This window comes from Astatotilapia calliptera, chromosome 23 (assembly GCF_964374335.1).
Source record: "Astatotilapia calliptera chromosome 23, fAstCal68.1, whole genome shotgun sequence".
NCBI lineage: Eukaryota > Metazoa > Chordata > Actinopteri > Cichliformes > Cichlidae > Astatotilapia > Astatotilapia calliptera.
The window spans coordinates 292855-495061 of NC_137443.1; the positions used below are offsets into that span (position 1 = coordinate 292855).

General features: G+C 42.7%; 6 protein-coding genes across 13 annotated transcripts; 3 read left to right on the forward strand and 3 right to left on the reverse strand.

Moving 5' to 3' along the window:
• Positions 1-6833: 6833 nt before the first annotated feature.
• On the reverse strand, positions 6834-10509 carry aldh7a1 (aldehyde dehydrogenase 7 family, member A1). Its single transcript, XM_026159995.2, has 2 exons — positions 10370-10509; positions 6834-8939 (listed from the first exon to the last, which is right to left on the reverse strand). The coding sequence occupies exon 2, from the start codon at positions 8932-8934 to the stop codon at positions 7306-7308; it is 1629 nt and encodes a 542-aa protein (XP_026015780.1). The 5' UTR covers positions 8935-8939; positions 10370-10509; the 3' UTR covers positions 6834-7305.
• Positions 10454-19834, forward strand: actl6a (actin-like 6A). Of its 2 annotated transcripts, XM_026159998.2 has the most exons (14): positions 10454-10652; positions 13492-13568; positions 14229-14403; positions 16299-16399; positions 16620-16717; positions 16857-16951; positions 17671-17777; positions 17939-18028; positions 18102-18163; positions 18316-18430; positions 18551-18631; positions 18760-18855; positions 19015-19101; positions 19195-19834. In XM_026159998.2, the coding sequence occupies exons 1-14, from the start codon at positions 10628-10630 to the stop codon at positions 19273-19275; spliced, it is 1290 nt and encodes a 429-aa protein (XP_026015783.1). In that variant the 5' UTR covers positions 10454-10627; the 3' UTR covers positions 19276-19834. The 2 variants fall into 2 exon arrangements, with proteins under 2 accessions (XP_026015783.1, XP_026015784.1); XM_026159999.2 differs by lacking the exons at positions 10454-10652; positions 13492-13568; positions 14229-14403 and adding an exon at positions 14878-15042.
• A 117-nt stretch (positions 19835-19951) lies between these two features.
• On the reverse strand, positions 19952-23192 carry mrpl47 (mitochondrial ribosomal protein L47). The gene is made up of 7 exons (XM_026160002.2): positions 22850-23192; positions 22093-22241; positions 21769-21829; positions 21592-21688; positions 21387-21517; positions 20259-20354; positions 19952-20173 (listed from the first exon to the last, which is right to left on the reverse strand). The coding sequence occupies exons 1-7, from the start codon at positions 23002-23004 to the stop codon at positions 20062-20064; spliced, it is 801 nt and encodes a 266-aa protein (XP_026015787.1). The 5' UTR covers positions 23005-23192; the 3' UTR covers positions 19952-20061.
• ndufb5 (NADH:ubiquinone oxidoreductase subunit B5) lies at positions 23188-29093 on the forward strand. The gene is made up of 6 exons (XM_026160003.2): positions 23188-23366; positions 24904-24986; positions 25532-25598; positions 25717-25778; positions 28022-28128; positions 28885-29093. Exons 1-6 carry the CDS (start codon positions 23249-23251, stop codon positions 29003-29005), a joined length of 558 nt encoding a protein of 185 aa, XP_026015788.2. The 5' UTR covers positions 23188-23248; the 3' UTR covers positions 29006-29093.
• An 844-nt stretch (positions 29094-29937) lies between these two features.
• usp13 (ubiquitin specific peptidase 13) lies at positions 29938-60727 on the forward strand. 5 transcript variants are annotated; one of them, XM_026159985.2, is made up of 22 exons: positions 29938-30073; positions 30214-30447; positions 32208-32333; positions 34551-34614; positions 35753-35874; positions 36486-36628; positions 37556-37740; positions 38148-38245; positions 39081-39271; positions 39620-39691; positions 41142-41247; positions 42741-42866; positions 47657-47810; positions 48179-48353; positions 48475-48563; positions 49003-49125; positions 51717-51740; positions 52154-52297; positions 58116-58285; positions 59407-59599; positions 59944-60028; positions 60316-60727. In XM_026159985.2, the coding sequence occupies exons 2-22, from the start codon at positions 30337-30339 to the stop codon at positions 60410-60412; spliced, it is 2598 nt and encodes an 865-aa protein (XP_026015770.2). In that variant the 5' UTR covers positions 29938-30073; positions 30214-30336; the 3' UTR covers positions 60413-60727. The 5 variants fall into 5 exon arrangements, with proteins under 5 accessions (XP_026015770.2, XP_026015769.2, XP_026015772.2 ...); XM_080297268.1 differs by lacking the exon at positions 29938-30073 and adding an exon at positions 30084-30188 and having other exon boundaries at positions 30284-30447; XM_026159984.2 differs by having other exon boundaries at positions 29993-30447.
• A 7038-nt stretch (positions 60728-67765) lies between these two features.
• pex5la (peroxisomal biogenesis factor 5-like a) lies at positions 67766-182189 on the reverse strand. 3 transcript variants are annotated; one of them, XM_026159991.2, is made up of 15 exons: positions 181728-182189; positions 122970-123074; positions 105827-105938; positions 101790-101999; positions 100934-101054; positions 98961-99054; positions 97841-97870; positions 94350-94445; positions 82284-82400; positions 80355-80498; positions 78546-78616; positions 75797-76015; positions 73722-73887; positions 70344-70501; positions 67766-68237 (listed from the first exon to the last, which is right to left on the reverse strand). In XM_026159991.2, the coding sequence occupies exons 1-15, from the start codon at positions 181746-181748 to the stop codon at positions 68036-68038; spliced, it is 1866 nt and encodes a 621-aa protein (XP_026015776.1). In that variant the 5' UTR covers positions 181749-182189; the 3' UTR covers positions 67766-68035. The 3 variants fall into 3 exon arrangements, with proteins under 3 accessions (XP_026015776.1, XP_080153395.1, XP_026015779.1); XM_080297269.1 differs by lacking the exon at positions 97841-97870; XM_026159994.2 differs by lacking the exon at positions 122970-123074 and having other exon boundaries at positions 181728-181887.
• Positions 182190-202207: the final 20018 nt, after the last annotated feature.

The window sequence follows — 202207 nt, forward strand, 5'->3', positions numbered from 1 at the left end:
CAAGAAATGAACCGATTAATCAAAATCAAAAATGAGTGGTAAGTGCAGCTCTAAAATGTGTATGACAAACATAGCTCGCTCTTCATCATCAAAGTAGCAGAAATATTTGTCTACTTTCTCTAGTCATCCTTTGGTTTCTTGACAGTTTAATGGATTTCGTTGCTTTACTATTCAGACAAATCTAATGAGTGAGTTAGAATTATAAATCTGTCTAAAACAAACTGAAATCCCTCAGGAGACAGCTGTGCCAAGTCTCACCCTGGCACACAGCAGTTGGCCTGCAGTGGGTTCATTGAAAACGATCTCTCTCCATTAGGACAGGATGAATATTTAATGGGGCCAATGAAAGGGAGCAGTGGGATAGGCTTTTCCATATCTCTGCACGAGCCATAATCAATGGAAAGGAGATGAAAGTTTTCCAGCGCCTGGTTTCCTTTCGGAGTTGCATGGGGGCAGATTAAGTCTAATTTAATTCATACACACAGCAGTAGTATGAGGATTAGGATTACCATGATAGCAGAGACATATGCCTTGGATGGTTTGCCATTAGTGCCAATGGGATTACATTTTCTTTATTTTACAGTGTTAATTTGCACAGCCTCGGAACAGGATATTATTCACAGTATGTTTTATTCATTAGCCTGTATTCATACATTAAAACCACACATTCTACAGCATTTAGCAAAATAGAAATTCGATCCGTAGGATGACACCTGCCAAAACCACAATCAATAATTTGCCCATGTGTTATAGAAAATACATCTTATCAGTCATAATAAAGATAATCAGAACATTTAAGTGGATTTAGTATTACTGTTTCATTTATAGCGTGCTTGTAAAGTTGTACTAACAAGTTTAAGCCAGCCGGTTTCACAGATGACATAATACTGGGTCACCCTTTAGCGTTTTGTCAGATCATGTCTGAAGTTATGCAAAAATAGACTCCTAATTGCACAAGGTAGAGCTAAATCATGCAGCCTGAACACCGCTACAGCTCAGCTCTAGTCATGTGCTACATTAGTCAACACTGAGTGCTGTCGTTTTTTTTGTTTTGTGTTTTTGTAGTGTTTTGGATCAGAGATTGGTTTTAAATGGAAGATAACTGCCTAAGAAGAAGTCAGCTTGTGTTCTCTCTGTATAGTGAGCAAAAAAGACTGAATTCATTAACCAGCTGAGAATCGCAGTCAGTGTGTCCAAAAGCACATCCTAGGCCAATCAGGTCCCTTGGTCCATTGCTTAGCAACCAGGAAGGAAGAAGCAGGGTTGGGTTGGGGGGAGCAAATTGACACTGTAAAAATAGAACATCAATAGCCTGGTGTGTGAAAAAAAGAAAGACACACATGTTGCCGAGGCTATAAATAGTTTCCTGGAGCCTGGAACAGGTATTGTGTACAGTAGCTTTGTCGTGTTGTTGTACATTTTTGCATTTATTCGAATTTAGCAACACAGCTCAAAGCATAGCAGTCATGCAAGTGAATAACATCATTTGAATTTTACGATGATTTTATGGCATAGGAGAAACAGCAAGAACTGACGTACCTGTATACTGCTGACTACAAGTCATCCCAAAACCATCAACAGGTCGGCACAATTTAGATTTTTCTGTTTGTCAGCGTGGATACAAAATTCTCAGCATGCTGTAATAATACATTTCAGCGTATTATCACTGACGTTTTTGGAAATCCATAAGGGGAGGGGGTTAGGGTTTGTTTTTCATTTTAGTTAATAAATAATAAATAATAATAATATAAAATCACCAGGATAATATCTGATCTTTCTGCCTCATATCATAAATCTGTGTGCATATTGTTCAGGGGAATTCCAGTGATCTTTTCTCATATTACACCACCTTTATATATGACATTTTTAAACTGGGTAATGCATGTGTCTTGTGTAGAACAGTGTGCTCAAAAATAGATCTATCATATCCAATTCAGTTTCACAGGACTGCTCAATAATGACCCCAAAACGTGGGGGATCCGATCGAGTGGAGATAACGGGACGTCAATCCCCCACCTCCTAAATGTTGGGGTTTTTTTAATCCCGATGTTTCGATTTTAGGCCACATGCCATCACACCCCCATGTAATACTTTCACAGTATCAGAGGCAATTAAAATGTGTAGCAACAGTAAAAGGCTTTATCGGGGCCGTCTTATCCACCAGACATCTCCCGGGGAGGCAGGCCGTTGTCAGGGTAACCCTCACAAATGGCAACTGACGTCAAAAAGGTAGGAGAAATACCAGGGAGAGCCAGAGCTGCTATGCATAATGGATTATTGAAAAAAAGGCCCTCTTGAAGAGTGCAAAGTGACTTAAAATATGCGTGCCTTGCTGAGCTCACCAGTCCTGTCTCACTCTGTGTGATGAGGGAAATAGATGTTGGCAAATTCTGGGTTTACTTGCAGACTGCCACAGCTTAGCCTTCATTGGTTCTTGTTAAATTATGTATTTTGAGTAAAAGCTTGATGGAGAACAATCTCTGCATTTGGACACATAATGGTCTATATCCTGTCCTGTGACCTCTGTGTCATTTGTCAAAGTGCTGTGCCACTCCTCATTCCGTTATGTTTTGCTTCCAAAGAGCCAGGCTGCTTTCTGGAGCAGTGGGTCCAGGCTTCCCGAAGGTCTTTCAAACTTTTTCTTTGGACATTGTCTGCTTTGGGTGCAATACGTGGTGCAAAAACATGGCATATCTCAGCATAGTGTGCAGTGCGTTATTAAAAAAAATGTAGGAGACTGGCCTACAAAAACTATCTACAGCAGAGGATCAGTATGCGAATCAAATCTAGGAAAGACCTGACACATGATGCATTTGAGAGATGCATCTTATGTTCAAGTCTCACAAATGGTCTCAGAGGAAAGGTGTCTGTCAAGAGCCATTCTTAAGGAAGGGAAACAGAGAGAGGTGAAGGCTGAGGTTTGCCAAATTACACAAGAACTGGACAGAAAATCAGTAACAACAGGCTTCTGGAGTGAATCCTAATTCGAAAGTTTATGTTCAAATTGTTGTCAATATTTACAGAAGAGGTGAGGAGACACTGTGTCTTCAGCTCTGCCATGGTTTTGACGCTTCGGGGGTCTTGGCAATTGATGTCATTATGAACTCATAAAAATAACATGAAGGGTTTAGGTTCTTGTCTAATCTCAGTGCTATTCCTGGGCCATGAGAGTGTCACACAGCAGCAGCTTGGCGAAGAACCCTTCTGTGATCATGCCTCGCGTGTTGTGCTGGGAATCACACTCTCCTCGATCAACGACTGTGAAGTCATGTACTGCTGCTGTCCACATTGGTAGAGCAAAACAGAAGTATGGACATGTAATACAGAAGTGACACTGTGTCCATTTTGGAGAAGATAATACATCTATATGCATAGATCTGTGCGATGCCATTATTATGACATCATTGACTTTCTCACATAGAATAAAATCAGGTTTAATTTTTTTTTTTTGCCCACGAAGCTTTATGTCTCCAGCACACAACATTAAATTACAAGAAGAAAAATTTAGAGCAAAAGTGTTTTTCTATAATGTGAATATCCATGTTAAAATCAAATAAATGTACTAGTGTCCAAAAATTTATCTATTTGTTGAAAAGCCGCATATTTTTTGATGCTATATTTTCACTGTGGGTTTCAAAAGTACACAATTTCCACATTTATTAATCAAACGACACCCTCAATTACATTAAGGAAGAGCAACCCTTAATCTTTTGATTTAGGGAGAAGCTGCGGAGGAAATGTGCAAACAGAAGAAGTGAGAGTGTTTCGGTCCAGGGGAATCCCAGACACTTCTGTAAACCAGGGGTGCAACAAGCAGCACAAAGCATGAACCAACATGCTATGAGTTTCCAAAGAAGTCGATCACACATCAGTATTGGGGGAGTGAGGAATAACCTTGGTGTGCTAATACCACCCTTTGCAGAGGCCGCCAAACAGCTTCAACCCTCCAACGCCACATGATCATTAATTTATTACCACGAGCACACTATTTCTTTCCCTTTTTTTTTGACTTGACATTTTGGTGCACCACAGATTTTTAACATGAGATAAGATCTACAGTTCACCTCTGCACTGCCTCAAAACCAACTTTATACCAGGTACAAAGTCTGAGTTCACAACCTCACTAAACACCACAGTCACCAGCGTTTCCTCTATTACACTGCAAACACCAAAAGGTGAGTTAAGTGCCAGAAAAATATCTGAGTTTTAGTAAGGTTTATACTGCAGACTTTAGCCTTGGAAACATGATTTTTCTATGTAAAAAAATATTTAAATATTATATTAAAACAGTAGGAATATTCTCATTTGTACTTAAATGTATACAGTATTCCTGAGTAAGTACATTTTCCCTGGTAAATATAGAGGTTACTGCGCCAATACATCATTGCTGTGAATCAAAAAGCTTGACATTAAAAAAAAAAAAAGAATGAAAGCTTTTCTACCTTTTCCAGTGCAGATGAGGAGGGGAAGTGGCTGTTTCTGCATATGTCCTAAATGGCATGGATTATGAGTCGCACAGAGCGCCGTGGTTTCAGTTCTTCCTTTCAGCCGTGAGTGTAGATGCTGCCAGGAGGAGCAGCAAATGGAGAGCTAGAGGATGGAGAGCTACTGAGTGGGAGGGTGATGATATATGGGGGGGAGACAAAGGATAGCTGATGGAGTAATTTTTCTATTAAAGGGACAGAGTTGATTTCTTCAGTACTAGCTGAAGAAGGTAAATAAATAGAAATGAAAGAATAATCCCAGTTTTTTTTACTTTCCCACCAAAAAACTTGTTGCAGGTCCCTTGGCAGGTGGCCACACGTGTTTTCATACAGGGCTTCCTAGAAGAACAGCATAAACAAAATTGGCTCCAAAATACTCATCAACCTTTGACATGATTCTGACGCGCATCTTCAAACATGAGCATTTATAGTTTGAGACATCTGTGTGACTTCTTATTTTACCATTCCTGTATATGAAAACTTGTTTCTGTCACTGAAAAAAAACCTTTTTTTTTCCATTTGTGAGTCAAAATTTTGAGTTAATTTCTTAGAATTTCAATTTAAAAATATCCAACACAATAACTCAAAACTGAGAAAATTACTGCTTAATTGCTTTACCTGGTAAATTTTTTAAGATTTATTTTTAATGGCAGAAACGCACTTCTATTCATACACAGCCTGTATATACTTGCTTATACACTGCCTCATGTCTACACCATTTTTGTAAATGATCCATTCCCACAGTAACACTTTTGTCCAGTATGTGCTTCCTTTCTGTAACGGTTTAGAATATTCTAAGACAAAAATGAAATGGGTCGATTCAACAGCATCCTTCTGAGATTGTGGTCCATTTTTACATAATAGCAGCAAATGCGTGACGTCTGTTCCACTAAATCTCACAGGTGCTCTAATGGATTGAGATCTGGTGACTTGAGGTCATTTGAGTACAGTGAACTCATTGTCATGTTCAAAAACCCAGTTTGAGATTACCCGAGCTTTGTGCCACAGCTCACTCTCCTGCTGGAAGCAGAAGACGGCTACACTGTGCTAATACAGGCGAGCTATTTCCTTTAGCAACCGCTGAGTGTTGTTGCTGATGGACACGGTCAGCAACAGCACTCAGGTAGGGTGTGGTTAAATGATCAGTTGGTACTGAGGGGTCCAAAGTGTGCCATAAAAACATCCCTCACACTATTAGAGTACCAGCAGACTGAAGCATTAATAGAAAGCACAGTGGATCCATGCTTTCATGTCATTCACCCCAACATCTGACCCCACCATCTGGATGTCACACAGAAGACTCATCGGACCAGCTAGCATCTTTCCAATATTCCGTTGCCAGTTATGGTGAGGCTGAGTTGTTACCTGTTCTTGCCGAGAGTAGCATCAGGTGTAGCATCAGGTGTAGCATCAGGTGTAGCATCAGGGGTGCTGGTTGTTCAGAGATGCTCTTCTGCCTACCTTAGTGATATTTGAGTTGCTTCTTATTAGATTAAAACAGTCTGGCTCAGTCGCTCAAAATTACCTTTCTTCCCCATTCTGATGCTTGGATGTGTCTACATGCCTAAATAGAGCTGCTGCCTTGTGACTGTCTGATATTTGCATTAACGAGCAGTTCAACAGATGTCCCTTTGTTGTACCCAACAACGTGACAGTATTTAAACAGTGCTCAGAGCATATCATACCATGTCGACTGAATCATCGCAGTAATCAGCAGCTGCAAAGTTCCATAAAATTAAACCATGTCAAATATAATAAATATGTACGCTGCTTGTTTATATATGATTTTTATCTTCTCGTCCCTCTGTGTACATCTTAACTAAAATCCAGGATTGTAATTCTAAAAAAAATAAGATGGAGCAGAGCTCAACTAAAAACTTTCATTTTCAAAGTCAGTCACATTAAAATGCAACAGGCTAATAACTTTGATCATCTCTTTCCAACTTTTTCACAAAACCTGGCCTTTATTGGACATTACACTGATGTGTACCTGCAGAGAGATTTTCCCAGTCACCTTTTCGCCCAGCGTGGGAAAAATGCACCGACAATGCTTTTTCCACTGAAGAACAATTTCATGGTTGTTTATTATAAACCAAAGAGCCAAAAAGGCACTGACCTGGCCTCTAACCCCCCATCCAAATCTAACTGAGCGTCTGTGTTCCAGGACAGGCCCAAGTCACGGGAGTAACTTCCTTGTCAGTGCATGTCGAACATGGAAATTATTACAGCACACATTATTTGTTTAAAGAAGAAGATATATGTTCATGATCCAAATTTTACTGGGATTTGACTATTGCACTTGGGTTCTCTCAGTGAAAGCATTAAAATACGAAATATCCACAGACAGTACACATGTCAACCCATTGCCTTTTATTGTTGTTTGGTTGCCTGGAAAATACTGTGTATTATAGAAATTACAGTATATTCATGTGTTAACTGGGTGCAAAACAGCCAGTGTTGACTACGCAACATTTCTGTTAATGGTGAACTGCAACGATCGACACATTTACAACTTTGTCTAGTTTTTCTTCCAAAATGTAACGATTGTAATTGATCGATTAGCCAAACTTCATTAAGTGCTTGTAGAAAGGTGCACACATTTGGGGGAAAATTTAACCTTGAACAAAAACTCCTGAAACTGTTTTAAATCCAGAATATTTTTAAACTACATTCATACAGATACACTTATCCTATGTGACTGAGACAGATCTAAACACAAGCTGACCTTTCTGAATGCAAATGCATTACCATGCATTTCACTTGGCCATTCAAACTATTTAGTGTTGTCCTCGGGGCTCATCGACGCTTAAAGCCGGCTGGCTCACTCAAACTTGATTCCCTGGGCCAGAGGAAGATCCTTGCTGTAATTGATTGTGCATGTCGAGCGCCTCATGTACTGCTTCCATGAATCACTGCCTGACTCTCTTCCACCGCCTGTATGTTTCTCCCCACCAAAAGCTCCTCCGATCTCTGCTCCGCTCGTGGGAATGTTGACATTTACGATGCCACAATCTGACCCTCTGGGGCCAAGCCAACGGAAAACCCGGCCTAGATCTTTGGTAAAGATGCTGCTGGACAGACCCTGCTTCACCTCATTGTTCCAGGCAAATGCCTCCTCCTCTGTCTTGAACTTCAGGACATACAGGATGGGGACAAAGGTTTCGGTGTGGACAATAGAGGCATCATGAGCCAGTCCTGTAATGATGGTGGGCTCCACATAATTTCCAGGACGGTCCATCACCTTTCCTCCACACACCACAGTGCCGCCCTGCTGCTTTGCCTGCTCGATGGCAGCCAGGTACTGCTCGACAGCTTGCTTGGTGTGCAGAGGACCATAGAGGGTGCTGGGGTCCCAGGGGTCTCCGATGCGGACTTGTTTATAGGCCTTGGCGAGGCTTTCAACCACTGTGTCATGAACGCTCTCGTGCAGCATCAACCTCCTGGTTGTGGTGCAGCGCTGGCCAGCGGTTCCGACGGAAGCGAAGACGGCAGAGGGCACCACGAGATTCAGGTCAGCATCTTCAAACACGATAATGGCGTTGTTGCCACCGAGCTCCAGCAGCTTGCGCCCAAACCTTTCTTGCACCATCATGGCCACCATCTTGCCAACATAAGTGCTGCCAGTAAAGGACAACAGATCCACACGCTCATCCTTTGCCATGGCCGTGCCGATATCTGCTCCGCCACAGGTCATGGAGCAGATTGAGCCAGGGAGATTGTTCTGCTCCAGCACCTCAGCCACGATCTTGGTAACTGCAACACTTGTGAGAGGAGTGGTCGGAGCTCCTTTCCAGAGGCAGACGTTGCCGCAGGTCAGAGCGATGGCGTTGTTCCAGCCGTAGACAGCTACGGGGAAGTTGAAGGCGGTGATAATGCCGACCAGGCCGACTGGGTTCCACTGTTCAATGAGGGCGTGACCCGGTCTCTCTGAAGGCAGGATGGGCCCGCCGATCATTCTAGACAGACCAACTGCATAATCACAGACGTCAACGTACTCCTGAACTTCACCAACTCCCTCAACATAGATTTTGCCCATTTCCAGTGACACCAGACTTCCAAGTACTTTAATCTTTTTTCTCAATGCATCCCCAATCTGTCTCACAATCTCCGCTCTTTTAGGAGCGGGAATGTCTGCCCACAACTTCCAAGCCTCCTTCGTCTTCTGAACAGTCTCTTCATACTCCGCCAAAGTAGCCTGGGTAACTCTGGCAATCGGCTCATTGTTGGCAGGGCAGTATGACGTGATAACCTCCCCACTACCTCCCCAGCTACCGTTGTAAACACCTGGGTTGTCCTCAGACAAACCCAGCTCTTTGAGCCACGCGTATTTGGGCTGGTTGATCAGGAGACTTGACATAGCTGCTGACTGCTGGCACTGGGCAAGTGCAAATTTACTTCTTAAGAGGAGCCTGCTGTGCCGAGCAAGGGTCAGTGTGGTGCAGCGCTGCATGAATGCTGGAAGGAAGCAAAGTTAAAAATTTATTTTGCACTAAAGAGAATTCAGAAATAATTATTGACATTTCAGCTTTAAAGTGAAAAAAGGAATGAAAACTACATTCTAGACCTAAAAGAGATGTCTTAAATCCTCCATACAACAATGGAGCTTAAAGTTATATAAAGGCAGCAAAAAACCTAAACTACATTTGAAAGGCTGAAAAGACCCAAAAAGGTTTGATATTTTTCCCCTACAGGGTGATGAGCCGCCAGCTTCACTGCAACATTTAACATTTGGCTTTAAATATTTAGATCTAATAAAATGAGCTATTTTTCATAACTTTCCACAAAAATAAAAATGTGAACATAATGTAGGTCTTGTAATGCAAGACGTTATTATTAACGAAGCGACCTTCAGCTGCTCCCTGTATTCACAAAGGGTCACCACAGCAGGCAGTGCTGGCTGTCGGATTTTTGTAAAGAGTGGCCTTTCTGACGAAGTCTCAGAGAGACTCTGTTAGGTGAATGTGTAACCCACCGGACTGTGTTGACTTTGTTACTACAACTAATTCAACTCATTAATTAATCTATAAATCAACCAATGAACCTATAGCTAACATTAAGGCAAAAAAAATTAACAAGTGCTAAGTTTCATACTCTTTAAAAAGTAAACATACTCTTATTGATGTGTCATTATTAGCCAAAGGAACATTTTGATGATACCACCTTGAAACAACAGAGCTATCTCCAATTTTCTGATGTTTTATGGATGGAAAAAAAAAAAGCAAATTGATTTAAATTAATCAATAACAAAAATACATGCTTTTTATCGCACAACCAGTGTTACTGTCTTGGTCTAATATTGCAGGTTGTTAACAAACAAGAGCCAACTGGGCCTCATAAGTAATCCATAAAATAAAGATATATTCATATTAACTTTGAATTAATAACATGGTAAACATCACTATTGCGACATGTATGAACCTACATATTACATAAAAAGTGTATTTTAGTAATTAGAAATCGAGAAGAGGCACAGTTATATAAACACCTTTCCTGAGGCTACTCTGCTACTGTCCAGCAAGTTCCTTAACCATTTCCACCGTGCGCTTGCGCAATTAACCCAACACCGGACAAACACGAGGCTGGAAAACTTGGATTGAGCTGCAAAAGCTGGACAATGATGACGCATAACGTGTAATCTAAGGATTGCATTTCCGATTTTCTAATATAAGCGTGTCCGTACAACAGCGCTGCTGCTTTTTCAGCGTGGACATGCTCGCTTAGAACAGTCAATGTTTTGAGTCTGACCGTGACCGTGACTCAAGGTCCTCCACTTTTCATTCACCAACACCAGCGTGTACTCATCAAGTCTGCACGTGCACGATCCGTGCATCGATTTTTAATCTTTAAAGTTACATTTGAGACACTTATGACGAGTTTTAACTCACGTCGATATGAAATCCTCAGGGCCACGTCCACTCCAAAGCATGGAAGTACTCGCAGTCACTTCCGACTATCACCGTGGAAACGGAAGTACTGAGAATTGCTGCTCTCTGATTGGACAGCTGTCTCGAAGCACTGTGGAGCCCGCTTTGTTGGACTGATGCATGCTAGCAGATTTCCTTTGTTGTGATTAATCGCTTTGTGGTTGTGTTTCTCCTGTAATAACATATATTGTTAAAGTTACTGTCGTTATAACTTAGAGGATGAGTGGTGGAGTGTACGGTGGTGGTGAGTATGATAATATGCTGATTTTATACACAACTGTCGTCCACGTTGTCCCTGGTTGGAGTTAGCCAGCTTTGTAGCTAGTTAGCTCGTTATGCTAGCTATGCTAAAGTTCTGCTTCGTAGTTGGTCAGCGATATAGTCTTGTGTCCATTTTAATTCTCATGTGTTTAGGGCTGTTCAAATATATAGATATCACAGGTGCTTAGTCGTGCAGACGTGAAGTGTTATACAAGTCACTCAGCCGGTGTCGTCTAGCTAGCAAGGAAATGAATGAAAATGGGCTTGCCGAGCTCACGAACAAATACCGTTTATGTTATGTAACGGTAAAAATAACGGTAGTTATGACGATACCGAGGCTCTCATCGCGATAAACCCAATACAAAGACCCTGCAAAGACATACTGATGACCCATCCTGTCGTTCCTGTGTTTTACAGAGAATAACTTCATAGTTCCTCCGGGTAGCCGGTGTCAGTTGTTATAAACGTGTAGGTACCGAATAGACCTCTTCATTAGTGACGCATGCGGCTTATAGTAAGATGCTTAGAAAGGATTCAAGGAGCTAATAAGACAATACAATAAATAATATTATAAGTAGAGTGCAACAAGCTGAGTACCAGTATAGAGTGTGGGTATAAATATAGGTGTAAATAAATACTTTAGCAGCAAAGGGCATGATGACCAGCATTGATAAAGTGACAGTGTCAGTAGTGGTTAAGGTGCTACAATAACAGTTCTTGTCCATTATGCATGGAGAAGTTTCCCAGCTTCTGGAATGAAGCTGTTTCTCAGTCTGCTGGTTTTGTATTTAATGCTCCTCAGCCTCCTGCCTGAGGGGACAAAGAATGTATGTGCTGGGTGAGTGGGGTCCTTCATTCATCTGGAGGTGTATATGTCTGTGACGGTTGGGAGGCTGCCTCCGACAACTCTCTGTGCAGCCTTCACCACCCTCTGTAGAGCTTTCCTCTCTGCCACAGTGCAGTTTCTGTGCCACACGTTGATGCCAGAGCACAGAACATTTTCCACCGCACATCTGTAGAAGGAGATGAGGACTGAGCTCTCCATTCCCGCACGCTTCAACCTCCTCAGGAAGTAGAGGCTCTGGTGAGCCTTCCTGATCAGGCTGGAAGTGTTTTTTTTCAAGGTGAGGTTGCTATCCAGGTACGTACCCAGGTACTTGTAGCTGGGTACTACTTCGACTGCAGATCCTCCAACGTGCAGGGGTGTGTGTCTTCCCCTCCTGAAATCCACAACCATCTCCTTCGTCTTCTTCTCATTTAAGCAGAGATTGTTTTTCCTGCAAAAGTCCTCCAAGTGTTCCACCTCCTTCCTGTAACTGGTCTCATCATTGTTTGTGATGCAACCAGCCACAGCTGTGTCGTCCTCAAACTTTATAATAACACAGCTTGGATGGATGGGTGAGCAGTCATATGTAAGCAGCGTGAACAGGAGGGGACTTAGCACACAGCCCTGAGGGGAGCCAGTGCTGAGGACTCTGGAAGATGAGGAGACGTTGTGGATCCTCACAGACTGCGGTCTGTTGGTCAGGAAGTCCAGGACCCAGTTACAAAGAGAGGAGCTCAGTCCCAGGGTCAGTAATTTGTCAACAAGTGTCTGCGGGATAATTGTATTGCAAGCGGAGAAGAAGTCCATGAAGAGCAAACAGACGTAGGAATTCTTCTGCTCCAGGTGGGTGAGGGTGGTGTGAACCACAGAAGAGATGGCATCTTCTGTGGATCGATTCTTCCGGTAGGCGTACTGGTGTGGGTCTGAAGTGACTCTGATGGTGGCTTTGATGTGGGCCATAATCAGCCTCTCAAAGCATTTCGTGACCATCGGCATGATGGCTACTGGCTGTCACAGCAGAGCTCTTGGGGACTGGGATGATGGTGGCAGTCTTCATACAGGTGGGGACAGCTGCCTGGGTGAGGGAGGAGAAAAGAACAGAAACAACAACAAACAACGCACATGCACGCATATACACATATAAGTAATATAATTTGTATTTGATACCTCACTTTATAGATAGCTTCAATGTATTTAACCTCTTAGGACCTGGCGTCCACATATGAAGACATCACATTTTGGGTTATTTAGACCAAAATACTCAATTTTGCTCTACAAGGGCCTGAAATCCACTCATGAGGACATTATACTGCTACTGTTCTATCGAAATTTTAAACAAATATCCTCATATATGGTTCTCATTTTTCTTAGAAACAAAAAATCAGGTAAAACAAAATTCTAGTAATTTATATATATATTTTACATTCATTGGATCCCAATCAGCCCAAATATCAAAGAGAAATCAAAAATGCATGCCGTGGAAGAGTTCGGGTCTTAGGAGGTTAATGATTATTTAAGATTGATACAGCATAGTATTGCGATGTTTTGCGTGGGGATATTGTATCGATCCAGTGACACTAAATATAAATCTTTTATTAAATAAATTAAAATATTCTGGGAATACTATCAATAAGGAGGCACATCTCACCTTGTTGGTGGCAACCTTTCTGCAAACAGTTGCAGTCTGATGTGCATTGACTGCAATCACTCTGGGAGAGATTGTTGAACGTCTCAAATAATTTGCTGTCTAATTTATCAATAAGTTCTTTACAAAGACCCATGTTTTTTTTTACAGATTTTATGAAGGCTGCATGGCTGGGAGCTTGATGTTATAAACCTGTGGCAGTGAAAATGCATGAACTCAAAGATTAAGATGTGTAGCCCAATACTTTTGCCCGCATTGTGTACAAATTACAGGAATAAAATGTTCCCCCATATTTTGTGCATAACTTCATTCGAAAAATGTTCAATCGCAGCCCTTCCCTTATTTCTGCAGATGAGGTGGGAGCATTGGTGTTTGACATTGGCTCTTATTCTGTAAGAGCTGGCTACGCAGGAGAAGACTGTCCCAAGGTAAGTGGCTCACTCGAATGACCTTATTAACAACGTGTCTTTTCTTCCTCTGTGCATCTTCAACATCCCTCTGGGGGAACGGCAATGATGAGAAATCAGGGTTGGAGTCACCTTGGAGGCAGGAGGCATAAATTGAGTTCAGATTATTCCAGAATACTTCCTTTTTCTGTTTCCTCTGGTTTACGTGCAAGTCCTGAGGGATAAAATGAATCTTGTGTGAATAAATGTAAGACATTACAGATGGACACTAATCGCCTATCAGCAGATTATATGGAAGCACAAATTCTACCATTTAAAAGATGTTTTTTCTTTCTGCTTTTGACATAACCCTCTTCTTCTGAAAATCCTCTCAGCATTTAGCTAGACACTGTAAATACAGTTTTTGCATAATAAACTGGTCAAAAACGGCCAGATTCAAATCAGGTACTTTTGAAAATTTCCCAACTGTTTGTCTTCATAATTCAGGAGGGATTGCATCACATTATGGCACCTCAGTGTTCCACAAAAATGTCAATTCATTCACTCACTGCAAAGGAGGATGACTAACTTTGTGAAAGGAGTTTTTGTGAATTTCTGTTGTTATGCTGGTCCGAAATCAGGCTCTTGCAAACAGCCTTAACCTGTAATTTGGTGTGTTTTGTTTCTTTTGTCCCATCTCAGGCGGACTTTCCCACAGTAATAGGTGTGACTCTTGACCGAGAGGATGGCAGCACACCCATGGAGACTGATGGTGACAAGGGCAAGCAGAGCGGCACCACCTACTATATTGATACCAATCAGCTGAGGGTACCCAGAGAGAACATGGAGGTCATGTCTCCGCTCAAGAATGGCATGAGTAAGCGTTTAGTCCAAGTGATTGGAGAATAGGACTTTTTTCACCTGTACATAAAAGACTGGCCTTGATCTTTTCATATGTATATTGTAAAAAAGGATTTAAATAAATGGGAAGAAGAGCTGTTGGAAAACACGGAACAGGTTTTGATCTCTGATGCAAATGTGAATGTGTATAATCTGGCCTGCTTGATCCAAATCCATAATTAGTCTGTTTTGGTCTGACAACGACTTCATTGGCGAGCTCGTTAAACCCTGGCTGACGTGTATATATATATATGACTGGAGCGCATCATGAATATTAATGAGATTATTTGAAGCTCAAGGCAGCTCATCAGCATCAGCTGTGGTGTGCAGTGTTCTCCTGATGGAAGCCAAGCCCTCTGCAATCTGTGGTTTACTGCAGTGTCTGTGTCATAACGGGGCATGTGCGGAATAACCCAAACTGTGTTTGGGCTTATTTTGAAAAACTTTGGATTTCAGTTTAACGGTCACCAACCAGGGCTGTTGCTGCTGCTGTTGGTCTGGTTCCCCAGTGAGCAGCAGGGCTGTAAATGAACTAAACTGGTTTAAAAAAGACTAAATTGGTGATTTGGCTCTTCTGCGATGGTGTTTGTATGCTGGAGCGGACTAAGCTTTAGAGGTTCGTTTTTATGTTCTGGTCAGCTGAACAGTTTTCTTTCCTTATTAGAAATTTCAGATATTTGCAGTTTATGGTTGTTCACGTCATCGACTGATCTTTTGATTGTTCTTTGGGTGAAACAATTATTCATTTGCCCTAAATGCCCTTTACTTAGTTTTCAGATTTACTTACTTGAACATTTATTAGTATCAGAAGTGACATAAAGTTACTGTTAGTTTTTTTTCATATAATTCATTTAACTAAGCCATTTCAGGCTCTAACATCGCAGCAGTTTGCTTCTATATTTGGGTTTTGGACTGTTGGACAACTAAAAATTGTAATGGCCATGTTTGTTTGTAGTGGCTTTATTCACAGATAATAAATGGCTTTTGCCAGTTAAAGTATTAAGTGATTGCAGTCCACTGATGGTGTTGACACTTTTTAAAGCATTTACCCAAAGTATTAGTGATGGCAAGTGCCCCAGTGCACTGACCTAGCTGCTGATGCTCATCAGAATCTGGTCCACTGGAGTTTCTCAGGCTATTTAGAGATGAGTGTGACACAAATCTTAATTGCAGCAGAAGAGCACAGTGGGACCAGAGTCTCCCTTAGAGGGCTAACCTGGAAAAATGGTGCCTGGTGCTCAAATTATTATCTAAAAAAAATTATAATTGCTCCAATTTCTCCACCATCTGACCCAACACACATGATAGTGTTGATGAAGGGGCTTTTTGAGGTCTGTATCCACAGAGACTGCAAAGCCTTAGCATGACAACGTTGCTGTTATTTGCTTATGGTAAATGGTCTGTATTTGTATAGTGCTTTACTTAGTCCCTATGGACCCCAAAGCGCTTCACACTACACCCAGTCATCCACCCATTCACACACACATTCACACACTGGTGATGGCACAGGCACCCTGGGGTGCACTGACAGAGGCGAGGCTGCCGGACACTGGCGCCACCAGCCCCTCTGACCAGGCAACGGGTGAAGTGTCTTGCCCAAGGACACAACGACCGAGACTGCCCGATTACAAGACGAACTGCCAACTCTTGAGCCACGATTGATATTCACGTCTTTTAATTTAAACTAGTAAATGTTAACAAAAAGCTGCAGCTCTTCATATGAAATGTAAATGGTTTTGGCTACCTTATTCTATGCACAAGTGATTGCTTTGTCATATGTTTTAATGTAGGTACGGTGACATAAAAAAAGATTTCAGAGGTGTTTGGCAGTTACCAGGCCCTTCATTTGTTTTCTCTTAACTCTGCCTCTAGTTGAGGACTGGGACAGTTTCCAGGCTATTCTGGATCACACGTACAAGATGCACTTCAAGTCTGAACCCAGCCTGCACCCCGTGCTCATGTCAGAGGCGTCGGTGAGTTAACTTTTGAGTCTCAAAAAATTAATCGGTTTGATTTGCTACTCTGTTTAAAAATAAATATGTGACACATTGATGTTAACATCTGAGCTATTTGAGCTCAGCGCCATGTGAAGAGTGTGTTTCCTGTCCTTGCCCTCATCACCATCTGCAGGTATCTGTGTGTATCTGGCAGTGATTTGTTGTAAGTGGGCTAACTTCTGTTCTGTGTTTGCAGTGGAACACACGAGCAAAGAGAGAGAAACTAACAGAGCTGATGTTTGAGCATTACAACATTCCTGCCTTCTTCCTTTGCAAGTCAGCCGTGCTCTCTGCGTATCCTTTACTGTTTCACGTCATCCAGGACGGACACTAAAGCAGTGCGTTCAGTTAATCATCACAGACAGCTCTGATGAAATTTCATGCCATCTGCTGGACTTTAAACCACATATTTCTTTAACTTTAAACATACAAGCTTTGCCAATGGGCGGTCTACAGGCCTGGTTCTAGACAGTGGTGCAACACACACTACTGCAATTCCAGTGCACGACGGCTATGTTCTGCAGCAAGGTGAGAAGCTATTGTAACATACACATCATAAAATCATAAAGGGACTGCAGTTTGACCAGAAGAGCTCAGCTTGCTGTGATGAGCCAATCCCAGCTGCCGTAACGCAGGAGGCGGGTACACCTTGGACAAGTTACCAGCCTGTCGCAGGGCTGATGGATGGACCGTTAACATAACATGCATGTTTTTGAACTGTGGGAGATTATTTTGCAAAGGTATCGTGAGACTGGGAGCAGGATTTACTGTGAACGTTTCTGATTGGTCAAGTACTTGCCCTCCTCCTTTGGGCTCCTTCCTTCAGGGATTGCTGCAGCGGATCGTGTGTCCATCTAACGTTTTCCTAAGCAGCATTGTTTTCTGTCACAGCAGCACTCTGCGTGTCCTCTTTCACTACATCCACAAAAATTTTCTGTGGCCTTTTTTGTTTACTGTCTTTCTAAAGATAAATGAAGAACAGGATATCTGACAAATAGAAAAGCAAAGTCAGGTTTTATTCATTAGTTAATAAGACCAGATTTATTAATTATGCTGAGGACAAAATCCAGCAGGAATGGGAGTGATCCATTCAGGGTCACTGTTACTGTGCAGTCTTTGTAGAAAATGATAAATGGGGTGTTACTGAAGTCACATTACGGTCTTTGAGTGCTTTTAAATGATATGTGTTACGGTGCCTACAAAGTTACCGTGTCATTGAAGTTGCGTTACTCTTTCACTCTCAACAGGCATCGTCAAGTCGCCCCTGGCTGGAGACTTCATGAGCATGCAGTGCAGGGAGCTGTTTCAGGAGCTAAATGTGGAGATAATCCCTCCCTACATGATTGCATCGAAGGTACGATCTGTGGGAGTGATTGTTTCATTTGATGAATGTTAAATGATTAACTTTGCTCAACATTTACCACGCCTGGCTTTTCTACACATCATTGCCACATTACTGGGTTCAAGCCCTTATTGCCATGTGTCTAACCACAGTGGGGGGGTTTGTCCATACAGGATCCAGTGCGGGAGGGAGCCCAAGCCAGTTGGAAGAAAAAGGAGAAACTACCTCAAGTCACCCGCTCTTGGCACAACTACATGTGTAATGTAAGCAGCAAACTCGGCAGCACAGTAATAATAATTACATGTTTGGTAATGAAAGTGTGTCTTTTTCTTCCAGTGTGTAATCCAGGACTTCCAGGCATCAGTGCTGCAGGTGTCAGACTCTCCATATGATGAACAGTGAGAGTGGTTTGATCCTGTACTTCAGTTTAACAGATTCACTCTAACGCTGTACTAGAAAAAGAGTCACATTAGAACCAGAGATGTTTACTCACACATAGATCGATATGATACATTTCAGTACTTTCCCCCCCTTTTCTTTTGTTCATCAGGGTTGCTGCCCAGATGCCCACAGTGCACTATGAGCTGCCCAATGGCTACAACTGTGACTTTGGAGCAGAGAGGCTGAAGATCCCAGAGGGGCTGTTTGACCCCTCCAATGCTAAGGTGAGTTTTACTCAGCAGGTCCCGGATGAATGAACGGCGCTGGTGATTAAATGTATATTGCTCTGAGGTGGTCAAATGTTTTTATTTATGAATGTAACATTTGTGTTTGATCGCTTTTAGGGACTGTCTGGGAACACCATGCTAGGAGTTGGCCACGTCGTGACAACAAGTGTGGGAATGTGCGACATCGACATCCGGCCTGTAAGCACCTCGTTCAACTGGATTTTCTTTTCAGAAACACCGTTTTATGTAATCTGAGTAGTTTTTGTGCTTCGTATCTGTGCCTAAACCCTACAACCCCACTTACTGACCTGTGACTGTTATCCAAGGGTCTGTATGGCAGTGTGGTGGTGACTGGTGGAAACACGCTCATTCAGGGCTTCACTGACCGACTGAACAGAGAACTCTCCCAGAAAACCCCTCCGGTGAGTATCAGCCAGTGCCAGCATGTCACTAAATATGTTTTTATCAGTACCATCTTTAGCTTTAGTCAGTGATGTACTGCAATGTTTGTCTTTCCATTTTAAATTTGCTACATTTTGTTCATCATTTTTTGAGAGATCTTTAATCGCGTGCTTTTGCAGAGTATGAGGTTGAAGCTGATAGCAAACAGCACTACAGTGGAGCGCCGGTTCAGCGCCTGGATAGGAGGCTCCATCCTGGCATCTCTGGTAAGGACACACAAAATGACTTCATGTCTGTACCACATTAAAGGCACTAAAGTGTTTTCAGAGTCTTTTAAACATTTTTCTTGCATCCTCCAGGGAACCTTCCAGCAGATGTGGATCTCCAAACAGGAGTATGAGGAGGGAGGAAAGCAGTGCGTGGACAGGAAGTGCCCTTGATTTGACCCCCGATCCTCATCGTCTTTTTCACTGCAAGCTCAACGTCGTGAATGGTTCCCCCCTCTGACCCAGACTCAGGAACACCTCGCTGTTTTATTTTTGTACGACTTGTTTTTAAAACAGAGTTTGTCCATACACCTGTCTGGGATTTGCTGTAGAAAACAAACATCTGCAATTTCAGCTCCTCTGAGAGCTCCCTGAAAGTCGGCCGGTTGCCTTATCTGTAAGTTGTTGGTGGGAACCTCGAATCAAAAAGTCAAGTTTCTGATCAAAACGACAGAGTACAGAAGCCAAAATGATTTGTGCAGAATGCTGATATGGTAAACTTGGGATGATTAGGATGTATTTGGAAAAACAACCTGTTAGTTTGACGTGAATATCGTCTCGTTCATGAACCTTTTTTTTCTTCCTATGTAGCAGGTCAAGTCGTCACAGGTAAAGGCCAGTCCGTTCCTACCTGTGCTTACTGGTATTAACTCAAATCTGTATTTAATTTTCAGTCTTGCTTGTCATTGGCTTCATGTGGTCTTTTACAAATAAAGTTGTTTTTTTTTAATGATTAACTGAGTGCTGTAGTCTCAATAGCCCACTGGTTACTTAAGTTCTGAGGGTTTTCATACAGGAGCGTAAAGAACACCGGAGTCGGGGTCAAATAGAGAGAGCGGCACACTTTAGAGCCATCTTACATAATTTATCTTTGAGATCACATGAAAGGTGGTCATACAACAGTTTCAGTCCATCCATGGCTATTTGATGAGCTGATTCACACTAGTCAGATCCACATTTTCAGGATGCAGGAGCTTTAATCTGGGGGAACCTCTCCTGTAACTTGGTGAGACGTCTCTTCTTTAAGTTTTCATTCCTTGCCCTTTCCCGAAGGTAATTCTCAATACGCAGCCTGAAGGAGAAAGGAAGTAAAATCCTTTGTAAGAAAAGTATCACGTACTTAAAAATGTACATGATATTGCATACACTGGTCTTACCTTATATGTGGTTCAACAAACTTGGGTGTGTAGAACCTCTTGCGCTTGTATCGTCTGTTCATGTACCAGGGAATAGCATACTCTTTGAATCGATACCTGTGGAGGAAATAAATCAATGAGATTACAGGGCGTCCAATAAAAGTCTCAAATTAGCTTTGCCAAGGATGAATCGGTTCAGCTGCTCATTACCACAACTATGGACGGGTGCTTACGTGGTGCTTTTCTACTCTGAGCACTCGAAGCGCTTTAAGCCAATCGCATTGCGGCAAGGTTAAGATGAACGTGACGTGGTTGTTAGTGCCAGATTGGCTGCTCCAAGTAGTTCAAAACTGCTGAAAATTTGTCCAATGAGTGGCAGTTCTCTGTCCAAACAATAGCCTGGTGGTTTCAGGGGAGAACTGATAGGCTGTTTCAAGCCAATAGGAAGGAAACAGTAACTCAAATCACCACATGTTAGAACCAAGGCATACAGAAGAGCATATCTGAACACGCAATATGTCGAACCTAGGATCAGGTGGGCCACAGCAGCAGCAGACCGCATGGATTGCCGCTCCTGTCAGACAGGAAACTGAGGCTACAATTCACAAGGGCTCACCAGCACCGGGCAACAGAAGATTGGAAAAAGATTGTTTGGTCTGATGAGATTTCATTTCTGCTGCAACATTCAGACAATAGTCCAAATTTGGTATAAACAACATGAAATCCTGGATCCATCCTGCCTCGGATCAACAGTTCAGGCTGATGGTGGTGGTGGTATGATGTGTGGGGGCTATTTAAATGCCACAGCCTAGCTGAGTATAGTTGTTGATCATTTCATCCCTTTATAACAACAATATGCTGATCTTCTGATGACTGCTTCCAGCAGGATCAAGCAGCATATCGCAGAGCTGAAAGCAGCTTAAACTGGTTTCTTGGTAAATACTCTTTATTTTATTTTTCAATCCAAGAAAACACTGATAATATTTTTCAGGCTCAATCTGAGAATGAAATATGTGTAACAAAGCTTGGACCACATGTGTTTATATGGACCTACTATGTCCTGCAAACAGGCCGTTTCCCCATCACCATATGATAAAGGTATGACATATCTTTTTCCCATGTAGGTCTGATATGCAAGACTGCCCTCACCAGTACACATATCCAAATATGTTCCTCCTCCAGGCTCCTGGTCGGCCTTTCTCTTGTCCTGTTTGCAGCAGACGCAGTGCACTCTCTCTCTCCTTCGCCACCGTCTCTAGCCTGATCATGGACCGCTCAACCTGGGAGGGGAGAAAGCTTCATATAATCATTGGCACCTACATCGTGTCAGCTATCAGCTCAGCATGAGACGAACCTTTCTTAGTCTTTCTGGACTTGGCATCTGGACCCTCTGCCTTTTTGCTTCCTGTTCAAGTGTGAGCAGCATGTTCTTTTCTTTCAGCAGGACATACCTGAGACACAATCAGAGGGTTACACGCCGCTAAATGTTTTAAATGTTTCCACTGAGACGCTTCATTTCCACACAGCTCACCAGAGTTTGTGCAAGTCCTCGTTGCTCTTTGTTCTCAGTTGTTTGGCAGTCCACGGTGCGCCTAATAGTGCAAGAAGTTATAACAACCTCGTTAGTGCAATAGTAAAATGATCATGTCACTCTAAACTCACACATCTGACCACAAACAATTTGTTAAACAGTATTTACTATACTTTTTAACAAATTGTGCTGATAAATAGTGTTTAGCAGATTGTGTTTACACTGATCGACATTCAGGTGCAAATAAAATGAACATATTCAGGTTGATTCAAACTACAATCAAACCTGCAGACAATGTTCTCTTTGCGTGCTGTAATATTTTACCTGACTTCACATTGGCCTCTCCCCAGTTCTCAGGTGAATCAAAGAACTCCTCTAGTCCTCTCCTGCTGATGGTTGTGTGCAGAGCTCGATACTGACCTGGAGAGCTGATGGGATTGCTCCAGGATGGGGTGACAATGGGAGACTTCTCCCTGTTGAACATGAAGAAAGTGCACACAGTAAGCCTGATAACAAATGCCGAAGCAGGTAAATTATTTTTCCGCAATTAAAAAAACCCCCAAACAACAAAAACTGAATTCAGGGAATTCCATCTTGAAATTTAAGTGTTACATTTCAGCACTTTCTGGTTTAATCCCAGGCAGATATTTTTGGTGTTAAGCTCTTTAACGTCAAATAAGACTTTGGATCATTTGAAGTTCTTTGGAGCCTCTTCTGTCCTAAAACATCACTGACCTGTCAGTTGGTCTTTAGGCTGTGACTTACTTTTCACACGTATAGTTAACAGCTGTGTATTGATGGGACATAATGGAGACCCCACGATCACAGCAGTCAAAATCTCACTTCAGTCTTAAATACAGCCATAAAACCATAAATGTCCACTGAGTACATCAACATGGGAACTCGGGGTTTCTACCTCACCGTAATAAAGAAAACCTGTCTCTTTGACTTTGCTGTAAACAATCACTGGCATCTTTGCGCAAACAGGGACTGCTGAGCTGTTGACCGACAGCTTTGAATGTGTCGTTGTTAACCCACATTATTGTTCCGTTTTGGGGAATGCATTAAACTGATCTCTTACCTGAGAAGAGAAGTCTGGCATTTGGCCGAACTAACAGCGCCCTGTCGCGCGTTTGTCGCTGAGGATATCCTAAAGACATTTTGAAACTGCTTGCAAAGAGTCAAAACGCGTCCTGCGGATGAGGACGCCGCCATTTTTGATGTAGCGCTTCCCATATTACCCAGAATGCATTTTGTCTCTTTTTCTTAAAAAGAAAAAGAAAGAAAAAAGAAGAAAGATATATTTTTAAATAATTTTATGGTGCTAAATACATTATTATAATATTAATTTAATAATAAAACCCCGTATAACATTTCAGTTGAAAATAAATTACACCTGTGCTCTTATCAAATATGATTCGCTTATTCGCTTAACGGCCAATCACAGTTCGTGTTGCTGGGCCGTCCTCCCAAAGTAACGATGGTGGGCACGAGCGTTCTCAGGTCTGTTGCTGCTTTTGCAGCCAGACTGAGTCCTCTGAAATCTGGAAATACTGCGGCTAATTTACTCACTCGAGCAATCCCCCGCACAGATAAAGGTAAGACACAACCCAGTCGTTTAAAAAATGAGACGACTGACCGGAAGGCTGCTTGTCTTTTCTCATGACCTTGTTAGCTTGCTAACATGAGCTAGCTGTTAACGTGTGTCCTGGTGTCAATAAAGGAAGACAGTGACTTTATTATAGCTCCGTATACATATGTACTGTTTATATACGCCACTGTTTATCCTCCAGTTTCAACCTCTGCCTTTTCATTGCAGTAAGCGGTGCGTATTTAGTAAACATTAGTTGGGTTACAGGGTTTGAATGATAGTTTGTCATCTCTGTGTCAACGCTTAACATAAATCTGCTTGTTGCATGCAGTGCTATGGTCTGCAGTTTTATCTAAAGGCGTTTCACCATGTTTTTAATAGCGACATGTTCTTTAATATCCTTAAATTATAAGGTTTCAGTAAAGCCACCTGACTCAGTGGGACACCCTTTAAACCAGGGGTAGGGACCGTCAGTCCTCGAGAGCTGGTGTCCTGCAGGTTTTAGATCTCACCCTGGGTCACCACACTTGAATCAAATGATTAGTTCATTACCAGGCCTCTGCAGAACTTCAAGACATGTTGAGGAGCTAATTTAGCCCTTTAAATCAGCTTTGTTGGCTCAAGGACACATCTAAAACCTGCCGGACATCGGTTCTCGAGGCCTGGAGTTCCCTACCCCTGTTTTAAACAGTTCATGCAATACTTTGCAAGAGCGAAAATAAATGTTTACAAGGCTGTAGTGAGGTCTGCTATTATGTATGGACAAAAAGACAGAAGGCAGATTTGCAGGTGGCACAGTTAAAGATGCTCAGACTTTCATTGGGAGTGACCATGATGGACAAGGTTAGAAATGAGCACATGAGCTCAGGCTGAGCGCTTTGGAGACAAAGTTAGAGAAGCAAGGCTGAGATGGTTTGGACAATTACAGAGGAGAGGTAGTGGATTTGTTTTGCAAAGGCAGATAAAAGGGAAGGCCGCTGAGAAGATTTGTGGATGTAGTGAAGGAGGGAGACGATCTGCTGTGGCAACCTCTAAAGGGAACAGCCACACGAATACACATTTGAAGAGCTGCAGTGATGGTCATTCTTGATTTTTGCCCATATGGTCAAACCAAAGATTATTACTAAGAAGATGTCCGCAGTAATGGATGACTGCCATTATTGCAAAAATAATCTGGGATTATTTATTGTTGCAGTGAAACGTAATCATAATCTGAGTTTTTGTAGTCCAATTATATGAATATGTAATTATAGCACTAAACTCAATCGGGCAGCCACCATTAGAAACAACGTCTCTTCAACAAGGGAGATGGGGCAAACGTGTCAACCATGTAAAACATCTAAGCCTGCTAGAAAAACAACACAAAATACAAGCTCCACCCACCTAATCATGATGTAGTGGTAGGTCATAGACTTTGCATTTGTAATACATTATAGAGATACTTGGTACACTGGACAGAGCCTCCATGCAACTGAAGAGGCAGCGTGCGTGCTCACTATAACCAATCACAGGCATCATGATAGTAACTGTGCCCTGTTTTGCAGTTGTGGTCCGTTGGGGTCACGGAAAGAGACTGTTTGTCATCAAACCCTCTGACTACTATGACAGGAGATTTCTGCGCCTATTGGTAAGTGCAGAGCACCATCACATCCACCAAGCTCACGTACATACACTGCAGAAGTGCTCTCTGTTAACTTTGCTGTATCATTATAATATAATGTTTGTGTTCACCCTTTGAAAGAACAAAACAAAATCTTGTTATTGAAATGTAACAAAGGAAGTTTTCCCTCAACATATTTTCCTTGACTGCTCAGACGTACTGTTGGAAGTTTATTATTCACCCACAGTGCAGGTTTCTAAATAGTAACCATGTTTTCTCTCTTATTTTAAAGAATGTTTGTGTTCATGTTCTTACACTCAGCCAAAAAACAAGCTTCCACATTTGTGTTACTCACCTTGCTCAAAGGCACCAGCAGCAGAGAGCAGTGCATACATCAAAACTAAAATGGCCAACATGATACTGTTTAAGCTGGTTTAAAAAAATAAAAAAGTCAGTTCGCTGAGTTAAAAAGTAAGAGATATTTCTTACTTGGTTAATTTTGGATGGTGACTTGCACGCATCAACAACTGAATTTGCCATATATTTGTTTTTCTTCTCATTTTTTCCCTCAGCAATTTTACATCTTGCTGACTGGTGTTCCAGTGGCTATCGTCGTCACGGGGGTGAATATCTTCATCGGTGAGTAAGCATAAGTGTTTTATTGTGTATTCTAGTCGGCTTCTAATATTTTCCAGGACTTACTCAAATACGTATGGAATGAATATCTCTGTTGCTCGATTAAATGTCTGTCGTGTAGGTGAGGCAGAGCTGGCTGAAATTCCTGAAGGCTACGAGCCCGAGCACTGGGAGTACTACAAGGTGCGTCCCTTTGTCTCTTTGGTTGTTTGTGGTGCTTCTTTCTGTCATTGCTTCAAACTCGTATTAAGGGAAGGATATGCTCACGGATTTTATTTTGAAGTGTAATCATAATATGTGCATATTCATTGTTAACCCCCCCCAACATCATGTTTTCCTCCAGTGAGTGTTTTATGGGACTGTTGTGTTACATTTTCAAACCCAGGTGCTACGACGGGTCCCTCAGGTAAAAGTCTCTCCGAGGGCCCCGTTCAGTGTAGAGTTAAAAGAAGCCTCGACTGAAACAGCGTGCTTTGCACGTCATTATGTTGCTCGATTAAATGTCTGTTATGTCGGTGAGGCAGAGCTGGCTCATCATTATGTGCAATGCAGCATCTTTATTTTTTGACAGGTATCCTATAACAGGCCAAAATTATTTGAAAACATTATTTGAAAACATTTGATCGTTTTGAATTTGATTAGAGCTACGTGGTTTAACAAAAAACTGATGGGATGGAGGCCAAAAAAAAAAAGCTTGAAAAGTAAGCAGTACTAAAAAGAAATAACTGGGGGGAAATTCACATCTAATGAAGTTAACTGATAATAGGTCAGTAACATGATTGTGTGTAAAAAGATGATGTTAGAGAGGCAGCGTTTCAGACGTGTCGATGAGCAGAGGCTCACTAAACTGCACAAAACTGAATGTTTCTCACCACAAAGAAGACTGAATATCTCATCATTCACAGTAAATAATATCAGCACAGCTGGAGATTCTGGAGAAACCTCCTTTTGGGGCAAAGGGACAAGGAGAAAATCAATATTGGCTGCCCTTCAGTTCCAGGCCCTCAGGCTGCTCTGCATTCAAACCAGACATGGAGCCCTGGCATAGCTGACCTGGTTGTGCAAACGACCTGTATGCCAAAGGGCTGCAGTAGCCTGGGTGTGCGTCTGCCCTGGGCTGCTTCCTTACTTTGTGTCCCTCCTGTTTGCTCCTGTCAGAGATAAACCGTCATAATTCTGTCACCGTGTCATCAACAAATGCATGTCAAAGCATCATAATGTAAAGACAAGGCGTATGTGAACATGATCCAGGACAAAGCTCGTTTAAAATGGACTGGAGCCAAGTGGGGAAACAGTCCTGTGGTCAGACAAATCAAAGTTTTTTGGAAAACATGAACACAGCATCCTTCAGACTAAAGAGGAGAGGGACCGTCCGGCTTGTTATCAGTGCTCAGTTCAAAATCCTGCATCTCTGAGGGTGTGGGGGTGCGGTAGTGCAGCCTGCACAGTTCCATAGACACATAGGTGCACACAGTGGCAACATGGCCCAGTGTCCCATCACTGGGACTCAAGCAGGCCATAGCGGACTTGTAGATGGTGAGAGTATAATCTCTGGACTTGGAGCAAGCAGTCTGTACGTAGCACGTACCAGTCTGTGTCCACACACTGACGACTGCCTTGCACTTTCTAGATTCTGGCTCTTTGTCCTTTTCCCAAAAATGAAGTTAGAGTTGAAGTATTATTGCAGTGACACACTGGAGGAGATCCATCATGTGCTGCAGATGCACAAGTGCAATGGAACAGACCGGGACTTCCAGGAAAGGAGTTAAAAATAGCAGCCATGCTAGTCTCCTGTCTAAGGAGGCTTCTGATAAGGAGAAAGCAACTAATTTTAAACTGGGTATAATTTTTAAGCAAAGTCTTCAAAGGACTCAGTGGCACTCTATTTCTTAAAAATGCTTTTATTCCTATAAAAAAAAACCCTCCAGTGTGTTTTGGCGCACAAGCTTTGATCAAGCAGTGAATCAAAGTTCATTAAAGCACTCAATCTTCCCTAGCCACAAGTGGCACGCTTCCACCTTGGGTGAGAGTGGAATATTCCACAAGCGAGGCTGGACAGATGTCAACACCAAACCCAAAACATTCACCAAAGCCGATCCAGACGACACGAACGCACAGCAGCACCAGCCACAGTCAACATGAAAGCATCTCCAAAGGAAAATAATCTTTGTAAAAAAAGTGTATGGTTTCTGAGTTTTCATGGGCAGAGCCTGGTAAATGCTCCTTATGACCTTAAGCTGTTGGTGAGGCGGATCTTGAGCTTAAGAATTAAAACAGGATAAAAAAATGTCCCCTCAAGAAAGTTTACTTGACCAAAGCTCCTCTGTAACCACAATAACACTGAACTGCAACAAATGTATGTCACATGCCTGCACTAAAGGGACAGTCCTATGTTTGCACAAAATCCTTGTGCGCTGTTGTTTCAGCACCCCATCACCAGGTGGATCACACGGAACATCTATGATTCCCCAGTGAAGGACTACGAAAAGATGATGGCTGCGATCCAGATTGAAAAGGAAAAAGCAGACATGAGGTGGGTGTTACTGCCAGTGTGCTTCGTGCGCTTCACCATCAACACAAACACATGAATTTAAATGCTTTTAGAAGACGTGTCTGCTTGGCTCATATACACCACACGATACACTGATGTGCTACAGCTGGTGTTTAGCTGTTTATGTAGTGTAACCAACAGTGTCTTGATATTGAGTTTTACAGAGGGAAGCATCCAAGAGAGAGTTTTTAACTGTCACAGAGGTTTACAAATGTGCTTTACAGCACAAATGGGAAACAGCAGTTTGCTACCACCGTCATGGAAAACTCACTACAAACGCTAAAGCGGCAGCCGTTCTTAAGTGTGTCCAGTCATGGAAAGCACCAGAACATGATGCAGTTCTGGTGCAGGGAGGGATCCTGAAAGGGCGTGCAGAGCAGCTGCATTCCTTGATAATAGCATTCTTCCACTGATGTGGAAAACCTCAGTTTTTTGTTTTTCTTCTCTCTCCAAAAGAAAACAGGTGCAGGCGAGCCTATGAGGGAACCATCTTTGGCTTTTTCAGAACACGCTCTCTGAAAAATATGCAGATTGGTTATTGAAATTGGTAAATTTAATAAGATTGGTAAATCTTGAGGAATCAATTTAAGTGTGTGTGCTGCAGCTGTGACAAATGTAGTTCTTTGTTATTTTACGAGCATCGTACATTATTAGTCTTCCATACTTAACCGGTTGCTCATTTCTAAAGCATGGTGTTACATTCTCCGCCTCTTTTTATTCATGATTTTGTTGTCACAGACTGACGCAGCTGGAGGTGCGTCGCCATATGAGGCAGCAAGGAGACGGCCCCTGGTTTCAAGTGCCGACCCTTAACAAGGAGCTAATTGACAACAGCCCCAAGTCATCGCCTGACCATTAATCCAGATGTTTCTGTCATCTGTACATCAATCTCACTGTTTGTACATTTTTTCCCTTATTGCGTGAATAAAGTATCTATCGAACTCTGATATTCATGTTTTAGCGTCTTAATTCAGTTCATGCAGCAAACACCTTTACCGTGATGATATTCCAGAGTTACAGATGATCGGGGACTGGCAGCTTGTGTCAGAGCAGGAAACCCACTGAGACCCCCTGTCTTCAGTTTGTGTGAATACTTCTGAGCTGAAATCATCCAATAAAGTTCAAGTTGAAGAGTAAATCAAATGTGCATAATATCTATAATTACATTTTTTTTTTCCATGAAGGAGTTTGAATTTTCTCCGTCGCGTGCAGTTAGTGGGGTTAATTAGTGACTCTAAAAGTCTCCTATGGTTGTCCGTCTCTGTATCAGCCCGGCATCGAGCTGACAACCTGTCCAGGATATACTTGGCCTGTTGACAAAGATCAAGATATATCCAAATGCTTAGCCAGGGCTGAGAAAGCTTCAGCCAAGTGCAATTAAAAACAAATTGCACCTTACATTTATTTGTACTGTAAATTCTTCCAGATCTCTGAGGAAGGTTGGTCTCCTGTTGGTTTATAGTTTATTTTCTTGCGATGAACACGAGCGTCCACCGGGTGGCAGAGCTCTGCAGACAAGACTAGCCTGGTCATGCGGACAAAGGGCTTCTTTAGACACACGCAGCACAAGTGGACTTAAAATCACATATTAAAAATAAAAATCTGCCATCTGCAGTATATTTTTTGTTTATTTACTTATTATATTCGCAAAATCCTGCAGAGCAATGACATTTCCTGCTCTCTCTCTTTTTTAAACAAACCGACTGCAGATTGATAAAAGATCAGCAGCAGCTACTAAAAATCAAAGTGTCCTCCATAATCACGCACTTCCTGAATCCTGGAAGCTGGAAACATGCTGTAGTAAATGTGGGCGGCTTTATGAATCATCCTCAGAGGCGGGAGGGGCCTTCTCGTAAAACATCCCCGTGAGCAGGAGCAGCACAGCGGCGTCACCACAGCCAACAGCAGCAATGTAATTTCTGCGCAGGTCCGAGATTTTTCTTTTTTTGTGTGATGGGAGACAGGAAAAAGAATAGAAACACAAAAGAACAACATTAGCTTTGCGCCGCACCGTGCAGCAGCCTGCCTGCCTCCACCCCTCGGTCATTTTATTTTTATGTTTTTCAGCGTCACATCCCCCTGGTCGGAGGAATGTAGAGACGGAGTGCTTTAAAAATAGCATCCTCTCCTGTGACAGGCGCTGCCCCGGAGGCTCCGCAGCACTGTGGTGCGAGAAGCAGGAATGCGAAGATGGCTGCAGACCTCGGAGAGCTGCTGGTCCCATACATGCCCACCATCAGGGTCCCCAGAACAGGAGACCGGGTGTTCAAGAGCGAGTGCGCCTTTTCTTTCGACTCTCCCGTAAGTGTGCCTGTCGCCCCCTTCCACACACACACACACACACACACACACACACACACACACACACACACACACACACACACACACACACACACACACACACACACACACACGGTGCGACACGAGCGGCTTGTTTGGGGAGAGAAAGTGCGTCGCAGGCGAGCTGACAGCTTGTTTTGCACGAGCTCAGCGGCGCACGTGAATCTGCTGTAAATGAGCGTGTTTCCATGGTCACCGTCCCCGCGAGCTTGAGAGGGGAAAAGACAATTAAAGGGTGTTTACGTCTCAGGCGAAAGAGATGAAAGGGGTTTCCTTTGTGTCCACTTCACACCACCCCACTACTACTGGAGGTCCACACGCAGGCCAGTTAGACCAATAAACGGAGCCACACACCTACACCTGCCTGAAGCTGGGCTCCCCCTCCAGCAGCAGCACACTGAGTTCACTGCTCCACTCTTGGCCTTTTATAGTCTGTAATTTGTCTGAAAATGGCCTAAAGTGCGTCAGTGGTGCTTGGCTGGAACTGTGTCCACGGTGATGTTTCTGTTCTCAAACAGGATTTGTACACGTTTAAAGACCCTAATGGTGTTGTTTTGGTTTTTAGTAGCTTTTATGGGGTCACATGGTGTCTCTGCAACACTGTGACTATAATGAGTCAAAAAGTGAAAGATTTAATGCTTCTGCTATATGAAAATGCTTATTCTGCTTTATTTTTGTCATTTTACTTTTCTTCTGTGAATAGGACAGCAGGGACATCATGAACACAGCTGCTGCTTTACTTTATTTGAACCTTTAAGGGGTTTCATGCGCTGATGATTCAGTTCTTCCTGTACGTGAACTGAACCCTGCATTTTTGTATCTGCCACAGGTACCCCTCCTACCTGTGACAGATATAAATAACATTTCTTTGCCCCAATGAAATCTCGCTTTCTCGACTGAACCCGTTTTTAAAGGTGACTCAGCTGTCTGGAGTTTGTCATGTTGGCCTGAGGACTGGGTTATTTTTACCCTTGCACTGTTGAGGCTCATATGTCACTCTGGGCCACTTAAAGGTTTATCACGGGGGGTTTATAAGGCCTGGCCTGGTCGCAGATTTAGGTTAACTTTGAAGGTGTATTTTCCAAGTGTGTTGTTTTCCCATGTGAAGTGAACTGTCAAGGAAAGGAAAAGGTTGATTATTGTAGATTTGAAAGCATGTTTAGGTGTCTGTCACTGTTCACGTGGACATTTTTTGATAATAACAAGATGACCAAAGAATTGTGTTCTTCTCTCAAAGACATGACACAAGTCAGTCTCAGCTTATGGGCTGTTACTAAAGGTAAAAATCATTCTCCCAAGAGCTCAGACATGTTGTTAATGAAATAGTCTGCCTGTAATGGGATGCTTTTCAGTTTCAGAAACAACAGCATAAAATTGTTGTATCATGTTGCTCGTATGAAGCCTAATATGAGACAATAATCAATTACTTTCCTTGGCTTAAATGACCTGTCAGAGGAGGCATTTGCATTAAAACTAATGCTTGTCAGCAGCACAAATGCTGAAAGGTGGAAAGTTTTTGGTGCAAATAATAATTCTTTGAGCGAGAAAGAGTTTGGAAAGTGTCAGAATCACATCTCTGTGTTTGATGTTACCGTGATGAGTTTGGCAAACTGGGCAAAATAGAAGATCCTGAAATTGTTCCCACGGTAAGAAATATTTCAAATGTGCTCATAGTGTGCCAGTTGTGCTTTCTCATTGTTATTGTTTGTTTTGCTCCGCAGGAGTCTGAGGGAGGCCTGTATGTGTGTATGAACACATTCCTGGGCTTCGGTCGAGAACATGTGGAGCGACATTATCGCAAAACAGGACAGAGCGTTTACATGCACCTCAAACGGCACGTCAAAGAGGTGCGTCTTCCACCTGCTCCATGTGCTTTGTCGGGCGTTGATTGTAAATACAGACTAAAGTAGAATTCAGAGCACAGAAATCATCTTTGTTTCTAAAGTGCTTTTCAAATCCTGTTTATAGAGCACGTTTGAATCCGTAGCACATAAAGGTAATTCATTTAATAGAATTTAACAGAGTCGAACAGAAAAGCTAAAAAAACAACTCCTGAGTAAAACCAGTGATGTGTGGAATATTGATTCATATATTTAAATGATGATTGTTAACACATAAGACCAAATTAAATCCAGATTTCTTACGCACAAAAATAATCACAACGTGTCAAGTTGTAAAAGCGTTTTATCGCAGATGTAAACTGAGAGAAATGTTTATGAAAAAAGTGTCTGGAGAGCGAGTAGGCCAGGTGCTTGAGTTCTGGGAGAGGAACGTCATCCCGGCCCTGTCTGATGCAGCATCCCAGTTGCTCCACGGTCCTACATCTGCTCGGTCATATTGTTCATTTCAATAAGTGTTTCCAGTTGGTGAAGCTGGACTGCAGGCAGGTAGGCCAGTTCAGGACACAGACTCTCCTCCCACAGAGGCTGATGCAGCATAATAGATGCAAGTTAGCATCGTCTTGGTAAATGTATTTGTATAGCGCTTTTCTAGTCCCTAAGGATCCCAAAGCACCTTACACTACATCCAGTCATCCACCCATTCACACACACATTCACACACTGGTGATGGCAGCTACATTGTAGCCACAGCCACCCTGGGGCGCACTGACAGAGGCGAGGCTGCCGGACACTGGCGCCACCAGTAGGCAACGGGTGAAGTGTCTCGCCCAAGGACACAACGACCGAGACTGTCCAAGCCGGGGCTCGAACCGGCAACTGTCCGATTACAAGGCGAACTCCCAACTCTTGAGCCACGATCGCCCGCTGGGCCCCTATGGGTTCATTTGCAAATCATTACACCCCCCCCTGTTTGTGTGTAACACTTGATGTTTTCAGGCCTGTTTCTCACCTCTAACTTTCCTCACTGAACGTTTTTCTAGTTTTTGTGTTTGGAAAATTCCAAGAGTTAACTTGGTAATTTGCTACTAATTATGTGGAAAGTTGAGGATTTCTTTAACTTGTAATAAAGAGATTAAAATCTATTTTTCTTAGTTTGCTGAACACGCCGTTAAAACCCACAATTCATCAAGCTGTGATGTTTTTAAGATTGGACCAGTGAGGTGTGCTTCAGTAAAACATGAGTAAAAACAATTTTCCAATTGGAAAGCAACAATAAGACGAGCATTACAAAAGTGAAACGACTGAACCCATTTATATCACAACAGAATTTATTACTGTAGAGTTTTATTACAATTAATGATGTTTTGTCCAAAGACTGTAACGTTACGCTTTTGTTGAGACTGAGCCACAGAGCTGCTGAGTCATTTAAGGGAACAGTCTTTGCAAAAGTATCACATCTGAACCAAAACATGCTTCACTTTTGTCTTTCTATGAAAACTGGATGGTGACCGACAAAGATCAGAGCTGCTGCCTCTAATTGGCTTCTGCTCTGCTTTGTAGAGAACTGCTATTTCAATGCCTGGATCTGTCCACAAACAGCTGCTCACATTCTGCAGGCTCCTGTGTCTGCTGGGTTTTTTCCCATGGGTCCACTCGGTCTCAAGCGTGTCAGCATTCTCCGTCTTTCTGCCCTGTTTACCCACCGAGAGAGGCTCATTCAGGCCAACCTGATCAAACTGAAAGGAAACCAGTTGGTGGCGCTGTGGAGTTGTGCTGCCAACTGATGATTCTGCAGATTCACGGTCCTAAGCCATTCAATAACTGTGTCAAAGCTAAAATATGTTAATGTTACTATTCTTTGTTTTTGTGTTCATGCTGCCTTTTTGATCGCACTTGACGACATTCAATGAAGAGACAATTGCAGCAGAGGCAGAAAAAGACCATGACACACACTACAGGCAAAGACAGGCCCACACATGATGTAAACAGTATCTGTCGTACTGAAGCACTTTATTAATCATCCTGTATGTTGACCCTGCCATGGTCGGGGTTTTCCGCTTGCCTTGTAAACTGACCCGGCACCTGGAACGTCCAGCATCTATTCCTAATAAAATGACAACTATCTGGATTGGCTTTAGCACGGCATAAAAATGTGTTTTTTCAAGTAATTCTGGATGTCTGTGCAGGGTGCTGAAAGGTGTTTAAATGTGATGTTTCCTACAGAAAGCCACCGGAGCTGCTGGAGGCGGCGCCATCCCCAGAAGAAGAAATGGAAAAGTGTTTCTAGGTAAGACCGAGGCAGTGGTGCAAGTAGAGTTTACAGCCTTATGAATATAAGTAAAAGCATTCAGGGTTTTACTTCACTGGTACAAGAAACTCACTAAATGCTCCTTTCCTCACCACGAGACCTATCGTCAGAACTTAAATGTACCAGAGTAACGACGATCATGTTTACGGATTTTGTAGCATGAGAACAGGAAAATGAGTAATCAACTGTTTATACTCCAGCAGAGGCAGGATTAAAGCACTAAATCATACCTGAACAGTAAATCTCGTTGATTGGTGTTTGCAAAAGTGCAGCTCCAGAAGTAATTCACTGTTTTGGTGGTTTAATGTTAATGTGGTCAGAAACGCATCTCCTGCTCTGTCGTGACCCTCCAGCCGCCCCCTCTTGCCAGCCTTTACCCAAAGCGTCAGATATTCCTCATGATGTGTCCCCTCCTCTTCTTCCTCCGCTTCATCTTGTTCTCTAAATATAGCTCATTTATTTGTAAATGTGGTTGGTAACTGTTCTAAATCAAATCCTGGCCCGCTCCCCTTCATCTCCGCCTCTTTGGGGGTGCGGAGAGGGAGAGTCGCCGGCCTCTCAGCTGCCACCGCCTGTCAACCTCCCGTCCAGGCTGCTGACACACTTCTGCTGCAGCTATGACGCTGCGCCCAGAGGACCAGGTGACTCTGCCTCCTTCCTGACGGAGGAATTCCTTCCACTCCATGAAGGGTAGATTAGATCAGCCCTCCAGCCATTACCTGCCTCTTCCTGAGGACTCCTTCTTTGGAGCAGTTCTTCCTGTTATCCTTTTAAGATCTTGAAGTGACAGCGGTTATGTACGTATCCGCCATAATCCCCACGTTGGTCCAGTGATCTAATTAAGGCGCTAGCTGCTGACGTCGCATGCAATCAGTAGGCATAACAGCATTGTCAGGGTTAACCTATGATCCTGTTTCCCACTGAGTCATTATGCACGTTTAGGCTGCAGTGGAAAACAAATGCTCTGTATGGAGGGTGATCAAAGCCCGCTCCTTAGAAATCCGCTACTGACTAAAGGAACAAATCATCATCTCAAATTCAAGCAGAAAAGAACATCAAGTAAAGATATTTCAGAACAAACTCAGTGGCAGCTGACTGTTTGCTTCCTCCCTGAAAGATTTAGAGCTGAACCGTGATTTTAACGGGGAGGACTATGAATACGAGGATGAGGCCAAGCTCGTCATTTTTCCAGACCACTTCGAGATCCCCTTACCAAATATTGAGGAGTTGCCCGCTCTGGTCAGTGAGTCGGTGTTACCGTTACAGTGCACGCTGATGGTTCCCTGAGTGGCCACCCCGTCTGTCTTGTAGAGCCACCATTTGGTCTCAATCCATATGTTTTACATTCAAGGTTCAAAAACATCTGTGAAAATTCAAAAACGAACTTCATTATAGAGGATTGGTGGGTGACCTGTGAGATGTACACCTTTGCAAACATTTCGGGGAACCATGTGGTGCACCTGTATGTGCCTTGTTTTCTGTGTTTACTGCTTGCATGGAGCACAGAAGAGACTTTTCACACATTTATTCGTTAGTTTGGCTTTTAGAGCTTGGCTTTGGCACGACCTCGACGTCTGTTTTATTATTTAATGCATGTGCGATTTCATGTTGCCGCGTGGAAAATATTTAATTGTACAGTGTAATAAAAGAGCAGGTGTGTTTTGCTGCTGGATTTTTCTTAACTCTTTCGGTGTTGAATCAGTCATGTGACGTGGCACACACTTTCTTTTTTAAGCACAAATCTTGCATGACCTCTTTGGCTCTTTTCTGTGGTTCTGAGCTTTTATGTTCAGTTGTAAGAAAATAATTGCTGAAATAAAATACTGACCGCTGACTCTGCTGACGTCCAGGTGACCATCGCCTGTGATGCAGTACTCAATGCACCATCAGCTTACAAGAAACAGGAGCCTGAGTCCTGGGAGGAGGAGATCCAGGTGTCTCGGCATGCCAGAAGCCTCAGACAGCTGGATAACGGGGTCAGGATCCCACCCAGGTCGGAGTGAAGTCTGTGTTATTCCCTGTATGCTGTCAATACAAATAACGGCAGTAAGAAACAACAGCTCTATATAGCACCATGATCACTTTGACCTTCAGATCAATGTACTGACTTTGAAGAGGTCAGAGGTCAAATCTGACACGTACTTTGTGTATGTCAACAATAATCACGACACCACAGAATTCTGGTTTCAAAGTTACGGTTTTTGTCCGTTTTTGACCACGAAGCCATTAAGTTGACTTTGAAGGCATCTCTGGATAGAAGTCCAGTTTATTCAGGTTATTGTGTTTGCAAACAGAATGATGGCACGCACACACTACAAAAACCTCGTTAGTGAAGCCAAAACGAAATGTGAACCATATTTCACATTTGACACTTCATTGATCAAAGTAATCTTTGGTTTCCACCTATTAAAGGCTTTGCTGCGTACTTTATTATACGTGTCTGAATAGGCATGGATGTAAACGTCTATGTTTTTAATGATTCTATATAAGGAAAGTCTTGTATTTGTAGTCTTTGTTTCTGTTGCTTTGATAACTAAAGAACAGGAGAGAACCTGTAAATCCGACGACTTTCACCCCTGTTGTTGAGGAAAATGCAATGTTGCAGTAAAAGTCTAAGTGGCTCGGATGGAAAAGCTGCTTGAAGATGTTTCACCTCTCATCCGAGAAGCTTCTTCATTCTAGGGTCAAATGGTGGAGAGTCCCAGATTGACTGTTTTGACCTTAGAACTCAGATGAGAGGTGAAACGTCTTGAAGCAGCTTAAAGGAGTCCAGACGCTTCTCCATCCGAGCTCCTTAGACTGCTGTGACCTGGATGACTGAGAAGCTTCACAGACATTTTGCAGTCAAAAGTGAGGCTTGGCACGACTGAGTGATTAAAAATGGCACATCAACAACACGAGTCTGTTTTGTTGTCTGCAGTGGCTGGAAGTGTCAGAAGTGTGAGATGAGAGAGAACCTGTGGCTGAACCTGACAGACGCAGCGGTGCTCTGTGGGAAGTGGTTCTTTGATGGGAGCGGTGGTAACGGCCATGCACTGGAGCACTACAGAGAGACCAACTACCCTCTGGCTGTCAAACTGGACACCATCACCCCCGATGGAGCAGGTCTGGGACTCTTGATATCATCACGAGAGCCGTTCCACGAATCCAGAATTTCATTTATTTCACGTTGTCAGTGATCCTTCCTTTACATTTGTTTTGATCTTTAATGCAAAGAAAACTACAGAAAACTTGTAGTTTAGATCAAATTTATGGTAGTGTTTAAAACACAATAATATGTAGTTAAACTCGCTTCGTTTTTAAAAATTTGACATAATGTGTAGCATCGTGTAGCTATAATAATAATTTCACCTACCGACTGTCCGATCAAAGTTTTGTTCCTGAAGCTCACACAGTGACTCTTGGAAATACAAAGCAAGATCTCATCCATCTGTAGTTCATTTCTAAAGCGAGTAAGTTACCATCCCAACAATGAATCTTGTTGTAGTGATTAACTGCTCTTTAAATTTCAGACATCTATTCGTTTGAGGAAGAAGAAGCTGTGTTGGACCCGCACGTATCAGAGCACCTGTCACATTTTGGAATAGACATGCTACAGATGCAGAAAGGAGTAAGTTAGCTGCTTTGAGCCTAAAACATCTAAAACACATCAAAGAAATCAGTAATAATCAGTCAATTATCAAATCAATAACAAACGCACACCACGCTTCACTGCTGCAGCTACACACTGAACATTTTCATTGGAGTTTTACAAACATTTGTTACATTTCTTTACGTGAAATAAAGAAAACTTTGAAGAGATGTAGCGCTGTTAAATTCACTGAGAGGTTTATGACACAGCTGCCCTAAATCACTGCTATTTAAATGTAGTAATTGGTGTTTCTGTAATGGTTAATGCTATGGAAGAGGACTCCAGTGGCCCTAATCCTCTCCCATATTAATCTGTATGAGTGAAGCACACTATTATTTTTGATTAAAATGCCAAATTACACAAATTGACTTGCATTCCTACAGTGGTTGAATATTATGCTTGATTGATTAGAAGTTTTTGAAAAAGCTGTAAATATTTATGTTTTCTTGTTTGTATGTCAGATGCTCCAATAAATTTGATGAACACTGTATTTAAATCGTGCCAATAGGTGTCAGTCCCAAAAACATCAGTCTGGGGTTTTTGGGGATATTTCAATCAAAACAATCCACATTTAAAAGAACTTCATCTCAGAGTTTAGTTTAGTACATGAATAAAAAGTGTAGGACTGATTGGGATTGACCTGCCTGGATTCTCCAACACTGTTTTTGGTCTAACCAGGCGTTTTTCATGTGGGGTGGAGTTTAAAAACCATAATAGACTTTCCAGTCAAATTCTCTCCAGCTTTGAGAACCAGATGAAGACTCTGTTTCTCCCAAAAGGTGTTTCTAATATAGCTTCCCTTTTCCCCCTTCAGACAGAAAACGGGCACCACACAGACAATAAACCCCGGCCGTGGGTCAGCGAGTGGGAGGTGATCCAAGAGTCGGGCATGAAGCTGAAGGAGGTGTATGGCTCTGGTTATACAGGCATCAAAAATCTGGGAAGCAGCTGCTACCTTAGTACGGTCATGCAGGTCCTCTTCAGCATCCCAGACTTCCAAAGGATGTGAGTAATATCTCGTATGTCAGATGTTATTGATTCTGTACTGGTTTCACAGAAAGACTGCTTTTCTTTAGAGCCAGTTTAAAAATGAGGTCTTGTTACCACAGAAGAATCTGAAATACTTTTTCAGTTTTTATTAACAATCAAAGCTGTTTTTTATCAAGTGTTTAAAGTGTAAATTTGTTGTTCAAAATAATTTACAAATATTTATTCATGTCAGTCGACAGAGGACATAAAAAAAATCTTTTGAGCAATATTTAAAGCTGTTACTTTACAGTTAATGTTCCTGAGGGTCCATCATCCCGTATGCTCCTCTGTAGGTCAGAGTGTGACTCATGCTTTGCTCTCCAGGTATGTGGGTAATCTTCAGAGGATATTTGACTACTCACCGCTCGACCCCACCCAGGACTTTGCAACTCAAATGTAAGTGACTGCAGTGTCACGTTATGCAGTGTGGAACTGCACAAACAGGAGAGGGTGTTTTTCTAGCTGCTCAGGACTGGAATATTTTGTTAATTATAACATAATTAACACGATGTGTCGTTTTCTAATAGAACCAAATCTTGCCAATGAATTTTGATGCTAGTTGTAAAATCTGTTTGACTTTGTCACATAAGCCAGTATGTTGCAAGAGGCCAGTCAGATGCTGTGGGTGTGATGAATGGGAAGCAGATTCTTAGCCAGGAAGGCGATAGATATCAGCTGTGTATTTCATGCTGTGAGGCACGCAGCCAGATAAAAACACGTTTATATCTGTCACTGTTAGAGCTTGTCAGCGAGAAATGGGTCATAGGAAAGTAAACCGTTTATTTGTATAATGGCGCTCTCTTAAAGTTGGATTATTCTGAAGACAATTATGTTGTAAACAGGTACTTAATAGAAACGCTACGTGTGAATAAAGGTCAAGGTGCTGAAGGACAAACAGGAAAGTCTTTCATGATACACATGACGCATTCGGGGGGCGGGGATTGGAGCTGAGGTTCTGCCACCAAATATTTAAGTTCATTAAATTAGCATGTTGCTAAAGGTCGTGTAATCATTTGAAGAGGCTCTCCTCCAGATCTTTGCAGTAGTTGCGGTGCTGCGTGCCTCACTAAGTTAAGCAGGTGACCTGTAAGCTGTAAGGCTAACACAGGGCCGGGTTTACGCCACTTATCACACATTTATGGACTCATGCACCGTCTGGCACAAACTGTTTTAGCTCCTCTTGAAGCAAACGTCCGTCTGATTGGCTGCTCTGCATAAACACAAGGTTTGAACAGCAGGTGGGTGGAGCTACTGTCCTCGCAGCTATAGCTGTGTGCCTGTTATTACTGAATATCGGACGTCTGCTTTTGATCCAAGAGTGGAAAAACGCCCATGAAAACACGCCTGGATCGGGATAACTGTTACATGACCTCACTGTTTAATAAGAACATCAGTGTAATAGTGTATATATGACAGGGAAACAAATGAAGCAGACTAGGTCCCCTTGCTTGCTCCTTTTCACTTTTAATAAATATGAAGTAGTATACAGTCGATGAAAACTGTCATCAGCCTTGAATGAATCTAAATGACTGTATTTCTCCTAATTGTCTCTCTGGAGTACCACTGCACAGACGTATTTATAAGACAAGAAACAACCACAAAGAGCTGCAAAGAGGCGCCACAGCCAGTCCAATAACAAAACAGGCACTTAGGACTACAGCCTGCTTTAGTTTAAACTCAGGATTATCACGAGCTGGCCTCCAAGTGCCCTGTCTGAAGGTTTTGTAGTGTCTTTTTCCTTGACATCTGTGCACACTTCCTTCAGGGTGTGCCATCTAAAAAATAACCCCAGCAAGACTAAAATAAGACTCTACTTTATGCTTATGTGTGTGTTTTTGTGTGGCAGGGCTAAACTGGGACATGGACTGCTTTCAGGCCAGTACTCCAAACCGCCCATGAAATCTGAGCTCATTGAACAGGTGATGAAAGAAGAATACAAGGTGTTAAACTGGGTATGTCCAGCTTCCAAACTGGGTCCATAAGCAACAGAAGCATGCGAATAATCCTAACATTCAGATTTAGCCGCTCAGTTTGATTTAACGTTTGGTTTTTCATAGTAACGTAACAGAGTTGTTTTTTAAGGAGTGTAGTTGAGTTTATATATGTTTAAAGTCGCTTCTCTCCTCCTCCTGCTGTTTTCATTTGGTCTACAAACTGTTGACAGCAGTTTGAGCTGCTCGACTTCAACAGCTCCGTTAATATTTTGTGTTCTGCCTTTTAGTTCCTCACATCACAGCTTTATGCTGCTACATGGGTAAAATGTGCTACTGTTTAATTTATATGAATATTTACGTGTTTGTTTGTCATTTGAAACTGTTGCCTTTTCGGAGTCGTAGTACACATCTGCCACAAAATTACAGGACAGCCATAAAGGGTTATTTCTGTAAGCCCTGGGCTTCTTCCATAAGCTTCACCAGCCACCAGGCCGAGCTGTGAGCTTCCTGCATGTGTGATGGGGAATCGTGGTTGGACATATATTGACAGCTGGGGAGATGTGGGGGGAGAGCTTGTATTATGTCAGTGTGACCCAGCACAATCACAGAGTCTCATCAAATTGTTTCCTTAATGCTGGTACACGTTCTCGTGATGGAGGTTGGTGGTTTTACGTGTTAAAGACTATTACTTTTGTTTGATTGCAGAGAAAAAATATAGATTGGATGGCAGCAACATATTTAAACGTCTGCTTATTTTATAGTAACTGCTGGTTTATGCTTTTTCACACTTTAACTTCTGTTTAACCAAAGTAAATGTAGATATGTGTGAAGGAGCCAGGTTAAATGTTTTTGCTGCATCTTTGTGAAAGCACATTTTTATATGTATGGCAGCAACAAAGTTTTAGTCACAAGCTGCAAGTATCAACAGTGATGGCGAGCATTGGAAAAGATGCTTTTTACCTGAGCATTGTGATGCAGACGTCTGTATTTCTTGTTGTGACAGCTAGCTTAAAGTTTGAGTTTTTTAACAAAGAAGGTGGCGATGCCAGTGCAAAGAACCCACCGCAGACCCGATGGTGTTGTCGTTAACATGCTTTTCAGCATACTTGGTTGCTGTTCACACACTCAGTCAGCTGCAGCTCATAGCCCAACTCGCATTGACATCAACAACCCAGGACCCAGTCAGATTTTTAAGCCGGCAAGACGTGATTGCAGATGGCGTGCAGGTGTGTCCATCACCCCTGCAGCAGCACCGCAGACCGTGCCCCCACAGCAGCGAGTTTTTGAAGTATCTGTGTTACTTTGTAGCATCATATTTTAGCACATATATTATTGTCACGTTAGACAAACATGTTGATTAGCCTGACATCACACATTCCTTCCAACATCTATAATTCCCACTCTCGGTCAGCTGTCTCTTGTGTTATATGGTCCTCTGAAAAGGCCGAGTATTTACGCGTAGTCAGATTATGTGAGACATCTTTTTATATGTATATATATTTTAATTGCAGCACCAGCAGAAGGGCATCTCTGCTCGAATGTTGAAGGCTCTGGTCAGCAGGGGACACCCAGAGTTTTCCTCCAACAGACAACAAGATGCTCATGAATTCCTCCTGCACATGATCAACCTGGTGGAGGTGAGTGAAGCCGGGTGGAAAAATGTCTTCACATATCCACATGTACACTAATTACACACTTTATTAGACATCCCTTGTTGTGGCCATTTTTGTTGAATGTTTATAAAATGCAATCTGTATTCATTTTTGTTTTTTCTTTAAAGGTGTAAGAATATACTGACCTGGTTTTGTTATGTAAATTTGTAATTAATTTTATTGGAGAAGCTTTTGCAAAGTGATTGGTTTATTAGCTTATGGACCCTCTCATTAATCAAGAGATTAAGAGCACCCTGGATGGGTGTGGTAAAGAGGTTTTTTGTTTGCCAAATGTCAGATGGGAAGACGGGAGGGTTAGGAAATGATTTTTTGACCACTTTTGAAGTTGTTAAAGCAAATTAAGTTAACTTTCGTTTAATTTTAAGTTTTAAGAAGTTATTTGGCTGATTTTTGTTTATAATTTTCCACGAAATAAACGGCATATAATTTTTAAACAATGGAGTCAGAAGTGCGTTCTAAAACAAACCTCCCGTTGCCACCCACGGCCTTTTCTTGGACTTTTTTGGTGTTTGGAACGTAAAAGGCCGCGACATCCCTGTTCAACTGTCTTATAATGCAAATACTGTGTTCAAGTTCAAACTGGGCACCAGAATGGGAAAGAGGTGATTCCAGTGACTGTGAAAGTGACAGGCTGTGACTGCAGAGTTTGCTGAACTGCTGGGATTTCCCAACACGACCTTCTCTATGTTTGAAAAAGAGAAAATATCCAGTGAGTGCGAGTACGAGACGTCAGAGTCAGACTGAGGCTGGCAGCAATAACTCAAATAAACACTTGTTGGAATCTATGTATGCAAATGAGCACAAAGTTGATCTTAAACTGCTTTCAGTGACAACGCACTGCAGTTTGAAAGGCCTCCACAGTCACCAAATTTCAAACTACTAGAGCAAGTTTGGGTTGTGGTGGAAACGGGAGATTCGCATCATGGACGTGGAGTTGAATAAATCTGCAGCAACGTCGAACCAAAATCTCTGATCTTTGTTTCCAGCACCCTGTTGGCACAAAGAATTAGAGAAGTTAAGAAAACAAAGGGGGTCCAAATGGTATTAGCAAGGTGTATCTAATAAAGTGGCTGATGAATGTATAAATCTGGCAAACGACTTTTAGAAATGTGAATGTAAATACATCTGTGAATTCTATATTTGATGTAAGTGTTACAATGTTGCTCTGTAAAATTAAAAAACCCTGACGTCTGTCAGCGTGCCTCGCTGCGTCACAGAAAATCTTTAAAATGACGTAAAACATCCCACGTGACCGATGTGCTGTAAACTGCAGTTTTCTGTGACATTGTCACAGAGTGGGAGCTGTTGTGGGATATGGTGAGTGTGACACACGGGGACAGACAGTTTATTGGAGGAGGGGCCGTTTGTTTTCGACTAAACACAGCACGCCGTCTCCCTGGTTGGTACATAAACATGGGGTGTGCTGAAATGTCTGTCTCAAGCAGGATATCTATAGACCTCTGCTATCGCTTACACTGTGTGGCCAGATAATGCCTCCGATTCTGCCTCACCCAGGACGCATGCCCTGAGATAGTCTGCACATAAACAAAACATAACAACCAATCTCTCCTAACCTCTGTGGCTGTTGTTAAAAAAAATCATCTGTAGATATATTTCACACTAAATGTGATTAACATTTTTGTTTTTGTTTCCACACCTCCTTTCACCTACTAGTCAGTGTTTACATGCCAGTTTAGTTACCCATACATGGATAACCTGAATAACATCACCACCATCAGCAGCACGCCCAGCCTGTGCCATCCTACAAATATGGCTGAAGTGACATTATAACTCGTGTATTGCTGTAGCATCTTAGAATAGAAGGGCTGGGGTGCAGAGAGGCCTTGGCCTTGGCAAACGAGTGCTTTAATCACAGTGCCATCCTTCACCACAGTCTTCAAATAAACACTGCTTCAATCAGCCCTGCTGAGGATATGGAGCCTGTCAGTGATAATGATTCTTCCTAGTTTTCTAAAAAAGATGCAGCTCTCTCCATTGAGGCATTTGGTAAATTAAAGAGTCACATCAGTGTTTTGAATGGCTGTATTAAGAAATGTGGGTCAAACTGCAGTCACGCTTAAGTCTTGCCAGGAGAGTCTAGAGAGACCACGGCAAAGACAGTCGTTTCTGTGATTTATATATCCAGTCTCTATCCACCTCTTCCCCAGTTTATGTCATTGTCAAATAGAGCTGTTACATTTAACTGTATTTATAATTTGCTTAATATGCCAGCGCTCCCACCTCCGGCAGAGCTCAACAGCAATCTGAGGGAGACTCGGGACATTGAGTCTGACCATGTTCAGCACCTCCGTTGCACTGAGCTGCGGCTGCAAGGTGGTTGGTACCCGTCGTGGTGGTGTCCCCCGAACCAGACGTGAAGGGAACCATCAGACTGACGAAGGAGTCCTGTCAGGTTTGGTTAGCCTAGGACTTCGATGGCAGCTGATAGGTACCGATTGGCCAAGCGGAACATGGTTTGGGAGTGGCTGAAGCAAAAACTCGAGTGTGGGAGGAGTTCAGGGAGGAAAAAGACTTTCGGACTGCCTTGAAGAAACATGGAAAACCGTCAGGCGACTCGGAGGGTAAAGCAGTGCTCTACCTGCACTGTGTGTAGTGGAGCGCTGCTGGCTTCGACCGAGGACATTGTTGCACAGTGGATGGAACTCAGAGGACTTCCTTAGTCTTCCGCAGAGAAAGCAGAGTCTGGAGACGAGGGGGACAACTCGTCTTTTCCGGGGGGAGGTCACTGAAGTAGCTCCTTGGTGCCAGAGCCCCTGGTGTGGACGAGGTTCGCCCTGAGTTCCTGAAGGCTCTGGATGTTGTAGGGCGGGCTTGGTTGAAACGCCTCTGCAGTGCTGCGTGGAGATCAGGTGTGGTACCTCTGGATTGATAGACCGGAGTCGTGGTTCCCATCTTCAAGAAAGGGTGTGCTCCAACTGTAGGGGATCACAGTCCTCAGCCTCCCTGGGAAAGTCTATGCCAGGGTGCTGGAAAGGAAAATGTATCCGTTAGTCGAACCTCGGATATAGGAGGAACAATGCGGTTTTTGTCCTGGTCGTGGAACCAGGACCATGGACTTGGAGAAGACATTCGACTTTGTCCCTTGGTGTATCCAGTGGGAGGTGCTCAGGGAGTATGGGGTGTTTGGTTAATTGCAGAGCTTGGTCTGCATAGTCTCCAAATCTGAGGCCATGGTCCTCAGCTCGAAAAGGGTGAAGTGCCTACTCTAGGACAAGTTCCCAAGTGGAGGAGTATCTTGGGGTCTTGTTCATGAGTGAAAGGAGAAAGGGACAGGAGATTGACAGACGGATTGATGCTGTGGCTGCAGTGATGCAGACGCTGTACCAGTCCATCATGGCGAAGAGAGAGCTGAGTGTGAAAGCAATGCTCTCAATGTACTTGTTGTTCTACATCCCTACCCTTGTGGTCATGAGCTTTGGGTAGTGACCGAAATACAAGCAGCGGAAATGAGCTTTCTCTGAAGAGTGGCTGTCAATGGAAAATTGTATTTAGTAGTCAGTATAATCTTTTAGTGATATAAGTTTGCATATGGTAGAATACTGCATGTAGTTATTTGTATTAGGAAATATTTAACCATGTATGCTTAGAGGCATATAATTAATTGTGTAGTGACAGGATGTGTGATCTCTAACAGGCTGCAGGCTTGGTGTGCACTCCAGGAATGCACCCCCACGTCCTGGGAGCATGAGAGGTTGCACCTTGTTTTATTGTTTTATTGTTTTAACATAGCTATGTCTGTTTTAGTCTAAGTGCCTTTTTGCCTAGATGAACCGCTGGACTTCTTCACTGTGTTATCTAGGGTGAACCATCTAGGGTGAGGGGGAGATTACCCTCTTCTTAACCAAGGATGTACCTTTTGTGCTTTCATGTTATATGACCCTTTGATCAGCAGCACACACACACACACACACACACACACACACACACACACACACACACACACACACACACACAAATGCTCACTGAAGTATAAATAAAGACCGGGGCAGTTTCTTAGTGCGAGTCTCAGTTTGGAGGCTGCCCTTGCTAGCAAGAAGTTCTGTGTGTTTCTCTTCTCTGAGTCTTTACTGAAGAAGTGTTTTAGAATATTTTCCCTAACAGTGGCTTAGAGATGGGGTGAGGAGTTTGGCCATCTTGGAGGAGCTCAGAGTAGAGCCGCTGCTCCTCCACATTGAAAGGAGCCGGTTGAGGTGTGCCGGGCCAAGAGGCAGGACACGCTGGAGAGATTATGTCTCTCGGCTGGCCTGGGAACGCCTTGGTGTTTCCCCGGAAAGGCTGGAGGTGGCCGGAGAGAGGCAGGTCGGGGCTTCTCTGCTTAGGCTGCTGCCCCTGCGACCCGGCCCCAGATAACCGAAACAAAATTAATGATGGATGGATGGGACTAATACTTTATGACAGTGGTGTCCAACTCCAGGCCTCGAGGGCCGGTGTCCTGCAGGTTTTAGATGTGTCCTTGATCCAACACAGCTGATTTAAATGGTTAATGACCTCCTCAACATGTCTTGATGTTCTCCAGATGCCTGGTAATGAACTAATCATTTGATTTAGGTGTGTTGACCCAGGGTGAGATCTAAAACCTGCAGGACACCGGCCCTCGAGGCCTGGACTCGGCCAAGCCTGCTTTAGGGATAATAAACTAAAGTCAGCCTGACACATAATCCAAATGTGGTCCGATTCTGTTATCGATGCTCATATTCAGCGTCTCTGAATCGTAAATCTTGGTGTTTCTGCAGAGGAACAGCGCAGGCTCAGAGAATCCAAGTGATGTGTTTCGCTTCCTGGTGGAGGAGCGAGTTCAGTGCTGCCAGACTCGTCGTGTCCGTTACACTCAGCGGGTTGACTACTGCATCCAGCTGCCCGCTCCATTTGAGGCCGCCAGCAATCGAGGTAACGGAGCCCCCACACGCTTACAATGCGAATGGAGGCCACGATTGCCTCTGGTCACTGCAGCAAGTGGGAGAATGAACTGGACCTGCTCTGAGAAGGGAATAATGTTCCCGGCTAAGAGCTGTTTTGTATGTAAGGTATAATTACACCTTCACAGCTTGATATAAAGTATTACGTGACAAATTGTATGTACTATTTAAATGTTGCCAAGATGAGAGTATTTGACTGAAACAGTGGAGTTTTAGTTAAAGCTCTGCAATGCTACACTTACAACAAATACATTGGCTTTTGCAGCTTTTGCAGCACCTTCAGTTCTGAGAATGCTGCAAATGAAAGTGACACATTTTTGTTGTTTTTTTCATTACCAGAGGAGCTACTTGCATATGAGGTCAAGCGTAAGGAAGCAGAAGAGAACATGCGTCCCCCTCCTGAACCAGTGAGAGCGCGGATCCCTTTCACTGCTTGTCTGCAGGCCTTCACAGAGCCGGAAAATGTTCCTGATTTCTGGAGCTCGGCACTGCAGGCCAAGTCAGCTGGAGTCAAGTAAGCAACGTCCACTTGTTCTCGGGCCAGAAATGACCAACGTACACCCCTTTTTAACCAGTATATTTAAACGAAAACCAGCTGGATTCATAAACTGAATTTTCAACACATTCTTTTACAGAACTTCCCGATTTGCCTCGTTCCCAGAGTATCTGGTGGTGCAGATTAAGAAATTCACATTTGGAGTTGATTGGGTGCCGAAAAAACTAGGTAACTAGTATCTCACACTTTAGTGACTGATCAGATTTATTGACCTTATATTTCCCTCCACCAGCATGTCTCAGTAAGTGCAATGCTATAAACCCCCAGCAGAGGGCACCATTAAACTGCAGTTCACAAGGCACAGCAGTGAATCTGTTGCCGGGTGGAGAAAACGTTTCACCTGCACTTTGAACACATGGTTATAAACGTTTATCTGTCATCCTGTCGGTGTCCGTAAAACGCTTTTGCTGTTTAGCTGGTAGTTGAAAATCAATCGGTGTGTTTAGCACCTTAAAATGTTCATAAAGTGTTCAGTTCAGTTCATAAATGGGGAAAAAGGTCAGTTCACGCCTCACATATAGATCGTAATATTTAAAAGTTGATCTGAGAGCTCACTGTTCTTACTGCTGGATTCTTCAGTTTGATACTTTTATATCTCGCTCTGCAGATGTGGTCATTGACGTTCCCGACTTCCTGGATCTGAACCGGCTCCGAGCCACGGGGCTGCAGGCAGGTGAAGAAGAGCTGCCGGACCTCATGCCTCCCATTGTTTTACCCGAAGACACCAGAGGTATGAAATAAAATGGAGGAGGGAGTTTTTAAGCCTATTTGAGTTTAACAATTTGCTCTTTTCTGTATTATTTTCTGTTTGATGTTGACAAATAAACATCCATATATTATAATATATGGCATCTATTAGATGCTGCTCCATTTTTCTCACCCAGAATTCAATGAGAAGGTTACAGGCTCTCATAAATTGCCTGCATTGGCCTACAGGGGTGTTAGCAGTCATGCATGAATTCTAGAAAAACAGTGTACCAGCACCCTTAATTACTCCGGGCGTTTTTGGCCCTTCATCTTTGATTTCACAGTCCCTTATTAATTTTAAAGGGCACTGTTTTCCCAGAGCGCGAAGCCTTTTGTTGTACTGTTTAGCCAAAAAAGCCAAGAATATTTCTTCACTCCATTTATGTGCTAGAAACACCTCAGTATATGAAACTTTGTGTTTACCCTATAACATAACACGTTGCTGCTTAAACCAGCTGCAGTGCCCCAGATCCTTTTTGGCAGGTCTCGGGTATTTTTGTGAATTAAATGGTCTGTGAAATTGTCTCTAATATAATATTCTGCTGAAAGCCACCCATATTCCCTCCTAAGGACACATTAAATGGAATCCCACAGGAAAGGCATGCTCAATCAATTACTGAAGAGTGTTTGTGTTCACAGTGTGGCTAAGCCTAATAGGTTCTAATGATTTCACCAGATCTCCTTGTAACGCACTTCCCTCAGCTCTGGGATTAAAGTACTGGAAGCTAGCGAGTTATAGCACTCAATAAAATATTGTCACTTTTTAAGAAACTTTTTTGCAGGCTTGGTAATATTTCAGCCGTTAAATCCATGCCACTTTAGCCCTTATTAAAAATAAAAAATCAACCCCACAAAGGCAGTGCCCTCCTTTTTGTTTGCCTTTCGTCTCTCTCTGCTCTGTGATTGCAGTTTCCTCCTCCTGTTGTAAAGTTCAGCTACATCGCTGTCTCTGTTAATATTTCAGCAGATGTGAAGTACAGAGAGTCCTATAATGTTTCAGGCTGTGAGCACATTTGGGGGTGGGCTCGAGCAGAGACGGTAACATCTGAGAGCAGCCTTTGCTGTGCTTCACACATCCATAAACTTGGATCTTTCTTTGGTTTCGTCTGCTGCATCTTAGCACATGAATACACAATAGAAAAACTTTGCACTCGCTTGTCTTAGTGTGCCTAAATATTTTAGGACTGAACATGGTGTGCTGTACTGTCGGTGTCAAACAATCTGAGTGGAGTATCTGCACATTAGAGCATCATTGTTTTGGTTTGCTTAGACCCTGTTACGGCTTGGCGTCCTGTACAGATATCTTTGAGGGCCACAGACACACACATGCTTTTATTTGCAGCAAATCTGCACGTCGCTCTGAGCTTCTATTTCAGGAGGTTAACAACAGCGTTGCCTCTGTAAATCGTGCAGCTAAAGCTGTGAAATGAAAACAGGTCAGAGGAGACAACACGCTGCATTCAATGGCCTTTCAGATTTATTTATTTCACATTCATATGATGAGTTTTGCTGGTTGTAAATGAACCGCTGGCCCGTTCCTCCCCTGCTGGAATTCGCAGTGATTCATCGTTGGTCGCACTTCTATCTCCAAAAGGCTTCAGTGATTCTTATTGATTTCATAGCAGCACACAAATGTGTTTTCCTGTACGCTGCTTGAAGCACATTATTTCTCATTGGTCTGTTTCTATTCACTCAATTATTCCAGGCCATTCAGAAAATGGAAAGTGAATTGTTTTCTTTTGCTTCCACTTTTCTTTTGGTTAAAAAATACAAAATTAACAATCACAAACTGCACACGATGTATTGAAACTGGTTCAGCTTTGTTCCTTCCCTGTTTTGGTTACTCACATTATCCATTTAAACCTATTAAAGCAAACCTGCGATTTAAAAGAAACCATGGAAGATGGCTACTCCAGCTGCATTCACTGGGTCAGTATTTCCTTTCAGTTAATATAGCAAACTGGATAAAACCCAGCAGCCGTCCGAGGGGCTGTAACTGAGGCCATGAGGGGAAAACAAAGGAAAATGAACAAAAGCCTGTGCCGCTCTCAGGCCGTGTTTCTGCATTATTTTTTTTCTTCGTTCACCCGATGTTTTCATATCTGTGTAAAATAAAATGTGTTTGTAGGACACTGACAACATTTCACGGTCCAAAATAACACAGTTGGGCAGTGTTTCTGTGACTCATGAGGGGTGTGGGAGGGGACATTTGCTTCTCCCCTTGATGTTCTGCAGCTAAATGATCCTTTTATGAGAAAGGTAAAAAGAAAATTTAAAAGACAGAAATACCAACTGTGCCCAGGACCCGCCACGGGTACTCGAAAACATCTGGATTCCCTGTGTTACAATGGATTTGTTTGATGAACTGTACCTTTGTTTGTGAATATTAATAACGTGCCGGCAGCTCAGATTTTCCAGGATATTGTCTTGGCCGATTATAGATGCTATCTGTACAAATGTCTGCAAATCTTTTATTATTCTCAAAGAGTGAAATGATTCCAAAACAGAATCAACAGTAAATACAGAGCCAGCGATGGTGATGCTTGACTGTGCCGTGTCCTCCTCCTCTTTCAGATAACTCCATGAGCTCCTTGGACTGTAAGTATTTAATTTCTCTGCACAGCTGTGTGCCAAACTGAATAAACATGCAACATTTCTATAAGTTATAACCATAGAAAATGTATTTCGAGCTCGAAGCAGTGGTGATGAATGCTAGCGAGCTAAACCTCTGACCTACCTGAGCAGGTGCTGCAGCTGCTCTCGACTTTGTGACAAACTTGGCTTTGCTGTGCAGCTCTGCTTGCTTTAGCCAGACTCATTTCTCTCCTTGATAAATCATCCCTCAACAAAGATGCCTCTGCAGGCCCGACGCTCCTCTGCTCTCTTTGTTTAATGAGTCCCACAGAGGGAGTCGCCACAAATCTGTTTGGCTGTTTAGACTCAAGCCACTGCTACTGTTGAATCAGCAACTGCATGTTTTAGTTATTGATGCTGATTTGTTGTGTCCCCAGCTCCAGAAATAGACGAGGCTGCAGTAATGCAGCTGGCGGAGATGGGCTTTCCGCTGGAGGCCTGCAGGAAGGCGGTGTACTACACGGGGAACATGGGCCCTGAGATGGCCTTCAACTGGATCATAGCCCATATGGAAGAGCCAGGTGAGCCAGCATCACGGCACAATGCACCGAGGATGGAGGATGATGTCGTGGTGGAGTGTGAAATTAAACATGTCACATGACCTCTACAGTCAGAAGTTCTGTACAAACATTTTTCTCAGTTCAGGGCTATAAACATGTTAGTGCTGGTATCAAATTACATGTTGGGACTTATTTGCTTTTTTTCACACATAAAATACTAAATAAAAACAATACAAATGCATTTTTTCCACGATGTACACTTTATATCACCAGAAGCACGCACCCACCCAAATCATTCAGTTCAGGTGTTTCAGTCACTTCTGTGGCTGCAGGTGTGTAAAGTCAGCTGCTGCAGACTGCTTCTACAAACAACTGTGCCACGAACAGGTCGCTTGCAGGAGCTCGGTGAATTTCAGCGCGGCGCTGTGATAGGACACCACCTGTGCAGTCCACTCGTTAAATTTCCTTCTTACTAAATATTCCACAGTCAACTGTTAGTGGCGTTATAACAAAGTGGTTGCAGTTGGGAACAACAGCAACTGAAGTGGAAAGAGAACTCCTCTGTGCCGAGTGTAAAGTTTGGTGGAGGAGGAAATTCTTAATGCTTCGACATGCCAAGATGTTTTGGACAACTTCATGCTCCTGAATTTGTGGGAACAGTTTGGGAACGGCCTCTTCCTGTTCCAACATGACTGCACACCAGTGCACAAAGAAAGGTCCATAAAGACGAGGATGAACACATGTTAGGTTGAAGAACACGACTGGCCTGCACAGAGTCCTGGCTTCAACCTGACAGAACAGCTCTGGGATAAATTAAAGCAGCGACTGTGAGCCGGGCCTTCTCGTTATAGTGTGTCAAAGTGCAACTAGTGTTTTAAACCTGCAAACATTCACAGCGAGGCTTCAAGACAGCATGGTGGTGATACGAAATGAGTGTGGGGAGAGTGCTGAGGATTCAAGGAGTAACTGTAATCCAGACAAAGGTAGAAATACTAGAGACAAGTAATAGAAGAGCTGCAGTGAAAACAGACAAAGTTTAGATGTTGGTCAGATTACATAAGATGTCTGTGTTGCATGTTTTTATCCACATATCAGCCAAAGGCATTTCCCCCACTGTGGTGCTGACAGAATGCATTACACAGACAGGTACGTTTATTTGTTGGGGACCTTTTTAAACACAGAGGTAATTGAAAGTGAGAGACGCATCACATCTCATGTTCTTCCATTGCATGCACTGTGTTCTTTTGTGTGCTGCAGGTGCTTATCTGTGCTCACCTGCGTGCACGATCGTCTCCAGAAACTTTGTCTGGACTGACTTTGTGTCTTTGTGCTGAGATGTTCCCCTGAGGTGCAGACTCACGTTTTTATTTCCCTGGTTGGCTGTAAAGGGCCTCTCCAGAGGAGTTTTTAAATGGGCTTGATGGATCTACAAAACGGGCTGCATTCAGGCTCAGTGACATCAGCTAAAGGGTCCGATCCTGCACGGAGGTTCTTTCAGCTTATTTTGGTTTGACAACTAAACCGCTGTTCACCTAATCACTTTAGACGCCGCAGTGAATATAAACAGCACGAGGGCTTTAAAGACAATGTGACACGGCCGTAGTTTAAGACTTCACATGCAAACATCTGCTCTTCTGTTCGGCAGCCTGACAGAGCGGCGTCTTTCTGTGGTATAAACACATCTGTATAGGAGGCGAGCAGAAGGACGCAAAACAAGGAGAACGAGACAGAGATGATAGGGGGAGATAAGTGGTGCGCAATTTAATTTATGGCAAGCAGAGTAATGAAGGCTGTGTTTATGGCCAACAGTAAGTCGTTCTATTGGGAGTGTCCTTGTTCCTCAGCGGTCATTGTGCACCTTCAGCAAATTCAACTAAAAGTAAGAGAAGTGTGTTGTACTTAAAAATGAGTATTTCCATTCCATGCTCAGTTTCACTGTTCAGCATATGTAAAACGTTCACCAGATATAAAAGTAATATTCCTTTGATTTCTCTTTTAAAAAATCTGATTGGCATATAGTTCATTTTAATGCGTTTAAAATAGCTACAAGTTGAAATGGTGGTTAGCGCTTTACTGTATCACAGACAGAAGCTCAAATATTCGGGTAAGCGTTTGATGACGGTGCAGGGAGGAATAAAACTCCCTTTTAGCAGAGAAACCTCTGGCAGGGCCAGGCTCAGGGAGAGGCAACCATCTGCTGCATTCAGCTGAGGCACCGAGGGTAAAAAGGGAAATGATGAGCATGGAGAGACAACAGACGACAAACAATAATAGTATGACAGTAAACACTGGGCTGGCTGGTGGAGCCAGTAAAAGCAGATGGTAAACAAGCAGCTCTGAAGCCAGAGATACCTGCAGGAAGGGACGGCGAGGACAGCGAGGGACAAACGCTAACTAAGACAAAGAGTTAATGATATGCAACAGTGGCATATAAGCTTGTGGAGGCTGAAATAGAGTAGATGGGAGGTTTTCAGGGACAGACCCAGACAGCATAAATAAGATTCAGGCTTAAAGAGTTTCTAATCCTCATCTTAAAGGCAGAGAGGGGAGTCTGTTTCCCACATCCAAACTGGGAGCTGACTGGGAACAGGCCAGAAATCTCTGCATAACATTCAATTCAATTCAATTTTATTTATACAGCGCCAGATCACAACAACAGTCGCCTCAAGGTGCTTTATATTGTACAGTAGATCGTATAATAATGGATTCAGAGAAAACCCAACAATCACATGACCCCCTATGAACAAGCATTTTTGGCGACAGTGGGAAGGAAAAACTCCCTTTTAACAGGAAGAAACCTCCAGCAGAACCAGGCTCAGGGAGGGGCGGGGCCATCTGCTGTGATTGGTTGGGGTGAGAGAAGGAAGACAGGATAAAGACATGCTGTGGAAGAGAGACAGAGATTAATAGCAGATATGATTCAATGCATCATGGGAATCCCCGGCAGCCTACGTCTATTGCAGCATAACTAAGGGAGGATTCAGGGTCACCTGGTCCAGCCCTAACTATATGCTTTAGCAAAAAGGAAAGTTTGAAGCCTAATCTTGAAAGTAGAGATAGTGTCTGTCTCCTGAATCCAAACTGGAAGCTGGTTCCACAGAAGAGGGGCCTGAAAACTGAAGGCTCTGCCTCCCATTCTACTTTTAAATACTCTAGGAACAACAAGTAGGCCTGCAGAGCGAGAGCGAAGTGCTCTAATAGGGTGATATGGTACTACAAGGTCATTAAGATAAGATGGGGCCTGATTGTTTAAGACCTTGTATGTGAGGAGCAGGACTTTGAATTCTGGATTTAACAGGAAGCCAAAACAGGAGAAACCTGCTCTCTCTTTCTAGTCCCTGTCAGGACTCTTGCTGCAGCATTTTGGATTAGCTGAAGGCTTTTCAGGGAGTTTTTAGGACTTCCTGATAATAATGAATTACAGTCGTCCAGCCTGGAAGTAATAAATGCATGAACTAGTTTTTCAGCGTCACTCTGAGACAGGATGTTTCTAACTTTAGAGATGTTGCACAAATGGAAGAAAGCAGTCTTACATATTTGTTTAATATGTGTGTTGAAGGACATGTCCTGGTCAAAAATGACTCCAAGGTTCCTCACAGCGTTACTGGAGGCCAAGGTAATGCCATCCAGAGTAAGAATCTGGTTACATACCATATTTCTAGGCTTTTCAGGGCCGAGTACAATAACCTCAGTTTGATCTGAATTAAGAAGCAGAAAGTTAGCGGCCATCCAGGTCTTTGTGTCTTTAAGACATTCCTGCAGTTTAACTCATTGGTGTGTGTTATCTGGCTTCATGGACAGATAGAGCTGGGTGTCATCTGCATAGCAGTGTAAATGTATGCTATGTCTTCTAATGATGCTGCCTAAGGGAAGCATGTATAATGTAAACAGAATTGGTCCTAGCACTGAACCCTGTGGAACTCCATAATTAACCTCAGTGTGTGAAGAGGACTCTCCATTTACATGCACAAACTGGAGTCTATGAGATAGATATGATACAAACCACTGCAGCACAGTACCTGTAATACCTGCAGTATTCTACCTTTGATTCCTTTACAAAACAACAAGCATATTTGCACTAAGGGAGGGAAGTGCCAATAGCAAACATAAGACCTTTTCAGATATGATTGAGCTTTTTTCTGTTTAAAAAATATTCAGTTCTGCATTTTACAAAGAGAAGCTGGTACTGGAGAAATATGATCAGCCTAGTTCCTGCTAGTACTCGTGCTGGAGCATTTTTTTTCACATTTACATCCTGATAATAAGGACAGAAATCTAGTTCAGAATACACTAAATGAACAGAAATACTGGACAAGCCACATGTTACACTCACAGGAGCTTTGAAGCTCGCAGTTACTGCGTCAGCAAAGCATTGGTGGCAATTTCCCATCAGGGACAATAAAGTTACCATTGACCATTTTGCACTCTGCACTCAGTGACTCTGTAACTTTACATGGTCACCCACTTCCTGGCTGAGTGGTTCTTCAATGCTTCCACTTTGCAGTAATACCACTTACAAGGTTATCGTGGATTATCTAGTAGGTGACTTGTCGAGTCGTTGGCGTTCTGTTACAGCATCACGCTCAAATTCAGTGAGATCTTCTCTTTAGAACAGTCCATTCTTTCACAAAGGTTCGCATGGCCAGGTGCTTGAGTTCATACACCTGTGGAACTGAAAACACTAGATTCAAAGATTACAAGGTGTGGCCTAATATTTCTGGGAGCCTGCCTTGGAAATACACCAGCCTGATTGGATGAGCAAAAGTACAGATGGTTGGCTTGATGGATGACCAATAACTTTTGTCTCTATCGTGCAGATAGATAGATAGATAGATAGATAAGTGCCTCATTTTCTCAGTACTTCAGCTAAAGGAAAGTAGTGATAGAGACCTGATTTACATGCAAGTCAAAGAAGACCTCTCTTTCAGGAAATGGCCTGATATTTCTAGCAATGGTATTGGAGGTTAAGTATATGCTGTCCAGATAGTGCATAGATGGTGTTTCTGAGGCTTTTTGTGCCAACTAGTTTAGTTTAGTCTGAATTGAGAAAGAGGAACATTACAGGTCTACAGTCAGAGGTATGAATTTACCTTATTTGAAACCCGAGACAAAGAAAAGTGAAGTGTGTCAGTGAGGTGAGCGGCCACGCTCTGCCAGAACAGCTCAAGTGACTCTAAAAGTCTCTGAAAGGGAGTCGCACACTTTCTTTCCCCTCATGTTGTTTGATGGTGGTGTGCACTGCAGTCTGGTTTCAGATCTCCCATTGGTCTTCACTTTAGTTTAGATTTGGTGAAACTGAAGGTTGTAGCATATGATTCACATCATTTTCATACTCACTGAATTACATGGAGACTCGTCACGAAGGGTGTTGTGTTTGGACCATCCCTGCCAGCCCCACAGAGCTGGAGTCCCTCAGCGTAGGGTCCAGGTGTTTCCTGGTGTTCGTTGCCAGCCTGTACATCTGTTTGGAGAGGCGTAAGCACCTCAACAGATCAACACTCGTGGTGTGCAGACCCCCCCAAGCAAACCTGACTGTGACAAACAATCCACAGGGTGCATTTGTGTGTGTCGTTTCCACTACAGAGCATCGGGATGCCTCCCACACGCCCTCCTAACGTGACCGTTTGCTGTTTCTGTGTTTGAAATATTCTTAGTGCCAGTTAGTCACACACCAGTCGGACGTCTGTGATCAGCTTTAATCGCTTTACAGTTTGAATTAGCGTTGTCTCTAGAAAATGCGACCTTTGACCTCCAAAGCAGAAACGCACAGTAATTAGGTTAAACATAAATGGGAATGTGCTGCATCATTATTTTTTCCTTTGTCTCTTTTTCCTCGCAGACTTTGCAGAGCCGCTCACTCTGCCCTCCATGATTGATCCCGGCCCCTCCGCCGGTGACAGCCCCACGGGCGCCGCCCTGCTGGGCAACTCGCCCCCCGAGGAGAGCATTGCCATCCTTACCTCAATGGGCTTTCCCCGCACTCACAGCATCCACGCGCTGAAAGCCACGGTCAGTCTTCTGCCCACTATGTCCACTGGAGTCTTTCTAGCCACTAGCACAAAAAATGTTTAAAATACATCAGATAATTATTTTGGTAATTATCCAGGATGTCTTACAAATACCATTTTGTGTGACTGAAAAGGTCTTCTGCTGCAGTTCGTGAGAGCAGGGATTTGTTTTAAACACGAGGGGCACCCGGCGGCCTGTGTGGACAGCGATGGTCAGCCTGTCTGAGCCGATAAGGTGGTGCCTGTATCTCAGCCTGTTTAACATGCAATACTTTACATATTTATATAGAAATAAATCAGAGCCGAGGACGGAAATCCGGACGACAAAGAACCACCCACGCGCTTCGCTGTCTCTGATGGGTTCGGGACAAAAACACAGCTCTGACCTCCAGGCACCATAAATGTTGTTAGTTTGAAACGCAAGAGGAAAGAAACTCTGACAATTAGTCATTCATTGAGTCATTAAAACGGGTAACAATCAGGAAAATACGGCCTGTAAACCTCGAAGAAACACTGAGCAAATGGAACAATGTGTCAGGAGGTGAAGTTGGTGTAAGGCGGCGTGGTGATTTTAAACAGAGGGCAAAGTGCAGATGTGATTGGTCGTACATGTCAGAGGGATTAGAAATGTCTGCATTTAGCTGTAATCCCAGCAGCCTGTCAGGTTTAGGAACAGCTCACGGCTCACTGACACTTTAACTCGCTGTATCATCACATAAGATTCACTTTGAATGCATTCATAGTGTTGATTTATTTTTTCAATGAGTCAAGCGTGATACAGTTGCAGTAAATCTATCAGTGTTGTTTTGAAATGGCCTCTGATTCTCATCTTTCAAAGTGCGCCCTCAGCAAAAATAGCCCAGCAGACTGTTAGTCAGACGCACAAATAGACACACCAGGCTTCTCATCATCAGTGAGCCCAACTCGCTGCCTGCCTCCGTTTTGTTGAAGTGGAAAAAAGCTCTTTGTATAAGAACCGGTCCATTACCTGGTGAGCATGTTCACATCTGCATGAGAAGAAGAGATTCCCTATGGTTCTTAGCATTCCTGGGATATTACGGCCTTTTTAGTTCTGAATGTCAGCGAGCTGACCGTGTTTGCGCCGCTTTTGGCATTTTACAGAACAATAATCTTGAACGAGCTCTCGACTGGATCTTCACCCACCCGGAGGAGGAGGAGGAGAGTGATGCCCTTTCAGACATGGCTGACACAGAGCCCAATGACAACGCCTTCTCCAACGCCAACTCGCACAGCGACTCCACGCTGTCCCCAGACGGAGACGCGTCGGGCCCCAGAGTCAAAGACGGACCGGGACGTGAGTGACTCTGCACGACCGCCGCTCCGACAGAAACATACTGCTTCTCTGCCCTTGAATTTAATCTCGACATTGTGAGCGTCCACGGGCCATTTTAGCCCCAGTCAGGTCTGATTATGACGCGTGCTGTACCCACGTGCTGCTGGGCACTGGATTTCAAGGTGTAGCAGCATCAAAAAACAATTTAAATTCCTTCATTTTATCCCCACGTGCTAAATACATCACCTGTTTTTAAGTTAAAACTGAAAATGAGCACTTTATTAGATAATTATCACTTTAATTGTTTTTCTGTAAATATGCGTTAGTTTGTCACTCACTGACTTTGTTCTTCTTCTTTTTCTAAGGATATGAGCTCTTCGCCTTCATCAGTCACATGGGAGCGTCCACGATGTCTGGACATTATGTTTGTCACATCAAAAAGGAGGGACGGTGAGCGGCACGCAGTGTTTCATGTTACAGAGCTGACGACCTGTCACAGAAACATCTCTGATGTCTCATCTCGTTGCATTAACTGTGTACAGATTTATTATTGTTTTTAGTTCTACGATAGTTCACCAGTCTGGCTGCGTGCTGCTGGATCATAACTGAGCCTGTTTCCTCTTTACACTGAGTAGAAAAAGAATAATGAACCCATTAAATCTTTTCATTCAAATTTGAGAAAAATGACACTTTAAAAGCATTTGTGTGAATTTAATGTGCACTTCTCCCGCCTGCAGGTGGGTGATCTACAACGACCACAAAGTGTGTTTGTCAGAAAGACCTCCAAAGGACTTGGGCTACGTCTACTTTTACCATCGACTGTCGAGCAGTTAGACCGCTGCTCGCTGCGCCGTGTCCTTTAAATAACCACAGACCCAGAAGACTGGCAGACAACTGTGACGTCTCAGTGGGAACGATGGGATAACCTCTCCGACCAGCTGCTTGCCTTATTGTGATGTCATTCTGGAGCAACCAGGAACTCTGGTCAGAAGGGAAAGCGATGTGCTTTTTGTGTATTAGTGTTATGCTTTAAATATCAGTGTTTGTGTTCAAAGAAAGAACATGTCTTTACAGTGTTGGTACAGAGGGATCTGTGCAATTTCTACGATTGTGCTCTTTACACGAAACAACGCCACATATCAACTCTCAGTCTTTCTCCTCTTCTCTGCCTTCAGTCACTGTGCCGTTTTTTCTTTTTTCCCAAAGTGGTGCATTTTATAAATGTGTACTTAAGTGCAGTGCTTCACTGCCAGCCCTGCTCTGAAACTGCAACAACAAACAAGAAGCTCCTGTGCTGCAGGGGGCTTTGCATTGAATGTTTTGAGAAACTGGAAAGAGAAGAGGAGCGCGATGCTCCTTCCACAGTGCAATCCCAAGTGCTTCATGTAAAACATTACAAATATGAAGCGGAGCAAAATTCACTAAGAATGAAAAGGTTTTGGTTTTCCACACATGGAAGTCACCACGTGAGTTTCAGAGTGATAAATGGGCATTAACTCGATTCGTCCCGGTTATGCTCGAGGCCGACGTGTACGTTTGTCACATTTAATGAAAAACCTTCAACGCCCTGATGCGCCGGCTGTCAGGATGTTAGTGTCATTTCTGTCCCTGTTGCACTTTTTTGACTTTTTCCTGTACCTGCACTGTACTTGCCAGTCACAAACTACCAGGACTCATGTCTGAAGTGCGGCACTGCCAAGGAGATTATATTCATTTGATTCGATCTAATTAAGGCCAGCCTGGCTGTCCAGTCGTCCCTGTTCAGGGAGGTTGCATAGTAACGTAGGTGAACCTTTTGTGTACATAATTTTTGCTCAAAGTGCAAAATATCTGCAAACTCGACATAACTGTTACTGGGCTGCACCTGGCTCCCGCTGGTTCTTTTATCACTCTGACAGATTCGGACTGTAGCCCAGAAGCTAAAACGATTGTTTCAGGCCATGTAAGTTTGAATGTTTTTGTCTAGAGCAATATGCACTAATAACCAAATCTGCTGTTGAACAGCTGTACGAGAACAGCTGTACAGTGACCGTACCTCCTCTGAATGTATACACTCGTGGTGCTCGCTGCAAACAAAACACTCAGACATGACTGTGATGCTACAGCGGGCCACTCTTTAGGGCCTGGAGCTGGTTTGGCCTCCAGCTCTCTGCTTTATCTGCTCAGTAATATTCATAATGTGCAGGATGGATTAAACACTGTGCTCTTGACTGTCAGTATCTCCATACTTGGCTTCATATCTTTATTTTTATTCACGTTTTATTCATCTCGGAGAGCGCGGTCTGCTTCCGGTAGCATATTTGAAGGTGGAGTTCTGCTCAAATTAATCGTAATTTATCAAACGTTGAATTACAGTTAATTATTTTAGGCTCTCGTACTCAAAGGGAAGACGTGCTGTTGACAAAGAGAGTAGAAAAGAAAAGCAGAACAGCACCACGATGGTTTCTACGGGCGTTTTTCATTGACACAGACAAAAAACACTAATGTAATTTATATAACAAATCCATATGACTCCCCTTTAACAACACTGTGCCTCGATTTCCCTGAGCAAATCTTAGCCTCTTACCAGAGAAACTGTTTGTCTATGCATTGGGGAATACTAAACATCTCTATGCAAGTCTTGTGTTTGTGCCTCTCGTCGTCGCTGAGTGAGTGACAAGCTTTTGCCTAATGATGGGTAGCTGTCTCTGCTCCTCTCGTGGTCCCGGCTCGTTGCCGTCTTTCTGTCCTCGTCTTTCAGCTTTCTCTCCAGCTCCGTCGCTTCCATTCTTCTCTACCTTGTTTAAAACGTAATGGTTCATTTTGTCATATAAAAAAGGTTTTTTCCACTGTCAGCATGTTAACTAGAGATGGACATTTAGTCGTCTGGGTTGTACCGTTGTACTCTTGTGAGCTTCATTCTCTTTTTCTCTCCATTTAACTAAATGTCAAAAAGCTTCTTGACCTGTTTCTAATCTTTCTGCCTTTTTTGTCAGTTCTGTAGTTTTCATTTCAGAGCTCTCCTTGAACTGATTATTTTAAGCTGACTTTTGTAATGTATCCAAATATGGCTTAGGTGTATGTGAACAGAGTCATGGCAGTCCAGTGTACCAGTGGCACTGTTTACTTACGATGTTTGGATCATTTAATAAACGACATGTTTGTTGAGACCTGGCTTCATCGTGTCGGGCAGGAGTCGGCACAATAAAGACACGGGAGTGTCGAATATATAACAACACTTTATTTTAAAAGATTACTTTCATGTTGTACGTTCCAAAGGTGCTAATGCTGACCTCGTGATTATACAGGGAGAGTAATATGCATTATAGTAGGTGTTTCAATAAACGAGTGGCTGTATACAAATTACATTATTTCTAATTTCATCCCTCAAAATATATTATTCATATACGTGTGACGCAAATAAATGATAACAAGGTGCACGTTCTGAACCGGAGCAGTGGAGGAAGTACATATGCAACAGCAACCTCAATGAGCCCAACCAGTGAAGCCATCACGAATGCTTTATGGATTTTCTGTACCCTAAGCACCAATTCCCACATTTTAAAAGCACAAATCTTTTAGAGATAATAAAAGTGGACCAAGCCAAATAAAAAGTGTCTTATTGATACACAAAAACAAAGTTATTCCAGTGAAATGAAGAATAATGCCCCTCCTTTGGAGTCTTTTTATTCTGTTTTGACCTTTTTTTTTTTTCAGTATCATTGTTTCATTAGAACGAAGAATTATTTGTGTGTCTGGGTATTTATTCGTTTTTTCAGTTAATAGAAACATGCCGGAGCCAAAGATGTGATTGCCTCATTAGGATCGTTAACTGGACAGTTCATTAGGTACACCTTGCTAGTACCCCTGCACACATTTTTAATAAATTCAATATGTAATTAAATCTTATTTTATCCAAGAAGCTGAATGGAAACATTTATCAGCGTGGTCATTATCAGGTAGGCTGCTGTGTTTAAATGATGCTCATTTTCATACCAAGGGGACCAAAATGACCCACTGACACAGGCAGCCATGTTTTCATGCTTATGCCAAATTCTGACCGAGCCATCCGAATGTCAGGAGAAGCCAAGGAGCATCAGACCAGACGTGTTTCGAATCTTCAGTTTTGATGGTCCGTTTCCTGTTCTTAGCTGACAGCAGTGGTTACATGTTCACAGATGCTCTTCTACATCTGCTGCTCCTGGTTTCAGACTACTCTGTGTAAACTATAGAGATCCAGAAGTCAACAGTCTCTGAAGTAGTCACGCTAGTCCTTCTGGTACCAACAACCACATTCAGAATCACATCTGCACTGTGTGACTGCCACACGATCTGCATCTATGCAGCTGAACAGGTGTACCTAACACAGCAGTCAGTGAGCGATTGTATTTGGTCTGTTTTCACTCCATAAAACTGCGTAACTCTCACCTTTGAACACTTTAGGTCTCCACAATAGAAGACACGGTGAGCAAGTCTGTGTAAAAGCTGTGAATTTGAACTGTTGTATGACTGTCCACTTTTACTCTCCCTCTTTCTTAAGTGTAAACAGAACTAATGAAGTGATTCTTGCAAACATTAAAACCTTATAAAAACAGCTGTTAAAGGGTCACAGCAGGTTGTGAAAGTCTACATAAAAGCTTTTCAGCACTAAAGAGTTGTGCAATAACAGCTAGACAGCTTTATAGGTTGGGGTCATTGCAGTGGTTACAAACATGTTTGTAATTTGTAGAAGTAATAAATATAACATTTGTGCATAACTATGATTATCCAGTTCATTAGCCAGTATTCAAGCTGAAGTGTGTTTGCAGTGTGCTGTGCCTTAGACTCGTTATTTTGAGCCTCTCACACTTCCATGCAAGAAAAAGCATCTTGTGTAGAATACATACTGTTTATATACATCATGTTTTGTCAAAGTTTGCGAACTTAAAAGTGCATTATAGCGATATTGCAAGGAAACCTCATGATATATTTACTTTTCTTGGGGTCGGAAGAGAAAGCACTTCCATGTATGTCATGCATACGAATGAAAACGTCATTAAAAAAGTAGAAATGTAAAGGATCTAACATGCAAACAGCCTCAGTTTGTTGCACAGGTGCATGCGTTAGGCTAGGTCAGTTCACCTGAGAAGGTACAGTAGTAGGTTCAGCAAAATAAAGAAAACTGCATCCTATCTCAATGCACTATGGAATGATGTGGACGGCAGAAGAAGGTTGTGGCCCAGCAATGTAAGATTTCTTTAAAAAACATGAACCTGTGGTAACCTGTAACGAAATGGAAAAGAGCGAGGGCCTGCGACCTCATAAGACAACTAGAGTTGATTTTGTAAAACACCTGTGAGCACCTGGGAGGACAGGCATGCCAGGTAAAAATGTGGAACAGCTCCTGGCCTGCAGAACCTCTCGCTGATAGGGACCTCCTACAGGGTTGAGTTAACGCTTTAGCAAAGAAAACTGGAGGGGGATCGTCGTGCACTGGACTACCACGCTAGCTGCTCTGTGAGCCTAAAAGTGGAGCTTTGAGCGAAATGCAGCACTCACTCTGACAATGCTAACATACTGATAATATCTCCTGTGTTCAATAAGGAGAGATCAAGAACTGAACATGATTTGTTGAGACAAAGAAATGAATGTATTTGGCGATCAGACGCTGGTGACCCATCTTACCTGTCCCAGCAGGAATAGGATTTAGGACAGGACCCCCTGGAGTCTAGACGCTGGTGGTGGTGAACATGAAAATAGAGATGGGGACGAGGTGGGTTGTGCAAATGACAGTCTGAAAGGGAGAGCAATGAAGAGCACAGATTTAAACCAGAGTGGAAGCTAATTGGCTCAAAGAAGGCAGGCAAGAAGGTGATTGAACGAGAGTATTATGACTGGGTGTGAAAGTGTGGCAATGATCTAAAGAACAGAACAGCGGCTGAACAAGAAAGCAGGCAGGTGAGGGATTGCAGAGCTTCCATATCGAATTTAACCACAAGCTTTATTATATTAAAACGCTGACAGCCAAATGGCTCTAAAGGTAGCTCGATGCAGGTTCATGGCGCCGTCGCAAACTTTGCAGTTATTTGGGCTAAACCCATTCTGCCGGCCGAGTGACACTTTTGTTTTTGGGAGACGTGCTGGAAGCAAATTTCACGCCACCCCTTTCAGTCTGGGCCAAACTGGCAGACAGACCCTCGCTGGCATGTATGGAGCTACAAGCATGCTTAAATTTGACTTCCACAGTAATTTAATGCTAATCAAACAGAAATCAAACATGAACTCCTGGATGTAAACCTGATTTGTTCCAGCGAAGGATACCTTTTATCATCGTCCAGTCTCCCACCGTGAAAACATTTGTGCATGCACCCCTGCTTTGGCCTCGTTGCCAAAGTCGCTGTTAGCTCCCCTCTGAGGCCGACTGTTAGAGGCATGCACATATGTGCTGTGTATCTCTGACTTCTCGTCTAGTGTTTGATCTATTTATCCTGGTTGTGTGATAAATAGAGTCTGTGCCAATATTTTTTTAAGTATCTGGCAAGTAGAGCAGCTGATCTTTTTTCATCAGTGGCGGTGAATTTGATGGATGCAACTAAGGTCAAAGACGCCATGTCCGTGCAACCTGGTTCTAAAAGCAGAAGGCTGCACTCTTTGTGTCGATCAGTCTTTCTTTTAGTCAGAGCTTCTGACCACTTTCTCCCTGGGAGAACACTTGTTTTCATTCTGGCAACTTCCTGATGAAACACTTCTTCTTGTACAGACCGTGACACCCCGGCTGTACAGTTTGGAAGATGAATGGCTCTCACACTGGTCTCTGGTTCTGCCTGATAGTCTTCTTTCCAAACACCGAAATGACGCTTCCTTTCAGTCTGCCGAGGCAGACGGGGACCCGCAACAATTCAGAATGGCAACATAAAACATGACCTTTTGCATAGGAGCTACAATAAAAACCCTCAGACCGTGGACACGCCTGATAAACACCCGAATGTGCTGAGCTATGCAGTACAGAAGATTATCTATCATTTACTCTGTTGCACAGCAAGGTACAGGGTATTCACTTCAGAGAGTGACTTTCAAACTAGCAGCAGTGATGCAAGTGAAGCTGTCAGCTAAAAAGTATGTCTAAGGAAAAGCTTTCGTCCTGCAGCAGGAGAGTCACTGTATTTACACAATCATGTTTTCTGCAGATGCATAACCATCTCGAGTTTGAACATCAACCTGATGTGATTTGAAGTGTGTGGTGAAACGAACAGCGTTCATCATACATGTGCAGCATTCTGCCCAAGCTTACGTAAATATTCAAATCATGCATTATGACTATTAAATGCATGAGCCTTGCTGTCTTTGGAGGAGCAGCAAAGACACCAGTGACGGCGTCAGCAGATACTGACAACAGAAAACAAACTGAGTCAGGTCAGCAAAAATAAAAAAGGACTGAATAATGTGTACAGTAGTCATTAGTAACTCTGAAGCCATCCCAGAACTAGCAGAAGAAGATAAAAAGAGATATTTTTAGACTTGTTAAGAATAACGTTTTCATATGCTAAAGTTTGAAAAGACTAATGAAGGTTTTATAGATTGCTGTTGCCCAGCTTTTCTGTGTTTCTGCAGTCAGCTTAAAGGGAACAAAGAGGAGCTAGGAGCCAAAAGAAAGGAGAGAAAAACCGAGCGAAACAAAAATTAGTGGCTCAGAAAGCTTTCAAGTTCAAAAGACAGCAGTTATTTAAGAAAATGAAACTAGTCTGAAAATGGCTTAGTGTGGGTTTTTTCTGTTTTCATAAAAATAGTATAAATAAATATTGTTGGTCGCATGCTTTTGAGTAAGGCTTGCACATTCCACTCGGACTGAGGAAGTTATATCTGTTTATCTGATGTGCAAAGGGAAAACCTCTAAAAGTATGTTAATTTGAAACAAGAATCTAGTTATGAAAATGCTTATTCATGCAGTATCATTATTTTCCCATTGAAAGGATGAAAATAAGCTAGGAACAGAGCTTGGAGTTCCAGGTTATACGCTGCAGTCTTTGTCATTTGCTCACTAAATCCATCCTTCAGGAGTCAAATGTTTTTTCCTCTCTTTTCTTTGAAAACGGCCTGTGAGGTCTGCTCTATCAGGCTCGTACAACCGTCCGTCTCTGCCGGCTCTGTTCCGCTGGATGAGTCAGTTTTTAATTGATGTGTCCTCTAAGGCATTGCTCGTACAATCTTTGCCCGTCCTTGTGCTCTTCAGGGAAATCACAAATTACAGTGCAAATCCAACACAGAGCAGTCCCTTCAAACCCTTGGAAGAACCTGTCCCCAGAACTGCTCCGAGGTACTTGGGTGAAAAATATAATAGCTTTGACGACTGTAGTTAATTTGGACGTGCATAAAAATACACTGTTGTCTCTGACGTCCATCAGTCCATTCTGACTGTGCACTTTGGACTTTTGGCTGTTGGGTAGAAATCAGATAGTAAGTGAAGAGGGGGCAGATGTTAGCATTACTGCCTCCTGGTCGTCAAATGTCTAAGTTGAAGGCCCGCATGAGATGATCCAAGTCGCCGATATTTGCAGCCTGGAAGAGTTCAGGCTGGTCCATCATGGATAAAGCTATCCTCAAAGCCGCCCAGATGTTTCCAGACATCACCTGGTGGGACTGCTGGCGACTCCGGCTTTTCCTCTGAAGGCTTAAGGCAGTCAGGAAGTTGCTGGCCGCCTCTCTGGGGAAGAAGGAATAAAAGCAAGTCATTGCATCACAAAATTCCATCAGCTGGTCTCCTCAGTTCTGAGACACGTACAGACTGTTGTTAAAAGAAGAGGCGATACTACACAGTGGTAAAGATGACCCTGAGAAATGTTGCTGCCATCAAACAGGAAGAAACCTTGGACAAATCCAGGCTCAGGGAGAGGCCCGCCCAGTCGGTTGGGGTGAGGGGAGGAAGACGAGACCAACTTATTTTGCACAACAAGAATATAAACAAAAAGGCCAAAACATAACAAACCTTACTGCACTTGATCACTCTGCGAGACGTCTCAAGCAGATGTCTCACCTGCCAAACTAACAGGACCTGTGTGGTTGCATTAAGGCAACTGTGCAGACATTTAAAGCTACCTCAACGTCAAGGCATTTCTTGCGTTTTAGTGGTAAGGTTTAGAAAACTTACTCATTTGAACTAGAGTAAATTTACATGAAGTCCTGTTGTTTCTATGACTATTTCTATGCTTTTATTTTGTTAGTGTCTATGCTATTTATTTACTTCGGCCACTGACAGCTGTCTAGTGTTGGTCAAGTTACTTGAAAAAAGTAATCAGTAACTAATTACTGATTACTTCCCCCAAAAGTAATCACATTACTTTACTGATTACTTATTTTCAAAAGTAACTAATTACTCAGTTACTTAGTTACGTTTTAAAAACACGATTTACAACCTGAAGAGGTGATAAAGTGATAGATCTCTCAGCCCAATTCTACTTTTTCTGCATAATCCATCATACAAAATGTAATCAAATGGAAAAGTCTCTTTTTAAAACTTGTTTTATTAGTTTTAATCTTTTAACTTTATGCATGAAGCAAAAATTTAATTATATGCAACATTCTCTGACTGGAAGAAATGAGTTTAACATTTAAACCTATTTTCTGCACATTCCACACAAAATAAAGTATTTTTTGTGTTTACACTCAGTCTTTCAAAGTAAAACACAGCAGAACATAAATAAAGTCAAAGACTCAGCGGTCCTGTTGCTCTATTTTCACCTGTAAAGCAGGAGTGGGGCAGGCGGAGGGTTACCCTGGTGCAGGTGTGCCGCGGTCAGTGGAAGAATCCGCGAGTTTCTGTGAGTTTCCCATTACGTCGTAGCTACTCGGTGCTTGTTGGAAGTTTAGGGGTTTTTTCGCTGTAAAAAGAAGTTTTCTTCCCACGCACAGCGGACACTAATGTTTTTGTCACTCTTTATGGAATCAAACTCAAAGTAAGGTCAGTACTTCCAGGCTTTAAACGCTGCACGCTCATACTCTCTCTGCACTCGATATATGATCCACTGTTGATCTGCACACAGCTGTTGTCACCAACGTCGCACTCGCTTACGTCACTGTCATGAGACATTCTCGCAAAAAAATCAGGGTTTCAGTAACGCAGTAACGCAGCGTTTCATACGGGAAAGTAACTGTAATCTAATTACCGTTTTTGCAATAGTAATAGTAATAGTAATTTGCAATAGTAATCCCTTACTTACTCATCATGTAACGCGTTACTGCCCATCTCTGAGTGTAACTGGCTGAGTTTGGATATGTCTTGATGTCTGCTCATGTCAGATTTCTGGTTGTGTGCTGCTGCTTGTATTTCTACGCTGATAGTAGCTTCAATCTGAATATTTTCTGTTTGTGGATAAGCATTTGCCTTTTGGGTGTTGTCTGGCAGGTACATATTAAAACTCATATGAATGCATATGATTGGTATCATGAGCAGAATTGATATGTGCAGACAGTATTCCACTCACCACACGAGATAAATGATTCATAAGAAGAGATCTTGTGCACCAAGTCACACATTTTGCAATTTAGATTCGAGCTGCAATAATAAATCTATCAACAGGAAATTAATCAGCCACATTTTGATTTTTGAGCCAATATCGTCTGCAGCCTTCTCAGTGTGAAGATGTCATGCTTTTATTTGGCATTTATGAAAACTCACATATTAACTCTGTGCATTGTCTTACTTCAACTGCTGCCCTTTCTGACCTACACTTTGGCTGTTATGCTTATTAATTCTACTCCACTGCATTACGCAAAAAGAATAGAAATGCTATCCCACTCACAGATCACTCACCTGTGTGCCCCCAGGTTAATACAGCTGATGCCCAGGTTGTAGCGGGACCGGATAAACCCCGGCTGCAGCTCCAGGGCTCTTGTGTAAGCCTCCACCGCCTCCTCGCTTCGATCTCCATTCGCCAGCGTGGCCCCGAGGCGGTTCCACAACAAGTAGTCCTGCACAAGAGTGCGAGTCATCGGTTGATTGAGGAATAGGAAATGTCAGGTAGTGAAGGTTTGGTACAGCTCAGTGTGGTGTCAGATGCTGCCAGCCTAAATAACCAACATACTCAAGACTTGCATTCAGTCATTTAGTGCAATTTAAAACTCATCAGCGACATCGCTTCAATTATTATTTAATTATTCAAGGCTTAAACGCTGTCCACCTTTGAAGGACCTAAAAATCAGCTTGCAGTGTCTTTAATACAATAGATGGACTAATTAGGACTTGGATAATCTGGGCTGCTGCGCATCACATGGCCTTCCATCTGCAGTGACAGCGTGACAAAGCAGTCTTTCTTTAGAGACCTAAATAACAAGGGGCTGTTTTGGAGCATTGTAACATCTCCCCTGGTTAAAAGTAACTCAAGAAGGGTAATTTAAGGATAGCTGAGTTATATCACAAAGGATGTCCTTGCTGTTGTTTCCCACCTGCAGGTAGACAGGCACATACAGAGGTCATGGTCTGTTACAGGGATCCTTCATCTCTGGCTAAGCCCAGCACTGGGGTATAATTATCTCCCTTTGTGTTCAGAGCTATTTTTCCAGCAGGGGACCTGATATTACCAAGTCAAATGCGGGAGGCTGGATTTAACAGTGAGTAATATTCATGCCGGCCTGGGACAGTGCTGGGAGGATGGAGCTCATTTGCATACAGAGAAATGGTAGAAAAGTTCTTGGTTGTATTTGCGTGCGTGTCCATTTTATCTGTCGCATGCCTGTGTGTTCTAGTGGAGTGAATATGCATGCATCTGAGATTATTTTTAGCTCTCTGCGTAATTATGTGTGTTTTTGTGTATGTGTGTGCGGATTGCGTCTTGCTCAACCGTTGTGCTGGATCACAAGCGAGAGCATATGTGTGCCAGTCAGGAGTTCACCAGGCCAGATTTGGCAGCGCGACAGTTCGCATATTGCTGTGACAGTTTGCTGTGCCTCACTGCATCTGTTTGCACAAGCTCTCCCTTGATATCGTGGCTCATCCTCGCTATGCTTTGGGGCTTCGTGTCTGCTGCGTGTGTTTGGAAGTCTGGCTCTTACAGTATGTACAGTATTAGAAAGCACAGCACACGCTCACAGGAAACATTCCTGAAGGGTTCACATCAGCACGATAATAACACACACACACAACCAACACACACAGCTGCTGCAGATTTATCTGCGTTCCACCACATCCCAGAGATGCTCTGCTGGACTGGGATCTGGTGACTGTGGTGGCCGTACAGAGACTTCAGTGTCATGTTCAAGAAACCAGTTTGATCTGATCCATGGGACGTAGTGTGCTATTCTGCTGTCAGCAGAGGGATGGACACGTTCAGCAACAATACTCAGGTCGGCTGTGGTGTTTAAATACTGACCGGTCGGTACTAAGAGGCCCAAAGTGCGCTAGATCAGCGGTCCCCAACCCCCGGGCCACGGACCGCTCGTTTGATACCGGGCTGCGAGGCTTGAGGTTTCAGTTTTCAGTTCCCTGGGTCTTTCCCGTGTTGAAGTTGTGCGTCTTATTTTGAAAGAAACGTTTACGCGTTACCATAGTAACAGAGAGGGGGATGTTACTCTCGCTGTTGTTCAGGGGGACGCTGCTAATAAAGTTACACAATTACACAGTGAATTCGCTTTTATAATAATAATAATAATAATAATAATGGATACTTTATTGATCCCCATGGGGAAATTACTTGTTTTTTCTCTGCATTTGACCCATTCACTCTGTGAAGCAGTGGGCAGCCCACTAAGCAGGCGCCCGGGGAGCAGTGTGTAGGGACGGTACCTTGCTCAGGGGTACCTCAGGGTAGCCGTTAAGTGGATTCGAACCGCCGACCTTCCGATCATGGGGCGACCACTTTACCTACTGAGCTATTATATTATATTATATATATTATTATTATATTTACAAAGCGTCACAGTTTTTGTCTCGGTTGTATCATTTTATTTTGTTGTATTTATCCGCCACACCTTAAAGGCCGGCCCGTGAAAATATGGTCCGACATTAAACTGGTCCGTGGCGCACAAAAGGGGCCGCTTCTCCAGATACTCTACCCAGCACCACTCTAACACCAACAGCCTGAACTATTGATGCGAAGCCGGATGAAGCGATTGTTGCTGCAGAATATGAGCCTCATTGAATCAAGCAACATTTTTCCAGTCTTGTATTATCCATGTAAACTGTAGCCTCAGTTTCCTGTTTTAAGCAGGCGGGGCAGACAGTGTGGTCTTCTGCTGCTGCACTGTGCACTCAGAGATGCTCTTTTTATACACTGCCTGTAATAACTGGTTATTTTTTTGGCATTTGCCTTTATTTGATTACAATAATGGAACTAGACAGGAAAGCAGAGAAAGACAGGGAAGACATGCATGAAAGGGCCATACGATCGCCTGCTCACCCACTGTGGTAACTGGTGCCATATTTGAGTTACTGTTGGCTTCCTATCAGCTGGAAGCTATTTTTGACTGACCGCTGACACCAAGGAAGGATTTTCACCAAGTTTCTCTTTTTTTGAATCATTCTTTCTAAACCTGAGAGATGATGATTGTGTGTGAAAGCAGATCAGCAGTTTCTGAAACACTAAGACCACTAAGTCTAAAGTCTAAGTCTAAATTACATACCTTATCAATAAAGTAAAACGTAAGCCAAAAAGAAAGAGCAGCTCACTAGCTGCAAACACAACAAGCACTCAGCTCACAAGCTGTAACCACACTACTGGCACTCTGGCCCAGAGCTCACCTTTCCCTGGGCTTAAATCTCCTTGATTACTGACGCGAGTCAGCTGTGTAAAAGGGAAAGGTGGCACCTCAGGCAGAAGAGGTGGTGGGACACGCCCACACAGGCATCTTCAGGAGGAGGCCCTGCTAGGGCCGTAACACCACGACAACAGAAAACCCACTGTTGTGCTGTAACATGGATGTAATATGTGAGCAACCGATCCACTGTTGTATGAAAGCCGTTGACATTGGTGCATTAATGCAGTGCCAGCTGTTCATGTGTTATGAGCCGTGTTTGGATTATCACTTATTTCCCTTCTCTCTTTTAAAAACTATACTTGATAAGTAGAGCCTAACTAACAAAGCTGCTAAGTTGTTGACTGGTATATGGTAAAGTGTCAGCCTAAAGTCATCTTTTTGGAGAACCATGCATATTAAACCGTGCCCCTGTGTGTAGTGCGTAGGGCTGTGTGTGTACCTCGGGCCGCACTGACAAAGCCGTGTTGAAGGCCTCCACGGCTTTGTTAAACTCTCCGCTGAGGTTGTAAAGCACCCCGAGGCCCGTCTGCAAATCTGGGTCGATGCTGTCAGAGTTCTGCTGAACTGCCTCCAGGTAGAGCTCCTTGACCTCTGGTAGCAGGGAGCTGTGGACACACACACACACACACACACACACAAAATTGAGATAAGGATTAGTGTGACTTAAGGCTGCTGAGTAAGCACGCATAAGACTGCAGGGCCATGATGTGCACTGGACTTTTATTCACAGCGTAACATGATGAGAGGCAGCCGGGGGAATGATGGGGGCGGTACAGAGAGGAAAACTGGAAACCAGGCCGGTCGTATGGAAAGAATGAATTTCTGTTTGTAAACAGTTTGTAAACATGTTCACTGATGTTTGTAAACATGAGTGAAGCTGTGGTCTAATATTTAGCAGTGCATGTATCTGAAAACTGTGACGCGAGCCTTAGCAGAGCGATAAAAGGAAGGGATAGAAAATGAGGGATGAGGTGAGCAGCAAAAATTTAAAGGGATGTTATTCCGTGGACTAGAGGGGAGACCGCAGTAATTGGGCTGTAACTGTGTCTCTTCACACTGACTAGACGATTAATGATTTGATAAAGCGCTACTTTACCTCGGGAGTGGAATTAGGTCTTTCAGATCAGATATACCAAACAACCTCAATTATACGACTTAAAATATTGCAGACAGCACGCACTTAACAAAGTAATTTAACAAGGTCCACACATGTACTGTAACCCTCCGTCTACCATCTCACCAGTATTACTGCCACTACCAGTGTCACCAGTACTACATTTCACAAGTACATATACGAGAGTATTAACAAATCCTGGAATCGTAATTTTACCAGTTTTAACAACAGAAGTCAAATCCAATAAAACACATCTGAAACTTTCTGTTTCTGTCTATCCGAAGCCGCCAGGCTGCAACTCCAACTGTCCAGGAGCTCAGCGATAGTCTGGTCCAGATCTGGGAGGAGCTCCTCCAGGACGCCATCAGTTACCTCATCAGGAGCACGCCCCTTTGTTGTCAGCTACTCTTGGGGCCCACTCTGAGCACCATCTCAGCATCCTTTCATTACCCAGTCCATGTCAGTATAGATATCTAGCATGATTGTTTGTTTCCTATTGACAGTTTCAGTGTCTTCCTTTTATTTTTTTGGCTGTGCATATATTTTATATTAGAGACACGAACAATCCCAATAATAAAGATAAGCCAGCCAAATGAATGAAGCCGTCTGCTATAATGTTGCAACGGAGTGTAAGCACACGTCAAACTGCCCGTCTGCCACAGCATCGTCAGCTGTGGCAACAATTGCTATTAGGAAAGAAGGAACCAGGAATCTGTGGAAGAAGGATTTTGTCATTCATATTTGCTAGAATTAAAAATATTCCCAGCACGTGATATTTATTGTTGAATTAAAAAAACACACAAATTCAGTATGTTATAATGTTATAAATAGAAGGAAAAACTGATGTGTGGCTAATGTTAACTGCTAGTACCAACACCCTCCTTTCCTTGCAGGTTAACGTCCACATGCCTGTCCTGAAGGTATGTGTTGTGGTTAGCATTGCAGGTGTGAATGCTTGTCTGTCTCTCTCCGTTAGCCCTTTAAACACACACCAACCTGTCCGGGTTGTAGCTTATAATAGTTGAGATAACCCTTCTCCTTGTGACTCTGAATTAGAGAGGTGGAAGAAAACAGACAGAAAGCAAAATAATAGCCAATTATTGTTAAATAATCAGTGTATTAGTGTACAAAACAAACACCCAGGACCAGATTTTAAAGTGAAATGTCTTAAACTTGGTTTAGTAATTGTTAACAGCTACAAGTTTAAGAAACCTGCACAGCTACATGTTGCTTTCCACTTCATCAACAACACCTTTGACTTGCTGCAGCCTCTGATATGTGTACAAAGCCAACATACGAGACATCCGTCCATCTTTAATAAAGTGGCAAACAAGAGACTGCAGGTTTTCTTATGCTGTAGTGATCCTTTTAATTAGGTCTAAAGAGTTTAAATACTCTACCTTTCATGTCTGCCCAGGTTGGGAGCATGAGACATCCTGCGCTGGGAGTTTGGAGATCCCGTTAGATGAGTCTTGCCTTTGACAAGATGCTTGTACTTGGGATTGTGTCTCAGCCAGCGGAGGAGGGCCTCACAGGCATCATGGCGCATACCAGTGTTGGTCAGGCTCACTGCCAGAGCCAAGAGGGCTATAAGGTTGTTTGGGTGGAGCTCCAAACACCTGGATGGAGACACGATTCGTTCACGGGAGAAGAGAAATCAAGTAAGGTGTTCACTTCAAAGAGAAATCTAGATTTGACAAGCATTAATTGGGACAGGCCAAAGCAGAGGAACATCAGGCCAAGGCTAATGATTTCTGGGCCAGAGCGAACGAGCAACACTTCTCCTGCTCCGTCTCTGCTGCAGAGAGTCGTGTTTGCATGCTACCCACAGCTGATGATTTGAATTAGCTTTGCACTTAGGCAAAACGGCATGGGTGGTTGTTCCAGAGACGGAAAGTATGTTTGTAGTAATTGCTGAAGTTATATCACCGGTTATATCACGTGGACGCTTGCCACTGTGCTGGCACTTCATAATTGAAAAGGGAAGAAGAACAGAACAGTGTTGGATGAACGACTTGGATTAGTTGAAAGACTAAAGGGGAGGCCAAAACGAGATTTAGCTTTCAACAAGATAATTTTTTAGCCAGATTTGCTACAGTTGATGTGCCAGCTTCCTTAAAACCATCCTAATCTCGCACAAACCAAATTATTTCAGTCCCACTGCAAATGACGTAAACCCTGGTTCAGGACACTGACGTTCACTGCATATAAAGTTAGGCCCATAAATACTCACACAGTGTTGCATTGTTTGCCTCCGTACATAGTGGATTTTAATCGAACAATTAAGGTGTGATCAAAGTGCAGACTTGACTTCAAGGCGTTTAACAAAAATACGAAACTGTTTAGGAATTATAGACATCTTTATACTTAGTCCCCCATTTTTATAGGCTTAAAAATAATTAGACCGTCAGACACAATTTGCAGATTTTGACGGCCTGTACCTCGACAACTGTTCATGGACATCACCAAATGCTGTGTTTCCGCCCTTGAGATGATCTGCCAGGCCTTCAGCCTCCTACTGTTGTTACTTTTTGGGATCTCTCTGTATCCAGCTTTCTCTTCAGTAACTAAAGAGCACGATCTGTTGGTTGAAAGCCGGTGACTGAGTCGGCCATGTTTGCCTTGCTATGTGCAGTATGCTTCTTATTATTGGTGTGCACTGTGAAATCCTTTCTGATCAGTTTAGCACCATTTAGCAGAGGGTATAGCCTTGTACACTTCACAGTGCATCCTGTTACCTCTATCAGCAGTCACACCATCAATAAACAGTTGTGACCCACACATGCCCGTGCCATAGCACAGCCTCCACTGTGTTTGACGGACGATGTGGTTTGCTTCATTTCTCTGGTTTGGCGTGCTTTTCTCTTTGCATCATTTGCATCAACAATTCTGCTCTACTTTGTGCTCTTCCAGGCCCTCTGTGATTTTCTTAGAGTAAGGCATGAACTGGCCTTTCTATGTTTATTTTGTTTTCCAGCCTAATGATGAACTTTACATATAACGTCTCATCTTTTTGGCAGTTTCCAGCAAACAGCTACTAAACAGAAGGTAAACAATTGGAATCAGATCTTTCATCTGCTTAATTTGTCATCGAATAACAAGGGAACGGGTCTCACCTCGTCAAAAACCCACCTTTCAGTCACCTGTCTGAAAATGGACTTTGCATAAAAAAACAGTTAATGTGATACGGTTTTCGAGTCATAGCTTAAAGTCTGCCCTTCGATCACATCTTAATTGCTTTATTTCAAATAGCAGTACTGTAGGTGTAGCCTTTGTATCAAAGAAGACATTTTCTGAATTAAAGCATAAACATGGCAAAACAAAGTTAAGCATATGACATTATTCAACAAACAGATAAAAAAGAGAATACAGCAGTGTTGTGAATCTGAAACGATGCCACTGTAACCACAAGCTAAAAACATTTAATCTCACTTCATACAAAAAGAGCCTTCGCAGATGGAGCCATTACATAACACAGACATTCAAACCACAGAAGGAGCGTGTAGGACTCTGCTGGACCGCAGGAATCTCAGGCCAACTAAGATATTCTGCATGACAGCGGACACCGTTTGTAATCCACGTCTAACAGCGATCACATTTTCCTAGTCTTGTTTCTTTCTTCTGAAAAATGGACCATATCTGAAGGAAGAACACTTTCTGCTGAATCTCTTGTGTTTTCTGTTGTCAGCACTCACATTCCCAGAAAGGTGTCATTTCCGGCTTCACCAGTTTGAATGAAAGTGGGCCACCTCCCATTGAGGCTTCTGCTCATAAACGTGCTCTGTGCTATCACCATCCATGTGGGGTGTCTCTGTTTTAAGAATAAAACTCCCAGAGCCTGCTCTTCCCATCTCCATCTAAGGATAACTGAACAAAACTGTGATGGTGTTCTTCTTATAATACTGTTTTAACATCGGCATATAGTTATGACTTGGTTTTGTTCTCGCTGAACCTACTGCTGTTAAACAGTTCAGTGAAACCTCGCAGGCAAATTTCACGTGCTGGGCTTCATCTTTTCACATGATATTTCCACAGTGTCCCACTTGTGCAAACATATGGTGTTCCCAAGCAGCAACAGCTGACTGACTCCAATGTCTGCGAGCGTTTTTTGATTTTAAATGGGAACTGAATGCAGTTGTTTGTCATTACCTCTGGAGGGAGACAATCGCTGCCTGCTCGTTCTCATTTTCAGCCTGGGTGGTCCCCAGGACTTGCCAGGCCTGCATCAAAACAATACAAACAGGTAAAGAACAAAGAGTAAAAAACACACGGTGGAAACAGTGTACAGCCTATGCTGCCACGGCTGTTGTCTGGCTACTGTGAGTTAAGACATCCATAGCTCCAGCTAATTTTAAGGAAGTACAACTGGGGTATATGCAGTGATGATTAAGACTGACAGTGTTTTATTTGGACTATTGTCCTCAGGCACCATCAGATATTATGTAGTAAAACTGAAAAAGAGCATAATTTAATAATAAATATAGTTTCTTTTGTGTGTAACCACGATGGGACCTATCCAGGTATGCATTTACTGCATTGTTTGGCATCGTGTTTGGCATCGCTGTCATGCTGAAACATGAAGCCCCTGCCAATCAGATGCTTTATAGATGATATACAGTGGATCAAAATGTGAAGGTAACTGCATCCACGATTGTGCCTCCACCGTGTTTAAAAGTTGGCTGTAGACACTCAGGGCTGCTCCTCCATACATACTGTCAACACTTTGAACCAAATATTTCAAATTTGGATTCATCTCTCCAGAAGTCCTCTTGCCCCTCATTTTCTGCCCATTTCCTGTGTAACTTGGCACACCCCAATCTCCCCCATTCTCTCGAGGCTGTGCTGGTAGACACAGATAACCTCCTTGCAATGGTACGTACTGATGAGCCTTCCTGGAGGAGTTACTACCAACCTCTGTAGGGTCCAGGTATTACCTCATGCTACCAGTAGTAACACTGACCCTAGCCAAATGCAAAACTAGTGAAAACAAGAAGGAAAAAAAGCATTCCTGTTTTGGGGGTTGTCTCATCGTTGCCCAAAGCAGCTGATTATCATCCCCTTCTGCTGCTCAGCTGAGCAGATCATTATCCCACAGCTTTAAATGACTTGCTGTCCTCTTTAATTGGAATATGTTTATGTGTTAGAGGGACGACACTGACTTGAATTAGGGCCTTCATCAACACAAGAGGCCAGACAATGATATAACGAACCTGAAATCCAATCCAGATTATGAGATTAGTCCCACTGTATGATGTGTGCGTAAGGGCACATTTAATAACCTGTTCTAATCTCTCTACATGCTTTTTTTGTTCAGCTCTTTGAAACCAGGCGCCAAATGATTTCTGAATGATTCAGAGGTCTTCGCAGTCGGCCAATAAGCCGCTACGTGCCCTACAAGGAAATTTGGAATCGTATTAGTTCCATATACCGTGGGATAATCCTCTCCTCGGAATAACTGGCACATTTCTGTATATTCCAGGGGATTCCGAAGTACTTTGAATGAAGGCTTTGCTCTTTCAGCTCGCAAAGAGGTCACTCCATTGAAATGGGAGGAATACAAAAAGGAGAATGAGCTATTGTTCATCTCACTGGGCAAATGGAAATTCTCATCAAGTGCAAGTTGAGTATTTTTTTGCTACAGTAAACAACTATTTTTAAAAGGGAAAAAATCCCCTGACCTCTACAGGCAATCAGCATTGAGCCTGTGGGTGCTGCCTACCAAATCAGCTGGTCAGTGAGGCATTCTTCCTCTGTAGCAGGGGAGGATTTAGCCATAGCTTTGCAATGAAAGCCTCAGTGATCCAGTCCAGTTAGCCGGCGTAAGGCTGCAGTTTTATCGGCCATTTGTACTCTAAAAGTGTACAAATGTCTGTAAATATGAATAGCTCTGCTACTGACTTGACTGGGTAAACAGTGTGTGTTGACAGCTCTGTGCATGTGTAAATTAGCAGAATTCACCTCTGAATCGTGAGGGTCCTGTAGGACAGCTGCTTCAAGCAAAAGCACAGCGTTTGGCAAGTCTCCCTCTCGGGATTTCTTCAGTCCCTCTTCGAATGCATTAGGCAAGTCCTTATAAGGATTATCTGTGTGGAAGTAGTAACCCTATCAGCAAGAAGAAAAGATAAAAACAAGCACAGTGGCAACGTCAGTTTCACTCTTCTATTATTCCATTGCAAACCAAGTGTCCTGTGCAGTTGTATATTTAAGCAAAACTGCAGGAGCAGGAATTGATCTTTTCTCCTTCACATCAAACCTGGACTGAGCTCCCCAGGGTTTGTCTGCTCTCTTTAAATGTTAAACTTTGCATTTTCAAACTGTGATTACCCTGGTGTGTTGCGTGCTTTTGAGCACGATGACTTTGAAACAGATTTTTCCTTAAGAACGAGCGCTACGCTGGGATCAATACAGAAAGCCCACAAGTCTGATCTCACATGATTTCCTGGCATAAGAAGGTCAGCTGGTGGGTGATGCTCAGACATGTGCTCATGTCCTCTGAAACTCGGGAAAACGTCATTGTGATGCGGTAAACATGCAGGTCAGTGTGCAGGCGTTGTTACATTGCATCACAACACATTAACAAGTAGTGTTGATCAGTCTGGCGTGAACCAGAAAGATAAATACAACTAAATTATTACTTTTTTTTTTGTATGTTTCTTCTTCAGAATGGCATATTTTTAGACTCTTAGACTTTAATTATCTGTGCTGCTTTCAATAAAATAAGCAGCTTTAGCTTTACTCGCTGTTTCACTCTTGGGTTTTCATATTGTCACTCTTCTCATACACAATAGGGAATCGGTCAAACAGACCTAGAGACCACCTCATCCCTTTGTGGCACAGCATTCACCCGGCAGCTGACTCTAGGTGAAAAAAAATCCATATTCCCCAACAACCTGGCTAATGGGTGTTGGCTATGTTGCTGGAAACTTCTATTTAAATTCTTTGGTCACTAGCAGGTTGCCACGGTCGCCTGGAGCTTACATGGAAGAAGCCACTTGTCTGCATAGACTCCCTAATTGGCCTCCTAGCTAGTGAAACTTGAAAGTTTGACAGGTTACACGTCACAGGTTCACAATCACTTAGCCAGTAGTTAGCCAGTGCTTGCAGACAATTAGGTATCTTCCACACAAACTGGAGGTGACCACTGTTATCAGCTAATGCTAAGCGACAGTATAGTAACTGGTAGTGATGGCATCACTGGCTGGTCTTTAAGAATCAGTTTCACAGCGACGGCAAGCGACCTCCAGTAACTACTGGCAACCACTAGAGGAATACTCATCTTTGCATGGATACCAGTGCTTACCAGGTATGTGTGACTGAGACCAAAGGCTTCACATTCAACACGGAGTCGTTTAACACTAGTTTACATGTCATTCCTCATTTTTAAAACCCATTCACATATATAAAAGTTCTGGATCCACAAAGCTCGGTGCATTACAGTAACCTTAAAGTCTCTGATAGTTGACCGTTAACCTCAGGGTGACAAGCCTCCATTAATCACGCCTGTTCCTAAAATCCCTCCGTTGCTCACTCATTCATCACTTTGAGACTTCAAGGCCACTTACTAATCATAAATCTTCCCTCATGCGCATTGTGAGAATATTAGCACAGGTTCATTTTATGGCTGCATAAATTCTGACAGTCACACATGGATAAATACAGAATTGGACACTAAATCAACGTGGAAGACAATAAATAGCTCAGATATTTTAAATGTTGATCTACAAAGGCTGATAAAACTATATTTGGTTTCAGGTTTTTATAGATGTCAGATGTAAACATACTGCACACTTTCACTCTAGGCGCACACGCAGTTCTGCATATTCCTGCATCACTGTCATCAGGACGAATCTGCGTGCGCGCTGAGAGTAACATTTTAATGATAGTGACCTTCTCGTACGGAGACACAGTGGAGGGAATCTGTGCCTGCTCGTTTTCCGTCAGCCAGTTTCGCCGAGCCAGCTCTTCCCACTCTGCCTGCATCTTATCCCAGAACTCGGTATCTGACTGCACACATCAGAGAGAGAGAGAGAGGACACAGTTCAAGAAAACAGGAAGGAAGGAGTGGAAGGTGACAGGGGGGGAAATGAGTGAATAGTTAGCTCTTGCAATTTGCAATCACCCTACTGTTGGAAATGTCACGTCTGCCTATTTCCGTGCTGTAATGTACAGACCTCACACTCCTGATGACTCATCACATCTGCATGTCAAGGCAGAGTTTAGAGGAAAAATGCTTTATGCTGGAAATGCAGCTGCAGGAAATGGATGAAGACCCGACCAGAATGAAACACGCGGCTGGCACCTTCTTTCAACAGAATCGGTTAATTCTTCAAAACAGCAGCTAAACCTGAAGTACTGTTTCTGCCGTTCAATAATTTGCATATTTTAAGCTTGGTCTGTTCTTTCTAAGACGATCAGAAACACACAAAATGTTCACCTTTCCTTGACAGAGTTGGACTTAAGGAACTCTATCAGGATGATATTTGCACCCTTCAATCAGCAGACCGAAGGCTATCAGTGTAATGTGGGAGTTTGCTTCCTGGAGCATTTTCTAACATTTCTTCTGACAGGAAATCAAAGCCTGTACTGGGAACCTTTTAAATACATGTTTGTTTGCCATCAATTAGTTTAATCAACCAGAGTTTGTGTTGTTTTGCAATAACCCTTGAATACGACAGCTTACTGTAATGTAATTAACGGCAAGACTACTAATGATAAGGAAACTGTTGAATTGTGTTTATTTATTATGGTAGCAGACCTATAAACACTTCAAAGAGGCTTTAAGAAAACCGATTGTAACACGTGTCACCTGGCAGTTTGTTGCTCTCTGCCAGGTGATTGGCTGAAGAGCTATGAAAAGGTAGTGGGTGTGTGGGGTGAGGTCAGCACTCTTCTGTGGAAAAAACAGAAGAGTGATTAATTCACTCGGGTGCGAGTGGGCATACTGTCGGTAAGAGACTTTTGCCATTTTGTTTGGATAATTTGTTATTGTAGGTGCCCGTTTTTAATGCGTGTCGCTGGACTTTTGTAGTGTGACCACGAGTTTTAATAGAAGAATTGATCAAGCCCTCGATCGACTGCGCGCAGGGAGACGGATCAATATTGTAGGTATATTGAGTGTGTGTTTTAGCTTTGACTTTGAATGGTTTCACAAAATTGATATTTTATTGGGTAATATTTTATTCCATAATGTTGTTTGTGTTGTTCAGCTGTGCTGTCTCTGCTGTCCTTTTTTGTTCGTTCTTTTGATTGATTTGGAATTTTGTTTTGGTTAGTTCGTCCAGCCGTGAAGGCGGGTATTGATTGTGAGTGAGTTGTGTAAGGGCGGACTAACCTCCTTCTTTGTTTTTTGTTTATTTGATTGTGCCACTTCCCTTTATATTCCAGATTACAGGTCATGCATAGCGCTGCTTCCCAGCTGTACTGAGACCCGAATTGTTTGCAGTGCGTGTCACAGGTAAATTGACTGCAGTGTCGCTAAACGGGGTGTAACAGTTTGCAGTGTTGTGTTATTTCTCACACCATTTGTGTGGTAAGTCTCATGTGCAGCTGGGATATCAGCAGGATGTTGTAAGTCCTGTCTGGAAATAACTGGGAATTTGGGAATGTAAGTTTTGGATGCACAGTTGTGTGGTGTGCAGCCATACGGCTTGCAAGTTCCTGTCCTATTTATGTACACAGTAAACATGATGGGGCAGTTTTTGGTGTGCGGTCCCATTTCTCTTCACGTACATGCCTGTCGCTACAGATTTACTTAATGACATGACTGCCTTTCATGCAAAACGCGAATACTCTGCATGGCCACTTTTTTCTTTCCAGCTGGTTTATTTCATGATTTGTGACCGCCTTCCTGTCAGAAGCAGAGCAAAGAACAGGAAGCCAAACAGAGCAGAGCAGCTTCCTCTGACTTATTCAGTCCTTTATAGTCATCATGACAACATGACAGCGTCGCACACAGTACATGCGTGTGTGAGACACTGTAGAAGCAAGCAGGGTCAGAGAGACCTGCTATAAGGACACATGTGTTTGTGTCAAAGGTCTCAGATCTCCACATGAAATGATCCTTTTGACTGACATCAAGGCCACGGTGCGGCCCCTCGTGGTGAAAGATGGCAGGTAATTGCAGACTGCTGACTTGCACACAAATTGCATCGAGGGGAGCCTTCGCTGTCGGCTCCATCAGGAAGCATGGCATCAGAGAGTCGGTGTTTGAAGCAGAAATTTGGAGGTCGAGTAGCTGTTTACATTTAGAAACATGTGAGTTTGTGTCATAGCCCTGTGTCGCTGCACCACATTATTTTGTTTAGCATTTTTGTTTTTGCTGGTGTGTGTGGTGCAACAGAAGAGTATCATCTGGGCTGAAACCACCAAATCCCTACAACACCAAGTACCTTTTTTCTCTGGTCCCTCTTAAATACTGCAGTACACCCTCTATTAACCCTCTCAGGCTCAAATTAAACTTTTTGTTGCTAATGCACAACCAAGTCCTGCAGTGGTACTTCTGAGTACAGCAAACTCATAAAATATGTATGTGGGGTAATCAGGTTGTTAGTTTTTAACTGTTGCAAATCGGCGACGCCCGCCTCGAGAGGGTTAAACAGCTGAGCTAATAAATCTCTCTGTGTTAGGATGCCTGTGTTTTCTTCCGTCCTGGTCGTGTTTATTTTGGATTCTCAGTTTTGGTACTTTTTGAGTTTAGCATTAAAGCTGTTTTGAAGTACGCTCTTGCCTCTGAGCGTCTGCACTTTGGGTCCTCCTTACCACCACTCCTGCCTGCACACAGCCCTGACTTGACAGTCTGGGCCCAAATCTGAACTCCACATGTAAATAATAAGGTGTTTCTCATCTCTCCTTCACACATTGTACTCTAAGTTTAAGCAAGCATTTATGCAATAAATCGAACTGATATACAAAGTGTGACCAGCGTGATCCAGTGTGAGAACTGCAAGTATCATAGCAGGAAGTCCTTAAAATGTCTTGCTGAAAGTAACCAGCACACGTTAGTCTTGCATTCACATCGGCTGAGTCTGACTGGCTTAATGATTGGCTGTTATTACAGGCTTGTATTATTCATCTTGGTGTCAGGATGTTTCCTGTGTTACAGAACATAACGGAGAAAAGATGCCCAGCAGCTCGCTTGTTTACACCACTATCAGTGCTATCTGCAGTTACAAAGTGTGTAAAAATACACTGCTGAAGGTTAACAATGACTCCGACCCTCTTCCTTAATACTAATAATAAAATGCTAAAATACAGTTTTTACCCCTAAAATCAGTATAAGATTAAGAAACTACCATTTACTTAAAATAAATTAAAAATCCACAATATTGCGCTCATATGATCCATACTTCCAGTTGTTAGTCCCGAATCCTGATTCCCTGCACAGCATCATTTCCTCCTGGCTTCCGACAGTGTTCATCTTCATGTTCTTATAATAGATTTTTATGGCAGGCTGCAGTCATTGTGGTAATTTAAATACTACGGCTTTAATGTTTTTTCATTATTTTTATCGCAGGGCCTGCATTGGCCCTGTTACCTACCCATCATCTCAATGTTTCCAAGTCGTAGACGGTAAACTGCTTGCGGTACCGCTCAGTAAATTGCTCGGAGAATTAAAATCGAGTAAATACACATGCATGTTGTGAAATGACAAGAAATTCATATTTCTTCATAATGCTGTGACGGATGTTTTCAACGCTGGCATTGGCAGTTTAATTATGAGGAACAAGGCAAAGACACAGCAAGGTAATTATATCCTGCGTACGACTGGAGTGAGGCCACGGCTGCGACTCTAATTTCAGCAGCTCTGATGAAGTGTTACGTGAAAGAGACAGAGAGCTTCCCACAACCAAACATGTCGCCGCTGCTTGTAAATGAGGTGGGGTTTCATTAGTTACTTCATGAATACATTATTAACAACAGCAATAATCATAGCAGCCTCTACAGAGCTTGCACATCGCTGTTTGTGTCGCCTACTTTTGGAAAAACTATACTTATGTTTTGCCTTTAGAGTCCAATTAATGCGTGCTACTCAAACGGGCTGAGGTGATGAATGCAGTGAAAATAAATGGACGCGGCTGAGAAGGTAATTTGTAATGAAAATTCTCGATAAGTCAGCTAAAAAACGAAAGGTGCAATATATTTATCTTAGGCCTGATAGGAAAAACAGAGCCATAATTATTTATAATAAATGATTATGAAATGCCCTTTTGCATAGAGCATTATCGTTACTGTAAACACAGGTGGACTTATAGACTTAATATAAAGGTAGAGATGCACACTCACGGGAGTTGTGTGTGTAAACCAGCATAGTTAGCATTCAAACAGCAACATGAAACTTTGTCTTATGGATGAGTTCAGATCTCGCTCATGTCTGCATTTATACAAACGACTTTATCACCAGGTGCAGAGGGAATGGAGACCCACAGGCTTTAAAGCTTTTGGCAACCATCAGACCAACCTTCATCACACTAAAGTGAATATTTCCTGCTTTTCGCTAACTGAAAAAATGCTAATAATCCATAAATGAATGTTATTTTGTTTTGTTCCTTGTGATGTTGAAATTTGCGATGATAACTGGCCTAACAGGATGTCAGTTTGAACTGTTACCTTGAAACACAGTCTTTGGAAGAAAACAAGTACTTGAACAGGGTTACTTATCCACTTTGCCCAGGCGGCCTGCATCACAAAAAGTCTCATTATTTACCAGTGACACAGCAGCAGACTCCAGAAAAAAGGACTCTTCTCATCTCCGGAGCAGGACTGGCCTGGCCTTTTAATGTTAATGAGCCACCCACTTCTGTGCTGCGTAGGCCAAGTCCTTGGTCAGCGAGACAAAAATAGGAAGCTAGAGTCCCGATAATGTCACTCAGAGACGAGTAAAATGCACTGCTGTGGACAAAGTGCTACCAGTGCATTTTGGCAGACCTTCTGCATGGATGTCTTTGATAACAGCACATAGATCTACTTCAGTGAGGGCTTTTTCATGTAAAGGTTTGTGGCTGATTGCAAACAAACTGAAATGAAAGATCCTTACTCTAGGTTGAGCCGGAGTAGCAACAAAGTTTGCTTCTTTTATTATAGTAGTGAAGATGTGACCTTCAGGACCTACTTCCTTATTGTATTCTTCCTCACTGTAGTAGACACTGCAGTATATTATTTGATAGCTGCTGACGAAATACGCAGCTGCAATGTTTTATGGTAGTTTTATTTTAATAGTGACAGAGAGAATAACAATCTAAAATGTAGAAAAAATGCATTAGATAAAAGTTATAAATGGATTTGAATGTCACTGAGTGAAATAAGCACTTGATCCCATTGAATCCAGCTGGAATTCTGGCTGCCAGTGATACCAGGCCTGTGAGCCCATGTTTCATGCAGATTACAGGTAATCAACTTGATCTGAAGTCATTATGCATGTACAGCACACAAGGCTGGAGTGGGCTACAAGACCATCGGGAGACGTAACTGTTGGTGGGATCATCTAGAAATGGAAGCAATAAAAAAACAGTCGCCTTCGTTCTGGAGCTCCACACAAGGATGATGATGAGGAAGGTGGAGGATCAGCCCAAAACTACACAAGTTTGAAGATAACTGGGACCACAGCCACCACTTGGTAACACATTATTGTCACGGTTCTGGGTCTTTTGTTTTCAGTGTTTTGAGTTTTCTCATGGTTTTTGTCATTTTGTATGATGTTAGTCTACTTTGTTATTCTACGGTTGACTCTGTAGTGCCTCGGTTGCTTATTCTGTTTAGCTTTTGGTTATTGTGTCCTTGCCAACTGTGTTTATTTAATTGTGTGAGTTCTTGTTTCTCTCATTGTGTTTCGCTTCATTATGTTCATGTTTCCCCAGCCCATCACATCTGCACCGTCGCTCCCTCGTGTTCCCTCGCTCCCTCTGTGCTCGCCATCAAGAGCTCGCCCCCTTGATCGGGGATCAAATACATATTTCATTAAAGTACATAGAAAGTTTAATTAACAGCCAAATGAAGCTTTTTGTGGGATCAAAGTAGATAAAGGGACAGCATCTTACATACTGCACTATAGCTTATAGTTTATTTAATGGATTTTCTTTATTTTTCACTTATGTTTCCATGTTAGGCTACAAATACTTTTTTCTGCTTTCAATTTTAAAAAATAGCTGTTGAGAGCATGTCTAATGTGGCGATATAGCCCTGAATGTGTACAAATACTGGCCTACATATAGGAAGCCTACAAATAAACAGGGCCATGCTAATGTTTTTTACACATGACAAGTCTGCATGTAAACACAGAACCTGGGCTCCTGAAAACCTTCACACTGGAAGGAACTTTCACCAGCTCATTTTTCAGTGACCCAAAGTGTTGTTTCAAAGCACAAAGGCTCACTTTTTGCACTCCACATTTTGAAAGTTTCCATTCATGCTGCATTCACCACTCATCAAATATATAAATATCATTTTTCTTCAATGCAGGTACATTTATACTTTTTAGGAGATGCTTTGTGCGTCTTCATTCTCACGCTGAAAATTTTACAGCTCCAACATTTGCAATTTTGTGGACTGCTGGAGGGCACAGAGATGGAGATTGTTGAGAGTAGTGGAGGCATTACTCATTTACTTTCCCCATCCTAATTTTCCCCAGGAGGACTGTGGATTAAAACTGCTGACCTTTTGATCGCAGGGCTGCATCTCTAACTTGTCGGCAACTACATTGCCGCAACAAAGGCAACTTAAACCAAGACTGCCTCAGACTAATATTCTGTCAGATAAAATTGAAGCCGCTGCGTTTTAATCAAACGGGAGGGTGCGCAGTCACCTTCGTCTCATTTTTATCACCACTGTGGGACCTTTTCCTATGCCCCTCAGCCAAAACGCTGTTTCCCAAAGTCACAATTTAGCCTGCAGCAATTTCAGGGCTTCTCTGTTTAATGAAAGCATTACATTGTCATCAGCTCAAAGTAATTTACGGCGTCCTCGTGTGACATGCACTGTGCATACTTTAAATATATCTCCCCTGTATAGTTAGTAGTCTTGAACCGCTGCCACTTTATCCTCCCTTTTCCACAGATTTTATGTGCAAAGGCACTAAAGGCATAAGCTTACAGGTTCCCATAAGTGCCAGCTTCGTAAAATGAATCTTATTTAGACGGCTAATTCCACGAATCCTCCCCGGGTCCTAATTTTCTTACATTTGGCTGCTTCGTCTAATTGAATGAATTGGAAGAAAGACGCTGTGCTGATTTAATGTTCTCTCTGTGCTGTCTCTACCGCCGTGTCTTTGTAAGTATGAAAGAGCATGCATATGCACAGCTGCTTAAATTGAAATTATGCGATTAAGGTCTTTGGCATTGGCAAGCGAAGCCAAAATGGCTGACGGCTCGCATCAAATGAAGGCCAGCACTCAGGCTTCTCGATCAAGGCTGTGAGATACTGTTACGAATCGATACGCCGTTCTCAGAAGGAGAATCTCTAAATCTCATCATTTATCTGCCACCGGACGACCAGAACCTGTACAGGTGTTTGGGTGGATGCAGCTTTTCGCTAATATGAAATGTTACGTCATCGTCAAATTTGGGATGGGATCCCCCGAACGGGCGGCTCTACTCCCTTACTGCTGCTGCTCCTCTCACTTCTGTTATTTATTGATCATTGCACGTAGCTCGGTGTGCAGCAGTCTATTGTAACCTTCAGCAGTGCAGGGCTTACTCCCATTTTCAGACGTCTGCTGAGCGGTAAAATGACTTTATTACAGAAACACAACCTTCGTGGTTATGTCTGTTATCCTATGTCCAGTTTAGAAAGTCAGTGTTTTTGGTTTATTTGTACCTAGTGACTATGCTGTAACGTTTAAAAAATAAACCTGTTTGAAAAGTGAAAGAACAAACATTTACAGGGAAATCTTTGTTGTTGTTCGTGTAATCGTTGGGTCAAATAGTAACTTGGTGGGCAAAGAATTTGAAAAGTGACAACAGTACTTTAGGAACAAAACAGAAGCGAGTAAGCAGTGTTTCATGTTTCACGGTGACCCCGACAGGACAAGAAAATTAGTCTCTTCTTAGCTGATTTGAAAAATACAACCTCAGAACTGGAAGTATACGGCTGTGCTTTACACGCTGCTTCTTTCACTTTTGTTAAATAAATAACGACATAGTTTAATGTGTCGTGTTTTATTTAAAAAATGCATAAATTCTTTTTTCACTCGACTGTGCGCTCTCCAATAATGTCTCTAATTACTGTAACTTATCCTGTGACATCAGGCAAAATGTCCGGTTTGTTTACCGTCCGTTTGCAAGCTCGCTCAGAGTCGTGAATATTTTTCTCGGTCAGCCCACTCATGAACTCTCCTCTGTGGATTTTACACACACTGTTGTGTCAGTTGGCACCACAGGCCGATTACGTTGTAGGAAGCACAATAGTGATCATTTCACAAAGAGATTAAAAAAGAGCTGAAGAAATCAAATGGAAATCAGCTCCATGGGGCTTCAGGTAGAAATTCACATTGCACGAGCCATCATGAGTGAACATCTTACTATTCATCACTGATTGAAGAAAATAAGAACAACCCCAGGTTTCTCTTCAGCTCTGCAGCCAGGCTGACAAACAGTCAGAGCTCTGTTGAGCCAACCATCCCTTTAACGTTAACTAGTAATGACTTCATGAACTTCTTCACAAATAACATTTTTATCATTAGAGAAAAAATTACCAATAATCATCCCACAGATGTAATATTATCTACAGCTACTCTTAGTACCATTGATGTTAAGTTAGACTCTTTTTCTCCAATTGATCTTTCTGAGTTAACTTCAATAATTACTTCCTCCAAACCATCAACGTGTCTTTTAGACCCCATTCCTACAAAACTGCTCAAAGAAGTCCTGCCATTAATTAATGCTTCGATCTTAAATATGATCAACCTATCTCTAATAATCGGCTATGTACCACAGGCCTTCAAGCTGGCTGTAGTTAAACCTTTACTCAAAAAGCATCTCTAGACCCAGCAGTCTTAGCTAATTATAGGCCAATCTCCAACCTTCCTTTATATCAAACATCCTTGAAAGAGTAGTTGTCAAACAGCTAACAGATCATCTGCAGAGGTTTATTTGAAGAGTTTCAGTCAGGTTTCAGAGCTCATCACAGCACAGAAACAGCTTTAGTGAAGGTTACAAATGATCTTCTTATGGCCTCTGACAGTGGACTCATCTCTGTGCTTGTCCTGCTAGACCTCAGTGCAGCGTTCGATACTGTTGACCATAATATCCTATTAGAGCGATTAGAACATGCTGTAGGTATTACAAGTACTGCACTGCAGTGGTTTGTATCATATCTATCTAATAGACTCCAGTTTGTGCATGTAAATGGAGAGTCCTCTTCACACACTGAGGTTAATTATGGAGTTCCACAGGGTTCAGTGCTAGGACCAATTCTGTTTACATTATACATGCTTCCCTTAGGCAGCATCATTAGAAGACATAGCATACATTTTCACTGCTATGCAGATGACACCCAGCTCTATCTGTCCATGAAGCCAGATAACACACACCAATGAGTTAAACTGCAGGAATGTCTTAAAGACATAAAGACCTGGATGGCCGCTAACTTTCTGCTTCTTAATTCAGATCAAACTGAGGTTATTGTACTCGGCCCTGAAAAGCTTAGAAATATGGTATGTAACCAGATTCTTACTCTGGATGGCATTACCTTGGCCTCCAGTAACACTGTGAGGAACCTTGGAGTCATTTTTGACCAGGACATGTCCTTCAACGCACATATTAAACAAATATGTAAGACTGCTTTCTTCCATTTGTGCAACATCTCTAAAGTTAGAAATATCCTGTCTCAGAGTGACGCTGAAAAACTAGTTCATGCATTTATTACTTCCAGGCTGGACGACTGTAATTCATTATTATCAGGAAGTCCTAAAAACTCCCTGAAAAGCCTTCAGCTAATCCAAAATGCTGCAGCAAGAGTCCTGACAGGGACTAGAAAGAGAGAGCATATTTCTCCTGTTTTGGCTTCCTGTTAAATCCAGAATTCAAAATCCTGCTCCTCACATACAAGGTCTTAAACAATCAGGCCCCATCTTATCTTAATGACCTTGTAGTACCATATCACCCTATTAGAGCACTTCGCTCTCGCTCTGCAGGCCTACTTGTTGTTCCTAGAGTATTTAAAAGTAGAATGGGAGGCAGAGCCTTCAGTTTTCAGGCCCCTCTTCTGTGGAACCAGCTTCCAGTTTGGATTCAGGAGACAGACTGTCACGATCCTGGGTCTTATGACCCAGCGTTTTGAGTTTTAGTTCATTTTGATGTTTATAGTGTATGTTTAAGCTCATTAAATTTTCTATGTTCATTTATTTATTATATTCCCCTTGTGTTTTCAACCCTTGTGTTAAGTCTCCCTTATCCTTTATGTGTTTCATGTCTGTTTCTTATGTTGTCAAGTTCATGTAGTCATGTCAGTGTTTCATTGTTTCCTATTTTATTTTGAAAGAGGTCCTGTGCTTCTGTGTTCTGTTTTGATCTTTCCCTGTGGGCGTTGTTATGTTCATGTTGTGTCTACTTTGCCTTTCTGTCCCATGTTTCAGGTCCCTATGTTCTGTCTCAGTTGCTGTTAAGTTTTCATGTTTTGAGTTCAGTCCGTGTGTTTCCTGTTTTACTTTCACAGTCTGTCCTATGTTAATGTTTCTAGTTTTGCTTCCCTTGTCTGTCCTGCGTTATTACTCCCAGCTGTGCTCTCCTCCTGTGGCTCATTCCCCCTCGTTATCGCTCTGTGTATTTAAGCCCCGTGTTTCTCTTTGTCAGCGTTGCGTCCTCCCTCATAGCTGTGTGATTTTCCCTGTGGTGCCTTGTGCTTCAGTTTCCCAGTTTAGCTTTGTATTGTTTGTATTGTCCCCCTACACCAGCAATAAAGCTGTGTTTTTTGAGTTTACCTTTGTCTCTACAAGTTTGCGTTTGGGTCCTTCCTTTGCCTGCACACAGCCGTACTGTGGCACAGACACTATCTCTACTTTCAAGATTAGGCTTCAAACTTTCCTTTTTGCTAAAGCATATAGTTAGGGCTGGACCAGGTGACCCTGAATCCTCCCTTAGTTATGCTGCAATAGACGTAGGCTGCCGGGGATTCCCATGATGCATTGAATCATATCTGTTATTAACCTCTGTCTCTCTTCCACAGCATGTCTTTATCCTGTCTTCCTTCTCTCACCCCAACCAATCACAGCAGATGGCCCCGCCCCTCCCTGAGCCTGGTTCTGCTGGAGGTTTCTTCCTGTTCAAAGGGAGTTTTTCCTTCCCACTGTCGCCAAAGTGCTTGCTCATAGGGGGTCATATGATAGTTGGGCTTTCTCTGAATCCATTATTGTACGATCTACTGTACAATATAAAGCGCCCTTATTTGATTTGGCACTGTATAAATAAAATTGAATTGAACTGAATTGAATACATGGGCAATGATGGTTGAAATGTGATATTGAAGACAGTTCTCATGGCTTAATGCCCACAGAACCTTTATTGCAATTCTTTAAACTCAAAAGATTTTCCCTTAAAAAAGCAGGAGGAGTATTATCATGTCGATAACAGAGAAAATTACTTTTACCCAGCTGATCAGGGGTCGTGCTAAACTACAGAAGAACAGTGTTTAAGTTCCTTGGGATTCACTGTTTAATAAGTACGATTTTTCACAGCTTGTTTTTTTCTTTGCATTTCTTAGTGAATTACAAAGATAAGCTCAAGCTGGAATAAGGAATGTTGTTTCGATGAGTAGGGCTGGATTCCAGTAAGCTGTCCGTCTCTCTAACTCGTGCCCGTTCCTGAAACTCGCACAGAAAAAGAGGGTGTTTGCCAGGAAGGGTGCATGCACGAAACAGTTTAGCTGATGGAAACTGAACATCCAACCTTCCTGTTAAGTCTTAGTAGAAGTCAGCGGCGGATGAGCCTCTTTGCTGACAGATGTACTAAAGAGAACTCTGCTTACCTCAACAGCAGCCTTGGCCCGCTCAAACTCCTCCTCCAGGGACTGATGTCTGGACAGCAGCGCGCTCCCCCACCGCTGCTCCTTCGTTAAGCGAGCCTGTCATACACACATGCATGCACACATTTCATAGTAATATAAACATTTATGCGCAAACAGGCTCCGTTACCTTCACTCACTTGCACATGACAAACCATCACGTTCGCACACACGCTTCAAACATAGAACATCGCATTACACACACGCGCAGATAGGAGGACAGGCGGGCAGGGAGAGTGTGCAGGGTCAGCCGTCTCTGCTTTCTCAGGGATGAGTAAATATCCCTGCCTCAACAAAGCCTCTGACATGCTTAGGAAGGCCAGCCGAATCACTACTGTCAGCACCCACCCGCCCAGCCCTCGCCTCGCAGACCTGCTCCTCATCTGAACCACATCCTACTTATCCAGCCTCTCACAATTTCACCCTCCGGCCTGGCTCACTCCTGTGTGCATGCAATGTAAAACCAGAATATGCTGATAGATTCCCACTTACACACTTGGATAATGAAGCTTTGCTGTACTGAGAAAATGGAAACCAACCAATTACACGCAAGTAGTTTTGCATTATCAGAGTGTGGTATAGTTTACACAACTTCATATGCATTCATTTTGAGAAGTAAATGATTCTGAGATACTCGTATACAATGCATTAGGCTTACTAGACATAGCAATAGCTGTATGTATCGCAGGGCTAGGAAATCTATTAGAGACTGCTCCCTGTGCTTGCAGTCCCGCCAGCTATTATCTGTAACATTTCCCATCTGGAAAGATATAATGCAAAATTCATCTTAATGTCACCCAGAATGGGTGCAAGAAAGTGCTTCATGAAGAGCAAAATGCATGCAGTGCCAAAAAGAAAAAGTTGCCACAAATGCAGGATTCTGTATTTGGATTGCTTAAGGAAAAATCCACCCGAAAGTGCTCTGTCACAGTTTCCTGTCTTCAGCTTAAATCAGAAATGTGGCGAGATTTACTATTCTGCTGTGAGATCTCCAGTCCAGCTGTAGTTTCATACCAGACAACATTTTAACAACTTTTATTCCAAATCCTTGGTGGTTGTTTTTTGGGCTTCTTTCCACACTTTTCACTTTTAGTTCATAACAAGATGGAATTTAGATTACATGGTTACAATTCACACAGTGCAACCTGATGATGTGATTGGGCGTTGCCTTGGCCATCAGTTAATCGTGTATACACCACCTGACTGGTAGTGTATACACTATTAACTTCTCATTCAATGGTTTTTCTTTATTTTCATGTTTACATTGTAGATTCTCACTGAAGGCATCAAAACTAGGAATGAACACAGACGAATTATGTAGAAGACAAAAGTGTGAAATAACTCAAAACATGTTAGATTCTAGCCAGCCTTTGCTTTGATTACTGCTTTGCACACTCTTGGCGTTCTCTCCATGAGCTTCATGAGGTCATCTCCTGAAATAGTTTTCCAACAGTGTTGAAGGCGTTTCCAAAGATGCTGAGCACTTGATTGTCCTTTTGCCTTCACTCTGCGCTCCATCTCATCCCAAACCATCTCCATTGGGTTTAGGTCAGGTGACTGGAGGCCAGGCCTCCATCACTCTCCTTCTTGGTCAAACAGCCTTCACACAGCCTGGAGGTGAGTGTGGAGTGATTGTGCTGTTGGAAAATAAATGATGGGATGGTGTGTGGCTGCAGGATGCTGTGGTAGCCATGCTGGTTCAGTGTGCCTTCAGTTTTGAATAAAACCCCAACAAACCCTAACCCACTGTCAACAAAGCAAAGGATGGCTGCTTTCTAAAATATACGACATGTTTAGAGTTATTTGTCATTTTTGTCTTTGCTGGGTAATTCCATATATGTTGCTTCATAGATTTTAAGTCTTCAGTTTGTATCTACACTGTAGAAAGTAGTAAAAATAAAGAAAAACCATGAAATGAGAAGGTGTGTCCAAACTTATAGGAACCCTGTGTGAAAACCTGATAACTAAGAACAGCAATCAAGCCTCTGCAATAACTGGCGATGAGTCTCTCACATCGCTGTTGAGGAATGTTTCTTCTTTTGCAGAATTGTTTTTAATGAGACTTTTCTCAGTCATGCACACAGAGGTTGTCGATTGGTGACATAGTCATAGCTAAAAAAACAAATACGTATTCAGGTTTAAAATAATGAGCCCTGAATTTCAAGCAGTGTCTTATTTCCTGTTGGTATTTATTGTTTTGCTTTTTTCCAGCTGTTGTTTGTCTGTGTTTTCTTTTTCTTGCTGCCCAGAGGAAACCCCAAGAATCTGCATTTAAAATGCAAAATGTTTCTGTAAAAGCAGTGGAAGTAAGTAAGCACCAGACTGCTCTGCAGAGCTATTGAGCTCGTGATGATAAAGAAAAATGTAAGATGGGATTGCCAGGACAGGCACTGAGGTGGAGGCCATTTGTTTTCTGTCTGTTTTTATCAAGATTATGCAAAAACCACAAAAGCTAATTTCATGAAGGCTAGCACAGAGGCTGAGCGTGTGCCAAGCAAGAGTCCTTTAAATGTTGAAATCTTTCTTTCAGACATTGGTCTTGGCAGAGGATGTGCCCTCCAGTTGCCCTTCTTATATTTCTAAGACATGATGTTTTTACTAAAGGCTTGATAGGATGAGGACTTACTGGCAAATTACAGTTGGATGAGCTCTTTAAAAGCAGGGACTGAGGAAACAATAAAACCTTGAAGCGTGAAGCTGGAGCTCACAGTGAGCATGCACTGTAACTGCATCATAAAAAGATTTCTTTTCATGTTTATAAACATATAAAATGACGATTCTTTCTCCTCCTTGATGTTTAACTCCACAAAATAACGAGGGTGGATTTTTCCTTTGAAGGTTGAGTTATACACTTGTGTTAGTTCGTGTATGTAAATCTCATGCAGGACCCGCCTCATCTTTGCATGCATTTTTTTTCTGTGTGCGTGTTGTACCTGCTGTGTGGGAAGCTAAAACCACTCTTTACAGTATCTCTGTCAGCGAGCTACAATGTAACTCCTGAGCAAAACAAATTTGGTGTGTTTGTTTGCCAATAGCTCCCCGGCCCCCGTCTCGGACAGCTATCTTTAATCCCAAATCTATTATTTATCAGTGTGCTGAAAAGGTGATATAGGCTTAGCTAGCTCGGTGAGCTCAACACTAATGGGTTTGGAGTAAGGCTGCTGAATAATTCATAGGCTATTAATCTAATAATGGCGTCTGAAAACAAGACCCCTATGCAGACCTACACAGAGACACCAACTAAGGCAGAAAGCGCTTGACATTTGGACCTAGTAGCACCACAAAGGAATCCATCCCAAGCCAACTTTGATCTTTATCTTACTTTTTGCTCTCAGTACAGTCACCTTGTTTTTGGTCTTTAGAGCCAGATATTCTGAGAAGGTGTGATGCTGTTTCACTGGTACAAATGTATAAGTCTTTCAGTGTTATATGAAAGGATGCATAGGGAGGCTTACATGTCTTCCACTAATATACTGCCTGTTGAGCTGAAATGGAAGAATTGTAGGTGTTAGGACAAAATGATGGGTAAACAACACACAGTAGGGTGTCTTATTAGATACAAACTTTCATTGTAACACAACATAAACATGCAGTTGGTAAATAAAGCTTAAGTCATCAGTTCTTCAAACGTATATAACAGTGCAACAATCAGAACAATACAGTAAAAAAGTTTGTAAACCCTTTGGAATGACCAGGATTTCTGCACTGATTACTCCTAACATCTGGACTAATCTTTATCAGAGTCACAAAAACAGACATTTTTGAAGATGATTAGTGCTTTTTTAAAATAATCCCTGCAGAACTCCCTCTTTTGGGAACATTTCCTCAGTTTCCTCCAGCTCCCTGTGCGTATGTGGCTCATCTCTGGGTACTCTGACTTCCACCCTGTTAGTTTTATTGGAGATTTTAAATTGACTGTAGGTGCAATATGGAGCATGAAATGGTAACTGATAACCTGTCCTGGATGTTTCCAGGGTGTTCCCTGCCTGGCGTCTGCTCCATGGGTCTCAAAATTTGATAAACAGTGGTTTAGAAAATGGAGTGATGTTGAAAAAGTCTCTTCTATGGCATTTTACAGCTTCATGCTTCTTAATAATCTTTCCTATAGAGTCCCATTTGTCCCATCATGAAATCTTTACGTGAATGTCAAGAAGCATTTTGACGGCCTTTATTTACAGCGGCGTGCTCTTCTTCTGATTCCAGCTTCTGAAACTGAAGCTCTGATGTCAGTTTTTGGAAACATCAGGATCTCAGACATTCACAAAGCCTACACAAAGTAAGAATGTGTGACATTAATGTGGTCACTTGTACTTGTTTATAAGTGTGATTTAGACAAAGACTCAGGACACGACAGGCAATCAATGCTGGGAGGTTCCACAGCCTTTTCCTGCAGTTGTATGTTCATGTAGTTTGATTTTCTCAAGGAGGGTGGTGGTGCTGGGGGGGGGGGGGTTCTGGAAAGGGAAACGCTAATGTCGGAGATGTGGAAAGCTTTCTCAGTTAAAAAAGACTTCGAGTGCGCACACAGTGCATTAATGAGGATTCCTGCCTTCCACTCACACTCCGAGCACTTACTTGTGACGCCAGTGCAGACTCTGGTTCCAGTTTGGTGTTTGCTTCCAGGGTATTCTTATTTGACGAGTCTATCTGTGGTTTACAATCTATGGACCTAAAGAAAAAAGAGAGAGGACTGGGATGAGCCAGCATGTTAAACATGTTGGCAGTAGAGCTTTAAAGATGAATAATTAGAAAATGGCAGTAAAAAAATGTAATTTTATTACATGTTTGCATAAAACATCACCATGGTAAATATTTACCTTTGAACTCTGCCAATAGCAGATAAAACACTATATAATCAACAGGTGGACAAACATTCGGTCTCCCCTGTTTCACCGTCTACTAAAGTAATGTTTCCTCAGTTACCTAAAATGTTCAGCAGGACTGTTTGTCTAACAAGAAGCAAGCAAAGGAAGTCGTGGGCCTAAAAACCCTGAACATAAAGACACTAAGGCTACGTTCACTCTGCAGGTCTTGATGCTCAATTCTGAATTTTTGATCAAATCCGATTTTTTTTTGTCTGCTTGTTCACACTACAAATACAATGTGACAGCAAACGGTCTCCAGTGTGAACGCTCAACGCGTCCGCATGCGCAAAAGAAGACGTCACACACAACCCAGACCAAGCAGTAGTGTTTGACTGATGGCCTTAATATAAAGACTTCGGACTTTACGTTTCCCAATTTTGCTCTAAGTTATAATTATAAGTGTAAAGTTATTTACATATGGCCTAATAATTATCCTTATTACAGTTTATCCGTATGACTGTTTTAGAGAGGAGCAGTACAAATAAAATGTTCACGTTTCTCCAACATCGTCTTCCCAACAAACAGGAAGTGTTCACAACGTCTTCCTGGGCGCTGATAGTTGGCGTCTGTCTTGTGTCAGTGACGTAAAAGACGGATTTAATGCGACATGACCATCAAACAGCAGTCGCTTTCTAAAACATCGGATATGTATCGGATTCAGTACCACATACGAAAGTGACCCAGATCGGATTTGAAAATATCGGATTTGATGAGATGAGATAGCCTTTATTTGTCAGTTGCAGGTCTTTTGCCCACAACCGAGATGACAGACCTTGCCGACCGTACATACAATACACAAACATCACATTGGGGAGACAGGTCAGGCCAGGTAGCAGGAAAAAAACATGGAAATGTGTAACACAGAAGGATAATACAGGAATGCACAGATATCAACACACCATAGCACAATAAACACCGACAGCAACATGGGAAAGTGTTCCAGTGTGTACATCTGATCTGGGACCGCTGCAATCTTTGACTGCGCCTCCAGCTGACCCGGTGTCCACAACAGATGGGAGGTAAGCGTTGGAGGTGGCGTTGGATCCGGGGTAGGGAGGGTGATGCGTCGGTGAGTGCTTATCAGTGTATATGTATGTGTGTGTGTGTGTCCAGAGTTCAGCTGAGACTGTCCTTCGCCCTGCTAGGCTAAGTAAACAGTCTTCCAGCCAACCCAGGTGGCCTTGCATGGAATGGGAAGAACAGACTCAACACAGTCGTTATCAGGGTGTTGTTGTTCGGCTCCAGCCTTGAGCCCACAGCTGGCGCCGAAGGGATAGCTGCAATATGATGGTGATTTTTCTTTTGCAAACAACTCATGAGAATTTCAAAGCTGTTCTTTAACACTCCGACACTGGTCTCTCAATGTGCCGTTCACACTGTCACACCATGATCGGATATGAGTCGCAGGGTCAGGATTTGATGTGCTTTCGCCTGCAGTGTGAACGTAGCCTAAGACGGTTCTTAGAGGTGGGATAAAAACAAGTCTGAAGGACATTTTTCCTACAAAGTGACACAAATTTTAATGCACAAAAAGCTGCGTAAGCTCTGAGACTTTGGCTACTGATTATTAGACATCTGACAGGGAATTCAGATTTCCAGTGTAAATAATAATGATGCTGGACAGATATGAAAAAGATGATATGATTATTATCCAGTCAGAGTAATATAGAGGTAAGGACCTACCACAGAAACTCATTAGATGAATTTTTAGAAGAACGTCGTCTCTCCAGCTTCCATTTTCTGTTGCCATTTCTTTCAGGGTTGGGATTCAATTCTTCCCATTTATCCAGTGAGCCAATTGTAACTGGTGACAGTAATAACATAACAAAAAACCAAAGTGAAACATGGAAAAACAAAGAAATGTCATTTCAAATTTGCCCGTGAAACATACACAGATGTTCCACTTTCTGTTAATTTGGGGAAACGCTAATGTGTTCAGACAAAAAGCTAAATTAATCAGGTTTGGTGTGCAATTAAATGGTGACACTAATTTTCAAAGATAAGTTATTTTTTCCAGCTTTGAAACACAAACCTTTTAACACGTCTTTCTGAGAGTACAAATAATTAGCTAAAAAACAAAACAAATCTAAACAAATTTAAAAAACGAGAAGACGATCAGCTGTCCACAAATCTATCAGGACACAAAGTTCTGCTTTAAATGACATCACAGTTATAACCAGTCTCCCTCCCATGAGTTATTCACCACAGTTACAGACTTTAACCTTTTCAAACACAAAAGGAACTGGCTGTTTCTTTTCTTTTATCCCTTTCATTACATTAAATCGACTCAGTGCTTCTGTGGCCACTCTTGTGCACGTGTGAGGTCACTTCCACACAAGATGATGGGAGTTGTAGTTGTTCAAGTTATAAGGTGTGTCAGAGGGCTCGAGTGGAGGCTGATGAAGGATTGACCACGTTTGCACATTAGTGTTGGCAGCGTGGAGTGGATTCAGTTTTATTGGAGCAGGTCATCCCTGATACTAAGTGTGATTTAGTGTTACTGACAGAAAATCACCCAAACTTTGGAGCGTCTCTCTACCTGAGTCCAGTGATGCCCTCTCTGGGGTTCGCATGCTTGGTGCCGTATGTTCAACTTCCACCTGGATCAGCTCTGTCTCATCTGTCTTTTTCCTGTGTGAGGTGTTCTTCTGGCTGTCTCCCTGGGATAACAGGGCACTCTTTCTGTCCCTGCTGTTCCTCCTCTCTCCAGGTTCGCTGAGATCTAGCAGGTCCAGAGTTGAAGAGAGAACTGTGAGGAGATGGCACATGGTTAGCTTCTCATCTGTCATCTGAAGGATCATTGATAGCCATGGAAACTGCATTCATTAAACGTGTTCTAATTTGATCAAATCTGTTGGAGTGTTGGATTGCACTTAAATTTTCATAGAGTACTTTCCCCCCTCACTCTGGTCTTTTTTAAAAATTAGTAATCTGTGAGTTGACCATCTCCTTATCTCAAATGTAATTTGCGACTTTATTGGCGTCTTTACTTTAAGAGGCCTTCGAGGTTGCATCAAACTTGTAAAACTTTGTAATGAGACTGAATAGCAGGCTTCACTTTTTGTGCACCACGGGCTTTGATTTTGATCGGCACGGTTTCTGACGTGGCATGTAGACCTGTCAGCGGTACTTAAGCTGGAGTATTCCCCCTTAGGTGGGCATCTAAAAATTTGCTGCTGCTCTTTTCAGCCAATCTAAATATACTGCAAATGACTGCACGGTCTGCTAAGGATGAGACGGGCTCTGGAGGCAGTTTGGTCAGTGCAGTAACTCAAGCACGAGTCATGTTAGGTGGCTCAACAAACAAGAAAACATTACTGTGAAAATGCTCAGGTACAAGGAGAGGACTAAAAATGAAAAAGATCTTCAGAGGTTGAAGAACTCCTGCTCAGGGCTATTTAAAAAATTCTAAGAGAGTCTGGCTCCTTGGAAGCAAAAATATTAAGAAATGAGTGGGGACTAAAAACCTTTGCATCGTATCTATCGTGGCATTTTGTCCTTTTGCAGTAGACTCGCTTCCTTTATTTCCCATCAGTAGTTTAGTGAGAAACACTGCAAACCAAATACATGACATGTTTTTGTGAGGTTAGATTAAAAATTCATGACTTGCTAAAACCCACGCTAAAACGTTTTCATACACTGGATATTTGAGGAACCCACAAACTTTTCTTGCTCGCCTCCGAGGAGCCGACGACGTCTTTTGAGCCATACGAGCTTAAAAGTGCAGGTACGTGACTGCATAACCGGCATGCTGCTGCTTCTTGTCAAGCAACTGAGAGTATTTGTTGACTGAAATCTCTACATAATTAGAGAGTGTGCTCGTTTTCCCAGCCTTGTGCTCTTTAGATGACAAATACAATTAGAAATCAAGGGAGACACACTCGTGTGGATGCTTGCCTGAAGAGTTTCCAGCATCAAAAGAATCACGAACGCTTTATGAAGAGACAGTGATGTAAAAATTGTTTTGCCACCCAGAGTCTCCTTGAAATGATGATGCTAGGAAGAAATACAGCGCACAGTAATTCAATTCAATTCAATTCAATTTTATTTATATAGCGCCAAATCACAACATAAGTCGCCTCAAGGCGCTTCATAGATACAGAGAAAAACCCAACAATCACATGACCCCCTATGAGCAGCACTTTGGCAACAGTGGGAAGGAAAAACTCCCTTTTAACAGGAAGAAACCTCCTCAGTAAGCATTTAGAAGTAGTTACTGTGTAGCGGCCAGTGGGTTTGTAGTAAACAAGTATGACCACTGAGACATCGAGAGTCCTGATCTCTTCAGTTTGACACCAGTGAGCCAAAACATAATGACAAATTACAGCTGATTATCTTGTACCAGTGGTCTCCATCGGGCCACGTCAGAGCTCTGGGTGTGTGAAACAATTTGGACAAAGACCAAACTGTTCAGCGGTGACTCGCTGCTGCAGTGGAGAGAGAACATATTATTGGCCACAAAGTTAGAGGGATGTGTAACCCTCCATGTTAAGAAATATACTCTAAAACACTTCTCCAGGATGTGGGGGTGGACGCTAAAACACCTTAAAGTGTTACAGGCCCCCTAGGATGAAACATTTCACTATGTCACCAACTATATACTTCTAAACACAAATGATTACATGCAGTATTCTACCATATGCAAACTTATATCACTGAAAGATTATACTGACTAATAAGTACAATTTCCATTGACCCTCCATCATCACAAAACGAAAGGCCTGACACAACTACAAAAACTAAAATCAAGCCAGTAGACAAAATGACACTCTGTTGTTTTGTGACTGATGAAGGAAGCTACTCCCCACACTCACATTCAAGTGTGCAACGATCCAAGAATGGACCAAGTGTGCACACATCAGTGTTTAATTTGTTTAATGTTTAATTTACTAGTAACAATCGAAATGTCATCTTTGGCAATCACTTTTCAAACTTCAATTCCCAAGAATATCATGTATTGACACAATCCTACCACATCACCTTGTGATTTAAGGACAGGAAGTAGCTCCGACGGGAGTGCAGGTGAAAGAAAGGTAGAGGCTGGTGGTCCCAAACTCAGGATTTTCAGCCAGAATTAGTTTGTTTTAATTTACATTTTGATTCGTTTATATTTAGCAGTTTTATAAAGAACACATTGTTAATGACACATCCTTCAAGCCTTCCTTTGACTATTTAAACTAGCAAGTAAACATCAAAGTGATGACAAAAGGAAAAAATGAGAGCAGAAGAGTGTTGGTGAAGCGACTTTCTGTGAATGCGTTAATGTCAGAGCTGCATTGGTCCGGATGGAGACCCCCAAACCTCTGCGCTGTTTTCTTTTAAATCACAAATTTAAATAGATGTATAATTGACTCGGTTCTAAACCCCAGATACCTGTGACATCAATTCATAATTAACTGTGGAGGTTTTTAAGACTCAGAAGAGCAAAAAAACCTGCTGCTGTCGACCTGAACAGCAGATGGAAGTGAAACAGAGAAAGCATCATCACGGAGGACTCATGTGGATTAGCATACTTGAGCTCGTAATTATCTTTGCTTGTTCGATTTTGTTAAGTGTCGTGTGGTTCCGGAAACTTCCATCCAGCATGAAAACAAGTTCACAAACAATCAAACCTAAAATTTGCTTCACCTGCATCATTTTATGTAGCTGCAAACTGCAGCAGCAGGAGACTGTACCCAGTGAAATTTGCCTAAACACAGAGTTTTATTCTTATTTTTGACTTCTTATTTCCAAATCACAATGAGAAATAAATCCCTCAGTTCTGCAGTTTATGTTCCTAAACATAATGATTTTTCCATTAGGGAGAGACAGAGTTGCTCACAGCATTTTTCTCAGCTGACGAGAGATGACATGTGTCAGCTGTCTGATCTGCAAACGATGCCATGCGGAAATCAAGATGGTGTTCAGCTTCTGTTAATGTCAGATGGTTGAGTTTCTCAACAGTGAGTCTGATCCAGATTATTTTAGCACAAACAATCGTTTAAAGCACTAATTATAATACATTTGTATTATAATTCTTTAAATATAGTCAGTTTTAATGTTTGAAGTAGAAAATAAATCAGTCCACTATAATGTGTGAGAATCACAGGAAACATTATTGTATGAGGTGAATAAAACTGATTACTGGGGTGTTTAGTAGGGATAGTGTTAAAACTGCAAATAGAGCTGAAAAGGAAATGTTAGAATGAACCTTTGTTAGATGCTAAAACCTTTTTTTTAATATATATATACAGTACATCCTTCAACAGCTAATGTTTGTGCAAGCACTGGGCATCACTGAGTGCAACCTGTGGACAGTGAAGAATCAAAATATCATATAATATATGAAGGTCTATTGATCTGACTTGAGGCACAGGTAAATTATATAAAAGAAAGAAACTCGTCTCCAGGATTTTGGCCGTGTTGGATAAAAAGAGGAAGTGACATCCATTTGTTCTAGTCCCAACATGGCTCAGAAAGGTTTTCCTGGCTATTAAATATGAGTAGATTTAAATATAATGCTTGTACAAATGAAAGAAAAATACTTGATGTAAGCACATTATCATCAGCTTAAATGCGGAAATAAAAGTGCTGTACCGGCTGTGTTGGAAGTAACTGGGCGGGAAACCCCATCGCACTTGGTCTCGCAGAGGAAATCGTCGATAGAAGGGCTTAGAAGCGGGCGGCTCTCTTGTTGCTCGCTCACCAGCTGCAGGGACAAACACATGAGACAGTTCAGGCTCTCTTCGCATGTCTCTCATGCTAAACTCCCTTCAAATCCTCTGTGAAAGCCCCCCAAAGCCTTATTATTATGAGGGGAAATTCAGGCCACTGGTTCACATGACAGCAGAGCTATACTGTCAAATCCCTATGAGTGTGTAAACTTCTACAACTCTGTCCTTTGGGGGGCGACATGCTCGTGGTGCACATTATTTAACGACAGCATGTGATGGCACATACTGAACCTGCGGCCTCTCGGCTAAGCCCACTGTGACTTCTCTCTGCAAACTGATGTGTGCGCGTGGCATATGGTTGAACACAGCTGGTATTTCATGATTGTTATCACACAATCACATCTCTATGGCACCAACAAACCCTCAGGTTACTACAGAAAGAAGAGCAGGTTATTGGAGTGTGTGTCATGCACTGAGATCCAGACGAGCTGGACTCGGAGCTGCTTGGTGTCCAGAACAATAATTACATAACCATTCCTGCTTATCTCACCTTCCAAACCATGAAATGCTAATCACTTTGCCTTTGATGCACCAATTTGTAGGGTTGCCAGAGCAGCTGCTGAATAGGTCACATCCAGTTCATTATTGGTACTACGAATCCTCACAACACTTCAGGTGCAGCTGGTCTCAATTTGCCAGCCATTTCTTCATCATTTGGAGAGGAAAGCAGCCGCCACCGGTGATGTCATTGTGTAGCGTGTCCATAATGCTGGCAGCGAGGAAATGTGACATTTCCTGTTGTTGCTCTGCAGGCCATGGCCACAAGCAGAATTTTAATGAAGGTCCTGTTAGTTAGCAAGCATGAAGTGCGCTGAGCACAATCTGCCATATGCTCGATGAAGTGTTGGATGGGCTTTTGATAGCGTTATATTACTTTACAATTATGCTGACTTCCTGAATAAATCTGGAGTGCATGCTGGGCCCTGCTCGACCTCTGTTGGAGAAATTATGAAAAACAAATATCTGACCGCGGGCTCAGAGACATGAATATTGGGCTAAATGGTCATTGTAACATGGCCGTGTGACAGGTAATCATCAATGCGCGTATTAGAAAGATCTGTGTAAATGTGTGTCGACAGGAAAGAGCAGCTTTCAGTAGTCAGCAAGATGAGAAAAGTCCAGTGGACGTAAAAGCCATTTGTCGCTTTGATTGGGGAGTCATTCACCTTCTTTAGGATCTGCTCTGCCAAGCTAAATGTCAAAACGTGGGAAAAAATATTTCAGGTAACAAAGATAAAAATGAAACCACTGAAAAATATTCAAACTGCAATTTTGTGAACTTGGAAAACCAACTGAAATAAAATTTGAAGATATATACAGGAAATATTCTTAGTTTCAGTGTTTGTTTCCTGATCAGACTTTGGTGTGTACAAGACTGTGAGTCACGTGCTTTTCCTGAACGCTGTTCTCACATATGTCCTCTGTGCAATAATAATTAATGGGGACTAGAAATAGCACTGAAACTAATAGAAACTAAAGTAAAACTAAACATTTTTAAAGACGAATAAACAAACGCACTCTGGAAACAAACTGAAACTAAACTGAATTAAAAGCCAAAAGTGAAAATTAAATTAAAACGAGGCTCCATAAATGTTAAAGAGGTAAGTATTTCTCAGTTGCATTGAATAGAGAATAAATTGTAGAAACCTAAACAGGAGAAAGTAGAAGAGAAATAACAATGTTAACATAAACCACTGACACACTCCGGGGCCTGATCAGCCCTGGCAGGGCCTCCTTGGAGATAATGGCCAAAACACCTGATGAATCCAAGGTCCACTGCTGACGATGTGTCCCAAATTTTAATATGATAATTTAGATCAGATCTCTAACCCCTAAACCTAACCAAGGAAACATGGCAGATTAGCCTGGGTAAAAGACCGAAAGTTGAGGCACACAACGATATGTGCCGCTGGTAAAGTTTCTGGGCTACTTTTCCTCATAACAGCCATCCCTGAAAGATTTTCTCTATTTAAAGCAATGCATTACCAGGGACTGTAACATCTAGTCCTTTTACTGAGTGAATGAAAATAAAAACCAATTAGAAAACTGGAAAAACTGGGCAACATATTATATGTTGTGCCTCTGTTACATTATACTGACATTATATGAATTCTTCTTTGTGTTTTTTTCTTACTCTTATTTATCAGTGGTGATCAGCAAGGGGAGAAGTGACAGCTTTGGTTGTATCCTTGCTCTGCAGCAGAGATGCTTTAAAGAGGACATGAATAATACCCAGAGACGGGCCGTTGGTTTGTGGAGTGAGAGATTGTGCTGAGCAGCAGGAACAGTGACCCAGCACAGATAATTAGGCTGTGTTTGTGCTGCTCTGCTGTCTGAGTAGAGATTTTGTCCATGGGAAGTCTCACAATGCCGAGTAGCCTTATTTCACCTTTTGCTGCCAGCCAGTGTGTTATTGTCCAATTTGGTCTGAAGCAACCAATCTTAAAATGAAATGCATGAGGGTGGACTTGTTTTTAAAGGTCATATTAAGTGATTTACAGACTGTGCTTGCTCTGCAAAGGTGCAGTTGAGTGTGAGCGGAGGCTAAGCCACTGCTGAATCAGTTACAGCTGTTAGCGGTGTGAAAGGAGTGCATGCTTTATATGAACTAACCCGGATAACCGCTCAGCTGCTGGCCTTTAATGCAGGAAGTGACTCATCTTAAGTGACTTTTTGTTGCTTTTAATTAAATCACTTGTTCTCGATCAACTACATATCACCTGAGTTAAAAAGAAAAAACCCCATAGGTGTCAATGTTTCTGTGAGAGGAAAAATTCTTCCATTGCTCTTCTATTTTTCTGTTTCCTGTTTATGTTTTTGCATTCTCACTATAGAGAGTGACATATATACAGTATGTGTAACAACAATAGGCAATGCAGGCAAGGCTAAAAATATAAGAAAATACTGTAAAACATTATACAAAAGCCCATTTATAGAGGTAGGTTTTTTTTTCAATAGCACCTGATTGTGTTGAGCCTAATGGTCAAAGAAAAATTGCCCAACAGTTTTGGGCTAAAACAGTGAAAGCACAGTGTCCCTTTGTTTTAAAGACTGGACTGTGGAACCTTTAATCGATTGTCTGCTGTGAAGAGTCTGAGGGTGATATTCTGAGATCTAAAGTGGAGCCATAGCGTGGAGTGATTTAATCTTAAACTGCAGTCTGGAGTCATTTTGTATGAAGCAAAAATGGATTAGACTTGGACATGTGGCTAAAACTGAGTCTGTGATTGAAAATAATGTCAAGTTTTTAGCAGATTGCTTTTACTCAGTTATTACTTGTCCAACAAAGGGGACTAACATTATTAGAAATATGATCAGGACCAATAATGAGGACTTAAGTTTTTATCAGAGTTCAGCAGTAAGAATTAAAGGTACACAGTTCGTAAGAGAGACACTCGTGTATAATGGATTACATGGCTGAATAGATGCAGATATAAAGGAAACAAAACAGGTCCAAGGACTGAGCCCTGTGGGATCCCACGTGTTAAGATGTACTCTGTTTGATAAACTGCATAAGAGCCACTCGAGTGCCTTTCCATCTACACCATCTCACATTAGCAGCGATTAGCTTGTCACACATCACGTTGAAACTGATGGCTCTAACATGGCCCCAGTTGCCTAGGCGATGCTTATTTACTACCAGTCAGTCAAAGGTAATCTTCACTCTCATTGGTAGTCACTTCGGTTGCTTCCTTGAGGATTGAGATGAGTTTATTTCCTGCCCATTTCAGTGGATATGTCGTTTGTACTTGCTTGCCCAGTAAGGTCTCCAGTGTGTAGCCAGCTTCACTCTATTGAAGCGAATGGTTGGCAAAAGCAAAGCTACAGTCAGGTCCAGTAAAATAACAAGAGCAAAAGTTAAAGTGCTGTTCATAAGCCTAACTGCAATAAAACAGCTCCTGTACTGATTCTTTCCCCTAAAGTCAGACTGAAATGGATCAAATCAGTTGTTGTGTTATGTATAGTTTTTTTTTTTAACATAATGAGCTTTCCAACATATTTTGACAGGTTTCACCATCATGTCTCCTCATATTCATCTGAACCTTTTTGTATGTAAAGTATTTTAGCAACTTTAATTACAGTTACACAAGTAACTGGTGTTGCAGACCGTTATTTTGTGAAAACATTACTTAATTAAAGGTTTATTCAGATTAACAGTGAACTGACTGTGAGCAGTTCAGGTAATTGACTATTTGATAGTTAATGTACTAATTTCCTGGTACATTAATATGTTCTGTTTCCTTTATAGATTTCTGTATTGACAGCTTTGATGTTTAAATGAAGCATTAATCAGCTCTGTTATATTGCCTGTGGTACAGTAACGTATGCATGAGTGCATGCAGTCAAATGCATTCTCTAGCGTGTTGCACGTAAGAATAAAACAGAAGATTTCCTTCTGTCTGGTGTCTTCAGGATTGAAGTCTTATTTCTGATTTTAATGTACTTAACACATCATGCTTCGAGCTAACCGAGTCGTTAAATACCAGTTGAGCTGTATAGATATTGTATAGTGTTCTCTTTACACCTTAACAGGCATTCATAAGTGCACATGCTCACAGCGACTGAGCATTTGGATTGCAGCTGTGTTTTCATGCAGTGGACGATAACCATGATAAGAAGCATTTCCCATTCAAAGCATCTAATAAATCATTTGTGAGTTTGGCCTGTTTTCTTTTTAGATGCGTTTTTATAACCCTTTTTTCTACGTCACAAGACTTTGGATTTTTCCACTCTGTTTATTTATTTATTTATTTTTGGATTGATTGATTGACTGAAGGTCAGTTCTGTCAAATGAGCAGCATGTGGCTCATTTAGAAAACATCATTTAGAGTCCTCCAGTAATGCTCTGATTTAATTGAATAGTGTTGAGATTTAAAGTTTTGACAGACATGATTGGGATCCATGCTGAGCCATGTTCTGCTGACAGCTGACATTAGCATATCCCCAGAAAATGTGACATTTGAAACAATATGGTGACAAACTTCACACAAAACTACATCTTTGGTACAGTAGGCCTTTTCTTTAAATCAAGGATGCAAATTTCAGTTTTAAGTCAAGGTGATAAATCTTTGTGATTATGCACTGATAGCACTTAGCCTTTTTAGTGACATGTTTTTTTAATAGATGTCACCCAGTAGTTTGTGGATGTTGTTTTCAGGCTTCAGTTCTGGCATTATGGTTGTTGCCAGAATAAGATCAGAGGCTGGAGTGCTAAGCTAACAGTTAGCTACATTAGCATGCTTGATGAACAAGTTGCAAACATCGGCTGTATGGGACACAGCAACAAATAGCTGCTAATTAGTGTTAAATGCATGCAAATATACAACATCATCAGAACTGGAGGATAGACTGACATTATAATTAACCAGACAGAAAAATGTGTTATCTAATAGATATAAGCTGGCACCCACAGACTATAGATGGCTGTAGCTTCTGGCCCTGAAAAATGAAGCCAAAGCCAAAATGCCTCCACCCTACATTTTTTAAACTCCCCTGATGGGAATAAGTTCTTAAGTTGGACACAAGCCTGCAGTGTTTATGATCTCAGTAAAGGCTTTCCTAACGAGTTAATGGTTTTAATCACTTCTTTCAAGTTTTATTTTATAGAAACTTACTGCTCATTTTGTAAATTATGGTTGCCTTTAATGTAAAATGGACAATAAAGGAGGTTTAGCTTTAGTGCAGGGCTACTCTTTGAATTATAGATCTCTACTGTATAAGCATCCAGGTATCAAGGTTTATTAATAAGGGAAAAAAAAGGATTATGGCCGAAATATTTAAAGTTTAAAGTTGTTTGGTTGACAATGGCTATGTTAAAATATGTTAATCTTTCATATAAAGATTATATCAACACCCCCTGTCACTTAGAACGGTCACACTCGTAAAATATATATAATTTTAAGGAAAAGAGACCAAAAATGTTCTGCAAAAGGGTGTAAATATGTTTAATTCTGCTGAAAAGTTGGGGATGTCATCATGGGACTCTATTGGCATCGACTTGCTTTGAAACCAGCTTCAAGTGCCATTTGATTTGTTGCATTTGTTTTTGCTATTTCTGCACTGGCTTCATTTTAAGGCTCAACTCCATTTTTCAACAGTTTCCAAGTGTGGCACATTCACTAAAGACACCATCTGGTGTTACTATGACCATGATGGTGTTACGGCTGTGGCCATAAGAACACTGTGTGGGCTGTTTGTTCTGTGTCTCTTTACTGTGCTTAAGACTCTCTACAGGTACCTCCCCTAATGAAGAGTAGTGAGCTGATTGGACCATGGAACAGGTGACCACATTCAAAAAGCCGCTCTGACAGCTCCAGAGAGAGAGAGAGAGTGTGGAACGAGCGAGTAGCCTGACAGCCGTCGCAGTCCTGACCCTGGTTTTCCCAGCCTGCGTTTATCTTGTGTATTTGTGGGAGTGTGAATTGTAAGCTTAGGCACTCGTGGGCTGAAGCGGAAGGGGTGAGCTGCCTTTTCTTTTGGAATCGTTTTCTCCTGTTTTCTTGGTCAGGGAGCGAGGGATAGCTCTGTCATTTGTTTGTTCTTTTTTCTTTCTTAGGGTTTAGTTAGTCTTTTCTGGTGGGACTTAGTTGGTTTTGTTTATTATTTTGGCCTGGGCTCACCCCGGAGCTATGCTTCTTGTCCTTAAATAAAATCACTTTTTTTACTTACAACTGGTTTGGATGTTTGGCTTGGGAACCAGGGCGGGGATTTGGTCTCTCTCTCCTCCAACCTTATGTGCGTCCCTACCCGCCTAGACTAGGGGCGTAACATAAATGGGGGCTCGTCCCTTTTCGTTCGTGTGATTACAACGTCGTGCGCGAGTTTTGCGGCTCTGGAGTGCGCGGATGCGGTTGGGTGTCTGCGGTGTTGTGTTTTCCTTTTTCGCTTTGCTCGTGATGTCGTTTGACATGGATGATTTTGCGCAACGTCCCTCCATTGAAAGGTTGGAGCGGTGCACAAAAGCAGATTTGTTGGTAGTGGCTAACTTATTCAGGGTGGATGTTCCGTTGGAAGCTAAGAAGGCGGAAATTAAACACTGTTTGGTGGAGAGACTGGTGGACAGGGGAGTGTTTGGGGGGCAGAAAACCTCGCCGAGTGGGTCTGGGAGTTTGGAGACGGCAGTGGGGGCGGAAGCTGCTGGGGCCGTCCCGAAGCCTTCCAAGGGGCGGATGCCGTCGGGGGCGGAAGCTCCTGTCGCCATTCAGTCTCCTGTATTTGACCCGGCTGGCCAGGTTGGGGCGGGTTTGGTGACGGAGGATCTCAGGCTTGCCCTTCGCTTGAAGGAGGTGGAGTTGGCGGCTAAGGCTAAGGAAGTCGAGCTCATGCATCTCCGCATTCGAGCTATGGAGCTTGATCGTTCTCGAGCGAGTGACGCTGCTCCCGTTCCTGTAAGTACACTCCCCGACACTCCCACCATAGACCAGTTTAACGCTAGCAAACAGGTTGTTTTGGTACCTCCTTTTAGGGAAGGAGAGGTTGACTCATATTTCACTGCTTTTGAGCGCATCGCAACCACTTTAAAATGGCCAAAGGACGTCTGGAGTCTGTGGCTGCAATGCAAATTAATGGGAAGAGCGCAGGAGGTCTGTGCGAGTCTTTCTATTGCGGACAGCTTGGATTATGAGGTTGTCAAATCCACTATTTTGCGGGCTTATGAACTTGTCCCAGAGGCGTATCGACAGAAGTTTCGTGCCTGTCGCAAGTTTGATAGTCGAACGTTTGTGGAATTTGCACGTGAGAAAACTGTCTTATTTGACAAGTGGGTGGCTGCCAGTCACGCGGAGGACTTTACTCAGCTAAAGGAGTTGATCCTGCTGGAAGAGTTCAAGACATGTCTCCCTGAAAACATTGTCGTGTATCTTAATGAGCAGAAGGTGGGGTTACTGTCTAAAGCCGCGGTCCTTGCCGACGAGTTTGTGTTAACTCATCGTGCTGCACTTTCGACAGAGCGCCGTGAGTACACTTCCTCACCTCGTCCTGTCAGAAGTTATAGGGTTTCCCCTAAGCGCCAGACACGTTCTGCTGCTATTCCTATGTCAGATCGCAAATGTTTTTATTGTCATGAAATCGGGCACCTCGTTGCTGCTTGCCCATCACTACAGCGCAGGGAGCAGGCCAACACTGTGAGGAAGCCGAAAAGTGTGGGTTTCGTTCGTTCTATGTCAGCTTCCACTTCACCTAGCAATGGAGTGGGAAGTGAAGGCTTTGATGAGAGCTACCGCCCTTTTGTGTCGGAGGGGTTTGTTTCGTTGAATGAAAAAGAGGAGGATCGGGTGCCGATCATGATTCTGCGTGACACTGGGGCCGCGCAGACTCTTATTTTGAAGGGTATTCTACCTTTTTCTGATGACTCTTTTTGTGGTTCGGATGCTCTTGTCTGGGGTGTAAAAATGGATGTACTACGTGTGCCATTGCACAATGTGTTTCTTCAATCGCCGCTCGTTTCGGGTTCGGTACCGGTTGGCGTGCGCGACCAGTTGCCAGTGCCCGGAGTTGCGATGATTCTGGGGAATGATTTGGCTAACGGAAAAGTGTTTTCTACCCCGAGAGTGGTTGAGATACCGGTGCCTGATATTTCATTACCTAACCCTGTCGCTGAGGAGCATTCCTCCTCTGTTTTTCCTGCTTGCGCGGTAACTCGTGCGCATAGGCGCAAGTACGGTGACGTGGATTTATCTGACTCTTTTCTCTGTGCTGGTGGTGGTCCGGAGTCTGAATCTGAAACCCGTGTTCCACTGACGGGCGACTCTGAGGCGATGCTGCCTATTAGCCCATCAGTGACACCTCAACTGTCTTTGGAAATCAACAAAAAGGAGTTGGTTTCGGCACAGCAGAGTGACCCAACTCTTGTGAGTTGTTTTTCCGCGGCCAACTCTAGCGACCAGTACCCTCGTGTTTATAGTGTCGAGGATGACGTGTTGATGCGTACTTGGTATCCGCCTACAGCTGGTGATTTGGGTTGGAATATGTTTAAACAGGTTCTGGTGCCTCAACAGTACCGACCCAAAGTTCTTGGTCTTGCCCATGACAGTTTTTCTGGACATTTAGGTATTAGGAAAACCTATCACCGTATTCTGCGTCATTTCTTTTGGCCAGGATTGAAGAATGACGTCGCTCAGTATTGTCGTTCTTGTCACACCTGTCAGATTAGTGGTAAGCCTAACCAAGTCATTCCACCCGCTCCATTACACCCTATTCCAGCTTTAGGGGAACCTTTTGAACACATCCTCATCGACTGCGTTGGTCCGCTCCCTAAAACAAAATCGGGTCACCAGTACCTCTTGACTCTGATGTGTGTTGCTACCCGTTTTCCCGAGGCAATTCCGTTGCGCACCCTTAAGGTTAAACCAGTTGTTAAGGCATTGGTGAACTTTTTCTCTATCTTTGGTTTACCAAAAGCTGTTCAAACTGACCAAGGCTCTAATTTCATGTCTAGGATTTTTGCTCAGGTTTTGCAGTCACTTGGCATTAAACATCGGAAATCTAGTGCCTATCATCCGGAGTCGCAAGGTGCGCTCGAGCGGTTTCATCAGACATTGAAATCGATGATGCGGAAATTTTGCCTTGAGTCTCAAAAGGAGTGGGATGAGGGGTTGCCGCTGCTTCTTTTAGCAGTGAGAGAAAGTGTGCAGGAGTCGTTAGGATTTAGCCCTGCTGAGCTGGTGTTCGGTCACACAGTGCGTGGCCCCTTGCGATTGCTTAAGGAGAACTTCCTGTCCGACACTGTTGCCCCTAAGGAAAATGTGTTAGACTATGTGAGCTCTTTCAGAGAGCGTTTGCATAAAGCGTGCGCAATTGCACGGGATGCTCTCAGTGCAACACAAGGTAGGATGAAGAGGAAGTTTGATGTGAAGGCTGTGCAGCGAAAATTTGAGGTTGGTGATAAAGTTTTAACACTTTTACCGGTCCCTGGATCTTCCCTCCAGGCCAAGTTCAGTGGTCCGTATACAGTGCAGGCGAAATTGAGTGACACAGATTATGTCATCGACACCCCAGAGCGGAGGAAAAAGTGCCGTGTGTGTCATATTAATATGATGAAGCCCTACTTTGCTGGTGGTGTGTCAACAGTTGCGACTGTGGGGGTGCCGGTTTCCGAAACTCGGTATGACCCAGTAGGTGACGATTTGGTTTTCGGTTGTGCTGTGGGCTGCGCACGACTTAGGAATTCTGAAATCCTACGTGATTTAAGGTCACATTTAACTGGGGTAGACGATGATGTCCGAAATGACGTGTGTCGGTTGATTGAAAATCATCCTAATCTTTTCTCGGACACTCCATCCTGTACCACCGTGTTGGAGCATGATATCGATGTGGGGGACCATCCTCCAATCAAACAGCATGCCTACCGGGTGAATCCCACTAAGCGTGCTCTTTTCCAGACAGAAGTCTCTTATCTGTTGGAGAATTGTCTTGCTGTCCCTAGCTCTAGTGCGTGGAGTTCCCCATGTCTCCTAGTGCCTAAAGCGGATAAGACCCCACGGTTTTGTACAGATTTTCGGAAGGTGAACAGTGTGACCAAGCCTGACTCCTATCCTCTGCCCAGAATGGAGGATTGTGTTGATAGGGTCGGTTCTGCGACCTTCGTTACCAAGCTGGACTTGTTAAAGGGCTATTGGCAAGTTCCCCTAACATCACGTGCGGCTGAAATCTCTGCTTTTGTTACTCCTGACCATTTTCTCCAGTACACTGTCATGCCTTTCGGGTTGCGCAACGCTCCCGCCACATTTCAACGGCTCATGAATATCGTGCTGGGCGGCGTCTGCAAGTGTGAAGTGTATTTGGATGACATTGTCGTCTATTCAGACACCTGGTCAGAGCATATGGAGACACTCACTGATGTGTTCCATCGCTTGGAAAGGGCATCCCTCACCCTCAACCTCGCCAAGTGTGATTTTGGTAAAGCCATGGTAACGTACTTAGGAAAGCAGGTGGGTCAGGGGCAAGTGCGCCCTATCTCGGCCAAAATCCAGGCCATACTGGATTTTCCTGCCCCTCAGACTAGGCGTGAGCTTCGCCGTTTCCTCGGCATGGTGGGCTACTACCGGAGTTTCTGTCAAAACTTCGCGGACGTGGTCGCACCTCTCACTAGCCTCACTAGTGTGTTGAGACCTTTTGTGTGGACCTCTGCGTGTCAGAGTGCGTTCCGGGCTGTTAAGACTCTCCTGTGCAGTGCGCCAGTGCTGGCCGCCCCTGATTTTGCACGCCCTTTTAAGTTGGAAGTGGACGCCAGTGCAAACGGGGCAGGTGCCGTATTGCTGCAGGAAGACCATCATGGTGTGGATCACCCAATCGGCTATTTCTCAAAGAAATTCAATGTCCATCAGCGAGGGTACAGCACGATTGAGAAAGAGGCCCTCTCTCTGCTGTTTGCATTGCAGCATTTCGAGGTGTATGTCGGTGGCAGTCCCTCGCCTGTGATTGTTTATACCGACCACAATCCCTTGGTATTCCTAATGCGGATGCGGAACTCGAACCAAAGGCTGATGAGGTGGTCCCTCCTGGTGCAGGACTTCAATTTGGAAATCCGTCATAAAAAGGGCACAGAGAATGTGTTAGCGGATGCCCTATCCCGTGTTTTCCCTTAAACATGACTGTCCAAAACATCTACAAAGGAGATGTCTTTGATTTTGGGAAGGGGGGTGTTACGGCTGTGGCCATAAGAACACTGTGTGGGCTGTTTGTTCTGTGTCTCTTTACTGTGCTTAAGACTCTCTACAGGTACCTCCCCTAATGAAGAGTAGTGAGCTGATTGGACCATGGAACAGGTGACCACATTCAAAAAGCCGCTCTGACAGCTCCAGAGAGAGAGAGAGAGTGTGGAACGAGCGAGTAGCCTGACAGCCGTCGCAGTCCTGACCCTGGTTTTCCCAGCCTGCGTTTATCTTGTGTATTTGTGGGAGTGTGAATTGTAAGCTTAGGCACTCGTGGGCTGAAGCGGAAGGGGTGAGCTGCCTTTTCTTTTGGAATCGTTTTCTCCTGTTTTCTTGGTCAGGGAGCGAGGGATAGCTCTGTCATTTGTTTGTTCTTTTTTCTTTCTTAGGGTTTAGTTAGTCTTTTCTGGTGGGACTTAGTTGGTTTTGTTTATTATTTTGGCCTGGGCTCACCCCGGAGCTATGCTTCTTGTCCTTAAATAAAATCACTTTTTTTACTTACAACTGGTTTGGATGTTTGGCTTGGGAACCAGGGCGGGGATTTGGTCTCTCTCTCCTCCAACCTTATGTGCGTCCCTACCCGCCTAGACTAGGGGCGTAACAGATGGACGTATCATTTGGTGAGTTGGGAGAGCTGCAGATGAGAGATTTTAGCACAGGTTGGTGTTATGGACAGGGTGACAACCCTACTGGATTTTAAAATCCTCCAGAGTGATACATGAGGCCTGAGGTTGTAAAGCTTGGCGTTGTAACTGACTACATTTGGGATGTTTTCAAGGTTAAATGTTAAACACTAGTCTCGCCTTAAGGGGGAACACATGGTAGCGTGGTAACACTAAACTAGAACGGTCATAAAGGAAACTATAACCCATTAGCATTCAGCACAAAAGCACTGCTGTGCCTAAGTGCATCATTAAAGATGTTAGTGTGAGTGTGGAGTCTGACAGACTGAAAGCTTGATTTGACTGTGAACGGTCGCTTTTGAGCCTATAAGTTGAGGCACGCCTGTGAAGAGGAGGTTGTTTCTGTATGACTGCTGGCAGCCTTCTGATGGCGAACTCTGTACGATCTACGCCCAACCCTAAACGATCACTGTAAGCTGATGTAGTTCTTCAAAGCACTTTGTGTAATTGCCACAGGAGTCTGTTCTAAATCATGGCTTTGAAATGATGAGACCTCTTCACTTTCCTCCTCCAATCAACCAGAAAATGGGGACAGAAAATCTACCATGTTTATCTGGGATGATGTGTGAGGCACAGAGCAGGTAGCATGCAAACACTAATTACAGGTTCACTTCTAAGGCAGGAGAGGAGCTTTGTGAGCTGTTTGCCCATTGCTATGAGGTGGTTACTGTTTTCCCTCGCTGCCTTTCTTTTTAACTCTCTCCTATGCAAAGCACTTTGGCATTTTGTTTACAAGTGCTTTAAGCAGTAATCTAGAATATTATGTGATAGAAAACTTCAACTAATTGTGCCACTTGGGCTTGACTCTCAGATGTTGCTGTCAGGGGAATTGTGTACCAGAGTCTTGAAGGAGGGGAGGCTGAGGTGAGGGTAGGAGGAGGTGCAGAGGATGGAAAACACTACATAAAGGCAAAGAGAACTAATGTCAGCTGTTAGCTAAAAGCTGGCGGCTATGCGATGGATGGTTGGCTAGAAAAATGATAACAGTCAAGGTTGTATGCTTTATAGAGTTCACGTGGTTGTGAGCTGTGGTCAGGGATTATATAACTATGCAGCAAGTCTTTTTTAAAATGCAAAATTGATTCTTACAAATCATTAGAAAGCTTCTCCGTGATGCATCAGGTTGTTTACTCGTTACTTTTGTTTCCAAGCAGTTTCTTGTGGGTGGTGATGATCTATTCATCCCAAAGGCTTGTTGGGGTTTTATGAGTCATCGTGATGGCTTTATATGATTTGACTTTAGGCAGCAGAGTCAAAAGTGAAATATTAAAAAAAAAGAATAATTTCTTCCCTTATATATTTGAGTGAAGAATAAAGCTGCCATTATTTCATACTAAAAGCTTGCTACCAGACTGCCTTTGGACAAAAATCATCAATTCAACAGCCCATCGCTCTGTACTTTTCTTGTGATTTGTCCAAGACTGGTTTTATTAATGCTGAAGATCGGTCCTAACAGCTGGCTCTATAATGTGTCTTGTTATAATGACTGGAACTGGATCAGTGGTTAGCACGGCTTCCTCACAGCAACAGGATCCTGGATATTTTTTATTTCTCTGGTTACTCCGTTTTGTCCTGGCATTGAGAGTCATGGTGGGTTAGCTCCGAAACCAAGGTTAACCCTGCCTATTTTGGCCAAGGACACTAATTCAATTTGAATTTTGCTTGTAAATAAAGGTTTGAAATATTCTATCCAGTACAACATTTTGCCTGACTGATTTGTTTTTAGGAGACAGTGTGAAAAAAGTACAACGTAATATTAAAAAAGGAATGTATCCATTTTTTAGGATACTTAAAAAGGTACTTTTTGCACATTGAATCTTACCTTTTTTACTAAAAGTCAATAAAAAATGAACAAAATAACAAAAATAAAACAAAAACTGATAATTAACAGCAGATCTGTTGCACATACAGTAGCACACAGTTCTGAAGATCATCACTGTAGTTTAGTTTTATATGGATGAAGAAATGAGGATATCAGAGCTGTGAATTAAATTAGAGGAAGAGGTGAATGTGACGTCTTGTTTCATGCGGATTCTTTTTCATGTATCATCATAAAGAGTCTGGCTGGTTGAAGCCTGTGTGTGTGTGGCCCATTCAGACATCATGCATCATCTTGGGCTTTCCAAACAAACCTGACCTGACTTGACGTGCGGCTAAAGGGACCACCGGCTGTGGCTTAGCCTCCATCACTTGCTAAGTGACATCAGGCAGGGACACTTCTCAAACTGCTGCCTCAGCCACTGGAGAGCACTTCAATCATGAGTTGAGTCCAGCCGAGTGGAAACAACATCCAGCATTCGCTTCGACGCTGTCATTTAAGATTATTTTACTGGTGATTTTGATTTTGACTAACTGACAATCCAGATATTAAAAAATAAAAATCTGCAGAAAAATTGACTTTTTCATATACACCCTTTAATCATTTTAGCACATAAAATGTTTAAACAACAGTGTGCAAACACTGGGGGGGGGGGGGGGGTTTGGTGAAGGGTGTGCAAAAAGCAAGCAAGTGGTTGTTACTGTTACATGTCTGTGGTACTCAAATATGATTTAACTGTTATAATTTGACATATTTTTCTACCTTTTTAAAAAGAGAGGATACAGGAAACTCACTTTCTATACATTATGCAGTGCATGCATGTGTGACCTGCTTAGTATGTATGATGGGCCTCTAAGTTTGTGTCTTTAATTAGTTGTTGTGGCTTTGATCATTTTAATAATTATGTGAAGACAATAGTGAGAAGAGCCTTCATTGGCTTCCAGTGCGTTTTAGAATTAAATTCAAAATGTTACTTTTGACTTGGCCAGACACCGGACTATTTGTCTGACCTATTGCAGCTTTATACGCCCTAGAGCCCTTCGATCAAGCAAACATCTGCTCCTTACATAAGCCTAGGATGGTTCATAGAGGAGATCGGGCATTTGCGGTTGTGGCACTGAAAATGTGGAATGATCTACCTCTCCACATTAGAAAGGCCCCAACTGTTACTCTTTTTAAATCGCATCTGAAAACATATTTTTTTACTCTGGCTTTCGAAACTGTAGGAGAGTTACCAATTCTTTTATCCTAATTTTCTTTTAATTTTCTTACCTGTCGTTGTCGTCAATGTCATTACTTTGTACAGCACTTTGGTCAGCTCCCTATTGTTATTAAACGTGCTTTATAAATAAATAAATGAAATGAGAGGTTTTATATTGTTTTGTTATTGTTTGTTATTTTTGATTCATTTTGAAAGTTGAAGCCTGTGGCCTCATGGAAACATGCTGTCATCATTGCACTGTGAGAAGTAAACCCAAAATGGTAATGACATTTGTGTTCATGTTCTTTTCACTCAATGCTGGGCCTGAAGACAAGATTATTGACATTTGAAGGCTGTAAAATGTAAACCCCCCCAGTCTGAATGTTTTTAGACCATGAATGGTCATCATCAGCTGTTATCAGCCTCGTGCATGTTGCCAGTCGGCGGCCTCCTCCACCTACCAGCACACTCAATAGGCCGTTATCACCTCATTCGCCGGTGGTCGATCAGACTCGCTGAGCATAACTGATGGAGCGTTGCCTGTTTGAAGCAGCAATAAAACTCAATGTAAAGTAGCAGGAGAAATATGAGCTGCTAACATCCAAACTGAGAATAAGTTATTGATCTATTATTTCCATTAATTTGATTTCAGCCTCACTGCAGCATCTTAAATGAGCAGAAATGTCAGATACAGGAAACGTGTGCTAACAATCACTGATTCCTTCCTGACCCTTTACACTTTGGTTTAAGATAAATCTTTAAATCGTACTCTGTTGGTGTCGACTCAGCAAACAATTTGGGGCTATAATTACATCCCCCCCACACTTAAGTGGGAAAATTATATCTGTTGTATGAGAGCTTATCAAACCAGACACTGCATTAGAAAATAAAACAGGAGTAAAGCATGCTACAGCTTATCAAAACATAGACACACACGCAGCAGCAGCACCCACAGAAGCAATCAAGCACAGGGCAACAAAACTCATACTGGCACTTGGTGCATAGACTCCAGCTTTACCACTTAAAAAGCAACAGAGAAGTGAAAAGCTCAGCAATGGCTGCAGTAATTTGCTGCAGTCTTTGGTTCAAAGAACACCACCAACAGCTCAATGCCATGCTGTGTGACATAGCATTTTTTTGGAAATGCATTCACACACTGTTTGTGCTGAGGATTAGCTGCTTATGAGGTGTAAAAAGTTCACGAGGAAGTTTGACTGACCCGATTATGAATGGGACACGAAATTTGTGGTTAATCCCCATACAGTGTTAAATATAGAAGTGGAGGAGCACTATGAGTGTTGCAGAGGCTAATTGGAAAAGATAAAGAGTCGCATGAATAATTGCAGTGAATTTGAGGTTACTTGTGTAGATGGTAACATCATTAGGCTCTGTTTGTACAAACGTAGTGATGCATTAGGTGGGTTTTATACCCCATAGAGCAGCTGGAAATGAAATAATTTTCGCTTCTTTGTTAGATACAACAGTCATAAGGCTCAAGTTAGGAGTTAGTAGACAGGAGAGGTCAGTTATAGGACACTCAAAGCTTTGCTCGTGTTTCAGTGTGACCAACACAGGAGGACTTTCTGCTTTAATCCAGGGGGTGGGTTTGGGATTGGGGGTGGGTGGGGTGTTTCTGAAATGCATCTGCCCACCTTTGTAGTCACTGTGAGGAGGGGCTTCCCTTCTGATGACGCCTTACTTGGTATCTCCTTCAGGACCATGGCAACAGTCTTATCTGCAGCCCTAGAGTCTTTCCCCTACAACAGTGAGATCAACAACGACTTGTGTCAGGACAGTTGGACAACTCAGTGCGACCCCATCCAGGGCATCTTACAGAGCATACTTTACCTTATGATGATGGACAAATACTACAGGCTGTCTGATAATCAACACATCAACTAAAGACATTTCCACAAGACCATGGCAATGAAACGAAGGTCACTGCACGATGTAGAGGGTTGACTGTGGACAGAGATGAGTATGGTTGTCCACAGCAGCACTTCTGCACACTGTGATGATTATAAAGAGCTCATTATACAGAGTGTAAGGCTTTGACTCCACTATGGGTACAACTGCAAGTGCTAATATAAAAAGTTTGGTCTAAAAAATTAAACTGTGTGATGCAATGATTTGTTTCTACACTATTTTCAATATTTCCTCTTCTCCTGCATATATTTAACTTGTTAAGGTGAAAACTACGAAAACTGAAGCCAGCGTGTTAAAATCTGGATACCCACGATAGTAAAATTATTATATAGTAAAAAAGACCAATTGAAAGGATGAAAAAAAGGAAAACAATCATCAATCAACAATCAAGGAAATCATCATTCATCATTTGGATGAGCACGGGGTGGCTGTAGCTCAGGAAGGTTGGTGGTTCAGTCCCTGGCTCCTACTAGTCTGCGTGCCAAATATCCTCGGACATTAACACCAAGTTGCTCTCTGATGCATCCATCGGTGTGTGAATGGTAATTAGAAAGCACTTGTTTGTGTGAATGTTGTACAGAGCGCTTTGGGAGAGCAGAAAAGCGCTATACAAGAATCAGTCCATTTACCACTAACTAGAGTTGGGTGTCCCGAGACCACTTTTACGTGGTCTTGGTCTTGTCTTGGTCTCGCTGTCTCGGTCTTGCTTTCTTAGATCGACATAGTTCTCGGGAGATTTGGAGTCAACCGCCGGCAGAGCTGGGGGGGGGGCTTACTGAGCTTAAGCATCAGAAGCATTGGGTCTTTTGGAGTGTAATTTGTTTCATCCTTAGATGTCTGACTGACAACTGTTGAGTGAATCAACAAACGGCAAAATGAAAAGCCGAACAACAACAATGCTGTTTCTTTAGAGAGTCTCAGCTTACATGTGTGTTTATTTCATATTTTCAGTTGTTTCCCTCCACGGCTAAATAAATCAGTAATGTACTGATGAACACAACAATGGACATGAGGAGCTTCTTTCAAAGAAAAAACTGGTAGATGTTATTTTATATATTATGCTTTGTATGTTGTTCAGTATATTTCTATGCAAAACAAGAGGAATTTCAATACACAGCAGTATATTCACAGTTTAAACCAGATAGTTACACTTTATGGAGAAAACATAAAAACATTATTTTACTGTTAAACATCAATTTACAGTAAACTTGTTTTGTTTTGGATAAATAAATATTGAAATATCTTTTGAATTAGTTAAATGTCAGAATAAAGAGAGAGAGAGCTTCTATTTTTATCACTTTCATCAAATGTAGGAGTACATATACTCTAAGTTTATTGTTAATTAATAAGAAACTCCAGACGATTCTATTCTGAGCTGAAGAAGCTTCTGATTGGTTCGTAGAGTCCATGTGAGTAAACTGGTGGCACAGCTGTGGATGCATATAAGGCAAAACACAGAGCCTGTTTCTGTGACATGGGAACATCAAGAGATGTCAACAAAACACCAGGAGAAGAAAATTTGTAAATATCTGGTTTCCACTGTATATTTGATGATGTTGGTGTTTGGTTTGATTGTCAGCACAGAGAGAGAGAGAGAGAGAGAGAGAGAGAGGAACAGAGAGAGAGAGGAACAGAGAGAGAGAGAGAGAGAGGAGCAGAGAGAGAGAGAGAGGAACAGAGAGAGAGAGAGGAACAGAGAGAGAGAGAGAGAGAGAGAGAGAGGAACAGAGAGAGAGAAAGGAACAGAGAGAGAGAGAGGAACAGAGAGAGACAAAGGAACAGAGAGAGAGAGAGAGAGAGAGGAACAGAGAGAGAGAGAGGAACAGAGAGAGAGAGAGAGAGAGAGAGAGAGGAACAGAGAGAGAGAGAGAGAGAGAGAGGAACAGAGAGAGAGAGAGAGAGAGGAACAGAGAGAGAGAGAGAGAGAGAGAGAGAGAGAGGAACAGAGAGAGAGAGAGGAACAGAGAGAGAGAAAGGAACAGAGAGAGAGAGAGAGAGGAACAGAGAGAGAGAGAGACAAAGGAACAGAGAGAGAGAGAGAGAGGAACAGAGAGAGAGAAAGGAACAGAGAGAGAGAGAGAGAGAGAGGAACAGAGAGAGAGAGAGAGAGAGAGAGAGAGACAAAGGAACAGAGAGAGAGAGAGAGAGGAACAGAGAGAGAGAAAGGAACAGAGAGAGAGAGAGAGAGAGAGGAACAGAGAGAGAGAGAGAGAGAGGAACAGAGAGAGACAAAGGAACAGAGAGAGAGAGAGAGAGAGAGGAACAGAGAGAGAGAGAGGAACAGAGAGAGACAAAGGAACAGAGAGAGAGAGAGAGAGAAAGGAACAGAGAGAGAGGAACACAGAGAGAGAGAGGAACAGAGAGAGAGGAACAGAGAGAGAGAGAGGAACAGAGAGAGAGGAACACAGAGAGAGAGAGGAACAGAGAGAGAGGAACACAGAGAGAGAGAGGAACAGAGAGAGAGGAACAGAGAGAGAGAGAGGAACAGAGAGAGAGGAACACAGAGAGAGAGAGGAACAGAGAGAGAGGAACACAGAGAGAGAGAGGAACAGAGAGAGAGAGAGGAACAGAGAGAGAGAGAGAGGAACAGAGAGAGAGAGAGAGAGGAACAGAGAGAGAGAGAGGAACAGAGAGAGAGAGAGGAACAGAGAGAGAGAGAGAGAGAGAGGAACAGAGAGAGAGAGAGGAACAGAGAGAGACAAAGGAACAGAGAGAGAGAGAGAGAGAAAGGAACAGAGAGAGAGGAACACAGAGAGAGAGAGGAACAGAGAGAGAGAGAGGAACAGAGAGAGAGGAACAGAGAGAGAGAGAGGAACAGAGAGAGAGGAACACAGAGAGAGAGAGGAACAGAGAGAGAGGAACACAGAGAGAGAGAGGAACAGAGAGAGAGAGAGGAACAGAGAGAGAGGAACAGAGAGAGAGAGAGAGAGAGGAACAGAGAGAGAGAGAGGAACAGAGAGAGAGAGAGGAACAGAGAGAGAGGAACACAGAGAGAGAGAGGAACAGAGAGAGAGAGAGGAACAGAGAGAGAGGAACAGAGAGAGAGAGAGAGAGAGGAACAGAGAGAGAGAGAGAGAGAGAGAGGAACAGAGAGAGAGAGGAACAGAGAGAGACAAAGGAACAGAGAGAGAGAGAGAGAGAGAGAGAGAGAGAGAGAGAGAGAACAGAGAGAGAGAGGAACAGAGAGAGAGAGAGGAACAGAGAGAGAGAGAGAGAGAGGAACAGAGAGAGAGAGAGAGAGAGAGAGGAACAGAGAGAGAGAGAGAGAGAGAGGAACAGAGAGAGAGAGAGAGAGAGAGAGAGAGAGAGGAACAGAGAGAGAGAGAGGAACAGAGAGAGAGAAAGGAACAGAGAGAGAGAGAGAGAGGAACAGAGAGAGAGAGAGACAAAGGAACAGAGAGAGAGAAAGGAACAGAGAGAGAGAGAGAGAGAGAGGAACAGAGAGAGAGAGAGAGAGAGGAACAGAGAGAGACAAAGGAACAGAGAGAGAGAGAGGAACAGAGAGAGAGAGAGAGAGAGAGAGAGGAGCAGAATGAGAGAGGGAGGGAACAAGAGCAGGTGAGACACACCTGTTAGTCACATGGTTGTTTGCCAAAACTCATCAGAACATGTATCCAGTGCCTAGTGTAACTTTTTAGATTCCGTTTGTTATTTTTCAAATTCTATATTTATTAAGTTTTGCAGCTTGTTTGCACAACAAGGATAAATAATTATATAAACGTTTCTGAATCTAAATAGTGGACTTTGGTAGAATTAAAAATAAGTGTAGTGCAGGTCTATGATGATTTTAGTGCTACTATCATCTAGTGCTGATTCTGGTTCTGTTTTGGTTAAATCCTCAGTAGTCCTGATTTTGAACTGTTGTATCCTGTTTTAATTCCGGATCAGTTCTGGGTCTGGTTGAATTGGGGTTTAGTCCCTGTGTCTTGATGCAGCCCCGACTTTGTTCTGCCTCGCTGCTTAATTAAAAAACTAGTTTAAGGTGTCCTGCAGATGTGATATATTGAAATGTGCAATTCACTTGTATTTTTATTTTTATTCCTATTTATTCTATTTATCCCCTTCGTATATTTTATTTATATTGTCTCTGTATTTATATATATGTGTGTGTGTATAACTCTGTAACTTCTGTCGGTGCTGTGCTTTTTTGGAAATCGAATTTCCCAGAGGAACCCACCCGAGGGATTAATAAAGTTCTATCTTATCTTATCTTATCTTATCTTATATATATTTTTCCTATATGAGTGATTCTTTTTTGAACAAAACTCAAAACACAGCGTCCATATTGTGGCCAATCACATGCGAGGATATGGGATAATATCATTATGTGAGAGACACGACAGTCAAGTGGAGCTTGCGCCTGTCCTCTCAGTAAGTGAGTGAGACAGTAGACAGTGATGAGGAGGGCTGTGTGAGTGCATCGCAAAAACACATAAAATGCTTACACCCATAAACGAAGCAGCTTCTGGCTGCAGTTTAAAGACTTTTTTGTCTCAGTCTTGGTCTTGGTCTTGTCTTGGTCTTGATACCCTCTGGTCTTGGTGTTATTATAAATAACCGATGATGACAAAACTAAATAACATAATCAAAAGGTCCACAGTTTGATTGCTGATAAGTTAATATGCCTGTGGAGTATTACTTCTCAGCTTCCTACAGAGTTTATTTTAATGCTTCACGTAGCTGTAGCGGTCAAAGTGTGCACTTGTATCCAGGATCTTTAGCTACACTCAAAGTTACCCTCCGAGCTTAAACTGTCCTAATACCACCTACAACCTCTCGCAGGAACACAACTGTTCGAAGCTCGTCCGATAATTGCTAAGGCTATATTACATAACAGTAAAAACAGATTATATAAGAGGTCAAATTGATTTTCCCAGCCTACTGTCGTCCTCTGCACCTTGACTCTATGGCAGCAGCTGTCCTGCAGAAACCAACAGCGACTCGCCCTCATGTCATGTTTTGCCCACTGCCAGAAGACAGATAGTACTGTATGCTATTAATCCCTTTAAGACACACAGATGTCACTGAATCACCACTTCACAGGAGACTACACATTTCATCTCAGGAAATGGCTTTTCTTCCTGCAATTAAATCTGCTGACCAGCAAACGTTCATCACGTTTGAGTTTCTGCATTTTGTCAGGCTGCCTGTTCAGACAGAGGAGAGCACACTAGAAGCCTTTTAGCTAGATCTTATTAGGGCTTTTTCACAATTCCACTTTCCAGTAAAATGAATTAGGCTTTTCTCCCGCTAATTTCCTCAACTGATCATGTTGCAAAATGCATGCGCCTGAGGGAGACGTTCCTTGAAAGCCTAATGCTCTTAATAGAGTCCCAAAAGCCACCTGCTCCCTCTCTCCAGACTTTCTCACTATAACATGTCTTGATAAGACGTTGCCAGCATTTACATGGCCAGAGACGAATCATAAAGGCTTCGATGAAGCCTAAAAAATGTGTTGTTAGTTGTTTAGACCGAATGGCAGGAGATGCAGTTTTGAAATAGCTGAATCTTCTCTCTGTGCAGTGTTTACGTGAGCCAGCAGTAGACGGTCCACCAGGTTTGTGTTCACTTTGTACTGGCTTGCAGACCTTCTGTGCTGTTCAATTTAATTTCTCAACAAGGTGTCAGATTTTCTGTTTTTCTGAATTATTACATGTACGTTACTGTTTTTAGTAATCCATGACTTCAGACAGGGTTCTGATCGCTCCCAAATTAGGAAGCAGTTTCTTCAGCCAATGGCAAAACAAGGCGTCTGTCATAGAAGTTTATTATAGATGACTTGGTTCCCACGGAGCCCTAATCTCAGTGTCATGGAGTCAGTGTGGGATTATATCAGGAGACACCGAGACTGTCTTTAAATATGAAGAATTAAAAATATTTAAACATATCTGAGCTTAATCAGATGTTTATTAAACAACAATATTTCATATGGGGCTATTAAGGATTTATCTTTCGGTCTAAGACTTTGAAATTTCAGTAAATGGCACAACTATTACATGCTTTAATCAGCCCTCTGAAGTGATCACTGCTGTTCAAACCTGTCTCTAACTCCAAGCAATTAGAATATGTCGTTTTTAATTAACTCCGCCATGGCCGGTTCCAAGCCCGGATGAGAAAGGAGGAGAGTTGGGCGTCGGGCTAGCAACCCGTACCTGTAAAAAACCCTACCGCTACAGAAATGACAAACGAAAGCAGAAGTTTTGGACAATGTGGCTGGAATTCTACTTCAAACAGGATGAGGGTGCTGGAAGAAACCAAAAATGGCATCCAGCGCCCGATGGAAGCATTATTCTCTGCCAAAACCATCACAAGAATTGGGACATGGAACGTTCGCACGTTATATCAGAGCGGACGGCTGGCTCAACTTTTGAAGGAGTTTGAGGATTATCAGCTAGACATCCTTGGAATCAGTGAAATGAGGTGGATAGAGAGTGGCCGAATTATCAGCGATGGCAAGACGATCTTGTACTTGTGTCATGAAGATCGACATTAACATGGAGTGGGGTTCGTATTGAGCAAAGAAGCCGTGAGCGCACTCGTTGTTTGGAAACCTGTTAACGACAGCATCATCACAGCTCGTTTTGGATTTGGACACACCAAGAAGACCATTGTGCAAGTCTATGCACCAACGGACAATACGGAAGACGCTTTCAAGGACAATTTCTATGATCAGCTGCAAGACATCTTTAATGACATCCCGAATTACGACCTTAAGATCCTCATCGGAGACTTTAATGCCCAGCTGGGCGGCGACCGATTGGGATTGAAGACAGTGGTTGGATCGCATGCATCTTCAACGCATCTCAGCGATAACGGCGAACGATTAGTATCCTTCTGCGAGCACAATGGGCTGTGCGTTGGAAATACATACTTCCAGCACCGAGAGATCCACAAGAAGACATGGCGGTCACCGGATGGGCGTACATTCAATGAAATTGATTTTATCTGCATCAGCCAAAAATGGAGGTCGGCTTTGCAAGACATAAGGGCATGTCAAAAAGCAGATGTTGGATCTGACCACCACCTAGTCAGAGCGGAAGTCAAATTCAAACTTCGGAAACAAAGACAGCCCGCACCAAATGCACTGTTCGCAATCGAGAAGCTCAAGGACCCGACCGTTGTCAATGGCTTCACTTTAGAGCTGCAAAATCATTTCACCCTCCTTGGAGAAATGGAAGACGTCGAAGACCTCTGGACTGGCCTCAGGGACGCCACTGTGGAGTCCGCCCAAAACACCATCAGAAGACGCAGAGGAAAGAGAAGCAAACAGTGAATCCAAGGAAGAACATGGGAACTGATCGATGAGAGAAAAATTGCGAAGCTCAAAAGAGAGCAGGCCAAAACCGAACAAGCCAGAGAGGAAGGAACCCGATGCTACGCAGAATTAGATCAGCTAGTGAAGAAAAGCTGTCGGAAAGACAAGAAAGAATGGCTAGAATGAAAAGGTGCCGAAACTCAGGAAGCAGCGGATCGGAATGATTCCAAGACCCTATACCGCATCGTAAACAAGCTTACTGGATCGAGGACCAATGCAAATGTCACAGTCGAGGACAAAAATGGGAAGCTCTCGATCGCCCAAGAAGAGCAAAACAAACGATGGGCCGAACACTTCCAAGAGACCCTTAACCAGCCAGAGTCCACCAAGACATACAATTTCAAGGCGGAGGATTCCCAAGATGAACTTGGGGTCAATACTGGCAGAATCACCATCGAGGAAGTGAAGATCGCAATCACGAGCCTTAAGAACAACATAGTGGCTGGCCTAGGCGAAATACCAGCAGAGCTCCTGAAACACGGCGGCCAAGCCATGGTGGAAGAACTGACGACCCTGTTCAACAAGTGCTGGCAAAGTGGCAGTGTCGGAGGACTGGCGGAAGGGCGCCATAGTCAAGCTACCAAAGAAGGGCCACACCTCCGAGTGCACCAACTGGAGAGGCATCACCCTCCTCTCTGTGCCTGGCAAGGCATTCTGTACCGTCCTCCTTCGACGACTGAGGAGTGCCCTCAACCAACGTCTACTAGAAGAGCAAGCTGGGTTCCGGATAGGCCGATCATGCACAGAACAGATTTTCATCTTAAGAAACATCATCGAACAGTGCGTCAAGTACCGACAACAACTCGCCATCAATTTCGTCAACTTCAAGTAGGCCTTCGATAGCATCCACCACGATTCTCTTTGGCAGATGCGGCACTTGTATGGTGTCCCTACCATCTTCATCAACATCTTCAAGGACCTGTACTTGCGATCATGCTGTTGCGTTAAGACCGGAAATGGCCACACCGACTTCGTCGAAATCACCACCGGCATCAGGCAGGGCTGCATCCTGTCACCTCTACTTTTTCTCGTTGCCCTCGACTACGTCATGCGGCAAGCCGGATGTCAAATGCCGCATTGGAAAGGCAGCTGCGGTATTTCGGAGGATGAACAAGATCTGGTCCTCCCCGACCATCTCCCTCAAGATCAAAAACCGCTTGCTTAATTTAATCGTGATCCCAGCCGCCATTTATGCCAGCGAGACTTGGAAGGTGTCGGCCTGCATCAACACCAAACTCGACGTCTTTCAGCAGCGATGTCTTCGCCGGATTCTGAGGATCCTCTACACCGACCACATCACCAACAAGGAGATCCTGCGAAGGAGTGGCACAGTCAAACTTCACAACATCGTTGCACGCAAAAGGTTCCAACTGGCCGGCCATATCCTCCACATGGATGACGCACAGATTCCAAAAACAGTGATGCGCTTGCAACCCCTGGGCGTTAAAAGACCATGAGGACGTCCCCGCAACACCTGGTGAAGGTCATTCCATCAAGACCTAAAGACATTGAATATAACGTTGGATGAAGCTGAAGCCCGGGCACAAGATCGAGCCTGGTGGCGTTCGTTTGCCGCCCAATATGCCACATAAAGCATGGGAGGATCTAAGTCTAAGTAAGTACGTTTTTAATTGTTCATCTAAGTCGTGGCAATAAATGAAAAAAAAAAAACAACTAACTGAAACACACAAAAACATTATTTACAAAAAAGGCAGTTTGTTTCTCCTTCTAAGGTTACATTTCAGAGGTTAGAACTATATCATTTATAACATTTTTGAACATCTGTAACATTCTTACTGACAGGAGTCCGTTGAGTTTGTACTGATACAGTGGGGGAAATAATTATTTCATTAGTTTGCTCATGTAGTAGTGCAAAAACATTACATAAAAGTTATACTTAAATAGATTTTGGTTGATATTTTTCACTACCACAACAATTACAGACTGTTCAATTCTTGGAAGTAAGCAAAATTACAAATTTAGCCGAGGAATAAATAATAATTACCCCCAGTCAAAGGAGCTTGGAAAGAAAAGCGTCTGGACTTCTTTAAGTTGCTTGAAGACGTTTCACCTCTCATCCGAGAAGCTTCTTCAGTTCTAAGGTCAAATGGTGGAGAGTCCCAGATATAAACCTAGTGGGAGTTTCCCCCCACAGAGGGACAAAAGGACCCCTGATGATCCTCTAATCGCCTGAGCCAAGGTGTGAAACTGGGTGTGGGTCCCAATCAGCCAGAGTTTCGGGTGTGTTCATTGTGAAACCTGGCCCCACCTTATCATGTGAATTCCTGAGGTCAGATGGCCCAGGATGTGAGTGGGCGTTAAGGCGTCTGGGAAGGGATCTCAAAACTGGATTATAGATGGCAGAGAGATGGTGTCGTAAACCCCCGCCTCTGTTCAAAGATGGTCGCTCACAGTGGACATAGATGGCTTCTTTCACTCCTCTTTCGAACCATCTGTCCTCTCCTCATCTGTCCTCCAGGTTTCACAATGAACACACCCGAAACTCTGGCTGATTGTGACCCACGCCCAGTTTCACACCTTGGCTCAGGCGATTAGAGGATCATCAGGGGGTCCTTTTGTCCCTCTGTGGGGGGAAACTCCCACTAGGTTTATATCTGGGACTCTCCACCATTTGACCTTAGAACTGAAGAAGCTTCTCGGATGAGAGGTGAAACGTCTTCAAGCAACTTAAAGAAGTCCAGACGCTTTTCTTTCCAAGCTCCTTTGACTACGATGACCTGGATGACTGAGAACCTTCACAGACAATAATTACCCCCACTTTATAGATACAGACAGTTTATGGCCACAATTGTATTTAAGTTGCTTTTTAAATACAAATCATCTCCCACGATCAGGAAAGAGAGAATATAAAAATAACAGTGTGTGATATACTCATATTGGACTTATTGGCTGTTTAGCTGTCTCCATCTACACTCAGATGTAACAATCTGCTAACAATGGCAGGTTTTATTTATTGAGATTTTGCAGTTCAGTGGAAATTATGTTTTTATTTTTGTTTGCCAGCTTTTTATGGCTGGATTATCTGTATTTGAAATGTTCCTGCTGGTATTAATGCCACATGCTGAGTTTAACATTTAAAAACTTTTGTTGAAAATGTGCTTTAACTACTGACAACGTTCTCTGTGGGCAGTTTGAGACTAAATCTTGTGAAACATGATATCCCCCCTAAGCAGTTTAAAATTACACAAGCCTGTGAGCATTAATTATTCCTTATGTAAGTCACTATCTCCTCATTTAAAACCAGATTACACTGTAGTGCGCTGCCAGGTGATGCATCTCATACAACAAAGATAAAGTGGCCTGCAGTAATGAGCAATATTATATTTTGAGTGAGACAATAGTTACTTTTATGTCTTACTTGGCATTCAGTGGACACATTTTACATTACTTTTACACAAAGAAATTCATTTGTTTCACAAAAACTGTTTTAGGAATTAAAGTTTATCACATTAGATTTTTTTCCTTTTTTCAATGTTGTGTATGTTTTACACTGTGAGCTCACAGGAGATGATTAAATGACACCATTATATCTCTGGTAGCTCACTGGGACCAGTTTGACTATATGTGAACACTGTGAGTTTTGTAAAACTTTATATCTGACCATGTATTTTAAAATTTACCACAAGCTTTTATGTTCATTACATAAAAAAATATAGAATTTCAAGTTGCAGTTTCCTCTGCGTCTTCCAATGTTATTGATCAGAAGACACAGAGGAAAGAGAAACGAACAGTGGATCCAAGGAAGAACATGGGAACTGATCGATGAGAGAAAAATTGCGAAGCTCAAAAGAGAGCAGGCCAAAACCGAACAAGCCAGAGAGGAAGGAACCCGATGCTACGCAGAATTAGATCGGCTAGTGAAGAAAAGCTGTCAGAAAGACAAGAAAGAATGGCTAGAATGAAAAGGTGCCGAAACTCAGGAAGCAGCGGATCGGAATGATTCCAAGACCCTATACCGCATCGTAAACAAGCTTACTTGTGATCGTGGCTCAAGAGTTGGGAGTTCGCCTTGTAATCGGAAGGTTGCCGGTTCGAGCCCCGGCTCGGACAGTCTCGGTCGTTGTGTCCTTGGGCAAAACACTTCACCCGTTGCCTACTGGTGGTGGTCAGAGGGCCCGGTGGCGCCAGTGTCCGGCAGCCTCGCCTCTGTCAGTGCGCCCCAGGGTGGCTGTGGCTACAATGTAGCTTGCCATCACCAGTGTGTGAATGTGTGTGTGAATGGGTGGATGACTGGATATGTAAAGCACTTTGGGGTCCTTAGGGACTAGTAAAGCGCTATATAAATACAGGCCATTTACCATTTACTGGATCGAGGACCAATGCAAACGTCACAGTCGAGGAAAAAAATGGGAAGCTCTCGATCGCCCAAGAAGAGCAAAACAAACAATGGGCCGAACACTTCCGAGAGACCCTTAACCAGCCAGTCCACCAAGACGTACAATTTCAAGGTGAAGGATTCCCAAGATGAACTTGGGGTCAATACTTGTATGTTCATTGCATAAAAAAATATAGAATTTCAAGTTGCAGTATTCTTATTGATAAATCCTGTATATTGAGGGTCCTGCAGTATCTTAGCTGTTCCTAGTACTGTGCTCTTCTGGACAAAGATCTCCGATGTTGTTCCTGGGATCTGCTGGAGCCACTCACCTAGCTTGGGAGTCGCTGCACCTAGTGGTCCGATTACCACTGGAACCACTGTTATCTTCACCCTCCACATCTTCTCCAGCTCTTCTCTGAGCCCTTGGTACTTCTCCAGCTTCTCGTGTTCCTTTTTCCTTTTCTACCCGTTAAATGCTGACTGTTAACTGCGACCTATTGCATTAACTTTTTACTATTCCTTCATTCTTGGTGTTCTCTATCATGCGGCACTGGGTCTGCTATAATCTATGTGCTGCAGTCCATTTTATTAGTGGCTTTCTACTGTGAACATTGTCTGCTGTTCTTATTATATTTGATATTAATGCTCTTAACTGTATTATTTTATTGTTTTTCTGTAAAGCACTTTGGTATGCCTAGGCTTTTAATGTGCTCTATAAATAAAGGTTGTTGTTGTTGTTGTCCTGATGTTGCTGTCATTTGGCATCACTACATCTATCACTGTTTCTCAGTTAGCGTGGATGTTGGGTGTCAAAGATCCCATAGGTCCCTCATCCCACTCATGTAACCTCTTCTGCTTGGGTTAATATAGTAGCATTCCAACAGTGACCTATTTTTCCTCTCTTGCCCAACGATGCCCTTCTCTCTGTTGGAGTAGCCCACTTCTCATCAGGGTGCCCTGGTTCCTCATCATCTGACGCAGACCTTTTTAATCCGGGCAAGTCCGAGCGAGTATGGCTTCATATAAATAAAACACCCAGCGCGCCCCTGCGGGCGGTTTATCCTTTAAGCTCGGGTCCTCTACCAGAGGCCTGGGAGCTTGAGGGTCCTGCGCAGTATCTTAGCTGTTCCCAGGACTGCGCTTTTCTGGACAGAGATCTCCGATGTTATTCCCGGGATCTGCTGGAGCCACTCGCCTAGCTTGGGAGTCACCGCACCTAGTGGTCCGATTACCACGGGGACCACCGTCACCTTCACCCTCCACATCCTCTCGAGCTCTTCTCTGAGCCCTTGGTATTTCTCCAGCTTCTCGTGTTCCTTCTTCCTGATATTGCTGTCATTCGGAACCGCTACATCGATCACTACGGCCGTCTTCTTCTGTTTGTCTACCACCACTATGTCCGGTTGGTTAGCCACCACCATTTTGTCCGTCTGTATCTGGAAGCCCCACAGGATCTTAGCTCGGTCATTCTCCACCACCCTTGGGGGCATCTCCCATTTTGATCTCGGGACTTCCAGGTTATAGACCCCAGCCTCTATGGATCTTGTACTCAGAGCTTGTTCTTGTGCTGCCATGATTAGTGCCTCTGTGCTGTCTTTCAGTCCAGCTTTGTCCAGCCACTGGTAGGATTTCTGGATATCAGCCACCTCCTCTATCTGCCGGTGGTACATACCATGCAGGGGCCTGTCCTTCCACGATGGTTCCTCGTCTCCCTCCTCTTTCTTGGGTTTCTGCTGCCTGAGGTATTCACTGAGCACTAGGTCAGTTGGGGCCATCTTCCCAATGTATTCTTGGATGTTCGTTGTCTCATCCTGGACTGTGGTGCTGACACTCACCAGTCCCCGGCCCCCTTCCTTCCGCTTAGCGTACAGCCTCAGGGTGCTGGACTTGGGGTGAAACCCTCCATGCATGGTAAGGAGCTTTCTTGTCTTAATGTCAGTGGCTTCTTTCTCCTCCTTTGGCCAGCCTATTACCCCAGCAGGGTACCTGATCACGGGCAGGGCGTACGTGTTGATGGCCCGGATCTTGTTCTTACCATTCAGCTGACTCCTCAGGACTTGCCTGACCCTCTGCAGGTACTTGGTGGTTGCAGCTTTTCTAGCGGCCTCTTCGTGGTTCCCATTTGCCTGCGGGATCCCCAAGTACTTGTAACTGTCCTCTATGTCTGCAATGTTGCCTTCTGGTAGTTCAATCCCCTCAGTTCTGACTACCTTCCCTCTCTTTGTTACCATCCGACTACACTTCTCCAGTCCGAACAACATTCCAATGTCATTGCTGTATAGCCTGGTAGTGTGGATCAGTGAATCGATGTCTCGTTCACTCTTGGCATACAGCTTGATGTCATCCATGTACAGGAGGTGGCTGACAACTGCTCCGTTCCGTAGTCGGTATCCGTATCCAGTCTTGTTAATGATCTCACTGAGGGGGTTCAGGCCTATGCAGAACAGCAGTGGGGACAGAGCATCTCCTTGGTAGATCCCGCACTTGATGGTGACTTGTGCTATGGGCTTGGAGTTGGCCTCTAGTGTTGTACGCCACATCCCCATTGAGTTCCTGATGAAGGCTCTCAGGGTCCTGTTGATCTTATATAGTTCTAGGCATTCCAGTATCTAGCTGTGGGGCATTGAGTCATAGGCCTTCTTGTAATCAATCCAGGCAGTGCACAGGTTTGTCAGTCTGGTCTTGCAGTCTCGGCTGACTGTTCTGTCTACCAGTAGCTGGTGTTTTGCGCCTCTGGTATTCTTGCCAATTCCTTTCTGTGTCTCGCTCATGTATTGACCCATGTGCCTGTTCATCTTAGCCGCTATGATGCCTGACAGGAGCTTCCATGTAGTACTGAGGCAGGTTATTGGTCGGTAGTTGGAGGGGACTGGTCCCTTCTTGGGGTCCTTGGGGATCAGGACCATCCGGCCTTCAGTTAGCCATTCCGGGTGTCTCTCGTTAACTAGCAGCTGGTTCATTTGTGCTGCCAGACGCTCGTGGAGTGCAGTCAGCTTCTTCAGCCAGTAGGCGTGAACCATGTCGGGCCCTGGTGCTGTCCAACTCTTCATACTGGAGACCCTTTCTTGGATATCTGCCACTGTCATGGTTACTGGACCCTGTTCAGGGAGGTTGCTATGGTCTGCCCTCAGATCCTCTAGCCACTGAGCATTGCCGTTATGGGTTGCGTCCTTCTCCCATATGCTCTTCCAGTATTGCTCCGTCTCCAGCCTTGGTGGTGCTGTTCTCTTATTGTTCCCTTGCCACTGAGAGTACACCTTTGCTGGTTCTGTGGAGAACAGCTGGTTTATTCTCCTGCCTTCTATCTCTCTGGTGTACCTCCTCAAGCGGCTGGCCAAGGCTGTGAGTCTTTGCTTGGCAGTTTCCAAGGCCTCAGGTATGGACAGTTTGCTGTATTTCTTATGCACCTTCTTTGCCGCACCTTTCTGCAACTCCGTTAGTTGGCTAACCTCCCTCCGTGCTACTTTGATCTTAGCCTCTAGCCTCCTTCTCCATGCAGGGTACTGCCCCTTGTGGCTATTCAACTTGTAGCCAAGCATCTCACTGATCACTGCTGCCGTATTGTAGATCAGCTTGTTAGTGTCGGTAATCGTGGTTGTAGGTATTGTCCGTAGTGCTGCATTAACATCATCTAACAGACCTACTGAAGGTACTTCACGTAATCTTGGTAACCGGCTACGGGGGATCCAGGTTTCAAGCTTGGCCATGATCCTATTTTTCAGGTATATATATAAATATAAATATCTCCCTCACCAAAATACATGACTACACAATTTGTGTATTTATTTTAGAAGTGACTTTTTTTTATATTTGCATAAACTCACCCTGGGTCAACACACCTGATTCAAATTATTAGTTCATTCCCAGGCCTCTGGAGAATTTCAAGACATGTTGAGGAGGTCATTTAAATCAGCTGTGTTGAGTCAGGGACACATTTAAAACCTGCAGGACACCGGCCCTCGAGGCCTGGAGTTGGACACCTCTGGTCTATGGGGATTAAAATTTTTTTTTAAACAGCATTAACGACCCTTCATTACTTCAATTTCCTTCTGTTTAGCGTTGGCTTAATTTGTCAGGTTGCTGCTTGGTATAAGGGCTGTATTGGTGTGGTGGTTTCAGTGTTTTTTTTTTGAGGAAATTTGTTTTGAATTCCTATTTTAAAATAACTATTTATTAAGGAAATACTAGAGAAAATCTATAAGGTTAAATGGCGACAGCAGCATATAAGAGCAGAGAAACATTTTTAGATAAAAAGTGCAAATAGTCACTTTTATCAACCATTGGTTGATGAAAGTTTCACTGAGATATCACAGATATATTCAGATATGGTGATAAATAAGGACATAACATCAATTCTTTACTTTATGGTCAGAAACGTGGACACAGCTTGTGTGCCATGTTAGCCACATGGTACAGTATGAAGTAGTTTCTGATGCATGTCTTTGCGCTGCTGGCTCACCTCTAGCGTCTCACCTCTTTCATGTTTTCCTCTTAGCTTCAGAGAGAAGCCGCAAACAATAGCTGGGTCCCTCTGTGGAAATGGAAAATTGATCACAGTCAGGGATGAGCTTATCCTCTGTGGGTTTGAGTGGAAAATGTTTGCTGCACTACTGAGTGCAGTGAGCTGATATATGGTGGCAAATAATAATAATAAGCGGTCCACTGGAGCATTGTGACTGACTCAAACAGAAGATGTAAATAAATAAGGCAGACTCTCCACATACAAATCTGTTCCTTCACAAACGCTAAAGTTCAGATTTCAGAGCAGAGCTGCACTCAGACCTCTGCTGCTGAGAAGAAGCGGTGCTTTGTCCCTGACACAGAGAACAGACAAGCATCTCTGCTGAATACGTTTGGACATGTGGTGGAATGGGCTAGCATTAACATTCATACATCCTAAATCTATCACATGAAGACATACAGTATGAAAAGTCTCAGGCCCTTCTGTATCTTTTATATTTGGTTTGGAAAATAAACAGAAATAGTTACGAGAATTTATTGAAAGGTGAAAGCATGTCCAGTCTACGTTCATTATTCCATCAGTTAACAATAATAACACCACTGACTGAAAAGCCCAAACTGTGACAGAGTGTGACGTATCATGTTTAAGTCTCTTTGGTAGTCTTAAGTGTGTCCAACTCCTCAAAAGCTGCTGTCCTACAGCGTTTAGCTGCATCCCTACTCCAACACAGTTGAATGAGATGGTTGGATTACCTCGTCAGCATGCCATCAAGCTTGGCAAAGGCCTGGTAACAAGCCATTCATTAGAGTCAGGTGTGTCGGAACAAGAGTGCATCTAAAAGCTGCAGCTCTCAGGGAAAAGCAACCTCTCTGTCTGACTCTCACTCGAGGACTGGAGTTGGACACCCCTGTCTAGTGCCTTGGTTATTCCTGTTTAGATTTTGATTATTTCGTATTTTCCCCTTTGTGTCTTTGCCCTTGGTCGATTTTGTATCTTCAGGTTTACTTAAGTTTTCCTATTGTCCAGCAGTAAAGCTGCTTTTTGACTTTAAGTTTCACCTCCGCGTACGAGCCTGCATTGGGTCCTTTCCTGCCTGCCTGCACGCAGACCGTGACACAGAGTTTCGACCATGTTGTACAGATGGCTGTACAAACTCATGATTAAGTCTGTCTTGGCCTCCTCTGTACCGTAGAACGTTTTGGTATTTTTCATAGATATGTGAAAAACCTCCAGAAAGCCCAGAGTACTGCTGAAGACCAGTTTGTTCCACAGTACTGTACATGTAAAATAATATTAGTCGTTACCTTTGAAAATACATTTTTCTCTTTGATGGAAAGGGAGAATGATGAGGTTCAGACAGAAATGCACCCCCTCCTTAAGATATTGATGTCAATAACTGACTTCCAGTAGTACTGTGAATAAGGCTTACACCTATAAATGTTACCATCACTTTTACTGCTGATATTTAAGCGTGACATTTCGTGCCATGTTTACTGGCCTTCATACTTGTTATGGGGATAGTTTCTTATAATGAATGGGGAACTTTGGCAGCAAACATGCCACGGAAAGCTGCAACCTGATGTGCTTGAAAAATAATTTAGGTAATTTATTGTGCTTACAGCAGCTCATCCATCACTGTCACAAACTATTGGCTCGCACGGTCCAGCGCGAGTCTTTGCAGCAGCAGCACATTAAGACGAAGCATTCCTTTGTTGGCGGCTAATACAAATCATGTTCAAAATTACTTCCTGCAGCTGAAGGAAATTTATGTTCCAGTACAAAAAACTGCACTCTACACTAAGGCTTGTCTGCTGAGAATATTTAGTACCCACTCGTGTTCCCTAGTAGTTTATAAAGACTTGAGAAATGTGACATTAAGTCAGTGTCGGGGTAGTAAGAGCTCTAGACATGTCTAACTCTCAAAGCCTAAAACTAATTTAAAGGACACTGTTTAGTTTGTAAAGCAATGTTCTTTTGTGCTTGTGGGAAATTATCTTATTCAAATGCAATTATTCAAATGTGCACATGATTATAATCCTGAAACACAGCGTGGTGGATTCATTTCTCATGTCTAATCAGGTTTTTGATTCCTTGGTTACCTCATTTCCTCCATAACAACGCTGCAGTTCGAGCCACTGAAGTAATTAGATGGCTGCGGAAAAGTTGTTTTTTAATTGTTTTGTGTTGTAATGTTATCTAATGTACCATACTGTAGCATAGTGTCACAGTTCTATAATAACAAAGAAGTGGTTCTTATTCTGACAACTATAATTTAAAACATTTCAACACCTGGTAAAACTAAGCATTGTGTGTGAGTGATTCTTTTAAAGAGGCATATTTAATTTCCTCTACATGTTAGACATGAAAATGTGCAGCGCAGTCCTTTGTGTGTGGTTAATGTGCAGCCGGTAAACTGATTTGGGGGCTTTGACACATTTTCCTGATACATTTGAAAATGACAGGACAAAAATTAAAATGTAATAAATGTTTAACTGCATGTGTCTTCCTGTCTTTATGCTGAGCTATGCTATAACTGGCTCCTCTTCACCTGTACCAATCTTCATCCCTTCCTCAAAGTCAGATTACACCAATTCATAGATTCATTCATTAAAATAACAATAAAAGTAAATTCAGTCTGGTATCTTGTGAAGTAAATCAACTTATCCTGTTCAACCACACATGGCTTGGTTGGTGATCTAACTAATGCCTTGCCTGGTGATTTCACAGAAAGGTCTGTGTGGATTTAAGCTCTGGTGACGCTTTAAGTGTCTCAGTCAACAAAAGAAGTTTCAGCGATTCACTGAAAACATTTATGCGGCTGCATTCCCGCACCAGCAGCATTTACTACTGTCAGGTTTGTGCTGCAAATCAGACCCAAGAAAAACTGTTTGACTTTGCTTTAGTGTCACACACAAAGGACAGCCTGTCTTGTAAGGTCAAAACACGAGAGACAGTCTTAAGAAAGTGTAAGAAAGTGTTAAAGACTGGAACACAAAAGCTGCCAGTGTTAGGGCTTTTTTTACTGTTACATGTAGACGCATCCGCAAATCGCTACCTTATCGTGGTGGAGGGGTTTGTGTGTCCCAGGGATCCCAGGGGCAATGTTGTCCAGGGGCTTCTAGCCCCTGGTAGGGTCTCCCATGGCAAATTGGTCCTGGGTGAGGGACCAGACAAAGAGCGATTCAGAAGACCCCTATGAGAAGACCATCGAGGAACAGTTCACCCTGCCTGGGATAGGATTAGCCGGCCCCGCCCTGGAGCCAAGGGAGGTGGCTGGGCCTTAGTCCAAGGGTCCCGGTAGGGCACGGCCCGAAAAAGGGATATGGGCCCATCTTCCTGCAGACCCACCACCCGCAGGAGGCACCGTAGGGTTCGGGTGCTTTGAGAGTTGAGCGATGCACAGGAGCAGAGGCCCTGGCGGACCGACCCCCGGCTACCAAGACATGTAGATGGTTAAAAGAATGACCCTAAAGTCTGTGGACACGATCTATTATATTCATATACATTACTAGTACAAACATCTACAGACATAAAGGATTCCAAGCTTGTTTACCATGTCTAAGGAGGAATGATGCAAGGAAGTATAAAAAAGATCCTGTTTTTACAAACAATCTGATGTGGATAAGATAAAAAAGCAGGGTCCCACTGAAAGAAAAATGTCTTCATAGTGCTATTAGAGACCAAATCCTCAGAGGCTCAATTTACCAGAGCTCAAACATGAAACCCAAATTCAAAAAACAAGCTGCTGTGGAGTGATGCTAACATATTATTTATGACAAGCCATGTCTCCCAACTAATGGTGGATCCAATGATGTTTACTGTGCTGCAGATGTAGTCCTCAATTTAACAGCAAAGAATTAATTAACTGCTGTTTCATTAACACTCTCCATAATAAGGTTAGATTTATGTACAGGAAAATCATCATTCCACAGTTTCCCTGTAAACCTAATTTCAGTGCAGCAGAACTGGATCTATTTCATTATGGGGAGGATGTGCCATGGCAGAGCTTTCACAAAAATGAAGTGACACTCTGGGAAAGGCAGAGGACGGTAATGCCTTATAATGGGGATAGATGGTGAAAAGCTGTCCCTGAGGGTTTACAGACGGCTGCTCCCTAGGACAACTGAGAAAACATGGCTTAAATGAAATGAGAGCAAAGGCAGCATGCTACTGAGTGTGCACCAGACTACTATGGCCCAATCACCCATGAATCCATCTCTTCAGCTCACACCGGTAACAATCAAATGCAGTCAGTGACAGGATGCACAGTACATCTGATCAGGGTTCTCAGGACTTCACTTTTGTCATCTTACAGCCTTATTCAACCAAAATGTTGCTTGAGATTTTCACAAATTTATGAAAAATAAAAAAACCTAAATACAGCACGCATAAATGCTCACAGTCTTTCTACGCAATTACAAACTCAAGCCTTTTGAGTATGACGCGACAAGCTTGACACGCCTATTTTTGGGCAGTTTCTCCCATTTTTCTCTGCAGAGCCTCTCAAGCTCCATCAAGTTGGATGTGCACAGTCATTTTCTGATCTCTCCAGAAATATTCACTTGGGCTCAGGTCTGGGCTCTGGCTGCGCCACTCAGAGACATTCACAGAGTGGTACCAAAGCCATCAAGATTATCAGCAAGGATGTCTCTGTGCATCATTGTATACATCTTTCCCTCGACCCTGACTGTCGACCATAATATCCTATTAGAGCGATTAGAACATGCTGTAGGTATTACAGGTACTGTGCTGCAGTGGTTTGTATCATATCTATCTAATAGACTCCAGTTTGTGCATGTAAATGGAGAGTCCTCTTCACACACTGAGGTTAATTATGGAGTTCCACAGGGTTCAGTGCTAGGACCAATTCTGTTTACATTATACATGCTTCCCTTAGGCAGCATCATTAGAAGACATAGCATACATTTACACTGCTATGCAGATGACACCCAGCTCTATCTGTCCATGAAGCCAGATAACACACACCAATGAGTTAAACTGCAGGAATGTCTTAAAGACATAAAGACCTGGATGGCCGCTAACTTTCTGCTTCTTCATTCAGATCAAACTGAGGTTATTGTACTCGGCCCTGAAAAGCCTAGAAATATGGTATCTAAGCAGATTCTTACTCTGGATGGCATTACCTTGGCCTCCAGTAACTCTGTGAGGAACCTTGGAGTCATTTTTGACCAGGACATGTCCTTCAACGCACATATTAAACAAATATGTAAGACTGCTTTCTTCCATTTGTGCAACATTTTATATTTTTTATTTTTTATTCCTATTTATTCTATTTATCCCCTTTGTATATTTTATTTATATTTGTTTCTGTATTTATATATATGTGTGTGTGTGTGTGTGTGTGTGTGTGTGTGTGTGTGTGTATATATATATATATAACAATTCTGTAACTGTAACTTCGGTCGTTGCTGTGCTTTTTTTGGAAATCGAATTTCCCAGAGGAACCCACCCGAGGGATTAATAAAGTTCTATCTTATCTTATCTTATCTTATCTTAACATCTCTAAAGTTAGAAATATCCTGTCTCAGAGTGACGCTGAAAAACTAGTTCATGCATTTATTACTTCCAGGCTGGACGACTGTAATTCATTACATGTAATTCATTACATGTAATTCATTACATGTAATTCATATTATTACTAGATATATTATATATTATTATTTTTTTTGCACTAACTTGTCTTGTAGCACCTTGGTTCCTGGAGGAACGTTGTTTCGCCTCACTGTGTATTTTTAAACTGTATATGGTTGAAGTGACAATAAAGTTGAACTTGAACTTGAACTTGAACTTATTATCAGGAAGTCCAAAAAACTCCCTGAAAAGCCTTCAGCTGATCCAAAATGCTGCAGCAAGAGTCCTGACAGGGACTAGAAAGAGAGAGCAGATTTCTCCTGTATTGGCTTCCTGTTAAATCCAGAATTCAAAATCCTGCTCCTCACATACAAGGTCTTAAATAATCAGGCCCCATCTTATCTTAATGACCTTGTAGTACCATATCACCCTATTAGAGCACTTCGCTCTCGCTCTGCAGGCCTACTTGTTGTTCCTAGAGTATTTAAAAGTAGAATGGGAGGCAGAGCCTTCAGTTTTCAGGCCCCTCTTCTGTGGAACCAGCTTCCAGTTTGGATTCAGGAGACAGACACTATCTCTACTTTCAAGATTAGGCTTCAAACTTTCCTTTTTGCTAAAGCATATAGTTAGGGCTGGACCAGGTGACCCTGAATCCTCCCTTAGTTATGCTGCAATAGACGTAGGCTATGGCGTATGGCATTTTGTCATTTCGAGTTGATTGGAGACCAAAACAGCCAGATTTTTTTGCATCCAAGTCTGTGATTGGCTGGTTTTGTGGCACAAATATAACGGTGTACGGAAAGAGTTGAGCGCTCACAGGCAGAAATGTTGAGAGCCCAAATACAAAAACTGAGCGAGAGGGGCTGCTATTGTGTGTGTGTGCGTGTGTGTGTGTGCGTGTGTGTGTGTGTGTGCGTGTGTGTGTGTGTGTGCGTGTGTGCGTGTGTGTGTGTGTGTGTGTGTGCGTGTGTGCGTGTGTGTGTGTGGATAATAGCAAAGACGGAAATACATTTTTTGCACGCAGCAATAAATTTTGTTCACTTAAATTCAGCTTTTCTTCGCTCAAAATAAACTTCTCCTCAAAATTCAACACTTGCACCTGCAAACTCTTTTTACGTGCGCTCAGAATAGTGGCACAAAAATAACGCCATACCATTCAGTTAAAGAGTTGGTTTCATTAGACCAGAGACCAGAGGACTATCACGTCCGTTTTGCTGAGGACCATATAGGCCTGAGTGATGGAGTGCTTCAGAAATGCTTGTCCTTCTGCAGGCACGTGCAGAGGGGGGGGGGGGGGGGGGGGGGGGCTAGAGGGGCTTGAGCACCCGCCCCTTTCCTGATAAGTGCCCAAAGTGCCCTTTTGTTGAGGCAACTTTTAAAATTTTTTTAATGTGTGTGTGCGGAGTCCTGTCTGTGCCCCTCAACAATAAAATTTAACTATTAATCACAGTTTTGCTAAATTAAAGGATCTGGCTTGCATCAGTCACATGATCACATTTAACCAATGATCTGCCCTTGACGGCAGAACGCGCTGGTTACGAGCCGGGAACGAGCTCACAAAGAGCACGCGCATTTGTTGCGGTCCGGAGCTGCAGGAGAAACACAAGTTGACGCGACAAAACCAGTAAGTAGGTGTACAGCGTAAACTGTAGTGTGTAGCACACAGGAGTATTAGCTTATTACGTACACGTTGGTAAGCTGTCTTGTTGCAACTGATGAACTGAAACAAATGAGCGTGCTGTGTGTGCAACAGCGCGACAAACATTACTTGTCCTTGTATTAACTGCACAAGTAGTGCTGGTCACAGCTGCTGGCTACCTGTGTAAGGCTGTCATGGGTCTGTAGCTCTGTCACCGTTTTAGGGAACATATTTAGTTTTAAAGTATTTAGAACATATTTAGTTTTAAAGTAAGTTACCGGGCTTTTCCTGCCTTTCTGGGGGGATTATATTTCACTAAAAAATGATCTAATATGCATGTCCACATAATAATGCATTATTATAATTATAATATATTAAAAAACACGCTGTCTTTTAAAGAACATACATTAAGAAGCAGATTATATTAGATTTATATTTTAAATAAGACAAAATTTGGATTTTACAGCAGTAAAAATAAGATTTGCCCTGCACAGAGTGGATAGTGAAACAAATGGAATCATCATAAATACATTATTTCATATTTATTACTTCCCCCTCCTCTTTGCTTTATTATTGTAGCTCTAGTAATAAATAATAATGTAAGGATTCTGGATCAGCACCGTGATGCCCATAGTATATACAGTATTCTGAAGAAGGTCTAAAATGTCACTGTGTGTGCATGTGTGTTTTTTATTTAGATGGATTTTTAAAAAAAACTATTACTGATGATATAACATTGTGCAGACATGGCTGGTAAGGACATGAGGAGGAAACAGTAGGAGCTGTGTGAGGCTACTAAAGGCAGTGCTATAACATTTTTCTGTCATCATTTTATTATAGATTAAGTGCAAGAGTTGTTAGGTGTGGATAATTAGATTATAGTTTATTGCAATAGCAAGTTGTGCCTTGTTCTCAGATAGACAGCAAGTGGAGAGTGATGTATGAAATGATGGGATGGAAGGAAGAAGAGAAGCAAAGAGTGATTCACAGGCAGAGCCTAAATTATTTCTCACAGTTTTTGTTGCCTTATGGTTCCAAGCGCTGTCACCAATCTTTGCATCTTGTTATTATCTCATGACACTTGTTTAATCAGCTACCATCTCTCCTGTGGACTTTTTAATGTCTACAGTCTCAGATCAACACAGCCCTGCCCTCCAGCACTATCAGCAGCAGGAGCAGCAGCAACCCCTCAACAGCAACATTGTACCCATCAGGTAAAACATAGGCTACGTTTGCTTTACTTGTTGCCCATATTAGATTCTTGATGAATGTTTGTTGTTGTTATCCAGCCTGGTTCAATGTGCCCCTTTTTAACTTTGAGCACCCGCCCCTTTAAACGTCTCTGCACGGCCCTGTCCTTCTGGAAGGTTCTCCCCTCTCCACAGAGCAACACCGGAGCTCTGTCAGAGTAACTGTCTGATTCTTGCTCACCTCCCTTACTAAGACCTTTCTTCCCCGATCACCCAGATTGGCCAGCTCCAGGTCTTGGTGATTCCAAACTTTCTTTTATGGATGATGGAGGCCACTGGGATCACGGATACCTTCAATTGCACAGAAATCTTTCTATATCCCTCCTTAGATCTGTGTTTCAGACAAGGGAGTGCCTTTCCAAATTATGCCCAGCCAACTGGACTTACCACGGGTGGACTCGGGTTGTAGAAACATCTGACAGGTGTGGGGGTGGAGAAAGGATGCACCTGAGCTCAATTTTGAGTGTCATGAAAAGGCTGTAGATACTTATGTAATTTTATCTTTCAGTTTTTTATTTTTAATAATTTTTTTGTCACTGCAGGAGGATTACTTCACAAAACCCCCAGAGTCAAGATCTGAAAGGATGTTATTAAAGAGAGAGTTAGAAAAAAATGTAAAACAGCCAGCTGGCACACCACAATATGATACTAATACAATTACAACTACTGTTTCTCTTTTGTGCATTATTTTTCAGTTTTTATTTTTCTAATAAGATAAGATAAGATAAGATAACCTTTATTAGTCCCACACGTGGGAAATTTGTTTTGTCACAGCAGGAAGTGGACAGTGCAAAAGTTATGAGGCAAAAATTAGAATACAATAAGAATAAATACAGTACACAGCTGTACAGAATAGAATAAAATAAAATAAATATACAATAAGATAAAAATAGAATACAAATACAAATACTATATACAACTGAGTAAAAATACAACGATGACAGAAAGGATTATTGCACTTAGTATTATATATATATATCTTTATATATATATATATATCTTAGTAATATATCTTTAATGAACTTTTTCTCGCTGTTGTCTGTGAATTTACCCAGTGTGGGATTAATAAAGCTTCCAAATGTGCATTAGAAAAGTGTGTGGCTCTGACGCTCACAATGAAATGTGAACATGAAACACAGGCCGGGGCTCATAAAAGATTCACATGGGATCACAGAGCATGTAAAAAGCATGTCAGTTCAAGTTAGACTGTACAAGGGGGGAGATCGACATCCTACACCTGACCGATGAGTATGTAGGCAGACTGGACACTGCATCCACTCGTCTGTAAGTACTTGTAAACTGGTGAGAGAAACAGCTGAGAAAGTGTCAGCCTCACTGTGAAAGGTGGCTGGATGGTATTCATTAGTGACAGCTCTGGGCCCATCCCAGATGGAGTATTCACACGTGTTTGTTGGCAGATGAACATTTCATTAACTGGAATTCGATTTGGCAAAGAAAAATAAGGATTTTGTTGGTTGTCAGTGTGCTTGGTTGAGCACTCGGAGCGCTGGATAAAGCGTTGCTGTTTGTCATTATAAATGCATACATTAACATTTTTATACTGCATAACTCAGGCTACTGATGCTAAAGAACTGTGTGTGTGTGTGTGTGTGTGTGTGTGTGTGTGTGTGTGTGTGTGTGTGTGTGTGTGTGTGTGTGTGTGTGGAGGTAAGGAAACTGAAAGAGATACTAGGATTTAAATCGAACTGTCAATAAATGTATGTTTTGTTCCTTGTGATGTCTCTTTCAAAAACAACAGTAACTACTTTCATATGTATTTGGCTTTAATAAGAATTACATTTGTGAAATGAGGCACTTGGTTGATTGTTGGCTCATGATGTGTTTATCTTTGTTTTTGTACACTCTCGAGTAGTGACTCCACTCTCAGAAACCAAAATAATGGGCTTTGCTTTGACTTCCACTCTCTTAGGCAGAAGACTGATTTGCTTTTCTCCCCTGATTCTTTAAACGAGTCATCGTGTCAAAAAGGTGAGATGGAACGACAACGCATCAACGTCCGTCTGAGCTTTTATGTCAGCACTATTTGATATAGCTGTACTGATATATATATATATAGTCACCTATTACTCATTGAAGCTACAGGAGATGTCAAACTGTGAAATTTGCAGTCAGATTAAGAAAAGAATAACTTTACTGTGCTCTCACAGTCGTTACGTTCTGAATTTCATAACCTTCACTTGCTGCTTCCACGGGTGATTTTGAATAAAGTATGGGCTCATTTTGGTTGACGAGTTCATTAATTTAGTTGTGAAAGAATGGCAGCTTGTGAGCTGAGTTGTAATGTTCAGCACATAATGAGAAGATCTTTTGTTCAAACCGATGCCAGATAAAGCGTCTGTAAAGCTTCCTGGATGACATGATTAAAACATTTGTACAACATGAAAACTGTTAATCTTTGTACCTCACAAAAAACAAAAGAGCTCATTTATCTTCTGATTCTCACTCAGAGTTTATATTCTGTCATAAGCAAAGCTGTGGCAAAGGTTAAGGACAGTTTTGTGACCTTAAGGAAAGCTTTACATTTAATGTTGCACTATCCACCTTTCATAACACTTTGTAGGCAGACACAACAGTGGAGCTGTGCAGGTATGTCTCCTGTTAGCTGCACCGTGTTGCTGATGAGAGTCACACAACAAAGAGTTTTTTCCCCACATAAAAGTAATGTAGACTTAATCAGGGTATATACGTATTTGTTGTTACCAGTTAAAGTTAAACGATACCAGTGACGTTCCACCAGGGAAAGCAAAGCAGGCACTGCTTGCCCAGAAAAATCTAAAATAGACATAAATTACAGTCTTATTCACAAACTTAAAGCATTTCAAACAGTGTTCAGTCTCATAAGCTTCCATCATCCTGTGGATATAGATATGTATTATGTGGAATAGGTTAGACTGTGCTTGTCTTCCATTCCACTGGAATCTGTAGCACAGGTCTGTTTCATGAGTGTGTCTGTGTGCCCCTTTAACATAGCCTGAGCTTGCCAAGTTGAGAGCCAGCAGCTTCTTCTGGCTGTTTGTGCCAGGCTGTTGTAGGTAAAGCCCCGTGTCTCTGACAGGAAACACAGGGGAGACTACCATGCTAGACAAGGCGCTGCTGGCTCTGGCTTCACTGCTCTGAGATCAGATATTATCTGTGCATTTGTGGAAAGAAAATTACATTAGCAAGCATTCTGAGATTTATTGTCTTAACATGTCGCTTTGCTCTTACTAACCTTGACCATCAATGTAAGCAGAGAAGTCACTGATAGGGAAGGCCAAAAGTCACATATAATGTCGACATAAATAGACTTCATCTCGTTAACTGCTTCACTGGGTATACTGGACCAAGACCATTTCATAGTAGGCCCCTACATTTCTGAGAGTCACAGTCAGCACCTCGAAGACATGAGCTGACACTGCTTCTGTGCTAAGCTGTGTTTCATGACTTTATCCCTTTATTGTTCCCTGCAGTAAACTTATACCTCTCTGACATGGTGTAAAAAAGTGCCATCAACAATGAAAAGGAGGCTGATGTCATTGCTGCATGTTGGATACCTGCAGTCTAGTTTGTCAGTAGGATTTCAATGAAGGAGAGCCAAACTCCAGCAGACTACAAAAGTACTAAATGCAAAATGTAGAATGTATTAAAAACTGAGGAGTAATTTCGTAAAAGTTAAATGATTTTAAATAAAGACTGTGAGTATAATAAACCTCGCTTCTTACCACTGCACACTGTAGACAAAACACGGTGAAGTGAGATTATAAAACTAAACTAAACAGGATTTCAAGCAGTGAGAAACAACTGAGTTCACCTTACACGATTAAAAAGTTGTTCATGTGACAACTGAGGATTACGTGAGGAAAGAAGACTTGGCTGTCTAAGCAGTAGAAAGAAAATTAAATACATCTATGAAATTCCAACGAGTTATTGAATATAATACATTTGCAGTACTGAAGATAAAAAAAATAATTTCCCCTGGAAAACATAGCCATGGGAGCAAAGTGTTCAGTTTCTTTGCCTGCAGTGACAGCCTTCTGTTGGCTGCATAGACTTATACAGTGTTATTAGACTGACTTTATTGTTCAGTCCCCAGAAAAGCCCAAGCGACCTGGCAGCAAGGCTCATAAAAGTAAGTCAAGCAATGTCTTTATTTGAGCTGTAAAACAAATAATGGTGAGTCAGTTCGCTCCACAGTAGCTGCAGACTAACACTCAGTAATACCATCTGTGAGTTCCTGAAAGAAGCGGTGAACCTGTGAAATACCAGCAATTCCTCATGTGAATTTGCTTCTCAATGCACTGTGTCGACAAAGAGTAATGACATGCCGTGGTGGCTTGTTTTATTTTAAACAACAAACCCACTCACAGAGCAGGTGTAGTTGGTTTTTATAAAGAGTTTTAATGTGTGGTGAAAAGCAATGGTTTACAGTAGTGTTTATGGTATTTTCATTATTGTTCAGAGGACACTGACTGTCCAAAAATGAAAGTAAATTCAGGTTGACATAAAATATCCTCCCACTTTCTGTAACATCGTTCTTTACTGATTTCAAATACCTGATTTCTGTCATGAATCAGAAATCTGCAGAAAACTCTTTGATTTGATGTTGAAGGCCTGATAGACACCAGTGAGAACAATACACTAATCCAGACGTTAAACCCCTCCCACGACGGCGTAATCAAATGGACAGCCCCAGTCTCTCTAATTTACCATGTTCAATACAGCATAAGTGCTTACTCCACCTGTACCTTCAGCCAAACTCTTCCCTCCCTCATCAGTGCTCAGTATGCACAGTTTCACCAACAGCAGCAGAGCCACCAGCTGGAGGATAAAATAAAAAGCTGACATTACTGTCATGAAAGAGGGCGCCGCCATCTCCATTCCTGACATGTTTCGGCACATCTGTTGCTATGATTAATACGAGTGAAAATAGCAAGGGCAGAGCAGAGCAACACTGAAAGACTACTAAAAAAATCATTTTTTTATTCTTTATTTAACAGTGATTTGTAATTCCTCCTCTTCCATCTCATATCTCCACATATCCTGGCAGAACCAAATGCTCTAGACTCAGTGACCAATATGCTCTTTCCTCATTACCTGCTCCGTTAAGAAAAACTGTAGTGAAAGAGGACATTGAGCCTCTCTTGCCAAGCCAGCCCAAGTCATTACTTACACTATAGCTGTGCTGCTACTTGCAGCTTGGCCTGCAGCTGGTAACAATGAGGGATGATGGTAAAAGAGGAGGATCCCCTTTGTGCATTGAGCAAGAGGATACAGTAACCTGATTACTAGCGGCTAGCTGGAAAATAGCATTACATTCTCGCTGCAGACACATCTCAGTTCGAGCTGCTGACTGTCCTAGATCAGGGCAGCTGCACAGCGTTTTTTCCCTGTAAATGAGTTTGTCATTGTGCTTTTTAAAGTAGCTGTCATATGTGTGGCTTCTACGCACTCATCTACATCTGAGCAATTGCAAAATATGGCTTCTGCTTTCATTACTATTCTACTCCACCAAGATGTGTTTGATTTAATTATCCATTTAGAATAGGGGATGCTGGTCCGGGTGCCTTTCAATTATATGACAAAGATGTTGTTGAGTACAGTATTCCCTTGGAGGTTATTGCTAAGATGCAGACTGTAGGAAGAAAATGGATCATATTGTGTAACTTCAAAGCTGAGAGCTAATCACAGGCCGACCTTTTAATATTTGACTTAAACCAGAAAATTGCCTTTAATCACTTGGATACCTGCAATTAAATTCAGGCCCACACATTTGTCTGTTCTGTCTCAAGTATCAGTGGGACTGAAATAGACCTGGAGCTATTTAAGGAGAGAGAGAGGGGGATAGGAATAAAAGACACTGACATACGGCAAAAACTAAATCAGGAGTATAAAGCAACCATAGTGTCTCTGAGCACTTTGAGCTAAATACTTAAGTCAGCATGAGAATAATGAGTTGCAAAGCTAACATGCTGATGCAATGCAGGCAGAATGTTTGCAAACATCAGCATTTAGGTTGCAAGCTAGCTGGATTCCAGATTTGTTTTTGCTGTTTAATAATGTTTAGTATACTGTAGGCTACAGGCGTAGCTTGTGGCCTACAGGCTACAACACACGGAGATGTTGAAATGCATCGAGGGTAAACCTGCGATGGCATTTGCCACATTTATCTTCTATGAAGTCTTTACACAGATACAGGATATTTATTGATGCTTTAGCTGCATTTGGGTATAAGTGCATATCGGGCACTTACACCCAAAGCGGAATGCGGCTCGGGCAGTGGCTGAAGCAAAAACTCGGGTGTGGGAGGAGTTCGGAGAGGCCATGGAAAAAGACTTTCGGACTGCCTCGATGAGATTCTGGCAAACCGTCAGGCGTCTCAGGAGGGGAAAGCGGTGCTCTACCTGCACTGTGTATAGTGCTGGCGGAGCGCTGCTGACTTCGACTGAGAAAATTGTCAGGCGATGGAAGGAATACTTCGAGGACCTCCCTAATCCCACTGACACGTCTTCCGAGGAGGAAGCAGAGTCTGGGAATGAGGGGAATGACCCGCCAATTTCCAGGGGCGAGGTCACTGAGGCAGTTAAACAACTCCTTGGTGGCAGAGCCCCTGGTGTTGATGAGGTCCGCCCCGAGTTCCTGAAGGCTCTGGACGTTGTAGGGCTGTCCTGGTTGACACGCCTCTACAATGTTGCGTGGAGATCAGGGGCAGTACCCCTGGACTGGCAGACCGGGGTGGTGGTCCCCATCTTTAAGAAGGGGGACCGGAGGGTGTGTTCCAACTACAGGGGGATCACACTCCTCAGCCTCCCTGGGAAAGTCTATGCCAGGGTGCTGGAAAGGAGAGTTTGTCCGCTAGTCGAACCTCAGATACAGGAGGAAAAATGCGGTTTTCGTCCTGGTCGCGGAACACTGGACCAGCTCTTTATCCTCTCGAGGATACTTGAGGGTGCATGGGAGTTTGCCCAACCAGTCTACATGTGTTTTGTGGACTTGGAGAAGGCATTCGACCGTGTCCCTCGGGGTGTCCTGTGGGAGGTGTTGCAGGAATATGGGGTGTCTGGCCCATTGCTACGGGCCATTCGATCCCTATACAACCGTTGCAAGAGCTTGGTTCGCATTGCCGGCAACAAGTCGGACTCTTTCCCGGTAGGTGATAGGCTCCGCCAGGGCTGCCCGTTGTCACTGATTCTGTTCATAGTTTTTATGGACAGGATTTGTAGGCGCAGCCAAGTGGCGGAGGGCTTTCGCTTTGGTGGCCTCAGAATCTCATCTCTGCTTTTCGCGGATGATGTGGTTCTGTTGGCTTCATCGGGTGAGGGCCTCCAGCTCGCACTGGAGCGGTTCGCAGCCGCGTGTGAAGCAGCGGGAATGAGGATCAGCACCTCCAAATCTGAGGCCATGGTTCTCAGCCGGAAAAGGGTGGAGTGCCCACTCCGGGTCGGGGATGAGTTCCTGCCACAAGTGGAGGAGTTCAAGTATCTCGGGGTCTTGTTCGCGAGTGATGGGAGAAGGGAGCCGGAGATCGACAGACGGATTGGTGCTGCGGCTGCAGTGATGCGGATGTTGCACACTCCGTCGTGGTGAAGAGGGAGCTGAGTGTAAAATTTACCCGTCAATCTACGTCCCTACCCTCACCTATGGCCACGAGCTGTGGGTAGTGACCGAAAGAACGAGATCGCGGATACAAGCGGCAGAAATGAGCTTCCTCCGAAGGGTGGCTGGCCTCTCCCTTAGAGATAGGGTGAGAAGTTCGGCCATCCGGGAGGGGCTCAGAGTAGAGCCGCTGCTGCTCCACATCGAAAGGAGCCAGTTGAGGCGGTTCGGGCATCTGACAAGGATGCCTCCTGGGCACCTCCTGGGTGAGGTGTTCCAGGCATGTCCCACCGGGAGGAGGCCCCGGGGCAGACCCAGGACACGCTGGAGAGATTATATCTATTGGCTGGCCTGGGAACGCCTTGGTGTTCCCCCAGATAAACTGGAGAGAGGGAGGTCTGGGCTTCTCTGCTTAGGCTGCTGCCCCCTTGACCCGGCCTGGGATAAAGCGGAAGTAGATGGATGGATAGATGCATGGATGCATATCGGGCATTGCTGTGGCGTTGGGATGATTTTAAATAACCATAACTGAAAACCGTGGACTTCCTGGTTGCATTAGAGGCAACCCTGTAGCCTTCATTCTTTCATTTCACAAGCAAAGCTGTGTTGGTCATCCAAAAACATCTTACTAACGGCCTCCCTGCCTGAAAATGTTCATATTGTTGGTTTGATGTTATGCTGCGCTACACTTTTAACAGCAACATCAATTAAAACAAAAACATCCTTAAGTCATTTTCAGACCACAAGCAACTGCATGACATCCTTGTTGACTTCAGTGCTCCCGTGGTGATACCTTTGTGCACACACACACACACACACACACACACACGCACGCACGCACGCACGCACGCACGCGCGCGCGCACACACACACACACACACAGGCGCACACACACACACACACACACATGCACGCACGCACACAGTAATCAGGTTGCCCAGACACAGGCCCATGGGGCCCTTGTCACCTTGAGTGACTTTGGCCAATTAAAGCCTTTGAAAATAGCAGCTGCAGGAACAGAGAATTGTTGAGAGGAGGATGAGGAGGAGGGGAGCAGATCCTTATGTGCAACCATTAGCACCACAACAGCCTCCTACCTGTTTTTATCCCTAGACTCCTTTCTTATTTATTCATTGGTCAAAATCCCGCTGACGTCTTTTTCTGTCTCCTGATAGCTTGTTTGATACTGTATGGCTTACTTAAACGGCAAGCAGAGTAGTAAGCAAGAGGCCCGTATATATTTGCTAACATATGGTAGGACTGGATCCAGATGATAGTTAGGGGAAAATGGCTTAGTTGACAGATGTAAGCTGCAAATCAGGTTTACGGTGTTGTGCATTTACTGGCAGTTGTAGGTCAAGCATAGACCTCCTGAAATGATGTTATACTTGCCCGCCCTCACCCTGATTACTGTGGTGTCACGCTGCCTCTCCTGAGGCCCTGACACCCAGCCCTACCTCCCTGCTGTCAGCCCACGATATCCTCGTTCACAAGTTCCTTACTGAACTGAAGTCCTGCTGTGCAAATGAGATTGGCTTATTGTTCGAGGACGCTCACCCCTGCTGCGAGAGGAAACGAATGCTCGTTCGATGGAGGTATTTACATATTATAATGAGGTTAGAATAAAATATGTACAATATGTATATACTAACAAATAAAAAAACAAATAAAAACAATACACATAAATCTTCAAATTAGGCAAAAAAAATTCCACCTACACAAAAAAAGCATTTGGTTTACAAGTAATTCTAATCTAAACTGAACTGACAGGCATTTTGTCTAAAGGACACGATCTGGACCGGCGCCTATTTGGGCTGATACTGTTATCAGGATAAAGTGAGCCAGGAAGCTTTTTGGGCTTCTGGTGTTCAGACAGACTCGGACAGAGATAAAGAAAACATTTTTAAAAGCTATTTGAGACACAGAACTACACCTCAGACTGCCAGCATCCTCTTCTCAATCAGTTCTAACTCTCTCTGTTTCATTTTATAACTTTGCTTTCGAGCTGCTCTCAAAAACTTGTTTTTTTGGTTGTGTTGTTGCTTTTTTAAAAAAAAATTAAGATAAAACAATAAAATGAGCTTTGTAGGCTAGCATTGTGCGTATGTTGAACAGTTACCATATTGCAGTGTTGCTATATGCTAACATTAGATTACCTCTGTGAATCTGAAGAGCTGAACTATGATCAGAGGGTTTTGGTTTGTTATTATCCCATTATAATGTTAGTGGGAGTCATCTCTACTTGTTTCTCATGAGTTAATTTTGCTGTATCACTTGTCATGATCGTCCACACCTTTTTTCAATAGGTTCACCTGTGTCTCATCCCCCCATTTGTCATCTCACATTCTTTACAGTGACCTACTGTCACTACCTGATTCAAAGTGTGAACCCACTGCTACAAGGTGCAGCACCATTATAATGCAATAATAATGACACAGCAAAAATCAAATACCTAAATTAACCTAGTGTTCCCCATTTCTTGCATATTTAGCAAAATATTGGAAGGAGTGGTTATTGAAGTAGTTTCCTTTTTAGATACTACACCCTCATCCAGTGGTGGTCCTAGCCTGTTTGGCGCCTTGGGGCGAACACTCCCTCTGCCCCCCCCCTCCCCAACACACACACACACACACACACACACACACACACACACACACACACACACACACACACACACACACACACACACACAAAACATATTAAGGGTTGTACATTAACATAAAACTGTTGTCGAAACACAATCCAAAAGATTCAGTAAGCTACATCAGTGTCTACTGTTTACTATATAGCCAAGTGACTAACAAACGTAAACAGACGTTTTCACTATCCCTACTAATTGATGTTATCTTGTTGTTTTGGTCAGTGCTATCCTCTATGGGGCAACAGGTTCAATTCAATTTATATAGCGCCAAATCACAACAACAGTCGCCTCAAGGCGCTTTATAGTGTACAGTAGATTGTACAATAATACATACAGAGAAAAAACCCAACAATCATATGACCCCCTATGAGCAAGCACTTTGGCGACAGTGGGAAGGAAAAACTCCCTCTTAACAGGAAGAAACCTCTGGCAGAACCAGGCTCAGGGAGGGGCGGGGCTATCTGCTGTGATTGGTTGGGGTGAGAGAAGGAAGGTTGAGGGTCACAGATGCCAACAGACTAAATTTACTGATCCACAAGGCCACTAATGTTGTGGGGATGGAGCTGGACTCCGTTAGGGTGGTGTCTGAGAGGCAGATGTTGTCCAAGATAAAGACAATGTTGGATAATACCTCCCACCCACTCCATGACATGACATGCTGGCTCGTCACAGAAGCACGTTCAGTGAGAGACTGAGATTACCCACAATGCACCACTGACCGACACAGGAAATTATTCCTGCCTGTGGCTCCCTGTACAACTCCTCCATCTAACACACTGCAAACACTGCAATAGTTACACCCTTTTTACACACGCTCTTTTCTACTCTGAAATATTCTCGGCAGTTTTCTTGATATTTATTTATAATCCCCTCTGTTAATCCTTGACATTTATAATTGAGTGATCTCTATATATTAGTGCTATTTCTTAAATGTGTAAAATCTGCAACATAGTATTGTTTGGAGTTTAGTCTGTTACTGTTACTATTTTTACCATTTCTTCTTGGACCAACTGTAACCCGAGGATCACCACAGCATAACCTAACAGACCTACACCTTAGTTCACAGATTGGCTTTTTCTGGGTTTATTTCTGGGATTTCGCACAACCCAGGATTCAAATCATGAATACATAATGGGCTTGGATTTACAACATTATGATTGAAATGTGCTCTATTCGGAAGCAGCCGGCCCCGCCCCTTTCGACGGGTTGTGTGTGAGACTTCAAATCATCAAACTGTAAATTATAAATTTTAAATTGTTATTGAGCCCTTTACCCCTGATCTTAAAGTGTGTATTTATTTTCTTACTCTTCTTATATATATTACTGGACTGTATGTAGCGGAGATCACAATAAAGTTTACTTTGATTTCAGCAGCGAGCAGGCGCACCGAGGGCTCTCGCGCTCACTTTTTGCATACAGAATTTTGAAAAAACATCGGTGCAAATTATAAGTCTGTATCATAATGTCTGGTGTTTTCGTGTTTGTTGGTTTGTTTTTATTTTGTTTTATTTTGCGAGTTGGTTATTGGATGCCGCTCCAGCCAGCCAGAGAATCCCCCCCGCCCCGCCCTCTCCTCCCTGTGCCGCAAGCAGCAGGCGCACCTTGCAAACGGAGGGCGCCCTTACTCCCAGCAAATGGGCGATAGAAAACCGATCGGTGCCTATGCCATCCCCAATATACGCTGGCATGACGTCAGGGCACTGATGCCTGTGATGCCGCCCCCCCACCACGATGCCTCCCTGGGCAACCGCCCATGTTGCCCGTATCAAAAACCGCTACTGCCCTCATCTGAGGTTTTTAGCTCTGATGTGTCTCTGATTGCCGTGCACGCAACTGAACATAAATGCATGCATTATTGCTGATATCATGTAAAAATGTGTTCTGGTATTAGTGCGAACAAAATGATTATTTACTTCCATATAGCACTCCTAACAATCCCATATGTAATAACCATCTGCTTTGTCCCATCTATGTTTAAAGAACTATCCAAAAGAAGTCCATACATTTCATTTAACTGCAGATTGCTGATTTCTTCCTCTGATGCTTCCATCTTTGCTTTACATCTGTTTAAAAAAAATGTTGATTATATTATTCCACAACTAAAAAGATATTTATGATAAGATGTAAGATATTTGTTGCCCCTGCATCTTTGCAATATTGCCAAGCAAAACATTGTGATACTGCACTTTATTGATTTTATTTTCCTGTCCTGTGTACCCTTTGTTAAAACATCTGTGTATGTGCTACTTTGTAATATTTGCTCTTCCCATCATGCTTTCTCTGGTTTTCTCTCTGTATTTTTGTATTCTTGTTATCTTTTGGACTTATTTTCAGTGTTTTAATTGGCTTTTTTGGTTTCTCTGCCCTGGCTATAAATAGTTTTATGAAATCTGAAAAGTAAAATATTTTCCTAGCACAGCTCAGGAGAGGAATCGTCAAGGCTTCATATATCACCCTCAGACTGCTGGGACAGGCTGCAGCCCCCACTCCCGTGGTCCTCAGTTGGATAAGTGGTTAAGAAAATGGATGGAAGTGAAGGGCCTAAAACGCTGTGCAAACATAATGTAAAGGCATATCCAGGTGGACCATTAAGCAGTCATCATGCACTTAGCAAATCATTGTAGTTACTGATGCTTTAAAAACATTTACTGGACGAGTTCAGTAGATCCAGTTGGCGTGAGCCACCGAGTGAAGCGGGTGACCTCACGTGCTCTTTAAAGTGGAAAGTTTGTGGACATACTTACAGGATTTAGAATTGGGAGCACTTGTAGGTACATGAATGAAAAAGTAGTACAATGAATGAACATATAGACTTCCTCACAGTGACAGAAGATCATACAAAGTCATTTCATTTTACGAAAGGGTGCACTCAGCTGTCTAATGGCCCTATTGTGATCATCTCATTGTAATAGTACAAATCTGTCAAAACAAAGTAGGCCCCATGGAGAGGAGCACACCTTAAGCTGCCAGCTGTTATAGATGGCTCTCTATTGTGACAATGTTTCACAATGGGCAACAATTGCTTCTCTTTCAACATGTCTGTGTGGCTGTCTGAGTGCGTGTATATGTGCGGGTTTGGGGAGGTGTGCAAGTCAGTGTTGGTACACCTGACCCTGTGTGATAAAGAGGCACCGTGACAAAGACAGAAAGAGAGAGACATGCCCACAGGCAGCTCATTACACGTCTACCACAATGATAAGAGATCTGTCAAATGATGAATGCCCTCTCACACTACCATTGATCTCGGTGAATGCAGGAAACCATCTAAAAACTGCATGACATCACTGGCTAACCCAAAGAGCAATACATGGCCACAAATCTCTGTGACTTCTTATGAGCTCAGTATCCCATTGCATCCATCCATCCATACAACCATCCATCCATTTATCCATCCATACAACCATCCATCCATCCATTTATCCATCCATACAACCATCCATCCATCCATACAACCATCCATTTATCCATCCATACATACAACCATCCATCCATCTATTTATCCATCCATACAACCATCCATCCATCCATTTATCCATCCATACAACCATCCATCCATACATACAACCATCCATCCATCTATTTATCCATCCATACAACCATCCATCCATCCATTTATCCATCCATCCATCCATATAACCATCCATCCATTTATCCATCCATACAACCATCCATTTATCCATCCATACAACCATCCATACATCCATCCATCCATCCATCCATCCATCCATCCATCCATCCATACAACCATCCATCCATCCATCCATCCATCCATCCATCCATCCATCCATCCATCCATCCATCCATCCATTCATCCATCCATTTATCCACCCATCCATCCATCCATTTATCCATCCATCCATCCATCCATCCATCCATCCATCCATCCATCCATCCATCCATCTTCTTCAGCTTATCTGGGACCGGGTCGCAGGGGCAGCAGCCTAAGCAGAGAATCCCAGACCTCCCTCTCCCCACCCACCTCTTCCAGCTTTTCCGGGAGAACACCAAGGCGTTCCCAGGCCAGCCGAGAGATATAATCTCTCCCGAATCTCCTGGGACATCTCACCCAGGAGGCATCCTTGTCAGATGCCCGAACCACCTCAACTGGCTCCTTTGGAAGCCAGTTGAGGAGGAGCAGCGCCTCTACTCTGAGCTCCTCCCAGATGGCTGAACTTGTCACCCTGTCTCTAAGGGAGAGGCCAGCCCTTCTTCGGAGGAAGCTCATTTCCGCCGCTTGTATCCACAATCTCGATCTTTCAGTCATTTCCCACAGCTCGTGTCCATAGGTGAGGGTAGGGACGTAGATCGAGCAGTAAATTGAGAGCTTCGGTTTTACGCTCAGCTCTCTATACACCACAATGGAGCAGTGCAGCATCCGCATCACTGCAGCCGCAGCACCAATCCATCTGTCGACCTCTGACTCATTTCTCCTGTCAAAAGTGTGTATCCCACTTTTAAGATAATTTTTTTAGTGCTGTTAACTTAAAATAAGCACTGATCCCTTTTGAATTTCGTGACCCTGATCAAGAGTTTATTTCGCTTGATGCCATTTATTACAAGTATATGAGATGTCAAAAAGCTGGGCTTTTCTCAGAGCGATGTCCTGATATGACTCTCAGAAATAATCAAAAATCACAAAAGCAGATTTAATGGCGAAAACTGCTGTTCATGTGAAGTAGCTATTTTGAATGGAGGGGACTCCTCCAACTTTAGAGCACACTTTTCCATTGACTGTGACGTGGCTCGCCTTGTTGTGTCTCCTCATTTATTGATGGTGCTGAAAGCACATTTAGACACAGTTTTTTTTTCTCTGATCCCTCGATACCTTTCTTTTTTACGCTTTCACCTTTTAAACGAAAGCAGCAGGCGGTCACATCAGCAACCCGTATAACTCCAGTTTCATTCATCATCAAACAATGGATCAGTGTAAAGCAGCCTGTTGGCATCACATGTAATTAGTCTAATCTATTATAATCTCACCCACTGGCAAACTCGCATGCAGTCCCAGATGCCCTTCCATGCAGATTATTATGGGACATATTTGTAAAGAGCTCTTGGTAAAAAACATCAAACACTGGGCTGCTTCGTAGGAAGCATTAGCATCAGTTGTTATTTCAAATTCCTTCTCAGAGCAGGAGCAGTGGAGGTTATGGAAGAAAAGGTTTCCTACTATTAACTGTAATTATCAGGTGCTGGTGTGAGTGGGATTAGAGTCAGAAACATGCTTTGTGCGTGAAAACAGATATCCACTAAAGACGCAGCACAATCATTCCTCTGCACAGCATCTACAACTTAAGAGTAGAAGCTGGCTTTGAGCCCGAACATCGATTGGGCGAATCTCAGATTTCACAATAGCTTCTGCGTGTGGCCACTTCAGCCTCCTATTTTTAAAACAGATGACCAAAGCAGCGCTTTCTTTCTTTTTTTTCTGCCTGATATTTTGACACTTGTGATAAGCACCGAACACAAACATGATATCACCAAGCAATCACTGTTAAAGAGCTGCTTTCATCACTATTGTGATGGACTCGATGCTTCTGTTGCAGCTCGTTTCTTTCATGTAAATGTCACATTTCTGGTGCAAATCACCACCCTGAGGATTTCATCATAACAGGGGCATTTCTTAACTGGTCATCTGGTGGTGTGTGTGTGTGTGTGTGTGTGTGTGTGTGTGTGTGTGTGTGGGGGGGGGGGGTGCTCTTCACAAGATTAGATGTGGGCAGCGGTGCTGATTACACAAGGGGCTGTGAGGCACTTGTAATCACGTCATACAGCTTAGCTTTTTGTTTTTTTAAACCCTCTGCCAGCCTGGAAAGTTTCCATCTCTCCCTGTCCGGCTGCCCTTTGAAAAGTTTGCATGGAAAATGAACGCAGAAAGGAACACACTAAAATAATGAACGTGCTGTGAGGAAGCAACTCTCAGCTCGGAGAGTTCGAATGTATGATGTTTCTGCTGCTGCTGTTATGGCCATGAAAGTGCCAACAGTGGAGTGAAACTACCACACATTATCTCGCTCTTCAGAGCCTGGAAGATTCCTCTGTAGTGCACAGCAGACATTTTTGTACTTATATATAAAAGTATTGTAACAGTACTGACAGAGCTGAAACTTTCATATTTTACTATGGACGTCTTTTGGAAAGTGGAAAATTGGCTTGTTAATTAGAATTGACACAGTGTACAGTCACTCTTCACTGAACAGAAGATTTTGTTATTGGATGGTTTGATAGCATTTAGAGAAATGACACATTAACATTGGGGAAATATATTCGTGCAGTGGGGGTTCAAATCCACAGGCTGGGTCCTTCTGCGTGGAGGTTATTTCTCACCTTACCTGTGCGGTTTCTCCTTCCAACTTCCTCCCACAGACGTCCAAAGAGGTATGGGATTGTGGGTGTGAATATGAGCGTGCATGGCTGCTTGTCTCTTTGCATTAGGCCTGTGATAGAGTGACCAGCTGTCCAGGGTGTACCTCCACCCCATGACACCCCATGGGATACGCTACACACCTTCAACTGCACAAGTGCTTAAGGAACTGGATGGATGGACACATTTGATACAGTGATTTGCATCTTTACTGCTTGATCTAATCATTTACAGTCTAATTTCTCAGGGATGTTTTTATCCTTTGTGGTGACCTTCTCATCTTCTGCTCCTTGTTATCCACCTCTTCTTGTCTGTTTTGGATCATCTGTCAGTCTTTTTTTATTTATTTCTGATGTCCAAACTTTTCTTGACTTGCGGCACAGCGAGTGTCTCAGGGGAAATGATATTCAGAACTTCCATGAATTCAGCCTGAGGCCTGCTCACTTCTTCCTGGTTTTCACCTTTTCAGGTTCCTCAGACATGATCTTTTCAGTTTCTTCAGTCAGACTTTCTCCTGCTTTCTTGCTCAGCTCTGCACTGCTTTTCACACCTGCAGTTGAATTCATTAGATTAAACAGACAAATGGTTCAGTAGACAGACAGAAGAAAGACTGTATGTAGATTGTATAATCTGAATTTAATTCACGAACATATGGAGAATAATAAGACCGAAACAGGCTGCTGTGCACATTTCATGAATCTGGTGATAATTTTATTTACGCACTTGTTTTTTGCACATGGTTAGAACATTTCTATGTAAATATAAGTGAATGAGGCCCATTGTTGTGCTGAAATAGGCAAAGTAAAACCTGAACAGGACATCATATGGATGACAATATATGCTTTTTCAAAACCCGCAACATTCACCATTATTAGTGCCATGTTTGGCCTGCAGGACTCAGCAGTGCAGTTCAGCTAACATTACCAGGAGTCTCACTAAGCTGAACTTTAACACCAAATGCATCAAATCGACTGCACCATGATATCGTTTTTTAAAGCTGTTAAAAAAAATCATTAAAGTTGTGCTATAATCCTTTTAACAGGAAACAGTCTGAGAGTTTCACATTTAAATGATTAAGATAAGAACTATAAGTAATCATTTTCCTGGTGGTTGTTTTGTGTCTGCCTCTCGCCTCCCTACGCTCTGCGGAGATCCCACTGCACCATCGTTAAAGCTTTGACTGACCTTTTCCATGGCAGCCTGTCTAACTAACCTGGGTTATATGATAGCTGAAGGATAGGCTTTAATTGACATGATAGCAATCTTGAAGATGAGTGAGGTGAGGCCGTGGAGATGGTAAAGAAATGCTGAAAACAGAGCGGTCATGCCCTTTTGCTCAAGGCTGTAAATCTCTCCCTGTTTCTCTGTATGTGTCTATGCGCCTTTGGACTCTGTAGGTTTACAGACACTTGTGGGCATGCATGCCATAGTGATTTTGTACATTTAATGATTTCTTTGATCTGGGTGGACTGATTGTGCACATTCATCTGTAAAAACTTGAATTGGATGCACAAGTTTGAATTTATTTTTGATTTTCTTGAATCCCGACAGGCTCACGGTCTCATACAGCCTCATACATACAAACACTTCCACTAATATTTGGTTAAATGTCCCTCAGCTGCATCTTGATCAGACCATGACTGTATTTGAGGTTGAAGATCACTTAGTAGTTATTCAGAAAGTTATCTTTCCAGCGTATCTAAGCAGATGCTCATGAAACTGAGCCCGAGACATCCGTGTGAACTTTTCATTGGCCTCTATTGATTTTTCTCCAGTTCAGCTGGAAACAAAACAACAGAGCCAACCCTGAGAAACTCTCCACAGGCTACACTGGCATGCTTGAAGGACCACAGGCATGCAACTCTTATCTCAAGAGCTTGCTTATCAATAAGCTGGAACAAGATTATAATTTTAAGTAAGGCCTCAACTCTAAATGAACTTTACACAGCGAGTCTTGCTTTGTTTCCTTTCATTTAAAATAGACATTTATTTGATTTTCACAAATGATGCACGCTAATGTGCGCAGAGTTGAGATTTTAACATACTGTAAATAGAAGAGGGTGAGTAGACGTACATGTGTGTGTGTGTGTGTGTGGGAGGGGGGGTTATCTTTACTGTAAGTTTGTTTCCATTGAGCCATCCATCCAGAAACTTCCAGTTAGTGCTGGTGTCCTTTGGTTTAACTGGGACAACCATCATGTGCTCGAAGAACACCTCTGCAGGTCAGTTTATTTTAATAGCTGCACTTTAATCTGATGTTCGGAGAATTGTTAACACGTGTCTTGAAACGTGCAAATGTGTCCATCTCATAAACTCAGGCATTATTCTTCCATTGTCTAATTTTCACAAGCCTGGATATTTTCTCTGAAAACCCTCAAGACCGTTTTCAGGGAAAATCTCAGCAGCTCACCAATTTCTGAAATACTCAGATCACCTTATCAATCAATCAATCAATCAATCAATCAATCAATCAATCAATCAATCAATCAATCAATCAATCAATCAATCAATCAATCAATCAATCAATCAATCAATCTTTATTTATAAAGCACTTTTCATACAGAAAAAATGTAGCACAAAGTGCTTTACATAGTTAAAAGCAGCCCACCCCACCCTCCAACTCACTCCCCACACTCTCAATACACACATATCCCCCCACCCCCACCCACACACACATACACACACGCGCACACTTAAAGAGTAAAAATTGGGCTGGGCTCGCATGAGCCAAGTGAGGAAACATTATAACAGAGAGCCGTCTGCACCGGGAGCCGGTCACAGACCGCAGCCTCCAGGCTGGGCACACAGCCGGAGGGAGGCCAAGGAGCCCCCCAACCAGGCTGAGAGGACCCCAGAGACCCAGCAGCCACGGTCAATAACAGCCCCGGTGCAGAGAGCGCCCTCCGAGGAAACACTGGAGATATGACGCAATACGATGTATACAGGGTAAAATGATAAAATAAATAAGAACAGGATACAATATAAATATAAATAGAGTAAGAAGATTAAAATATGAATAAGAATAAAATCAAGAAATATTAGGTAAATCCTAAATTAATAATAGAATGACAGGATAGAATAAATAAGCATAAAAAATAAATAAACGCTAAGTAAAAGCTAAATTAAAAAGGTGGTCTTGAGCCTGTTCTTAAAAACATGTACGTTCTCTGCGGCCCTGAGCTCCTCCGGCAGGCTGTTCCACAGACGAGGACCATACCACTGAAAAGCTGCCTCTCCGTGAGTATGTGTCCTGACTTTAGGGACAATCAAAAGGCCAGTACCAGAGGACCTCAGGGTCCGCGAGGGTTCGTATGGTAAAAGCAGATCTGAGAGATAAGAAGGCCCAAGACCATTAAGACATTTAAAAACCAATAAAAGAACTTTAAAATCGATCCTGAAACACACGGGGAGCCAGTGCAGCGATTCTAAAACCGGTGTAATGTGGGCCCGCCCTCTGGTCTTCGTCAGCACACGAGCTGCAGAGTTTTGCAAAAGTTGTAAAGTTGAAATATTCTTCTTAGGAAGACCAGAGAGCAGGGCATTACAGTAATCAATGCGACTGGTAATAAAAGCATGCATCAGCATCTTCGTGTTGGCCCGAGAGAGAATAGGGCGGACTCTGGCTATATTTTTTAGATGATAAAATCCAATTTTGGTTACATGTTTAACATGTGGGATAAAACCAAGCTCAGAGTCAAAAATAACACCCAGGTTTTTCACTTGTAGCGAAGGACATAGTGAAAATGCCTCTAATTTAGACAAGAGTTTCTCTCTCTGAGCCTCAGGACCGACAATTAAAACTTCAGTTTTGTCCTGGTTAAGCTGTAAAAAGTTTTCTGCCATCCAAGATCTTATATCCAAGATACAGTTAAAAAGGGCATCCATTGGTCTGGTGTCATCAGGAGACACGGAGATGTACAGCTGAGTGTCATCAGCGTAACTGTGAAAGTTCACTCCATGCCTCCTGATGACACTGCCGAGAGGCAACATATACAAATTAAAAAGTACAGGGCCTAGAACCGACCCTTGAGGCACACCACATGTCATTTCATGGATCTTAGAGGAGCATGTATCCATACTCACCATAAAAGATCTGTCAGAGACCTTATCTGACACCAACAACCATGTCATGTGTCTTCCTCAGCCTAATGTTCAACTTGAACTTCAGCAGGTCATCTTGACCATATCAACATTTTCTTGGTGCCGTATGATTGGCATTAATGGGCAGCTGAAGAGGTGTACCTAAAAGAGTGGCCAGTGAGTGTATTTCTGTGTGGCTGGGAAGCTAACCCAACATTTCGTACTATTTTCTATAGCTAAGTCCCCAGACTGCACTCGATCAGCTAAATGATACCGGATATTTACTGCATCCAAGCAGCTTTTACGTAGCTCCACAGGAACAAGAACCAGATGTGTTTTCATGTATGGATTCAGTGATTTATACGATCAAAGTGAAAGCAGAAAGCAGACAGTAAGTCTGACCAGTAATTACAGAAACCATTAATAAGATCAACGCATATACACTGTGAGGGGCGACACAGTCGTGCGGGAATTTGACCTCATTAAGCTGCCAGAGGAGGAAAAGACAGAAAATAGACTGGAAGCACAAAATGTGCAGGAGGTGCTGGGATGGCGCTTGACTCACAAGCCTGTCTGAGAGAGCCGAGTTACTCGTTTGATGTTCTGTGAGACTGGCGCATGAGAGACGAAAACATTAGGAACACTTTCAACGTGAACTGGCTTTGACTTATATAACACTAGATGGGCTTTTATTGTTGCTCTTAACAGCAAGATAATACTTCCACTCATGGCTCGGTGCAGCTTCCCTGCTGAGTAAATTGGTGTGTAGTGCTACAAAAATAGACTCACACCATGCTGCTCAATTTCTGCTGTCAATTAGTAATTTAAAAAGCACACAATCAGTCACTGTCTCTCATGCACAGAATGAGAGAGATGGAGCAGAAATGTATTACGGACCTACTGCAGTGGACGCTCATTCACTGAACTTCTAATGATTGATTAGTTTCACAGTTCTTGGTCCAAGTAGAAAGTTTACAGGAATAAAAGAATAAATGCTGATATTAGTTTATATGAGGTCGGGGTAGCAGCCCATATTTGCCATATAAAAAATATTCCTCTCTGTCTTTAATGCCTACTTGCATTTTTAGAGATGCTCACTTCACAACATTTCAGACCAGTCTACACAAAATGACTCCTGAGGGAATACGTTTAATGGTGATGACAGCATAAGAATCTGATGATTAGACGTTACTTACCGTGAATGGTGACTCTGAGCGTGCAGACTTCTGCATGCTGTCACTTTGCAAACAGCTTATTTGTTATCGTGTAATTACGCCACACACAAAGAACAGCTGAAGCCTGATATCTACATCACTTCAACTAGACGTTGTCACAGTCAACAAGCCACACATGAGAGTTTTGTTGGATGCAGACACTGTGACAGATCCACAGAAACACCTACACTCTCACTGCTTTTGTCTGTGATGGATTACGCTGAGAGGAAGATCTGGAGGACACAATAGAACAATGTCTGCCACAAGAGGTGAGGTGTGCAGACGTGAATAACTTTAACCAGGGACACGCTGAGACTGTCTGAGCTGCTTCCTAAAGTCCTCGTTTTCAAAACAAGAATCGACATTTTGCGTTAAAATATTAGCCGGCTGCTTCCACTGAAAGCCAAACAAACATGATTTCTCATCTATTTTACTCTACATATATCAGTCGCTCTCCCCAGAAGAGAAACTCTCAGCCTCAGAATCTGAATTCACATTTTGTCACGAGTCAGAATTCTTATTTGAATAAATTAGTTGTATTTTTTTAAATAATTCATGAGGATGAAGTGGTTACAAAAACATGTGATTTAACCAAATAATAACTGATGCTGACTTCTATCCCAAAGGTCAAAGGTCAGTTTTACTATGACGTTGTAACACTTTTCTATGTTCCACATTTGATCAAAATGAGGAATCAGGTATTTTGTTGACATCCTGATAGAGTTGGTGATTCTGACCCAGGTGCTTTGGAGCTCAACCGTTGCCTTTGTCATCACCGTCCTTATCAAATCATTCAGATGCTTTATTGCAGTATTAATACCACAGAATCCCCAAAATACTATCCACCAGTATTCACTATGTCTCAGTGTTAGTTTTATTAGTCATCGAACATTTTCAGTCACAGCTTTTATCTGTCATATGTTAACAGTGACATGTGACCATGTAATGGCCTTATGAGTTCCAGTTACGCATGCGATGCAATATGTTGTTTCTCACCAAACCTAAGATTAAAAAAGTCATGTTTATCTGGGATGCAGCAGGTCTGGTCATGTACAAACACCGTTAAAGGAAAGACTTTGGTTCTGTGAACCTTTACCACACGGGTGTTTCCTTGCGGGTGTTTTGTGTAGAGATGGCACGATACCACTTTTTTATGTCCGATACCGATACCGATATCATAAATTTGGATATCTGCCGATACCGATATGAATCCGATATAGTGTTTTTTAATCAACAAAACTGTTTTTTAATATCTTGCTGCATTTTGTATAAGTTCATACTCAAGTTTAAAACAACAACTACACTAAAGCTATTCTGTTATACCTGTATGCAAAAAAAAATATTTCATAGTTCAGCAATACTGATCAATCTAATAAACTTAAACCTACACCATCCTCCCTATTCTGGTATTTTAAAGAGTACTTAGCGTAAATATTAAGCAACCTAACTAATAGGGTTCCAACTCCCAGCAACAATAAAAATAAATAAATAAAAAATAGGGAACCACCCCTCACGCTCCACCTCATGATGCTTAATCGACGTAATCAACCTTAATTTGATGCAGTGTGAAAAAAAAATGCACAGAAATCAATTATTTTTCAAGAAATATTAAATAGATTCAACATCTTTCTTCAACAAAATTGCAGACTGCACAGATGGTACCTTCCCAAAGGAAAAAGTACTATAGCTTACTAGGGTATATATATTAGACTTAATACTTACTATATACAGTAATTGACTTCTATTCATTTTACATCAAATTAAAACTTTGTGTGTCAGATAATTATTTATTAAAAGCTAGACATTTTAAATGAGAATAAGAAAGAAAAGTATGTCTTTGTGCCCCCTTTTCCCTGTTAATGCCCTATCGGCCCCCCTGGCTAAACTTTGCTAGATCCGCCCCTGCACAGTTACGTCAGCTACGTAGAAAAAGATCCTGGAGTAGAAAGTAATAATAAATAAATTCTAACAGCAGCTGATCAAGCTTAAACATGCTGCTGTTGTTCAGCCGCTGGTTTCCTCTTTCTGCTGCAAAGTGGGCCAAAAACAAACCAGAGAGACGGACTCGTGACAGAAAAGCCGATCAGCTGATCATTAAGCAGTTTCATGATTGAAGTAGCAGCAAGAAGAGGCAGTCGCTCCATATATTGCTTGTTAAGCTTAACGCAGGAATGCTTTACAAACATTCAGAGATGGACTTACACACTTGCTTTACTTCTCTCGGGATAACTTTGTCGGAGATGAAATGCCGGGTTGCTAGCGAAGCTCCACATGCTCTCCAGACCACCGACAGGTCCCGCATGCCACAGCCGCTCTATCACATGATGCATACTGCTCCGACGTGCTAACGTTCTGAGGTGAGTTACGGCACGTTGCAAGTTTTGTGAGGTGCTTTCGTGATATTTAATGGATCGGATTACATTTTTTATTTTTCTCCGATATCCGATCCAGTAATTTAGGTCAGTATCGGACCAATACCGATACTTAATATCGGATCGGTCCATCTCTAGTTTTGTGTAGATAGTATTAATATAGCATCACCCATTTAGCTGCCAAACAGCATTGTTCATTCCATGCATGTGTGGGGAGATGCCATGCGAGCGGGGCCTTTTGACCTCCTCTCTGGCACGCTGCAGCTCCTGTCATGTGGAGGAATATGAATCACACAAACGTGCCTTGCCTCATTATCTACACTTGTGTGAACATGCATGCTCAAGGGCATATGGATGCATCCATGCAGACAACTGCATGCAGGTACCACATGTGCATTTGGAGAAATATACACACATATTCTTAGCTTGTACCTGCACATGCACAAGAGTGAGATGATTTGCATATGGAGAGTGGCATGTGGGACTGCCCCAGGTGAGAAGTTAGTCCTGCTCTGCTGCGATGCTTTCCTGCCTTTAGCCCTCTCAGCTGGCGCACACTTGCACATACATGCATCCCAGCTGTACACCCAGCTCCTCTTTAAGCTCTGCTCTGTAACCCAACTCTGAACTTCTGCCAGGGAATTCATTAACTGTGTGTCTCACAGGTATTTATAGAAATGCAAGGCAATTCCTTGCTCGCTTGCTTCCAACAGACAGACTTGCACAGAAACTCATAGAGTAGGTGAACTCCACTGGAAGTAGCTCAGTGAACAATAGTAGAGGGGCGCTGCTGTAAATCCATCCATCAAGAAAGCCTAAACAAATCTCATACTCACAATTTCTGCAGCATATCTTTGCACAAAGTGTTTAATTGACACATTTTTCAGCTACAGTATCATTATCCTCCACACTTCATCCTTCACTCCGCATTTACAAATAACATCAAAGGCTCCTTTTTCACTACAGCCTTACACAGGAGAGCTTTGACAAATTAGTGTTTCATGTGGCAAAAGCTTCTTAAAATTAAAGGAAATTAGAGCAGCTTTAGTTCAGAGTTTCATTATTTTGGCGTCTCTACAAACAGCTTGCTTCTCACAGCTGTAAACTGCTGGGTAGCACTTGGTTGTAAGTACAGGGCTGCGACAGAGTGCTCAAATTGTCATTAGTGGTGATCATGAGAGGGATGTAATTGGTGTTTGTGGGTACATACTAATTGATGTGATAATTTGCAGACCTTGGTTTATGTGGAGTGTTCTCCTGCAATTATCTGACAAGATTACTGGTTCACAGAGGAAGAGCCATTGTATAAGGCTGAGCACTGATGGTGAAGTTGCTAGTCTAGGTTCAAATACAGAAGGCAGGAAGCTGGGAGTCAGCAAATCAAAAGATGAGTATCTCTTGCTCGGGGCACAAAAACAGATTCTCACATTAAAACAGCAGGGACGGTGAATTTGAGAGCGGGATTTCAAGCGTTCCCCATGGAGCAACAACCTTCGGATAGACCCGACTATTTGCAGTTTCCTGTGGCCCCTCTCTCTCTCTCGCCGTCTGTTTCTACTCACGAGACGTTAAAAAGTTACTTGTATCCCATAAATGGGAGATATTAGGCTGCGGGAAACAAATAAATGAATTTGAAACTGATTTTGTTAGAAACGGCGTTACGTCACTTTATTAAGCTGTGATAATGTTTCAAGCACAGAAGAACCAGTTTGGCCAGTCAAATCATGTCCGTGCGGCGCTAACGCTTACATGTCGCATCTTTCCTTTAATGTTGGCACTTTCAAGCTTGCCTGTCCATCCATTACCAAAGTGACTGAAAGATCTGAGCTCAAATTACACCGGTGGGATCACTTTTGTCATTTACATAAACAAAGTAAAGAGGCGAGTGGTTGGGATACAATTAGGACAATGCTCACTGCATGAAAGCGTCATTTCTTTTGTTACCAAAACACACGGCTAATGAAGAACAGACCAAAATCTCGAAAGAAGCCCCAAAATGGCAGAAATAAACTCAGAGCAAAAACAGAATGCAGAGTTGGGGCCTTAGCTTGAGTTGAAGTGACAGGCTGGGCAACCAAAAGCAGCTAATCATGTGTTCACACGAGCTGAACTAAATCTGGACGAGAACTACGTTTCTGAAGACTGGCACATTTTGCACTACTAAAGATCTTAAATACACATTTCTACCTCTTGACTGCTTCATGTAGGTGAAACTATCAGTTTTAAAGTCTTCACTTTTGTCTCTGGTAAACTCTCAGAGCCATTTTTCAAAATTATTATTGACAATAAATTGCTGAAAGAAATGTCTTTTGAAAATGATATATGTTAATATATTTAGACCAGTGGCAGTAGATAAAGCGCTATACATGCATGCAGTAAATCTATCTGGTGAATTTACAGAGGAGGGGCCAAACTAACTTATCAGCGGGAAGCCCCGTGGAGGTGATGCTCACATCTGGCACAGTGAACCTGCGTATTTGTTTACCAACAGCTCTCATCCATGACACCTCCTATATATCCCTGGAGGCCCAAACACATGCGCTCTCCGCACTCAGGCCCTCGTATGTCTGGTTTCTGGAGCAAATTAATTCCCAGTTGGAGAATGGCTGTTATGAATGGGTCGGGTGAAAGAGATGGATGGGCTACCCGTTCTTCTGCACAGCCCCTCCGCTTCCAGTGACAAAGATGCTGAGGCTTGTCCTACTTTTGTGGGAGGAAAAATGTGGCTCTGTACAGTAGCTCAGGGGACTCTCGGCGTGGGGTTGGGAGGGCTGCCGTGTTAACAGACTTGAGGCAGAAAGACACCCGGAGGAAATCAGCGAACAGAGATGATGGTGTAGAGCTGTGAAGCCGTGAAGCCGGGTTCCTTACGTCGATTGCATCCTCTCTCGGTTACAGGCTTCCCGTTTGAGAAAGCTTGCAAAGTTGTGCTAACATTTGGTGAGGGCGATTTTGTGTGTGTCACTAGCTAAGACAGTCAGCCTAATTGCTCTGCTACTCTGTGAGCTGCTGCACTGCTTTGGTGTAGAGAAGCTCCTGTCTGCAAAAAACTGTATAATAGCAACCGAGTCCAGCGGTTTTAAAAGAGTCCTCAAAACGCTGAGCAGTGCACATTTTGAGCCACGGTCTATAGAAATGTACTCTTAAGGTGTGAATGATATAAACATACTGCACATATACCACAGCTTCCTTATGTTAAAGCTGGGCACTAATGAATTGTGCCCTTATGAATGACTAAGATCCAGGAAGATATGAATCCTCCAAGTCATCCCAGTCAGAGAGCAGGTGGTTATTCAGGAAACTGTGATTCCAAAGGACAGACTGGAGCCTGGATTTAACAGGAAAGAGATGAATATTCAGTACAATGTGACATGACTGCATCATGACCCTTTTTCTCCTCCGTCCGCTCTCCTCAGCCCAACCTCTTGTCACATCATTCACACCCACATCTGGACTTAATGTCCTTTTTTCCTCCTTTTTTGATTATTCTGTTTCATGAATGGGCGGGTGTTCAAAGAAAGGACAGATGACAGTGAATAACAAAATTTGTCACGGTCCTGGGCCAGTGACCCAGTGTTTTTGCTTTTGTACTTTTCCTTTTGATTTTATTACAAAGTATGACTGTCTGTTTTGGTTCTGTCCTAGTATTTCAGCTTCCTAGTTTTGGTAGCACTTCCTGAGTTCTTGTTTTTAGGTTTTGTTATTTGGTCTCCCGGTCTCTGTCTCTTCCTTCTGTCTGTCCACGGTGTTATTTTATCTGCTTTCTGCGTCTGTTAAGTTCTGTGTCTCGTCTGGATCTCTCTGTCTGTCGTGTACTTCCTGTTTTACTTTGTAGGTCTGTGCCTTATGTCTGTGCGTTCAGCTTTGTGCTCTCCCTGTCTCGTCAGTGTAATCAGCGTCAGCCGTGTCTCCCAGCTGTTTCCTCTTAGCTCTGTTCACCTCTTGTATTTAGCGTCTTCCCCTGCTCGCTGTCGCGTCGTACCTTCATACCTCCCCTGTGTGTTCAGTTTGCCGACCTGCCTGCTTGCTAGTTTAGTTTTGTATTCGCAGTTCAGTTCTGTTCAGTTTGTGCACATCAATAAATCTGCTTAAGGTTCACCCTTTAGTTCCTGCGTTTGTGAGTCCTGCATTTTGGGTCCTCTCTCCCTGCCTGCCTGCACACAGCCATGACAAAATTCCCATTCTCCGTGGCAAGAAGAACAATCCCTTTTTTCCTCAATCTGCTTATAGGGCAACAGCTGCTGATGAATGCTTGAATCCCTCTTAGTCTCCGTCTAGTCCGCTTTACAAGCTCCACAAGCTGCTCAGGGTCTCTATTCAGCCTTAACTACCCAAACAGGGGAAGTAGAAAAGCCCAGTGACTGAAGGCTGGATGTCGGCTACGTAGGCTACCTTAGAAAGCAGCGGCAGAAGGCAAATCTTTCAGGTTGTTTATCTTGTGGTTAATTAGACATTTTTTTCCTCTCTGTATAAAGACATATTTGGCGCGAGTCAGCAATTCTCTGGTTTGGAAAATGTGTATTTTTTATATTTTTAATTCAATTTCAATTTCAATTTCAATTTTATTTCTATAGCACATTTAAAAGTCACAGGTACAACAAAGTGCTTCACAGACGAGCCATACTTTAAATACCACAAATGTTAAACTAGTGTTCATGGCACAGAACAGCTGTGCATGACTTCACAGAATATGCAGCAGGACAATGCTTCAAAGCAGTACTTCTATCTAAATGTATGTAAATTAGTCCGTAAGGCCCGTAGCACCACTTAAATGAACCTTTTTACCCAATACATGCAAAGAAAAAAACATGGTGGCGATGGCACTGGCCTAACAGCAGCTGTGTCCCCAAGAAAGACAGTGCACCCCACTACGCTGCAAACACTGCTCAGGAACAGCTCGAGGACACCACTCAGCCTCCAATTTCTGCATATACCAATCCAATAAACCATTTGCACTAGCACAAGTGGATTCATGAAGTCCCTACCCAGCAACAAACAGGACCCAAAAATCTGCTGTCCCTGGAGGACCTGTCTCTAAGCCCTGAAAAATCAGAGATGTTCTGGGGACACGAGGAGTACATAGACAAGATACTGCAGTTGGTTTTGATGTTTTGATAAGTGGAAGTAAAAAAAAGGGAAGTTTAAACGCAAGTTCAGACCCCAGTGCCTCCATCCATCTATCCGTTCATCTTCTGCCACTCCTATGAGTCCAGGTTGCAGGGGAAACATTTAAAGCAGACATGCCCGGACCTCCCTCTCCCCACCTACCTTCTCTAAGTCATCTGGGACACCCAGGCATTCCCATGCCACCCATGCCAGACAAAAGATATAATCCCGAGCATGTCCTGAGTCTGCCTTGGGTTCTCCTTCCAGGCAGACATACCATCAACACCTTAGCTAGTAGAAATCCAGAAGCCAAAACATCTCATCTCAGTCCCTACGAACGACTCTACTCTGTGTCTCTCCTGAATGGCCAACTTCGCCACCTTATAAGACAGTAGTCTCATATATATTGAAAAGTTAGAATGCCCTGATACCATCAGACAGTGAGAGAGACCATGATTTTAACAACCACTGAGACTCTTAAGAAAAAATAAATGGTGAATAATAAATGTTCAGGGTTTGAGGGGCTGCTAATCTCCTGAACATCCATAATGTAACGGTTTGTAAGTGTTACAGTAGTTAGGACGTCTACAGGTTTCAAGCCCCGCTACATATTTTCAACAAGGAGAGCAGTACTGTCTGTGGAGCTTTTGTTCCAGCCGGATGCCACCTGATTTCACTCATTATCCTGGCTCCTGAAATAGTCAGGCCTATTAAATGGCTCTTAATCAAGACCATGGTTCATTAAATCAAGGAGACTTTAAAATAGTGGAAAAAGCTTCCGGGAGTCCTCTGCTGTCCCTCAAGCTGACCGCCACAGCTGTGGGAGAGGCGCTGATAAAAACCTTACAACAACAACATTAAGAGTTTAACATACATGAAGTACAGCCTGATTGATTGCACAGCTCCGACCGATGAAAGGGTGTTTCAGGATGTTACATGCATGCTTGCATACGTTCTCTTGCTGGGTTGCTCTTGTATGCTCCCTTGTTTTTTCTGAATCTGTTGATTCATTAATATTTTTAAGTTCTCCAAAAGGTTTTATCCACTAAGCATTGTTTAAATTTTCAGAGTAGTTATATTTGAATATTCTAATATTTGTGTTTAATAGGATATACAGGTCATCTGATTACCACAATTTATTTTTACTCAATTAAATTTTATTTAAAAAGCGCCAAATCACAACAACAGTCGCCTCAAGGTGCTTTATATTGTAAGGTAGACCCTACAATAAACCCAACAATCATATGACCCCCTATGAGCAAGGACTTTGGCGACAGTGGGAAGGAAAAACTCCCTTTTAACAGGAAGAAAGCTAGGGATGGGGTGAGAGAAGGAAGACGGGATAAAGACATGCTGTGGAAGAGAGACAGAGATTGATAACAAGTGTGATTCAGTGCAGAGGTCTGTGGTCTATGGTGACTGGAAAGGAAAAACTCAATGCATCATGGGAAACCCCAGCAGCTATTGCAGCATAACTAAGGGAGGATTCAGGGTCACCTGGTCCAGCCCTAACTATATGCTTCAGCAAAAAGGAAAGTTTGAAGCCTAATCTTGAAAGTAGAGATAGTGTCTGTCTCCTGAATCCAAACTGGAAGCTGGTTCCACAGAAGAGGGGCCTGAAAACTGAAGGCTCTGCCTCCCATTCTACTTTTAAATGCTCTAAATACTCTTTGCATTTGAATACATGAATATAGCTCTGAGAAAAGCTTTTGGCTGATTGCACTGAGAAGAACCCAAAAATACAAAGATATGCACCATGCTGTGACAAATAAAAGACAAGGAAATGAAATGCAAACTAAGAAGCTTTCACCCAAGACAGCAAACTGTATGAGTAAATCTAGTACACGTCTAATACAATATTGATGTGAATGACTGTGATCTTAAGAGACTTGATCTACTTCTGATCAGCGAAAGCATCCATCTGAGATGCTCCCCGAGGGCCTTGAAAAATGGTAATCAAATTACGTAATCATGTTGCGCTTAACAGAGCAAACATCTAAAGGCCTTGGAGCGTCGCTTCCATTAAGCCAGTATGTTTTATACACACAGTACACGCACTAATTAGATATACTGTAAACACGAATACCAAAGCAGCTAAAGCCAATTCAGCGATTGCAGTGTACAAATTGAAATGTTCTCATGTAGTTTGATGAAGAATGGGTGTACTAAATCTTAAACTTTAATAAATGTACTACTGTATACAAGTGAAATATGCAGGGAAGTAACAGAAACAGTATGTTTTGTAGCTTTTTGATAAAGATGAGCAGCTGTTACACACCTTTGGTTTACCCTTCTCTTAAAGGTAAAACGTTTCTCGATGTCACGTTTTATACCATAACACGCAAACACACATTTGTAACTGCCTGGATGCTGGGTGTTATCATTACCCATGTGTTTAGGGTTCATTTAGGGGAAAAAGAATAACTGGAAAAAAATAGCAGACACAAGTCCAGCATTGTATTTCTGCCAGCAGCTCTCTGCAGACCACAATCCTCAACAGCCAACCAACACTTGGCATCAATCATGAGACCATGCACAGGCCAAAATATTTGATTCATCCAATAATGTTTCATTGTGTGAATATCCCCTGCACTTATGCAAAATGTGTTTATGGAAATACAGAAAGCCTTGGATTAAACTGCACACTGGCCCGCACATGCTCCGCTTGTCCAGGTCGCAGGGAAAGGAGAAGGTTATCAAATAAGAAATGGTAAGATGGAAACTGGACATTCTTATCTCGCTCCCCAGCCAGCTGCCTCCTGAGCTGCAACATTCATAAGCTGACAAATCGTGCTGACTGACAATTGTGTAATAAAGGAGAACTTACAAGTGTAGCTACTTTGGGATAGGAAATCTGATAGCTCTGACTGACGGATTTCCTATCCCAGTAATGCATCACAAAGTGTGTGCAGTGTGAGCTTCACTTGAAATTCCGGCGACCCATTACGCCCAGTGATTTCCACCTCCAGCATAAATTTGGAGGTCACATTAGGCCTGTGAAATGCTTGATGCAAAAATGAAAATGCAAACATAACGGACGTGCACTTCATGTTTTACTGACTGTGTGTGATACAATTTAAACCGTTATGAAGAGCGAACAACTCTAAAAGTGTTCCACGTTGATTAATTTCTGCAAAAAAGCACTGACAAATGTGCATATTAGCCTCTTCTCTTCGAGGAAAAACAGTCCTCCTTTATGCCCAAAGAAGCCATGCTATCAGTTCCAGTGTCTCTCCGACAAGAGTCTGATAGTGTTACCGATTTAGATAGCTCAGATTTCATATGCTCTCCCAGAAGCAAACACTTTACTTCAAGGAGAAAGGGATGGAAAAATAAATGTATCCCTTACACAAGCGGATGTCAAAGCAAAAATATTCCCATTACTCACTGCTGCTAAATAACTTCCGTATAATCTCTTAGAAAGCACAGTGTTTTGTTACAGCTGTGATCTAAACATGGCACAGAGTGTAATGACTTGCGTGCATGTGATGAAAAACACAGAAAGTGTCTGACAACTGAAACATGAATGTAACAGAGAAAACTTTGATTCAAAGCACGTGATTTTCTCCTTTTTAAAAAATCATCCAGTTTCTGAGGTTTTCCGCTGACCCTCCCATAACAAACACGTCCGTGGTCATCCAGGCAAGAACTGTTGGCATTTTCAATGAATACCGCTGCTTGAGTAATATATCATGAAATATTAAATGTTGGTCTTCAAAGCTCCCGAGTACTGACTCAGGACTGCTGGTCTTTTATTACATAATCAGCTGTCTGGAAACGAATGTATCTTTGTCAAGCAGCCGTGTAAATTTCACTCCATGTTTATAAAGCAAAGCAGAGGCTAACATTAACCGCAGAGGAGGGGGTTACTGTTTATGTGACAGCGTGTGATTGTACCGCACGCCACACATGCAGCTGTTGGAAGCTGCTCACTGTAACCCTCCGGTCTCTGCTGAAGTCAGAAAGCTGATCGTCGTCAGCTCGCCTCGTTTTAACGTCTCAGATGAGTTTCAGGCTCTTATTAAGAGCTGACTGAAAATTGACGTCAAATTGCGTGACGTCACGCGAGTGATTTGTTGCGATGTCACGGGCTGCCTGGTTAAACAGACGAGGTTTGCCTCCTGTTTACCTTTGGCACGCACCTGCACTTGCAGTTGGCGCGCCACAGTGCCCTTCACTCCCTCCGTCTCCCCGGTGATTACCGCAGCTAATGAAGGCTGTAGCAGACTCGAGTGCTGGACTAAATTCACGTATTAACAGCCTCTTTGAGCAAATTTCCCCCCCAAAACTTGAAGGGCCCGCATCAGCAGACGTCTCTCAGGTAAATACGGCGTCAACATCGAAACAGCAGTGCCTCAAGATTACTAAACCCACAAGGAATGAAAAAAAAACAAAACAAAACAGAAAAGCTCTTAACATGAACTACAAATGCATCCAAATCTTGTTCATTTGTTCCATCACAACTGCAACATTTCGTTTTCCATCTTAATTGAGACGTGCACATCCTGCCTCCTTACCTGTAAATGCCCCTGGTACATATTGAGCACACAGTCGGTCGCGGCTCTCTCCGTCACTGGATCTTCCTTTTACACTTCTTCCCGGCTTGTATGGGGCGCACAGTGTCAAACTCCAAGTGTGGACATCAGAAGCCGAAGGAGAGTTTTTGGACTGGAGGTCCAAAAAGGAGCAGACAGAGCGGAGCTGTCCTCTCCTCGGGTGCTGAAGCTGACACTTTGCGCTCATCCAGGATACCTCAGCGCGCTGACACACACGGAGAGCGACGCCGGACGGCACTTTCTTTTCTTTCCTGGTTTTTTAATACTTGCAGATTCCTGAAATAGTCCTTACATGAAAAACACAAACAAACAAAAATAAAATTCTCTCGAGATTCAAGTCTTCATTCTGAGCGCGCTGGCGTTTTCCTTTCGGTCTTGCTTTAAATGTTTTGACGCTCCTGCTGGGCTCTCTCTTCTTATAGCGCGCTCCTCTCTCCTGCTTCCCGACTACTCCCTCTAACCCAGCCCTCTGGTGCCTCCCCCAGTGATGACGTGCACAGCTCTCGCTCGCTCGCTCTCAAGATCGTGTTCAGGAAATTTCAAAAGTTCACAGGCGTAGAAGAAGAATTTATAGCAGAAGGATTTTGTCATGAGCAAATTGATTTTAAAAACGTTTTATAAGCTTTTATAAGCCTCCCGCTGAGAAAGCAGCTGAATGACACGGTTAAAACACGCAGAGGAAACAGCGTCTACAGAGCGTGACATCTGCGTGCGATGAACCAATTAGTTGCCGTTTTCACTCGTTTTAATTAGTGGAAGCCACAATTCAGTGATCAAAAACAATGGAGACATGTGGTTTCTTAGCAACGTAGGAGATCTATATGTTTAAAGTATAGCCCACATTACTGTCAGTGCGCGTGTTTTAATCTCACACGTACACACGCATGTATGCAGATGTTTTCTACTGAATAACAGAATATCAAATACACAGCAAGCTTTTATTTTATTCTAAAATAGCTCACTGGGAGCGGAACAGCTCCAGATTAGTGTATCAATGACAAACAAACAAACAAACAAAAACACGGATTCAGATTAGATCTAACGGGGCAATGGCAACTTTGCCTGTTTTCATACCTACATGAAAACATATGTAGGTCTACAATGTCTTGGTGGGGGTGGGAGTTATGTATTATGAGAATTTCAACAACACTTCATCCAGAAGTTCAGCTTCTGGTGAAAATTTAGTTAATTTCTTTTTCAATTTGCTGATAGCACCTCGACACTCTGGAAGGATTTTTGACCTTTTCTCTTCTCTGACCAGCTGGAGCAGGGCCGCTTTGTGTTCTGCACCTAATAGCAAAACATTTTCCTCTATTCTTCCTTTCCTGCAAAGTAAACACACTTTGCCAGTGTCAGCTGGTACTGTGTCCCCCTCAGTGGAGTCACACAGCTTGTTGGGTGCAGACTGAGAGTGAAGGAGACTTCTTCGTATATCCAGTGAGCCACACATTTACACCGAAGCTATTGGGATGCATGAAAGGATTATTTTGGAAAACAATTCCTAACATTTAGTTTTGATACACAGGGATATATTTTTTTAGCAGTTTAATCAATACTTTACCTTACTTTGCAGACGTGTAGCAAAGGATTACTGATGTGGAGTGCACCACCATCTGGACATCTGGTGATATAAGCACTCACACTGAACATATAGCTGAGCAGAGCCCTCAAAGACATGCTTTGCTTCAAGATGCAGCTTGAGAAACCTTAGCGAAGTAATCGAGTCACATATCAAAGCAGTAAAGCATGCCCATCTTTTTGTGTATCTGCCTGTCAAGAGATAATTTATGTAAAAGGCAGAGGGAGTCTTAAATTATTCCTTCCACCCCCTGACTATATTCTCAGTTGAGATAAGCAGAACAATATCCCCACTGTACATCGTGTGGGCTGAAAGCTGCTTCCCCCTCCTGAGTTGTCTGACAGTCTGCTGGAATCTCTTCAAGGCTGACCCAAAGCGTAGCTCTACGACCTCGCTGAACTCCTCCCACGCCTGAGTTTTTGCTTTGACAACCATTGAAGCCACAGCCCGCTTGGCCTGCTGGTCAGCTGCCTGCAGAGTCCCACAAGCTGACCGAGTGAAAAAGACTCCTCTACAGCCTGATGGCTCTTTTTACCCCTGGTGTACACCATCTGGTTCAGGGGTTGCCGCTGCATGAGCACTAACAACCTGAAGGCCACAGCTCTAATGTGTCCTCACATTTGGAGGCAAAAAGTAAAGTACTGTTAATCTTACAATACCCAATGAATGAGAGCACGTACAGCATGGATGTCAAAATGATTTTATAGCACGGACCACGTACAGCCCACTTTGATCTTAAGTGGGATGGGCCAAAGAAACGGTCCTTTGCGTTAGTCTATGAATGTTTAAATAATTATTTCAGTGTAATATCAGAAGCCATGGGGGAGATCTTTATCAGTGGGAAATGTTATAAAACTTATGAACATAAAGTTTTCCAGTGCCATCCGGTTGGAGTCTTTGCCAGGCCAATTCTGGCCCCAGGGCCTTATGTTTGACACCCCTGATGTATAGGAACAGAGTAACAAGTTAGTGCATTTACTCACGTATTGAACGTAAAGTATTTCTATGTAATGCCACATTTCCACTATATTTTAGGTGCAAATAGTGTACTTTGTAGTTTAATTTTAGTTCTGATTTTTGCCTCCCCTCCCACCTTTCTCCTGATCCTCTTCATGTCAGCAAATTTTAAAAACCCTGGAAACTCCCGTGATTGGAGGCGCTGAGCACGGTCTAATCATTACATCCTGTTTCCCTGGAAATGTTGTTGAAGCTCTGCTGTATCTGAACATCACCCAAAAGAACTGGAATTAACTGTCTTTGTGAAACGGCCCAGGATCTTTTGAGGGCAGCAGAGGCTTGTGTGGACATCAAACCAAACACATCTGTAATTATTAACACACTGTCCTTTAATAAAGGTGTAAGTTGTTGCTTTTCAGAAGCTCTCACTGTAATTTGCTGTGCAACAACACCAACACATCAGTCCTGTCTTATTCTTCATGCTTCACTACATTAAAAAAATCTAGTCTAAAGTCAAGAAAGCACGATTATTACATCCTGGGTCTTTATTGTTTACCAAACGTACACAGACCTATTTTTAAAAATCGATATATGATCACAGATTGTAGTGTTTTATCGAGGAGTCATATTGTTATATATTTCATAATGGTGCTCACATGTGCACGTGCTGGCCTTTAAATCTATGTTTAGATTAACAGAAATGGTGAAAATATTATTAAAGTTAACAAGAAGGGAATTACTGCTCTTTGGCTGGCCACTTATTTCAGTCAAATTGAAAATGAATTGTTTTATCTGCTTTGGATAATTACCAGCTACAAAACACAGCTAAAGAAGAATTACAATAAATACTGAGCAGTACTGCTGTGATTTTTTAATGAGACGTACGGACTGAGAATGTTGGAAAGTGGGAATAAAAGCGTAAACCAAGTTTCATGTCAGTGACACATATACATGCTTCAGTGTTCACACAGGTGAATTCGACCATGGTGCATCTCACCCCCCAAAAACAAACAAAGTCTTTTGAACACTGACTGATTTCTGGTATAATCATGACGTCACTGCTTTGCTTTTTGCCAACAGACATCTCGGCTCATTCTAAGCAGACCAACCGCTTTGGACCCTCTGACTAAATTTGAATCACCATGCAGATCCTCTAACTCATTGGGCGTCACCGGCGGGGCGGTTTTTGGTCACAGCTTTTTGGAATTATCCACTTAGTGTGGAGAATATAGCTTGATGATTCAGGTATTAATTAACACCATCATCAGGTAAAAACTCTTTTTTTTGTTCAGCTGTAACTTTAACGTATGGCCATAAATACTCAATGATAATTATTTCTGATATTCTTTTGACCATCATTGCCCACAAAGCTATTAAAAGTATAAAAGGATATTGGAAGTGCGTCATTTGAATTCATGTATTCACCCCAAACCATAGTTAAGTCTTTACCTGGACCACAGATGGTGAGACAAATGACTTAAACAGATTCGGTTTGATAAGCATTTGACTGGGATTGAAACACAGTTTCAACACCGAGCATGAAATTCTGGGCAACATGAGAGCTTTTGGTGATTTGCAATTATACAAAAGTGTTATATAGATTTTATTCTCATAAAACCGCAGCCTGCTCCAATGCAGACTTTTAATAAAATAAACACCAAACTGAGTCTCAGAAGTTCACGGAAATATGTCGGATTGGATTGACCTCCAGAATCTCTGTAAATTAAGGAGTGACTGAAATAATGCGAATGGATGGCGAGATCAAATGCAGCTGGCACATTTGACGATCCCATTATTAGCAGGGCTCGACCTATTTTTGACCTGAGAAATGTGGTGCTTAAAAATTAAAATGTCCATTATACTCCATATATCACTTGTTTGGTGACAGCTGTTTCGCTGACGTCACAGTTGGTGACACCGAAGCTGAGATAAGGCTCCTGGCAACTAGTGCAGCTGAACCTGTTGTGGACACACGGGCCTGACCAAGGTTTTATTTAACTGGTTCATTACCAGTACAGGAGGAACTTATCTCTCACGCTAGAGGAAACAGTGACACTTGCTGTCAGGCGTACCTGCAGTGTACCATCTCCATCCATCCATCCATTTTCATCCGCTTTGTCCGGGGCCGGGACGCGGGGGCAGCAGCCTAAGCAAAGAAGCCCAGACCTCCCTCTCCCCAGCCACCTCCTCCAGCTTATCCGGGGGAATACCAAGGCGTTCCCAGGCCAGCCGAGAGATATAATCTCTCCAGCGTGTCCTGGGTCTGCCCCGGCGCCTCCTCCCGGTGGGACATGCCTGGAACACCTCACCCAGGAGGCGCCCAGGGGGCATCCTTGTCAGATGCCCGAACCACCTCAGCTGGCTCCTTTCGATGTGGAGCAGCAGCTGCTCTACTCTAAGCCCCTCCCGGATGGCCGAACTTCTCACCCTATCTCTAAGGGAGAGGCCAGCCACCCTTCGGAGGAAGCTCATTTCTGCCGCTTGTATCCGCGATCTCGTTCTTTCGGTCACTACCCACAGCTCGTGGCCATAGGTGAGGGTAGGGACGTAGATCGACCGGTAAATTGAGAGCTTCGCTTTTACACTCAGCTCTCTCTTCACCACGACGGAGTGTGCAACATCGGCATCACTGCAGCCGCAGCACCAATCCGTCTGTCGATCTCCGGCTCCCTTCTCCCATCACTCGCGAACAAGACCCCGAGATACTTGAACTCCTCCACTTGTGGCAGGAACTCATCCCCGACCCGGAGTGGGCACTCCACCCTTTTCCGGCTGAGAACCATGGCCTCAGATTTGGAGGTGCTGATCCTCATTCCCGCTGCTTCACACTCGGCTGCGAACCGCTCCAGTGGGAGCTGGAGGCCTTCACCCGATGAAGCCAACAGAACCACATCATCTGCAAAAATCAGAGATGAGATTCTGAGGCCACCAAAGCGAAAGCCCTCCGCCACTTGGCTGCGCCTAGAAATCCTGTCCATAAAAATTATGAACAGAACCGGAGACAAAGGGCAGCCCTGGCGGAGCCCATCACCCACCGGGAACGAGTCCGACTTATTGCCGGCAATGCGAACCAAGCTCTTGCAACGGTTGTATAGGGATCGAATGGCCCGTAGCAATGGGCCAGACACCCCATATTCCTGCAACACCTCCCACAGGACACCCCGAGGGACACGGTCGAATGCCTTCTCCGAGTCCACAAAACACATGTAGACTGGTTGGGCAAACTGCCATGCACCCTCAAGTATCCTGGAGAGGATAAAGAGCTGGTCCAGTGTTCCGTGACCAGGACGAAAACCGCATTGTTCCTCCTGTATCCGAGGTTCGTACCATCTCATTGCCTATAAATCCAATCACACATTCGGATCTCCACTGAAGTACTCGTCAGCCGGTAACTCATTACTCTAGAAATAATTTCCAGGCGACCAGTTGCTACATAGCAACAGGCCACAGATGCTATCAGTCAACACAGCTCTGCCCCTCCTGTCATGATCAAATAGCAATCGCAGCTCTTCCTTGACTATTTGTCAGTCTTTGTCATGCGTGTGTGTTTTTGCTGTGCAGCAGTGATGTCATCATCCAGCTTTGTTTGCTTCGGAGAGGCCCGACCTTCACACAGTGTCACCCTGCAATCGGAAAGTGTGGTTTTGCAAACAAGTCTATTAGAGGTGTTGATGGTTTGGCCTGAATGCAACCAGAAAAACGGCACTATTTCCTGGACGTGTTATTTTAGAAATTCAGAGAATCGTTTTTTCTGCTGCATCACAAACCTAAATATTGGACTTCTTAATCCAACGGCTAAAAACTACTTGCATCGTCCGGTCATCTCAGGCAAAAATGTGATTTCTTTTGATTTTACACATAATGTAACTAACACACTAACTCCTAATCTGCTTTTTGGAGGACAAATCATTAGCAGTGAGCCGCGGAGCTGCAGAGGAGAATGACACAAAGCTAATGGAGCAAACAAATGATGTCAAACGATGTAGAGCGGCAGACGCTTTGTACCAGTTTACACTCCAACAAGCATGTTTCCCTCTGAGGCGCCGCTGTTCCTAAGCAGACAGGAACACGCTGAGGTTTTGGTAAATGCACTGTTTAAAATATTATTAATGAGTTAGTTAAGGTAATCAAACAAGCTGATATTTAGAAGAAAGCTCTTTGCCAGCCGGCAAATATCACTATAACACAAAATCCGCAGATCTAAGCACGTTTTCCTCGTTTCTCGTACTACTACGATAATAATAATAATGATAGTAATAAAACTCTGTTTTCGTTTTGTGTGTGAAAAAATTTGGGCCTACGCTTTATGACTCTGCATCAGCTCATTGATGTTTGAATGAATGTATGTTAATCATTTTTAAGCCCTGCAGAGGATCGGGTGATATTTTTACCATGACACATAATATAACTTATAAAGTCAACGTTTTAACTAAAAGGTCCAAACTTCTAACTGTGTCCTGAAGATAAACGGGTGAAGCTTCTTCCAGTCATTTCAACATCCAGCTGTAAGTAGAGTAGGAGATAAGCTCTCACTCTTTTAATGGTTTATTGGCAGTAAGGATCTTGTTTCTTGATTAAGCAAATGGTCTTGGATAACCATGACGTACTGGAATATTAAATACCTCGTGTTAGCTGTATTCTGTGCTGTGGTAAATTATACCCTTATTTCCAACTGCAGCTAGAAATCATAGACAAGATAAGAATCAAGCAAGGCTAATGTTGCAGAGAAGCATCCGACCTGGTAAACAAAGGCACTAGTTAGGAAAAAATACAAACTGCACAGATTAAAAAGTGCCGTCTGAAGTTATAGCTCTTTTAAAAGCTTGCTTTCTAATTTTTTGCAGTTAATGCCAACCCAGGGCTTTCGCTGTGGTGACTGCGAGGATGTTTGATTCTGTTTATAGTGTGAGAGCATTGAGATGTTTTCTGGAGACAAAGACTGAAACTTGAAGGCAACAAATAATCACATATGCTGTTCTATATTTTTCCACGTGAATATCATTAACCTTCTAAATCTGCAACAGTAACAGTTTGGGTTCTTTTTGCAGAACTATTGTGGAAACTTCACAGTAAATCTTACACTCGCCGTCCCGTCGGTCTTGTCCCGGCAGCTCGGGTCTCTTGCGTGCATCGTTGGCCCCTGCTGACTAGATAATGCTCCCATTTCTAAACTACTCACCCTGCAGTCTTCTCTAACGTTGGGCTATCACTGCGTCTGAATCTTTAATGCCCAGATGATATGTCCACAAAGCAAGTAGCCTGTTTAAATATGTACCGCATCCAGTTGTTCTGCCAGCTTCATTACCACGGTTATTTGTGCATGGCATGGGATTTATAATTTATGTTTCTCAAATATTCCCTCAGATGAGCAGAAGCGTACACAGAAATGCAAACACACACTTGTTTGTCCGCCGAGCTACTCCAGATTAATCGCACTAGAAATGATCACATGGAGAACTATTTATATGTATCAGTAAACGCATTTTCTTGCTGAACATAAAAAGTAGATCAAGGGGTCTGCAGCGCTTTGATACGGCTGCCCGCTGATTGTTAGGGTGTCTAGGATGCAAATCCAGCTGTCTGTGTTTGCTGCATCTGGTTGTCTGGTGGCCGATAAAAGCAGGTTGCATTCACTGGCCCACCGAGCTGTGAGTGCCTTCAAACAGCGTTGACCCCTCAGTGCCTCCTCTTTTATCGGTGTACTTTACTGTCTGTGGCAAGGTCACTGTAGCAGTATTGATTATTTGGATTTTATTAAGCGTCCCCTTCAAGTAATGCCAGAGGCGAACAGTTTGGGAAAAAACATGTACAATTAGAAGACCATAATGGTTTTGAGTATAAATGGAAACTGGATTACAAAGGGCTTTGCAGTGTCATCGAAAAGCGCTTGTTTTCTACATGAGTATGTATTTTTTGGTAAATTGTACATACAGTAAGATCATGTTCTCACTGGTTAACGTTAGGCATCCAAAGAAAGATGTGGCAGTTCCTTGATATGGTGGTCTAGTGTACTCACCTCTCACCTTGGAATGGACTCAGTTCCCTTTTGACCTTAAATGGGATTAGCTGTTTACAGTCAGGGGATAACTGAGGAATGGAGGCTATGGACCTGATGGAGTGGGGAAATAGAGCTCCAGTTGCTGATACAGTCCCAGCATTCAGTGTTGAATGCTCAATGGGAATAAAGTCAGATAGAAATTCTTGCTTTTCCTTTTGAGGTTTCAGCTACTGTAAACCTTCCTCTGTTCCATATTTATGCCGTCATACGCTGTGCACCATAGCTCCAGATGAGCAGCTGCAGCAGGCTGCCATCAGCCATGACTTCAGGTGAAGCTCATCTTCATGAAATAAGGCTCCTGGCAACTGATTCACTTCAATAATTCATGACACATGCATGATAGCTGCGACTGCTGGATGGGCAATATCACAGAGATTCACTGCAGTTTATGGAAGTGGAGACTAGCTACATACCAGTTAGCACTCAGCTTACACTTCCTAAAGGCTAATTAAGTGACACCTCCCTTTTCAGTGATGATAAAAACAATTTTTAGCTGTTGGACTTGAAAGATAACGGCTAAAAAAATTAGGTTTAGTCCATTTCTAACCATTCCTAACTTTGGCAGGCTTTGAATTCTCCTGAATATAATAAAGAAAACAAGGTTGTGTACCTGCATCTGTATGAAAGCAGCAAGTCTGTTCCAGCTGAGACAGCGGCCACTCTGCTATATGATAAATTAGTCAGTAACAAAGTTTCCAGTGCAGCCGTTGGTATCTTCGGTAATAAAGCTGTATGAATAAATCTCTAGATTAGCACACTACATTAATATCCTGCTGACCTTCGGTGGCTCTTCATCAACACCAACCTTTCAGCATATTGCACTGAGATAAGCAAATCACTGCCTCAAACGACGCTGCAGTTAAAGCGCAGATTAAGTGCGCTGTTTCAAAAGCACAATTAGAACAACATTCAGAGTTTTCCAGCTAATTTGAAACACTGGGAACTGCTGATTGTAAAACTCATGATGTTGTAATGACTATTCACACGTCTTGTGTTTGGGAGCAACTAGTTACATTAAAAAACTGTGAAAAGATGAAGTAAATGCTGAAAGTCTGTAGTTACAGTTAGTGACCCCCCCCCCCACCAAAGGTTTAAATGTGTCAGTTTATTTTGTTCCTGTTGCTTTGCATCAATTCAGAATCTACGATTGTCTTTATTATTTCCAAACAATTTATTGGGACCAACCTCTGGCACCATGAAAATGACTCACAACAAGAAGACTCCTGGTTTGAAACTGTCAGCCTTACCGTGGGGTTTGATGCTTTTCCCGTGCTGATGTGGGCGCGAGTGCTTCCTCACACAGTCCAAAGACATGTAAGTTGTATGTTGTGTTAACTGGCTGCATGAATGGCTGTGAGCGTCTGTGTGTTAGCCCTGCAATAGACTGCTCACCTTTCTAAGGTGTACCTGGCCTCTCAGCCCATCACAGCATAGACTCCAAGCCTGGGTTGAATTTGATTTGTGCTCCTCCTCATTTGCCAGTAAGTCCATGCTTTTTGTTATTAGCACTAGTCACCAGAGATGGGCAGATTACAGTAACGCATTACTTGTAACGCGTTACTGTAATCTGATTACTTTTTTCGAGTAACGAGTAAAGTAATGGATTACTATTGCAAAAACGGTAATTAGATTACCGTTACTTTCCCGTAGGAACACTGCATTACTGCGTTACTAAAACCGTGATTTTTTTGCGAGAATGTCTCATGACAGTGACGTAAGCGAGTGCGACATTCGTGACAACAGCTGTGTGCAGATCAACAATGGATCACATATCGAGTGCAGAGAGAGTATGAGCGTGCAGCGTTTAAAGCGTGGAAGTACTGACCTTACTTTGAGTTTGATTCCATAAAAAGTGACAAAAACATTAGTGTCCGCTGTGCGTGGGAAGAAAACTTCTTTTTACAGCGAAAAAACCCCTAAACTTCCAACAAGCACCGAGTAGCTACGAGGTAATGGGAAACTCACAGAGAAACTCACGGATTCTTCCACTGACCGCGGCACACCTGCACCAGGGTAAACCTCCGCCTGCCCCACTCCTGCTTTACAGGTGAAAATAGAGCAACAGGACCGCTGAGTCTTTGACTTTATTTATGTTCTGCTGTGTTTTACTTGCATCTATTTGAAAGACTGAGTGTAAACACAAAAAATATTTTATTTTATGAGCTGGAATGTGCAGAAAATAGGTTTAAATGTTAAACTAATTTCTTCCAGTCAGTGAATGTTGCATATAATTAAATTTTTGCTTGATGCATAAAGTTAAAAGATTAAAACTAATAAAACAAGTTTTAAAAAGAGACTTTTCCATTTGATTACATTTTGTATGATGGATTATGCAGAAAAAGTAGAATTGGGCTGAAAGATCTATCACTTTATCACCTACTCAGGTTGTAAATCGTGTTTTTAAAAAGTAACTAAGTAATTAATTACTTTTGAAAATAAGTAATCAGTAAAGTAACAGGATTACTTTTTTGGGGAAGTAATCAGTAATTAGTTACTGATTACTTTTTTCAATTAACTTGACCAACACTGCTAGTCACTGGCTGTGACGTCAGTCAAGAGCTCCTTTGAGTCCTGGAAATTCACCGAAATCTTTCTTCTTGAATCAGGTAAGTCCCTGAAGGCCACTGCTGAGAGTAAAACGCATTAACCAGGAGTAAAAATGAGCTCAGTGTCCACATCGATCTAATGTCAGATCAATGGAAACATCTACAGCATGTAGATGTTTCCATTGATCTGGATTCATTCCCAGAAATGAAGAAAAGAAATACATTTACTTTAAAGTAACGGAAAAATTACTTAAATTGTTGCAGTTTTAAAGGGGTAACAAGTAATCTACAACATATTATGTGCTTTTCAAAAGCAGCTAATAGTCATAGGGAGTGACTTACTAACTTAACGAACTTATCAAAAGTTTGTTGTGTGATGTTTCTCAGCAGGGAGTCGCTACGTAGATCCACACAAAAGCAGCAAAAAAGTACAAAATGTGTTTGTGTCCAGAATATTTAAATATAATATAATAAACCTGCTTCTAGCAACAAAAGGCTCCCAACAGAAAATGTCTAATGTCACCATGTTCCACTTACTAAAATGTCTAAATTGAACTGCACATTTTTTATTTAATGAAAATGAACCGAAACTTCAAAAACTGTGTGGCACCCCTGTAACAGCAGAGGTTTTCACAGTATTTGATCTGGAGTAGTCAACGTGTGCTAACGCAACCAAGGAGGAAAGACATCAATAATGACTGTAAAGAAGCGACTGTTGCTGTCTCTGAGACCAGGAAGGATTATATGACCCTTTCCAAACCATCAGAAGATTATTTACGAGTGGGAAACATTGGTGGCTGTTGCCAGTCTTCCTGCTGTTGTTCCAGCACGAGGTCAGACCGTGATATAGTCCCAGAATCTTCAGAATACCCAAGAGCTCCATGTCAGACTCTACGGGGCTCATTTAGCATTTAAATATTAAAGATAAAGACTAAGCGAGTATGGTTTGTTTGCAAGTTTTTCCAGGAGAGAACCTCTTCTCTGAACACAGCAGCACAGCTTAGCTTTACAAAGTTGCATCTAAACAGACCACATGACTTCTGTAACGATGCTTCTGGGACAGATGAGACCAAAGTGCAGAGATCTGGCTGTGCTGCACAGCACAGCATACAAACACGTCATCCCAGGTGATTTGGCTGGTTTAGCAGCCACAGGACTTGGGGGCCTTGCAGTTACTGAGCCAACCATGAACCCAACTGTATATTTTGGGATACAGTTACGCTGAGTAACACCGAGTCAAATGTGAGGCCATCTTTCCGACTTACAATCTGGTTAAAAAGCTACGGTGGGAAATTAAGAGGCTGCGCATAAATGAATGCCTACAAACCTCGATGATGAAGCAAAGGTGTAAAGAAGAGTGAAACCAAATTCCTCCACAACAATGTGAAAGACTAATGAAGTCATACATGCTGCTAAAGGTGGATCATGGGATGAACTTGGTTCTTCACACACTGCTTCTGTTTTTGCCTCAGTTAAACAAATAGTGACACTGTACAATAAATACACCATGCTGCTGTTCATCCTGGCAAGGACGAGGTCATTTTTCTAATCATATGTAAAATCTCTAAAAACGGCCAAAGCAGTAGAGGGCCCTGCAACTCATTTTGGGTTGGAGGCTTTCCCTTGGACTTGCTGCAGGTCAGTAAGAGGGCTGTGTGAGTGTTAAGTTTTCGCAATTTATTTTTTGTTGGTGGCAATTTTTGTTTTACTGTGTTTACGAGGCAGCAGCTTATATGAAGTGCGGGAGAAAGGGGGGAATTGCAAGGTATGAATGCAGGGAGAACCTATTGAATTAATATCCTTTAATGTAAATGAAGTTCTAAATCCGGTCAAAAGAAGTAAGATTTTGTCTAAATTAAAAAGGGAAAAGGCACAGGTTCCTCCAGGAGACCCACCTGAGTCAATCAGAACATGATACACTGAGAAGACACGGTTTTAAAAACATATTTTCGTCTTCATATAAGGGAGGCCCTAGGAGAGGAGTTGCTATACTTATTTCAAATACAATTAATTATGAACACATATCAGAACTACAGGATGGGGAGCGAAGGTTTATAAAAATTACGGGCAAAATTGAAGGTCTGGAAATGACTTTTATAAATGTGTATATTCCTCCAGGAAGCAACTGGACAGTATATAAACAAATATTTGATTTAATGGTGAATTCACAAGGCCTGGTAATCTGTGGAGGTGATTTCAATATGAGATTGAACCCTAAACTAGATGTGTCTGGAGCATCTATTAGCTCAGATGCTCTTACAAAAAAATCAAATCAATTGATGGAGGAATTGGGGATAATTGATGTTTGGAGAGAGTTCCATCCTAAAATCATGGAACTCTCTCCAAACCCACTACTCCTGTCCAGTTATCTCCATCATTCCCAAAGAGGGTAAAGATAGGACAGCATGTAGCAGTTATTGACCGATTAGTGTATTAAATTTGGATTATAAACTATTTACAGCAATTTTGGCACGGAGACTCAAAAAAATTTACAAAATACACCTGGATCAGTGTGGTTTCATCCGACAGGCAAACAGTGGACAACATTGTTCCCTACATGTTATGGAACAAATAAACAGAGGTGGGGTGTGGGCAGTGTTGGTGGGACTGGACGCTGAGAAAGCCTTTGACTCAGTCAGATGGCTTTTTCTTTACAGGGTATTAAAGACTTTTGGTTTTCACAATAAATTGATCTCAATAATACAATCCCTCTATGATAAACCAAGGGCTTGGGTGAAAGTCAATGGAGATCTATCTGAATCACTTACTCTAGAAAGAGGGACCAGGCAGGGCTGTCCGGTCTCACCACTTTTATTTGCACTCTATATTGAGCCTCTTGGTCAGTTTATGAGAAACAATACTAAAATTAAAGGTACCGCCGGTGAAGAACAAAAAGTTGCAATGTTTGCAGATGATGTTTTGGTCTTTTTGAGGGAACCTGAAGAATCATTTGAGGAGTTGATGTCCTCTCTATCCGACTTTGGAGAAGTGTCTGGTTATAAACTAAACACAGGTACACAGGTAATGACACTAAACTATACAGCATTTAACAATTTACGAGATAATTATAATATAAATTGGGAAGCTGAAACACTTGAATACTTGGGAATAATTCTAACTAAGAATATTTCTAATCTATCACAAGTAAATTATGGTCCCTTGTCACAGGCCATAAAATCCGATTCAGATTGATTGATTCTTAAATTTAAATTCAAGGATATCAGCAGTGAAAATGAACGTACTCCCAAGACTCCTCTATTTATTTAGAATTTATTTATTTAGCCTGTTGAAGTAAGTCAAACACAGTTTGGGGAATGGGACAAATGGATTTCGCGCTTTATTTAGCAGGGGAAAAACCAAGAATTAAATTTAGTATTTTACAGTTAAGCAAGGCAAAAGGTGGGGCAGTGCTCCCATGTTTACAATACTATTATTATGCATCTCAGGTCATCCCCCTGCTGCAATGGTGTAACCCTAATTTGAAAGCTAAGTGGAAATCCATAGAATTCAATACAACCCCTAAATTTTTGATTTGATATACCTTTATCAGGCCCACAAGGGGAAATTTCAACTACAAGCCTCAATTGCGGATAAAAAATTGGCAGACGGTTTAGAAGGTAAAGGAACATGGATAAGCCACACTCTAGAAATATGGAATAAATTGATTAAAATATGTGGTAGTGAACGAATACTAAAAGAATTTAGATGGTGTGCTTATGACACAGATTTTAAACCAAATGAAAGTGATAAAAGATTTCAGTCCTGGATAGAAAGTGGACCAACAACATCCCTTCACACATAAATGGACACTTCAGAGTTTCCAATCTTTACAAATAAGAAATGGCCTAAGACAAGTAGATTTCTTCAGGTTTCTTCAAATGCGGGATTATTTTAACAAACATTGCAATATCCCAGGTTTTTAAGGTTTTTAAGATAAAATTTGATATTAATTTTGTAAATTTGTACTTGGGCCTGGTTGCTGGCTTGGTCCGAACACAAAGCTCTTACAAGCCCTATTAGCAGCAAGCAAAAAATCAATAACCGGAAAGTGGCAAATCCAACTCCGCCAACACTTGAGGATTGGTTTGATGCAGTTTTTGAAATATGGAAAATGGAAACATTGACATTCTTTTTAAAAATTCTAAAAGACCAATTCTACAAAATATGGAATAATGGATTAGCTCTGTGTCCCCCATCCGCCCTGAATTTAGGTGAGACCAGCCCTGAATTGGTGTATCTCCCATGTATTGTACAATGTCAGGTCGACCCTCCATAATATGTATTGAATGTACTTTATGTAAATAAGTTAAACATGCTGCATTATGTATACACTGTCAAGCCACCGAGTTCACTTTTCGTTACTGAATGTAAAACAAAAGGACTAAATAATATTAACGCACTTTATTGTAACAAGTCCTTTTTTCAATAAAGATATAATAAAAAAACTTCCAAAGGGTGTGCTTTTAATTATTTCATCTGTTTTTCTACGATGACTATATTACAAACCAGGCTACAGCAGCATGAAACATCTCAGCAGGCTCCCTTTGGTAAGTCTTTTTCTCATTTCTTAATTATTTTTGTCAGCTCCAGTGAGATCCCACCGTTAAACGTGCTGAACATCTTGTCATTGCAGTTTTGCGCCACTGTGACAAACAGGTTGGCTCACACGTGAAAGTGTCCTGTTAGTACCAATGAGCAGTTAGTCATCCCTGTCTGATATCTCCCTCCCTCTGCTTCCTGTCTTACTTGCCTGCTCACAGCGATGAACAGAAACCCGACACCTTCAGAACGAAGGGACCGGCGATATGAAGAAATGAGGTACGAGACAGCATCCACAATCAGGCAGTTAACTGCTGCAGGCTACCAACTACTACCTAAATGACACGCAGCTTCCAACTCTTAGTGCTGATGCACATGCACCGCTCCTTTCACCGTCCTTCTGTACACCTCAGGTAACATCTCCAGGCCACAGCTGGATTTGCAGCTGGTTTGATCTCAGCCTGTTTCCTGTTGATTTCCGGGCAAAAACAGAGAAAGAAATATCAGCTAAAAATATACTTTAAAAATAATGATGATAAAGTGATTGTGGGTTTTTACATGCATTCTTATGACATAATAATATAAGCCAGCAATTTGTGTTTTGAGTTGGATTTAGAAAAACAAAAACAAGTAACATTTGTGCCAAGTTCAACACAGATCATTTCATGTCCAACCTGTGTGACAAAAAATGATTACATTTAGCTCCCCGAGGATTAGTCAGCAGCGGGTTTTCTTCTCCTCTTGTGTAAATCCCATCAGAGCTGGCTGCATGCCCGGTGTGTGTTTCACAGGCTGACACAGCGACGGTGTGGTCATCTCCCAGTGCCACCTGTCAGCGATGACAGCCAATAACACGTCCATGACCCCCTCTCTTCAACAACAACAACACGCTTGTATAAAAAGCCTTCTGGTGATAAATACAGCAGAAACTAAACCCTAAAAACGTCAATGGTGACAGATTTTCACAGTTGGTTGTGTTAGGTTTTGTATTGTTGATTGTCATTTATGCTTAAAAATATCTACTTATATATGCTTAGAGTTTTATAATTAATTGTAGATTGGTAGAGGTTTGATCCTTAATAGTCTGCAAACTTTGTGTGCATTAGAGAGCACTCTGGGAGCACGAGAGAGGCCGTACTTTGTCTTATTATTTTACGGTAGGATTAACGTAGCTACATCTGTTCTAGTCTAAGTGCTTTTTGTTTAGATGAACTGCTGGACTTCCTCACCGTGTTATCTAGGGTGAACCATCTAGGGTGAGGGGGAGGCTACCCTCTTCCTGACCAAGGATGTTTGCTTTTGTGCTTTCATGTTATATGACCCTTTGATCAGCAGTACCCCCCCCCCCCCCCCCCACACACACACACACACACAGTATTCTTTGTTCACATGTATACCTATGTAAGATGCTATATGTTAATGACCCTATGCATATTCATGTAACCACAATAAAAGGAGTGCTATGGGGAACCTGGCTGAGAGTCTGATGGAGGTCAAGTGGTGGAACGACACTTGGCTCCAGGCAGGTCTCCCTCATGCATGAGTAACAAGAAGAACTTTGCCTACTTCGGGTCTTGCTTGCTGTGTAATTATATTGTCCTCAACATTCCAGCGAATAGGTTCAAGCTACAAACCTATCAGGTTGAATGTCAAACAACTAGTTTGTTTCTATGTCACATGCTTTTCCTCCAACTGGAATCAAACTAGCAACCATTTGCTTCCCAAGTAAAAAGACTTAACCACTGCACTTGATAGCTTCAGAGTTACAAACCTGCAAAAACCGCAAAGATGGCGAGACAATCTTCCCAAATGCATCCAGTCGTGTCACATAAGCTTGGCCAGCTTTGAAACTGACCTTGACTGAATACCTGCACAGAAGATTGTAGTTCCGGCTGGAAGTCTGAGTGTGCCAGCATGTCGCTGCTGCGTCGCTCTAGTTGCTGTGACTCTGTTGTTCCCATTAGAGCTTCTCAGAAAGATGCAAAGAGCCTTCATTCACATGGAGGGATAACAACTCTGAAATGAACTAAAGACGATGCTGAGAAATAGTATAGTGAGATTTTCACAGGATGGTAGTATCGCAGTGATACTGCGCAGGTAAGATGTCAGGTGACATCATTTGTAAATATTAGACTGAACATGTTTTTAGAGGATTGAGCACTGAGATGTTATCGATTCTTCTTTTGTATAAAGTCCTTCATCTCATGGATCATGAATATTGTTTAATAACACATTAAAAAGTACAAGTTATTGCTTATAGTGCACAACATCTATAGAATTCAACTGTAATATGAGCCCTGAGTGCAAAATGCCAGCCACACAGGTATATTTGGTTGGAAGTAGAGATAATTTATTTGGCCTGCAGCCAATCAGTGACCTCATTCAGGAAGAGGAAGCTGCAGCTGAAAGCGATTGGGCAGCTGGGTAAATGGACTGTATAGCGCTTTACTCAGTCCCTATGGAGCCCAAAGCGCGTCACACTACATCCAGTCATCCTTCACACACACGCACTGGTGATGGCAGCTGCATTGTAGCCACAGCTGCCCTGGGGCGCACTGACGGACACTGGCGCCACCGGGCCCTCTGACCACCACCAGTAGGCAACGGGTGAAGTGTCTTGCCCAAGGACACAACGACCGAGACTGTCGGAGCCGGGGCTCGAACCGACAACCTTCTGATTACAAGACCAACTCTTGACCACGATCGCCCCGGTGACAGTAATGTTCACCCTGGAAGCAGATGTTGAAGCAGCTGTAGTGTGGGTTTTTTTTTTTGGATGGTTAACAAAATCCTGCGTATTTCAGAAGTGATCCAATAGCTGGCACACTAACCAAACAGCAGAGCTCCTGTTTACACAGCACATGTTTGCTCCCTGTTGTTAAATCTGAGTTACGTATGTATCTGTTCTCAGCACTCTCCATCCATCCACAGCGGACACCGCCTGTCTACTGGGAACTTCACATTTCCTCAAGGGCATCTTAACACTGCCGTGACTGATGGAGAGCGTAACCCGACAGTGTTATTATGTGTTTCACTCTCTGGCAGCTGTGTGGTATCAGAATCAGCACAATCCAGTGCTGACCCACCACACCACAACAGCTGGCTCATTTCTGTGCTACAAATGGCTCTGGGGATTTGGACGTGCACATCTGGCACAGTGGTAAATTCAGCTTTTTCTAGACCCATTCATGTAGTCTTACAGGCGGTTTAATTTAGTGTGTTGGTTTGCTTGCCTGTCCAGCAATTTATTCTGTTGGTCTGTACCGAGATTTCCTGATTAAATGAAGTTCCCCAATGATTCCTTCTAATTCTCTGACTTTTTTCTGTAGCGCTACCGTGAGACTGATGTTTCTTGTTGCCAGTGAAACGACATGGACTAATATGAAGTCTGGTACACACACTTAGTCCTAATGAATTTCTTTATTTTATTTCTTAAGGACATGACTTTCAGAGACTGTTCTTTTGCTGCAGGTTGGGTTTCTTCAGGTCTGCCTCTTCTTTTGTCTTTCACTTGTTCACTTGTATAGACTGCACACTAAGTTTGCAGCTTTTAGGGAATCACCTTGTTGGTGCAAAAATTATACTTTATGCCTGTCAAACTGTGTTATCATTGGCATAGATTCAGCTAAATAAATGTGCCTTTGTGACAGGTTGCTTATAAGAAAGTGCCCAGTGATAAAATGTCATTTTAACTGAATTTCTTTACTAAGATGTTGTGTGTAGACACAACACTGGTTCATCCCTTGTGTTGGAAAAAAACAACTCTGACTGCTTTGAAGCAAAATACAAAGAAATAAGTGTTGGACTATTGGAAAGTATTCATAATTAAATGCTTCCCCCCCCTCTAGTATTTAAAGCTGTAATACTTTTCATCACGCCATCAGGATAATGCTGTTTCATTTTTGTCACTGGTGCAGATCTTCTGTAAAACGTGCAGCTTGGAGTCACGAGAATTAAAAACTGAGCTAGACATGTTGCCAAAGCAGATAATGGTGCAGATCTGAAACAACACTGAATGCCTCGTTTTAGCAGCAAATGAACCCTCACCATGCAAACAAATAAAGTTTTATTGCTCTTAGTGCTGCTGAAAATGTCATGTGATCCCAGAGACAGGGACTGACTGACAAGGTGAGCATAACCACTGCCAAGGTTGGGTGAGTCCACCAGGCTGCATCTGATAAATTAAATGAGATGGAGAAACGATGGAGTGCAAAACCCAGCAATGCAGCAGAAACACCCCTCCCCTTCCCCACCAAGCCTATTACTCTCAGTCTCTCTGCAGGTTTGTCTTTTTCACTGAGCTCAGTCTTGTCACTAATGTGACAGATGAGCAGAAGGTGCACAAGTTTACACTGTTGTTGGTTTTTACTTCTTTTGGGACCCGTGAGAGAGCAGTCAGGAGGAAGAGCGACACACTTTGTTTACTTCATTCTCAAACCCTCTGCTGCAGATACAAACGGGATGGATTCATTTTCATGTTTAGAATTTAAAAACAAACAAAAAGCTGTTGAAAGATATTGAAAGACACTCAGAAACGAATCTTAGCTGTATTACCTGATGCAGATGCTGTTTCCGTGCCTCTGAAGTCAGGAGCATTATCACACACACACACACACACACACACACACACACACACACACACACACACACACACACACAGATCAGCTGTCACTATCTGAAGTTGCTAATTTATCAGTGACTGGTTAACTTAAGCATCTCTGAACTAAACAGAGGAAGTCATGTGCAGGTTGTCCTTTGACTT

Bases quoted from the DNA above. Each gene is read 5' to 3' on its own strand.
- actl6a (XM_026159998.2), top strand. From the start codon at position 10,628: ATGAGTGGTGGAGTGTACGGTGGTG. The intron at 10,653-13,491 runs GTGAGTATGATA...TTATTTCTGCAG, and splicing joins TGGTGGAGTGTACGGTGGTG to ATGAGGTGGGAGCATTGGTG. The intron at 17,778-17,938 runs GTACGATCTGTG...TTGTCCATACAG, and splicing joins CCTACATGATTGCATCGAAG to GATCCAGTGCGGGAGGGAGC.
- pex5la (XM_026159991.2), bottom strand. From the start codon at position 181,748: ATGTACCAGGGGCATTTACAG. The intron at 105,939-122,969 runs GTGGGCAGATGC...TTGTCCCTGCAG, and splicing joins TCCTCACAGTGACTACAAAG to CTGGTGAGCGAGCAACAAGA. The intron at 97,871-98,960 runs GTAAGTGCTCGG...CTTCCATTTCAG, and splicing joins AGTCTGCACTGGCGTCACAA to CTCAACAGGCAGTATATTAG.
- aldh7a1 (XM_026159995.2), bottom strand. From the start codon at position 8,934: ATGCAGCGCTGCACCACACTGACCCTTGCTCGGCACAGCAGGCTCCTC.
- ndufb5 (XM_026160003.2), top strand. From the start codon at position 23,249: ATGGTGGGCACGAGCGTTCTCAGGTCTGTTGCTGCTTTTGCAGCCAGA. The intron at 25,599-25,716 runs GTGAGTAAGCAT...TCTGTCGTGTAG, and splicing joins GGGGGTGAATATCTTCATCG to GTGAGGCAGAGCTGGCTGAA. The intron at 28,129-28,884 runs GTGGGTGTTACT...TTGTTGTCACAG, and splicing joins AAGGAAAAAGCAGACATGAG to ACTGACGCAGCTGGAGGTGC.
- mrpl47 (XM_026160002.2), bottom strand. From the start codon at position 23,004: ATGGGAAGCGCTACATCAAAAATGGCGGCGTCCTCATCCGCAGGACGC. The intron at 21,830-22,092 runs GTAAAATATTAC...TTGCACTATTAG, and splicing joins AGAGGCCAATGTGAAGTCAG to GCGCACCGTGGACTGCCAAA. The intron at 20,355-21,386 runs GTGAGGGCAGTC...TTTCCTCCACAG, and splicing joins ATATTTGGATATGTGTACTG to GTATCGATTCAAAGAGTATG.
- usp13 (XM_026159985.2), top strand. From the start codon at position 30,337: ATGGCTGCAGACCTCGGAGAGCTGCTGGTCCCATACATGCCCACCATC. The intron at 36,629-37,555 runs GTCGGAGTGAAG...TGTTGTCTGCAG, and splicing joins GGGGTCAGGATCCCACCCAG to TGGCTGGAAGTGTCAGAAGT. The intron at 41,248-42,740 runs GTATGTCCAGCT...TTTTAATTGCAG, and splicing joins AATACAAGGTGTTAAACTGG to CACCAGCAGAAGGGCATCTC.